This window comes from Equus asinus, chromosome 10 (assembly GCF_041296235.1).
Source record: "Equus asinus isolate D_3611 breed Donkey chromosome 10, EquAss-T2T_v2, whole genome shotgun sequence".
In the NCBI taxonomy this organism is placed as follows: domain Eukaryota; kingdom Metazoa; phylum Chordata; class Mammalia; order Perissodactyla; family Equidae; genus Equus; species Equus asinus.
Window position 1 is genome coordinate 31,789,401 of NC_091799.1, and position 268,684 is coordinate 32,058,084.

General features: G+C 42.9%; 5 protein-coding genes and 1 pseudogene across 18 annotated transcripts; 3 read left to right on the forward strand and 3 right to left on the reverse strand.

The window, feature by feature from the left end:
• Positions 1-3,142: 3,142 nt before the first annotated feature.
• Positions 3,143-5,034, reverse strand: LOC106842739 (THO complex subunit 5 pseudogene; annotated as a pseudogene).
• Positions 5,035-7,376: 2,342 nt separating this feature from the next.
• LOC106842742 (major allergen Equ c 1-like) lies at positions 7,377-11,828 on the forward strand. 2 transcript variants are annotated; one of them, XM_014859443.3, is made up of 7 exons: positions 7,377-7,541; positions 8,170-8,306; positions 9,051-9,124; positions 9,801-9,911; positions 10,270-10,371; positions 10,546-10,591; positions 11,549-11,828. In XM_014859443.3, the coding sequence occupies exons 1-6, from the start codon at positions 7,446-7,448 to the stop codon at positions 10,581-10,583; spliced, it is 558 nt and encodes a 185-aa protein (XP_014714929.1). In that variant the 5' UTR covers positions 7,377-7,445; the 3' UTR covers positions 10,584-10,591; positions 11,549-11,828. The 2 variants fall into 2 exon arrangements, with proteins under 2 accessions (XP_014714929.1, XP_044634967.1); XM_044779032.2 differs by lacking the exon at positions 9,801-9,911.
• Positions 11,829-31,726: 19,898 nt separating this feature from the next.
• Positions 31,727-80,628, reverse strand: LOC106842746 (adapter SH3BGRL-like). Of its 7 annotated transcripts, XM_044779037.2 has the most exons (5): positions 77,718-77,856; positions 75,880-76,101; positions 73,718-73,839; positions 49,165-49,445; positions 34,187-34,598 (listed from the first exon to the last, which is right to left on the reverse strand). In XM_044779037.2, exons 4-5 carry the CDS (start codon positions 49,255-49,257, stop codon positions 34,200-34,202), a joined length of 492 nt encoding a protein of 163 aa, XP_044634972.1. In that variant the 5' UTR covers positions 49,258-49,445; positions 73,718-73,839; positions 75,880-76,101; positions 77,718-77,856; the 3' UTR covers positions 34,187-34,199. The 7 variants fall into 7 exon arrangements, 4 of the variants coding, with proteins under 4 accessions (XP_044634972.1, XP_044634971.1, XP_070375069.1 ...); XM_044779036.2 differs by lacking the exons at positions 75,880-76,101; positions 77,718-77,856 and adding an exon at positions 80,145-80,628; XM_070518968.1 differs by lacking the exon at positions 75,880-76,101 and having other exon boundaries at positions 77,718-77,853.
• Positions 76,162-106,162, forward strand: SLC46A2 (solute carrier family 46 member 2). 3 transcript variants are annotated; one of them, XM_070518966.1, is made up of 4 exons: positions 76,162-78,963; positions 80,637-80,720; positions 81,137-81,293; positions 97,712-106,162. In XM_070518966.1, the coding sequence occupies exons 1-4, from the start codon at positions 77,835-77,837 to the stop codon at positions 97,719-97,721; spliced, it is 1,380 nt and encodes a 459-aa protein (XP_070375067.1). In that variant the 5' UTR covers positions 76,162-77,834; the 3' UTR covers positions 97,722-106,162. The 3 variants fall into 3 exon arrangements, with proteins under 3 accessions (XP_070375067.1, XP_070375068.1, XP_014714930.1); XM_014859444.3 differs by lacking the exon at positions 97,712-106,162 and adding an exon at positions 86,756-87,627 and having other exon boundaries at positions 76,163-78,963; XM_070518967.1 differs by lacking the exons at positions 80,637-80,720; positions 97,712-106,162 and adding an exon at positions 86,756-87,627.
• Positions 90,811-205,377, reverse strand: SNX30 (sorting nexin family member 30). 4 transcript variants are annotated; one of them, XM_070518964.1, is made up of 10 exons: positions 204,906-205,374; positions 158,427-158,618; positions 148,958-149,068; positions 138,496-138,654; positions 134,966-135,161; positions 133,298-133,497; positions 118,701-118,781; positions 118,307-118,393; positions 107,533-107,685; positions 90,811-96,940 (listed from the first exon to the last, which is right to left on the reverse strand). In XM_070518964.1, exons 1-10 carry the CDS (start codon positions 205,059-205,061, stop codon positions 96,881-96,883), a joined length of 1,395 nt encoding a protein of 464 aa, XP_070375065.1. In that variant the 5' UTR covers positions 205,062-205,374; the 3' UTR covers positions 90,811-96,880. The 4 variants fall into 4 exon arrangements, with proteins under 4 accessions (XP_070375065.1, XP_014714932.1, XP_044634970.2 ...); XM_014859446.3 differs by lacking the exon at positions 118,701-118,781 and having other exon boundaries at positions 204,906-205,371; XM_044779035.2 differs by lacking the exons at positions 90,811-96,940; positions 107,533-107,685; positions 118,307-118,393; positions 118,701-118,781 and adding an exon at positions 121,782-131,312 and having other exon boundaries at positions 204,906-205,377.
• A 24,911-nt stretch (positions 205,378-230,288) lies between these two features.
• On the forward strand, positions 230,289-254,410 carry INIP (INTS3 and NABP interacting protein). 2 transcript variants are annotated; one of them, XM_070518972.1, is made up of 6 exons: positions 230,294-230,447; positions 231,534-231,616; positions 246,684-246,755; positions 248,036-248,138; positions 250,680-250,770; positions 251,913-254,410. In XM_070518972.1, exons 4-6 carry the CDS (start codon positions 248,101-248,103, stop codon positions 252,006-252,008), a joined length of 225 nt encoding a protein of 74 aa, XP_070375073.1. In that variant the 5' UTR covers positions 230,294-230,447; positions 231,534-231,616; positions 246,684-246,755; positions 248,036-248,100; the 3' UTR covers positions 252,009-254,410. The 2 variants fall into 2 exon arrangements, with proteins under 2 accessions (XP_014714933.1, XP_070375073.1); XM_014859447.3 differs by lacking the exon at positions 246,684-246,755 and having other exon boundaries at positions 230,289-230,447.
• Positions 254,411-268,684: the final 14,274 nt, after the last annotated feature.

Consider the following 268,684-nt stretch of genomic DNA (forward strand, 5'->3'; position numbering starts at 1 on the left):
CCCCATGTGGGAAGAGAACTCTGGACCTCTGTTGATGAGGCCACCTGTTTCCGGATATTAGGACGGTGTGTCAGACACAGAGATTTATTGCTGAGATTCTGCCTTCAGGAAAGGACTCATGCCCAGCTGTGAGGAGTGTGGTTAGCTGGCAGCCTCCACTGTTAGCTCATTCACATTTGCCTCAAATGACGAGTTGAGGTACAGGTCTTCTTGGGGTGGCCACAGGCAATGACTGAGCAAGACTGTGGCACAAATGCCTATCCATTTCTGTCTAACACGGGGCTCCTCTAACACGCTCCAGAGCTCCCCGCTGGGCTGAGGGAGACTTTGTCAGATCTATGTCATGGTCTGGTGACTCCCCTTCCCTAATCCTGCTTCCTGCCTTTTTCCTTTCTCAAGTGCTACTCCTCAATAAACCCTTTTCCCTCCTAAATCTGTCTCGGTATCTGCTTTCCAGAGCACCCAGAGACACAGATAGGATGTTCTTAGCTCCAAGCAACCTTTCATTGGTCAAGGGACTTTAGAACTGGATTTGAGCCAGTACCAGCACTATACATGGTCATCCTGGATGCTGGGGACCAAGGTGTCCTTCCACTCTGGCACATGAACCAAACAAGCTTGCATTTCTTGCTCTTCTTCTTGGCACTGACTATGCCTTGATATTCTGTAACACGGTTTGAATGTTCCCACTGGCTTTCTCAATGAGTGACTTTTCCAATTAATCAAGTGTGACTGAAGACAAGATCACAAAGTCCATTTCTAGTCAGCTAGTTAGTTTCAATCAAGTTGCCTGGTTATAAATGGACTGTTATCTGGTCATATATGAACTCCATCAGCCCCTTCCCCATACACCGTCATGACTTAGGCCTGGCCTTTCTCAACTACCTGGCAGACTGTCACCCTTCTCTTGGGTCACTTATAAAATAAAATGCCGTGTATTTGGTGTCGGGTGAGGAAGTCTTAATGCGGTTGTTGACCAGGTTCTTTACTTGAAGTCATGAAGGGTAGGGAATAGTTATGCTTTTGGGTATCGAAGCATCTCCTCCTTGCTTATTAAAAGAGCAATACTCCCCAGGTCATCCATCCATCCACTCGGCCATCAAATATTTGTTGACCAAGAGAGAGTTGTTACTTGCCACTCACTTGATCAGATTCTTGCAGCTACACCCATAGGGCCACATTTTGGAGAAATCTACATGCAGCTTCCTCAGTACCAACTATAAGCTAGACAACTCTGAGGGTGTAAAGTGTTACTTGTTCCTGTTCCATCTGTCCTTCATGTCAGAAACATCAAGCCTCGACCTGTATAGTGCAGTCGATAAGAGTAAGGGCTCTGGGAGCAGACAGTCTTGGGTTTAAATATGGGTTCTCCCACTTACTGGCTGTGTGATCTTGGTTAGTTTACTTAACTGCTCTGAGTCTTAGTTCATACCTGTGTAAAACGGGATAATGGATTAAATGAAATAATATCTGTAAAGCACTTTAATACCCACTGGGTTCTGACTCTATTTCTGAGATCAAAATATTATTTTTATCTATCTGTCCCCTGGACTGATGACATTTGTACTGTTGCAAAATATATCTCCATTATAACTATTTGCCTTGGTAAGTGGATTCTCACACAATCAGTTGCTTGAACAAACATGACTTTCAACAAGACCTTCTTCCTTTGATTGCCAGATTGTTTCTAAGTTTGTTGAAGCCTTAAGGGCCTTATATGTAAAAGTAGCTGATGCAACTTGACTGTGTTATAACAGTTTGGATTCAGGTGTCAATGCCACGTTTGAAATGTGGGAAGATGATTGTATATTAGCTCTCTGTTCTAGAAAGATTGGTAGATATTTGGGGCCTGGGGGGCTCAGCCCTGGAAGGACTACCTACTCTTAACAAGAATCAGGACGATACTCAGTTGGTTCCACAAAAGAGACGGTCTGCAGGCTGGCTCTTCAGAGCAGCACCAGAGGACTGGGTGTGAACTCAGTCCAAACACAACTGTCATTCTGACAGACTGGCTCATCAGAAGTGCTGTTTGTCCCCTTACAGAAAGGAGGAAGTCCGTTCTCTTGGGGCCCATAGGCTGGCAGAACAACCCAACTCTCACCCTTCCTCCACAAAACCTTTACTTCCCAGAAGACCCTCTCTTTCCCTCTCCACTGGACCGGAGACTATTACAGCTTGTGTTCTGTAGGGAAAGCTCTGCTCGTCTGGAGGGAAAAAATTCTGGCTTCGCACCTGGAATTGGGTGGTCAGTCTATAATTGAATCAAATCACGTTTTATTTTTTCTCCTTTTATTCCTGTTCCTCATTATTGCTGGCTTCTCTGTTTTCCTATATAATTTTTTTTTTTTTACTTTCTACCTTATAATTAGATTGTTTTCAAATCATCCTCGCACTGGCCAGGAGTTTCTTGAGGACACAGCCCCTATCCTTCATATTTCTTTAGCCCTCAAAGTGCCTGGTACAGGCCTAGTGTAGAGTAGGCATTTAATAATGGTAGCTGAATTTGGTTGAATCATTATTTTTCAAAACTCCTTCAGTGGGATCATCGCATAAAGCAACGTACTACCCCACAGACAAAATTACTCTACAGTCAAATGCTGTACCTTGCATCTCTTGCATTACACAATAGACATTTTCCCCATCGATGGGTGGCCAAGTTGACTTTCGTACACTGAATCCTTATTTCACGTACTTACACCATCATCTGGGAGAAGCTAAGATCAGTGCTTACTTTTTATTTTAATTTATTTTTGAGTCATCTTTCCCCATCTCTACCTCCTCCCATCCCCCCCAATGTAAAAGTGGATAATTCATTCACCCGTGATACTTATGGATCATCCACAAGTTGTGGGAGTGTTTTCAGATCAGCAATCCACAGCTCCTGCCACAAATATTTAAATGCAGTACAAGAGCATTGTTTAAGGGAATCCTATGGTAAAACCAAGCACCATTCCTGATTGATTTAACGTTCATTCAGCTTTTATTTTTCTATTTTTATTTTTTTCTTGGTCAGGTGGCATTTTAATAGGCTTGAAATAAAACACCTGTCTTTCGAGAGTATCAAGAGCCATATGTGGGCCATCGCAGAAAGCAGAGGCACAGCACTTGGGGCCTTGGGGGAAGCAACAGGCTGAGCAGGAGGTCAGCGATGGCTGAAGAATCCTTGAGGATGGTTATATTTAAACGGCTTCATCCTCCTGGGACCCCTGAAAAGCCAGAGACACATCTTCTCCTGGGGAAATTCCTTGGGCCCCTCAACACTATTGTCATGGTTCTCCGTCTCCAAGTAGATGTCCAGCAGCATGCATTGGTGCTGCAGCTGATTGGTCAAGAACTGTTGGCTGGGCCGGGGGCCACACAGCTTCTTGTAGTACATGGTGACCTCACTCTCCATGGCCCGAATATTGTCATCCTTGCTGTTGGTTTCCTCCCCTTTCCAGCTGAGACAGATCTGGATAATGGGTGGGATGGAGGAGTAGCCAGGATTCAGCACCACAGTAGGCTGGAGTTGGCTGTGCCTCTTTCCACAAGAGCCATGTAGCAGAGATTGGTGTCTCCAGCCAGTCCCACCTCCACAATGTCTTTCATGAAATGCACCTCCATGTAATCTTGATGGGTAATCATCACCCACTTCACCAGGTGAGAGACAATCTTTGCAGGGAAAAGGGATTGGCAATCACTGGTAACTGGGACAATGCCATGTTCCAAGGATGCAAATTGTTTGTGGAGGCTCAGGAGAGACTGCACCCTGGTCTTCAGCAGCTTCATGGTGGTCTCCAAGTGGCTGGCGCTCAGCGAGTGGTCAGCAGTCACTGTGTGCAGGAGCCATTCTTTTGGGAAGTGGAGGCCACCGAGCTTCTGTACCCACAAATAGACGAGACCTAGGTTAAGTACATAGTCTCTCAAAGTCAGGATGCCAACTTTGCCAAACTGATACTGATTGGCTGGATTCCGAGTTTTCTTTCCATGATCCCCAGGACACAAACAGCTCAGGACTGAGTCAGGAGACAGCAAGTCACCTGCACTGATGGGGGTGATCAGATCCGTGGCGGTAGTCACTTTAGCTTTGACCGTCATGATGTTGAGGTTCATGAGGTAGTAGAAAGTCAGGTGAAGCACATTGTCATCTTGGGAGACCTCAGGAGGCTTAAAAAGAGCCTTGGCTTCATCCACACTGCCTTCAATCACCATGGACAATGTCTTATCACAGTCCTACCCACATGCAGTGGCCTGGACAAGGAGGACGTAGAGGGGAGGCGGCAGGTGTCTGGCTGTCTCATATTGCTTGTGAACCTGGTCGAAAGGCATGAACAGGTACCCTTGCACTGGGAGGGAAGCCTGCATGAGGCGAGGCTGGAGGCTGCTCCAGTACTCCTCCTTCACCTCGCTCTCCTTGAAGATCTTCTCCTTGTTGGCCAAGCACTCTCGGCACATCTCCGCTAGGCTTTTTCACTGCTCCAGGCCCCAGTCCAGGCGTGCGAGGGTTTGCTGGTGAGGGTCTTCCATGGTGACTTCAGCCTTGCTGATATCTGGAGGAGCCTCCTTATAAAACTTCTCTAAATCAACCAGATCAATTTCTTCATGCTTTGACTTAAACTCCAGACACTTGACGATCTCTTCTGCAGGTGCATCGCCTCATACAACAGGTTCTGGAGCTGCAGGTGATAGGCATCTACTTTCTGCTTGGCCTCGTGGGTTTGATCTCTCCCTTTCTTCAACCTGTTGTGGGCTAATCTGTGAAGCCTCTTCAGGCTCATGAAATGCGCACAGCCCTGGATCCTCCGATCTTCTATCTCAACTGCCACATGCTTGCCTCCCCGGCTCTTCAGGTCCTGAATCTTAGCCATGAGCTTCTGCAGCTCCCGGCAGGTGTACTTGTACAGCTCATAGTCTCTGCCAGGGTCCCACAGGCCCACCTCAGCCTCCTCACTGTAGTATTTACCTTCCTGCTCAGTCAGAATGATTGCGCTTCCCTTCAGCTGGGGCTCCGTCACTTCGGATCACTTTGGGCTTCCGTTTGTTGCTTGATTCTGATGATGTGGTTGTTAGATGAGGTCAGGAGGAAACAGCAGAGACGTCAGGGGTTGTTGTGGACAGTAACACAGGAGGCACTCCACTGGGGAAGGTGATAGAGATGATCTGGCCTTAGGTGGCACGTGGGTGATCTTAATGTTGAACACCGCATGGGGCCCAGGACCTCTCAGCTTTTATTTTTGCCTGGGTTTTCTTTCATCAAGTCCCTCGATGGACTGCATCACATCTCTTGGGTATTTCTGCAGCCTTGACCTTACTGTTTCAGTGTTTACAGGCTGTCCTGGCTATGTTCATGCTGACCACCAAAACTGTGGTAGATTTGAAATGGAAGTGAATAATCAGAGTGGGGAATGGTCAGCTCAGATCTTAGTAGATAAGATCATCCTCAACATTGGTTTCTGATCATAGACTTCAGTTCCATGCTCTCTTTCTACTCCTGTGACCCAATAAATATGTATTAGTAGGTCACTACCCAAAAGTAATATTTCTGTTTACAACAGGATTTTCTATAAGGTTCCTGCTAATAGCAAGAATCCCTAGTGCTTTTAAGAGAGTGTTTAGTGCACGATCATTCCAAACATGACCCTGTGTATCAGGTGCTATAGTAGGTACAGGGGTGAACAAGAAAGACATCTCCACCAGAAGCAGAGAGTTACGATATGGTGCTACGATCTAAGAGTGCAGAGTTAGCCGTGGTGGTAGGATGGCTAGAGATGGTGTGTGCAGCAGTGGTGGCTGACTCTCTCCTCAGCATCATAGCCCAGGGAGAGCAGGGTTCATTTTGAAAACCCGGTTGCTCATAGGCTGCCATCTATTCTCGGAAAGAATCAAATGGAGTGAATAAAGTGTGCAGCCTTTGCCACCATTTATCAAGCTCAGTTCCTCCATCTCAGGGGCAGGAAAACCTACAGCCAGCCCATGATGGCTAAAGTTATATAGGCCTCAAGATACAAATGACTAGATACCGGTTGAATAGGAACCAGGAATGAGCGCCCAGGGGCTGGGATGACTTTTTAGAGCAGGTCACAGATAGAATGCCACAGCTCCTATGGTCACTGTCTTGTGCACAGCTCCTCCCCTGACACTAGCTACCTTCTGTTGTAGGGGGTGCAGGAGTGGGCCAGTAGCACAAGGCAGAAATAAGCCATGGCTTTTAACAAGTCCCAGCTGGGAGCATAGGAGCCTAACTTATAGGATTCCTCTCACCCGGAATCCTCTTCCCACACACTCTCCATATCTCCATACCCTCCTGAACTTTCGAGACCTTCCACAACTCCCACCTTCTCCAGTAACAATTCTCTGATCCCACCAGCCCAGTGTGTGCCAGACACCATGCTGAGGGTTCTACGCACATCATCCCATTGAATCCCTACAGCAATCTATAGGCGGATCTTCCCCCATTAAGAGGAAGTGAAGACTCAGAGAGGCTAAATCGGTCCTCGTGGCTTCAAAATGGCCGAGATAGGAATGAAGCCCAGGTCTACATGACTCCAAGGCCTGTGTTCTTAAGCACTTTCGACATGACGCCACCTCCCTAGCATCACCCCCTTTCTGACCTACAGTGGTCTGGTCTTGGTCCCACTCAGTTGGGTTATTTCATATGCTTGTAGAATTAAGTTTTTATTGAGGATATGAAGCATTTCTCCACCTTCACTGAAAGTTGCTTGAAGGAAGGGATGACATCTTGTATTTACCCATTTCTCTAATGGGGCCTATGGTATAGTGAGGTACACATAGTGATTGAACAGTTGTTCATTCATTGTGGGGAAAGGAAAGGCTGCACGGGTTGAGTTCAGAGGATACAGAAAAAGAGTTAAAATGTACTGAATATCAGACACCATACTTTAAAGACATTATTTTATTCAACGCTATTTTAATCAACTCTGTTTTAACACTTTGTGATATCTACCAAAGATATTATCTTTGGTAGAGACAGTTTCTTCGTTTCTGAGGCTAGTAAAAGTGGAGTAACTCACCTAATTCTGTACATGATGTGAGCGGTGGAACACAGATTCCCCACACATTCCATTTCCTGGTTATACTCCATTCTTGCTACACATTATTGGCTTTCTGGTTGCAAGCCAGATCCACAGTTAAGTCTGCTTTCAAAAGGCAGCCCTTTACAGAATCCACCATTTTACTTGAGTATGTGTTGTGAGAAATTGAAAGTCACTAAGTAGATCTAAAAGATATGGGACTGCCAAGTTTCAAAAGGGCAGGAACAATCCTTGGCCTCACACCGGGGAATGATGGACCACTTCATGGAGTGGGAGGAGGAAAGATGGTGCCCCGGGGACAAATATCTGGACCCAGAATGGATATAAAGAGAGAGGAGCTGGGGAGTGGAGCCACCATCAGGGAAAGACTCACTGCCGGTGACTATAGAGGAGTCAGTGCTGTCCCCGGCCAGGATGAAGCTGCTGTTGCTGTGTCTGGGGCTGATTCTTGTCTGTGCCCAACAGGAAGAAAACAGTGATGTTCCGCTAAGAAACTTCGATATTTCAAAGGTAGAGTCGGTAGAGCAGAGTGACTTTTGACTGTGGGGGGCAGTCTGGAGGATTCTGAAGCAAGGTGGCCCTGCTGGAGGGCAGGAGTTGCTCGACATATTAGACAAAAGGAGTGGCTGCAGACCTTGAACTAAGAGAATTGTACCATGTTAAAGAATGACAATAGGGCCAGCCCCATGGATGAGTGGTTAAGTTGGCATGCTCTGCTTCAGTGGCCCAGGGTTTCACCAGTTCAGATCACAGGCACGGTCCTAGCACCGCTCATCAAGCCATGCTGAGGCAGCATCCCACGTAGCACAACCAGAAGGACCTACTGCTAGGATATAAAACTATATACTGGAGGCTTTGGGGAGAAGAAGAAGAAGGGGGGGAAAAAAGAAGAAGATTGGCAACACATATTAGGTCAGGTGCCAATCTTTAAAAAAAAAAAAAAGAATGACAACACTTCGGGACTTCCATTCTCACGGGAAAGAGCCCTAGATGTGGTGCTAATTGACCTGAGTTCTAATTCCAACTTCACATCAGCATTATGAGTCCTGGCCCACAGGACCGAGTTCAAGAAGACAAGTGTTCGTGTGGTATCCCCTCCCCTCTTTTCTTACCCAATCATTTCACCGATGTATTGCAGATTTCAGGAGAGTGGTATTCCATTTTCGTGGCCTCAGACATCAAGGAAAAGGTAGAAGAAGATGGTAGCATGAGGATTTTTGTGGAAAACATCCAGCCCTTGGACAACTCTTCTCTGTACTTTAAATTTCAAAGAAAGTAAGTATGGCCTTTTTTACTTGGGAGAGGAAAAATAGAAGCCTGCGTATGGTCTTGGACCTCTATACACACACACACACACACACACAAACACACACACACACACATGCATTCTGGGCCAATATCCCAAATCAGAGTCCCTCATCTGGCACTGATCTAGGGCTTGATGAACCTGGGGCTTTTCTAGATTCAGAGATAAGGATTGGTGACAAGAATAAACTTAAATGGCAGTAAAGGAGGTAAGGAGTAAAGAGGTATCAGAATCATCAACAGTGTGGCCCAATTGCATAGATTAAGAGCATAGCATGTGTGATCAACAGCCTATCTACCTCTTGAATCTCACTTACTAGTTGTGTGACCAAGAAAACTCATCTCTTTCCACCTCCAATTTTCCCTTGGATAAAAGAGGATGATAATGATTCTCTCTCATGGTTTTTTGTGAAGACCAAGTGAGGTAATGTTTATTTATCTGAGAGGCTGGCACATGGTGAGCACTCAGCCAGTTATCAAGACAAGTAGCTGTAATAACAGTAATGGTGGGAAGTAATGGTAGAGCAACAGGGGTAGGAGTAGTTGAGTCATTCTCAAAGTATCAAATAGAGTGAATGATGGAAATAAAAGCTCTTTGAAAACTGCACAAAAAAATGTTAAACAGTTAAGTGGAATAAGAAACTCAAGTTATGGGTAGAGTGTGAGGGACCCGCCACATCAATCTCCTGGGCATCAGCTCATTGTGTTTTACAGGGGAAATGAAGAGTGTAGTGGATTTTCTTTGGTTGCTGACAAAACAGAAGAGGATGCTATATATAGTGTTATCTGTAAGTATACAAAACATGTCTTCCTAAAGTCTACTTTCAACTGCAACTAAACTCTAATATCTTCAAGATCTTGCTCAATTACTAATCAATGCTTATTTAGGTAATGTAATGGAGGCCATCTAATAGCTAGTATTCTGAATTTGGGAGATCATTATGCATAAAAGCCAATGCCTGGCACATAATACCATCAGATAAAGAAGGCAATTGGTCATATGTACCTCCTGCAACAAAAGAGAATTGGCAAAAAAAACAAAAGTAAATTGGCAGGACAGCTTCTCCTTCCCCGCCCACTTTCTGATGACACCTGGTGGCCATTGCCACAGCACACTGCTCAGGATATTGCACTGGGTGTATCATGCCAGAGGGACTTAGAGAGAGGACAGAGACACACTGTTGACACAGATGGCCAAGAGAGCTAGCTGAGTCTCAGGGAACATGACAGAGGGTGAGTTACCACTGCAGCTGAAGTTTTCTACCATAGTAGTCTATCTTCCAGTATCCCTTAGAAGTTGCCTCTTGAAGCCCAGGGAGATGCAAATGGGAGGCATTAGCTATCACTGTCTATCTCTTCCAGGATATGCACTTGCATTTGGTTAGTGGGAGAGAATAAGTAAAGCATTTTATTGGCTTCCCATGGACCAAAGAAGTTCTGAGCTGTGTTCTGTTTCCTCCACAGATGATGGATACAATGTATTTCGCATAAATGAATTTGTCAATTCTAACTATATTATTATTCAGCTGGTGAATTTCAGCAAGAACAGACCATACCAAAAGTTGGACTTCTTTGGTAGAGTATTTTCATGCTGACACTCATCTTGGGGTGGGGAGAGAGGGGAAGGGAGGAAGCCTGGAGAGAAAGTGGTCCTCCCAATCTTATCCTGGGATGTCTCTCCTCCTCTGAAGACAGATGCTCACCTTTGGTAAGCCCTCAGGTTCAGTGATGGGAAGATGATGAAATCTCTCATCATGCCAGAAGGAGATTCTAAAGATGTCAAATTCAAGACAGGTTATATCCCATCCCCAAGACTCCGCCTAAGCACCCAATCAGTGCCATCCATCCTCCCATCCATCTGGAGCCCCATGCCCCTCATGAGCCTCAGTGACAAATATACAGGACACAGTAGTTACTGTCACTCTTCCTACAGCCCGAGAACCAGATGTGAGTCCAGAACTCAAGGAAGAATTTGTGAAAATTGCCCAAAGACAAGGAATTTTTGAGGAAAAGATATTTGACCTGACCCAAACTGGTAAGTTCAGCTATCTCTGGTTTTCTCTTCCTAAATTCCATTTTACTGAAAGGAGAAATTGAAGAGAAAGGGACCTTTAATCAGTCCCCTTTGTCCTAACCTTGAGAATCATTTGGTTTCTCTCTGGGAAATAAACTGCGGTTGGTTTGAATGCCCTCTGCTCTGCCTCTACAGATCGCTGTTTTCCGACCCGAGGGAGCGAAGTGGCCTAGGCCTCCAGGTTGGTGATCTCTGGTGGTGAGGGGGTGGCCAAGGGATCAGTGCCTTCCAAAAGTATTAGGGGGTTATATCTAAAGATTACAATAAAAATAATGTGGTAAGGCAGCTTGTGGAGAGAGCCTGGTTATTTGGAGTTGGAGGACCAGGGTTCAGGATCACTCCTACCATGAGCTTCTGAGCAAATGATCTAAGCAATTAAAAGGGAAACAATGATGTCTACTGACAGATTTCCTGTGTGGATAATAATGCTGGGGACAAGGGCTCAACGATTGACAATGTGCTAACAATCATTACGACAAAGTTTTAAATGGGAAAAGAGTAATAGGGTGTGAGTATGACACTCAAATACATTCTGTGTTTGTGGTCCGTCTTCCAAGCCCAGAAGGGCATCTCACCCTCCAATTTGTGGTAAACATGCCTTCCTTTGATCTCTGCACGGCCTTAACTTCTAATCTGAGAATAGAGCTGTCTCTCCTTCCAGTTGTCTTCTGATCTGGAAAATAGACTCTGAGTTTCCTCATCTGCTTCCTGCCTCAGATTTACTGTGGGGCTTCATTCAGGCAACATATGTGGAAGCCTTAGCCACTATAGCTTGCACAAAGTCAGCACTTAATCAAAGGTAGCTATGGCTTTGGACATTATTTTTCAATTTATCAAAAATTCTTCAAAACTTCTAATGCTAAAGATGACTGAAAAGAGCTTAGGATCCTTCATTACTTCCATTCTTTGTTTCATAGACTCAGTTGAGGAAAGGTTAAGATGGGATTAGCAATAGAAAAAGAAGTTACTTACTCAATGTCCTCCCTCCCACTATTCTGGCAAATAACATAGATTAGACTGCAAGTTGATATCTGTTTCTTCGCCATTTTTCTCTGTAATATAAAGTTTCTTTGCCTTCATTTCAATCCAAGACGTGCTTAATACATTTCTGTGTTTTCTTTCTCATCGGCTTATGTAGCTGAGTGAGAGTGAATACTTCCTCACCTGGGCTCCAGGATCTTCCCTCCGTGATCCCCATGACATCTTGTGACAAGTTCTGTCACCTGATTTCCATCACTATCGCACGTGAAGGCATTATCTCTGCATCTTCAGGATCTTCCCTAATTGTCTAGGAAGACTCCTCAACTCACCAAGAATCAAGGTTTTTCCCAAATTCCCCACTCTCTCTGCCATGCCCAGAACTCGACCATGCTGAGACCTTCCTCTACCTGATCAATAAATGATTAGCCTTGCAGTCATGTGACTTGTCTTTGTGTGTGTGAGAGATGTGGGGCCGACAGCAAGCGAATGAGGGGACTTCCTTGGCCCTGTACCCATAACCCTCCTCTAGCTTCTCAGAATCTTCCCTGAGTTTCAGGATTCTCCCTCCTCCACGGTAATTCTCTGTCCCTGTGAGGGCTGCTTGCCCTTTGATGTGCCTATTTCTTAGTGAGCTGCTGAGACAAACTATAAGACTTGTCCTATAATTTGCCCCATCCTACAATTCTCTTTTTCAATGAATTACTGAGAGACAGATGCCACTGAGGCTGATACCACCTGGACATGTTTCAGAGCATGCCTCCACATCCCAGCTTCTCTGTGTCATCCATCCTATGAGATGGCCCGTGTCCTTTCATACTCTTGGGAAACCTCCTTCAACCACTGCTGTTACCTACGGTGAACATATTCAGTGAGATTCCATGACATGTGAGCAATACCTATCCTCAGCAACCTGTACTTGGTACAGTCAGGAGGCATCAAGCAGGCTAAATGTTATTAACTTCTCCTTTGGACGGCTTGCAGTCTTTGGAGAAAGGAAAATTAAAGATCGTGCTCCACTTATCATCCTTTCCCAAGACTGTAAATGTTACACACGGGTGTTGGGGCAAAACAAGACATGGGCGGGGTGCAAAATAATGCAGAAAGAATGACTCAGTCATTATGGACATAAGGTTATGGAGAGAAGGCTTTCTAGGCATCTGATGCTCCCCATGTCTTACCCCACCTCCAGATTACAAGAATGTTAGGTTCAGGCTTATGGCTCCTGACTTAACCACTTGGTCTGGTTTGCTGAAATATGGCAAAAGGCTATGCAGAAAATCAATCAGTCATATTGGAATCTTTCATTTACAAATATTGGCATTTAAGGGTCAGAACAGCTGATACCCAGAAGGGCATGGCCTAGCATTTCCTTGATATAGTTGAGAACGTTAACTACAATAGCAAGCAATGCAATGAGGACCACATTGATGGAGAAAATGGCTGGGTAGTACCACAGGTCAGGAAACTGCAGCCCAGAGGGAGGCACAAAAAGACCCTCAGCTGATCCCAGGTCAAGATGGCAGCTTGAGCTCACATTGAATCCTACCCTCCAACTCCAGACGTTTTAAGCAAATGAGGCATGAAATGTTAAGAACACTCAACAGTAAGGAGTGAAAAGGTTTGTAGATCAAAGACAGAGTGGTTCTTTCCAGAAGAAAAGAAAGAAAGAAAACAGATGGGAATGATGTGGGTAAACACGCCAGAGCAGCACTGTCTTCTGGGTTCTGAGTACAGATCTGGGTCACACGTGCAGGGTTGGAGGCAAGCGTCACAACGGCCAGGTGGGGATGCAGCTGAAAATGCATACCTCTGAGAAGCAGGGGCTGAGTGAGAATGAACTTAAAGACAGCCTCTCTCCCCCACCTGGGGTCTCAGAAAGAAGCTGACTGCCTGTGGCCCACAAACAAGGTACCACCCCCGACTTGAGAAAGAAAAACAGCAGCCACTGCTATCCTGGAACTGGCCTGACTCTCATAGCTAGGCTTCCATGTTATCACAGGCTGGCCTGATGCTCACGGCTAGGCCACATTGTTTTGCTGGGTGGAAACAATCTCATAAAACATCAACATCACACAAAGTCACTCCAAGATCATTGTGCAATCTACAAACATGCCCCTCTCTCTGCTAGAATGAGTGACTGCTACTTCTTTACTGATTACAGCTTTATCCTCATGCTTATCTCCACTCCCTATAGACAAGATTTATTGGGATATCCAATCACAGACTGGCCCCTGCTTTCCAATAGCACCCAATCTAGAGCTTCCTTAGATCCTCCCCAAATCCTATAGTAGGTTCTTCCTAACACTCTCTCACTGAGATACCCATGGTTCCTAATGGTGAGCATTCTTCCTAGCTGTGATAATAACCCAGCTTATTCAACTACAGAGATGTCGCTGGTGGTCTTTGGTGAAAGAGTATTAACATTTTTAGGACTAGAACACAAGCCCACTCTGGGCATGTGCTGCCTGGAATTCTGGGAAGCACCAAACTAAACCACAAATGCAGGGCCTGGTTCAATGCTATGCATTCTGTAGCGGCTGGGACACAAGATGCCTCCAGGGATCTTGGTCTGAGCAACTGGAAAGATGGAATTGCCATTTACTCCAGTCAGCTGGAAGACCCAGCTTAGTGGGAAAAGACAAATATCTCAGTTCTGGACATTTCATTAGTTTATCTAGCTAGGCTGCTATAAAAAAAGAGACCCAACCATAATCCAGTATGGTTTAATGAAGACAGAATTAATTTTGCTCTCCTAGGAACAATCTGAAGTAAGTGTTCCAAGTTGGCTGGCAGCTCTGTCCCATGTAGTCATTCAGGAGCCCTGTTCTTTCTATCTTGTTCTCCACCAACCCTAGGACATTGTCCTCACCTGCGTGGTTAAAGCGGAGATGCAAGAAGTAAGGGAAAAGAGAATGTGATGGAGGAGTGGTCGTATGCCCACTGTCCTCTGTGGCCCCTGGCTCTGTGAGGTTCTTCCTTGTCACTTATCCCCCATGGCCACATCCATTTCCTGCTTGTGCAGGTTTGGAGAGACTATTTTGAGGATTAAAGAGTCACATGCTGTTGCTATAGGCCTGATCTAAATGTCTTTTGGCCATGCAAATTCCTCAAAAACTTGATAGGTTTTGGCTGTATTTGCCTCTTGACTTCTCCATGTGCAGATAACCAGATCCCAAAAATCTTATCTGGACATAGAGTTAAGCTTGGAAACTCTGGTGTTTTTCTAGATTGGGCTTTATGCCCTGCCCAGCCCATCTGCTTTTCTCAATTTGATGATGGCTACTTTGAAGCCATCTAAAACAATGGATCTGGGTGGGGTGAGCCCTTAATGCCTTCTTTGCCAGCAGGCTCACAACCTTTCATGACAGCAGCATTCTCTCCAAAGACCAGACTTCCACTTCACGGCTACTACTTACAACTGCTTCTCTTGGGGTAAAGAAGCAGTGACCCTTGCTCAACTTAGAGTGAGGCTTCAGGCAGAGGGGGCCTCCCTTTTCAAAGCTGTGCTACTTTCTCTCTCTGCTTGCAGCCTGGCTGGCTGTAGCCTTGGTTCCTCCCTCTTGCAAGTTTTGCTGAAAGCAGCAAGAAGTCCTGCACATGATACCAATATTCCAACACCTTGAATCTTTTCTATTTCTTCCCCTAGCTACAGCCTTTGTCAGCACATGGTCTGTTTTCCAAGGTACAGCAGGAACCATTTGACCAAATGTTTTCCCAACATGTAATGAGAGTTACCAGCTTTCCAGGCTGTGACAGCTGAATCCTTGATGCCCAACACCAGCCTTCCAGTAAACTGACCACATCTTTTAGGTTCTCTCAATTGCCTCAGCTAGCAAATCTTCACCATACCCCGTATACTTTGAACTGCCTTGGGTAATTAAAGTCATGATAAGGGCAGACATTGCAGTCATTATTGAAGATCCAGGTCAGTTAAAGGGCTTAAAACCTTTCGGGGAATCACTTCCTTCTCAGGTGCTGGGCTCCTGTAACAGGGCCATATGATCAACTCCCCAACTCTTTGGGACTTGGATCTGTATTTTCTCTTGTTCCTAGCTTATTGAGGCCCCTAACTTTGATAGCGTGACCCTCCCTAGAGGGAGAACAGGGCATTCTGATTTCTACAGAAAGGAATGCTTCAGTATCTTTGACCCTATTTCATAGGTCAAGAGCTCCAGAAACATTTTGGTGTCTCCTTTTCCTGATACTCCTTTTATGCCACACTTTTTTTTTTTTTTTTGGAAATGTTTCCCTCTTTGGCATTCAGCACCGAGAATGTGGCTCCAGTATCCAGCAAGAACTTTAACATGTTTTCCTCCTACTGCGGAGGTCACCCAGGACTCGTAGGGCCAACTGGGGAGCCCCACGGCCCTGTCACATCTCATCTTTAGTCAAGGGAAGGTGCCATGGCTTGGTCTGTTCAACCCCTTCCCTCTCTGGGTATGCTTGGGACAGTCCTGCCACTAATGCCCTTCCTGTCCCTCAGTGGGAGCTGGTGTCACTCACCCATGGCATCTTCTACTCTTCCTTGGGTTACCTTGAGCAGACTGGAGAGCCACATCTAACAGGGTGGCTTGCCTTTTCACCTTGTCTTCTTTTTCGTGATCATCAGGGATCATTGGGATTCCACCCATGGTCAATCCTTGGCATAGCCTGTTAACTAGGCCTGTGAATGACTGATCCTGGGTCGTATTCATTATCTGCTTGTTCTCTAGCTTTTAAGAGAACGTCTGACTTTTCCTTGGCCATAAGGAGTGTAGTTAGCAGGCTTTGAGTATCTGCTCAGGTTGGATTATGAGTGGCAGATTTGTGAATTCCTCTGCGTCAGCTCTCAATCCTTTAGTGTGTGCCTTCCAATTATACAAATCAGAGGTGGAAAAGGGGATGCACACATGAATAAGTTTCCCCTCACTGTCACGTACCTGTCTTAGGGGATATATCCCAGGTATGTAACTGGTTCCTAATCTAGTTGTACTATCTTCAAGAGGAGGGTGAAGGGTCTTTGGCTGTTGGAGCTTAGATTCCACCTTTAACTCTTCAGTAAGACATAGTGCCATGAAGTTCTGGATATAAGGGATTTCTTCCCATTTCTCAGTTCTTTTGCAAAATAGATCTAATCGTAGTATGGTATTAACATTTAGGGTCTCATTTTCTTGCCATTTTTCCCCATCCTCCAGTGAATATTATAGCCAGGCTGTGTTACATAAAAAGATCACCTGCTCTCGGGTCAATGGGGAATACCCAAAGGCCTTCCAATTCTGGAGGATGTAGCCCAACAGACTGTCCTCTGGGATGGAGCTTGCTCTCCCCATATTCTAGTATCTTCTTATCACCTGTTTTCAACCGCCCAGGAGCAACTTATAATGGTTAGTGGTGATGCAGATGCCACAAGGTTGTGCCCAGAGGAGGTTTAGCACCTTGATAGCCCAAAACTAGGCTCAGGCCAAGTTTCCTCAGGCCAAGTTTGGCTCTGGCCAAACTAAATCTTTAAATAGAAAATAACACTGATGGACCCTGACAGGGAGGGCCAGAAAAAAAAGAGACCTAGGAGTCCAGAAAAGCCAGACTGTAGAAAAACAAGATTGATGTCAAGCATCCTCAACAAAAACAAACAAACAAAAACAGACTCAACAAGTCCAGAGGGGGTTTAACCTCATCTAAGGAGACCCCGCCTCTGGTTATAAGCACAACACAAAGACAGATTCTGCTGCAAAGAGCACCACAGAATAATATTCCAAATGCAGGCTAGTGTGAATTAGGATTACTCAGTAGATCATATATGCCACACTTCCTTCCAAGAGTTAAAAATACACGTAAGGAAACTCTACTTGTATATGAGAAATACAGTTATGAAGCTCTATTCTTGGCATTCAGCTGGAGAGGAGAAATGGGTCCTGTATTAGTTTCCTGTTTCTGCTGTAACAAATCACCATAAATTTAGTGGCTAAATAGCACAAGTTTATAATATTATATAGTTTTGGAGGTGAAAAGTCTGACATGGGGCTCACTGGGCCAAAACCAAGAGAGCCCTGTGTCTGTCATTTTGTTCAGATCATCTTCTAAGTCCTTTCTTAGAATTTTAAAGTTTTCTCCTTGGTAATTTTCTTGTGTATTTCTTTCTTAGTTGTTGATTCCTATATACTTTCAGTTTTTTTGTGTTTTGTTTTTTTCAACCTTTAATTATCGCTATTACTTTTTACTGGTTCAGTCGTCCCTCGGTATCTATGGGGGATTGATTCCAGGACCCCCGACAGATACCAAAATCCACAGATGCTCAAGTCTCTTATATAACATGGCCTAGCACAATGAATACGCCAGCCCTCCATATCTGTGAATTTCACATCTGCAAATTCAAAGTAATTCCTCCACATCTGCAAAATTTTGATTTATGATTGGCTGAGTCCACTAATGCGAAACCTACAGATACAGCAGGTGGACTACATAAAGAAATGCTATTGATTTTTGTAAGTTGATCTATCTAGCAAGCTTGATGAAATTTTTTATTCACTGTAATAAAATTAGTTCTAATACTTCATGGATTCTGTTAGTTTTATAGGTATATGGTCATATTATCTGCAAGTAATGTCAATGTATCTCTTCTAATCCTTATACTTCTCTCTCTTTTTTCTTCTCTTCTTATAGCTTTAGCCAGAACCTCCAGGAATACTTTAAACATTGAAACTGTAGGGGAGGAAGAGATATGCTCTACCCTCTGGGTCCTTCTGGCTGGGCTATAAACTAAACTCACATGAGACAGAGTAACAGGAGAAAATCAAACAGAGCTTTATAACATGTATGCATGGGAGACACTGAAAAACTGAGAAACTCACCAAAATGGCTGAGGCCGTTCCCTTAAATACTATCTTCAGCTAAAGACAAAGGAGGGTGTTGGGGGTAGTGGTTTGGGGCTTCAAAGGGGAGGAAGGCAATTCACATGGAAATGGAAAAGCAAATGTTCGATAAACAGAACTTTGATAAGAGTGGGTTTAGCAAGGGTCCTCCCAGGCTACGGGTACCCAGAGTTATCTGTGGTGATGACTCAGGACAGGCCTTATCTTAAATTTCTTTTAGGCAGTTGGGGGAAGGTCAAAGTTTCTTTCAGAGTCTTTTGTTCTTAAAAATAATCAAGGCAAGGCAAAGAGACATATTTGGGGTGGCCAATTTTGATCCCCCACAAAACCATATTTTCTATACCAGGAGTGGGCAAACGATGGCCAACTATAGCTAAATCCAGCCCATGGCCTATTTTTGTACTGCCTATGAGACAAGAACATTTGCAATCGATGTGATATTAGGAACACTAATGTTCAACTCCAATTCAGCAAAATGTTATTCAAAAAAAGAATTCCATTCTTCTAATAAACCTGGATTTCCACAAAAAGAATCATACTCAATATTATATTTTGAATTTCACCAAAAAATACGGAAATGTGTCTTCCCTATTACTATATTAGTACCTACATAATATCTTCAATTTTGCCTCTTGGCCAAAGCCTAAAATATTTACTACCTGGCCATTTAGAGAAAAAGTTTGCTGACCCACTTTTCTACGCTATGGCCTTACCCCTGACTGCTATTTGCTATTGTTATTTGTGCTACATTTTCCTCCAAAGAAACAAGTTTGTCAAATTGAGCCCTTCAGAGTGCCTTCAATAAAATGGGCATTAAATTATATGATTGAGGGATTAAGGAGATATTCTAAGTTGTGCTGTTACTGCTCCCCTTTAAATATCAAGAAAAACTTAAACTCAAATGGAGGACATGCAGATAAATGTCAAACTTTTGGAGTAAATATCAAACCAGGACACCCTGAGGTTATTTGAGGTTTCAAGGACAACACCGAACATTCCAGATCTCTGTTCTTGGCTTAGAGGACTTTGTCACTTGATTCTCTTGACTTAAAACTGTCTGCTCTGGGAAGCAGGCTGGTCAAAATATGAGCTGTTGTTCTTAAAAACATTTCTTAAATATAGTATTCTTAAATAACATTTCAGAAACATTGTTCTATTGGTTTCAAAAAGTTGATGATGGATCTGTTTGGTTATTAGAATAATGGACAATTACTGGCTAACCACTTGGTAAAGAAAGAGAGAGAACTGGAGTGCCAGGTTGTTCAGGAGAGCCTGGCCCCCGAAATAGGACCAGGTCAGCAGCACTGACAGCCAGTGCCCAGCTGCCAGGATTATTCCTACAACCTAACACAACTACCTGCATCGTCCCCTGTTTCTGTTAAATCTGAATTAGTTATGCACACAATTTTCCTCAAACACCCCATGAGCAATCCCACCTCTGTACCCTTGTCCTTACTTCTCCCTTTGTCTGAAATACTTATCCCCGGTATCTTCATGGCCCACTTCCTCATGGCCTTCTGGCCCCTATGAGTCACTTCACACAGAGGACTCCTCCGAACCCCAAGTATAAAGTAGCGCTCTTTCTCCACCTTCCCTGACTGGCCCCCCCTATTTATTTGTTTATTGCCTGTCCCCACTCCCTCTAGAACGTAAGTGCAACAAAGTCATGGAGTTCCTCTTGTTCACTTCAGTATCCAACACCTGAAACACTGCCTAGCCTGACACACACACTCCATGCTCATTGCCTTAGGAAGTGGGCTTCCCTGACCTGCACAGGAAGAATGAGGAAACCCATTCTCTTCCTCCTTTGTCTTGTCCTAACATTTTCAGGAGGGTGTCTCAGCTCACACCAAAGAATGTGGAGCCCTTAGGATGTTGCCCATTGGTGGAAGTAGAGAGATGGGGGCTCTAAGGAGATTGCTTCCTAAAATCTCTTCATAAAACCCTGGGCTCTTCGAATGGAGGCCTAGTTGTCCCTCACACACACAAGAGCAGGCCTAGCAGTCAACCTTCAAGAGAAGAACAAGGGATCCATGACCCTTTCTTCCCACCTCCTACAACCCTGGCCAGAGTGCTACGCCAATGCTATTTTGTCAGTCACCTGGGGGTCATGAAAGAAGTTGAGATTCAAGAAGCTCCTGACATGACAGGCACAGACTTGACCAGAGGGAGGGAGATGGCTGTTTCTAAAACATGGCCCAGTCTTCTGAGTTGAGGCTGAGTGGGCTGAGAGCACCAGAGGTCTCTGTGTACACAGATAAAAATGGAAGACCAGATTTGCAGGGTTCAGAAGAAAATGAGGGACTGAGTGTGTGGGGAGCTCAGGAGACAGCCTTTAGCTGTGCTTCCTGTTTCCTGTTCCCTCAAATCAGTTTGACTGGTTTGAAGCACAGACTCTTGCAGTAGGTAAGTATATGTGTCTCCACTCAACAAAAATAAAGGGATTACTACCTGAGTGGTCATCTTGTATGATATGTATATTGCTATCCCTCTGCCCCAAACTGACAGCTTTGTCCATATCTCCACATTCCTTCAAGGCAGGAAAAGATATGTAGCAAGCTTCCCCAATTACCGAGCTGCTGCTCCCGATATTCCTTCACTGTCCTTTTCCATCTCAGATCTAAAGCAAAGAATATAATAAGAATCCATTGATATCATTGCCATCTGTAAAAGAGGGGTAAAAATAATAATAATACCTAAACAATAGATTGTCACAGAGATTAAATTAGGTACTACTGCAAAGCATTTAAAACAGTGCAAGACACACAGTAAGTACCATCTAAAGTATTTCCTGTCATTATTCTTTAATACATTTCTTGATTCAGTTTGCTCATAATTTAATTGTTTTTACATCCATCTCCAAAATTGAGATTCATCCATTGTATGATCCATTTTTTATTTTTATCGTATGCTTCTTATCATATTTGATTACAATATCATGCTAACTTCATAGAATATATAAGGGAGGTTTCCCCCTGAAAATCATTCAAATACCTTTGGGATGATCTATGCTTTAGAGATTATCATTTAAATTACAGACAATTTATCCCTAAAACCACTGGGCCATCATCATTGACAACAGGTTTCTTCAGTTTTCTATTTCTCTAGGGCTGTGATATTTGTGTTGTCATCAAAGATTTATCCATCTCCCAGGCACGTTGCAATTAGACGTGGCCCTGTGACTTGCTTTGCTCAGTGAAAAGAGAGCAGAAGTTCCACATGCCCTGGCCATCAGGATCTTTTAAAGCTCCCAGGGGACCCAAAAGTGTAGCCAAAACTGAAAAACACTTATGGAAGGATGGAATGAGTTGGTCATGCCACCCATCGCTAAACTAGACTCTCTAGTACTGGAGCCGCGGAGAGGCGGTGCCTGAAGCGGCCCCAAACGATGTTGTGCAGATGACGGGAGGCGGCCGGTGGGAGGTGAAATCGCAGATTGGCCCCTTCACATCCGTCCCGGTGCCCACAGGAGCCCCGGAGGACGGTTCAGATCCCCTCACAGGCGGCCTCGCGAACGCTCGTGGCTCAGGCTTGTCTCCCTGCGGTAAGTAGAGATGCACCCGGTGGGCGGGGACCTCGTGGTGTGCAGATGCGGGAGCCTGGCGCCGCGCTTTGAGGACGTCCGCGGGAAGCCTGGCGCCGCCTGCTGGCCGATCTCGCGCATCGCAGGGCGCTGGTCGGGAAGCCGGGTGTCCCGCCGCCTGGGCTGAGTCTGGCACAAAGAAGCCCCTTTGGGAGGCCTCTTCCAGAAGGCCTGGGGCTCTCGCTGGCTTCCTCGGATTCTCTGAGGGTCCGCGCGGAGCATGGAGGGGAAGGCAGCCCAAGGAGTCTGTGGGGAGAGGAAGAAGTATGAGGCTTCAGCCGCCTCGCTAGCGGGGAGACTGGTACACATGCTTTGTAGAACCTGGGCGTCGGGAGCCCCCAGACCTCTCTGGCCTCCCAGCACCCGCAGGAGTTTCTGAGCTTAGAAGTAGGGCCTGCAGGGGCCCTGTGTTGGCAGACCTTGCAGCCAGTGATTGATTTGTTGTTCTCTGCCGTCTGCAGTTTTGTTAGAGGGGAGCCTCAAGTGTGTTTGGGAACCAGGAGCCTTTGCCTGTCAGAGCCCGGAGCCCATCTAGCGATGTCCCGAAGCTGGACCTCAGAACCAGGGTCTTGTGGGGAAGCAGCATCTGGCTGGAAGTGAGTGGGTTGTTCTGGAGTCTTCACCTCACCCAGCCTTCAGGAACTAAGGGAGCACCTCCGTAATAGCCCGGGGCCTCCTCTCTGAAGCCTGTGAGTCAATGCAGTGGGGGGAAGTCATTAGTTCTGTCTTCCAAATAGAGGCATTTCCCACATCACATCAGAAATGAAAGTCATGGTCATGAAAACCAGAGGTTCTGTGTGAAAGTGCTAAGTGGAAAGTTATTTCCTATTTTTAATAATAGTTTTATTGAAGTATAATTGACAATCAACTGCTCATAATGAAAGCATAAAATTTGATAAGTGTTTACATGGATATACCCATGAGACCATCACCCAGTCAGGATAGTGAAGATGTCCATCATCTTCAAAAGTTCTCTTTGTCATCCCTCCCTCCCACAGTGCCACTCAAGCCCCAGGCGACCCCTGAGCCACTTTCTGTCTCTAGAGTCTGCATCTTTTAGAGATTTATATAAATGCAGTCATTAGTATGTATGCTTTTTTGTTGTTTTTCTGGCTATTTTCACTCATAATTATTTTGACATTCATTCATGTTGTTTATTAATAGTCTGTTCCTTTTTATTGCTAAATAGTGTTTTGTTGTGTGGATATATCACAAGTGTTTACCCATTCATCTGTTTGATGGACACTTGGGTTGTATCAACTTCTGGGCTATTTCAAAGAAGGTTACTGTGGACAAGCCTCTTTACGGCCATATGTTTACCTTTCTCTTGGGTTATACCTACGAGTGGAATGGCTGGGTCATGTGGTAGGTGTATGTTCAATTTAAGAAGCTGACAAGCTTCTCTAGAGTGGATGTACCATTTCACATTTCCATCAGCAGTGTGTGCAAGTTCCAGTTCCTCCATATCCTCACCTACACTTGGTAATTTAAGTGGGAAAAATTGTAATGTGTTACACAGAACCCAAAACTTCACAAGTTTCCTAAAATCCAAGTAAAACACATCAAGTGCCAATAGGAAAACAGTAAACCATAATGTGGGGATGTAAAAAGCTTAAAACATTGCTTCTTTATCAGCAAAAACTAACATGGTTGCTTTGTGATGCTTTTCTTAGGACATCAGAGATGCACACCACTTTTCATGATTCTAAAGGTCTTCCAATTGTATTTGGAATATAAGTCAAGCTTTCCCCACAGATTGTTAAAAATGTTGCCTTATATTTTTTTAATGTAAACAAGTTTTCCCCCAGACAATTGCAAAAAAAACCCATTATATTGAGAAAGATGAATATTCCATGAAGATTTGGGTATTAAGACTGGGGGACTGGCCCCGTTGCCTAGTGGTTAAGTCTGGCTCTGCTTCAGCAGCCTGGGTTCAGTTCCTGGGCACGGACTTACACCACTCAGTGGTGACCATGCTGTGGTAGTGACCCACATACAAAATAGAGGGAGACTGGCACAGATTTTAGCTCAGGGCAAATCTTCCTCAGCAAAAAAAAAACCCCAAAAAACAAAAAACCAGTGCCTAACATTCAATGGTATTACTACTTCTATTTTGTTCCCTCCAAAATATTCAAATTGACACTTGGTTAATTTCTTTTCGGTCTTGAAAATATAAAAGGCATTTAAAGCAAACAGATGCCCTCAGATTATTTATTTATTTTTTTAAAGACTGGCCCTGAACTAACATCTGTTGTCGTTCTTCCTCTTTTTTTTTCTTCTCCCCAAAGCACCCAGTACATATTTGTATATCTAGTTGCAGGTCCTTCTAGTTCTGCTCTGTGGGACGCCACTTCAGCATAAATTGATGAGCAGTGCTGGGTCTGCACGTTGTTTTATTCTTATTCCTTTTTTTGCCTACCAGATAGCCCGGTAATTTTTAAGAGCTATTTTCAACAATCCCACTAAAATTTCGTATCAAGTTTCATTTGGGGAGATTCTTTGCTTTGTTTACAGTTGGCTAAATGTAGACCAAATCTGATGACTGTATTTCCTGTTTAATCAGCCAGGGCTTATGTAAAATCCTTGTTTGTCCTGTTAATGCCCTAACAGTCTCAACCGTCCTTAAACACCTGTTTGTCTAAATATTGCCTCATCTGTCTGTTTCTCTCTTTAATCTCCTTGTCTTTCATTAAGTCACTCTAAGGACACAAAGTTGTGCTGCTTCTCTTTTTTAAGGTATGCTTTTTGGTGAAGAAGATTGGCCCTGAGCTAACATCTGTTGCCAATCTTCCTCTTTTTTTTTCCTTCTCCCCAAAGCCCCAGTATCTATTTGCATATCCTGGTTGCAGGTCATTCTAGTTCTCCTGTGTTGGACACCACCACAGCGTGGCTTGATGAGTGGTGTGTAGGTCCGGGCCCAGGATCCAATGGGCAAACCATGGGACACCGAAGCAGAGAGCGCAAACTCAACCACTATGCCCCCGGGAGGCCCAGCCGTTATGATTAGTTAAGCCGACAGGAGCTAAGACCAGATTCATCCAATTTGTACTCTAAGCAGAATTGGTCCTGCTGGTCAACTTACAACAATGACCTCAGCTATGCCCACCAGGCTTATAGCTGAACAAAGCTCATAAACCATCAGTGTCTACCTTAGAAGGCCAAATGCCTTTCTCCTTAAGTTTCCATAGCAACCCAAAGCATTAGTCCAGGTGGAACCACATGTATTAGTAATTGCACAGATTTCCTGGGCCCACAGGGATGAAGCCTAGGGTGATTCTCTCATCTGCAAACAACCCAGGCCAGAGAATTAAGGCTGACCTGTGCCTGCCAGGACTAAGGTGATATGTCCTTAAACACTTCCAGTTCTCTTATGACCACTTCTTAGGGTGTAAGCCATTGTGTTTTAGGAGAGAGGTAAGCCAAAGTGTAGCTTTCACATAAGCAGTGCATTCCCAAAGGAGGACACAGTGTCCCTGGAAAGTATCCAGCTTGAGGGGCCCCCTGAAGTGAGATATACGTTAGTCAGAAAGCACAAGTTTACAGTGGCCCCGACATGGCCTCCCAGCCAACTGGTAAGCCTTTGAGTTCCAAGTTCTGTCCATTTGGAGGGTCTGCCCGAGATCAATCTGTCCAGTTTGTCCCCAACACCAGCTAGGTCGCATTTTTCCACCTCATAGAATGGTCAGAGTTGGCAGGCTGAGGATGGCAGAGTTTGCAGTCAGTTTCTTGCAACTGTTTGGGAGAGACATACCCTGGGTTTTCCTTCTGTAACAAGGCTCCGGGGTGGTTCTGAAGGACAGAGGTCATTAATGCCTGCCCCTTCTGTCACACCTCCCAGGTGCTGCTGTGTTGCTCTTCCTTCACCTCCACAAAATCTCGTGTCCCATTCCAGAAGGTATGTCTTTACCTTCTATCTAATCATTCCTACTCATGCCCAGACCTTTTGTCCGGAAGAATCAGGTGAAAGAGACCAGGACATTTTTATAAACCTTAAGAATTAAGTTGGAATCCCCCAGGCCTCCCTTTCAGTGTCAGAGTAAGCTGGTCAGTAACTGGAAGCAGTATCAGTGGTGAGCCACCCTGACAGCCTCAGAGAGGGGCGAAGGGCTGGTAGAGTTGATCCGCTGGGCAGGGGAAGGGAAACTCCCCTCGTGATGTGGCCTCCCCCACCGTGTGACAAGCAGGTCAACGTTAGGCAGGAGTCATGTGTCCAGGATGCAACAGTTGCCTCTGCATCAATAACAGTTAGCTTTAATCAGCAGCTTGATTGTGGTCAGTCTTAGAGCCAGCCTTTGCTGCAGGCATCTAAGTGAATGACCCAGACAGTTCAATCAGCAAGCATGATTTGCTTCCACAGCTTGAGGGACATCTTTGATCTGGAGGTCTGTACTTTTCTAAGTAGAATAACAAACAGCTAGGCCATCGGCAACAGCCCAACAAGTCTGAGTTCTGCCCACTGAGTGGGGTGACCACATTCACTTCCAGTTCTGCAGGGTTGGCTCTGAGGCTGAACAGCTATGTCAGCCCAGTGGACACTGCCTGGTATCAACTTATACAAACCTTCATCACGCCAGGCCCAGGCAGGCTCAAAGGAGGGCACCATTGGGACAGTGGCTCTCCTCCTGTCAGAGGGGAGGAGATGTGAAGTTTCTGTAGAGGAATACGTGCTACTTTTCCCACGTAAAGCCAAGGTGCCACTGGGCTCAGGACAGCTGTGTTCTTGAATACATTATGTTCATTTCTAAGCAAGGCTTTTGTGGACTCTTTCTACCTTGCTAGGCTTTGGGTCCAGGTTGACCCACCCCAAAATGGGGATTTGAGGACTGAGAGTCACAAAGCCTTCATGGGTCAAGTATTCCATTTCAACAAGAACTCAGCAAGCTAAGAGCTGCCTTCCAAAGGCTACTTGGCAGCCATAACAGAGGGGCCACAAGTCCAAAACCCTGAGGGCACTTCCAGGTAGAATCTGTCTCCCTTTGCCAGAGGCTCCAATTGGCAAAAGTCATGCTTTTTCTGTCTCCAGTAACCAAGGGGTCTAAGATGTTGGGCTCCTCTTGGGGAGAGGGAGCTTGGGCAAAGACAGCGTTTGTTGTTTTTTCCTTGACTGCCAAAGAGATTGAGTGTCCTGAACCCACTGCAGACCTAAGAAAGTTTACTTGGCATCTGGCCCCCTGAATTTTCAGGTTTGTCAGGCACACCTGCTGGCAGAGATGTGCAACACTGTAGTCAGGGCCATGCAGACTGAGGCTTCTGACTTGCCAACCAACAAGATATCTATATGGTGAAAGCTTTGCTCATCAGAGGGTAGAGGCTCTCATGCTGAATCTCGACCCAACTACTGGTGGCAAAGGGCAGTAGAGTTTGTCCCACTATTTGTCATTTTTCTGTGTGCAGCTCTTCCCCAATCAGGCTAATCCCCTCTGGGATGGTGAAGCGGAAGCATACAACGATTTCTATATAGTCAGATGTAGATGCAACAAAGACAGTAGACTGAGACAGCCCAAAGGACCTATCCACAAGATCACGTTAGTTTCTCTCCCCGACTGTGACCTTAAACCCCATCCAGGCATCCATTCCTGTATCAGACCAAATAGGACAGTGACTTGAGTGCCTATATCTAACAGTCATCATCCTGTCCCTACCCAAGGTTCCCTAGCCTTTTCCTTAAAGTGGCTGGTGTGCAGGTAGAGGGGAAGGGAGGGATCAGGGTGTGAAGGGAGAAAGTGGTTTGGTGCTAGTGAGCAAGGACCCTTTACTTTGTTTCCAGCAGTTGCTCATGGCATCTCTCACTGGAAGTGTGCACAACCAACAAAAGCACAACTGGGCTGCATGTTTCAACTCTACCTCCCACCCTCAATCTCACTAACAGGCAGGATGGTGGGAGACTCTTCACCCGCCACCACTTGGACAACAGCACTTGCTTGAGATCCCAGGGTATTTGGTCCTCGTATCCCCAAACCTACTTGCAAACTAATATGTTCACCTACTACAGTTTTATGGATGCTGGGCGAGAAGACATGAGACCTCTGGGTCAGAGACAAGAGACTATTACTTACTACGTGGCAGGCAGCATGAGCCTCATGTTTGCATGGGTTTTCTTTGTCCCCCAAGTCCCATGGGAACAATGTGGAACAGGCTTAGGTAGATGCTACACACAGCATGGCTCTGCCATAGCTAAGGATCCCTGATCTCAGGAAACCACTCATTTAAGGGGGCTGCTAACAAAATATCCAGTTTCAGCCACATATCAAAATAATATTTCCTCAAGAGTATTCAGGGAGAAATCTGCTTAGTTTTCAGTGACTTAAAAATGAATTTAATTCTGGCAAGATGAGTAGTCCCTGCAATAAAGGTACCACTGTCTACCAGTTCCTACTGCTCTCGCCTCTCCCATCTCAGTGTATTCACAAACACCAACCCGCAGTCTGGTCTGGCTAAAATCCAGAAGCCTGCTTGCTCTCCGACAGCTTTTCCATGTGTTCCTGACAGGACTACCTTCTTGCGTAGAGAATTCCATTTATTCTTTGATCGCTTGGTCCTTTGACTTGCTCGATGCTGTGGGTAGAACCTGTGGAAGCAAGCCTACACAACAAGTAGAGATAATATTCCTTCCCCTTTCCTGGGAGATGTTCTCCTTCCCTGGCATCCAACAGGAAGAACCCAGGGACCTGCATTTTCCTGACATGAGTGTTCTTTTCCCATCCCTTCCACATGAAGATTTTAGTTGTCTTCAGGGTCTTAGTTCCTATAGGTGTTAATTTCCTCAAAATCCAGGTTTGAGGCCTTTGGGGTCTAGGGTCTGTCAGGAAAGTCTGCTGGTTTAGTGAGATAAGAAGTAAGGTGCCATGTGCCTGGTGTTTTGGCTGGCAGAATCGGATTGGGTAATATGAAGAAGAATCTCTTTGATGTTTTAATCAAAGTCTAGACTCAGGCCTATGTTTCACCCATTTTGCTTGAGAAGCTCTTAGAGGATTGAGGTGGTAGTAGGAAACAAGAGCTTGAAGCCCATTGGGAGAGTTAGGGAGAAAAATAGATTTTTATCATCAATATGAATTCCACAGTATAGTTTAAGGTCCAGGTGCAGTCATCACTCCAAGATGATTTTTCCAGAGCAGGAGATAAAACTTGTATGAGTTATTGAACGACTGACATTCAATTACATCCATGGAATAACAGACCCATTACAAAGTGTCTTCAAGTTTCCTACTCCAGACTCGAAGCTCTGTCTCTCAATACATGTAAAGCCTGCCACCAGAAGTGAAAACAGGGGAAACATTAGTGTACAGTCATACCTAATATTCTCACACTAACTTTTAAAAGTCTCTTTCATCCTAGTGTCTTAAAGATGCTGGCCATCCAGACTTCTTGATTCACCCCAACCATTTTCCTCTGGGTTTGGGGGCAAAGTTGGGTTCTGCCTAGTCAGCCTCCTGCTCCTCTGGAATCTTTTCAAACCTGATGGAATTGGAAGCCCCTGGAGTTGTTTACTAGCAATACCCCGGAGGCCAGCTTCATGTGTTTTACTTTATGCCCAAAGGCCCTACAAATGGGAGACGAGAGAGCCTTAGCACAGTGATTCTCAATTGTGGGTGATTTTTGCCCCTGAAGGGACACTTGGCAGTATCTGAAGACGTTTTCCGTTGTCTTCAGACCTTGTCTTCAGGGGAATGTTACTGACGTCTAGAGAGTAGAGGCCAAAGATGCTGCTAAACATCCTAAATGCATAGCCGGTCCCCCACAACAAAGAATTATCCAGCCCAATATGTTGGTAGTGCCAAGGAGAGAAATCCTGCAAGGGGTCAGTGTAACACTATCCTCAGATGAGCTTGGTGGGTTTTTATTTGTTTTAAGGCACTGCATTGCTGCCCAAACAGAAATCCTTCATTCAGATTCTCAGTGCAGTTACACTGAGTTAAAGTGTTATCACATGGTAAGTTTGAACAAAGGTATCCATTTTTCTGTAATGGAAGCTCAATTTCTGCCTCCTGCAGAAAGTAGTCTTTCTGATTCAAGATAGAGCTTGTCACTTCCAGTTTGAGACTATATCTCTTTGGGTAGTGCTCAGTGGTTTCAGGATTTCTCCCTTATTTTTAGTTTTTACTCCGAGGATAATTTAAATTCCTAAGAGTCTTCGGTATTGTTCTGACTTTGGGGAAGAGGCATCTGGTCCACTAACATCAATACTCCCTCCCACCAGCTTTCAGAGATGTTCAGCCCCTGCTAGTCTTTGCTCATCTGCACCCATCCCCGTTGCCTTCATTGCTGAAGCATCTTCAGCCCACATCTCCTCTCCCTCCACTACACAGGTCTCTAGTCAGCTTCTTTTCCTAACAGTGGGGCCATTTCAGGTATGCAGATTCTCTTTATGGGAGAGTTGCCATTCCAAAGCAACAAGGAAAATTCTCATGCCCTCCTACAACACTCTGGAGCCCTGAGACACTATGGGGGGCATGGGGAGGGGGCACTACGTCAGGCTTTCTCTTGGCCTTCGTGAGCCCTGTCACGGTTCCCACTCTGCTGCAGTTATCCTAGTGAATGAGTCTCTTTCCTAGCCTAGGATCATAAACAGAACTTACATACAAGTCACATTTGTTCTCCAGACCCCACGAAACTCACCTGGGGTTTCTATCATGACCATACTCCTCAGCAAGGGTGGGTAGCAGAAGGAAGTAGCTCAGGGCCACTCAGGAACACTCACCAACATATCATTCTCTTACAATTTTCTTCCGATTCTCAATCCTTCTCCAACTCGAGTCTTCCTTTTGTGGTCGGAAACATCTTTCTTCTACATCCTTTGTTATGGGTAAAGCAACACAGCCTAGACAAGGGCAGCTAAGAGTGCGCAGAATCCAAAACAAGTGGTCACGCTTTAGCCTCAGCTTATGACATCCATAGTCGGAAGCTCTGAGGGAAAAAGAAGCCTCTGGTGTGTTTTGTTGTGTTGTGATGTTAAGAAATAGACGAAAGAAGAGAACATAAATGGAGGGGAAAAAAACACCGTCATTGCTACAGCTAACTGACTATTGAGGGGGAAGCGAGCTGCTGCTGGGGTCCTGTTACTGACCTCCGGGAGCTATTGTGGATGAACACTGCCAGGACTTCATACCTTTCCAGGAAAAGCCAGGAACCTGGAGATATACGTGAAATGTCTTGATTTAAAGTAATGCCATGATTGTGTGGACCAAATAAGACTGGTTTGTAGGCCTGATCTGTCCTGTGTGCTGTAGGCTGGTGTCAACCTGCCCCTCAGTCGAGCACCGTGAGTGATCTAGCATGATGAGTCCATAGAGAGACAGAGAGCAGGGCCATTTTTCCAGACCCTAGGGCAGAGCTTAGCCATCTGAAGTCTCCCTCGCAGCCAGGAAGCCCACTGCCAGCAGCCTGAAGCCCATGCTCACTGTTCTTTGAGCTGCCAAGGCCAAGAGTTGTGACGTCCTGGTAGGGTAGGGCTCATGTGTTCAAATACTTTCCTCCTTTAATTAGCCCTCAGCAGGAGCCTAGTCCCAAGTTCAGGCTACAGGTGAGTCAAATGTGCCAGCTGTGTGGAAGGGGAAGGAGCAGCCCCTGATCTGGGGGCTTACAGGGCTGATGGGTTCAGGAGCCTTTTTAGGAGCCAGTCTATGAAGGAAGATGATTCTGCATCTCTCTGCAAGACACTGGTGCACCCAGGGTTAAATTCTAAGTACCTTGGGCTTGAAAAAAAATGTTTTTTCCTTTTTCTTGTCCCATTCATATGTTAAGCCTTTTGCTGCATATATGTGACTCCTTGGAAAATATATAGCATGTTTTGCATGAATTAAAAACTTTATATCAATGATGTCATACTGTACGTTTCCTTCTGCTTTTTCCCATTCAAATCCTAGATATAAGACTTGACTAAACAGAAATAGGTAAAATCATAATCATAATGGGATTTTATTTTATTGTGGTAAAATACACATAACATAAAATTTACCATCTTAACCATTTTTAAGTATACAGTTCAATGGGATTAAAAACATTCATAATGTTGTGCAACCATCACCACCATCCATCTCCAGAGCTCTTTTCATCTTATAACACTAAAACTCTACACCCATCATCATGGAATTTTTTAACCCAGAAAATTACAGATCAAATAAACAAAAAATAAGGATACAGGAAATTCAAATAATCATTATTAATAATCCAAATATTATATATATAGAGAAGGAAAGAGAGAAAGGACTGTGAAAAGAACATATATGCACAGGGCCAGCCCAGCGCAGTGGGTAAGTTCACACATTCCACTTCGGCAGCCCAGTTCGGATCCCGGGTGCAGACATGGCACTGCTTGTCAAGCCATGCTGTAGCAGGCGTCCCACATATAAAGCAGAGGAAGATGGGCACGGATGTTAGCTCAGGGCCAGTCTTCCTCAGCAAAAAAACAAGAGGAGGATTGGCAGCAGGTGTTAACTCAGGGCTGATCTTCCTCAAAAAAAAGAAAGGAACATATATTCACTATTTTGGGAGGACAGATAGCTGTGGCCGTGTTTTAGACCACAAGGAAATTATTCAGTAATTCCGTGGATATAGAGAGCATACAACTAAAAAGATTGCCTTAATCTTTTTAAAAATCTTTTTAACCTATAGGTGTTAAGTCACAGTGGTATTAAATGGGAAGCCTTGAGGAATTATAGCCTTGTTCATACCAGTACCTTGAGAATTAAGATTTAAGTGAGACTTCCTGGGGTTAAACATGCCCTCTGGAAGTCACACTTCAAGATAACCATCCCCATAAATAACAGGATTTGAGAGGAAGGTGTTGAAAGCCTGCCTATCCAAACGTCTGTGAGCTAGGACCAACTTAAAAATTCCTGTTCATCATGGGATGTACCCTTCCTGTTCATGAATGGGACTAATGGTTTAAAGGAATTCAGTCTATTCAGTTGAATTAATCAAGCATCAACCAAGGAACATACAAATGACTAAATAGAAAGGCCAGTGGAGAAAAAACAAAACAGAGAATCCAGGTATATAACCGAGTGCATATAGAAATTTCATGTAAAAGAAGGCAGCATATCCAGTCAGTGGGGAAAGGGTAGAATTTTTTTTTTACTGTTCCTAAAAAGTATTGAGTTTATTTTAAAGCATCACATCAAGTTTGAATCTCAGTAAACAAAGCCATGTCTTCATTATACGTTGACTTGGGCAAAGAGCACAGAATTGCATACAGCAAATGATATGATAAAGTAATATAAAGGGAAAGGAGTTTGCTTTTAGTAATAAAGTGGTGTGGAACTAAAGTACAATATGCACATCTTCTGGGTAAGTGATTTAAGCCATAATGTTTCTTGTCTTCTTAGAAGTTTTCAGAATTAAGATTTTAAAAATTGACCCCTCTATCTGATACTTGTGCCATTCACTGGAATAGAGGCATAGAAAAGATTCTCTCTGCTTAGATTAATGGATTCACGCAATATGTGCCTAAGCTGGAACAAAGAGATCAAACATCTGAGAGAGGGTGGCACTCATGATCACAGTTGTTTTATAAGGGGGAAATCGCGAAGATTTTTTCAACGAAGATCCAAGGAAAACAAGTCTTGGGCAATGAACGGTGACCTATTTTATAATAGTTAATAAAAAGTCTGAGCTCTTTGCAAAAGTATGCCATTTTAAACTTACTTGCCATCCTGTTTCCATAACATACATGTGCATATTTCACTGGGGCAAGCAACTTAGAAACATGGTTGCATCATAGCTGTGTAGTTAAGCAAGGGACTTATCAACTGAATGCATCTTTTTTGTGTGTGGGGGGGAAGTTATTTGTTCTGATTGCTGAAATATGCAATAAAAGGCTACATTTAGAAGCCTTGAAAACCTGTGGTTCAGTACATGGAAGTTTCAGCTACAAAAGAATGGGAATGTTATAATTGCCGTAGGAAATTATAATGTTGGACACATAAACATGACTTGGAACTACTTTTTGATCACAATAATGTCACATCAAAAAGGTGCGTATTTCACTAAAATTAATGAGGCAATTTGGGAACAAGAGACAGATTCTTTCTCTCTCTCTTTTTTGAACTCCTCAGTGTAGAGCTACAGATATACTTAGGCTGAAACAGTGACATAAAAAAGGGGAAACGTGTTTGCTTTTTAAAGTCATTGAAGTACATAAAATGCCTTGGCAGATAATACTGTTCTATGACGTCTACTGAAAATTTTATGTTCATCTCCCATTCTCCTCATCATAATGTTCACATTTTAATTACGTTTTCATTTTGATTGTTTGCATTCAAAAACAGCAACTAATCTATTATTTCAACCTTAAGCCTATTTCTTTTGAAGCCAAGATAATTTTGTTATTTTATAAAAGCAATGGAGATCCCTTTTTCAAGATGCTTAAGGCGGAATGGTTAAGCTTCATGCTGCTTTGTCTGAGCTTCTGTTTCCTTTGAACCAGGTGGGCCTGTCAAGCCTAAAAAGGAATACACTGCACTGTTTTCTCTGGCTTCAAAGAAGTCCTCATAGTCCCCACGGTACTGGGTTTCAGTGAAAACCTGAGGTGGCAGGGGGTACCCTGTGGCTGGTTGACTGTTTTCAGGTACATTTTCTCTCATCCACTTCCGATTTTCTTCATTGACTGCAATATCTTCTTCTTCAAATCCTATTTTGTTAGCTTCTAAGAAACCAAGCACATCTTGCTGTTTCTTCTTAATCGCCAGAGAGCCAGAGGAAGATGCAATATACACACAGGTCACCATCCTGGGAACAGCAACTGCAGTTGTTTGGGTCCTGAAAAAGCTGGAGAGCAGCTGCAGCCAAGGGTAGAATTTTAATAAGTGGTGTTGCCACAACTAATTAGACATATGGAAAAAGATAACATTAAGATAAACTTTGAATGGATCAGAGAGCTATATGAAGGGAAAAAATAAGAATTAGAAGAAAATCTGGATGAATTCCTTTACATTCTGGCAGTGAGGGAAACTTGCCTGATTATGATTCAAAATAGAGCAATAAAAGAAAATATTGATAAAATTCACTACACAAAAGCCAGGAAACTTTTTCATGGCAAAAAACACTATAAGAAAAATCAAGGGATAAGTGACAAACTGAGAAAAAAAATTAGTAATGTATCACAAAGTGTTAGTGTCAGTAATATTATAAAAAACTTTTAAGATTTGAAAAGAAAGTAATCAATGACATCAAAGGAAAAAATGGGGGGAAAATATGAACAGATCACAGAAGAATAAAGGTAAATGGCCCACTTGCAAATTAAAATTATACCGAGATAAAATTTCTTACCCATCATATTGGCAAAAATTCCATATCTAGCAACCTGCCCTGTTGGTGAGGCTGTATGGAAACAGACATTCTCAAGAGTTACTGGTGGTCTTCAGGGCCCTTCCTATAGCACCACCTGTTGCAAATATCAATAAACAAGAGGATATTCTTTTTCGTTAAAGTTGAAACACCTCATAAGGCTCTGGGAACTGGTAGAAAGGAGTTGAGAATTTTCTTTCCCCATTTTCTTTAAATCACTAGCAATGTCTATAAAGCCTTTTCGATTATTTTTCCTGAATTTTAATTTTCTAAAATTTTAATCACTTTTCTCTAACTAAAACCATTGCCTGATTTATGTTTTCCATTGTGACACACCTCATTCTTTTAAGAAAGTCACACACACTATCAGCTTTTATTTATAACAAAGGTTTGATGATCTTCGGAAAAAAAGGTTGCTGAGGAGCACCAAAAGGAAATGTGATTGCAATGGATGAAACATATAAACGTATGAAAACCCACAGTCTGGTGTCTAGCATAATGCTGTGCCTTCTGATTTCTACATGTTTGAGCCACTTAAAGATGAATTACAGAGCACTGCATCAAGATGACAAAGAGACCCCCAAATCCATTAAAGTAGGGGGGGCGTGCTTTAAAACTCTAAACAAGAATGTTTGTCAATGAGAATATTTTTCAAGCGACTCCACTTTATAATTGCGAGCAAAAAATATACTTGACAATGGCGACATCTGGCGGTCACCATCTTAACCAAATGACTAAATTAAGCATCACCAGTTGTGGAACAATCTGAGATTAGTGTCTCCTTGAGTGATTCAGTATGAAGTACCTTGCATCACCTATGAGGAATTCTTGCCAAAAATGTTTAACTTGAAGATAATCAAGGCTTTAGCCCTCATCTCTAGCCTACAGGAAATGCAAGAGATACAGGAACAGGTTAAATAGCACTATGAGGAAACAGACAAATCCAGAAAGTAGAACATTAAAAACGAAAACAAAAAAACTAGCCTATCTGTAGTTAACAAAACAAGAAATAAAAAATGTTGGAGGAGATGTGGAGGAAAAGGAACCCCCATACACTGCTGGTGGGAATGCAAACTGGTGCACCACTATGGGAAACACTATGGAGATTTCTCAGAAAATTAAAAATAGAAATATCATATGACCCAGCTATCCACTACTGGGTATTTATCCAAAGAACATGAAATCAACAATACAAAGAGACTTATGCACCCCTATGTTCATTGCAGCATTATTGACAATAGCCAAGACGTGGAAGGAACTCAAGTGCCCATCAATGGATGAATGGATAAAGAAGATGTGGTGTGTATATATACACACACACTCACACAATGGAATGCTACTTAACCATAAAAAAGACAAAATTGTGCCCTTTGTGAAAACATGGATAGATCTTGAGGGTATGATGCTAGGCAAAATAAGCCAGACAGATAAAGACAAACTGTGTGATTTCACTCATATGTGGAAGACAAACAAACACATAGATAAAGAGAACAGATTAGTGGTTACCAGAAGGGAAGGGGGTGAGGGGAGGGCAAAAGGGGTAAAGGGGCACATATGTATGGTGACCGATAAAAATTAGACTATTAGTGGTGAACATGATGCAATCTATGTAGAAACGGATATATAATAATGTACACCTGAAATTACACAATATTATAAATCAGTATGACCTCAACAAAATAATTTTTAAAAAGCTGGCCTATTCTCTTAAAAAGTCAATATCATGGGGGAAAAAATCGATGTAGGGAAAAAAAGTGGGAAGATTATTCCTAGGGTACGATTGATCACTGATCTGTTACTTGAAGTTTCTAACAAAAGTTCACTATGGCCAATAGGGTTGTATTTTTTGGTAGATGAGGTAAAAACTGCATGGTGCCCACATTTGACAAAATCCCAGAAAGTTACAAGACATTACCAATGAATTGTGAAGTAGAAAGAAACTTTTCTAAATTATCCATTAAAAAATTATTGTCATGGGGCCAGCCCAGTGACGTAGTAGGTAAGTTTGTGCACTCTGCTTAGGCAGCCTGGGGTTCACAGGTTCAGATTCCAGGCACAGAATCCTACATACCGCACATCAAGCCATGCTGTGGCAGCAGCATCTCACATATAAAGTAGAGGAGGATTGGCACAGATGTTAGCTCAGTGACAATCTTCCTTAAGCAAAAGGAAGAAGATTGGCAACAGATGATAGCTCAAGGCCAATCTTCCTCACACACACAAAAAAAATTATTGTCACATCAAAAGGTGATCAAAGAGTGTGCAACAGACCTGAAGGGGAAAAAAAGTATTACAGAGATGTGTCAGATAGTTAATTAAGAAAAGTATTTTATTTTTCTCAATTTTGTGATGTTTGAGGTGTATTTTAGCTTTGTGAAATTTGTTAATTTGTTGTGATTTATTTTCTCATTCTTGATAAGTACTCACTTCGGTGTCTACTTTTGTTTGGGTAATTTTGAATTTTGTTAAGAAGATCCCAAAAATTATACAGTCATGAGTTGCTTAGCAACACAGATACATTCTGAGAAATGTGTCATTAGTTGATTTCATCATTGTGCAAACATGGTAGCGTGTACTTACACAAACCTAGATAGTATAACCTACTATACGCTCAGGCTGTATGCCACTAATCTTATGGGGCCACTGTCTTACATGCTGCCTGTCATTGACCAAAACACCGTTATGTGGTGCATGATTGCTTAAGCTTCAAGCCCCTCAAAACTTTGATCTGAATGTGATGTTAGACAAGTTGCTTAGTTCTCTGAGCCAGAGTGAAGAGGGACTGTGAGGACGTGTCAGAAACAAACCGGAGAAGTGAATAGAAGCTACACCACAACAGTTCTTGATGCTAAGAGAGTGGGGGCTTCTCTCCTGCAGAAAATAGGGTGCCACAGAAGAGTTTTAGACGAAGGAGTAATATGATCAGAACTTCAGTGAGCACTGTAGAGAAGGGTCCAGAGTCAGGGAGACCTACGGCAATCTAATGCAAGAGCCTAGGTGAGAAAGGATGAGGATAGATTTTTCAACAGCTAAGGATCCAGCCATGTACTTACTCAAACTTCAGGAGAGACTGGCTGTGTGGGGGGAGCTTGAATGCTAACAAGCACATATTTACTACTTTAAGGACATATGCCCCCAAAATAAAGTGGATTCTTATGGTGATATTGAACCTCTTAATCTCAGGTTAGTGTGCCCGATGCACTGTAAGCCAAACACTGAGACATTGGTGTGTGGAGATGGAAAAAGGTTTGATTCGAAGTGACCAAGAAGGTAGGAGGACAGGTTCTCTCAAATCTGCCTTAACAGGAGAAGAAAGCAGGGAGTCTTTATAGAGCTAGGGGATATGGCAGGAGGAGTTTCAGAGAAACAAAGGGGAAGTCTGTGTTTCTTTCACTCACGAAAAGCCCCTAGGTAATCTGATCTCTGGGCCTCAAAGCAGCTGCAAGCTTGTTATCTGGTGATCCTTGATGGCATTCTCTTTCTTATATGAAACAAGCTCATAAATCCTTGTGACCCTTGAGTTACCCCTCAGGTTAAACAGGAAAACAGCAAATTAACAAAATTGACTTCTTTTCATAACAGTCAAAAGGTAATCTTATTGAATATTTACAGTGACCCTCAGGTACCTGGCTTCAGTGGGACATTGTCCAAGCTGAAAACAGACAAGGCTTGCGGGATGCTCCTGGCTGACCCGATCTAAGATCTCAAAAGCATGTGAGGGGCGGGGGTGGCTGCAGGCCAAGGAAGATAAGATCAAAACTTTATGCAAGAAGGAAGAGAGCTAAAAGTAAACCGCTCTCCTTCTTCTGTCTGTACAGAGAGTCCTCATCAATAGTGGATCATTTAATTAAACACAACTTTACATGCCAGGGCTTACTTTAAGTCACAGGCGTAGTCTTAATTATGAAATTAGAATGTTCACTACAATATGTTAATGGATACTTCAATGTTCATTGCAAAGATACATCTTCTCCCTTCTCCCTGAGCAAAGGTCACTGCAGGCAAACTGCAGGCTTCAGGGAACTATCTTTTTCTCTATTCCACATGGCTCCTCTCTCAGATTCCTAAGGGCTTCTGGCCCCTCTGAGATTGGAGTCCAAAGAGGGAGAACGAACAGGGAGGAGTGAAAAAGTTCACACTTGGCTAATACTGTCACAAGATGGCTTTGTGCTCTCTGGACTTGGCAGGTGTTTAAAGCTGACCCTTTCTCTTGTGGATTCTCCTGAGAGGTGCCTCTGACCACCACCGCCATGCTGTACACAGTACTCCTTTGACTGGCTTCTTCCTCTCTGTACTCTATACCCAGCATCTTCCTGTTGTGTGTCCTAGAATCTCCCCTGGCAGGCTGTACTCTTGGGCAGGATTCTTATTAATCCTGGCCAATATTTCTACACCATTTCTGAGAATTCCTGGGCTTTGCCCACCCCTTGGAGGGAATGCAGTTATTTTCCAAATGCAGGCTCAACTCTGTTCCATGGCCACTTTGGCTTTCTCAGCTACGAATCGGACACCAGTTCCCTGGGTCCCCAACAGCAGAGAACAGGTGTTCAGATCTATCCAATGGACCACATCCCTGAAGGAGGCTAAACTGGAATGATAGAGCACTACCACAGATAAAGAAGGCTGAAAGAACAGACCAGGTGGAACCACAAAGCCTAGAGTTTGGAACGAGCAGTCATTCCAAGCACAGGGTATGATTTCCAGCATTTGATCACTATGCAAAGGAGAGAGCTGAAGTATAAAACAAAGAATTCTCTCACTAGGAACTCAACAGCTCAGCTGTGGGAACCCCATCTGAAGGAAATGCTGCCAGGTGTTCTGTTCATCTGTAAGAAAGACATCTGTCCTCTACTCTTTTTTCCCAGGATTCTAAGAGAATACATGATCCTAATATGAGTAACATTTAGGGTATATTTGCAAGTATCCCTGGAAATGTCTAGGACCGTTTGGGGAACTGTTTCTAGGAAAATAATGTACTTCAGGCTAATAAGCCAGTAGGGGCTTGGAGCATGTAACTTTGGGGCATTATTCTAAATGTGATAGTGGACTCCAAGAGGGCACAAATTTTTATCTGTTTTGCTTACTGCTGAGAGCAGAGCCTAGAACATTTCCCTACAGCCTAGAACATTTCTGTGTAGTACAGAATTATCCTCTTTAAAGGGAAGTCTGGCATTTTCCCTCAGTTACTGGGAGGTGATCACTAGACTCAGAATATCCTATCTGATAAGAGCATCTTTGTGTACCTAGGAGCCTTGGGCCACACCAGATAGTCTAACAGTGTGATTTACGATGGAGGTTTTAAGCCAAGCAGTATCAGCTCAGCCTCCAGAGGGACTGGAGACTGTAGGTCAGCCACATAAGCTGTCAATCATGTCTGCATGATAGACCTCCAATAAAAACTCTGGATACCAAGGCTCAGGCGAGCTTCTCTGGTTGGCAATACTCCATGCATATTGTCACATATTTGTGCCAGGAGAGTAGCCTATTCATGACTCCACTGAGAGAGGACAACTGGAGGCTCTGTTCTTAGAACCTTCCTGGACTCTGTCCTAGGCATCTGTTCGCTTGGCTGATTTTAATCTGTACCTCTTTGCTATAATAAAGCATAACTGTGAGTATAACAGCTTACAGTGAATTCTGTGAATCCTCCAGTGAATTATCAAACATGAGGGTCATCTTGGGAAACCTCCCAAACTTGCCTTTGGTGTTAAAAGTGAGAGTGGTCTTGCAGACGGTCTCCCAAAAATTGCAAGTACTTTGCACAAGCAGATTTTCAATAAGTGTTTGTTGAATGAAGGAATTTGTATGTACCAACAAAGGACGCCACGCCACTTACCTAAGAGTAGTATTTTTGCAAATGTAGCATGATTAAGTTTTGTGTTCACATGATTTGCAAGACAAAATTAGACTTCATAATCCTGTGAGTTTTCTTCCCAACTATGCTTGGACTTTTCTGATCACATATTTCAGTTGCCACACTACTCTAAAAACCAAACATGAAGCAGATTTCTGCCTGAAGAGTGGGAATAACAGCAAAGTCAGTAAACTCTCTACAGGGCACAGGTAGGATTTGAGGCTAGCCTGGAATGAAGGTGGCATTGCCCATTGAAACTTCCTCCAGAGCTACTCCAGTGTGGACACGAAGAGGGCAGCTGGCCACAGGAGAGACGCGCCCTCCATCCATAGTTGGAAAAGCTTCACATAGTCAGGAATGACCACTCCAAAAAACCTCAGGGGCATAGCACAGTCTCTAAATTACTGCCATGGACAAAATGAGGTCTCCTCTCAGGATAAGACCATGTTATTTATGACCCCAGAGAGGATAAAGCCTGTAGATGTAACTTTGAGGGCTTCCTCCCCGCTCTTTCTCCTTTGGAGACACCAGGAAGGGTCTTCTCTGTCTCCGTTGGCACCTTTGCCGCAGGGACAGATACGTTCCCATTAACAGGTTACTTTCTGAAGACTTCACAGCTGCCTCACTTCACACAATGCTTTCAAGAGTGAAAGCTGTGAGGCAGTTGCCATAGAATGATTAGCAGAGAACAGAGTGTTATTATGATAAGGAGGCCCAGCAGCGCTTGAAAAGAACTTCATATTCATGATTCCTATCAGCTTCTTGATGGCCTGGCATCGGAGTTTTCTCCAAGGAGCCAATTCTGGTCTCAGAAATCACCAAAGAAATATTGGCTACATTATCCAGACCTGGGATCCCTGCCCTTTCTGCCTTTAGGAACCCAAGACAGCCATATGGTTTTGATCAGATATCCTCAAGTGATGCAAAATTTTGCTTTGAATACCCATAGTCTCTTTCCAAGAATTCCCACTTCAGTCTCAGAAATTTAAAGTCACTTCCATTTTCAAACTTCCCTGGTGGATCAATTCTGTGTTAGTGTAATCCAGATATTAGATGCTGCCCTTTAAGTTCTAGAGAACACTGGCTTGAACCTCCCTTCTACAGTCTATGGAAATCCAAAGCTTTTTCAACATTTCTACAAGTTCCCAGGGAGGTGTGTTCTCAAGTCCTCTTAGCTTCCAAGCTCCAGCCTCCTTGTGGGCTGCCTTTCTCTGTTCAGCTCCTTCCACAATTTTCACAGAAATCCTATTTACATAAACAACTTAGGTGTTTTATATTTTCTCAAAAATTTGGAGCAAGTTCAGTAATGGCAGCAACCTCACATTGAACTTGAGATATCTCCTTTCTTACAAATATCCTTTAACTACCAACTACTGGCTGATTCTCCCGCATAAAACACCTCCTCTAATCGTACCATCTCTCTCCATTCTTTCGTCTCTAACCTCCCCAAACAAATTCCACTCTTTATGGCAGCAGAGCGATTTAATTATTTTACTTTGTTGCTGTGATTCTTGCTCTTGAGTCCCATTCTTTATCAATCAGTTTATCAAGATATTTTCCTGAACAAAAGACACTACTCTGCCTGAAAAGAATCCTTGTGTAAACAATTAAAATGATTTTCTTCATTACGTAAAGAACTATTTTGGCACTATTGGGTTCCATCAACCAATGATCATCCTTGACAGACTACTGATTCATGGAGATGGACTCTGAAAGAGGGAATGCATGTAGAAAGTTTATCAAAGAGTGTTCTTGGAGGTAGCCCTGTAAGAAAATCAGGAAGGCAAGAATGGGCAGAGGGAGCGGGAAACCCACAATGGGATTGCAGTTAACACCTTAGTTCTGGAGTTGTCCAGCTCTGAACAAGTCTGGTATGGACCTCTGGAGTTGTCCCAAATTGAAGCAAAGCAAAGAGTCCTTTGTATCCTTTTAGTAGCCAGTTGTTAGCTAGGCGATGCTCCCTGCGAAGGGTGCAGAAACTTGAGCAAAGCAGTTCCTTGTTCCAAGTGCAATTACGAGTGAGGGATGCAGCTGTGGGCAGGTGGTGTCTGAAACCCCCAGCAGCTGGGGATTAGATGCATTGGCCTTAAAGAGGGAATCTGAGTGATCTGAGTGAATTCCACAATATCCATAGCAGCTCACCTCTTGTAACTCTCAGATCCATGGGAATGGCTTTCCATAATTCTGGTTGACCTGATTTGTTAGGAGACTTACAAGAGAAGGTTTAGTGGGTTAGACTACAGACCCCACTGCCACAGCTAAATTGAGGCCATAAGGATACTCATCATCATTCCCCCCTCCACCTCCCATTATGTATTTCCCTCACCATGCTGATGGTCTAAGTGGCTTACCTGGTGAAGTGACCCAGATCGTCATCCCTAAGGTGTCTGTGCCTAAATCTGCTATGTCTTTGTCAGGCTATGGCTACTGCACTTGTCCTTTACCGTTAAAACTGGGCGTGGGAATGCCAAGAGGCAATCCATGGATCTCTCGAGCACCACACTTATCCTTTGCTGCCCCATTGAGTAGTTGCAGCCCTGATTATCCCCTGCATTTCCTTTTTTGCCTGCTGTTCTCTTGGCACATGGGGTTGGAAGAGCCTGAGCCACAGCCATAGCTTTAAGTTCAGTGGGATTCTTACTGTGCCCGCTGATGGAAGTGGCCCCTTTTAGAGCTGCAGAGCTAAAGGTGCAGTATGGAAAACATAGATTCCCAAGAGGGTCACTGGGGGTGATGGTAAGTGGGGTCACTCCTACTTCCATCCTTTAGTTTCCAGATCCATGTTTTCTACCTTTTGGGGACAGAGAACAGCACCATGTAATGGTCATTGATTTAGGGTGTCCTGGATGATGGTAGCCCATCCTTATAGGGTGTTAACTCTAAACTGAGACCTTAGCTGGTCTTATAAAGACCATTCTACTGTTCTACCATGTAGGTGACTTCTAGGTGATGAAATATGTGATAGAACTAGAGGATTCCATGATCATGTGCCAACTACCATTTCTCTTTTGCTGTAAAGTGGAACCCTGAGCTTTGGTTCCTTGCTGATACCAAGCACTCTATAAGGTTTCAGATAGTGGTGTTGGCTGAGGCCCTGAATCAGGAAAGATAACCCATATAAAGAATATGTGTTGACCCTGGTCAAGACAATAGCTGCCCCTTCTAGTGTGCAAGGGATCCAATGTAGTCAGGTTGACACCAAGCGATTGGTTAGTTTCCTTAGGGGATGATGCTGTACTAGGGGCTCAGTGTTGGTCCCTGGTGCTAACAGGCTGGCATTTCACCAGAAGCAATAGCTAGATCAGCAGTTGAACTCATGCATAGCCTCCTTCCCACCGTGACTACCCTATTAAAGCACTCGTGCAAACATACAGGTAGCTAATGACAGAGGCTGAATGATGTCCCTTGACTGATTCACTTTGTCTACATTTGTTGTATAGTGCCTCTTCTATAATGAATTAGCTTCTAGTGGGATAATGTACGTGTGAAACAAAGATCTTCACACCTCCTGTAAGTCCACCTACATGCCTCTTCCCCAGACCTCCTTGTCCCTGACCTTCTAATCTGTCTCCTTCCAGGCCCCAAAACTGCCAGCCAGACCACTGGCTACTGCCTATGAATCCATCCATGTATCTTCATGCCTTGGGAAAGTCATATGACAAGGTATACTTCCCAGAAATTTTCCCGTTGAGAGGATTTCCCCACTACTATCTTTCAGTACCACATCTGAGTGTGTTCTGGTGCAGCAGAAGTTGACCCATTTGTAAACCAAGCTCAACTTCTTTTTCCCCCTATCAGCTGTCATAAGAGATCCCTCGTGCAGCTGGTGCTGAGGGAGACGTACATGATGACACAGGATCTGGGCCACCTGTTCATACACCTTAGCTGTGCCCTCTGGCCCTACTTGTGCCCTATCCCAGTGTACCACCTACATCTTAGGATGGGTTGCTGCTGGGCTCACTCGACCTTACAGTTTGGCTGTCTGAAAGAAAATGGTTCATGATGGACAGTTCTGGTTGTGTGGTGATCTGATATCCCTTGGTCAGATGCTCCATCTCGTCTAGACTGGACACCAGAAACTGCTTTCTGAATAGTGCATAGGTCTCTGCTGTAGATGGCATAACCTTTCTCCAGTTAGCACAATATCCACTACAGTTCTCCTTCATGGCACTTGGAACTCGGATAGGTAACAGAGGTGTAATTTTATTTCCCTCTCTGGCCTAGGTTACATTTTAAGCCCGGAGGTCAGAAATATTCTCCCCTTTTTTGTCATTGATAGCTATGAAAGATAATTGGTCATTGCATACCTTAATTCACAACCAACTTCATCACCACTCTTATTCCTTTCAAGCTTCCTCTCGCTAGTCTAAATAGCCAAATTTCTTTACCCTCTGGTTAGGAATTTTCACCAAAATGTCTCTGCCCCTGCTATAGGGGCAATTCTGTAAATTCAATTGGGAATTTGTAAATTCTGTAAATTCACATGGGAAAAAGTCTTCCAGGCACAATGGTATAGAGCTTTCTTAAACATTTTGTCCTATGGATCTTATATTAATTTTCCTCCTAGCTAGTAGGATTATTCTGTTTTTTATGCACTCTTTTTCTGAGCCATCACATTTATTCTCATGACTTCTGCTATCAGTATTCCAAGTCTTAAATCAATCACCCTCACCATCCTGGGATCTCAGAGTACAATGGTTATAATTCCTTTATTCATGACCAATCTTTTGTTTTCTATCACAGATCTGATAGGGTGAGTAGTATATTATTTAATTTTGCACACTTTTCATTATTCATGAGGCTGGACACTTGTTTCACACTCTTACCATGGAAATGATTTCTCCCTGTTTGAATTGCCTCTTCTTGTTGTGTGCCCGCTGTAGTGGATGCTGTGATACTCTCTCCAGCTCTCCCTTTCAGGACTGAGGCATTCATCCCCTCAGACACTGAGGGTTGATGGCTGATAGTTCTCAGCTGAGTCCCTCTCTGGGACCTGGTTTCGGCTGAAGGAGCTGCCTGACCCAAAGGCACACCCCCTTCTCCAGGGCAGCCTGAATCCGATGGCTGAGCAGCGTTGTAGGAAGGGAAGAATAAAGGCTTGGCCCCCTTGCCTCAAGGTGAAACATCCCAGCTCCCCATAAAATCAGTTGAGGCCTCTATTACAACTGCATCACGTTTCAACTCCGCCCTCTGACTGAACCCCCTTCCCTCACTCCCCCATGGGTGTGGATCCCCAAAGCACTCCACAATATACCTCCGGCGCATAAATCTCGGCCTCAGAGTCTGCTTCTTGGGGGACCCAATCTAGGCACTCATTTTTAAAAGCTCAGAATGTTTGTCTTATTCTTAACAATTAAAAATAAAGCTTAAAAAAAAACACACTGCATTAGCCCTAAATGTTACGTAGGTTAAATTTTTTTCTCGGTTCATTCTTATCTTTTCAGAACAAGTTAAGGAAAGCTATTTTGACACCTTAGGTGAGAAAGAAGAATAAAGAAGATACACCACTGCGAGGTAGGAAGGGGGTTAAGGAGTAGTAGCTCCTGTGTTCACATAGGGTGACTTAGGGGAAGAGATGAATAACCAGACTCACCCTCCCTAATCCTGGTCTTCTTCTCAGCTTTGCTCCTGAGCTGGAAGATTTATGTAAAAGACCTTAATAAACGTAGTCAGTTTTAACCAGATGATTTAAGACTGTTATACACTGGGTGAGTGGCTGTGGAGAAGGTGCTGATGGGAAAGCCCCACAATGCACTTGTAACAAACATTGTGCAAGATGTGAATGAAAAACTTGTACTCAGTTTACACTGCATGTCCTTTCTCGGAGCTTTAGATGTGTCTCATTCTGAGCAACTCCTATGGAGGGAGTGGTAAAAATGACCCCCCCCCCAAAAAAATGTGACTATGCAGATTTTAGTCTGTTGATATGCATCCTGAACCTTCTTTCAGTCTCAACTGCCTCTCAGTCCCCAACCTACAGGCCCTAGAGTCCTGTTCTTTAACCTGCAGGCCTCCTAAACTCCTGAGACCCACTTGTGCTCCCCTTCCAATCCCAGATTCAACATCTCTGTCACCACTACACACACACATGTGCATATACACACCTTCACTATTCTTTCCCTGGCCTCAACAGTGGCATTGTAGGTACCCTATCTTGCCAGCTGTCCCCTGTCTTAACAGAAATGACTGCTTCTCTCTTATCCTTTATAATGGGACTCTCCTCACTCTCCTTCCCCATCTTCTGAGCCAAGACTTCATGTCTGATATGGAAGAATTGTTGGCCCAAATTTGGGCCATTAGCAAACACCTGAACTGGAGGCTCCAATGTCTGATCTCTTCTCTCAACACACAGTGGGTGCTCCAGTGTCCCCGTCCTCACAGGTGGTAAGATGGTGAGAGATTGAGCCCTACCCTCCTATCTCTAAAGAAAAACTGAGGCCTTCACTAAGAAGCGCTGAGGTCCAAAGATACCAAAACAGAGTGGCATAAGCCTAGGGTTTTGGAAAAAGAGGGCTGTGAGCTAATAGGGGATTAGGAGAGAATTCCCACATTGAGGGAAGTGAGCCAGTAGACAGGAACTTCTCCCACATTAGGAGAGACTGAATGATTGTCCTCTGGACCCAAACCCTATAAAAACCTGGTCTTGCTGGCCTCCTACACGACAGAGGGACAAAGTCAAGAACCTCTGATTTCAGAAATCAATTAGAGCAGGTCTCATTTTCTTGGTGAAAAGTGATAAACCTGAGAAAACTTACCTCATATAATATTTTCCCAAAACATGTTCAGTGGAAAAGTATTTGTCTCTGATTTAAAAGCTCAAAATTGTCCAGAAAACAAAATGTTCTCCCCTAGGACACCTTCTTGCTACACAATATCTCATTTACATCCGGCCCATCTTGTCTTCTTCCCCGCAGCCTTCTTCAGTTCAAAGAGAGACCCACCCCTCCATCCCTTCCTCTTTACTGTAGGATCTTGATCCATTTCTTGTTTCCTCTCCATCCTAATTCTTCAACCAGTTCCTTTCTACTGGTTCTTTTCCTTTAGCCTAAACCCCTTTCTAATAACCACACCTGAAGGCCTGGGATGCTAAGCAGCACGATTCCACTAGGCACCATAAACATCATAGTCTATGTGAATGGTGCCCCCTGGAGTTGAGCAGTGCACATAATAAAATGAAAGACCAAAGATGAATGGGAAAAAGGAGCATTTCCTCTGCTCACTAAGTGGCACTCTGGCAGTTTTCAACTACACGATGTGCAAGTGGTTGAGAGGTTGGCCACAGCAATTCAGTGAGCTTGCTACCATTTTCTTAACCAAGTAAACCTTTATTACAAGGGTCCTGGGATTATAGACTCAGATTCTAAAAGAAGCTTTGAGTTTGTGTAACCTCAGCTTAAAACTTCTCCAGTGGAAGAAGTACAATTCCCACTTAAACAACTCAGTCAGCTCTTTAGTCATCTGTTCATGAATTCAATCAGGAAGCATTTATTGAGCACTTCCTATGTATCAGGCACTGTGCTCCATGCTGAGGATTCAGGTGAGGATAAAAAGAAAAGAACAAGATTCCTACACTCATGGACCTTTTTGGCATTAATCAAAAATTCATACAAATACCATTAAACTGTAACAGTGGAAAGAACTGCAAAGGAAAGGTACATGATGCCATGAGAACATCTAATAGACCAAGACAGGAAGTTCAAGGAAGGCTTCTTTGAGAACAGGATGGTTAACATCTGAAGGGAGAGTAGGCATTGATTAGAAAAAATGGAAGTGAAAGGTCAGGAGCAGAGATAAATGCATGTTCTAGGCCTGTGGGGAGCTTGAAGAAGTGAATGATGAAAACTAGAGTGACCAGAACACTGTGAGTAAGTGGGAGTGTCGAGTGAGATGGGGCTGGAGAGATAGGGAAGGCCAGAACTGGTAAGCCTTACAGGCCATAATACAGGTTTTGGTCTTTGTTCCAAGAATAACTGGAAGTCATTTAAGGGTTATAAGCAGGGAAAAGACTTGATCATATCTGTGTTTTAAAAGAATCACTTTGGCTGCAATGTGGCTAACATATTGGAGGGGCCTTAGAGACGTGGGAAACAAATTAGGAGATTATTGTAGTAGAGCAAGAGAGCGAAGCTGGTGGCTTGTACTGAGGTTGGTTTGGAAAGCTCTGACTATTAAAAGTTCCTTCCTTATAGCAAAGCAAAACTTACATCCAGTGGCCCCAGCTCTTTCTTCTGGGACCACGAAGAACAAGTCAACTCCACGTCAACATGGCAGTCCTTTAAGTAGATTAAGGAATGCATTCCACTGCCACTTCTTCACTCTACTTCATCTTGCCCTCGTTGCTTAGTCCTCTTTTCTTCCTGTTTAAAAAGTATAACTCTGGAGTTGGCCCCATGGTGTAGTGGTTGAGTTTGGCATGCTCCACTTCGAGGGCCCAAGTTCACAGGTTCGAATCCTGGGTGTGGACTGACACCACTTGTCAGCCATGCTGTGGCAGCAACCCACATAAAAAAAGAGGAAGATTGGCACAGATGTTAGCTCAGGGTGAATCTTCCTCAGCAAAAAAAAAGAAAGAAAGAAAAGAAAAAGCACGATTCTTTTAATAGGCCCTCGAATGGCCTGAATATTAATCCCCTTCTCCATCCTCACTGCCCCTCTCAGAAAAGCCTCAGTTGGCCAATAAAGACTAAATCTTTCAATGAGTCAGAGCTTCCAGAGACTAAGAGGAACACAAAAATAGGATTGAGATGTTAAGCCCTGATTACAGTATGAAAAGAAACAAGGAAGAGTTGACTCTACAACCTGACAACTAGAAGATTATTAATTAACCTCTGACTTCTCCATCAGGCTAATAATAATAGAAATCAACATGTATTGAGACTATTTTATTTTATTTTCTATTTTATTTTAAAGATTTTATTTTTCCTTTTCTCCCCAAAGCCCCCTAGTACATAGTTGTATATATATATTTTTTAGTTGTGGGTCCTTCTAGTTGTGGCATGTGGGACACTGCCTCAGCATGGCTTAATGAGCGGTGCCATGTCCGCACCCAGGATTCAAACTGGCTAAAACCTGGGCCGCTGAAGCAGAGCGCGTGAACTTAACTACCCAGCCACAGGGCTGGCCCTGAGACTATTTTAAACATATTGCACACATTAATTCATTTGGGCCTCACAGCAACCCTTGAGGTAGGTCCTAATATTATTCCCATTTTACAGATGAGAAAAATAAGGTCTGAGAGACTAAGCTCACACAGCCAGTAAGCATCAGAGCCAGGACTCAGGTGCAGTCTGATTTCAGGGCCTGTGCTCTTAGTCACTACGCTACACTGCCCTCAAGAGCAAGGAAAAAGTACATTCAAACTTCTAAGGGAAAAATAAACACAATGAAAAGGAACTAAAGCCCCAAATTAGAGAAGAAAAGAACTGGAGAATTTCTAACTACTTGATTTAATTTTCGTCTGAAGCCCAGATGAAAAATAGTTTAAGACGCTGAAAGAACAATCATCTATGAACCCAAAATAACAGTTGGCCGTCTTTAAGAACTATTGGAAGATGACCAGAGACACTCAACAGATTAAAAGGACAAATGTTCAAAACAGAAGAAGAGTCGATTTTAGGCAATTGGTGTTCTTCATATCTCTCTCCGTCTTACCTCACTTCTGTATTAGTATCTTTTATTGCTGATCAGGATGTACCAAACGGCTTTAGAAAAAGACTTTGAAATTCTGGCTCTTTTAACTAATCATCCATTCATTCACTCACAAATCTTTATTGAATACCTGCTACTTGCCACACAGACTGGTAGGTGCTGGAGAGTCAAAACAGACAGAGTTCCTACCCTCATGGAAGATCATTGCTGATATAATAAGCACATAAATGTAGGCATAATTATAAACTAAATCATGTGCTACGATTATTTAAGAAATTGCTTCCAGAGCAGTTTCTAACTGTTTAGTGAAAAGCAAGAATGTAAGTGATTGTTCTATTACCTATTTTTAACAAAATTTACACAATGGAAAAATATATTTCAAACCTTTTAGGGGCTGGCCCCCTGGCCGAGTGGTTAAGTCTGTGCACTCCGCTGCAGGCGGCCCAGTGTTTCATTGGTTTGAATCCTGGGCACGGACATGGCACTGCTCATCAAACCACACTGAGGCAGCGTCCCACATGCTACAACTAGAAGGACCCACAACGAAGAATATACAACTATGTACTGGGGGGCTTTGGGGAGAAAAAGGAAAAAATAAAATCTTTAAAAAAAAAAAAACCTTTTAATGACTTAAAAGTTTGATCATAGCCTTACGGTAAGAATAGGCCTAAAATTAGACAATAAAAAAAGATTGTAAAATTATATTACATAAATAACTGAAATACCATTAAAAATATTAATAAAAATGAAATTGAAGAATCTGTTTTAAGCCAATTTTTTAAAATTTATTGAGATATAATTCATATACCATAAAATTCATCCCTTTCAAGTGTACAGTTCAGTGGATGTTAGTATATTCACGAGGTTGCACAACTATCATCAGTGTCTAATTCCAGAACATTATCACCCCAAAAAGAAACCCCATACCCATTAGCTGTCACTCTCTGTATTTCCCCTCCCTGCCGTCCTTGACAACCATAAATCTGTTTTCTATCCCTATGGATCTGCCTAATCTGGACATTTCGTATAAATGCAATAATAGAATAGGGGGCCTTTTGTGTCTGACTTTTTTCACTTAGAGTGTTTTCAAGGTTCATCTATGTTGTAGCATATATCAGCACTTCATCTCTTTTAATGGTGGAAAAATATTTCATTGTACAGATATGCCACATTTTGTTTATCCATTCGTCAGTTGATGGACATTTGAGTTGTCTCCACTTTTTAACTATAATGAATAATGTTGCTATGAACATTCATGTTCAAGTTTTTTGTAGACGTATTTTTTCAATTTTGGGGGGTATATACCCAAGAGTAGATTTGCTGGATCATATGATAACTCTATGTTTAACCTTTTGGGGAGTGGTAGAATGTTTTCCAAAGTGGCCGCACCATTTTACAGTCTGCCAGCAGTGTACAGGGCAGCACTTGCTATTGTCCTTCTTTTGATTATAGCCATACGGGTGAGTATGAAGTGGTATCTCATTGCGGTTTTGATTTGCATTTCCCTGGTGGCTAATGATGTTGAGCATCCTTTCCTGTGCTTATTGGTCATTTGTATGTGTTGTGTGGAGAAATATCTGTTCATATCCTTTGCCCATTTTTTGTTGGTGGGATGCTGATTCTTTTTAATTTTGAGGTATTATCAGATGCAGTAAATAAAATCAAGGTTAAATATTTTACAGAATTTCTTTTAGGTAAGTTTTACATAAATCAATATGGTAATTATAACTTGTCAAATCATATAACATCTTTATTCAAATTATAGTCAAGTCTCATCTTATTAAATGCTTTCTTTTCTACTTCCATTAACAAAAAATAAAATTACGTGCTAGTTAGCAGACCAATCAGATTTTAGCAATATATTCTTTTCTGTTTCACTAAGTATATAGGAAAAGTTTGATCATGAACTCTGACGAAATTAATGTATCCATTTCTGATTTTTACATATATTCTTAACCGTCCTCAAAGCCCAACACCAGAATTTGATAGATGTAAACATATACATTTGCTGAAGGCATACTATATCATTTTTCTCATTTCATAAACTTATAATGGAAACAATATTTTGCTGCATAGTTATGAAAAAATTAACTATTTACATGTCATTTGACTTTATCACTTTAATAATCTACCTTGTAAGATGTGTTCTAAAATGCATTTCTCAATGGTTTTTGTTAATATTCCTCAAAGTATCAAAATCTATAAAATATACATTGATATATTAATTTGAATTGATAGAATGAAGTCAGACGTGCTATTGGTTTGATTTTACTGACTCAGTTGACAGTGAGGACTACCTTTGCTAATTATGTTAACATAGCCAATATTTCCTATAAATTGAATTCATTAATCTGCAACCTCAAGTTTTGACACCAGCCAAAGTTGACTGTAAGTGAAATCCTAACCCAAATTGTTGTACTTCTGTTGTTTGTTTACTTTTGTGAGGAAGATTGGCCCTGAGCTAACATCTGTTGCCAATCTTCCTCTTTTTGCTTGAGGAACACTGTCGCTGAGCTGACATCTGTGCCAGTCTTCCTCTATTTTTTGTATCTGAGACACCGCCACAGCATGTCATGATGAGTGTCTGCGCCCAAGATCCACACCTGAGAACCCCAGGCTGCCAAATTGGAGTGTGTGAACTTAACCACTACACCACCAGGCTGGCCCTGTTGGGATTTTTTTTTAATTGAGATCATAATAGTTTATAACATTGTGAAATTTCCGTTGTACATTATTATTTGTCAGTCACCAAATAAATGTGTCCCTTTATTTAACCCTTATGCCTGCCCCCCAATCCCTTTCCCCTCTGGTAACCACTAATCAGTTCTCTTAGTCTCTGTGTATATCTTCCACATACGAGTGAAATCATGCGGTATTTATCTTTCTCTGTCTGGCTTATTTTGGTTAATGTCATACCCTCAAAGTCCATCCATGTTGTTGCAAATGTCACAATTTTGTCTTTTTTATGGCTGCGTGGTATTCCATTGTATACATATACCACATCTTCTTTATCCATTCATCAGTCAATGAGCACTTGAGTTGCTCCTACTTCTTGGCTATTGTGAATAATGTTGCAATGAACATAAGGGTGCATAAGTCTCTTTGAATTGTTGGTTTCAAGTTCTTTGGATAAATACCCAGTAGTGGGATACCTGGATCATACAGTGTTTCTACTTTTAGTTTTTTGAGAAATCTCCATACTGTTTTCCATAGTGGCTGCACCAGTTTGCATTCCCACCAGCAGTCTATGAGGGTTCACTTTTCTCCACATCCTCTCCAATATTTGCTAATTTTTGTCTTGGTGATTATAGCCATTCTACAGGTATAAGGTGATATCTTAGTGTAGTTTTGGTTCACGTTTCCAAGATGATTAGCGACATTGAGCATCTTTTTGTGTGCCTATTGGTCATCTATATGTCTTCTTTGGAAAAGTATCTGTTCATATCCTCTGCCCATTTTTTGATCAGTTGTTTTGTTGTTGTTGTTGAGTTGTCTGAGTTCTTTAAGTATTTTGGAGATTGACCCCTTGTTGGATATATGATTTGCAAATATTTTCTCCCAGTTGTTGGGTTGTCTTTTCATTTTGTTCCTGATTTCCTTTGCCTTGCAGAAGCTAACTTTAGTCTGATGAAGTCCCACTTGTTTATTTTTCATTTCCCTGGCCCATGATGGTATTTGAAAAGATCCTTCGAAGACTGATGTCAAAGAGTGTACTGCCTATATTTTCTTCTAGGAGTTTTATGGTTTCACGTCTTACCCTCCAAGTCTTTGATCCATTTTGAGTTGATCTTTATATATGGCAAAAGATAGTGGTCTATCTTCATTCTTTTGCATGTGGCTGTCCAGTTTTCCCAACACCATTTGTCGAAGAGACTTTCCTTTCTCCATTGTATGTTCTTAGCCCTTCGTCGAAGATTAGCTGTCCATAGATGCATGGTTTTATTTCTTGGTTTTCAATTCTGTTCCATTGATCTGTGCACCTGTTTTTGTACCAGTACCATGCTGTTTTGATTACTGTAGCTTTGTAGACTATTTTGAAGGCCGGGATTGTGAAGCCTCCAGCTTTGTTCTTTTTTCTCAGGATTGCTTTAGCTATTTGCGGTCTTTTGTTGTCCCATATGATTTTTGGATTCTTTGTTCTGTTTCCATGGAGAATGTTATTGGGATTCTGATTAGGATTGCATTGAATATGTAGATTGCTTTAGGTAGTGTGGACATTTTAACTATGTTTATTCTTCCAATCCATATGCATGAAATATCTTTCCATTTCTTTATGTCATCATTGATTTCTTTCAATAATGTCCTATAGTTTTCATTGTATAGGTCTTTCACCTCCTTGGTTAAATTTATTCCTAGATATTTTATTTTTTTATTGCAATTGTAAATGGAATTGTAGTCTTGTGTTCTCTTTATGTTAGTTTGTTATTAGAGTATAGAAATGCAACTGAGTTTGTAAGTTGATTTTGTATCCTGCAACTTTGCTGTAGTTCTTGATTATTTCTAATAGTTTTCTGATGGATTCTTTATGGTTGTCTATGTATAAAATCCTGTCACCTGAAAACAGCGAGAGTTTCATGTCTTCTTTGCCTATTTGGACTTCTTTTATTTCTTTTTCTTGCCTAATTGCTCTTACCAAAACCTCCACTACTGTGTTGAATAAGAGTTGTGAGAATGGTCACCCTTGTCTTGTTTCTGTTCTCACAGGGATGGCTTTCAGTTTTTCCCTGTTGAGTATGATGTTGGCTGGGGGGTTCTCATATATGGCCTTTATTATGTTGAGGCACTTTCCTTCTATTTCCATCTTATTGAGAGTTTTTATCATAAATGGATGTTGGATCTTGTCAAATGCCTTCTCTGCATCTATTGAGGTGATCATTCTGTTGTTATTCCTCATTGTGTTAATGTGGTCTATCACATTGATTGATTTGCAGATGTTGAACCATCCCTGCATCCCTGGTGTAAATCCCACTTGATCATGGTGTATGATGCTTTTAACGTATTGCTGTATTTTGTTTGCCAATATTTTATCGAGGATTTTTGCATCTATGTTCATCAGCAATATTGGTCTGTAATTTTTCTTCTTTGTGTTGTCCCTCTCTGGCTTTGGGATCAGGGTGATGTTGGCCTCATGGAACCAGTTAGAAAGTGTTCCATCTTCCTCAATTTTTTGGAATAGTTTGAGAAGGATAGGTATTAAATCTTCTTTGAATGTTTGGTAGAATTCTCCAGAGAAGCCATCTGGTCCTGGACTTTTATTCTGGGGGAGGTTTTTGATGACTGTTTCAATCTCTTTACTTGTAATTGGTCTATTCAGATTCTCTATTTCTTCTTGATTCTGTTTGGGGAGGTTGTATGAGTCTAATTTATCCATTTCTTCTAGATTGTCCAATTTATTGGCATATAGTTTTTCACGGTATTCTCTTAGAATCCTTCATATTTCTGTGGTATCGTTGTAATTGCTCCTCTTTCATTTCTAATTTTATTTGTTTGAGTTTTCTCTCTTTTTTGTTAGTGAGTCTGGCTCAGGGTTTGTCAAATTTATCTTCCCAAAGAACCAGCTCTTTGTTTCATTGATCCTTTCTACTGTCTTTTTTGTTTCAATTTCATTTATTTCTGCTCTAATTTTTATTATTTCCCTCCTTCTGCTGACTTTGGGCTTTGTTTGTTCTTCTTTTTCTAATTCTGTTAGGTATAGTTTAAGATTGCTTATTTGAGATTTTTCTTGTTTGTTAAGGTGGGCCTGTATTGCTATGAATTTCCCTCTTAGGACCGCTTTTGCTGCATCCCATATGAGTTGGTATGGTATGTTTTCATTTTCATTTGTCTACAGATATTCTTTCATTTCTCCTTTAATTTCCTCAATGATCTATTGGTTGTTCAGTAGCACATTGTTTAGTCTCCATATATTTGTCACTTTCCCAGGTTTTTTTCTTGGAATTGATTTCTAGTTTCATAGCATTATGGTTGGAAGAAATGCTGGATATGATTTCAATCTTATTAAATTTATTGGGGCTTGCCTTGTTTCCAACCATGAGAATGTTCCATGTGCACTTGGGAAGAATATGTACTTTGCTGTTTTTGGCTGGAGTGTTCTATACTTATCTATTAAGTCCATCCAGTCTAGTTTTTTCATTTAATTCCACTATTTCCTTGTTGACTCTCTGCCTGAATGATCTATCCATTGATGTAAGTAGGGTGTTGAGGTCCCCTCCTATTATTGTGTTGTTGTTAATATCTCCCTTTAGGTTTGTTAATAGTTGCTTTATGTACTTTGGTGCTCCTGTCTTGGGTGCATAAGTATTTATAAGTGTTATGTCTTCTTGGTGGAGTGTCCCTTATATCATACACTACCCCACCTTGTCTCTCATTACCTGTTTTATCTTATAAGTATGGTAACACCTGCTTTCTTTTGTTTGCTATTATCTTGGAATATTGTCTTCCATCCCTTCACTCTGAGCCTGTGTTTGTCTTTGGAGCTGAGGTGTGTTTTCTGGAGGCAGCATATTGCTGGGTCTTGTTTTTTAATTCATCCCACCACTCTGTGTCTTTTGACTGGAGAATTCAATCCATTTACATTTAGAGGGATTATTGATACACGAGGGCTTGATGCTGCCATTTCATCACTAATTTTCTGGTTCTCCCATATTTCCTTTGTTTCTCATCTCATGTATTTCAGACTACCAGTTCAGTTAGATAGTTTTTTATGATGGTTTTCTTAGTTTTCTCTTTATTTATCATTTGTGTTTCTCTTCTGATTGTTCATTTAATGGTTACCATGAGGTTTGTATAGAAAGTCTCATAGATGAGATAGTCCATTTTCTGATAGCCTCTTATTTCCTTAGTCTAAGCCGATTCCATCCCTTTCCTCTTCCTCATCTAAGTTATTATTGTCTTCACTTATTCCATCTTGTGTTCTGAGTTTGTAGTTAAAATGATGAGATTTTATTTATTTTTGGTGTTTTCCTTCCCTTTATCTTTAGTGTTGTAATTAAGTGTTTGCTAACCTGTTCTGATAGAGAGCTGTAATTTTCTGATTGTGTCTACCTATTTACCTCCTTTATGAAGACTTTGTAATCCCTTTATTTTATTTTTTTTTTCCAGGTATAAGGGCCTTCTTGAGCATTTCTTGTGGGGAAGTCTTGTGGCCATGAACTCCCTTAGCTTTTGTTTATCTGGGAAAGTTTTTATTTTTCTATCATATCTGAAGGATATTTTCACTGGATAGAGTATTCTTGCCTGAAAGTTTTCGTCTTTCAGAATTTTGAATATATCATTTGAATCTCTCCTAGCCTGTAAGGTTTCTGATGAGAAATGTGCTAAAAGTCTGATAGGGGTTCCTTTGTAAGTTATTTTTTTCTGCCTTACTGCCTTTAACGTTTTTTCTTTGTCATTGACTTTTGTCAGCTTTACTACTATATGAATTGGAGAAGGTCTTTTTACATTGATATAGTTAGGAGATCTATTGACCTATTTCATTTATATTTCTAGCTCCTTTCCCAGGTTTTGGAAGTTCTCAGCTATTATTTCTTTGAACAAGCTTTCTACTCCTTTCTCCTTCTCTTCTCCATCTGGAATACCTATAATCATTATGTTGTATTTCCTAATTGAGTCGGATTTTTCTCAGAGAATTTCTTCATTTCTTTTTAATCCTAGCTCTCTCTCCTGCATCTGAAGCATCTCTATATTTCTGTCCTCCAGATTGCTAATTCCGTCTTCTGTAATATCAGCTCTGTTATTCAGGGAGTCCAGATTTTTCTGTATCTCATCCATTGTGTTTTTCATCTCCAACATTTCTGATTGATTCTTTATAGTTTCAGTCTCTTTTGTGAAGAATTCCCCCTGTTTATTAATTTTGTTCCTGATTTCATGGAACTGTCTATCTGCATTTTCTTGTAACTCATTGAGTTTTTTTATGGTAACTACTTTGAATTCTCTGTCATTTAGATTGCAAATTTCTGTGCCTTCCAGATTGATTTCTGGGTGCTTGTCATTTTCCTTGTGGCCTGGAGTACTAATATATTTCTTCATACTGTTTGATAGTGTGGATTTGTGCCTTCGCATAGTGATAGTATCTGGTTGCAGATTCCACCTGCTGCCACTAGGGAGGGTGGGCAAGAGCTGTGAATTCTGAGCCTGCCATGATCCTTGGTATCTATGGTTGTCCTTAGAATCTGTGCTGACAGGGCCCTTGTGCGATTTCCAGCTTGTTCGCTCACAGCTGCTGCTTTTCTAACCAACACAGGATCTCTGGCTGACTGGCTGAGTTGGAGCGCTGGGTGGGGGGAGGGACAATTTTCTTCATGTGTGCTATCCTGGGGGCATTCCCATTCTGCCCTCACTATCTACTCTCCTGGGGTTCTGGCTTGATGAAGACACTCCCACAATAGCTTAGCCACCTCTGTGTGGGGCTTTCCTGTGGGCTGTGAGGAAACTTGGAGAGAGAAGGCATTCCCACAGACAGCCACCTCTCCCTCCTCTCTTTTCAGAGCAAGTGGTCCTACTCCCTGGGCCACTGCCAGGGAGGGAGAGGAGCTCCCCTTACCTCCTTCCACTTCCTCCTGAGGGGTCCAGCACCTCCACTTCCAGACATATGGCTGTGTGGGCCTCTCAGATGTCTTTTGTGTTGTATGACTGTCCTCTGTTGGTTTATGAATGTCCTTTTTGTTGTATCTTAGGGGAGAGAGTCTAAGGGAAGTGCTCATTCCCCTACGACGCTGATGTCACCTATCTATTTCTGTTGTTTGATCAACCCAAATCCCCCCATGGCCACACTGGCTTTGTGTTTCCCTTCCAGCTGCTGACAGAGATCCACCCTTTGCCCATTTTTAAAATAAGTCATCTATCCTTTTATTATTGAGTTGTAGGGGTTTTTTATATCTTCTAGACACAAGTCCCTTATTAAACATATGATATGCAAATATTTTCTCTTATTCTGTTTGTTGTCTTTTCACTTCCTTGACAGTGTCCTTTGCAGCACAAAAGTTCCTAATTTGGACAAAGTCCAATTGGCCAATGAGTTTTGATCAGAATTGGGGAATATCACTTCCTGGGCCAAACATTTAATTGCCAGTATGAGAATCTCTAGAGCTCTCTTTAAATGGTAACCAGAAATATTTGAGTTGGTGGTGGTCCTGTCAGTTTCGGTCTCTGAATGATTCCACTGAGCAGAGCCCCTCTACCAATCCATGATAGAAATGTAGTCTGACAGAGAAATAAATCTTGGTCATTTTAAGCCACAGAGATTTAGGGATTATTTGTTACCACAGCATAACCAACCCTGTCGTGATCAGTACCTATGTATTTTGTAACTCCATTAGTTGTCAGAATATCATCAAATAAGAATTAAAACACTTTAAAAATAAATTAGTTTAAGTTAAATGAGTTTAAAATCTCTGCTCTATGAACTATTGAGCAGTTTATATTTCTTCCTATATTCAGTCAAGAATTTCAAATGTTCATTACATGATATGGGAAAATGCTCTTGACATATTAAGTGAGAAAAAAAGGTTTAAATTTAAAGACAAAATTCTAGAATGTTAACAGTGGTTGTTTCTCTTGTGGGATTGAATTTTTATTTTTTTCTTCAGAGTTTACCTGTATTTTTACATTTATTTTTACAATTTTATACTCAGAAAATAATATTGGTTTACTTAAATATATTTTCACCTTAGAAATAGTATTTATATATGTTTATTATCAGAAAAGAATCTAGCATGAAAGATGTCTGCCATTCTATATACTTTTATCTCACCATCTAACAATGTTTACAGAAAATCGTGATAAGAATTTTTGTCCCAGGGCTGGCCCAGTGGTACAGCAGTTAAGTTCACATGTTCTGCTTTGGCAGCCCAGGGTTCATGGTTCAGATCCAGGGTGTGGACCTATGCACTGCTTGTCAATCCATGCTGTGGCAGGCATCTCACATATAAAGTAGAGGAAGATGGACACAGATGTTAGCTCAGGGCCAATCTTCCTCAGGAAAACAAAGGGAAAAAAAGAATTTTTGTCTCATGATCAACAGAATATATTTTGGACCATATTTTTTTAAGTGATTATCCAAAAGGACACAATTTTACAAGCAGTAAGTATCATTGCAATAGACCACACCACTAATTTCATGTTTTTCATTTAATTTCTGGATTCTGGAGTTAGGTATTATGATCACAAATACAGGTTTATGTCAAATGAGCCACAAACTATCTTTATTATACATGAGCCTGGACACTTCGAGATATGATATGGCTTTTATCTCAAGATGTTGAGTGGATATATGCATTACTTCTCCTTCCTCTGGAATTATTATTGAATGCAGAGGGAACATAAATAAGTATAAATAAGAATAACTCCATTGAGTCAAAGGCAAACAGGATGAATGCCATCAAGGAACATCTGGAAAATGCTGAGCAGAGAGAATCATCTTGAGAGAAAAATCCATGGAACTTACAAGTCCCAAAATACAAGCCACTTAAGAGAGAAAATGGCACTTTTCTCTTCCCTCATCAAAGGGAAATGACATGGAATAAACTGTCACCTGATATATAATGACTCAACCTAAATCTTCAAAACATTAACTTGATTTTTTTTTTTTTGAGGAAGATTAGCCCTGAGCAAACTACGGCCAATCCCCCTCTTTTTGCTGAGGAAGACTGGCCCTGAGCTAACATCCATGCCCATCTTCCTCTATTTTATACGTGGGACACCTACCACAGCATGGCTTTTGCCAACTGGTGCCATGTCCCCACCCAGCATCTGAACCAGTGAACCCCAGGCCGCCGAAGCGGAACGTGCACACTTAACCGCTGTGCCACTGGCCAGCCCCTTAACTTGATTTTTGAAAGAGGAAGCAGATGTATTTTGTTTTCTCCTCTGCCCTTCTGTGATTCTACAAGTTGGGCAATATCCACATGTGGGAAACACCCTTGACTGTTTCTTTTCTTCCTCTGTACTAGTTTCAGCCTTTTCCACAGGGTTTGCATTTCCCTGACACTTTCACTCCCTAAAATCAGAAAGCGATTATGTGCCTAACTTGATTTAGCTCATTGCAGAGTTGTTTCCAGGCCTGTGCCAGCCACATCTCTCCAAGATCTACTTTTTCTGTTTCATAAAGCAAAATTTGATAAAATGATACTGCAGACCAGCAAATACTGAGTCAGGGCGACTCATATATCCATATATTTCAGTTTTAAAATAACAGAAATGCTGCCCCTTTTTTTCTGGTCTCCCATCCTCCCTGAATTACACAGCATGGTTTTTGAGACAAAGCTTCTTTAAATACTCAGGAAGAGAAACTTTATTTTCATTTCTTAATTTTTTTTAACATTGTGGAGATTTTCACTTTGAGGTAGCTGATCATGTGTTGGGTAAGAAGTGTAGCTCAGAGCCCCACTCCCTAGATTAGGAACTTCAAGTCTCCATCAGCTAACAAAAGTTGGGGATCTTCAGCTCTAACGAATTCAAAGAGTGACGTACCTGAGTGGAACAGATGGTGGAGTTAGCTTTTGACAGAGAGTGGGAAGCACAGATGCATGTATGTTAGGCGTTGCTATATCCTGACCAAGGAGAACTGACAAATAGAAATGGCAAGCAATATGATATATTGGAGTATATGAGGAAGCCATTTGGTGTAAAACTAATTCGGCCTGACTTTGTTTTTTCCAAAAAGGGCCTGACTGTAGCCATTGAGCACGCATTGCATATCTGCTTTAAACATTTACTATGGCAAGAACAAATGCCCTTAAGATAAAGGGGCAACTTCCCCCCACATGGAATTTCCTTAAGGATAAGCATCTTTCCTTAGGCTAGGAACTGATTGATGCACTCACCTTCGACCACCCAGCTCACCTGTGACCACCCAGCTTGAGACAAAGGACCTGCCATCCTGCTGTGTTCACCGAGACAGCAGACCTACCTGCTATTTCCATCAATCGCTGTGCCGACAGAGCAGTCTCGCAACTGTTGTAAAAGGGCCATTTCAATCCTATGTGAAACATCCTGTTTGGGGGTGTATAACCACTCTGCGCACCCCACTTCTTTGGTGCCCTTTCTTCCTTTGGGAAGAAAGGCCCCGGGCCATGGTCCTCAGATTTTAGCTCAGAATAAACTCTCCCAAATTTTCATTCATAGATTGGTTATGGATTATTTTCATCGACATTTCTTGGCATAGTCGCAGCAGGATTTCAGGGAAACCCACCGGAGACCACCTGGAATCTACACTGAACCAGCATTTGGTACCAATAGGGGCCCATTGAGCCCCCAGATCACTGCATTCTTCAGGTGACCTTGGTGAGTTCTCCTGAAACCCGGACCTCATTTTAAGTTGACGGTCCAAGAGTTTATAAGAGCTGGGTAAGGTCTTAAGACTAGCTGTCTTAAGGGGTACTGATACATACCCTAGGTAAGAGGAACCTAGGAGGAATTTGCTAGGCCAGGGAGCCTAGAGGGAAGTTCCTAGGCCAGAGGAGCCTAGAGGAACTTGGGAGTGAATGGGGAAGGCTGACATTTTTAATTTGGCTTTAAATTGGAAAGAATTGTGTTTATAAAGTCTGAACAAACTGCTTGATAGAGAAATGAGAGACTGAACATGTTCAGCTCCGAAGAAAAGGGACATTAGCTCCTCCTAGCTTTTACCAAAAGGCATCCTTAGGTGACTAAGGACCTCAGCGGGAGGGTCAGAGGATCAATCCTCGCAATGTGTAGCAGTCCCATAGGGAGCTCCACTTTCATTCACGATAATTAATTACAGGCTCGTCCGGGGATGCGCACATAAGGGCTGGTCACCCAGCACTCTGAGCCTGCACGGTGGTGGTAGACTGCCAGAGGGAAAAACCAAGGCACGTAAGAGAGTGTTTACGACCTTTCTATAGGGAGTAACACTCACAAGCAGCACACTTTCTGACCCATTACACTGTCCTTAGAAGTTGTTCGGACTTTATAACAAAACAAAATTAAAAGAGAAGCAGGAAATCGAGCTTCTAAAACAGTCCAATCACTTCCCGAATAAGCAGCCTCTCCTCCAGACTCCAGTTGGCTTCACGCTGTGACTGCAACTGCTTAACAAAGGGCAATCCCAAGCCAGATTGCTAAGGCCAAAAGAAAGAAAGAGAGAAAGAAAGAGGAAAAAAAACCTGGGAATACAAGTTTTTCCACCGCGGTCTGCTATGAGAACACCTAACTCAGAAATCTAAGGAAAATCTTTGTTTTATATGTCTGTCTGTTTGTGTGTGTCTATATATGTTACAAATATATGATATTTCACCTCCGGATGGTACAATTTCTAAAGAGCTCTATTCCATTGACTTAAAGTGCTTACAAAAAGTTTTAACCCAAATGTCTTTCAAGTGGTTAATGAAAGTTTAAGGTGTTGGTTTGATTGAAAAGGCATGTCCTTGTTGGTATTTGAATATGATGCAGGCATGCAGCCTGGGTTTACTAGTCAAATAAGCTCATGTTGTCTGTTAGAAATTCGTCAGCAAAATAATAGCTTTAAATGATAGCTGTTTGTCTAATGCCTCATGAAGTTTTTGTGGGTAATCTGAACATAATTGTTGGAAACAAATGATTTAAGTAGATAAAAGTGGGTAAAATAACTTTTATGGTCTGTATACTCGGGAAAAAACAGTTTCCAAATTCTTTTTGGTAACAATCTTGAGTTTTGCCAAGTTAAGTTAAGTGATAAAAATCTGAGTACCTGGGTCATTTTTGGATTGGATAGAACACTGAAACATTATTGCTAAGTGTATCTGAGTTATCTACTTTTGCCTTCTTATTGCAGAGATGCTAAAAGTGTTTGGGTGTTTTACTGTAAAGTGGCATGTCTCTAGAAATTATGACAAGTGTTTAGAATGCTGACATAAGAGACAATTCATAATTGCTTACCATTTTAGTGTTTACTATGGTCTGTTAAAGGTTAAAGAGTTCTAATATATGTGATTAAAGCTACTAGAAGTTAATAAGGAAAATGTATTTATATTCAAGGAAAGTAAGGTGTAAGTTTTCAGTAAAGAAGGTATAAAAAGAATGGAAAAAATTTGTTTGATTGGTTAAGAAAGAGAAATTTGTCCTAAAGTACTAGGTGGAAAAAAAATAAAAAGACGTGGGACAAATTCTGAATGTAAAAGAAAGTTATAGAAGGTTTGTGTAAGAGAAAAGAGTTTTGTACCTGGTCAAGTTGGCTAAGATTGAAATGAATCTAATTAAGTAAACGGGTTTTAATATGAAAAAGTAAACTGGTACAAAAATTAGAATTTGGCTTTCTCTCTTAAAAGGATAATTTTCTTAAACTCAGTCTGCTCTTGATAAAGAAATTATACAAGGTTTTTCCTTCTGAGTAAGTTTACAGAAGATCTATGTTTTGTTAAGATAATTTCCTAGGTGCAAAAAGACAGAGGTCTCTCTATTAAGGTTTTTTTGCTGTTGTCACTTTGGTTAAATGTTATGAAGCATTGTTTCATTGACCCTTGTTTTACAATGACAAGATCAGCAACCTCTTGATCTTGTTTAAGTAACTGTTTTTAAAAAATCTTGATATTTTTGACAAGCTTCTCCCTCAAACAAATAGTCAAGTCCTAAATAAAGATTTTCCTTTGACCTGGATAAAGGAAGAGAATTTCTCTGAGGATTTTCAGAGGGCCCCTGGGACGTCTCAAAGAAATTTGTTCTCTCTTTCTATAAATGAGGGATACTAATTAGGCTTGTTTGGAATGCTAAATTGCATGGGAAGCATTGTGAAGTAAATGATGGTAAACCTTAGGTTATGTGGTGTAGGTAAATATTATTCACTATTTTAACCCTGCTACCTTTCTTCCAACATCACAAGGGGAGAAGATCACGACTGCATTCTATTGTTTAATTTGGTTTACAAATGGTCTTACTTAAACACATTTAACAAGGATGTTATCAAGCTGGATATGCTGTCCAGCCTCAAGAATGCCTACTACTTTCTGTTAACTCTGCTAATCCAGTAAAAAGATTTCCTTCTACAGGCTTAAGAAATCGCCACAGAAGAAAATATATATATACATAAAGGTTGCAACAAAAGGGAAAAACAATACTTTTGGACACTTTTTCCCAGTGGCTCATATAGCCTCTACTTGTTGTGCTATATGCCCAAAGTATAATCCAGAGAAGCCACTTCATGAGTCACAAGGCCACTTTCCCTCCTAAGGGACCCTTTGAGGTATGACAATTGGACTTTGTCCAAAGGCCACCATCTCAAGGATAAATATACCTTGTAATGATCTGTATGTTCTCACATTGTTGTGAGGCTCTTCCTTGCAGAAGAGCAACGGCTTTAGGTAAATTATTATTGAAAAGGATAATTCCTGTTTGAGGAATTCCTCCCAAGTTACACAGTGACTGGGGAACTCAAATCTATTTGTAATATTTGGCAAATGTTGCAGCATTTCCACTGTGCTTCACCCTTGATCCTCAGGATTGGTAAAAAGAACTAACGGCACAACCAAAACTTAATTGGCAGGCTTTCAGAAGCATTTACTCTCTCACGGCCAAAAGCTCTTGTGCTAGTGCTCCTTAATCTTAGATCTATACTTTTTGTAAACATCGGCTGTCTCCTTTTGAAATAATGATAAAACAGCCTATGCAATTAGATGAAGAAATAGATGAACCAACTTTGCTTGAGGGAAATATTGAATTGTCACGGTTTTATTGAGGTGCTTAATACACAATGGAATACTACTCAGCCATAAAAAAGGACAAAATCGTCCCATTCACATCAACATGGATGGACCTTGAGGGTATTATGTTAAGTGAAATAAGCCAGACAGAGAAAGACGAACTCCATATGACTCCACTCATAGGTGGTAGTTAACATATAGACAAGGAGAACTGATCGGTGGTTACCAGGGAAGAGGTGGGGGGGGGAGGCACAAAGGCTGAAGTGGTGTACCCACAACATGACTAACAATAATGTACAACTGAAATCTCACAAGGTTGTAATCTATCGTAATCTTAATAAAAAAAAAAAAAGAAAAGAAAAGAAAGAAAGAAAGATTGGTAGCTGATTCTTTCACAGAGCTCCCAGAACTTAAGGATCATGGACTATAACCTGGAGAATTTACTTATTGAAAGAGACATCAAATAAGACTGTTTGCAGCCCTGTTGGAAAGGACGATACCAGGAGGAGAAGACGACGGCATCTGTTGCAGACAGCTGTCCCAAGACTCTGGACCAGGCCTGTATTCCCAACCTTCTAGCTCCTCATTTAAACATTTGTTATGCTTAAACTGTATACCTATTTTATAACTTGTTTGGGATACTATCATACTTAAAGAAAGTGATTAATTTGGAACAGACTGATCTTGAAGGCCAGGAATTTATCGAGTGACTCCTAATGGAACTCAGTGTTTATGTGGAACAAATCTCTGGCCTTGGCTACTGCCTGGATGGCTAAGACACTGCACCCTGAGTTTCTTTTAAAAGCAGGGAAGGAGTCAGGCTGACTTAAAAGCTGTTGCCAATCTCCCTCTCTTTAAGGCCAGATGGGCTCATTCAGTGTTCCACTGGTATGACCACCTAGCGGCTATATGTGCTCCTTCTTTGGGGCTAAAAGATGTCGTTCTTACATGTGGAAGCTCTGACTAAATTTACTCAAGCCCTTAATGATAGACAAGCAGGAATAACCTTATTTAAATATTGAAACGTCTTTTATGAGAAGGGCTGTCCTTCAAAACAGAATGGCTTTAGATATTCTTACTGCATCCCAAGGTGGTACATATACCGTCAGTCAGACTGAATGCTGTGCTTTTATACGTGATGAATCTTCCAATGTGTCATCTCTGCTAAAGAACATGAAGAAGCAGGTGGATGCCTTATGCGATCCTACACCCAGTTTGATTTGTTTGGTTGGCTCCTTTTTAGTATTGGTTCCCTTTTTCGATCTGGATTGCAATTCCTATTTCTACTACTTCTTGGAATCCTTGTACTAGTCGTAATATTCAAACTAATTGTTGTTTTCTTTAATCAGTGCTGTAAAAATAGCGTACAAACTAGAATAATGGTTGCTTGGCGGCTCCAGATGGTTGATCTGTCTTATAATCCTGGACAAATTTCCTTTTCTGATAAAGACTTTACCTAAGAACTCATTTTAACTAATGTTTGCAAATATGTTGAATTATTATTGTTATTGTACTTGTTCTATGCTCTTATGCAATGTAAACGTGAAGAGTCATAGAAAAGCACATATACAATGTTTGTGCAACAGTCTAAAATTAATTGAAAATTACATAACCTATGAGATGCTTCCTCTGTTAATATATATACCTCTATGCTTGTCCACTATTTCCCCCCAACGTGGACAACTGGGCAAATAAACGAGATAAAAGCCTAGCACTGAGGGACACGATGGACCCAGGGCAGGCAGCAACCACCCTGGCGCCGAGGGACAATATTTTGATCGTCAATGCTTTCTATCGAAAGATTAGAGATCAAAAGGGGGAAATGACAAATAGAAATGGCAAGCAATATGATATATTGGAGTATATGAGGAAGCCATTTGGTGTAAACCTAATTCGGCCTGACTTTCTTTCTTTCCAAAAACGGCCTGACTGTGGCCATTGAGCACGCATTGCATATCTGCTTTAAACATTTACTACGGCAAGAACAAATGCCCTTAAGATAAAGGGGCAACTTTCCCCCACATTGGCATTTCCTTAAGGATAAGCATCTTTCCTTAGGCTAGGAACTGATTGATGCACTCACCTTCGACCACCCAGCTCACCTGTGACCACCTGGGTGACCACCCAGCTCGAGACAACAGACCTGCCATCCTGCTGTGTTCACCGAGACAGCAGACCTACCTGCTATTTCCATCAATCGCTGTGCCGACAGAGCAGTCTCGCAACTGCTGTAAAAGGGCCATTTCAATCCTATGTGAAACATCCTGTTTGGGGGTATATAACCACTCTGCACCCCACTTCTTTGGTGCCCTTTCTTCCTTTGGGAAGAAAGGCCCCGGCCCTGGTCCTCAGATTTTAGCTCAGAATAAACTCTCCCAAATTTTCATTTATAGATTGGTTATGGATTATTTTCATCGACAGAACCAATGAGTTAGCTGAGATTAATGTAATCCCAAAGGCTCCTCTGCTAAAAATGTTTCTTGGTATATTATATTAAGAGCTGACAGAAGGTAACAAGACAGGAAATATGGAAGCATGGACTGGAGCTTCTCGCTCCACATCCAGCCCCACTGGCTGCAAAGATTTCAATAATAAATCAGGGTTTGGAGGAATAGCAGGATTCTGAGTTCACCTTTGTAGATTTTATTCAGTGGTGACGATTTGTCCAAAGTGTAGTGCTGCTGAAGCTAAGAGTCTCATCCCAAAGGTACCAGTGAGTTAAACCTAGACCCATGGTCACTTGCTCCTCCCCTGAAGTACATGCTAAGATGTCACAGGGTTAGGTGAGTGCACTCATCGCCACTGCTGAGTGGGAGGGAGAGTGGTGCAATGGAAGGTCTGAGTCACAGAATTTGAAGACTAGTCCTTACTAACTGCAGGCTTTTGGCCTCAGGTTCTTCAGGAAGCTGGTCTAAATAATGACTGGCATTTAACTTTTCTATCTCTGAAGGTCTGAACCCATGTTTTCACCAGACAATGGGAATGTAATACCATCTTTATTCACTTATTTAACAAATATTGATTACATGCCATCTAGATGCCAGACAATGTGTTAAGCTCTGGGGCTTTGATGGCAACCACAATATGGCCCCAGCCCTTGTTGATTTTACAGTCCAATGGCGCCAAAAGCCATGAATCAAATTTATCACCAAAGCAAATGTATATTTGCAACTGTGACAAGAATAAGAGTTACAAGGTGCTAACGGACCCTATATTGGGGGTGGAGTGTAATGACTTAGCCAGAAAAGTCAGAGATTGCTTTCCTGAGGAAGTGGCACTTGAGCTGAGAACCAAAGGACAAGTAGATGTTAACTAGGCAAAAACAGGACTTTATCAGGTTTTAGATAGAAGGAATAACATGTGCAAAGGCCTGTGGTATGAGGAGCAATATTTCAGAAATAAAAAGCCAGAATGCCTAGAGTAGAGACAATAGGAAGGAGCATGGTACAAGATGACGGTGGAAAGGTAGGTAATGAGCAGGCCACGCAGGGCTGACAGACCATGATAAGAGGATTTGCCTTTATAATAGGATGTGTAGTTTTAAGAAATAAAATCTGGTTTCAGTACTGAAGAGGAATGAAAATGGACAGATAAACTAATTAGTACTTTATTCTGTGGACCAAGCAAGAGATAATGATACTTTGAACTAGGGTGCTGCTATGAAAACGGAAAGAAGTGGATGGATTCCAGAGATATTTAAGAGATTAAATAAAAATGTTTTGGTAAGGAATTGTGTAAAGAAGGCAAGAGAGAGAAAAATATCAAGGATACCTTTCTAGCTTACACATCTGGATGGATGGTAGTGCTATTCACCATGAGAGAGAACACTGTAATGTGGGTGAGAAAGGGAGACCATGACTTTGGTCTTGTGCATGTTGAAAAGATATCAAGTAGGTAGTTGATATACGGGTCTGGACCTCAGAGAAGGGTCTGGATTGGAGGTACACCTTAATGAGACATCTATATATAAGTAGTAGTTGAAGTTATATGTGTAGATAAGATTGTCTAGCAAAGAGACTGAGAAGAAAGCCTATGACGGAGCCATAAGGAGCCCTAACTTTAAAGGCTGGTTAGAGTTTGATAAACCTCCAAAGGTGACAGAGAGGAGCCGTAGGAGTAAAAGGAGATAAGCCAGGAGGGTGTGGTGTTACCAAAGCAAGAGAATAAATTCTCAAAGGTTTAGGAAAGAGATAAACTCCCAAAGGTTGCTCAGAGTCAAGTAGGATGAGGACTGAAAATGTCCATCAGATTTAATGAGATGGAATCACTGATCCATCTCATTAATCACAAATCCATTTTAGTGACATGTTAGAGCTGGAAATAAAATAGGAAATAGTAAATGAGTTTGAGATTAGAAGAGAATGGCAAAGTTCTGAACTTGTCATTTTGGAAAATGAAAGAGTAAGAGTTGGCTGAAGAAACATCATAGGACTTCTGGGTAGTTTTGAGAGCTCATTTGAGATTGGAGTTTGTGAATTTATAGCTAAAATCTGCCCTGGTGCGAGACTTTCTTCAACCATTCTTAGCTACTAGAATGCTAGCAAATGATTGGGTTTATCCAAGGTTGACGTACATTGAAAAGACAGAAGAACCAGAGAGTCTGATCTATTGAAAAAAGTGCTGTTGAAATGTTGTACCATGAAATCGAAATTAGATAGTAGAGGAATAGAAGAAAGGGGAAAGCTACCAGTTTGGAAAATCATACATCACTGTAGGGGTACAAGAGTCCTGAGAAGATCCAAGAAGCATTGAAGCGGAAGTAGTCCAACAAGAAACAGAGGAGAGGAGGCTGCAGTCAGAGAATGAGATATTTGAATTAATGACTTTGGAGGCGGCACAGCTCCAGCATCAGATGATCAGACCCAGGATCCAAGGGAGTTTGTGGCTCAAGAAGGGTGACAGTCACTAAAGATGAGAGGCCTTGGGTTAGACGCCACCAAATCTCTTTCATTAGTGATTGATAGAAAACTCAAATCAAACTGGCATTTAAAAAGAGGAATGCAGAAGCTTTTGTTACTAAAAAATTGAGGGGTAGTTTAGCTTCAGGCACAGCTTACATGATGTCATCAGGATCTGACTCTTTTCATCTTTCAGCTCTGTTGTCCTCTGTATGGGCTCCAATCTCAGACAAGCTCTTCTCTAGTGGTAGCGAAGCAGCTGCCAGCAACTCCAGGCTTTCATCCTCATCAGTCCAAACCAGCGGAAAAGAATAAATGTCTCTTCCCTAACTGTTTAAGTCAAAGTCCTGGGCCTCATTCTTATTAGTCCAAATTTGGGTCACATTTCCATCTCTGAATCAACTGCTGTGATCACAGGCAATCCATGCTGTGATTGGCCAGTTCTGAGTCTGACATCTACTTGGAGGATGGTTCATCGAGGAAAAATGGGGTGTTGTTACAAGAAGAAGAGTCAACGTATGCGGCCAGCAAAAAACAACAGATGTCCTTCTTCTACAGTATTGAGCAGGTTGTTCACGAGGTCATTCACATTGGTAGCAGAGTTTGAAGTGGAGAGGAATCCCATAAAGCCAGAGTCTTTGATGATAGAGGAGGCAGGGCCTGGTGTCAGTGACTTCATGTATAAAACAGAACTTGGAGTGTCAGTACGAGTGCCTTTCGATAACTCTTCAGACTGAAAGATCCTTGGGGGCAAAGGATTTTGCATCCCTGGTACCTACTACTGGGCTTGATATTCAAAAGATGCTTGTAAATAAATGAATAGATGGATGGATGGATGGATGGTAGATGGATGGATGATGAATGAATGAACAAGTGAACCACTGAGTTTGAAAATTTCTTACAGTATTTGATGGAAAGTGTTCAACAAAAATAATGTATCTCTTCTATCTAATTACATCAGAAATGGGGCATTGTGCAAAATGGCATAGACTCTGAAGTCACACAAACCCAGATTTGAATCCTGCCTCTGTGTTACCCTGTGCAAATCATTTGACTACCCTAAGTCTCAGTTTCCCCATCTATAAAATTGGGCAATGTTAGGGTGCCACCTCTAGGAAGACGGGCCAATGAAACAATTTCCCAAGAGGATCCATGGGTGGCATTCATTATTTTGATGAATTTATTATGGACGGGGCCTAGCTCTCAGCCTGACAAAAAAAAAAAAACCCATTTCATCAGCACATGGGGAGGGAAGCCATTTCTCAGATAGAGACCCACCTTAACCAAACTAGAAAGGTAGGTAGATAAGCAAGAATGCCAACTTATTAACTTACCATGAGAAATTATTTGGAATCTTCAAGTAACTAGCACATTTTCTCCCTTTGCGCAGCTATATTTGGGAAGTAAAACCATAACTAGAAGATTGCTTGTGATCAGGTAGGGGGACTTGGGCTGTAGTGATGGACCAGCCATTGGGAAACCTTCAAAAGAAAATGCTTGGATGGTCACTGACAAGGTTTGTCTCTGTCTCCTACAATGAGTTCGTACATCTTTGCTTTGTTCCATTATATATTTATGTTTTGGGGGGCATCTTATTTTCCTCACTTGAAGTGTCTCGCAGAAAGGCTTACTTCAACCCCTAAAATATTAACAATTAAAAGAATAACACCTTCCTCATCAGTGCAGCCTGCACGTCAGCAGCCAGGGTCTCTCTGGCCCTCAAGCTCTGGATGTGATGGCTTAACTCCCCACATCTGCATCCTGTGAAAGTCCAAAGCCCATCCCAGATTTCAGCAAATCCTTGGGAGATTTGTTTTCTTGTGGTCTCCCCTTCCTATTTCCTCATGATCTCTGCTCAGCATTATATCAATCCAGACATGAATCACAGCTTCTTCACCAACTTCCACCGTAATAAAACCCAGAAAATCCCACTCACACAAAATCTTCATGAGTAAATTTTTCTAAAGAACTGAGGAGACAGGAGAGCTTTCACGAAGGATTCGTATACACACAGGATACAGCAAGCTGTTTAAAATCCATACTAGACATTCTCATTTTTCTAAAGTCCCTCTGACCACCTGACCCCCAGAGGTTCCTATCCTGACCCTTCCAACCAGCAACCCAGTCTCACTTCCTCCCCACATCTCTTTTCCCCTCCCCCTCCCTTCCCTCTCCTCTTCTCTTTCTCAGGCTCCTCCTTCTCCAGAGCATCAGACAAGTTCCTCTCTGACTCACACGCAGAGGTTCAACCTCCTTTCTGGAGCCATCTCCACAGCTGAAACCCAAGCCTGAGGATGTCACCTTCTAACTGATCAAAGTTACTTTGCAAACAAAGACTGTTCCTTTCTAAAATGAATTTGGGGGCCATCTCTTAAGCAAATAAAAGTATTTCCTACTCGATTGTGAAGTGACTGGGATATGCCTTCAATAAATAAACTTCCATCCACCCCTCTCATTCCTCTCCCTTTATGCAATACTTAGTTGATCAACAATAATTTCATCATGACTAAGGTGTTTCTGCTCCTCTCCACATTCCTATGTTGGTTGAGAGGACACCCTCAAATAAAGTTCCCTCTTACCTGTATTTTCTCCACAGTTATTGGCTTTCAAAGACAGTCTGGTACCAAATGCTGGCTCCCCAACTTACTAGCTGTGTGATCTTCTGCAGGTTACTTAACCTTTCTGGCCTGAGTTTCTCCACCTGTAAAATGAGGTGATAGACTAGCTCATAGGTTTCTTGGGAAAATTAAATTAATTTATTCATGTAAAGTGCTTACTATATAGTAAGGGCTTGGTAAGTGTTAGCTGCTACATTTTTTTTTAAGTCCCTTTCTCCTCATATAGTGTCACTTTTTCACACTATTTGACAAGACAAGAGAGTTTAACTTTTGCATTTTAATAATCCAGCCTTGAACTAGAGACTAAAGTGGCAGGGTCAGGGCTCGACTTGGCTCAGGGGCTATACCCTGCCGATAGCCTGGGCCACAGAGGATGGCCAGGCATTAAGTCAGTTGGGGCCTGCATTCAGAGACAGAGGGGAGAGTGGGGACGTGATGAAACCATAATCCAACCCAGAGTAGACTAAGCTGGAGGAGACTTGGACTGCCCTGGGTCTTGCTCATTTCCGGGCCAGAGGATTCTGGTCCCAAGCCTGGGGGGTCCCAGGGCTGACCAGCATCAGGATGACCCAGCTTCCACCAGATCTGTCCTAGATCTGGTGTGAATCTCTCAAACCCCTCAAATGTCCTTAGTTTCACAAGAGGATGGGAAGAACTGAGACACCATGGATTCTCCCATGGGGCATAAAGGCTGCTTTCTCATGTCTGCAGCCCCAAGAATAGACAGACCCCTTGATGAAATGGCCACAGTGGTCTGTCTGGTTCAAGCTGTTGTTCTTATCGCCGTATCTGATTGCTGAATACCATCTTCCCCCATAACCTACCCAGCCCTTGGAGCCTCTGCCCCTCACAGGAGTAGGCTGGTTGGACTGCTCTGTGGCAGCCTCTGGAAAAACAGTGTTAGGAATGGAGTGGGAGAGGCAAGTATGGGTTGAGTGAAACCAGTACCTCCCAAGCTGGGCCTAGATGAGAGAGAGGAAGAGGGAAGTGAGAAAGCTTTGAGGGCGCTGCCAGGCCAGCTCCACAGGGCATGTCTTGAACGGGGAGACTAGGTGGGTCTTTCTCTTTCCAGAAGGCAGACTTGTCTGGGCCTAGACAAAGGGGGCTGGGCACGGAGATGTAGAGAAGGAGATGATAGCTCACCTAAAAACTACCTAAAGGGTACATAGCTACACAAGATCACTTAGAGTCTAGTCCCTACTCCCATGAGTACTTTCTCCATTTGGCCTTTTAAACTCTCCCTGTGGACTTGAGTCCCCGCTGCGTGTCTTCGGGTTCCTGCTCATTCATGCTGCCGCAGCCATGTCAGAATGGAGCAGACAGGAAGAGAGGTTGCGTGTTTTGACTCTCCTCCCTGGGGGTGGACCTGAAGAAGGGGCTCTCTCCTTGGTGCACTTTGCCACTGCGCACTGCAGGGGGAAGACCCTGGTCCTCTTTGCAGAAGTGTGTTCTTAAAGGAGGAAGCAGGCAGCCTGAGAACAGAGGCCTCAGCCCAGCCCAGGGTCGTGAGCCCATGAGATGGAAGATGAGCCACAACTAAGTAGAAGGGGTTCTGGAGACTTTATTCAGGAGAAGATAACTCTGGTGACTCGCTTCTTTCTGGGGCCAGAGAGAGTACAGTTTTATCATCTGGAGGGACATAGAGGGCAGGCAGGTCCTCCCCCTCTCTCCCTTGGCCCTGGGGTCTGAGACCGGAGCCCTGCATGGGGTCTGAGACCGGAGCCCTGCAGGCTGGGGCCCGTGTTGGCTCCAGGCCCATCAACGCAGGTGCACAAAGCAGAATTCTTCTCCAAGAGGCCTTTGTTTTGGAGGAAGGGCTGAGCCTCGATGCTCCTTAGGTTTTGTTTGTTTGGGTATTTTTATTTGTTTGTTTGCTTTTTTTTAAATTGCGGTAAGAACACTTGACAGCTACCCTCTTAACAAAGTTTGAAGTGTACAATACGTTATTGTTGACTATAGGAGCAATGTTGAACGGCAAATCTCTGGAGCTTCTTCATTGATGTTAACTGAAGCTTTATGCCAGCTGATTAGTAATTCCTCATTCATCCACCCCTACCCCCAGCCCCAGCCCTGGCAACTACCATTCCACTCACTGATTCTATAAATTTGACTGTTCTAGATACCTCATATAAGTGAAATCATGCAGCATTTGTCTTTCTACAACTGGTTCATTTCACTCAGCATAATGTTCTCAAGGTTCATCCATGTTGTTACAAATTTCAGGATCTCCTTCTTTTTTAAGGCCGGATAGTATTCGATTGTATGTATATACCACGTTTTCTTTATCCATTTGTCTGTCGATGGACATTGACGTTGTTCCCACATCTTGGCTATTGTGAATAGTGCTGTAATGAACACAGAAGTACTAACATTGTTACCGAACCTGAAATGAGTTCACTCACCCGTTGCGCAGCAAGCCAATCTCTGACACCGGGGGTGGTGGAAGAAAGTAGGAATTTTATTTTTGCACAGCACTGAGCAAGGAGAGAGGGCAGCTAACGCTGAAATCCCAAACTCCCCGAAAAGCTAAAAGGAAGGGTTTTTATTTGGGGTTTTAGGTAGGGGAGGGGGAGCATATGGCCTTGCTGGTCGGAGCTTCCCCCCAGCCTGTCTTTGGCCTTGAGACACTTGCAGAGAGAAGGAAGCCTGTGACCTTGCTGGTCAGCAGCTTTCCCACCAGCCCAGATCTCTTTGCGGGAGGAGAAAGTCCAGGTGCTTGTCCTTGACGGTGTCTGTCTCCATGGAGGATAGTGGATTCTGGAGCCAGGAAGCCAGAGAGTAAGCAGGGAATGAGTGTTTTGGTTTTAACCCCATATATGCTGGGTTTAATGTGGGGAAACTGATATCAGGGTCGATATCAATATCTCTTCATGATCCTGAAAATAAACAAGTGAGACTACCTCAAACCAAAAAGCTCCTGCACAGCAAACAGTCAACAGAGTAAAAAGGCAACCTACTGAATGGGAGAAAATACTGCCCACCATGTATCTGATAAGGGGTAAATCTCCAAAACATATAAGGAACTCCTACAGTTCAAAAAAAATTTGTTGTAAAAACAAAAAGAAAACAAATAGCCCAATTGAAAAATGGGGTAAGGACTTGAATAGACATTTTTCCAAAGAAGAATACAAATGGCCAACAAGCACATGAAAAATTGTTCAGCATTACTAATCACCAGGGAAATGCAAATCCAAACCACAATAAGATATCGCCTCACTCCTGTCGGGGTGGCTATGATCAAAAAAAGATAAGTGTTGGTGAGGATGTGAGAAACTGGAACCCTTGTGCACTGTTGGTGGGAATGCAAAATGGTGCAGCTGCTATGGAAAACAGTACAGAGAGGTCTCCAAAAGAGCTAAAAGCAGAACTACCATATGATCCAGTAATCCCACTGCCGGGTATTTATCCAAAAGGATGGAAGTCAGAATCTCAAAGAGATGTTAGTACTCCCGACTTTTTACTTCTCTAAGCCTATACTACCCAGCTCCCTAGAGCACATGGGTCCCTGTTGCTTTTAAACGCCGCAAATAAAACCTCACATCCCAGCGTTAGCGCCAGGCAGAATCCTAAGCACCCCACCCCTCGCCCAAACCTGCCTTCCAGGGACAGGGGAATTTTGCTCCCTGCCTGAGGAGATCTCAGCCCCTGTCGTGACAAACCCTAGGGGAATGTGCCCAGCGACCCGCGGGAGGTCCAGACACGCCCGGCTGTGGGGAAATCAGGCCCGGGTCAGCTGCCGCGCTCGCAGGGGAAGCGTGACGCGGCAGCCAGAGGGTGGGGGCCGCGGCCGACACTCGCTGGGCGCTCCCCCGCGCCTGGATTCCCTGGACGGCCGCCAGCCCCGCTCAGCCTGCGGGGGCGGAGCGCTGCCTTTTCTGTCCCAGGTAGGAGTGGCCGCGGCCAGGGAGGATACTCGGCCGCTTTGCTGGCCGCTGTCACACGCGCCCCGCGCCCCGCTCACCTCTCTCCTGTGCTCACCCGAGCACACGGTTCACGCTAGCGCTCTCGGACTGAGCCCGGGTCCTCCGGAACAGCTGCCAGCGAGCAAGCCCCTCCATCCTCCCATCAGAGAGACCACATGGGCCCCGAGGCCACCTGCCCGTGGAGATGCCCCCTGCCTCGCCTCCAGGTGTGGACCTGGATCGAGCCCGTGGTGGCCTCCACCCAGGTGGCCACGTCCCTCTACGACGCGGGGCTGCTCCTGGTGGTGAAGGCATCGTTCGGAGCGGAGACCTCCTCCAACCACAGCGCCAGCCCGTCGCCCCGGGGGGCTCTAGAGGACCAACAGCAGAGGGCCATCTCCAATTTCTACATCAACTACAACCTTGTGATGGGCCTGACGCCCCTGCTGTCCGCCTACGGGCTGGGCTGGCTCAGCGACCGCTACCACCGCAAGATCGCCATCTGCGTGTCCCTGCTGGGCTTCCTGCTCTCCCGCCTCGGGCTGCTGCTCAAGGTGCTGCTGGACTGGCCCGTGGAGGTGCTGTACGGGGCAGCGGCGCTGACCGGGCTGTGCGGCGGCTTCTCGGCGTTCTGGTCGGGAGTCATGTCCCTGGGATCCCTCGGCTCCTCCGAGGGCCACCGCTCCGTGCGCCTTATCCTTATTGACTTGATCCTGGGCTTGGCGGGATTCTGCGGGAGCATGGCGTCTGGACATCTCTTCAAGCAGATGGTTGGGGGATCCAGGCAAGGTCTGGCGCTGGCAGCCTGCAGCGTGAGCTGTGCCGCTTGTGCGCTTCTGTACAGCCTCTTGGTCCTGAGGGTCCCCGAGTCGATGTCCAAGCCCAGCAAGGCACTCCCTGCTGTGGATACCGTGTCTGGCACGGTTGGCACATATCGCACCCTAGATCCTGATGAGCCAGACAAGCAGAGTGTGGTGGAGCACCCTCCGTCTCCTGGGACAGCAAAGCCCCCAAAAACCATCATCGCCCTGCTCTTTGTGGGTGCCATCTTATATGACCTGGCAGTGATCGGCACAGTGGACGTGATTCCCCTTTTTGTGCTGAGGGAGCCTCTCAGTTGGAACCAAGTGCAGGTGGGCTATGGGATGGCTGCAGGGTACACCATCTTCATCACCAGCTTCCTGGGCGTCCTGGTCTTCTCCCGCTGCTTCCGGGACACAACCATGATCATGATTGGGATGGTTTCCTTTGGGTCAGGAGCCCTCCTCTTGGCTTTTGTGAAAGAGACATACATGTTCTATATTGGTGAGTCTGGCATGCTTGGGGAGGCAGGACAAGGACGTTGCTGCCCCTTGCATCATGGGGCTGACACCGGGGATGCTGTGTCTAGGTGTCCCAGTTTAGCACCACAGATTATACCTGCTACCTAGGAGGTACAAGGGAGACGGAATTATGTGCACTTGAGTTTATCTGTATTCTATTGTATATGGTGTTATCTGTATTGCCCATTGAAATGTCACCAGAGTGGTGTCTATGGCTCTAGGAGTTCAAGGGAGGGGAGGTCAGTGGTGCCTTGAGTTAGTAGGGGAGGCTACAGGATGGCCTTGGATGGGGGAGATGGGATTGGCTTTCTTCTTTTATTTGTTTTTTCCAAGGAAGATTAGCCCTGAGCTAACATCTGCCAGTCCTCCTCTTTTTGCTGAGGAAGACTGGCCCTGAGCTAAGATCCAGGCCCATCTTCCTCCACTTTATATGTGGGACGCCTACCACAGCATGGCTTGCCATGCTGTGCCATGTCCACACCCGGGATCCGAACCAGCAAACCCCAGGCCGCCAAAGCAGAACGTGTGCACTTAACCACTGCCCCACCGGGCCGGCCCCTCTTCTCCCCAGTTTTAAAGGGCTAAAACATTAAGAAATCTAGCTGAAAAGGTCCCTTAATTCAAACCATTTTGGGCCAAGCACAGGCTTTTTAAAAATGAATAAAAATTCTCCATAAATCCCTTCCACAACCAATGTCATAAATTCCTTGAAGGAGGTAGAATGAAGTTTCCATCTGAGGACACAGGTCAGAAAATGCAAGCAGAGAGTTCTAGACCAATGCTCCAATAGAACTTTGTACAGTGATAGAAATGTTCTATATCTGTTCTGTCCAATATAGTAGCCACTAGCCATGTGTGACTACTGAGCACTTAAAATGTGGCTAGTACAACTAAACAGAATTTAAAATTTTATTTCCTTTTAATTTAAATACTTTAAATTTAATTAATTTAAAGTCATACATGGCTAGTGGCTAACATATTAGAAAGAGCAACTCTAGATGGTTACCAGAGGCTGTCCCTTGGCTGAGGTCACACATCTTAGAAAAACACCCAACAAAATGGCAAGATCACCTTTGGCCAGCTCCCCGTTAAACAGGCTGTGTGCCTCCCTTCCCATCACCTCTCCCTCTCCCTCTCTGTCTACACACACACTCACATACATACCGCATCTGGATAATGAATAGGGCTTGAGGAAAGAGGGGTGTGTGGCAGCCGTGTTAGTGGATTTCTGGACGCAGTTTGCCGGAGCTCCTGGACCTAGAGGTGTTCGTGAACGGCAAGGGCAGGCACCTCTCTCCCCAGGGACAAGGAAAGAAACTTTGAGTCACTTCAGTGACATCAACTCCACTTCCCTAGAAACCACTTAACTCTGCCCGTAAACACTCCCTTCACCCTTCCCCATCCATCACCATGTCAACCATGCCTTGCCACCTTGCAGATGGGTCTGCAGCATCTACGGCTCCATCAGAGCTCAGGGAGTCAGCCTGCTCCCAGAAAAGTGCTAGTCTGCCAGCAGAGTAACCCCTTATTCCAGGCCAAGCCACGGAGGGGTTGTGGGGAGAGGGGATTCTAAGTGAGGCTTTTGCTTTGTTCTAATTTACTCTTTGGCCAAGGCTGGGCTAGAGCGAGGAGTGTTCTTGTGTGATTTCTTTCCAGCTCGCGCTATCATGCTGTTTGCTCTCATTCCCATTACAACCATCCGATCAGCAATGTCTAAACTCATAAAGGGCTCCTCTTATGGTGAGTACAAGGAATCTCTCTGAGGTTCTCTGCCCGGACTGTTTCAGAGCTGCTTAGCTTGAGGCACAGGGTTCAGACTTGGTGAAGGCACATGACAGAATTGCAGAAGCAGCCTCTAACACACTAGGAAAACACTGGTGTCCATCCAGGGCAGAGGAAGTGAAAACAGGAGGGTGGGAAAGACTCAGAGAGTCAATCACTGAAAAGCTACAGTCAAAGGAAGACGCTGCTATCCATAGGCTGCAGGAAAATCCAGCTGGGTGGAGGCAGGAGTCCTGGTGGAAAGAGCTAGGAAGAATGAGAGGGAGTCCCAGGAAGGGCAAGGGGTCCCTGAGAGCTCCCCAGAGACTCAGCTAGCAGGGAACTTGGGAAGGCACAGCAACACATCTTCTTGGTAACCTCTGTCCCTTCCACAGGAAAGGTGTTCGTCATCCTGCAGCTGTCCCTGACTCTGACCGGAGTGGTGACATCCACGGTGTACAACAACATCTATCAGCTCACCATGGAGAAGTTCGTTGGTACCTGCTTTGCTCTCTCCTCCTTTTTCTCCTTCCTGGCCATCATCCCAATTGGGTAAGATGGGAGCAGTGTCTGCTTTCGGGCTGGGGCCCTGGGGCAGAGGTCAAAGACTGTTGGACTATCTCCAGCCTATTATCATAAAGTGTTATTTGTTTTCAGCATTTATGTAGTGGGTTCTGAGTAGGCTCTCTCACAAAGAAAAAGTCCTGTTCCCCCAAACTAATAATCTGGCAATTCCCCAAAGTCCTAAGAAACGAACCAGCTGGCATGCTTCCGGCGGTTTTGTAATACAGTTTATTTATAGGAGCCTCATGTACTTCCTTCTAATCAGAGACTGAGATTAGAAACTCTCTTGAACCACTCAGACCACTTTTGTTTAGCTCCCTTTAGCTCAGTCATCCCGTCTCACTTCTGAGTAATCTTTCATCTGTGTCCCTCTACGGGCTTGGCCCCTGGCGGCGTCTGTGTTCAGTGCCCCTGAAATCTCATGGCCGCTGGACTGTGTGAGCTCCCCGTACGACTAAGGCAATTCGCTTGACCTCTCTGGGGGAATTATTTCGTTTGTAAAACAAGAGCACTCAAGTGTGGGAAATAACAGGCAGGAGGAAGGCTGGAGGAGCAAAGGAGAGGAACTCCGGTCCCACGGCAAGAGCACTAGCCTAGGTCATCACCAAAATGGACCACATGGAATAGTCTGGTCTTCGGCCAGCCCTGTCCAAGGAAAATATAGTGTGAGCCACAAGTGCAAGCTACATATGTGATTTTAAATTTTCTAGAGGCCACATTTAAAAACAATAACAGTAACAGGTGAAATTAATTTTAAGACTATATTTGATTTGACCTGGTATAGCCAAAATATGATTTTAACGTAATCAATTTACAAAATTAATCAATGAGATTTTTTTTAACTTAGTCTTTGAAATCTGGTATGTATTTTATGTGGACAGCATGACTCAATTTGGACTCAATTTGAACACACTTCAAGTGTTCAGTAGCCAATGGAACCGGTGGCTACCATATGAGACAGCACAGCTTTGGACGGTTTAGGCCCTTTGACCCCTCCCCCTTAAGTGAGAGTCTCCATGCTTTTATCAATCCCACCAGAGGAGAAAGGAATACAATACATATATCCACAGTAAGGTGCAAGGGATTTGATGTACATGTGCATTTTAAAGGGACCTGCCTGGTAGCACATGAGAGCCCTACCTATCAGTGATAGTGGTATTGTAGGCAGCAGAGCAGAAAATAATTGAAGGCGGGTTGGAAGAAGTGGGGAGTGGATGGTGGTAAGGCCCTTTTCTGAATTCTCACATCACATCATAATATAGGTCCCTGACAACATAGAAGCTTGAGCCTCCTGAGATAGGATCCATCCATCATGAAGGCTCTTTGCTTTATTTCATAGTTGAGAAAAATAAGATCAAATAGCTGAGAGAATTTGTGCAAGCAGTGGGCATGATTACTAGTGCTCTCTTGGCTCAGTTCTCATTGTCTCCAGGTGTGGGACTGAGCCAACCCTGTCCTCCAACTTCCCAGCTCTTAGCCCTTTTCATGTGCCCTGTCTTCATGTGAGTCTTGGCTGAATGAGTTGGGCTTAGCTAGACCTAGCACGCAATGCAGACGTCTCAGGAGTCCCAGCTCTTTGTCCAAGTGAGTAATGGATTAGCAGCTGTGCCCCTTGGAAGTGCTCCAGTCCTATTTGATTGGCAGTTGGTTGAAATATTCTCTTTAACCTAAACAAATAAACAAAAACCAAAAAACAACAAAAGAAAACATGTCTGACTAGTTAATGTGTGTCACAGCTAGAGATACAAACAGACAAATGAAAGCAATGAGAAAATACAGTAATTGGTTCCTTTCTAAAGTTTCAAGGCATCATGTGTACTAAGTAGGATGCTTTGCCTTCGTTAAGAGACTTTAGGGCACATGAAGCAGGTGTGCTGCCCTTGACATCTCACCCCAGTGCATTGTTTAACATGCACTTAGCCCCAGTCATACATTCCGTGCACAAATCTTAATTAAGCTGTGCAGGGTATCCATGATCTTACATCAGAGAAGAAGAGACAGAATCTTGAGCCAACAAATAAGTAATTGAGTGCTTATTGGAAGGAGGCACATAAGTAATTGCTAATTGTTTCCCCCTGTTGCAGACATTTAGCAGTAAAGAGACACATGTGCAAATAAAGCCTTGTCCGCTTACATTGGAATCACCTGGAGAGGTTTAAAAATTACTGATGTCTGAATCCCACCCTCAGAGATTCTGACTCAATTGATCCTGGGTGCAGCCTGGGCACAGGAATTTTAAAAGCTCTCCAGGTTATTCAAAAATACAACCAAGATTGAGCTCTGGTATAAAGAGAGAGTTTCTATTACCTTTCCCTTCCAGAAGTAAATGAGATTCTGAAATATTCTTAGAGTTAGAAGAGGCCAAGGCTGGACCATCAATCATTAAGTGAGAGCAACAGGAAAGACCAGTAGAGCTTTCTATCCACACAAAGGAAAGCTACATTCCAGCAACATAAAAACCCAGGAAGGTGCGTCAGAGCAGGGCAGCAGGGGAGGCCATGGAGGGTAGAAGGCTGAGTGGAGAGGTCCTTGGACCAGAGCTGCCAACAGCCTGTTTGCAAGAAGGGACTGTGACCCCACCCCTTCCTGATACCAAAGTGAGCCAAGTACACATTACTGTGAGAATCTGGCGTCTCCTGCTTGATCTTCTTTACCTGCAGTGGGGAGATGCTGAGAAAATAACTGTCTGGCTCTGCCCATCCACAACCAACTCACCACCCAATAGCTCTCAGCAGCTGCCTCATGCTTCTTAGAGAAAATAGAAGCCATCAGAGAATGTCCTCATCTTCTCCAGAGTAAATCTACAAACCTCCGTTCATTTGTGCCCATCCTATTCTCCTCCCCTCCACCCTCTTTTAAATGATAATAACCAACACTTAGCCCTTATTATGTGCCAGGCACTACTTAAAATATTTTATATATTTTAACTAATTTAATCTTCCCAAACAATCCTCTGAGGTACTTACTATCATTATCCCCATTTTGCAGATGAGGACACGGAGACTCTGAAGTATTCTGTAACTTGCCAAAGTTTACACAGCTGTTAAGTGACAGAGACAGGATTTCAACCCAGGCAATCTCTCTTGTCCACTACATGACATTGCTTCTTAGAAAAGTCGCCGGGTATCTGCGTGCCGCCTCTCCCATGTCCTTAGACTAGAGCGCACTGCACTAGTTAGCTGCTGTCTCTCCTGAATTCTACCAGAACCGACACGTGATCTACCACCCTCTCTCTCCTCAACCTCCTCTTTATAACCAACTTCTCCAAAGGCTGGGCTGCACGCGCTGTCTCACGTCCTCACTTCCCATTGACTCTTCAACTCACCAGTCTGATGTGCTCCCTCAACTCCACCAGAGCTGCCCTCACTGAGGCCACTAACGACTTCTTCAAAGCAGAATCCAGTGGACTCACCGCAATCCTCAGCCCACATGACTTCTCAGTGGCCACCAACACCGTGGGTCACTCTTTCCTCGGGAGGCACTTGTCACTGTCACCTGGCTTTATTAACATCTCACTCTCCCGGTTTTTCTCCTACCTCTCTGATCACTTCTTCTCTACAAACCTCCAAATGGAAGAATACTTTGGGGCTCTGCTCTGGGTCATCTTCTCATTTCATATTTTCTCTCTAAGCAATCTGAAGCACTTTCAAAACTTCTAAATACCCTTTAAATTTCCAAAGTTGGGCTTTCGATGTCCTAAGCCTGCTCCCCCTCCAGTCTTTCCCATCTCATTAAGTGACACCGCCTCTCACCCAGGATAGAAATCTCTCCGTCTTCTTCATCTCCCCACACCTCCAATCCATCAGGCTTTGTTGATTCCACCTCCAAAGTATGCCTCAAATTCATCCTTTTCTTTTTATTATTACAGCTACCACCCCTAGTCCAAAGCACTTGGATGACCGAATTAGCCTATGTACCATTCTCCCCTCCTCCACTCTTGTTCCCCTCCTGTCCTTTCTCCACCAGGTAGCCAGAGCAATTTCCTTAAAGTGTAAATCAGATCATGTCATCTCCCGCTCAAAGCTCTGCACTTGGCTTTCACTGCCTTTAGAATAGAACCCAAATGTCTTACCATGGACCACAAGGTCCTACATGATCTGGCCTTGCCAACCTCTCTTGCTCCTATTCCTGCCACTAACCTCTCTTCCCAACTCTGCTTCAGCCCTAGTAGCCTCCTTTTATGCTCTTTCCCATTCTCACCCATACCTCTTTCTTAACCCAACTAGTCGTGGTCTTAACTTAAACACCATTTTCTCAAAAAGGATTTGAGAAAATCCCCTTCTCAATCTAAATTAAATCCTATCATATCCTCCGAAAGATTCCTATACTTTTCCTTCAGAGCATGACAGTTGATAATTACTTAGTGATTATGTGTTTCATATGCTTGCCCACTAGCCTGTAGGCTCCCTGAGGGCAGGAACCATGACTGTTTGGCTCACCACATATCTTCTGTCCAGCAGAGAGCCCAGCATGTAAGAAGTACTCAAAAAGCATTTGTTTAAGGAATGAATGATCTGCCAGATCTGACACCTACTAGCCAGCACCGCTGACCATCCACATTCCAGAGCTGCCTGTTGGCGGACCATGAAGTCAGGGGCTGGCCATCACCACGTGGCTGTGCTGTGGTGGTCCACAGTAGGGGTCAGCTGTGGAGTCAGGGTTGCATCCTGGAGTTCACTGGGTCCTGGGCTGGCTGCCTCCAAGTCTTGACTCTCCTCTTGCCAATTTTGTAATACAATGAGTTTTAAGCACAGTAAGTGCTGCTCCCTGTAGAGCTCATGGAAGGTGGGAGATGCATGTTTGGAAGTTTCCACAAAGCTTTCCCTTAGAGGGTTTGGATTTAAGCTCGTACCCCATCCAGCAGCTCCAGGCGCTATGCATCAGTCAGGAGGAGCTATACTCTAGCTTACAACCTGGGCTCAAAGAGCTCAAACATGAGAAAACTGAAGGCCCAAGAGGTTGAAGGACATGCCAATTGTCACACAGATCCAAGACTTCAACTCAGAGCTCCTCATTCCTAAGCATCCAGTCACCTACAAATATTTTAAAACAATGTAATGATGATTTATGGAAGAGATAAAGGGGTTATGGGAAGACAGAAGATGAGGCAGCTAATTCTGCTTGGGATTAGCGAATCTGGGTCTTGAGATACATGTGGCAGTTCATCATCAAGCAGAAATGAAATGGAAAGAGATTTCCGGGAAAGGAAAATGTAGATGCGAAGGGCTGGAGATGTTATGGACTGGAAGGAGCCTGAGTGACAGAAGTTTCCTTGGGCCATCTCGCTCCACTCAGTACAGCATTCTGACGACGGAATGGATAAAGGCTCTCAGTCTACTAGTGATAAAGAGGTGGCTAGAGACCTCCCTGCCATCAGTGGAGAGGAAAAGGCACCCCCTCTGCCCCGTTCCAGCTGTTCTCTTGTAATTCTCTATTGTAAATTCTTACAGCATTGTGGCCTATAAACAAGCCTCATGGTTGCAATATGGAGACATGACAGAGAAATGAAGGTGCTGACCTGCGGGAGCTGAAAACCCCAGCAATGGCCGGAACCAGGAACTGGTGACCAGAGCAGCCCACTACCCAAGAAACCCAAGTTCCAGCCACAGTCGGCCTCAGAATGACCTGCTCTGGCTCAGGGGTTCCTGGAGGGTGGGGAAAAGCACTTCCCTGGTGATGGAAGAACTTGCTGAGCTTTCAGACATTCCTGTTAGGCAGAAGTTAGGTTCTGCGGGCAGTAGAGTATGAACTTTCAGGGGTTATGCATAGCCATACCAGACGCTATAAAGGGCTTCAGACAGTAGCCCTCTCCTGCCAGGCACTGCCTCCGGGCTCCAAGGTCTGGCTAACTAGTCGCCTGGGTGCTGTGCTAAGGGTCCCCTGTGAGAACTCAAACCCAGGCACGCGTTTTCCACAGCCTGAGGGCAATGTGGAAGGCATATTTTGCAAGAAGTGCCAACAGTGAACATCGGTCAAGATTTTTAAATTAAAATAAAACCTTGAAAAAAAGTTATTTTTCTTCCCTGAGGCCTTGTGAGCTGTGAACACTGAGGAGGGATATGAAGCTCAGGTTCTTGGCATCAGGGTAGTTTTGTGGTCATTGTTACTGTTGGTTTTTTTTTTAAAAAAAGCAAATATCAAAACTCTTTCTCCAATGGAATATTAAATTGAATACTTTCAGTCAACAATACTTCCCAAAGTGAATGGTGTGAAGGAAGAGAGAAGAGGAGATATATTTAGACCCATTTTATTTTGAGGTGGCCTGTTTCACTTACGTATATAAAAGCAGACGCATCTCCTAAATAAATCAACATTCACAGTATGTGTGTGAATCCTTCTCTCCCAGGTCAGCTTCCTTCCATAACTACAGACATGGCATTCTTCTACTGGGGTAAAACGTGAAGCTAGAGAAGGCATTTAAACCCCAGAGCATTTGGGCTCAGAGAGTTGCTCTCTCTGATCCCTTGGAGGGAATGAATAAAACTTTATGGCCCCGGCACCATGCTAGGTGCTGCGATAGAGCGAGAGCATGACTGGTCCTGCCCTAAGAGAGTGTATTGTCTAGCGGGTGGAGCAGACAGAACAGCAGACAATGATATAGCCTATAATACTAACACAAGGGAGCATATCATCCAGATTTAGGAGAGCAGGGAGGGCTTCTCAGAAGAAGTGGCATAGGATAAGACTGGAAGGATAAGGAGTTACCAAGGCTGGAAGTTGAGGGACATTCCAGGCAGAAAGACCAACATGCTGGAAGGCCTGAAGGTGAAAATATCCCAAGATATAGGAATTCAATGTGACGGGAGCTAAGAGGGAGGAAGGGAGAGGTATAATGGAGGAGAGAATCAAAAGAGGAGACCAGAGTCATAAGGAGGAACAACATAAAATAGAGCCTTTAAAAAAAAGCTTTCTTTAGAGTAATGGGGATAGGGGCCGGCCCCCTGGCCACGTGGTTAAGTTCGCGCACTCCTCTGCAGCAGCCCAGTGTTTCATCAGTTTGAATCCTGGGCATGGACATGGCACCGCTCATCAAGCCATGCTGAGGTGGCATCCCACATGCCACAACTAGAAGGACCCACAACTAAGAATATACAACTGATGTACCGGGGGGCTTTGGGGAGAAAAAGGAAAAAAATAAAATAAAATCTTTAGAGTAATGGGGATAGCTGCTGAAAAGTTTTAAGCAGGAACACGGAATGCTTCCATTTGTATCTTAGAAAGAGCACTCTGGCAGCACTGAGAACGAATTGGTGGAGGACAGAGTGAGCAAGACTTGCAGAAAGGAGACAAGCTGGAAGATCCTTGCAGTAATCCAGGTAAAGGACAACGGTGGACTGACATTGAGTAAGAAGCTATGAGGATGGAGAAAAGTAGATGGACTTGGAGAAATATTTGGAAGCTAGGGGTCAACAGGAGTTGATGATGGATGGACTGTGGAGGGTGAGGTAGATGGAGGCAAGAATGACTCATATTTGGGGTTCAGGCAACCAGGAAGAAGGCAGAGCCCCTCACTGAGACAAGCAACATGAGCAGAGAAGGTAGGATGAGGAAGACGAGTTCAAGGCCTTGCTCCACATCACTAAACTCTCACCAGTATGCTCTTTCCTCTTGACTCCTTGCCTTTCACCTCAGCCCCTGACCAGTTTCCCAACCTAAATGAATCTAATCGTTGGCTTCTCCACTCCTGCTCCTGAAAAGCTTGCTCTCAACATCTAGAAAAATTCCCTTACTTGTTCACATGGACCCTGCCATTGACCTTGTGGATTTTACCCCGAGTTGGGCTCTCAAAGCTCTAGTATTAGCTCCTTTTCCACCCCACCTGTCACCAGGTAGCAGTTTCGAATCTTCTCTACTCTCCCCAGGTCACTGCTTCTTCTAACAACTGTTCTAACCCAGTGGTTCTCAAAGTGTGGTTCCTGGACCACTGGCATCAGCAACCCCTGGGAACCTGTTAGAAAATGCAAATTTTGGGGCCCCACTCAAATCAAACTCTAGGGATGGGGCCCAACATTTGGGGTTTTCACAAGCCTTCAAGCTTAAGAACTACTGTTCTAATTTATGGGTCAGACTTTTTCTCCTGAAGAACTTGGCCTGAGTCCCCCCCTCCTCCTGTCCCTGCATCCTTAATTCTTGAGGCCCTGCAAGCCCTGTCCTTGGTTCTCTTCCCAAGTAATCTAGTTTTCTCCCAAGGACTCCAGAACTCTCTTTCCAACAATCTACTCAACATCTTCACCTGGATCTCCTCAAACATAAATCCAAACCAAATTCTTCTTCTCCAACCCACTATCTAAGCCTACTCCATCTTTCATATTTTTCTCCTGATTGATTTCACTTTTTAGTTAATGGCATCACCTCCCAGCTCCCAGGCTGGAAATCTCCAAATCTTCTCTCACCCCTTCCCCTCACCTCAGAGATCCCTTCAATCCACCAGCCTTTATATTACATCTTGCCACATCTTTTGCTATCTGCTCCCATCTATTCCATAGGCCTTCAGTCTGACCACAGTCCTCTAGCATACCATCTCCATCATCTTCTTAAAAAGAAAACAGTTAAACAAGGTATATCCCGCTTTTTAATTTTCAATGGCCAAGTATTCAGGAAGAATTATTATGGGAATATCTTTAATATGTAAGTTGGCCATATCTAAACAAGTAATAGGAAAGGTCTTCCCAGAAGGGCAATCACATAATGAGTGCCCAGCAGACACTTAGGTCTTTGCATACATTATTGCTAGTCCTATGGGCAGCCCTTCACGGAAGGCATGTCTTCATTTCAAAGATACTGAAGTTCAGAGAGATGTGGCTTGCCCAAAGCCACATAGCTAGTGAGCGGAAAAGCTAAAATTTCATCCCAGACCTTCTTCTCTTATCCCACCCTGCTGCCTCATTCTGTATGACTCCAGTCTTATATTCATGATGTCTACTATCAGCAAGCCAAGTTCAGTACTTGGTTTAACTTCATTTCCAGTCCAATGCCAACATTAAGTAAGCTTAACCAAGCATTCTGGTCTCTTAATTTGCAACACTAACACTCTAATGAACCACAGACATTTCTTCTTTCCTTACAGATTTTTTTTAAACATCATAGCAGTCAAAAAAAAAAAAAATCAGGAAATGTCTGACCCTGACTCACAGGATAATGTTGTGCTTTGCTCTGGGATGGAGCAGGAAGAAATCCTTCATGTAATTACCTGGGCTGGCTCCCAGCTGGCCCACGACTCACAGTGGTGTATTATGCTTACGTATAAACACTAGGTAGTTTCTTCATCACCCCAGATTGGTGCCAACTTATAAAAGGTAGAAGAAGGTAAATTGAGGATGAGTCTATAAAGAAGTGAAGAAGAATAAAGATAGTTCAATTACATTTTTTTCCTGTTGCTCTGTATTACCCTGATTCTTGCAGGCAAACCATTACCTCTTTAGAGAAAATAGGAAAAGAGAATAAGAGGCACGTATGTTTTCCCGTCCTATAAATCGGTACAAATGAGAACGACTCAAGATAAAGAAAGCATCTTTTATAGGTTTATTGGTCCATTACTTTAAGTTAATTGAGGTAAAGAAACCTTTTTAAATTCACAAGCTAATAGTTTATCAAGCAATACAAATTCTTTTGTTTACCTCAAAATGTAATACTAATCCCATAGTAAACAACAGACAATTTTTATACACAGATATATGAAAAAAAGTGGACAAAAACCTCGTGCCAGCATCAAAAATGCAACAAAACTTTTTTTTTCTTTTTACAATCTCTGGGTTCCATAACAAGGAAAACATAGATGACATTCTTTTTAAAGTTTGGTGGCTTGATGAAACAAAGACTCGAATCTGTCAATAAATCCCTTTCTCCTCGACACCCATTCTCCAGAGCATTTGTTTTTCACAGCTTTTGATTCGGCATAATGGCAGCATGGCGAGAAGAGAACACATCTACACGGAGAACTTCATCGATACCCCAGAAGGTTTTTAAAAAATTTCAAATGTAAAGGATGATTTCTAAAAATAAGAAATACAGTCCATCATTTGGACAGGACCTAAGCAAGTTTTTCTCTCTCTTTCAAGAGTTAAAATACAAGTTAGAAAGTTTGCTGGCAGTTTAGTTCATGGGAATCTACCAGATGTGCGTCATCTCTCAAGGCATTCCCAACTCAGACACCAAGGGAACAGGCACACAGAAGTACAAGGGACAGGGTGTCTACTGGACTGGACCAAAACCACAGGGGTGTCCAGGTGAATGGTGTTGACTGTTAAGAGCTGCTGGTCTGTTATTTGGTGAAGGCCCAGCTGACACAGGCATCGTTCTGTCATACTGATTCACATTTTTGTTTGCAATCTACTTTCCTCTCCCCATTTCCAGAGTGAGGAAAAAGCAATCTCTGTTTCTTCCTCCCAGTATCATTTGTGAATGGAGGGTTGGTCTTGACTGTGAACCAGTCCGTCATACAGGGGTGTTGACAGGGGCGCCCTGCTCTGACCCAGACTACAGGGAGCCCAGAGTCACCTGGGGAGGGCGGCGCTGCTGGGCGAGGTGCATGTGCCACACCCAATCACTGTTTTTAATAGTACAAGCTCTGTTAAAATAGACTAAATTATGTGAGTCAACACAACATGCTTTATGTTTTTGGCATTTCAACCTGTGGAGCATTTCTATCCAACATATGCTGCTCTGAAGCCCCCACAGTATGCTTTCAAAAGCTGTTCTGCAGAATCGGAGTAAACCTTTAATATTGTCATAATCTATAGAGTTCCTTATAGCTATGTGATTTGTCAATGCTGATACCATACATCCTCTACAATCAAAAGCGTGCCAAAAGGCACTAAAACACTTTAAAACAAAAAAAGGTTTTGTGGTCCCTGTGTTTCCTTACATTATCAAAAATATCATTTGGCAATAGCAATACTTAGCTTTCTCCTCCCAAAAGGCAGCCCTTATTATGAACCTCACTTTGTTTGTTTCTTTGAGAGGACTGAGGACCGGCTATGTTAGACCTCTGGTACTGAAGCTGAACAACTGGCTACATTTCTAAAAACTTCCTATCCAGAACCTAAAAGACACTAGCTGAAGAATAAGGCATATTAATAGGTGTTGACAGATTCTCAAAAAGTTGAGTTAGGCTTTTAACAGTCTGTGGCATTTTTGAAAAGTCTGGATTTGTTGATTTTCAAGTGCTAAATACACAGAATGTTTACATTTGAGACAAATATCTTATTGGTTTGTTAAAGTTATTTTTTCAAAGCACTTATTTATAGCCTATCTGTAGTAGTAAAAACTATCAGGATTACATATTTTTCTGCCACACAGAAGGGGTTAGACAGCCATACCCAGAAAGCATTTCAAACACATATGATTAAGAACAGCCAAACCCCCTGCAACAAAGTGCCCCCCGCAACCTTTCTAATGCACACAGCCCTGTGCATGCTCTGATCTGTGCAACTACGGGGAGACCAGGCATCCTTCAAACAAAAAGCTACCCGTCTATCAGGTGGGTTGATGAAAAAGCGGGTTTCTGGTTTATTCACTGATATAAACCACAAGGAAGAGGAGAACAACTCCAACACACCCAGCTCAATCTGTAAGTCTGGCCCAAGGGATGACATTTTCCTCGAATTTACTGGTAAATGCCACCTGCCATCTGAAAGGAAAAAACATAAGAAGTGAGAGGGGATGCCCAACCTGTTGCCATCTTGAGGACTGTTCAAAGTGAGAAGGCAACTCAAATTCCCAACATAATGTCATAAATAGGTCAAAGCAGCATTACCCCAGCCTTATAATTAGATTACCCAGTTTCCACAGGCCTTGAAAGTACGCATCTGGGAAGGTGGGGTCCAGGATTGGCGCACCCTTCCATGACCACAGGCAGCCCATCTTCTGAGCAGACACAGCCTTTACGGCAGCCAGAGGAGAGCCCAGTGCTAACCCAACCAAAGACCCAACCAGATGAGGCTAACACAGACCTACAAGGTCGCTCTACACCTTACTCTCTCCACTCTCTCAGGAGAGTGCAGAGAATGACTATTCTGCAACCCAATGAATGGCATCAAAACAGAGCCAGGTGCCCGTTGATTTCAATGTTATCAACGGCAGGACCAAGTCACACAAACTCTGGGTGTTTCTTGGGCTGACACCATCCCAAGAGAGAAACCCCACTTGCAGACTGCCACACGGCCATCACGCCCTCTTCTAAGGCAGAACTTCTGTCATCCCATCACTAAAGGCAGGCTCACAAGAATGTGCAGCAAGTGTGCACTTAATTTCCTCATGTGGATGGCAGCTGCAAAAGCACATTCAATTCAACATGTAGAACACACTCCGAGTGTGGCTTAAATTTGGCATAAAGATCAACTTCTGTTACATTCACCACAGTCCCCAGAGTCATGCTGATTTGTTCAATGAGCAGCACAGTGAAATACGAGCCAATCACCTCCATAATCGCACTTAGCAGAGTTCACCAGGAATCACTATGAAGTCTTATTAAAGGATAAAACCCAACCCCAAACCTGGCTATGTAAGATGTCCCCTCCTCGATTAGGAGCAGTGGTTCCTTGCTTGGAGCAGGGTAGCCTAGAATTTTCCTATAGATCCAGCACATGACAAGGAAGAACAGTGTCTGTACCTGCCACAAATCACAACTGTTCTCTTCAACATCATGTGCATCTCTGAAATCTGCTCAGTTTCTAGAATTCTCTCTTCTGCCTTAGCCTGGATTTTTAACCTGGGTGAATGGAACCTTCTACTTTCCAGGCTCAGAGGCAGGCAACAGGGATGACTTTCCATCACTGCCCTGTGCTCAATCCTCAAAACCTGTCCATGTCTGTCCGCCTGAGGTAGGGCACATCCTCAAGCAAAAATCTCCTGGAAAATAAATACAAGAGAGGGGTCAGCGGTCTCAGCACCAGGACTTTGTGGGGCCAAGAAGGATAGGATGACGAAGCCTCTATGAGGCAGGCTTTGGCACAGAAGTCTCCGGGTTACACTTCTCATGGGAAATCACCTCTGTGCTGATGGAGGTGAAGAGGTGAATGCTTGGGGCTGCTGACCCTCAGGGGCCCGAGGGAGCCATCGGGATAGGAAGGACTGGAGAACCTCCTTCACTGCCTTCTGTCACCTCATCACATGCCAGCCTGAAGTAAGGGACAAGGGTCCCTTCTCTGGAAAGACCATTACTCCAAGGAAATCTAACATACACCGCTTTTCCCAGCTCTGCTATCAATGGCACGCTGGAGGGCAGTTGGCCTTGTTCCAGCTCTCTCTGCTGTTTTAAAGCACTTGCGGACCAAACAAACAGAGAAAGACAAAATCCTAAGGTGTCTGAATCCCTTCAAAACCAGTCTTCTGCCTCCAACACTGTAAGGGAATAACTGTGTACCTGCTCCCTTCCCCATATGTCCCAGGATGGAACCTGATGACTTTTTTGAAGGGCTGCCTTCTTTCCCAACTAAGCCTTAAACAGGAATGTCCCTGGGCTTTGGCAATTAGCAGCTGACTAGATTCTAGTCTTCCTGTAACTCTTCCCACAGTTCTTTCCAAGTATATGTTACACTGGACAACATTTTTAAAGCACATATTCCACAAGGCAAGGCTTCACACATTCCCAAAGATGAGCATTCGCTGCTGGGTCAGTCTAGTGTCTTCTGCCAAATATCCATAGAAGGCCACCAACCCACGACTAGATACCCACCGCAACTCTATCAGCAGGCTGTCAGGCTGGATCTGGACATCCGGACTCACAGCAACATGATGGTTTAGAGGTAGAATGAAACACTGAGTCACCACTCGGCGTAGATGGACTGTTTTTACCTTCTGCTTCAATGAATGTTTCTAACTGTACCAAACTGAAAATTCACAACAAAGGACTTTAAATGGCACGAGAGGGTCTAACAGTGCAGGCAAGTACCAACTGATATAAAATTATAATTTAAACTGTGACTTTTTCAAACATGATGAAACAGAACCAAACTGTTCTGTGCCATCCGATTGCTGCCCCCACAGCATCAGAGCTGCGGCTGAGACAAGGTCGACCCTGCAGTGTGGAGGGGAATGAAGTGACTTCAACAGGCTGCACGTTGACCGGTATTTGCAAATTAACTTGCGTATGCAGCAGCATCTCAGCACAGCTGTTTCGTTAAAAAAAAAAAATACTACCGTTTATTTGAGGCTCAGACTGATAATTTTATAGGGATGAGCCACAATGAAAGAACACAAATATGACCTATGCAGCTTCATTTCAGGAGGGAAAAAAAATGAGTTGGAAGATTGGAAGACAGATCCTCTTTGTCTGTTAGTTTTGTGTTGATTTGAAAAGAAAACCTGGTAATAGTTTGAAATGAAGACTTTAGAAGCAGCCAGCAGTCCCCAGGGATTGGGCTGCAAATGGAGGAGATCTTAGCTTACTTCTAGAAGCAAAGAGTTTGCTGGTGCACTTGTCATCTCTGAGGCCCATCCAGATACTGACTTTTCTTCCTGACCAGGAAATATCGAAGGTTAAAGCACTTCATGTAGAACATTCACATTGAGTTTACAAAATCTCGACTGTGTCATAACAACATACCAGCCTCTCACCAAAAGGTTGCCCAAACATTCAGTGGACATAGTAGGAAACGTGAAACTAGGACTTTTTGGTGAGGTAAAGGCAAATTGCACAAAGCAGACGTGGCAGGTGGGCTTGGTATATACCCACTGATCTCAACAACTGGGGAGCTACTCTGACTTCAAGACGATAGATATTTCCAAACAGGCCTAATCTCTACTCTAATGATATTTAACAAGGGAAAGAAAAACATTGAAGAACTTCACAGAGAAAAATGCACCTTTTTTCATTTTACACAAAAACAGGTTCAAATCTACTGCATTCTAGTGTCAGAAACAAGTTTGGGGAGCACTGCCCCCCGCCCCCAGCTTCCCGAGGCATCGCCTAAGGACAAGGGCGCTGGCTTGCCTGCTCTAGCATGGATACATATAGACACTGATTTAAATGGTCCTGTACGAACTGGAAACCATAAAACACGTGTCGCTCATCACAAGCAGGCGGCAGGTTACACTCACAGCTGCAGGCCACAGTACATTAAGGACTTCCCACGGAGGTGCCAACACCTCCTTCTAGGCTGAGACCAGGCAATGCCCATGGATCCACAGCCGCCATGTATCCACAGAAAGCAGGACTGCCTTCCATTCAGGCCTTCCTCACGGCCTTGAAAAGCAGGACCCGGGTTCTCGCCCACAACAGCTAACTCTGCTGTCCCAAAACAGGAAACTGTAATGAGATGTCAGAATGTCAGCTGAGGGTTGTCTTGTCCCTCGGGTTCAAACCTTCGTAGTGTTCCGTTTAATAGGTTCCTTCACAACACAGAGGTATGCTGCTTCTGTGGGAGATGATCATAGCCTTACAGACTCCACCAAGGAATAAATACTAATTGAAAACAACTGTTGGACACAGGAAGGGGTGTAAAGGAAAGTAATACACAAAGGAGAGATGTTTCTGTGGTTGTTTTCCCAGTGCCACCTCTCTGGCACAGCAGGGACATTCCGGTGTGCGTGCCATGCCCTGCGTAGGCAGAAAAGTCTCTGTCCCACGAAGGAGCTTACTTGGCCTCTTGCTTCTCCTGCAGTAGTGGAATGATCGACTCCCACGCCATGAGGCACTGAAAAGATAACACATGCACACAGGATGAGCGTCAAGTTTCAGATTCCGGGGTCAGCTTCTTAATTCTGCTCTGATCCACCCTTTCATTGTCAATCCTGCTGGTCACCTTTGTCTGATGACGCCTACCTGTATTATCCATAACTGTCAGAAACAAGGGAGCTAACAGGTGTTTGTTTTGAATACGTCACCTCGACCTCTACAAAAGATAAAAGCATCTCTATAAGGCCTAAATGCATTGCCCAGTGAGCGGAACGGTAGTCACTGAAAGAAATTCTTTTCCTTCAAAAAGCAGAAAAAGACCAGGCTGCAAACCTTTGATGAGGCCCTGGGTTCCCAGCCAGGATGGAGACGCTGCTCCAGGTGTGGGTGGTGCTTGCATAAGCACGTAAATCACATTGAAATGGGCCAGCCACCTGACTCAGAGGGGGCGGAAAACTCACTCTTCTTTACCAACCTCAGATTGGCTTGTATGGGTCAGACCTGGATTTCCCAACAGGGAAAAGAGGGGGTGGGAACTCCATATTTATTGAGATTTATTATGTCTAAACACTGCTATGTATTTTACAGCCACTATCGCTCATCCTCACAACAATTCTATGGAGTAGAATTATTATTATTTATTACACACACGCACACATATTTCATAGATGGGGAAAATGAGACCCAGAGAGGTTAAATAACTTGCCCAAGATACACAGCTAGTAAGCGGCAGAGCTTATGATTCCAAAACGGATATTCTTTCCACTACATCAGTCCCCTTTCATTCCAGATCCTTGTGAAGAACCAAGAACCTGGAAGACTCTGGCACTCTCCTCTGAGAGCACCCTGCTTAGCAGAAAGGATCCTCCCTTTGAGCAACCTTGTGCATAAAGGGAAGGACAGAAGAACCACACAAGCCTTTCTTTGAAACAGCCACGGAGCAGAACTTTGCACTGGGTCATTTGGGGAAGAGTTCTCAAGAGGTGGAGGAGAGAGGCATCCTTAGGTCAAGCCGGGGAGGGGAGTGGTGAAATCGCTCCCTGCTTCTTTCCCTGGTGACTCTGAAGTTGGAGAAGAAGCCAGACTCAGACCCTGCCCTACATAAGGAAGCCTGGGGAGCCTCAAGGAGCTGGCTTTCAGAGAGAGACCCAGTGCAGGAGTCGGTGGCATTCTGGGTCCTGCTGTCTCCCTAGGCCAGCATCTCAAATCTAGAAGGGTCCTTCAATGTTGGCCATGGGGAACCAAGGCCATATCAGCTTTCCTCTCAGTCCTCAAATGCTCAAGCTTTTTCCTACCTCAGGGCCCTTGCATATGTTGCTCCCTTTGCCTGGTGTACTTGTTCCTTAAGTCCTTGTCTCTGAGACTCAGATGAAATTTTACTTCCTCAGATTGGCCTTTCCTGCCCACTCCACTGGCCCTCTCCCATCTCTAGTCTAAATTATGCCCCCAGTATTTCCTCCCTGAGTTTCCTATTCTTTTCCTGTAGAGCACATACCTCACTGTGAAGTGCCGGGATTCTTGGATTAACATGTATCCTCCACTAGACTGAGGGCTCCTTACGGCAGGAGTCCTGCTGTTTTGTTTACCAATGTATACCCAGTCCTTCGCATACAGCAAGTGCATAAAAAGCATTTTTTTAATATATGTAGGAGCCAAGATGAGGCCCCAAGACAGTGACCCTGTTTGTGGTATAGAGGGGAGACTACTAAATATGGATAAATGACCTGGGTTTCAGTGCTGGGACCAGGGCCTTGGGAAGGCTGGCATTAATCACCAAGGAATGATGGACACATCCGATTGAGTTGGCGTTGGTGTAGTGGGAAGGCTGTTGAACAGTGGAGGGAAGGTGAAGGCATCAGGGAAGGAAGTACCATTTACTGAGTACCTACCACGTGCCAGGCATGTTCTAAGCACTCAGGTACGCCTTATTTCATTGTGGCTTCACAACCATTCAGTGGAGAAGAATCACTCCCATTATACAGATGAAGAAATAGACGCTGCCTATGGGTGCAGTCACTAGAGGAATGAGGCCTTGACCTCACATGGAGTGATCTTCTCATCTTTGGGCAGTCAGGACTGTTCTCGAGGACACATGGCCCCTGTCCCCACCACTTTCAGTATGCGAGAGTGGGAATTTTCAGATTTGTGAACCTGGTAGAGCTGAATCTGATCCTTGTACAGTCACTCAAAGCTGTATAACCTTGGGCAGAGTTTTAAAACCTTGCTGAGTCTCCAGTTCTTCAGCTTTGAGAATTATAAAACCCAAGCGACAGCCTTACAGTGAGGGATAAATGAGATGACATGCGTATCCAGCCCAGGCACACAGCAGGGGCTGCATAAAAACAGTGTGGAGAAAAGGAGTCTGCCACCTTTCTCTTTCCCCTCTAAAAGAGTCCTTCCTACGACCTGACAAGTAAGAGCTATTCCATGACTGTCTTCCTTAACCCTCCTCCAAGTAAAGATGCAGACATACTGCCTCTGAACAGCAGCCAGAGCCATCAAAGCCTTTGAAAAAGATGGATTCCTCTAGCTTGGGAGGGGGACATGTTTCTAGAATTGTGGTGGGAGTAGCCAAGTGAGTGTTTGTTCAGCCTGATTTCAAGTCTACAGGTTACCTGTTGAATTGTGAGCAGGCCATTGTTCACCTATAACTAAGCTTTTAAGGAATATTAGGATTCCTTAACAGAAATGATTTAAGTTGGATAGGCTAGGAGCAAACTTTGACTGAGGAGACTGGGCTGTAGTTTGATGGGAGCCGTGTGTTTTTGTGTGGGGTGTGTGTTGGGGGTGCTTAACCTGAATCCAGAGATCAAGGGGATTCATGAAAAAACCGCTTTTAACAGTTTTCCTTTATAATCCTACATACCTTTATTTTATGTATTTAAAAACAGTCTTTTTAAAAAAACAAACAGTATTTTGATAAGGGGTCTAGAGGCTTCAGCAGACAACCAAAGGGTCCATGGCACAATGAAAGTGAAGAACCCCTACACGCAGAACCACAGACAGCTTAAAGCAACCCCCAAGCCTCCATTACTGGGGGCATCCCTGTGCTAAGGGCCTGACTGACTGGTGGAAGCAGGCAGCTGGCAGGACCAGAGGGCATGACAGATAAAACTGCTGCTTCCATCAGCAGCGTGTGCAAGTGAAACCTCTGTGGGCACCCAGGGGGCCTCTGCTTCCAAACTCAGCACAGCAGGGAAGGACATGCAGGGATTGCTAAGACTAAACACATAAAATTAGGGAAGGAGATGGGACTGGCAGGATTGTCTCTGGGTCTGGATTTCCGGCAGGTCCTTGTGAAAGGCTGTGGCTATTAGAAATGCTTCCTTAACGGGAGGTCTGTGGGGGACTGTGTCAGGATGGCAGCGTAGGCAGACTCTGAACTCACCTCTTCCCAGGGACACAACAAATTTACAACTACTCCTGGAACAATTACCCCTGAGAGAGAATTGAAAATTTGATAAAAAGAACCCCTACAACTAGGGACAGTGCTGACTGAGGTGGAAGGGGCAGAAATTCCTTTCTGGAGAGAAAAAAACGCCACCTTTGCGAGCTGCGGTGCCTCACAGCCGGCTGGGAGCAATCCTAAGGCATGAAGCCTTCCCTGGAGGAGCAGGGGATCTGAGTGGGGGAGTGTTACTGCTATAAGCAGCTTTTGGACTCAGCACAACCGAGACGACTGTCACAATATCTGGCTTTGCTGTCTACTAACAACAACGAGGAATACCCCCAGAAAAGCTATGGGACACAAGGGGGGGGAAAAGCCTGCTGTTAAAGGGCCCACATACAAATTCACCTGTTTTAGAAAGCTACCTGAAATCACCAGAATGAAAGGTGCACAGTCCTTTGGTGAAAAGAGACTCACCTAATAGGCTCTGGATACATCTCAGTGAGAGGTAAGACCCCTCCAGGGACTGAGACGTTGGCAGCAGCCATTGTTGTGACTAGCACAGGTGTGCTGACACAGATGCTGGCAGACACCGTTGGTATTCTTCCCCTGGCCTGATAGGCCAAGGTCTGCCCCATGCACTAGAGTACCAATTTAATCCAGCTCAGCCAGAGCAGGCAGCCCACCCTAGGGACTGGCTCCACCCAACAGCAAGCTCTCAGGCAACTTATGGGCCCACATAGGTGGGGTGCCAGGAACCTCAGCAGCCAGGTGAGTGGTTCTGCCTCTGTGGGGTAGGGCATGTGTGAGGGGTGGGCCTGCACTGGTGGAGCGTGGGGCCTCTGCAGTGGGGCAACTGGGTCTGCCTCAGTGGATTGGGGAGCACACTTGAGGCAGGACTTTGTTGAAGGGATGTGTGGCCCTGTGGGGAGTGGGGCTTGTCAGCTGCAGCAGACTTGTGATTCCCAAACAGCCACATACGGGATCGGGCCCACCTTCCAAAGCCTGAAACAACAGGGTACTCCCATGCCTGGGGCTGGCCCCCACACAGCAGGAATCCTGAGAGAGCTGACAACAGCCTTGCAGGCTGGAGGCCTACAGAAATTGTAAGCCCCTGAGCCTAGCAACCAGCCAGGCTAGGAACCTACTCACTTAACAGAAAAATTGCAACAGGAATGGGCTATTAGACCTTGCAGCCAACTGTGCTGGGGCTCCCCAGGCCCGATTAAGTGACTGCAGGATCCATAGCAGCCACACACAGCTGAGCATTGCAACTAGCTGCCTAGGGGGACAGCCTAGCCTCCCTGGGCACCTGCAGCAAGAGCAACCCTGCCACAAAAGGAGGACATATGTAGCCCACACAGGGGTCACTCCTGGAACATCTGGCACTGGTGATGAGAGGGAAGCACACTGCTGGGCCTCATAAAGCATCTCTTACATAAGGCCACCTCTCCAAGATCAGGAGACATAGCTGACCCACATAATACACAGATATAAGCACAGAGAAAGAAGCAAAATGAGGAGACAAAGGAATAGGTTCCAAGTCAGGAAACAGGACAAAACTCCAGAAAAAGAACTAAACAAAAAAGAAATAAACAATCTACCTGACAAAGAGGTCAAACAAAAAGCCATAAAGATGCTCACTGATCTTGGGAGAAGAATGGATGCACTCAGTGATAACTTCAACAATGAAGTGGAAAGTACAAAAAAGAATCAATCTGAAATGAAGAATACAATACTAGAAACAAAAAATTCACTAGAAGCATTCAATAGCAGAGTAGATGATACAGAAGAATGTATCAGCAAGGTGGACGAAACACTAGAGGAAATCACCCAAGCTGAACAGATAAAAGAAAAAATAATTTAAAAGAATGAGGATGGTCTAAGGGACCTCTGGGACAGCATCAAGCACACTAACATCCATGTTATAGGTGTCCCAGAAGGAGAAGCGAGACACAAAGGGGCAGAGAATCCATTTGAAGAAATAATAGCCGAAAACTTTCCTAACCTAAGGAAGGAAACAGACATCCAGGTACAGGAATCACAGAGAGCACCAAATAAGATAAACCCAAAGAGGCCCACAACAAGATACATTATAATTAAAATGTCAAGAATTAAAGATAGAGAATCCTAAAAGCTGCAAGAGAAAGGCAACAAGTGACAAACAAAGGAAACTTCATAAGGCTATCAGCTGACTCCTCAGCAGAAACCTTACAGGCTAGAAGGGAGTGGCACAACATATTTAAAGTGCTGAGAGGAAAAAGCCTACAGCTAAGAATACTCTCTCTGGCAAAGTTATCAGTCAGAATGGAAGGAGAGATAAAGAGTTTCTCAGACAAGCAAAAACTAAAGGAATTTATCACCAAGAAACCAGCCTTATAAGAAATGCTAAAGGGGCTTAATTAAGTGGGAAAGAGAAGACCACAAATAGGAATAAGAAAATTGTTTTTTTAAAGGCAATAAAATCACTGGTAAAAGCAAATATACAGTAAAGGTAGCAGATCAACCACCTATGAAGACAATATGAAGATGAAAAGACAATTTCCATGATAAGGGGGTAACGGATACACATGCACAAAAACGGAGGTTAGATATGATATCAAAAACATAAAATGTGGGAGGAGGAGAATAAAAGAGTAGAGTTTTTTTAGCAAGAGGCCAAACTAAAGAGACCATCAGCTTAATATAGATTGCTATATACATAGGTTATAATATATGAACCTCACAGTAACCACAAACCAGAAACCTATAATAAATACACAAATAATTAAGAGAAGGGAACCCAAACATAACACTAAAGAGAGCCATCAAAGCACAAGGGAAGAGAGCAAGAGAAGAAGAAAGGAATAGAGAAGAACTACTAAAATACAGAAAAAATATCAATATATACTTTAAATTTCAATGGACTAAATACTCCAATCAAAAGGCATAGGGTGGCTGATTGGATAAACAAACAAGACCCATATATATGCTGCATACAAGAGACACCCTTCAGACCTAAAGACACTCACAAATTGAAAGTGAAGGGATGGAAAAAGACATTTCATGCAAATGGCAAAGAAAAGAAAGCTGGGGTAGCAATATTTATATCAGACAAAATAGACTTTAAAACAAAAACTATAACAAGAAGGGCACCTCCTAATGATAAAGGGAACAATCCAACAAGAAGATATAACACTTGTAAATATCTATCCACCCAACATAGGAGCACCTAAACATATAAAGCAATTATTAACAGACATAAAAGAAGAAATAGACAGTAACACAATAATAGTAGGGGACTTTAACACTCCACTTGCACCAATGGATAGATCATCCAAACAGAAGATCAATAAGGAAACACTGGCCTTAAATGACACATTAGACCAGATGGACTTAGTAGATATATACAGAACATTCCATCCAAAAACTGCAGAATACACATTCTTTTCAAATGCACATGGAACATTCTCCAGGACAGATCACATATTAAGCCACAAAACAAGTCTAAATAAATTTAAGAAGACTGAAATAATACCAACCATGTTTTCTTACCACAACAGTAGGAAACTAGAAGTCAACTACAGGAAGAAAATCAGAAAAGCCACAAATATGTGGAGATTAAACAAAATGCTACTGAACCACAATTGGGTCAATGAAGAAATCAAAGGAGAAATCAAAAAATACCTGGAGACAAATGAAAATGAAAATACAACATGCCAAAATTTATGGGATAGAGCAAAAGAGGTTCTAAGAGGGAAGTTTATAGCAATATAGGTCTACCTCAACAAACAAGAAAAATCTCAAATGATCTAACAGTGCCCCCAAGAGAACTTGAAAAAGAACAACAAAGAAAGCCCTAAATCAGTAGAAGGAGGGAAATAATAAAAATCAGAGCAGAAATACATGAAACAGAAGCTAAAAAAGAAAATAGGAAAAAAATCGATGAAATTAAGAGCTGGTTTTTTGAAAAGATAAATAAAATTGACAAACCTTTAGCGAGCTTCACCATGAAAAAAAGAGAGAAGGCTCAAATGAATAATATCAGAAATGAAAGAGAAGAAATTACAACCAAAGCCACAGAAATACAAAAGATTATAAGAGAATACTATGAAAAGCTATACACCAACAAATTGGATAATCTAGAAGAAATGGATAAATTCTTAGAATCATACAACCTTCCAAAACAGAATCAAGAAAAAATAGAGAATTTGAATATACCAATCACCAGTAAGGAGATAGAAACAGTAATCAAAAACCTCCCCCGAAAAAAACAGTCCACGACCAGAAGGCTTCCATGGTGAATTCTACCAAACATTCAAAGAAGACTTAATACCTATCCATCTCAAATTCCTCCAAAAAATTGAAGGTGAGGGTAAGTTTCCTAACTCATTCTATGAAGCCAACACTACCCTGATACCAAAACCAGACAAGGACAACACAAAGAAAGAAAATTACAAGCCAATATCACTGATGAACATGATGCAAAAGTCCTCAACAAAATACTAGCAACTTGAATACATTAAAAAGATCATACACCATGATAAGGGGGATTTACTCCAAGGACGCAGGGATGGTTCAACATCTGCAAATCAATCAACATGATACACCACATTAACAAAATGGAGAATAAAAATCATATGATCATCTCAATAGATGCAGAGAAAGCATTTAACAAGATACAGCATCCAATTATGATAAAAACTCTGAATAAAATGGGTATAGAAGGAAAGTACCTCAACATAATAAAGGCCATATATGACAAATCCACAGCTAATATCATTCTCAATGGAGAAAAACTGAAAGCTATCCCCGTAAGAACAGGAACCAAACAAGGATACCCACTTTCACCACTCTTATTTAACATAGTATTGGAAGTCCTAGCCAGAGCAATCAGGCAAGAAAAAGAAATAAAAGGAATCCAAATTGGAAAGGAAGAAGTGAAATTGTCACTATCTGCAGATGACATGATTTTATATATAGAAAACCCTAAAGAATCCACCAAAAAACTTCTAGAAATAATAAGTGAATATAGTAAAGTTGCAGAATACAAAATCAACATACAAAAATCAGTTGCATTTCTATACACTAACAACAAAACAGCAGAAAGAGAAATTAAGAATACAATCCCAGTTACAATTGCAACAAAAAGAATAAAATACCTAGGAATAAATTTAACCAAAGAGGTGAAAGATCTGTACACTGAAAATTATAAAACATTGTTGAAAGAAAGTGAAGATGACACAAAGAAATGGAAAGATATTCCATGCTCTTGGATTGGAAGAATTAACATAGTTAAAATGTCCATACTTTCTAAAGCAAGCTGCAGATTCAATGCAATCCCTATCAAAGTTCCAATGACATTTTTCACAGAAATAGAACAAAGAACCCTAAAATTTATATGGAACAACAAAAGACCCCAAATAGCTAAAGGAATTCTCAGAAAAAAACACCAATCTGGAGGTATCACACTCCCTGATTCCAAAATATACTACAAACCTACAGTAATCAAAACAGCATGGTACTGGGGCCCGCCCAGTGGTGCAGCAGTTAAGTTCACATGCTCCACTTCAGCGACCCAGGATTCACTGGTTTGGATCCTGGGTATGGACCTACGCATCATTTGTCAAGCTATGCTGTGGCAGGCGCCCCACATATAAAGTAGAGGAAGATGGGCATGGATGTTAGCTCAGGGCTAGTCTTCCTCATCAAAAAGAGGAGGATTGGCAGCAGATGTTAGCTCAGGGCTAATCTTCCTAAAACAAAAAACAAAAATGACAGCATGGTACTGGCACAAAAAACCGACACACAGATCAATGGTACAGAATTGAGAGCCCAGAAATAAACCCACACATCTATGGACAGCTAATTTTCAACAATAGAGCCAAGAACATACAATGGAGAAAGGAAAGTCTCTTTAATAAATGGTATTGGGAAAACTGGACAGCCACATGTAAAAGAATGAAAGTAGACCATTATCTTACACCATACACAAAAATTAACTCAAAATAGATTAGAGACTTGAATATAAGACCTGAAACCATGAAACTTCTAGAAGAAAACATAGGCAGTACACTGTTCAACATCGGTCTTAGCAGCATATTTTCAAGTACCATCTGACTGGGCAAGGGAAACAATAGAAAAAAATAAACAAATGGGACTACATCAAACTAAAAAGCTTCTGCACAACAAAGGAAACCATCAACAAAATGAAAAGACAACCTAACAACTGGGAAAAGATATTTATCTGATATTTGATAAGGGGTTAATATCCAAAATATATAAAGAACTCATACGTCTCAACAACAAAAAAACTAACCACCCAATTAAAAGATGGGCAAAAGATCTGAACAGACATTTCTCCAAAGAAGATATGCAGATGGCCAGCAGGCACATGAAAAGATGTTCAACATCACTAATTATCAGGGAAATGTAAATCAAAACTACAATGAGATATCACCTCACTCCCATCAGAATGGCTATAATTAACAAGACAGGAAACAACAAGTGTTGGAGAGGATGTGGAGAGAAGGGAACCCTCCTACACTGCTGGTGGGAGTGCCAACTGGTGTAGCCACTGTGGAAAACAGTATGGAGATTTCTCAAAAAATTAAGAATAGAACTACCATAGGATCCAGCTAGTCCACCACTGGGTATTTATCCAAAGAAAATGAAAACACAAATGTGTAAAGATACGTGCACCTCTATGTTCACTGCAGCATTATTCACAATAGCCAAGACCCGGAAGCAATCTAGGACCCCCATCAAGGGACAAATGGATAAAGAAGATGTGGTATATATACACAATGGAATACTACTCAGCCATAAAAAAAATGATGAAATCTGGCCATTTGTGACAACCTGGAGGGAGCTTGAGGATATTATGCTAAGCAAAATAAGTCAGAGGGATAAAGTCAAATACCATATGATCTCACTCTTAAATAGAAGATTAAAACAACAACAAACAAACACATAGAGACAGAGATTGGAGTGGTGGTTACCAGAGGGGAAGGGGGGAGAGAGGAGGGGAAAGGAGTGACTAGGCACATGGGTGTGGTGATGGGCTGTAACTAGTCTTTGGGTGATGAACATGATGCAATCTATGCACAAATCGAAATATAATGATGTACACCTAAAATTTATATAATGTTATAAACAGTGTTACTGCAATTAAAAAGATAAAAATAAATTTAAACATTTTTTTTAAAAAAAGAGGGCTGTGGTCTTGTCGACACACTCATTACCTTCTCATAATACTGGATGTTCTTGTCAGCCATTCCCATGAGCAGCTGCCGGAAGTCCTGCCTCTTGTTGTTCTGCCACCTCTCCATGTCAGCTTTCAGATCAGCATTGAAACATTCCATCCGATCCTGACATTTCTCAACGTCTGCTGGCACCTGGAAGGCAGACACATAAACGGTATCTCACGCCTCGATCTTCTCTGTTGACACGTTTGTGCAAGAACAAATTATACATTAAAATGCCATAAACACACTCCCTCGTCTGGAAGCATTTGTTTGAAGGTAGCGGCTTGGGTTTTCAGGTCTAAGAAGGAATTCTGAACAAGGCTAAGCTGCCCCAAATCTTCAAATTCATCCAAGCACAACAGGGAATCATGGGGTAAACAGCCCCTTGTTGATAAACAGGAAGAAGAAACGTTGCAATTCAGAGTCATCTGTCTTTAGTTCCTTTCTTTTACCCATCCATACATAAAAATGTATGCAGATGGGAACGTACAGCATTATTTGGTATTGCCCTGCCCTGTCTCTTGTGTCTCATAATGAAACTAGAAAAGACGGTTTTCCCAAATCATGTGAACTATTTCATTACTTGTGATGTTTGATAATGCCTACCCTCATTAGTGAGAGAATTAATTGCAACAATAAGACTATTGACCAGCTTCCTCCTCTAAACCCCACGACACCAATAAACTGGAGACCTGTCCACGTACCCCCAGATAGCAGATAATCAAAAATGAAAGGTTAAAGTTAGGTAATTCTGGGCAAATGGGAGGAAAATTATTTATGCGTGTCAAAAGAATCTGAAATACAAAGAAGAAAAATATAGCAGGCTATTTCAAGTTTTTCTTGAAGAAGTTTAGAAGACTTTCTCAAAATGGAACTATGTCACCTGAATTTCACAACTTTCACTTTGCTTTGGTGAGTTTCACCCACCCTATACAGCTAGAGAGAGAACGTCCAATAATATGAGAAGGTAATGGGACATGATTACCCTGGTTCCCAAAGAACAAAGCTAGCTTCTCTCCTAACTTAAGAGCTCCAGTGGGCCCTAATGGTGGCCAGGGCATCAACATGCCCAAAGCCGGGTCATTCACCTGCCAAATGCTTCGCAACGATGAATGAAGCCTTGTAATTTTGTGTGATCCCAAATGTTTCCAAGCTGTGGGTCACCATCAAGGTCAATCTCTACCAACCAAGGAAGTTTAAACCAAGGTCTTGTGGGCAAGGAGTCAACCCAGAAACACCAATAATGGTGAGGCCAAGCCTGAGGGAGCTGGACGCCTTCAGGGCTTCCAAAAGTGCCAAGAACACTTGGCCATCTGTCACCCAGACCATTTGGAGATGGCTGCAGTACACAGGAGCAAGGAAAGGGAAGCAGCCTAGGTGAGGGGATTCAAATGTGCCTGGCACAGGAACCAAGCTTGGGTGAGAAAAGGATGAATTGGAGAGAAAAATATAGCGAGGCATGCTGGGCAACTTAAAGTAAAGCAACTTTTCTTTTAAGAGGGGAAAAGAAGGCTTCTTCAAAGCACTTAAGCTTCTGGAAGGAAAAAAAAAAGACTTGACTCTTTCTTTGGGTGCCATGACTGAGGTCACTCTTGTCTTTCCCTGCTGGTTCACCCATTATTGTTGGCCACCCTGGGGGGAAGTGAAATAAAACAAGAATGCCCTGACTCAGCTTCCCCTGAGCCATTTACCCCCACAAACACCCAATGAACCAGCCTTAACAGGCACCCAGCAAGCCAGTGTCTCCAGGCCAGCCTCATCTGAAGGCATAGTCCAGTTCCCTTATGCCTCTCCCAGACACTGCTCATTTTAGTATCTGGGTGAAAGTGCCTAGGAGCAACTTCCTGTTTGCTTAACCTAACTACTGCCACAAGGAGGACACAGAAAGCTCTCAGAAAAGACTCCCATCAGGGTACCGTGAGAAGAGGGAGGCTGGGCTCTCTGACTCAAAGGAAAGATTCTTGGGTCTGTTCAGGCGACGGGAACTCTGGCTGAATCACAGATATTAAGTCAAAACTATATCTCTAGATTTCATGATTGCCTGACCCTCACTTTGGGAATATTTTTAGCTTACCATTTTCACAACACATTCCATGCTGGACACTGAAGAATACGAAGGTGCTTAGGTCTCAGTAGGCAAAACTTATCACAAGTCACCTACAGTCTCGTTGGGAAGAAAACGAACATGTCTGGATAGTAAGGTGAGATGTTGTGAGTGCTTTCACTTCACTCTGAGCCCTGAGATAAGCACACTAGGAAGAGGAGCTGGAGAGCGAGACCAACTTGGATGAGGGGTCAGGCGTAACTGAGGCTTAACTTAACCACTGAGGCAATTCTTCAAAGATGATAGAAGTGGGACACATGATGATGGGGCTGGAGGGCACTCTAGAGTGACAGTACATGCAAGTGACAGAGATGAGACAACTTCTAGACCCACCCAGGAAGAGCTCACAGGCCATGGTGCCCACGAAGGCATAGAGAGAGAACTCAATCACCAGCTGGCAAGATGGCGGGTTGGGGGGTGTAGAGGGGGAGGCTAGAAGATGAGAAGCCTGGGACTCTTCCTGAAGGCCAGGTTTTCTGAGGTCCATTTAACTCATGCCCCATTTTCGAAAACAGAAAAGCTTCATGCTTCCTCTAACTATACAGACAGTTCTAGAGCCAGACTTCCAGAGTTTGAATATTTCATCTACCACTTACTATTTGGGTGACTTTGGGCCTCTCTATGCCTCAGCTTCTTTTTCTGGATATGGTTGTTTTGATACTAAATGAGATAATATGCAGAAAACACTTGTACCTGGCATATATTAAGCACTCAACAAATATTTGTTAGTTCTGATCAGTATCAACATTGTAAATCACTGTTCACAAAAGATATCATTTGCATAGTGCGTCAAGTTAAGAATATTTTAGCGAGCTTTATTCTATGTCTTAAAAATGCCTTGTTTTCCAAATATAAAATATGTTCTTTCAAACGTCATTCTTTTTCTGGATAATGGGTTCTTCCTACCCTTCACCCATGCTACCCCACCCTGAGATTTCACCAGAGACCAGACATGAGTCAACACCAAATTGCCCTTGAGATCACAAGACAACCCTTGGCTCCCTGGAACCAAAGCAGTGGCTGTAACACCAGAAGAGAGTAGACAGATTACACCAACCTGGTGGAAATGGAACTGACAGATTTGGCAACCAACTGCACGTGAGAAAAAAGATAAAGAAAGTCAGAGACGAGCCTGAAGTTTCCAGTCTGGGTGACCAGAGTGGCAATAGTCCACTGCAGGGTTCCACAGACCAGATAAAGCAGGTAGCTGCTGCCATGGGAAAGGTAAGACCTCCCCTCCACAAAAGGGGGCTAAACACTTTAGCAACAAGAAAACAACCCTATCTTTAAATGAGCAGAGGACTTGAATAGACATTTCTCCAAAGAAGATATACAAATGGCTAACGAGTGCATGAAAAGACGCTCGACATCACTAATCATTAGGGAAATGCAAATCCAAACCAAAATGAGATACCGCTTCACACCCATTAGGATGACTATTATCAAAAAACCCAGAAAATAACAAGTGTTGGTGAGGATGTGGAAAAACTGGAACCTTTGTACACTGTTGATGGGTATGTAAACTGGTACAGTCACTGTGGAAAACAGTATGACATACAAACTGATATATTTGTACAGCCATGTTCATAACAGCATTATTCACGATAGCCAAAAGGTGGAAACAACTCGTGTCTGTTCACAGATGAATGGACAAACAAAATATAATATACACATACAGTGGAATATCAGTCAGCCTTAGAAAGGAAGGCAATTCTGACACATGCTACAACGTGGATGAATCTCGAGGATATTACACTAAGTGAAATAAGTCAGTCACAAAAAGACAAATCCTGTATCAGTCTACTTATATAAGGTATCTAGGTAATCAAAATCATAGGGACAGAAAGTAGAATGGAGGTTGCCAGGGGCCAGAGGGAGGGGAGAACGTGGAGTTGCTTAATAGGTACAGAGTTTCAGTTCTGCAAGATGAAAAGACTGCTAAAGATTAGTTGCACGACAATGTGAATTTACCTAACACTACTGAACTGTACGCTTAAAAATGGTCAAGATGGGGGGCCAGCCCGGTGCGCAGTGGTTAAGTTTGCATGGACCACTTTGGCGGCCCAGGGTTCGCTGGTTCGGATCCCAGGTGTGGATCTACGCACAGCTTGTCAAGCCATGCTGTAGCAGGCATTCTACATATAAAGTAGAGGAAGATGGGCACAGATGTTAGCTCAGGGCCAGTCTTCCTCAGCAAAGAGAGGAAGATTGGCAGATGTTAGCTCAAGACTAATATTCCTCAAAAAAAAAAAAAAAACTTGAAAAAAATGGTTAAGATGGTAAATTTTATGTTATGTGTATTTTGCCACGATTAAAATTTTTTTTAATAGACGGAGTAATAAAAGAGGGGGCTGAGAAGGGGAGGGTCAAAGAGTAGAACTCATGGAGAAGCCTACATTTATAGAGTTAATAAAGGAATCGGCAAAGGTGGGCACGGAAGCAGGAAGTGAGTCAGAAAAGTCATAGAAGCCCAGGGATGGAGAGGGGAGGCGGTTAGAAAGGGGTGAGGGTGGAGGGGCTCAAAAAGAAGAGGAATTGAGGTGAGCTGTCTCAAGGGTCGGGCTCCTGAATTTGCCCAACTTTATGAAGAGGAAGGATGTTGGCAGCAGACGCTCAGGCTCACCTTCTTCTCGCTTTTCTTTCTCTTTGGATGGTGTCTTTGTGACAATCAACTCACTGACCAGTAACATCCAGCATTCCTATTTATCTCAGTGTTTTAATTTTTTGACTGAGGTTTTATTAGAGGTACGCTATCTTGTGTCTGAAGAATGTTGAGATGGCGATATCCAAAGCTAACAACGGTTGGGGGTTGCTTATCACAAGACACCATTAAGAAAAAAATCACCAGATAAGACCTCAAAAAAACAAACACTCCTAAATAGAACACAAGACTGCATTTTTCCCATCGGTTCCCCTATCTCTCACGAGAATTTCCATTATACAATATGGGTTGTTGGAGCGACGAGAGAAGGATAAAGTGAGATGAGATTAGGCTTTTTTTGTGTGTTGGGGAGCAGGGTAGTAATATAAATTCATTCAACATTCATTTAAAAATGTGTTATTGAGTTCTTTCCAGGGACCAAGCATTTCTAGGCCCTATAATATAAACCTCTACTTAAGTTTGCTTCTTGGAGCTAGGCTGGAGATGTCACATTATCTGCTCTCATGATGACAGTAGGGTAATAAAGTCCCCAAAGATGATATAAAGCAGCCATGATCCCAAGACTTGGGGGAGAGGGGATTCATCGCTGCCATGAGATAGGTGCCAGGACCCATGACAGAACCAATTCAAGATGGTAGTCTTCTCGTCCATGTGCTGCTGAGTGAAAAGGTGGGGCAGGGCTTCCTAACTGGTGCTGTGGGAATGACAGCAATATTGATCCCCAGCCCTCTGGGAACCCAGAGTTCCAGGCTGGCCACCTCCAGCTTCAAGCAACCTGATCTGTTTATCCCACTGTGCCAGACAAATATTTCCATTTTCTATGTGAGCTGTGAGATGAAAAAAAGTCGAGAAAACGCTGAGACGGGTCAAGGTTAAAAAGAGGCTACTGAATTTGGTAAATAGGAAGTCACTAGTGCCCTGAAAGAAATTTTTTTTAAGAGATAAAAAGAAACAAACTTCAGAGAATGGCAGGTGAAAAGGTGTGTGATGGAGGGAGGGAGAAGCAAGGGCATAAGAAGAGTCTAGAGCAGGTACCTTGAGAACAGAGGAGCCAAGAGCTTACCTGCATGATGGCTGAAAGGAGCTAGTGGACACAAAGACTGAAGACCTAAGAGGAGACCCATATTGTCTCCCCTAGCCCCTCTACCATTCATCCGTAAACGCTTACAAAAGCCAGAACCCACACTCAATGAAGCAAAGATCAACGGGAGCCCATGTAGTGGGGATAAAGGGCTACAACTTTGGAGCCAGACACATCTGGGGGCCAATCCCAGCTCCACCATTGGTTAACTCAGGCACGTAAATTATATAAATCCCTGAGCCCTGGTTCTACATCTGTAAGATGGGAACAACCACACTGATAGAGGCTTTTGTAGGAATTAAACAGATAAAGGACGTGACAGAGTTCTGGCCTTCTCTGCCTGATGTGACCTCTGCCTCATTGGTCTGGTTTTCTAACCCAGGTTGAGATCACAGCTGCTGTGGAGAGAACTGGGAAATATCAGGCGTGTCTCTCCTCACTTGTCAAAAGTGTCTGGAAACAACACGTAGCCTTGCTTAACTCGCAGGTCTGTAGAAGCTCCGTATTAAGAAGTCTCCCTGCTCCCATCTGTCACTTTGGAATAGAGTTCCTGCTGTCTGCCACGCCTTCCCAATTCCAGAGTGTTAACCATTCTGGTGGTTCTAAGAACTTTTAAAGATCCAAAGCCTTCAAGAGGTTTGTCCAGGTGATCCCACGTTCTACTTCCCCTCCCTACTTGGGCTTCACCTGAGAAGTGACTGCTCAGTACGTCTTGTTTTCTGCTCCCCCACCTCCACATCACACACCTTCTCACCTCCACAATAACACTACCCATTTCCAACAGCCTCTTCACCTGGCACTGTACCCACTACTAGCCCAGCTGTGGGTCAGGGCCTAAGATAGCACTCTCCCCCTCCTTTTTTTTTTTTTTTTTTTTTTACCTTTTGCATTCTCTCTTGGCCTCCCTTCTTTGTTCTTTTTTGAACTAGCGGCTCATGAATATATTAGCATTGAAAAGAGTCAAACACAGAATAGTGTAAAACATGCACATCCCCCCGCCCCCAGTTTACCCTCACGTGCACATTAGGGTATGTATGCTTCCCGTCCAGTTTATGTGCAATTCCTCGGCGCCTCTTTGCTTCTAGTATTAGCTCTGAAGGCCTCCCTAGCTTCTAAGGAGGGTCAGATTCTCAGATTTCTACAAGTCTGTGGTCCTGACAGATGCAGGAGGGAGCCAGCCCCCTACCAAGTGCCTGTAATTTCTCTAACTTCAAAATTAAAATGAGGAAGGCCAAGTCGACACAACAAAGCTCCATCTCCCTGAGAATGAACCACCTCAGGGTCTGCTGAGTTTCCTCAACCTAAAAACAAAGCAAAACTTCAAATTCTATGAGACTAACACTTTCCCTCAGCTCTGGAGGCCTCATCCCCGTGTGCCCTCCATACACACGGAGGAGCCACAGCCAAAGGGCTCCCAGTTCAGCAGCTGGAGCCACAGGACTCACTCCTTCAGCCTGAGACGTCCACTCCAGTGTGAAACTTGCAGTGAGAGTCACAGAGACCCACGGGGCTACTTTCTTCTTCTGGGCTACAGAGAAGCGATCAGATTTTGATACCCTCCATGGCTTCACAAAAATCAACTTTCCCTCACTCTTCAGAGCAACTTTTCAAGATTTCACCTCAAAACAAGGTAAGCCCTTGGATCTTCTGTTAACATGCCCAGACCTGGGGCCCTCCTCTGTGAAAACTGCCCATCTTTTGGCAGGAATCTCCCCTTCCCTCGCATGGACCTGTGAACAGCTTGCTCCCACGGCAGTTACTAACAGTGCAACTCTTTGAGTCCTTGGGTGGAATGAGCCCTGCCCGACTTCCTGATACCCTGACTTTTATCTCACCGACAGGAGCTCTGGAAAGTAGGCTCAAAACCACATGAAACAAAGTACAGCTAAACCTTAAGCTACTCATTTCCTAGATGTCTCTCTACCTGCTGTTGGGTGGTCAGGGAGGATAGGCATTCGGAAGGAGTGGGCAGGCAGGGGAAGCTTTAGGATACAAGAAGCAATTCCCAAAACAGTGCGGTCAGAAAAAAATTTTAATTAGAAAAGAAAAAACATAAGTGGCAATAAACCCAGAAAATAAGTTCTCATTCAGCATTCCTACTCTAGACAATTCGAGCCGGTATGGGAAACAGGGGGTCCACCAGCAGAGCATCTGTTACCACCTTTACATCTTCACAAGTCACATGTATGAAGCCCACAAAGGCTAATGAGCAAATCGGTCCAAGCTGGGGGCAGAGCTGGGATTTGAACCCAGGGCCATTTGATTCTGAATCCTGCACTCTTTCTACCAAACCATGGTCGACTTGGACAGGCCACCAACAGAGACATCCTCTGCGCATCCAAGTAGCTGCTGCCCCAGATCCCAAACTGGCGGCACAATTTTTGCTGCCCCCACTGTTAGATCACACTCACTGGTACAGCACCATCATGACGCCCCGTTTTGTTGTTAAATATCACAATTGCTAAATAAGCAATAAAATGAACTTTGGCATGGCTCAGCATCCCACCAGAAAGAGAGAAGACGAAGACTACCTACTCGTGGTGTGCTAAGAGAATGCAGGTGTGTTTGGAACCTACGAGTTAGTCTCACTGGCTGGAAAGAAACCCGTCCCCCTCTTGTAAGAACTCCTGTGGCCTAGAGAATGAGTCGTATGGCTCAGTGATGCTCCAGGGAGGTGAGAGCAGCAAGAGCAGGAAGAACACCCACTGGGAGAAAAGAAGTCACCCAGGCCGGGAAAAAGGGCAGAGCATGAGGCGGGAGCCCCCACAGCCAGCCAGTAGAATGTGGGAGCCAGAAACAGCTGTCCTGTCTGCTCCATCTGCTCTAAGGCAGGTGTGACCTTCAGGCAGCCAGCAAACCAGAGGACAGCCAGCTTTTCTTCAGTCTATTATTCATAACCTCCAGTTCCTGTCTTTGGAAAGGAACTACCCCATATAGAGCTGAACGTATATTAAATGACAAAACCAGCCTCTGAAAAAGCTTGTATTCAGTGCTGAGCAGGTATAAATGCTGACAGAACTATTTAGGTGACATCGTTTAAATACAGGATCCTCAGCTTCCCAACTAGGCCAGTGGCAGAACTTGCCCTCGCCTCCCCTCTCTAGCCGGGAAAAGTGACTTCTCTATTTATATCGGGGAGCTAAATGGTAAGAATGAAATTTTTAAATATCTAAACACAGTATTCCATGTCATTGCTTTGATGAGGCTGAGACATGGGCACAGAAGATGGCACGATGTTCCAGAATATCACAGGGACAGCTAAGAACTAGACAACAGGACAGGCAGCTGGAAGATAGAGGGCAGCTGTGCACACAGCTGCATTTCCACCATGATCTCCCTTGTGACATGGGATAGAAGGCCAACAGCCTGTGGCAAGAGGAACAAAAGGGAGGGTGCCTGGCTCTCGGGCCAAGTCCCAGCTGCATACACTGGGCCAATGACAACAGTCCCAATCCTTATCATCTGATTTTCCATAAGATGTATGCAGCCTTCCCTCGCTGGTGTAGATCACTATGAATGACACACGGAGCAATGCAACAAGCACGCGCTGTCTGCCCGCTGTGGCCAGCATGTGGGAGAAAGACCTTTGGCTTCGACAAAGCTGGCCAATTTACTGAGCTGCTCTGTGCCCCTCGTTTTTCCTCACCCATGAACTGGGAAAGAACAATGCCTTCCCTCTGGGCCTCAGATGATTGCTGTGGCGATCATGTGAAGCAATTAATATAAAAAAATACTATATGGGGTCAAGGTGTGTCATTTCCAAGATTCAAGTTTCAAATTCCCAAAGCTGGCTCCTTTCCAGGTGTATCTTGGCCCAGCAGCACCACTGAGAACCAAGACAGAGGAAGACAAAGAAACAGACAGTTCTGATGTCAAACTATTTCTCTGAAATGTGGGCCCCTGCTATTTATCTTTTTAATATCATTCCTTACCCTACCCCTGCTTTCAGAAAAAAATACACTTTCCAATTACAAACCAAAAGGAGCAGAGTAACATAATGGTAACTGGTAAGGTTCTCAGGTCAACCTGTAGGATGTGATCCTGGCTGTACCACTTGCTAGCTGAGTGATCTTGGGCCTCGGTTTGCTCATCTCTCAAATGGCAATAATAATGGTACCTAAACCACATGATTGTTGTATGGAATAAATGAGATAATATAAATTGCTTAGCACATTGTAAGCATTTGCCTGTTGGCTATCATTACTCTTGTTTTTAATCCTGGCTGCAACAAATGCAAAGAAGAGAAAGGCAACAAATGGGAGTGACCATTACAACGGTGCGTTTTTACAACTGTGGTCCTCCATCGAGACCCAGAGCACCGGAGCTAGAAGGAGTCAGAAACAAGCTAGATCAGGGCTTCTCAAACTTTGTGGTAAAGGACTACTTTTTGTTGGCTTTTCCCCCAATAGAACCACACTGTAGTCCTACTATGCATAACTAGTATGCAGCTCACTCCACACGCAACTCTCCACGCTAGTTTGATAACACTCACCTTGGGTGTTTGACAAATGTCAACTTGCTATAAAAGTGCTTACTCTCAGCTTCTGTACTTTTTTCATCATGGATCAGTTACCAGTCTGTAAACCACAAACGGCAAACTACACCTTTGAGAACACTGATCTAGATTGTTCTTCCCCTTTCACATTTTATGGAGAGAGGAACTGCCCATGAATGGCAGAGCTGGGAGTCTTTAAAAAAAAATCTCAGGAAACAGCAGAAAACTCAACCCCAAGTGCACATTAGGAAGTCCCAGAAATAAGACATAAAAGGGAGCAAAAAGAAGAAAAGAACAGCATCAACATAGCCCGGCTGGCACTGACCAGTTTAGTCGGGTGTATCTGGGGACAAGAATTCACTTAGCACCAGCAGGGCCATTACAGCTTGCAGCCCAGAGCAGCCCACCCCTCCCCGTGGCCTCCCTGACCTTGGGCCGGTCTTCCTTCCTCAGAGCCACGGCTTCCAGTTTGGCTTCATACTCTGCTTGCACTTGGTCCCTCTTCTTCAATACGCTCTGTGGAGGCAGAAGGCGAAGCATGTAACACAGAGTTCACACAGGGGCTTCCAAGCCCCAGGCAGTTGCTTCTTTACCCATTTCCTCCCCGCATCATGGCAGGCCCATGCCTGCCGGGCCCAGCCACATGCTCCTAGGACAGTCTGGCTGTGGTGTGACACGTGACATGGACTCCGGAGGAAGCAGGGGTGGCGGACAGAGAGAAGGAGAACCATCCTCAGAGACTGAGCTTTCTAGTGCAGGAGCTCAGCCTGACGCTGAAAGTGACAGAATTCCAGAGAAGGGCAAGTGGGGGAACAGTGCCCACCCCACAGCCACAGTGATGAGAGGACTCAGCTATGCCGAAATGTGGAGCTTGGCAAGGGGACAACACAGCACATTTTCTGACCTGTTAATGGAAAAGTTTAAGTCAGGAGAGTTCTTGACTTTAATTTATCGAGTTGATCCCTGGCGGACCAATTTGCTCATTGATCTATTAGCCACTTATTTGTCCTCCACTCTGGGCCAGGTATACAAAGAGAAAGATACAGCTCCTACCTGAGGGGTTCTGGCTAGGGGAGAGGTGCAGATACAGCACGAGGCTGCCTGTGATAAAAGAGCTACGTACAAGTCCACAATCCCTAGAGCCATGCAGCGAGGCTGCCAGAGTGAGCAGCAAATGGGCTCAAAGACAGCCAGCCTGCACAGGACTAGGTGAGGCAAGCCAGGCGCCCAGGACATGAAATTTAAGGAGACACTTACCCTTGGGCCTGTGTAAGCACAAGGTCAGCACCTGAGTGTGAGCGTCTCCCTAAATCCGTGCCCTGGGTACCTCCCTTGCCTCACCTAGTCCTCGCTCTGCCGCTAAGACCCCACCAGGTAGAACAGAAAAGGTTGCAGTCAACATTCTAGAAAAGCATCTGTTTCATCCAAGGGTTTCTTTTTTCTTCTTTTAGTAGAATCACAAACGGCAAACGAAGCGTGATAAGAATTTTCTTTCCCACTAACTCAGCAGTCACAAATTGCTAGGAAGGTTTCTAATCTCACACTTTTCCAATAGGGACCTTCCAGCAGAGATGGAGTCAGAGCAGGAGGGAGCCATTCCTTGGCTAAGCAGTGGGCACCTTGTATCCCTGACAATGTGCTAAAAGGTGATGAACAACTGGATTGAGAGCACTCTGGGGACAACCTTCTAACGGAACGCATCAACACAGGGAACCTCGAGTCTTCCCCGGAAGTAAGTATTTACGTTGAGAAGTGTTTACCATGAGAAGAACATGAGGTAAAACTTGCAATAGCTCACTTTTCATTGTTTGCCACTCATCTTTCTCCCGTGAGCTCTGACGCTCCCTCCCCACACTCATCGACCTTTGAGTAGGAATGTGTACAGTGCTGTTCAATAGAACTTTCTGCTGTGACGGAGACATTCCATGCTTTGCACTGTGCATTATGTTCCATAATACCATGGCCACTAGCCCCACGTGCTGATTGAGCTCCTAAAACCTGGCTAGTGTGACTGAGAAGCTGGATTTCAATTTTTAATTTTAATTTAAACTTAAATAGCCCCCTATGGCTCATGGCTACCTTATTGGACAGCACAGATCTATAAAGTAAAAATAAATAATGAAAAATCAGGGGTCCTTTCTGGATTTCATAGAGCCCAGAAAATATTCTAAATCTACTGGTGTGGTCTCAGCAGTAGTAAGAATCATAATCTCCACCAAAGAGAAATAAACACAAGAAGCTATCCATGGAGACGCGAATGTGGTTCTCGGAGGGACAATGGGACAGCAGGAAGTGGGTTGACTGGAATCCTTATCACTGCCGTGTTCTCCCTTCATAGCACGCCTTACTTAACAAGCCTGTTCTTACTGGGACAAGCACACATCTAGACTAGGAATGGGGTTGTAGGAACGAGGGTGAGCTGTTGCATGACACGCTGTCAGTGTGGCAAGAACTTCATAACCAAGGCTAGAAATGCTTTTACAACAATGCCTTGGAATACAGTCAGCGTGGTGTGGGGCTGCCTGCCCCTCTTCTGCTCCAAGTCCCTCTGCTAAGCTTGCCAAGGCCCGGAGGCAGGGAGGCATGGTCAGAGGAGACGTGTCAGTTCCACACAGTTAAAACAGCCAAAATGTATCTCCCCTCCCTACCCCCAAAGCAGGTGTGGGGGCCCCAAGATTCAGCCATACTCCCTCCCTAGTTACCTGGGGCCTTGCATGGCCCAGAGGAGAGGTAGGCCTGTTTCCTCAGGAACTGCTAACTTCTAACCTCACCTGGAGTGGCCAGAACGCTGCTTTCTCATGCAGGCTGACTGGAGGATCTGTGCTAACATCCCCGCATCACCAGGCAGCAGAAAAACCTTGCAACGACAATAAAAGCTCGCAACAACCCTGCAGAGTTGAGAGGGTACTACCCCCATTTTATAGTCAAAAACACTAAGGTATAGAGGAGGGACCTGGTTGAGGCCATATCGCTGGCTAATAGCACAGTGGTGACTCAGGCTTTCCTTGCTGCATTCCAGGACAGTCGGTGGTTTCCCAGTCTGCCTGCCACCCAACCACACTAAGGGTTGGGAAACATGTTTTGAATTAAGATAAACTGTTTAAGACTACTGTCCTTGTTGAGAGGACTTTTGCACCCCATTGGTGATGGTCCCAAAGAACTGGCCCCCCATCCACAAACAACCCAGGCTCGATAAAACTGGTCAAACCAGCCTGTGGTCGATGGGGCCTGAGCCTGTATGGGGTGAAAGGACCAACAGACAGAGTCAGCATCGACAGAGTGGTCCCTCCCTCACTGAGTGACAAGCAAAAGATATTCATCATTTGAGCTTCTCACAGAACTTTATAGGGATTTCTGATTCCAGTAGATACCAGAAATCAAAAAGGCACAGTGCACGGAGTAATTTTCTCGTTACACTGTGTGTCCCAGTGCCCCTCCTCCACAGAACCATCCGCCCTGTTTCCTCCCTGTTTCCTCCACATTTCTTCATTCATCTACCTAAGCGCTGGGGAGACAGAGAACAAAACACACAAACCCTTGCCTTCATGGAGCTTGCATTCTAGAGGGGAGGCAGACAATACGCAAATAAGATATATTAATACAGAGCATGTAAGGTAGTGTTAGGGGTTGAGGAGAAAAAGAAAACGAGAGAGGAAGATGTAAGGTGCCAAGGGTTTGGGGGATGGTGGAATTGTACACAGGGTGGCCAGGGAGGGCCTTGATGAGAAGGTGATTTTTAACTAGAGACATGGAATAAATTTCTCTTAAATGCTGTATTCTTTTTTTTTTTTTTAAGATTGGCACCTGAGCTAACAATTGTTGCCAATCTTCTTTTTTCCTTTTTTGTCTGCTTTTTCTCCCCAAGCCCCGCCCCCCGCCCCCCCCCCCCCCCAGTACACAGCTGTATATTTTTAGTTGTGGGTCCTTCTAGTTGTGGCATGCGGGATGCCGCCTCAGTATGGCCTGCTGAGTGGCACCATGTCCGCGGCCAGGATCCGAAGCAGCAAAACCCTGGGCCACCGAAGCAGAGCACACGAACTTAACTGCTCGGCCACGGGGCTGGCCCCTGTATTCTTTTAATATAGAGCATTTCATCACAATTTTGAAATGGTCCTAGTAATCTGGAACTTCACTACCCTTCTTTTCAAACATAGAGAGGAAAAATGACTCAGTTTCTTATAACAAATAAATTCCAAGGAAAAATAAATAGATGTGAGGCATTTAAAAGATATTTAAGAAACATATTAACCAATGTATGGATTTTATTTGGATCCTGATTAAGAAAATAAAGACTATAAAAATAGTGTCTGAGACAACTGAGGAGACTGAACACTAACTGGATATTTGAGGATAATAAGAAAAAAATGTCTTTAGGTATGATGATAATGTGGTACTTTTTTAAAAGAATTGCTTGTATTTTAGAGATAGGTACTAGACATTATTGTATGAAATGATATGATGCCCAAGATTAATTTTAAAATAATCCAGAGGGTGGGGGTTGGGAGCAGGTGGGAGCAGGGCTACAACAAGATGGACCGTGCACCAGCAAACTGTGGGAGCTGGCTGATGGGTGGGGGGGATTGCTATCCTTTTACTCTACTTTTAGATATGTTTGAATTTTTCCATTAAAAAAAAAAGTTAAACAGTCGAAACATAGTACCCGTCATCTAAAATGTTTCTAACAAACTAATAATAGCCATTAAACTACAATGACAAAAGTGTCTGGAAGTTAGGCCACAGATGCATTCTGTGGTTTGGCTCTCAACATCCACACTGGATTTTTTCCAAGAAAGTGCCACGATGGTCAGTATCAACAGGAAAGCTCAACAGCCCCTTCTCTGCCCCCAGAGCTCATGCTCTTGTCTTTCCCTGGTAAGGCTGTGGGTTCACAAACTTGTAGGAGGTAAGGGCAGCCCCAAAACAGCCCCCATCTCAAAAGGTCAGCAGCTACCAAGAAACCTCCTCAAGTCCGGAAGGTTTTTAAGCTTCAAATCTCTTTGTAAGAGGGACATTAGGATGCAGGGTTGAGAAAGTATAGGAACAGCTCAGCCACACGTAGAGAATTACAGAACAGAATGGTTTGCATCCTGGTACACCAGGGGCTGACAGTCCAAAAACCCAAGAGGAATTCGTGTAGAATAATGAGTGTTCAATAAAGAAAGAAAGAAGCTCAAATGAGACTAAAACTCAAACACTCAGCATAGCCCTGTGGCCTGTTTTTGGGTGGCCCTCTGGGAGAGCATTTTCCTACAGGCAGGAAAATGAGTCTGACTTAGTCTTGGTGACATAACTTCTGATTAAATGATTGAACTTAGGCTGCCTTTTCAACATGCTCCTTTTTTACACATTCATTCAATTAAAAATGGGACAACCTGTGAGTTAATGTTCCAGGGCCCTGCAGGTGATACTGAAATCACAGATTTCCCCCTAATTTTAAAAGGTATTTGTTATAAAATATTTGGAAAATAAAGAAAAATTTAGAAGAGGGGAAAAAAGGCATCCATAATCTCATCTTTCAGGCGCAATCAGTAATACCTCATGTCTCCACTTCTAGCATTTTCTCTTGAATGACCTCTTTGATGCTTCCATTTCTCTGCTTCTCTTGCTGGTACTCCTGTTATTCAGATGTTGGATATTATGGTCTGGTCCTCTCATTTTCATATTTTTTCTCTCCAGTCCTCCATCTGTCTTTTTGTCTCACTTTATATGTGATTTCCTTAACTTTTTCTTCTAACTCTTCTATTTTTTATTTGTTTTCATTTCTATCATGGTTTTAATTTCTAAGAGCTCTTCAGCCTCTGGATTTTCAAAAATTCTTGTGTTATGGCTGTGACATCTTCTCCTCTCTTTTTGATGACATTAATCATTTCTTTCCTGGAAATTTTTTCTCCCTTAGTGATGTTTCACTCAATAAACTTTTTCTTTGTTTTTACTTGATATTTATATTAGAATCTTCCCTTAAATATTTGGTGACCTTTGTCTGACCCCTCACCCAAGAGGGAAACACTAAAAAACTGACTGCAAGCTTTCTGCACACTGACAGCTTGTGGACAATCTTCTGTGGAGACCCTGCTGGGTCATTTCATTGATGATCCTCACCCAGTATCAGTATCGTCAAGTCTTTTCTCTTGGCCTCTTCAGATTTTCTAGAAAAGGCTCTTATAATCCTTGCAGGGAAGACATAAGGCTAAGAGCCAAGCAGGTGAAAATGACTAAGAGTCTCAATATTCAGTAAACTTGTGCTTAACTCCCTGACTTTAGGATTTTAGCCCCCAGCTTCAACTGTGCCTGGTGTCTCTTGGCCCAGAGACCCTCTATTCACCCCTCCAGAGAACATGCCCCCAGTTCTGCCAGAGTGGAGAAGGGACGGTGGCCCCTGTGTGAGGGCGGAGGACGGGCTTCACTGAATCAGAAGCTCTAACTGCTTCTTAACAGATTCCTGCCTGATTTTCCCTTCAGCTCCATCTCTCTCTCTCAGTCCCAGAGGTACTTGGTGCTGCCAATTCTTCACCTTTTTGAAGGATCCCACAGTGTAAATGAGGTGGCTTCTCAGTTTTTCCCAGAGTCAGCTTCAAAGGCAGCTTTTTTGAGTCACCAAAGTCCCTCATTACCTGTCAATTTGCTTCCTAGTCCCCAATTGTCTGCTAACGATTCCCTTCCTGTTGCTTACGCCTTTAAAAAAAATCATTCCCGTGTCATTTTGGTGTGGTTTCATGAAGAAGAGGAAGTTCAAATATGTATTCAGTCTGTCATCACTGGGAACCTCAGAGTTTTAAATTTTATATTTTTCTAATTTTTTTAAAACATTTGAGATCATGTACATTTCCATATTCTGCTCCTTTATATTTTCAAGAAATTAGATCCTCAATCTACAATCACTTTTGTTTAGGAAGAAGGACTTTTTCCCCCCAAATCAAGCTTCCAGAAAGTCTCCTTTTGATGAAAGGCACCAGAAGTGGCCAAGAAAGCATAAACTAGCTGACTCATTAGTTCCACCTTGTGGTCCTTGAGGGGAGAAGGTGGGCAGGCTGAAGAAACCATCTGACAGTTGAAAAATCAGCAGATGAAAAGAGCCATCTGGAAATGTTCAAAGTGTCTCCAACTCAAAGACAAACTCTATCTTTTAACCCAAATTTCTGCATCTACATGTCACACCTCTAATCACAATCACCAATGACTTCCATATTATTAAATCCAATGGTCACTGTCTACCATGCTCCTTCTGAAAATATTTCTCTTGACTTCACTAGGGCAATCCTCTACTTTTTTTCTCCTACCACACTGACCATTCCTTCTCAGGCTGCTTTTTTACTTGTTCCTCCTCCTAATTAGGTGCTAGACCACTAAACATTGTCATGCCTCAGGGCTGCAGGCCTAGACTATTTTTCTTGGTCTCCTGTCAAGAGATGATCTCCTCCAGTCTCATAGATTTAAATCTTATCTACATATAAATGACTCCCAAATTTCTCTTCCCACTCTGAACTGAAGCTCATAATCAACTGCCCTGACACGTCTACTTTAATGACTAACAGGTATTTTTTAACTCAACATGGCTAAAACAACTTGATTCCCAACTGCCCAATCTATTCCTCCCAGACTTCCCCATCTCAATAAAGAGTACCACCATCCGCCTAGTTGCTGAAGCCAAAACCCCAGGACTCATCCTCAATTCCTCCCTTTCTTACTTCGCTTTAATACAGCAGCAAGTCCAGTTGGCCCTTCACCCAAAATATACCCCAAATATACCCACTTCTCCACCACTGTAATCCAAGCTCCCCTTCCTTAGTTATCTGCTGCTTAGCTCCTTGAGACAGTGTCCTAAATGGTCTGTCTCCACTCTCACTCTCTACAATCCATTTTCCATACTGAAGCACTAGCTGTCTTCTTAAAGTAAAGCTTGTATCCTGTCATTCCCCTGTATCAAACCAAATGGATTCCCTCGTATTCCTAAGAATAAAATCCAGACTCTTACTAGCCACGGCCTTTAAAATGCTACTATACGTCTTGGCCCCTACACCGTATCTTCGACCTCACCTCCTCCCACTTGCTCCTTTGCTCATTGGGCTCCCCTCCCACTCATATTCCTGCTCTGCAAACACACCAAAGCTCATTTCGGCCTTAGAACCATTGCACTGGCTGTCCCTACTGCCTAAAATGCTTGATCCTCCAATCCTTGCACAGCTAACTCCTTATGGCATTCAAGTCTCCAACCAAAGCCACTTCCTCTGTATGGCTTTTCCTTACCACCCACTCTTCCTTTTGACTTTTATCTACCCTAGTCATTCACCAAGACCTCGGAGATAAGCATGCTCTTTGACTTGTAGATAAACTCCTCCCTTAAAAATAACAAGATACAAGACATGCAATAGTTATACATCTGTAAATGTTCCAAATTCACCACATTGTCAAATTCAATTAAGCATTCGCTGATTTCAATGAATAAGGCAGTGTAGGAAATAGGATGGGCCTGCTCTAACCTTCTTAAATAAAGCTTCTCCAAGTCTTGGCTTGGTCATAATGATGCCAGTACTCAAAAGGCACTGCCAGGGGCTGGCCCGGTGGCCAAGTGGTTAAGTTTGTGCGCTCCGCCTCTGTGGCCCAGGGTTTCACCAGTTCAGAGCCTGGGCAGGGACCTAGCACTGCTCATCAAGCCATGCTGAGGTGGCATCCCACATAGCGGAACTAGAAGGACCTACAACTAGAATATACAACTATGTACTGGGGGGCTTTGGGGAGAAGAAGAAAAAGAAAAAGATTGGCAACAGATGTTAGCTCAGGGGCAATCTTAAATAAATAAATAAATTTTTCAAAGGCACTGCCAGAAATTTGGTAAAGACTCTCAGATGTTCTCTCTCAGCCCATCTCTAGCCTAATTACATTTGACACACACATCATCTATAGGATGTGAAATCCCATAAAAGGGCTCACCTTCAGATGTCTACAGGGTGTTTAACTTGAGTCTGGGCCTAAGGGTAGCTTTGGTACCCCTCCCTCTCAGGCACTGTTCACTCTCACTCCACAGCATCCTTGGAATACACGTCTTCAACCATCTTTCTAGTACAAGCTGCCCTCATTGTTCACTGTACATTGTCCATCTATTCCACATGGCCTGGTAACGACCCTACTTTTTCTATGCCTTCTCTCTACCTCCAAAGAGAACAGAATGTACCTAGCCACAATTGCACTTGAGAGACAATTTCAGATTCAGCCTTGAAAAGCAGGAACTGATCTGGTTTCCTTCTTGGAAGGAATAGTGAAAACACATTAGAACTGGGGCCATGGAACAGAGAAAAGGTTTACCTGTGGGGCTGTTTCTTCACCTATAAAATGAGCAAGTTAGACAAGATGATCCCAAAGGCTTCTTCCAACTCAGAGAGGAACCCCGACCTCAGCCCCATTAGGAGAGGGTGTCAACGATCTCCAGCACTTTCTCCATGCAGGGCTAGACCAACCCTCAACGACTTCAAATTCCTAAGGCACCACCCCTGACTCCAAATGATGAGGGCAAATACTCACTTTGGCTCACTCAAGGTCATCATAAAAGGAGTAGACTGACAAAATGTCACACCAATACCTTCCCACCAAAACAAAACCAGAATGGCTTTCTCAGTTCTGAAGACCATTCAGTAGTTGAGAAAGAACACATCACAACCAGGCCTTCAGCAAGCCCTCTACTCTGTGTTTACTTCTCACACTGAATAGCAAAGTCTGTCCCACTTATATCTCAAAAATCAGAAAGTTATTTTGGAAGTAGAATTATATGACTCTCTCAGAGGAATAAAATGTAGTTAAGAATTGGCCGAGTGGTTAAGTTCGTGCACTCCGCTTCGGCGGCCCAGGATTTCACTGGTTCGGATCCCAGGCGTGGACATGGCACTGCTCATCAGGCCATGCTGAGGTGGCATCCCACATGCCACAACTAGAAGGACCCACAACTATAATATACAACTATGTACTGGGGGGGATTTGGGGAGCAAAAGCAGAAAAAAAAAGAAGATTGGCAACAGTTGTTAGCTCAGGTGCCAATCTTTAAAAAAATATATATATATAGTTAAGAATTCTTAAAGAGCTGCAATGTTAAAAGGCAGGAGAGCCACTTAAGACAGATATCATTCTCCTGATGTCTTCAGTCCTGACCACATGGACCATGACAATCCGACACGCAGTCTTGGCTTTACCATCAAGTCACTCCGGTCTTGCCCAGACCGCTCTGCAGAGATATTTTGCTGTTAGAACAGGGGGGAGCACATGGCCTCGTTTCTTTCTAACTGGGCTTAGCTCAGCTCTCCACGGGGCAGGGCTAGGGTTTCAGAGACCGTCATCAACAATTTCTCTTTACCATGCTCTTCCCCACACGACACTGTATATGATCCGGTTCTCCCAGCTTCATTAACCCAATTAGTATCTTTTCAGGCTCAGTGATAAAGAAACTCAATACCTGTTCCTCATACATAGGGTAAAGAAAGAGAGCAAACAAGTGACTCCTTGATGCGTAACTTGAATTACTCACACAAGCTTATGTCCCGTTGTGTAATATTTTAATAAAAATGCCCAATAAATCCTTGCTAAAGGACAATTTAAAATTCTGCTTCAAGTACACATATATATTAAGTACTAACATACTTGCCACATGCAAGTACAGAATAATTTGTACTCTAACATCCCGGGACCATGTATGCCTCAGATTTCCAGTCTGGTAAGGTTGAGGGCGCATTTGACGAAAGGTGTGTCTATAGAAGAGACAAAGTCAAGGACACCCTAGGAATTGTAAAAAATTTATTTTTGTTCCAAAAACAGATACTATTAACTTTATAAGTAAATATAAGCAAATACAAACAAAATATTCTGGTTCATTTTAAGGCAAGTCAAGAAGCCTTTTTTTAAATTGAGATATAACTGACATACAACTTTTTATTAGTTTCAGGTGTACAACACAATGATTTGATATTTGTATACACTGTGAAATGATCACCACAATAAGACTAGTTAACATCCATCACCACATATAGTTACAATTTTTTTTTCTGTGATGAGAACTTTTAAATCCACTCTCTTAGCAACTTTCAAATATACAATATAGTATTATTAATTATGGATTTTGTAACTGGAAGTTTGTCCTTTTTGACTCCCTCACCCATTTCGCCCACGCCTCACCTCAAGATGCTTTTTTATACTTGTTCCAGCCATAGGGTTAAATGTACAATGTATAGATTTCAATTTTTTTAATTAAATTAGTAGCTTTATAAAACACTGTAGATGTCATAATTTTTTTTTTTTCGAGGAAGATTAGCCCTGAGCTAACTACTGCCAGTCCTCCTCTTTTTGCTGAGGAAGCCTGGCCCTGAGCTAACATCCGTGCCCATCTTCCTCTCCTTTATATGTGGGACGCCTACCACAGCATGGCATGCCAAGCGGTGCCATGTCCGCACCCGGGATCCGAACCGGCAAACCCCGGGCCAGCAAGAAGCGGAACATGCGCACTTAACCGCTGCGCCACTGGGCCGGCCCCAGATGTCATAATTGTTAACACAACAACTTACCAAACTGTAGTTAACTGGTGCAGTTGGCTGAGCAGGGTTTACAAAGGAAAGGGATGCCAAACCCATTAACGTTGTTCCATTGCAGCCCAGGAGAACAAATGAGATCTGTTTCTCAGACACTTAAATCAGGCAAACAAAACAGGTAACCATTCTCCCGTCCCCATCTGAAGCACTCCATCAGGAGAACAGTTGGATAAATATAAACTACACAGTCTAGGCATTCAAGGGGTTCCACAGCTTGTAAGGCAATCATGGAAAAGTTTATCTTCTTCAGCTTCAAAGTTGGAGGGTTTGGGTCATTTAATTTTTTTTAAGTGTCAAACTAAGGCTTTTCAGTCACCATATCTTCACTCTGAGATAAGCCGTCTTCTTCACAATGTATTTGCAATATCCTCATACTCAATTTTTAAAAAAAGCAATTTTAGTACTCGGTGCATACCGCATGCCCTTGCTATAAAGAGCTTTTCTTGACAAGTTATGAAGTCGTTCAAGGAGGTATCGTTCAGGCTGTATTAATGAAGGGTACTGGTAAACACGACACAATTCCTTGTCATGTTGCAAGTTCCGTTTCCAATTTAGTGACTACCACTATGAATCAGATGGCAACAATGACAGCATTTTAAGGCTTGTGTTTTTAAACTATGATATAGCAGCAACTGAGGATCCCAATTAACTCCTTGGCAGCAAGAGCCTAGTTCCTTCATCTGCATATTAGCACTGAAGTGTCAAGGGGTTAAACAGTCAGCAGAAAAGATAACTGCACTTCTGATTGTAGCATTTGGCAGAATTGAAAGGAAAGAAGTTATGCTACATGTTGAAGGGATTGTGGTCAACAGAAAGAAGACACCAGGAGAAGATAAAATGACACATGAAGTTTTCCTAGTCTTGTATGTAGCCTCCGCCATGACCACCATAATCTGCCAGATCGTCTTTCAAGGTGGCTTCTAATGCCCCTCCAGGAATCACATCTATCTTCTCTCTGGCTTTGCTTTGTTTCCGTTTTTCACTGCGAACCACAGTCAATGAATTGGTCATCTTTTTCAAGTCATCAATCACCAATGAAATACACACATCTCGAATTAAGGCTTCCAAAAAACTGGCACAAGGGCCAGCCCAGTGGCACAGCAGTTAAGTTCACACATTCTGTTTCAGCAGCCTGGGGTTCGCCAGTTCAGATTCCGGTTGCAGACCTATGCACAGTTTGTCAAGCCACACTGTGGCAGGCATCCCACATAAAGAGTAGAGGAAGATGGGCACAGATGTTAGCTCAGGGCCAGTCTTCCTCCGCAAAAAAGAGGAGAATTGGCAGCAGATGTTAGCTCAGGGCTCATCTTCCTCAAAAAAAAAAAAAAAAACCTGGCACAATATAGTGACTTTTCATATTGCGTAATTTTATCTTTAAGTAACTTTCGAAACTCTGTGAAGCCATCTCTTGAAGATGGGTTCATAGCATCTATTCCATAAGCTGTATTATTAACATCAAAGTTTCTTTTGCTAATTCGAGGTTTGACTCTTTCTGTAATATCTTTAACCACAGTTTATTTGCTAATTGCTCTTCTGGTGTTAGCACTTTAGGTTCTTCAAGTTCTTCTAACCTCGTTTTTAAATTTCTTCCTGCCTTTTCTTCTGTTGTATCTTCTCTATTTTTTTCTTTTTTGAAATTTTTACTTCTGGTTTTACTTCTGCTTCCTCTTTTTTTTCCGTCGTCGTCATCATCATCCCAGTTATCCTTGACATCCTTGTCCTCCTCGTCCTCGCGTTCCCAGTGGTCCCCACCCACCGCCTTCCACAATGGGTCTTCCACGGAAAACATGTCTGCTCCCAGGACACGCAGCCCCCACGGCTGCCGCTGCTGCTGCCATCTCAAGCTGGGTGTGAGCATCGTGAGAGGAGAGCTCAATTAAAAATAAAAGACAATGTAATAGAGGAAGTGAGTTGCAAATTTGGAGTCAGAAGGCTTGCTTTTCAGCCGCAGTTCCAATAATTACCAGCAAAGCTGCCTCGGGCTAACGGTCTCATGTGTGAATTTTATGCCTATCATCACCACCACTACCATCATTTCCACCCTACAGACGAGGAAATTCATACCATTTTCCCTAGTCACTGCAAGATCCAGACCCGACCCTGTCTTTGAAAGTGTTTTATTAGCAGCTTTATAGAGTATACATGAGACAGTGACTCATTCTACCAGGAACAAGCTCCATTTTCCATTGTCCACACTTTAATATGCATCAAGAGCCTTAAAACTTCACACCTGATGAAACAAGATGGCATAATAATGATGGGCATATATGGGAGTTCATCATACTATTCTCTCTGCTTTTGTATATGCTTGAAATTATCCATAATAAAGTTTTTTTTAAGTTTTTATAACCAGTTGATTCATTACTTTTTTTACTCCCCTTCTCAAGGTGTAGAATGTTTTCATGGCACCATGATTTTTCTTGTTTTCCATTTTGACAACCCAAGGTTGATGGACAGGTTTCTCTCCAGACATTCATGTCAGTCCCTATCCAGGTCCTTCCTAAAGGGATGCCCTAGATCTGCCCCAAAGACAAATCAACAATTCAGAGGTCTCCTTTGGGAAGTAGGAAATTGGCTACCTGCAGACAGGGACATTCACCCTTGAGCCACATATCTTTTTCTGTTCGCCAGGAAGACTGACCCTTTTCTCCAACTGGTGCCACCATCAGAGTCCCCTGCAGCTATGCTCTCCGGTCAGTCTCAGTGTGGGCTGGGGCAGTGTCTAGTGTGGGCATTAAAGCATCTGATCCCATTCCCCATCCTTATTCTGCATATAGAATTTGAGGTTGGAAATCATTTGTCCTTACAGTTCCTGTCTTTTCTCATCCATTGGTGGCGAGACCAAAGTCATTCTGATTCCTATTCCTCTAGTACATTACCTCCCTCTCCCTCTTTCTTTAAAAGCTTTTAAAATCTTATCACTTTTATTTTAAAATTTTACAGTGATATGCTTTGAGTTGACCCTCTCTTCATTCCTTTTGCTGGGCAATTAGCATATTCCCTTGGGGCCGGCCTGGTGGTACAGTGGTTAAGTTCACACATTCTGCTTTAGCAGCCCGGGTATCACCGGTTCAGATCCCAGGTGCAGACAGGCACAGCGTGGCAAGCCATGCCGTGGTAGGAATCCCACGTATAAAGTAGAGGAAGATGGGCACGGATGCTAGCTCAGGGCCAGTCTTCCTTAGCAAAAAGACGAGGATTGGCGGCAGATGTTAGCTCAGGGCTATTCTTCCTCAAAAAAAAAAAAAGAAGCATATCCTTTAAATTTGAAGACTCGTCCTTCAGCTTTGGGGGATTTTCTTGTATTATTTCTTTCATAATTTCCTTCCCTCTGTTTCCTCTGTTCTCTCAGTCAGGAACTCTTATCAGTCAGATGCCCAACCTTTGAGATTAATCCTCAATGTCTCTTGTCATTCTTTGACATGTTCAGTATTTTTGCATTTTTGTACTTTCCAACTTCTTTTTTCGTTTGTTTTACTTTCCAAGATTTCCTCAATCTCATCTTCTAACCTTACTCTTTGATTTTATTTCAGCAATTGTACTTTAACTTCCAAGAGCTCTACTTATCCAATTGTTCTTTCTCCACAGGATCCTGTGCCTGTTTAGTAGATGTTATATCTCTTTGAACTCCCAGAAAACACTAATGAGAATTTCTTCGAAACTTTTTTTTTAATTCACACACTTGGTTCACTATGTGTTCTACTTATGTGTCCATGATGTCAGTCCACCTATCTGATCCTGCCCACCCAGGAAGAAGGACACGTGGACCACATGCAAATAGGCAATAATCAATTACTTTTTGATAATGACTACAACAAGGAAAGTACCTGAGTGCACAAGAAGTGGGCCAGCTTACCTTCATGGAGTCAGAGTATAAAATATATTCCCTGAGCACAGGTAGAAAGTCTTCTGTCATATCATCCGTCAGCTCTTCCAAGGCTGTAGAGCAGTTCCCGATGCAAGCAGATACACCTTCCAGGGGTTCAGCCAGCTCCCCCTCTAATGCGCTCCACGTAGAGTACACGGGCCCATATTCTCTCAGTTCCACAAGGTACTCTAAAGGTGGAAGAGAAACCAGTTAAGATCTGCTCAGTAGCCATCACTGGTATTACTGACTCAGTAACCACAGCAGCCAAGAGCTCTCTACCTTAAGATGTGTTTCCTTGGCCATTCACTCACCTGAGCATGCCCTCCTTTAAGGAGAACATTGTTTATAACATAATTTTTTTAAATCTCTAAAAGCTGATGTTAGAGCTAACATCGTAACATCAATCAACTCCATCCCATAATGGGAACACCATGCCTCTGGATAACGGGGGACCACAATGCCTTTTGGGAGAACATGGTAGGAGCTACATCCACCAAGTATCTTAAAAATAACCACTTACCCACCCATACAGTGAAGCAGGATTTTAATAGGCAATGGCAGCACAGTTTCATATAGGTTTAGAGGGATGTTTTTAAAGGGAAAAAAAACATCTACCACGATGCAAAACTAATGGGATTTTAGGAAACATTTTCATACAGATGTGGTCTTACATAGGCAGACTCACTCTCTCACTCAGGGGTCACCCCAACCCTTTGATCCCATCAGAATTTACCCCACACCATCCTTAGGTTTGGACAGTACCTAAAGCTATCTCCAACACCTACAGGCCCCACAAGATACCATCAGTGGGTAAAGGAGAATGAAAGCACGAGGAACAAGGAAAAATATTGATTTATTGCCCCCTACAAAGAAAATCTGGCCCATCAGTCATTACAGGGATTCCTGCCTTTACAATAAAATGTTGCCATTTTTTAGTAACCCATGAATGGTAACTACTGGAGAATCCTTTTGAAGGTGTTTCACGTGCCGCCATGATCATTAACACTGTTCAGGTCTGTCTGGCCTACATACGTGTAAGAACACAAAGGCCTCAACACTTCAGGACACAGAAAAGCAAGTAGCCACTAGAGGGGTGGGGAGGAAGTGGTGGCAACAACCGGGAAGGATAAAGAAAGGCTTTGGTAACTCCCCAGGTCAGGAAGAGTGGGTTTGAAACGAAGCTGGGGTGGGGCAGATGAGTCATGTTCAAGTCTGAAGGCTCATTAGGATCATAACTCTTGCAAACATAAGGCATGCTGTCCTTTTGAACCACCCTTCTGCCAGAAAAGAAAACCTAAGGTTGTTTTTCAAATTCTCATTCCCATCAATAAAAGGAAGTGGAGTCAATGTCTCTACTTTTAGAGCTAAAGTTGAGAGAGAGAAAAGTGGAAAAGCCTAGAAGCTCAGAAGTGGTTCTTTCCCATGGGGAAAGGAAACACAAGGCTGAGATGCAGGACAAAGGATGGAGCACAAAATTATACTCTGGTCACAACCACCTCCTCCCCTCCTTATGTTTATTTATTAGCCTTATAAGTAAAATATGGCCTAGTTCTGTCACTCCAGCACTTTTGCAGTATGATTCTACTTAGCACACATGAATGTCATTTCTGCAAATGCAGTCCTTGGGCATGATCAAGGTCCCGACACAGAGCTCACCTATTTCTTCTTTGATGATGCGCTGGGCTATTCGATCAATGGTTCCCAGTTTGAGCGCAAACATATCCAAGTATTCACCTATGGCTGCAAACTCCAGAGGCCGACTCCTCAGCTTGTAGCCCCCAGTGACATGCTTGACCGACTCGCCCACTCTAGTCAGCAGCGCCATCCCTTGCTTCTTGTAGGCATTCAGGTCCTAGGATGACACAGGAACACACAAACTCAAAGGACTCTATCACTCACATGGCCAGGATGCAGTAAACCGATGCCCTTAGGCAGTTTCTTTGGGGAAATGGAAGGCTCAGAAAACAGGAGCTGAGTTAGAGGACCTAACCACGTACACAACGGTATCCCCTCCTTGACATCCCAACCGCCAAGCTCCCACCAGGCATGCTCTCCTTTAAAGACAACACTGTTTCTAACATTATTTTTTAAACCGTTGACCAAAAAAAAGTGTCCCTTTCTCCCAGAGAAAATATCCTAAGCTGTCTTTAGGAGCTAAATTCAAGAGCTGAAATTCATTCCATTCATTTATTTATATCCCAACCAAAGCCATATATGGAAAACAGAGAGTAAAGGGTGGGAAGCAGGAAACAGTGACAAAGCAGCAGCGCTAGAAAACCCAGTCGAGGAGAGATGTAGTAAACCACAAAGCATTTTACCCCCAATTTCTTGGTCACAGCATAAATGGGAAACACATTGAGCAACATAATCCATCATATCTCAATTTAATAAGCATATTAGTCAGCTGGGCAAAACAAGTTTCTTCCTATCATTAAACTCTATGAGAAATCTACAGTATCTTCAGGTTGTTCTATGTCACTTTAATGGTACCTTCAAAAATGGTTTTACAGAAGATGCAGGTGTCTGTTCCTTATATCTACCCTCAATACAAACAATGTTAATTCCCAGACCTGGAAGGGCATGTCTACAGGGAGGTAAGGGAACACGACACAAACCATTGCTTTCTGGTGACCTAGCCAGATATAGGGACAGAGCAGAGAACAGGGAATCATGGTTAACACAGCTGACCGACAGCCCCTCCCCATTTGAGACACAATCACAGGCTCAGGTCTCCATAAGTGCCTAAGTGTAGACTCCTCCTGATTTTACTTCCTCTTTCTTCTTCATATATCCAAGGCCTTCGCTTTTGCTCTTTCCTATCTACACGACCCCCTCAACCAAGACCCTTGTTCTATCAACTATCTCCTTTCCTGTCTGTATCTTCAATTTCTAATCCTTCAGTATGTAAAATATACGCAAGGCTCATCCATCTTAAAAACAGCAGCAGTCCTCTCCAGTCCCCCTCCTCCATTGCTCTCCCTCCTGTCAATGTCAGGCTGCCTGAGAGAATGTCCTCCAGATTGCATCTCCTCTATAGCCTCATACACTCTAGACAAAAAACAACGCTATAGGCACCAGGCTTTCACGAGACCATAACTGAAGCTTGGAGGTCTAGGAATTGCTTCCCTAGACTATTTTGGGGAGCAGGACTAGATCCAAATGGGCTCCTTGGACCGCACAAGCTCTACTTGAGGTAAAAGAGAAGCCCCAGTTAACCTAGTTAATTCATATGCTGAATAAAGTTATTTAGGAGTGCCTATCTGATTGCTGCATCCATTTGGCCAAAGGTAAAAATATTGATTTGAACACAGTTGATCCCGAGCATCCGCCACCTTTCCCAGTATTATTGGCTTCTTCTTAAAGACGCTTCCACTTTGTGATAAGACCGCGTTATCACAAGGAGAAGGAATGCTTCGGCATTCGCCGGGGCAGAACATGGAAGTGGCTCATCTAAGAGCAAAACCAAGTTATTCAGGGTGTGTTAAAAGAAAAGATGGGGGACTACTCACTCACATGAAGCTGGATTCTGATTAAGACACTAAAGGACTTTTTTTTAATCATTTCATATTGCTTGGCCCATAGATAAATATCACACACACACAAAATTCTTTCCTACTTATTCTTCACATAGATTCCTAATGACTAGGTGCATGCTTTTTCCCTCTTTGTCTCTCTGTTCAATAAAAATGGCTAGGCTTGAGGGCCTGCCTCGACAACAGACCTATAATTTGGGTGACACAGTGAGTTGCACTGTTGGAGACCAGGTTGAATTTTACTTTGCATATAAGCTGAAAGAACTATATCTGAGGATCAGTTCACCAGGAAATACACATTTTAAAAAAGAACACAGGTTTGACCCACAGGGGGAAAGGCTTCTGGGGAAAAGAGAAGATTAATGGGAATGTCATCAATTAGGCTAAATGTCAACTGAGATTTAAAAAAAGAAACCCCAAATACTAAAGGGTTTTGCCATGTGGTTTCCATGGTCTGGAGAATGGCATCCTCTTTAAAGTCTCCGACATCAAGTGATGTTATCTGTAAATATTTCTCAATTTTGCCATTTTGAAAAAGAAAACTAAAAGGCACCTGGGCCTCAATACCTTGCCAACATGAAACAAATTACCTGCGGCCTGAATGTGGGAATGTGATACATGAAACTAAACAGATGGGGCTGAAAGGAAGTTGGCATGGGAGTCTGAACGTGAGATCCTGTTTCTTCAGACAATTAGAGTGGAGCATCTCAGGTTTTCTGGCCAGTTCTGCCAACAGGAAGTACAGAGAGAAGTCAGGGAATGACCAACTTGAGTTTGAATGCACAGAATCTGGCAACTGTGTAGGACCCAAATATTTCTCTGGCAAATGCTCGGAAAATACCCACCCAATAGGAACTTGTCTGCGGGAAGTAATGCTGAACTACTCTTGCTCAGATAGTCTGATACAGAGGGAAAGCGTGGCCTCAGGAGTCACAAAGACCTAATTTCAAATCTTAGGGATGCCACCTGAACAAGTACAAACTCTCTGAACCTCAGTTTCCTCGTCCGTAAAATGAAGCTATGAGTAACCACTCACAGGGTTCTTGAAAAGAACATCCTTACCAAGCACTCAATAAATGTTCTTTCCCTTCCATGCCCTTGTTGGTCAGAATGGCTTCACCCAGTAAGACGCCAAGAAGTGTTTAAGGAAACACTTATCCCTGTTTTCGGCAAGTGAAATATTCTAATCTCCTCTGCTGCTGTGAGGAGGGTGCCCCTGAATTCTAACCTGGAAACCGTGCTAACGCTGATGGACGCCAAAAAAACAGAGCAAGTCTATGCTGTCCACTACAGTGGGCCAGTCATGAAGGTGGCCTGCGAGAGATCAAAGCAGCTTTTAAGAAAGAGCACAAAGAGGGGCTGGCCCCGTGGCCAAAAGGTTAAGTTCACGCGCTCCGCTGCAGGCGGCCCAGTGTTTCGTTGGTTCAAATCCTGGGCGCGGACATGACACTGCTCATCAAACCACGCTGAGGCAGCGTCCCACATGCCACAACTAGAAGGACCCACAACGAAGAATATACAACCTTGTACCGGGGGGCTTTGGGGAGAGAAAGGAAAAAATAAAATAAAATAAAATAAAATCTTTAAAAAAAAAAAGAAAGAGCACAAACAATGCTAATGTTGGGGAGGAAAATGAAAATATTCTGTCTTTACCTTCGCGGTAAGGAAAACATTAAAGTGTTCATTGAAAGAGAGCACAGGATGATCTGTGATTCTTTTTAGGAATTTATCCAAAGCTTTTCTTCTGGTCTCCACAAACTCTTCTGAAAAACGATCCACGACCCCTTTCACCACAAACTTCTCCGGAAGTGGCTGTGAAGACAGGAAGAAAGACATTTAGAGCAATTGATAAGAGGGTAGGAAGAAAAAACACAGGCTCGCAAATAATTCTTATGACCCATCGGTCAAGAACAGTCTTTCTGAATCAGTGGGATTCTTATGTAGTCATCAAAATAAACATCTCTGAAAAATATAGATGGAGTAAATCACAACCAGCCCCATCAATTTTACAACACAAGAAATAAAACATTAGAACATAGTCCCTGGAAAACAGGAAACAGTCAACTTCTATCTAGTAAACCCAACAGCATCGTTATCTTTACATTGCTTGATGCACAGATGATGTAACGGGAAAGTTAGGCAAGATAAGAAAATTAGTCTAAGGAAAGAAGGCAGACAAGATCAACCACACAAAAATTATCTAAATAGCTTAAGATTCTACTCCCACTTAAGAACTTGGTAAATGATTTGGAGAAATAAGTACATTAGGCAAACCCATATATCCAAAAAATATCTTTTCTGAGCCAACTTTTTTGTTTAGGTTTATGTTCAAAAGTTCTTTAAAATGTAACTTCCTTTACTCAAGCAAATTTCTCTATCATATTTTCTTTGAGCCAATATTGCGGGCAATTTAAAACTACCTGGCTACCAAGGGATCTTTGAGCTTTAACCCATTTCTGTAGTATCTTCATTCAATGCTTGATTAAAAGGTCTTCCTCATCACTACCACCACAGGGACACAGAGCATCTGCTAGTGCACAATTTGAAAACGTTTTCGTTATGAAATATTAAAAGAACATTTATGGGGCCTGCCCCATGGCCGAGAGGTTAAGTTCGCACTCCACTTTGGCAGCCCAGGGTTTCGCCGGTTCGGATCCTGGATGCGGACACGGTACTGCTCATCAAGCCACGCTGAGGCAGCATCCCACATGCCACAACTGGAAGAACCCACAACTAAAAATATGCAACTATGCACCAGCAGGCTTTGGGGAGAAAAAGGAAAAAGTAAAAATTTTAAAAATTTAAAAATTAAAAATAAAAAAAAGAACATTTACATTAAAAAATGAGCAAATGGGGGCTGGCCTCATCGTGCAGTGGTTGGGTTCGCACGCTCCACTTCAGAGGCCCGGGCTTCAGAGGTTCGGATCCTGGGTGTAGACCTACACACAGCTCATCAAGTCATGTTGTGGTGGCATCCCACATACAAAATGGAGGAAGACTGGCATGGGACAATCTTCTTCAAGCAAAAAGAGAAAGATTGGCAAAAGATGTTGGCTCAGAGTCAATATTCCTCACCCCCCCAAAAAAAGAGCAAATTATCTGGCAGTTGTTTTTCTTTTTTTCTTTTTTGAGGAAGATCAGCCCTGAGCTAACATCTGCTGCCAATCCTCCTCTTTTTTTTTGTCGAGGAAGACTGCCCTGAGCTAACATCTGTGCCCATCTTCCTCCACTTTATATGTGGGACGCCTACCACAGCATGGCTTGACAAGCAGTATATAGGTCCGCAACCAGGATCTGAACCAGCAAACCTGGGGCTGCCAAAGCAGAACAGGCAAACTTAACCACCGCACCACTGGGCCAGCCCCCTGGTAGTTATTTTTCCAAAGAACATATACAAATGGCCAACAAGCACACGAAAAGATGCTCAACATCATCAGTCATTAGGGAAGTACAAATCAAAGCCACAGTGAGATATCACTTCGTGGCCATTAGGATGGTCATAATAAGGAAGAAAAGAAAGCAAAGCCAAAAAAGAACAAATGTTGGTAAGAATGTGGAAAAACTGGAACAAGTATTTAAGCCCGCATCCTCCTTAAGCCTCATATTACGGCAACAAGGAGATTTTTTTCAAGTTATAAATCCTCAAGCACACAAACACAAAAATAGAAATAAAGACTTAGCCAATCCAAAAAAGTGGGATCCTAAGACACTTCCAATGGGAAAGCCAAGAAGCAATCCAGATTCATAACATAAAACCTTTCAAAGATTTAGGAATTGACAACACCAGCACCTCTGGAAATGAAGGACTTGTGGTGTGAGGGAATTCAACAGCCTCAACTTGAAAAAGCTTTGGAAAATCAGTATGTCTTAGTTCTCAAGAGTAAAGACTCTGGTCTCATGCTTCCTGGGTTCATCTGTTTGACTTTGATCAAGTTCTAGAATCTCTTGGTACCTCAGTTTCTTCATCTGTAAAAAGTAGACAATAGTAGCAACCTCATAAGGTTGTTATTAGGATTAAAATGACAATTAGGTTGGATATGCTTCAAACAATTCCTGCCACAGACTAAACACTCAATAGAAGTTTGGGTATTTTTTCAAGTTGGAGTGGCAGCAGCTTCAGGGGATGACTAACCTTCAGGGACAGCCAGTTTTCAGTTAAATCTTGAGATGGTGGGAGTGTTCAGAGAAGAGCCTAAGCACTGGGGGATTTCTTTTCACCAGATCAGGAGATCTAGGGGGCAGAGTGGAAAAGTTTGGGAATGAAGGAAGAGAGTGGAATAGAGTCAGGAATAAAATTACGGAGCCACAAGGGGATAACATGTCCAAGTTAGATGCCCAGTGGAGCTGACACTTGGGTAGAATAGTAGAAATGCATGACTGAGTCAGACACAAGGGCCACCCAGCCCAGTGTTCCGGCCCAGTCAAAAGCACTAGAGAAGCTGTCTTAAAAGGGTATGTCTGTTCTGTAGGAGAACTCCTTCATTCTCATCAGTTCTTCTCCCATTCCCTTAGACGGCCATTCTCCTTAAACCCTACACCCAACCCCCAACCTTTCATGCTAAAAAAATTACCATCTTTCTGAAATAGGAACCAGGTGTAGGACATCACATGGAAATTCCCTAACCATTTGCTTCCTCCAAAACCCATCTACTGGGCGCCACCTTCACCTCCATTCCTCAGGACCCTGTGACAACATATCCCTCCCCAAAGCTAACTATTCCATCTATGTCCTTGACTCAGTCATTCATTAGTTCACTATCATGCACCTGTTGTCATCAATTAATTATACCTTCTCTTCCCTGTATCTTCAACATCTCCTTAGTCAATTCTGTTCCATGTCTACAAAAATATGGTTAGTTCTCTTTCTACCTGAAAAAAATAAATCCAGCTATCCCTTAACCTTACATCTTCTTCACTCTCCTTCCTGCCTCAGTCAACCTTTTTGAAAAGAATCATTTATCTTTCCACTCTTTCCATTCATTTCCCAACCCCCAACCTTCCTCCATTCCAAAACAAAGCTGTCTTTGGTACTACCTTCAATGCTGCATTTCTCTGCCCTATCTCTACCCAATGCAGAAACTGCTCTTTTAAAGATGTTCAATGACTTTCTAATTACCACATCCAGTGGATATTTTCCTGTTCTAATCTCATGAGTCCTGTTGGGCATACACTCATTTGCCTAGGCTGAATAGGACTTGGGAGAAAGGCCTAATGAGCAAATAAGTGGTTAGGTGTGCCTCATTGAACATAACAGATAATCTCCTGAAATAGTTATCCATTCTGCAGATTTAGTACATTGAACTTTATGTTCAATGAATCAGAGAAGCTTGCTATTTAAAGGAACCCTGGGGTGAATCCGTCTGCAAACAGAATTTCCTTCTATAATAAGCATTATTATCCCCAAATGTACATGCATTTAGAAATTTGTTTCTTTCTATTTCAAACTTCCTTAAAGGGACACACCTACTCTCAGCGCTGCCTTTATAATTACTTTCCGGGTTGTTTATGCCTAGGAATCTGGGTTGCTGATGAAATCAAGTATAAATGAGGTAACACAAGTAAAGAGCTCAACATAGCTCCAAGCACGTGGTAGATGTTGAATGAATGCCAGCTATTTTTATTTATTTGTAAACACTGAGAACAGAAAGCAAAAAGGAGCGTGGACTAAAAGGTGGAACTTCCAAATATCTTTTCAGCCAAATGGTTTGGATTTTTTTTTTCACTGAGGGAAATTTGCCAAGCTAACATCTATTGCCAATCATCCTCTTCTTTTTACTTGAGGAAAACTTGCCCTAGCTAACATCTGTGCCAGTCTTCCTCTATTTTATATGTGGGTCACCGCCACAGTATGGCCACCAATGAGTGCTGTAGGTCCACACCTGGGAACCAAACCCAGGCCACCAAAGCAGAGCACGCCAGACTTAACCACTGGGCCACAGGGCCAGCACCCAAAATGTTCTTTAAAATCATCTGGGATACCATTTCCCATTCACTAGGATGTATACAAAACTTAAAAAAAAAAAAGGAAAATAACAAGTGTTGGCACATATGTGGAGAAAGAGGAATCCTCAAACATTGCTGGTGGGAATGCAAAATGGTGACCCACTGTGGAAAACAGTTTGGCAGTTCCTAAAAAGAATTAAACATAGAATTACCATAGGCTCCAGCAATTCCATTCTTTGGTACATAGCCAAGATAACTGAGAGCAAGTGTTCAAAATAAAATTTGTATGACAAATGTTCAAGTGACATTATTCATAATAGTTGGGCTAAGGAAAAGAGGGAATGGGGAGTGATTGCTTAATGGGTATGGGATTTATTTTTAAAAGGGAGATGAAAATATTCTGGAATTAAACAGTGCTGGTGATGGCAAAATATTGTGAACATACTAAAAGCCACTGAATTGTACACTTTAAAATGGTGAATTTTATGTGATTTTTACCTCACTTTCATAAAAAGGATGCAATGATGGAAGCAGATATCAGAGAATAGAGAAGATACTATGCTGCTGGCTTTGAAGCTGGAGGAAGGGGCCACGAGACAAGGAATGTAGAGCAGCCTCTGGGAGCTGCAAAAAGCAAGAAACAAGCTCGCCCCAAGTGCCTTCAGAGGAATACAGCCCTGTCTACACCTTGATATTAATCCACTGGGGCTGATTTTGGACTTTTGACCTCCAGAATTACAAAATAATAAATTTCTGTTGTTTAAGTCACTTTTTAGAGAAATCACCTGGTATGGGGGTGAGGGAGTGGGTAGGGATAGAGATGAAACAAGACTGGCCATAAGTTGATAAACGTTGAACCTGGGTGATGAAGACATTCGGGTTCACTGAACTGAAGCTCTCTACTTTAGTATATTTGACATTCCTCATAATGAAAAAGTATTTTAAAAACTACATATGCATATATATGTTGGAACCTACAAAGAATTCTATTTGCACGCCTTACAAGAACCTGTTACATATTTCAAGGTTCAATCTTAAAGCATTTACATTTTTATAGCACTTGATTCTTTGGTAAAGCACTTTCACATACATTATATTTCATACTAGTTCACAAGAAAGTATTTCATAATCTGTGAAACAAAAGCAAATTTCCTGTAGATGTCACTGAAAAGCTACTATTTCTGAGCAGGAAATCTGGACAAAGAGTTCAATTGCTCAGTCTTGAAATGTCCAACTTCCTCTTGTCAGCATTTAAATTGCTTCTTCTGTGCAATTCAACAAATGTTTAGTGCATACTCACTACATGACAGAAAACTATTTTTCCTATCCTTGCCAAACTAACAGAAAATATTGCTCCTAAGCAAAAATAAGTAACAAGTAAAAGAGCATTAAGATTAAAAACCTTGTCCCTACAAAGAACAATCACCAAGCTTGGTTTAAGTCATAATGCTTGAAAATTCAACCAATGTTCAACCACTTCTCAACTTAGCTACTGGGTAAGGTAAAAGCATCTATATGCTTTTTTAACAGTACAAAATAAGGAAGGACTGACTAGAAAATGAAGTCAGAGTTTTTACTGATTATTTCATATTAAGAAAAACAGTTGTTGCATTACACATTTCTTATTAATTCTTAGGAGTTTACCAGTATCCAAAACAAAACTAGGTGCATGATAAATACTAATGCATCCTTCCTGCAAAACTTCCTTGATAAAAATGGAAGCAAAAAGGGGCCACCCATGGCCGAGTGGTTAAGTTCCTGTGCTCCGCTTCAGCGGCCCGGGGTTTCACCGGTTCAGATCCTAGGTGCAGACATGGCACTGCTCATCAAGCCACGCTGAGGCGGCGTCCCACATGCCATAACTAGAAGGACTTACAACTAAAATATACAACTATGTACTGGGGGAGGCTTTGGGGAGAAGAAGAAGAAGAAGAAAAAAAGATTGGCAACAGATGTTAGCTCAGATGCCAATCTTTAAAAAAAATAAATAAATGGAAGCAAACATTAAATTTCCAAGTGAAATTAAACACTAACTGTATTTGCTCCATCTCTAAAATCTATCTGTGGCCATCGAAGCATTAAATCTGTCTGCTGTGTAACTAGTTGTGTCCCAGCAAATGAAGTAGTGCTAAAACCAACTTCTGAGCCAAAAAGTACACTAAAAAACAAAAATCATGTCACAATGAAGACTTTCTGGTGGCTCCAACTATCAGATAATAAAGAAAAGTGAATTGTCATCATACGATACCGAGTACACACATCCAGTACACTTCTGGTTTTAAGGTAGCATTTTAAGAGCATAAGATTATTTCTTTCTGCTTTTAAAACTGCACAGGAACAAAGTAATATAAAAAGAAAAAAATCTGTTGCAGCACCAGAAAATAAAAAGGTACCATTAACAGGCCAGAATTTGTTACAGACACAAGGCAGAAAAGACTGCATTCAGAGAAAAGTCAACCAATATCAACCATCTTGTGATTCTACTCAGGCAAAGGAAAGGTTGGCCTAGGAGGGAAGGGGTTGGGTTTCTCCAGCAGAGCCCCAGAAACTGCCGAGTTCAGAGCTACAGGGGCTGGAAATAAGGGCAGGCCGAAGGACAGCCAATGGGAAAAGGGAAGTGAAAGAATTTGGGTTCCACCACAGAACCCCAGTCTGGCTGGCTGCTCACCCACAGCTTCACAGGGCTCCAATGAAGCCCAGGTAAAGGAGGAACTTTATCTCCATGCTCCTAATATAAGCAGCAGAATCTGAAAGTTCAGGGATTCTCACACACTTTTAACCAGAGCTGACTTAAGTTGTCCAAAAAAACCCTGAAAACATGATGCTAAGTGAAAAAATCCAGTCACAAAAGACTAACTAGTAATATGATCCTACTTTTATGAAACGTCCAGAACAGGGAAATCTGTAGAGACAAGAAGTAGATTAGTGGTTGCCAGGTCCTGGAGAGGAGAGAGGGTTTGGAAGTGACAGGCAAGGAGGGGAAGGTTTCCTTTTGGGCGGATGAAAAGGTTCCAATGTTGATTTGCTGATGGCTGCACAACTTATGACTATACTAAAAGCCCTTGACTTGTACATTTTAAATGGGTGAATTGCATGACATATGAATTATATCTCAATAAAGCTGTTTTTTAAAAAAAAAGAGAAATAAAAATTTAAAAATAATATATATTACACAGTTTACGGGGTCTCCATCTAATAAACTCCCCAGGGCAGGGGTCCCTGTCTGTCTTATAACCTCTCCCCAGGGGTACTCACCAAGCCTAGTAAAAAGACTAACACCAAGTCGATACTTAATAACAGATAGGCAGCTCCTAGAAAAGTTGCTATAAAATGAATTTCTGCAGGGAGAAAAAAAGAGTTTGTTTCCAGTTTGACTTTCATGTTTAAATCAGAGACACTCTCCAATACTAAATCTCTCTCCACTCCAGAGATGCACCAAGAATTTATGAAGAAATTTAAGTCTCTACTTGCTTCTAAAGTACCTTCCTATTCCCTGCTTCTACCCAGACTATAGCAAACCATACTTAAAGATACTCTGGATCCACCTTGAGCATTCTGGAGTTTTGGCTTCAATGTCAATGCATGAGTGCTACTATATTTCACCAGCAGGTGGCGCTGTCTAACCTTTGATCTTTAAGTACCAAACTTCAAACACTACACTAGCTGCCAGGAGGTGGAGCATAATTCTCCTGATGCAGAGTGGGCTATGCATAAAGAGCTACTTGCTTCCAAAGAGAACGGTATAGAAAGGGAGAGAAAAAATAGTACCTGTACAGTGGATTTGAAACCTGACAAGCACTACCTAAAGTCAGGTGATCAAGGTTACCATCAACAGTGATAAATACTGTTGACAGTAGGTACCCTTGATATGATACGATGCAAATGGCACTTTACCTCTGTGCTTTTCCTCCCCAAAACACATCACCCCAGCCAATCATGAGAAAAACATCAGAAAATCTCAACTGAGGGACAGTCTACAAAATGCCTGACCAGTAATCCTCAAAACTGTTAAGCTCGTCAAAAACTAGGAAAGCCTAGGGGCCAGCACTGTGGTGTAGTGGTTAAGTTCATGCGCTCTGCTTTGGCAGCCCAGGGTTCATGGGTTCGAATCCCAGGCACAGACTTACACACTGCTCATCATGCCATGCTGTGGTGGCATCCCACATACAAAAAATAGAGGAAGGCTGGCACAGATGTTAGCTCAGGGCCAATCTTCCTCACCAAAAAAAAGAAACAAACAATAAGGAAAGCCTAGAGACAGCCTTGATGGCCTACTCAGCACTCTCACCGCTTCGTTTGATGGCCAAGATTCATTTCCTGGTCATGGAACCACACCACCCACCTGTCAGTAGCCATGCTGTGGTGGCAGCTCACACAGAAGAACTAGGACTTACAGCTAGGATATACAGCCATGCACTGGGGCTTTGGGGAGAAAAAAGAGGAAGATGGGCAACAGATGTTAGCTCAGGGCCAATCTTTCCATGCCAAAAAAAACAAAAAAACAAAAAAAGGAAAGCCTCAGAAACTGTCACAACCAAGAAGAAGCTAAGACATGATAACTAAATGTAATATGGTTTCTTGGATGAGATCCAGGAACAGAAAAATGCCACAAGGCCAAAACTGACGAAATCTGAATAAAGGACTTTTGGTCAATAATAAAGTATCATCACTGGTTCATTAATTGTGACAAACATGCCATACTAATGTAAAACGCTAATGACAAGCAAAACTGGGTGTGGGTATGTGAGCACTCAATGTACTATCTTCATAATAATTCTGTAAATCTAATACTGTTCTACAATAAAAAGTCTATTTAAAAAAATTCGCTAGCTGCCAATTTTGCCAAATTAAGGTTTTATTTTAAGAAACAGTTCCAACTGGTTAAAAATTGAAGTTTCTTCTTCAGGCAAGTTTGAAGTGATTAGAAGACAGAAAAGCAAAACTCAGGCTTGGAGAGCAGAGGAGATACATGGGAGGGAGGGAGATTCCCCAGTAACAAACGGAGCCCCAGCAAGACCCATCATTTCCAACGCAGCACTAGCATCACGGCCACTTTTGCCTTGAAGACCAAAGAAATTGCCAGAGTGTTCACAGCATATTCAGCCTCTACCAAACAGGGGGGAAAAGCAGCACTAGAAGATGCAGTGTTAACAGGAAAATTGGTGGTGCTAAGAAGTTATTCAACCAAAGTTTTCACCGAAAGATAAAATCCCGCTGAAAAGTTTTATGGCCCAAATTGCCCTAAAGCACCTAAAGCCCAAAGAAACATGTGGGGTCTAAATAATAGTTATTACTGCTACTAAAAAAAAAAAAAGTAGGGTGCTGGCCCCATGGCCGAGTGGTTAAGTTCGCGCGCTCCGCTGCAGGCGGCCCAGTGTTTCGTTGGTTTGAATCCTTGGCGCAGACATGGCACTGCTCATCAAACCAAGCTGAGGCAGCGTCCCACATGCCACAACTAGAAGGACCCACAACGAAGAATATACAACTATGTACCGGGGGGCTTTGGGGAGAAAAAGGAAAAAATTAAATCTTAAAAAAAAAAAAGTAGTCAGAAAAGTATTCGATATGCATGTTGATTTAAGTAGTCTTTTAAATCTTATTTGCTCCAGTTCCGTTAAAAAAAATGTGCAGATATAAGCAGTAGATAAATGTTATGCTGCTTCAATCAACAGAGGTAGGACGCTTTTGGATTCGTTTTTTAAATGAAAAACTATGGTTGAATGGACCGTGTGCTGGATTCCTGCTCCCTGTATTACCCTCGTCTAAAGAAAGCCCAGCCAGCTGTAATCTGAGGCATCATCCCTCACCTGGCGGCTATCCAAACCTCAAGAATAGCGTCTAGGAAGGGTGGAACAGACAGGCTTTACAGAGGCAGCAACTGAGAATTAGGACTTTCCATACCTCAAAGAGGTAATTGTCATAATGAAAGTGAAAATCTACCCCACGCCACTCAAGATAACTGGCATACTGCACAGCAAACTAGAAACGAAAACCCAAAAGGGGAAATAATATACCGCATCCACGAGCATGCTTTACGAACATTAGATGGGTGAACCTGGTATAAAATGTAAGGCAGTTTGCCCACAGTTTAAGGGGTGAGAGCCGAGTGAACATCCTCAGAAAAGATACTGCAGGAAGAATGAGTAGCAAGCTGTAATGACTTAGTACCTACGGGAATGAGATGAGTGGGTTGCGATTCTTCTAGTTTGTTCCTCAACCAGTCAAAATCCTGGTATCTTCGACGAACAGAATATTCCGGCAGGTCAAACTCCACCCGAGTGCTCTGCAAATAAGAAGAGGGGAACAAAACAAGCATAAGGGAATAGTGGCATATCTTGGCAGAAGAGAAGGAAAAAGCTCTCTCTGAATAAGCAAGCTGGGCAAGGACACACTTTCCTTCCACCAAACACATCAGCCAAACAACAAGGCTTACCAACACAGCATGATGAGTCTGGGCCACCGGGTCCAGTGAGACACAAGGATCTCGAATGAAAATGTCAAGGGTTTTTTTTTTCTACCCACAGGAAATGGAACTCAACTATCCCTCACAATTGTGCTTAGAAACATCTGATTCATTTCCTCCAAGCTTAACTTTAACAATTTCTTTTAGCAGAATAGCTCCAATGAGGATATTGCTACCAAACCTGAATTACTAAGTCTCCACCTTCTGCTAAACATGCTTATGAGTTTTGACAAAGGCAGAGGGGAAATAAACAAACAAAAAGTAAAGATAAGAGATCACCTGCTTACTTAGGAACCAGATTAAACGAAAATAGAAAACGTTCTGCTGAATCTGCCATATTCTGCCAGACCATAACCTTGAAACTATATTGTATTTTAGATTCACAAGAAAAAAATCTAGAAGGGAACAATAACAAAATATCATTGTATTGCAGAAGAATATTAATCTCATCCCCTTTTCCTAAATTTTAACAGTTTTCTGAAATGTGATTGTGGCACTTAAATAATGAAAACCAATGTTAAATAAAATTAATTTATATCAAAACAAGATTTACACATTAATTCGCCCCAACTAAAATTGTGTCTCAGATAAACCATTTTTCCCTATTAGGGTTAATGACTAGTCATAGTTCTCAAAAATTAAAGTACAAGATAAAAATTGCCCAAGCGCCATTTATAAATTTACTCCCTCAAGCCAAAAGTCTGTTTTAAACTCCAACACCAAGAAAATCCTAAAAACACACAAATAAATGTCATCCATCAAAGAGAAAGCTGTGGACAGCACTGGCACTCAAAATTATGATTTCATCCTCTCCAAAAGCCATGCTTACAGTCTGAGCCAAATTGTGACGTTAAAGGACTCCGTCTTGGACTAACCCCCAACCAACTCATCCTGCATCTTTTCCCCTTTTCAAAGTCCCACGAACCAGCACGTGCCCGTGAAACACAACCCTCCCCTGTGATGGGCAGTAGGGGTGGGAAGATGCGGGGACATTCATTCAACTTAGATATTGGTGATTTATTGGAAGACTCCCCAAAGGAATTAGCACGGTAGAACTGGAGGGGAAAGAAAAGAATACTTAAATCGAGAGAAGAAATCACTATTAAACATAAGGTGTACTCAGGCATAAGGGTGATGAAAATACCGGGGGCAGATAGCCCAACACTCCTTCTGAGGCAGGGCAGGCAGAACTCTGCACCTGAGCCATCCTACTACCCCTGCCAGACCCCTGAGACACTACCACGCCTCCGGGAGCCTTGGTTTCCTCAACAATAAAAAGAGAGTTGGAAGGGACGTTCTTCAAGACCCCACAGAGGCCCCAAAAGGCTCCATCTTAGGACTTGCCGATGATTATGGGCCCATGAAAGGTAGACATGGACAGGTGGCAATCGAATACATTGTACATTGTTTCACTGTAAACAGAACTGATGGAGGCTCTACTTTCTGTCTTCCTAAATGTTACATGATATTAACTGATCACTTCTCTTTATCATTTGCAAATCCACTTCATAAATTATAGCTTATGTGACATTTGGGCTCTAACTTTGAAATCAGTATTTGCTAACTACAAAAAGGAACATGATAAAACACAAGTTTTGTTTCTGCTGTAATCAGTTTTACTTTCGGGGTACTGACTTTTTTCTTCCCCCTTCTATTTATTCAGGTTAGATATATTTACTTTAAAACTTAAGGAAAAATAAAGAAATAAAAAATAAAAGATCAGCCATGATCCCCCTAAACAGAGAAAAATGCAATTAATATTATGGTTTTTATCTTTCTTTATTTTTTCTATGCATATTCACTCGCTCACTCATATTTTCTATATCTCTTTAACACATATATGTTTCTATGTCAGTAAGTTCAGATCTAAACAATCATTTTTAACATACATATAGTATTTCACTGAATGGATACACCACGATTAAACCAAAATCCCATTTAAGTTAATTCCAATTTTCCAATCAATAAACAATGCTACAGTAAACATCATTGGACACCTGTTTGATAATTCTCTTAAAATAAATGCCTAAAGATAGAATTGCTGGATTAAAAAGTACATCTACTTTTGGGGCTGGCCCCGTGGCCGAGTGGTTAAGTTCGCGCGCTCCGCTGCAAGCGGCCCAGTGTTTCGTTGGTTCGAATCCTGGGCGTGGACACGGCACTGCTCGTCAGACCACGCTGAGGCAGCGTCCCACATGCCACAACTAGAAGGACCCACAACAAAGAATATACAACTATGTACTGGGGGGCTTTGGGGAGAAAAAGGAAAAAATAAAATCTTTAAAAAAAAAAAAAGTACATGTACTTTTAATTGAAAAACTGCCTCCAGAAATATACCAACTTATATTCTTATCACATATTCTCATCAACACTGGTTATCTTTGATGGGCTTCTAACTGAAAAATAATATATCATCTTTGTTTTCCTTTGTTTCTTTAATGACTTAGTATTGAGCAGTCTTTCAAATATTTGTTGGCTGCAGATTTTTCTTCTTTTGTGAGGGCTTTTTTTAAATTATAAGTCAAGTCTTTTTCATTTGTGTCAGCTCTTTACAGCCATTGGCCTATCATAATTTCCAAATGGTTTTTCTGATACAGGATTTTTTTTTTTTAAGATTTCATTTTTCCTTTTTCTCCCCAAAGCTCCCCGGTACATAGTTGTATATTTTTAGTTGTGGGTCCTTCTAGTTGTGGCACGTGGGACGCCGCTTCAGCATGGCTTGATGAGCGACGCCATGTCTGCGCCCAGGATTCGAACCAGTGAAACCCTGGGCTGCCAAAGTGGTGTGCATGAACTTAACCACTTGGCCACGGGGCCAGCCCCCTGATACAGAATTTTTAAATTCATCCATTTTTTCCCTTTATGGTTGCTTCTTTTGGTGTTATCAATAAGAAGGCTGTCCCCATTGCATGCTTTTAAAAATAGTCACCTGTCGGTTCTCCTTTATTTACGGCATTTATGTTTATGTCTTTAATTACTGCTATTCTACTTCTAGGAATCTACCATTAGAAAATAATTTTTAAACTATGGCAAAGACATCTGTATAATGATATTCACTGCAATATTATTTAAAATAACAAAAGAAAGAAACTAAATGTCTAACAATAAAAAACAATTAAGGAAATTATGGTATATTTATTCTACAGTTATCAGTAATCATGTTTGTAAGACATTTTTAGTGACAAAAATGCTTTAAAGGACTTTTAAGAGAAAACGGCAGACTACAGAATTAACTGTGCATACATTATTATTTCATTGGTGTTAAAAATTTGGATATAAAAGGTTAGAAGAAAAATCTAGAACTGATAATGGCAACTGCCCTCTATGTACTCATCCTTATTTCCAAATTTTCTACCATTCTCCTATAATACTTTTATAGTCACACACAAAAAGAATGTTCATTTTTTAAAAGCTTTAAGGGCCTAAGGGATTCAGCAAAACAGTAAAAATTCGATTCTTTGGAAAGCAATAACGTAAAAAATCATCACGAAACACAAGGATGCTCACATTCTCTGACCCAATATTTATTTTACTTATTTTTAGCACAATGTGTTATAGAAAAGATACAGTGATAGATGAAATACGATCAAGTGACATAAATTAGGGGGCTGGCCCAGTGGCATAGTGGTTAAGTTCATGCACTCTGCTTTGGCAGCCCAGGGTTCAGATTATGGGCACAGACCTACACACGGCTCAACAAGCCATGCTGTGGCAGCATCCCACATGCAAAACAGAAGAAGACTGGCACAGATGTCAGCTCAGGGACAACCTTCCTCTAGCCAAAAAAAAAAAAGAATTTCTGTTGAAAATACAAAGGAAAAAGCATAATGTCACAGTAAAACAACAACAATACTTATAATGTCAATAAGTAATAATCACCCAAGAATAAGGCATCGTAAACCATCATGGCTGAATCAAATCCAGAGAATTTGGAGATGTTCAAATTATTCAACACATAAAATCAATAAGTAAGTTTAACGTTTCTAGGAATAAATTTTTTTTTAATGATGTAAATTAGAAGTAGGTAAGAAAGATAACGGAAAAACAAGGACAGAGAGAAAAAGTAGAGCCAGGAGCGAGGCTAGCAAAACACACCCACCACAGAATTCTGCATACTTGCTAAAACTGGGCCACAGACATTACTGTGAATTTCTGGAGAGACATCCAGTCAGTTATAAGACTCAAAGTACTCATAAAAGATGCAAGCCAATAAAACTCCAACTATGAGTTTGTAGTAAATTTTTCCTCTGTGAAATTCAGGGTCCAACTTAGGAAGGAAAATAAAGTAAGAAGTGTTTATCTCTATTTCGTAATATCTGTGGTAAACAAAACAATAAAAAAGAAAGAAAAGTGCACACCAACAATTCCATAATCAGAGACAAGCACTCCAGCATTTTGTCCTGTGTCCTTGCGTACCGCGTTCCGGTTCCACGATCTAGAATGCTCCACAAAGATCACCAGGTCATGGGGACACACCTAAAGTCAGATCTACAAATAGGTAACCGAGCACAAGAGTTGTAATGAAGAACATCCATTTTCATCATTGCTCCATATGAATAATATTTCCTTGGTCATCTGCAGGCATCTCCGCTAATTTTTTTAAGTTCAACACTTTGGAAGACCTAGCACAGAGCCACAGGGTAATCAATCACCCAGCACAGCACCCTGTGCATTGGGCCTCACCCTCCCACAAAAGAACTCCTCTTCTCCCCCAGGAGCTGATGCGCCCAACAACTATGGCCTGGAGCCATTCCAAAGAATTTCCATTCAATCCAGAATTTATGACCAATTCACTCTAGAGAGATTTGGTTTTCATCACAAATGCCATCTGTCCAGGCCACAGCTGGACCTAAGAGGTCTGAGTGACCCCCTTCCCCACAAAGGGGCTTCTTTCCTTATCACACAGTAGTCAGCTAATCTTCTTCTGCTTCAGAGGCCCCCTACCCTAAGAGAACACCTGAGAATGATGACTAGAGAGACTTTTGGCCTTTCCTCACGCTCCTCTGGGCTTCCTTTCTTGGGACATGAGCAGCCAGTTATCTCCTTCTCAGAGCTTTCCACCAAGCCCTCTGGAACACTCACTCCAAAATTAATAAATTCCTATAGTTCTTCAACCTATCCAAATTCTGAAAGCTGGCTCTCCCCTGAGAATACAGCCTCTCTGCTGTCCCATAAGTGGAAAGCTGCTCATTTTCTCACATTTCACAAACCTCGCCCCACCCTCCAAGACAGTTCCTGCTGACATCCTCTTCATTCCACACTGCCCCTTACCACCACTCCTCCATGGCCCTGTGAAAACTCTTCTGAGGCTCATGCCATCAACATATATATGCCTCTATCCCTCCTCATACCTGTCCTCTACTGACACCCCTGACATTTCTCCTGATTCCCTGAAGATTCCAGCAGCTGGCTCTCAGGCTTCCTTTCCAAAGCTCTTTTGTAATCCGGGTGCCCTTGAGATCCAAGTGGTTTGCACATAAAACACCTACGTCTAAGCCAACAATGTCTCCTTCCCCTCCCATGACCTCTCCACAGGCTTGGTCATCAGGCAGAAATTCAGACGTCGCCCTCTCTAACCAGCACCTCCTGTATTTCAGACTCTTCCTTTCCCACATCCCTGGTTTTTCAGCCTCTTGGGACCTATGGTTTCTTGACATTCACTCCATTTCTATCTTTACTTCCTGCCTTATTCAGCATCAATTCCAGGACGCTTGCTTGCCAATATCCTAAAGACCCCTTCTCCACTGTCCGTTCACACAACTGGTAAAAATGCAACCATCCATTTCTTGCTTTACTAGCCCCGTGCGTGTGAGTACAGTCCTGGAGGAAAAACAAAATCAGGCAAACACCGATTGACACAATAAATTCTACAACTGGACCCTCGACACTGCCAAGCAATCTTCTCATACCTCCTTAGTCAACTCTCTCCCTCATTTCTACATCAGTTAATGCAAGACCTGAAAAAGTTTTGAAGACTTCTAACCCCCACTTCGAAACCTCCCCTTTGTTCTTAGAAGACCTCATCATCTATTCACAGAGAAAACTGCAACTATAAGCAAAGCCTCCCTCAACTTCCTGCCACAGAAAAAAACCCTTCCCTTCTTCCTCAAGAAACAGTGGAAAAAGTACAACTTTCCCATCGGAGGCCACTCCCTCCCTCCACTTCTCACGATACTCTCCTTCCACCTTCTCAGTGGCTTCCATCCTACGCTCCAATCTTCAACCTAATGTCTCCTTCTCTATCAACACTGGCTTCTTGGCACATAAACCAGTCTCTTCCATCCTTGAAAAAACAAACAAACAGCCCCTCCCCCTCAAATCCACATCCTCCTCCCACTACTGTTCTTTATACTGACTTTTCATTGCCAAACCAACACTCGTGGTGCTTTTTTTTTCTTATTTCTCACTCATCCTAACCCGCTGCAAACTGGGTTCTGCCCCACCACATCAATGAAACTGCTCTCACCAGTCATCAATATCCTTCTTGTCATTAAATCTAACATTCACTTTGTGATCGTTATATATAACTTGACCTCTGAGCAGCATTTAGCCTCTGTTGACCAATGAGGCATTTGAAAAGAGGAACCAGTTGGGCCAAAGACTTGGTGATGACTAACTGGTGATAGAGTAAAAGACAAGAGGGGGAGGGCCTCTAAAGGGAGCTGAAGGCTCCTCTCTATTTCCGCAACCTCTAGTCTATTTCCACATCATCAGCAGTCTCGATAGTCAGGCCATGGTATAGACCACAGTGCTGGGGAGATGGAGAAGCAGTGGGGGAGCGAGGAGGCAACCCTCTCTTGAAAATCACGTCTTTTGGAAGTGTAGCACAAGACAGACCTGGATTCAAATTCTAGTTCTACCGCATATTGGCTGCATGTCTTTGAGCAATTTTGTTAATAGCTCAGTGTCTCAGTTTCCTCATCTGCAAAAATAAGAATACTACCAGTACCCACTTAACTGATGATATATTTAAAGCACTTAGCACAAAATAAATGACAGCTCATCTATATAGTGGAACAGTATCACAGTCTCAGAAATGATAGCATAAAAAGTGTTCTTACTGGCATTTACTAGCATAGAAAGATGTTTGCAATGTATTAGTGAATTGGTACCATGGAAAATACTCATTTTTGTAAATGTATATAGAGACAAATAGTTCAGAAAGTTATAAATGATTATTTCTGGCTGGTGAACCTATAGGTTTTCTTTTACTGTTTTAGCTTATTTGAGTTTTCTAATTTCCCTACAATGAGCACTTATATGAAATACAAATTAAAGAGTTTCTATCACAAAAAAAGTACAGTATATAGTAAGTGCTCAATAATTAGCTACTACAGTCATGCACTGCATAATGACATTTTGGTCAACGACATACTGCATATATGACAGTGGTCTCATAAGATTAGTACAATATAGCCTAGGTGTGTAGAAGGTTGTAACATCCAAGTGGTACATTCTATGATGTTCACACAATGACGAAATCGCCTAACAATGCATTTCTTAGAATGTATCCCCGTCATTGAGTGACACATGACTGTATTACGATGTTACTTTCTAGGATCCTGCAGAGAAAAGAACCAGGATCTGCCTGCCCTGAGAAGGCTTAGGCTGGCTCTCCACCACTGGAGAGAGAAGATACCCACAACTTAGATCTCGGTGGAGAATGCTTTGCCTACGTTGGCTCTCAGCCCTAAGCTCACTTGAGCTCAGGCAAAAAAGCTCTGTACTCTGTCCAGCGTTGGTCACTGGGAATCTGAATTAGGACTGGGGAGTTGAAGCTCAAATTAATAAAGTAAGTATTTGTATGACCTTGGCCTCTGACCATTAACTTTGCTAGAGAACCACAGCAGAAGTAGGGTCCAGAGATAAGACGAGGTGTTAGGAACTTGTGTTCCTGTTTGTCTTCTCTCTGATTCCCACACATCCCTACATACCCTTTAACACAACATTCAGAAAGAAGGCTCCAAATGCATCACCAAGATATCAAACCTGGTGTCACTATTTGAAACAGGAAAAGAAAATAACTCTGGTTTGAGATCAGAAGTGGAATTGACAGTAAAAAGTACAACTTAATTCTGCCACAAGTTCACCTGGAGATGTCAGCATCACAGCCAAGTGACAACGTGGGACAGAATATGGAAAGGGTTATCCCAAGTCATTATCTGACTTACAGGAAATCAAATAACCCCAGGAAAAAGGACAGAAATAAGAACACAAAGGAGAAAAGGGAGGAAGGAAGGAAAAAGAAGAGGCACAGGAAGGATCGGTGAGCTGTAGCGTGTGCCTGAGCCTGTGAATCAGTTAATAGGCCCTGCAGTATAAGCATTTGCGGGGGTAAACTGCAGGGCAGAGGAATCAAGGAGGGCTGGGAAAACCTCAAGGTAGGCAAGTATTGCTGCGCCAGCGAGGCAGTCACCTTGTCATTCAGCTGTTTAGAGCACAAATTAAAGCAAAACAAGTTTTGCATTTCACTGTCTATAGGGTAAAAAATAAATTGACCCTAAGGGGAAAAAAATAAGTAACTAGAAATAATTCACAGGAATATATGCAGTGACCTAGGACCTCTGAGGATATAATATACTCGTAAGCACCAAGCTCAACGCCTGGGAAATAGTAGGCACCCAGTGGCAATGGTGATGGGGGTGACTGCTAGTGCATATGCGTGAGCACGCACACACAGACAAATTTTCAACTGTGAACCAGGCGTGGAAAGGACAAGGCAGTAATAGCGGCACATGGCAGAAAGTCAATAAATATTAGTTCCCATCCCTCCTTCTCTTACTCCTTTCTCCCCTTATCATCAAGTCTAATTTCACCAAATTATGATCAGGATCTCATCAGAGAATTAGGCTGATACGATGATTCATAAATTTCAAGAGCAATGTGATATTAACATGTTAAATAGTATCATGATAGAAAATAAGTGAAAGTACAGGGATTAAATGTTTTATGTGAAAGACTGTAGTCACAATTTCTCCTTCATTTTAAGATAAAAACTTGCATATAATCCTTTTAATCTGAATATATCCACTCGCTCACAAAAGCCATACCCACAATTGTAATAAAGGTGAACAAAGTTGTACAAAGGGAGGGAGAAAGCAAAGGCAGAAAGCACGGTGGCAGGACTCCAATTCTCCAAGACCATTCAACACGGGCAGAAGACAATGAAGGGACCTACTTTGGTGGTGATCCTATACGTGATGTAGGTCTCCATTGTACAGACATGCTTCTTGGGATCATCAACAGTGACAAAGAGATCTCTGGTCTCACCATCAAGGTCATCATCAAGTTGAAGTCTGTTGAGAAGGGAAGATGAAGAAGCTGGACTTGAAGTGCCCACTGGAGTACCACCGTTTGGCAAAATGAGATCCTGAAAGAAAAGAAACACCTTATAAATTAAATGAAAACACACACCTGGAGAATATCAGCAAAAGTAGCTGGTTTAGCCAAATCAAGAGACATTTCTAAATGCAAAAGTAACTTTCAAAGTATCTGAGCCTCTCCTCACTTCATGTTTCTGAAGTGAACAGGTCTTTTACGACCAAGAGAAACAAACTATGGCAGTGCCCTACAGCAAAGCCGTGCCAGTTAATCCTCCAGCAAGTGCTGGAGGAACCAACAGAAGCAAACACTTCAGGGACAGAGAACGTAATAGCCCACCACTGTCAGACTTCCACACAGAAAGAACTCTCTGGGCACACCACATATTCTCTTTTATGAGTATCTACTTTTTGAGAAAGTATATACTTTCTCACAACCACCACCTGAGCCTGGGTAAACATTAACGGGCCTGACAGAAATAGACACACAGATCAATGGAACAGAATCGAGAGCCCAGAAATAAACCCACACATATATAGACAGCTAATTTTTGACAAGGGAGCCAAGAGCATACAACGGAGAAAGGAGAGTCTCTTCAATAAATGGTGTTGGAAAAACTGGACAGCCACATGCAAAAGAATGAAAGTAGACCATTCCCTTACACCATGCACAAACATCAACTCAAAATGGATTAAAGACTTGGATGTAAGACCTGAAACCATGAAACTTCAAGAAAACATAGGCAGTATCCTCTTTGACATCAGTCTTAGCAGCATATTTTCAAGTACCATGTCTGACTGGGCAAGAGAAACAAAAGAAAAAATAAACAAATGGGACTACATCAAACTAAAAAGCTTCTGCACAGCAAAGGAAACTATCAACAAAACAAAAAGACAACCTAACAACTGGGTGAAGATATTTGCAAACCACATATCAGATAAGGGGTTAATATCCAAAATATACAAAGAACTCATACGTCTCAACAACAAAAACAGCAACAACCCACTTAAAAAATGGGCAAAAGATCTGAACAGAGATTTCTCCAAAGAAGATATATAGATGGCCAACAGGTACGTGAAAACATGCTCAACATCATTAGTTTTCAGGGAAATGCAAATCAAAACTACAATGAGATATCACCTCACTCCGGTCAGAATGGCTATAATTAACAAGACAGGAAACAACAAGTGTTGGAGAGGATGTGGAGAGAAGGGAACCCTCCTACACTGCTGGTGGAAGTGCAAACTGGTGCAGCCACTATGGAAAACAGTATGGAGTTTCCTCAGAAAATTAAGAATACATCTACCATATGATCCAGGTATCCCACTGCTGGGTATTTATCCAAAGAACTTGAAAATACAAATGCATAAAGATACATGCTCCCCTATGTTCACTGCAGCATTATTCACAATAGCCAAGACTTGGAAGCAACCTAGGTGCCCATCAAGGGACAAATGGATAAAGAAGATGTGGTATATATACACACGGAATACTACTCAGCCATAAGAAATGATGAAATCCAGCCACTTGTGACAACATGGACAGACCTTAAGGGTATTATGCTAAGTGAAATAAGTCAGAGGGAGAAAGTCAAATACCATATGATCTCACTCATCAGTAGAAGATAAAAACGACAAACAAACACATAGCAACAGAGATTGGATTGATGGTTACCAGAGGGGAAGGGGGAAGGGGGGAGAGAGGAGTGCGAAAGGGGTAATTAGGCGCGTGTGTGGTGATGGATAACAATTAGTTTTTGGGTGGTGAACATGATGCAACCTACACAGAACTTGAAATATATTATGATGTACATCTGAAAGGTATATAATGTTATAATCCAAGGTTACTGCTATAAAAACAAAAATTAAAAAATAAATAAATAAATAAACCATTAAGGGACCTGAACCCCCTTAAATACTTAACCCATTTAAAAACTCAATCAACCATCACAAAGAGACAACTAAACAGTATGTGCCTCCTGAAAGAAGTTCTCATCACCACCTAAGAAGTATGCTTGCCAAAAAATGGAACCTGAATCCTGAACAAATCTCTAGACACATCAATTTATAGGAAGTATAGAGGAGCGAGGAATATGCTCAGCAATATTATGAGGATGCAGTCAGCAAAATCCACACTATGTGTAACTAAAGAGAACCAAAGACCCAGTTTCTTCAATAAATAAAGTGCAAGGAAAAGGGCGAGACAGAGAAGGAGCATCTACAGATGTAAAGAAACAAGAAATCCATCGACAATCGCAAGGGATCTTGATTAAAACAAATGTTAAAAGATTTTTGAGATATTCATGGAAATTTGAATATTGATCAATTATTTGATGATATTAAGGAATTAGTAGGTGTGATAATGGAAATATGATTTTACAAAATCTTCATCTTTTAGAAGTATATACTAAAATATTCACAGATGAAATCAGAGGATGTCTGGTATTTGCTTCAAAATAATTAAGAACGCGTAGATGGGATAGACAATACAAGATGCCCCAAAGCTGATAATTGTTGAAGTTGGTACTTATAAGTTCATTATACAAGTCTCTCCTCTTTTGTATACACTTAAAATTTTCCAGAATAAAATAAAATTTAAAAAGTGTGGGGGGGGGAGCAAATGTCAGAAAAGAAAGGGAAGGAAAGATAAAATTATGGACTTCTTTCTCTTTAGGCCTTAGCAGGAAGCCACATCCCTACAATTTCAAAAAAGGCACAGTCTTACAGTTATCTTTTTTGGTTTTAAGGTTTGATGACAGAACAGAGCCCTGTCTAGCAGCAGATGCGAATGCCGCTGCATGTCACCTTGGAGTCATTAGGAGGCAAAGACTAAGGAATAGGGCAAAAAAGTAACGACGCCATGGAAAGGGCCTTGGTCAGGAATACAGAAAACATTCCTGACCTGTGGGTCATCAGATCACAGGGTGAGGGTGAGAATTCCCCCGAATTCTCTTTTCTCCTGAGCAGTCTGGATATGACTTAGCCCCAAGATAAGAGAGAACACAGAGGAATGAGAGGTCAACCTAGCAGTCACATCCCTGAGCTGCTGCTGATCATGGGACATCTGGGAAGAGGGCTGGGACAAGGCAGAAGGAAGGAAGCATGGCCTGGGGTCAAGGGCAACATCACCCAACTCTACGGATGATGGAAAGTAAACAGAAAAGGCACCTTCCTTTGTCTCCTGTCTCCACTGACCACAGACAATTCAGTCACATAATTACCTAGGCAATGTTAAAAAAATTTTTTGTCATTACTGAAAGGGTACCATTTTCACAGAAGGTACTCACGGGAATGGACCCCACCCTCCACTTTTCCTCAACTATGCTTCCGACTAGAGGGCAGATCCAGGAGCTCGTCAGCTGGAAAGTCAAACCCCTCAGCAGCTGCTATGCGTGTGGACAGAACTGCAGAACCTAGCCACAGCAGCATCCAGCAGATCTGTCTGCTTTCTCAGCATACTGACACCACAGGGCATGCAGTGTCCATACCCCACTGTCTAGGGATCTGAGTGGGGACATCTTCTCTGAAACACTGAGACAACCATCATGTCTTCATCATTTCAGTAAATATTTAAACACTGACTTCAGGCAAGGCACCATGGCATTGCAGAGCCCCCCCTTACATTTTATCAACACTAGCACACTGGGCCTTAGAAGGGCTCAACCGATGGCTAAACACCGCACAAAAGAAGGAAAGAATTCAAAATCTTTAGTCAGATAAGCCAACGTCAGCTCAGAGAGCAGTTCTCCACAATCTGGCCTGGACCAATCTTAGCAGCCTCGTTTCTCACCAGGCCATCAATTTCCCGAACCAGCCATGCTGTTTCATACCCCTCACCTTTGCTTGCAAAGCGTCCCTCCTCTTTTTTATGTAGAGGTCTCCACGTATGTCACAGGCATCTGCTCAAATGCCCCCTCCTCTTGGAACCCTTCTTTGACCCATTGCCTGGCAGAATTTGTCACTCCCTTCTCAGAACTTTGAAGATACTTCCACTGAAGCAATTTTCACAGTTTTCATCACTTATTTACATACATAACATCCACAAACACTGGGAGTCCCCAACAACTGTAACTGTGCCTTATTCACCTCTGTGTGTGTGTTGTGTGTAATTATCTGTCCATCTGCTTGCAGGTCTCCCAGTGACTCTGAGCCAACTCCCCTAACCTTTGCTCTGGGGACCTCAGCCAAAAACCTTCCAGAAACAGCCCACACAAAGGTCTGAAACGTCTTGGCCAGAGAGTGGGAAGTTAACTAGTTCTCAAATCAGTTGGTGGAGGTGGGGGAGGGGAGACTCAGTCAACCAGATCTCGTCACACACTGCAGACTCTTTCCTCTTAGGACAATACGACCAGGAAAAGGCTGGAACTCTCATTACGGGGCATTTCACGGAATATTATTTGAGCCTGTACAAATAGTTAACAATGCCTGTAATTCCTAAAAAGGGATGTTACCACCTCACATTTCCATGGCACATCTGTACACAGTGCTTCCACATTCTTATTTCATTGTACCCCCCAGCAGCCTCATGAGGTTAGCAGGACAGACACTGCCTCTACGTCCCAAGAAGCAGACTTGAAAAGGTTATGTAATGGGTCCAAATATATGGGAGCTAGTCACTGCTATGCTAAGAGTTGAACCCGGTTTCTGGTTCCTAGTTCGAGGTCCTTATCAAGCTGAATCCCTTTTGCATGGCTTTTTCCAACCCAATACTGTCTCTCATCTCCATTCTCTGACCATAAATCCTTTCGGGTAAACAAGGAGCTTCTGTTTTCAAAGCCAGTCAAGGAAAGCTAATGTTTCCCCTTAGGGTCTTAATACAAGTTATTCCCCAAATGACTCCCCTCAACATATGGTCTCCATGAGAAATAAAGGTGGAGGGAAAATAGGAAAATCTCAGGAGGAAAGTGCAGGGGGTTAGGAGAATGGAACGACCCAGGTCCTCCGTCCCGAGAGTCTGCCTCCCTGACTCACTGGGAGACCTGAGCTCCAGAGAGGGTGCTGTGGGATAGCAGCACCTTTACAACCAACATCAATTACAGGAGTGAGAGCATCCCTCGCCTCAACGCGAAAGCCTCCAGTTCTATTTTCGCCACCCTATAATCAGTCCTCTATGCTGCAGCCAGGCTGTTCTTTTAAAAATGGGAATCAAAACATGTCACTCTCCTGCTCAAAACTCTCAAAGACATCATCCAATCACATTCAAAATAAAATCCAGGCTTCCTCCCATAACTCGCCAAGGGCCAGCAGGACCTTGTCATTCCCAATGACCTAATCACGGACATGCTCCCCGCAGCTCATCCTGCTCCAGATGCTCTGATCTTGGCTCATTTTGTCTTTAGGGCCTTTGTACTTGCTGCTCACTCTACCTGGAACACTGGGATTGCCCTGTGGCTGGCTCCTCTCTTCAAAAAGGTTTCTGCTCAAACGACACCTACTCAGACAGGCCTTCTCAGCCCACAAAAGTCCAAAACCACTCCTGCACCCCTCCATCATGTTCCAGCCCCTGCCCTGGCATCATTTTAGTCACAGGACTTATCATTATCTGATCATTTACTGCATATTGATTGACTGTCTGACTCCACACTAGTCTGTAAATTCCAGAAGAACAGAGACTTTGTCTTGTTCACCCCTCTGTCCTCAGGCACAGAGTAGGTTCTCAGTAAGTATCTCATGAACGAATGAGTCTTCGAAACGACCCAATTCAATCCCTTGCCAACTCAATAAACGTCTGTTGAATGACAACAAAACTGAAGCTAACCTGAGCCAGACTGCCCAGTTTTGAATCCCATTTCCACTATTCTCTAGCAGTGTGACTTAAGCCAGTTTCTTAATCTCTCTACTCCCCAGCTTCCTCATTTGTAAAATGGGTACAATGGGATTGAGTTAGTATATGGAAGCAAGTGGAATCGTGGCCTGGAACGTGGTAGGTGCTACGTCACTATTAACATACTCACACACACAAAAATGAAGTCAACTTGTCTGCGAGTATTCTTGCATTCCCGTTTAGACTATTGGGCTGGCTTCACAGTAGACAATAAATACTGCTGAAAATACAAATTGCATACAGAGTCACAGTTGGTGCCTCAAATACACTTTCCTTAATGATTTCACTGTAGCAACAGATATCGACAGTAGCCCTTGAGAGTGTTACAACTATATAGTTGATAAACAAATGAAAACTCTTCATTGCTCCAAAATATCAATTCTCACCATGTAGGTTTCAGTTATAAGAGAATTCCTTCTCCCCTTCTATCCCTTTTTATCTAGGTAGAGAAATACATTGCTAGGCTGCTTCAGAAACTCTCTGGTCCAAAGAATGTCACTTATAAGATCCACCATTTAGTCAGCCAGCCACAAGACAGATTATTAAATTAACATAAATCACAGGCAAAGTCCTATATTACATTAAACATATGGTTTATGAAAAGAAAGTGGCATACATTAGGACCCAACATGGGTTTAATAAAAACAAGTCACACTAAGATACTCTAATTTCTCTTTTTGATACTATTAGAGGAATATGGGCAACATGATGATCTAGTTTCAGAAGAGCCAGACAAAGCCTCTCGAGGCATCCTTACCGTTAAGGGGAGAAGGAGGGCCCTCTGAATGCACAGACTGCAACTGGTTTGTCTTCATTTACCTCCCTCCTGCCAGGCACACAGGAGATGCTTGAAGAATGAACGTGTCCTCCACAAACTGAACAGAACACTCTTGATTGTTGACTTTGTTATAAAGTTAAATTTAAGCCCACTTTGGAGAATAAAGCCAAATGGAAAATCTCAAAAATGTTCTGTTCAAAGATGTTCATAATGGAGCAAAGTATACAGAGTGAACTCTGGAAAAATCCCAAAGGCTCAATAACCAGGAAATGATTGTGTCCACATTAATAAGAATGTTACACACTACGTAAAAATTATAAATCTGGATTTCTAGATAAACTCAGTGAATTGAGCACAAGCCTTTGCTTTCTCCCTCTTTCTAGTCTCCAGAAACTAACTTAGCAACCTAGAGAGTGGGAGAGAAAGAGCAGTGAGGAAAAAAAGAAAAACAGTGACTGGAATCGTACCAGATTGGAAACTAGGAAAGGCTGCCACCCAAATGCCAAAACTTTCAAAGATTTTCTACCAGATATAACTGGGACACAACTGAGAAAAGAACTAAAAGGTATCTTTAACCCATGTCACTGAGGTTTACTTACGGTTGTCAAGGTTACCTAAGAAGTAGGAAATAACATGAACCCCTCACATACACCCTAATTTGAAAGTGCAATTGGTTGGGGAGGATGTGGGAGCGGAAGGGCCCACAGTGGGGGAAGACCACCAGAATGGCTGTGTGAGCAAGGGGACGCCAAGCACAGGCCGATATACCACGTAAGGACCACCAGCAGAGGGCACCCTGCCCACACGGCTTCATCTCACCATGAGATGTAGAGATGCAAGAGAAAAGTGCTAAGAATATGAAGGCACCTGGATCGGCTGCCCTGGGTGGGTCCAACAAGCACAAAGCAGGCAAGACTACAAATTCAGAAGGGTATGGGCTCTACTGAGATGGGGCGAACATCTAAAACAAGAAGGAAACTAGGCTACACTGCATCCAGACACGGAGAGGCACGAAGCTAAGGTCCCCCAACTGGCCGCCGAGGACCCTGGCTTTCTTCCTCCTGACTCCTTTCCCCGCTGACAGCGCACTCAACTGATCTGTCAATCAATTACTCAACTCAACTCAACCTGAGATCCAGGAAGACAATTCTAACATTAAGTAGAAACAGAGGGGATCCAATAATTCACCTGTTCTGATGAGAGGCAAATAGCGGGCCTGTATTACCTCATCAGACACAGGTAAACCAAAATATATACCAAGCCTGCGTTATCTCATCCTTCAGACACAAGGAAACCAAAACATGAAGAAAGGAGCATAGTTTTCAAGAGCAGATAAAAATACACATTTGAAAAAGATTTACCCCATGAAACAGAACACTTTGGGCCACATCTACTTTGTGTTCCCATTAAGAAAAGAAAGTGGAAAAGGGAATTAAAAAAATCAAAGCATAAACTGAAAATAGAAAAGAGTAAGTTATAAACAAAACCAAAATTTCATTCTTCTAAAAGATGAATTAGATAAACTAAAACTTAGGAAGCCTGACCAATATAAAAAGAGGGGGGGGAGAAAGAGCTGGGAATAAGTACTAAAATTTTAACTCTATGTATGATTTTAAATTATAAGGATGTGCCAAGAATAACTATGCCAATAAACATGGAAGTCTATATGAGCTAAATGGCTTTGCAGGAAAATATATGGCCAAAGAGAAATTAAGTTGAGGTAGAAAACCTAAACAAATCACTACAGAATTGTTGTCAGAGAACTTTTACTGAAAGGTAAGCTAAACCCCAATGGTTTTGGGCTGGCCCGGTGGCGCAGCGGCTAAGTTCGCACGTTCTGCTTCTCAGTGGCCCAAGGTTCGCCAGTTCGGATCCCGGGTGCGGACGTGGCACTGCTTGATAAGCCATGCTGTGGCAGGCGTCCCACATAGAAAATAGAGGAAGATAGGCATGGATGTTAGCTTCCTCAGCAAAAAGAGGACAGGCAGTAGTTAGCTCAGGGCTAATCTTTCCAAAAAAAACCCCACTGGTTTTACAGCTGAGTTCTGATGAACCTCAAGGAGCCACTCCTGTTTTATTCGAACACTGTAAGACATTTTTTTTAATGGAAAAATCTTCCAAATAATTTTATGAGAGTTGCCTATATCTGATATCAAAATATTAGGACCAAAAAAGAAATCGGATATGAGTGTAAACATCTACAATAAAGTAATAGCAAATGTAATATTAAAAGAATTTTTTTAAAAAGAATATACCAGGATCAAGTCAAACGTATTCCAGAAAATCAAGAATGATTTAACAGTGTCGGCCCTGTGGCCGAGTGGTTAAGTTTGCACGCTCAGCTTCGGCGGCCCAGGGTTTCACTGGTTTGGATCCTGGGTGCAGACATGGCACTACTCATCAGGCCATGCTGTGGCGGTGTCCCACATAGCAGAGCCACAACCTACAACTAGAATATACAATAATGTACTGGGGGGCTTTGGGGAGAAGAAAAAAGAAAAAAAAAAAAAGATTGGCAACAGATGTTAGCTCAGATGCCAAAAAAAAAAAAAAAAGAATGATTTAGCATTAGGAAATTTATTACATTAACTGATCATATAATCATTGTTGAATATAACGATGGCCACAACTACCAAATGCTTATTGGTATCATTCACTGGTAAATATCAGCCATTCCACTAAATCTCTAAGTAAAATCAAGGAATAAGAGGAAAGTTCCTAAATATCAGAAAATATCAGCAATGAACCTTAAAAACACTACTCTAACTGAAAGAAGCCAGACACAAAAAGCCACATGTATGATTCCATGTATATGAAATGTCCAGAACAGGCAAATCCATAGAGAGAGAAAGCAGATTTTTGGTTGCCATGGGCTGGAAGGAAGGAGGCATGGGAATGAATGCTTAATGAGTACAAGGTTTCTTTTTGGGGTGACAAAAATATTCTGGAATTAGATAGTAAAGAAGGTTGCACAATGCTGTGAATATGTATGCTGTAAAAAAATATATGCTGTAAAAATCACCCAATTATATACTTTAAAATGGTGAATTTTAGGGTATGTGAATTAAACCTAAATAATAATTTATTTAAAGGCAGCAAACAACATGAAACACTGAAGGCACGTCTACTACATTCAGAAATAAGACTCTGATACCTAAGATCACCCCATTATTCAAATCGTTCTGGAGACTGGCAAATGCAACAACATACAACAGAGCTCCGTGCATTGCATTACTCCCTGGGAAAAGAACAGTTTCCCCCAAAATTAATCTAAAATTTTAATACATACGATAGAAAGAAAATGTATTTAAAACATTTAAAATGATAAGTCTGAACAGATGCAAAGTATTTACTAAATAATATTCAATGACAAAATGAGAGGACACAAACTATATGCTAGATTGTACTATCATTCGTAATTATTAACTCCCTTCCTGTAAGAGGATTACACACTCTCACTATTGCCAAGTGACTGCCCACAGGAGGACACATCCCCACCGCACTGACTTTTGGCTTGGCCATGTGACTTGCTGTGGCCAACGGCACATGGGTGAATGTGACATACACCAGACGGGAGCAGACGCATTAGGAGCCATTTTGCATGTTTCCACCAGCTCTCTTCTCCTCTCTCCTCTGCCTTGAAACCAGCATGTCCCAAACAAGGGCTACTGCTTCAGAATGGGAAGACTGTGGAAGAGAGCCATGGCAAGTGACCCACAGACACCGACGTGTAACATGACCTAGTAATTAATATTTGCTGCTAACCTTTGAAGTATTGGAGTTATTAACAAAGCAAGGCTGACTAATACAAATAATAATTAAAATGTGTATATATAATTTTTCAATCTAGATAGAAAATAGTGACATAAACAGTACTAAATTTTAAAATATAGAAATTTATCTTTGTTTTTTCCTATAGAGTTATTCAAAGGCATCTTAACTATATGTCCTAAGTTCTGGGACCCTACTTGCTTATTAGTAGGAAGCTCAGTCCTCCTTCCTGCCACCCCTGGCCCCAGAATACCTATCTCACATATTCTCCAAAACCTCCAAGGTCACTTGCACAAGGATCTCCAAGTTCCCAAGGCCCACCAGCCTGTGGTTTCTGGATTAGCATCTTCCCTGAACAGGCTGACATTTTCCTACTTTGGATTCTGGGCCATTTCTTATGAGGCAAAGACTCTCCTTCTTTAGACAGGGATTAAGAGACCACTTGTTTCAAAGCTTTATTTGCAGATTAATAAAGTGATTTAGAAACTGAAAATGTTTCCTTAGCGTTTTTATTAGAAAACCTGCCCTCCGAGTAAAACCCATCCATTGGCCTGATGCAAAAGACCTCCAACAAGACCCCAAATGAAGTCAAAATCAAAGTGCTCAAGTCCACATTCCTTGGTGAAGTTTCCAATGTCTCTTACTAGCTTTTTCTAAGAATCTCCAGACTAGTAATCACTTTTCCAGACATTCTTGTGATTCCTGGGAGCAAAGGTTTTCCTCCACTCTCAGCTGAATTTAAACATGATCCCTCTTCATTCCTTCTAAGGAGGATGCGGTATTTCAAGCATATAGTGAACACCTAATACACTTCAGCCAGAAGGCTGATGCAGGGCTACCAAACAAAATAGGATGTGACACTTGTGTTTCAATAACTCAGTCTAGCTGTGCATATGGACACAAAAACCTCTAACTATGATGCAATGCAATATGGGTTATAAGAGAGCTCCATGCAAAATGAAGGAGGCAAACAATGGATGCTGAGAGAACTTGAGAAAAATGAGTAAATTTGCCAACTGGAAAAGCGAGGCTGGGGCAGAGTTTAGCGTAGCTATTCCAAGCTGAGAAATCACCGCCACTAAATGGGGAGAGATTCCAAAAGCTTGTCCCTAACTGAATAATAACTAAGACCCACAACATGAAGGTTTTGCCTTCCCTTGCTGGTCAAGTATGTGCATGCCATCTGGAAGACTCAAAAGCCCCAGCAGACAGGTTTCTAAAAAGACAGATCAAACTTCCCCAAAAGGCACGTATCCAAAGAGAATGTGGCTCCCTCTAAAAGCTTGCTCTCTTTTCTGCCCACCTCGACACATTCTCAGGATCGTGCCAACTGAAAACCCATAAAGCTAAGTAAGGCGTTACTCCTCCGACATTTCTGCATCAAATTCACACAAGGGTTTGGGGTACAGAATCCCTCAGAGATCATCCAAGGTGTTTGTATTACACATAAGAAAAGTTTTAGAAGTAGTAGCATGAGGTCACTCATGGTGCGTGTGGGGTGCGGGTGGGGGGGCGCTGGCCCCCAGCGTAGTGGTTAAGTCCCATGAGCTCCACTTCGGCGGCCCAGGGTTTGTGAGTTTGGGTCCTGGGTGTGGACCTACATCACTCATTAGCCACACTGAGGCACCGACCCACATACAAAATAGAGCGAGACTGGCACAGATGTTAGCTCAGAGACAATCTTCCTCAAGCAAAAAAAGAGGAAGATTGGCAACAGAATCTTCCTCACAAAAAACACACACAAATGATGTGTGAGGAACCCAGGTCTTTGGTCTGTCATCTAACACAGTGCTACACCATAACCCAGGTGCTGCTCCTCGTATCTTCCACAGGAAGAAGGTAAGTGACACAGACGAGCCAATAAAGAGCTCTAAAAGACCAACTGAGAAAAATTACATTGTGAGTGGTAATCAACAGGGGAAAAATGAAGTTTCACAAAGACCATGAAGTTAACCTATCACAGACGCTCAGTCTAAGGTTCTCATTTCTACGCTCTTCCTACCCTAAGCCACTGCATCCACTCTAATCTTTAACAGAAGAGGCAAGGAAGGAAGATCTGGGCTTAGAGTCCAATGGCTGGTCTAGCATTCTGGCTTTGCTCCTCGGCAGGCCTGGGGTAAGGTAACTCGATTTCTCTGAGCCCTCATGTCTCCATCTATGATATGGAGGGTGTGAAAATTAAAGAAAACATATAAAGTGCCTAGTATAATCCCTTAATAAATGTTAGCTCTTTCCCTTCCTTCACCTAATACCGCTTAACCAAACCATTTGTTCATCTTGCAAAACCTGGTCCTACTTTCCATGGGGTTTTTGTGCTACCATCTGACACAGTATTACATACACGGAATGCACTTGGTGTTTGATGAAACAAGTCAGATGCCTACGGAAAGTTAAATGATAGGGCATTTATGGTTTTCAGAACAAAGACCTAGACAAAACAATATACCATACAGAGTTGAATAAATACTCGGTGATCAACCAGGTGTTGACTAACCATCACCCTAGACCAAACCTTTTCAAGGGAAAAAACCACTCGAGTGAGGAACAGAACAGGGCAGGACTCCACTACCAACAGCAAGAGCCAAGTGGCTACTGTTAAGTCCACGCTTACAGCCCACACCACTCAGCTGTGCTTTTAAAAAAGCCTTGCACATTCAGCAAGACTAAAAGTGTCCTTGCCTCAAAAATTACCTAAGGCTCACCATTTCTCTACAACAAGGACTCTCTCCCTGGAATCCACAGGCACCTCACATCAAAAATTATGTGCAAAATTCTGCACGTGCAGATGTGAATTCGAATCTTCTTTTGGAGAGAATCTGTCATTTTTAGAGTCCTAAAAATACTCATGGGAAAAAAAAGTTAGGCAATGCAGATTCTAAACTCTCTAAACTAACAAGAGGAAACAGAAGTACATTTCAACTTCCATGAGCTCCCCAAATTCAAACTGCCCTCTAGTAGAACATTCTCACATTCGATGATTTGTGACGCATATACTCACCTCTTTGGTGTAGAAGATATCCTTAAAACCTCGACCCAAACCTAAAATTAACCCAAAATGAGAATTTGTTAAATTAGAAGGAACGTAATTATATTCAAATAGGTCACATTTGCTTGAAAGAAGTGTTCATTTTTTTCTCCTCACACAGGATGCATAGGATTCCCTCATTAGTAGTTTTGTGGCATTAAACACTATTGTGTTGATTCAGGAATCTGCATCTTACCACAAAGGAGCTAAAAGAGATGTTTTTCTGAGGAACTTTTCAAAACCTGAGACACAGTCTCCCCCCCAGCATCCGTTTGAGAAACCTGAAGCGTGCCCGCCTCCTACCCAGAAGCACGGATGGATTTCCAGGCTCGGGATGCACCTGGCTACCTGGTGGCTCCAGGTCTAACTCCCACATCCCCACTGACACGACTCACGCTGAACACGGGGGATTCCTTTCTATTTCCATGGGTAATTGATTTCACTGGAAAAGAAAAAGTCACCCAACAACCAAGAGTCTGATCACGGTCAAAAAGAGTAAAAGAAAAAGCAGAATAGGCCATTCCAAAGCAAAACAGCTCAAAAGAGTTTCGAAACTAAGTACCCAGACAAAGAAAGTAGGTAAAAGACAGGAAGGGAGGACATCAAAGAAAAGGGCCTTAAACTTAATCCTTGTCAGTCTTGCCTCACACACAGGCATTCTGGGCTCAGAGGCAGAAACGGGCTCTGTAACTAAGGGCAAGTAGAAGGATTTCAGACCAGGTACAGATGGCAGAGGGACAGAAACAGATGAAGGAAGAAAGGCAACAAAAGAATGAGGAAGAACATCGTACAACCGTATTTGCCTATAAACTATGAGGATAACACAAAGCTGGAAAGGAGGCAGCTCCCACACGTCGGTGCAGCAGTGGCCATGGGGTATGGATCTACACGGGGAGGTGCGGAGGCTTGTCTTGAGGCCAATATACAAGAGATCAGCAAGAGGCAAGGATTTCTCAAGATGCTTTTATTTGCACTTTACATATGATAGAAAAAAATGTCAACTGTCCAAAGTGAAGAATATTATTACTTTTTAGTTAAGGTTGGCGGGGAGTGGGTGTGCTGACAGATTAAGGAGAGTTAACATTCCTCAAAGCCGCTCCTAGGTATAGCTGTTGTTGGACAAAATTCGGCTAAAGGGTTACATTTATATAAGATATATAATTAAATATGTTTTAAGCATCTTTGTTCAAGAAATGAAAAACCTGATTACGTCTCTATGAGACGGCAGAGAGAATGGGACAAAATAATTATCGCTTTCTATTTATTCTGTAGACCGAAAGAGAGATGTTTTCCAACACATAGGAGATTTAAGTACCTAACTACCAGGGAGCTATTCTCCCCCAAACCACAAATTAGAGGACACGGACAGAAAAATCTATTCATTCACTTATTCATCCAAACACACACTTACTGGGTTCCCACTGAGTACCAGGTCCTATTCTGGGTGCGGGGGAAGGCAAGCCAAAAAGGAATGTACCTGAGGAATCAAGGATTAGGGTGGAGTATGGGGGTGGCATAGACCCAGGATGAACAGTGACGTGATATAACGCGATAAATACATGAATAAGGAGAAATCTGCTGTACTAGAGGTTAGAGAAAGCAAGAGTAACTGCCCTCTGGGGAAGGCGTCAGAGAGGGCAGTTTGACTGGGTGTCGTGGAATGATGGCAGAATGCCTGCATTTAAATTCCAGCTCTCCTACTACTTATGCAACTGAAAGAAAACCACTTAAACTTACCAATGTTCGCTGGAAAACAGCAAGACTACCCCGTCCAGGTGCCTATGCTCTCTGGAGATCATCGAGAATGTCTCTGAAAGCCCACCATAGAGTGAAGAGCCACTCCAAGGAAGCGGAAGGCGTGCCTGGCATGGAACCCTGCGTCGGCAAAAGCGCCACGGGGTGAAGTGCAGAAGGCACAACTGGGGAACCTCATGGACAGAATGGGAGCCCCCGGGGGAAGTGGCAGGAAATGAGGCCTGGAAGGCTGATTAGCTCCAGACTGAGGGATCTTAAATAACATGCTTAAGAATTTTGGGGTGCCCCCCACAGGCAACAGCTAAGCGTTCAAGCAGGAGAGTGACAAAAATTTGTAAGTTTCACAAAAAGACTTCAGGCAAAGCAGAACAAATAAAAAAGGGAAGAAACAGGAGACAAGAGATGGATCAGTTAGGGAGCTACTGTAATTGTCCAGGCACTCCCTCCCCCCGAGATAGCACGTGAACTAGGTGGTACATGCCACAGAGAGGAAAGGACACATGAGAAGTGTCACCAACACTAAGGTCGGATGGCCTAGGAAACGCTCATGAAAGTTTCCTGGGCAGAAAAAAAGAGTCTGGCCACACCAAAGGGATGTTTCAAACACAGGTAAATTACAGAGGATTAGAAATTGCTTCAGTTCTAGCAAAACTGAGTAAACCCAAGTTCAACAGCGCTGTCTGCCATCCTTAAATCGACGGAGCCCATTCTTAAGACAAGAGGGCAACTCCTGTTAAAAGGACTGTTCAGCAAAGGCTTAAACTAAGGTCCCCAGGTATTTGACATCCCTACCCAAGCGGGAGTTGCTTCCCAGAGTGGAGCCCTCCCACTCACCTTCAGTCATCTGCCTCAGTGATACCTGACTCAAGTCATTTTCTACTGTCACAAGCCAGCACCCCTCACTGCAGGCACTCACATGGGGAATCTTGCACCGCCATCCATTTAAGGAGGCCACATGAAAAAACAGCCCTCAGGCTGTCATCACGGCCTGGCTCCGACACCTGGCCAGAGCGTTCTCCTCGACACCTGGCCAGAGCGTTCTCCTCAGGCCATCTGAACTCACCCTTGGCAGAGAGCAAAATGCGGCCAGCTGAGCATCCTGGGAGTCTGGGCCATGAGCTGACTCAAAAACACAACAAAACCCCAAAATAGAAAGCAAACTCTTGGGGCTAAGAAAGACTACAGGACTTGGAAACAAAACCCATACTTTTCACAGAGATCTTACCCATACATCTCTAAGTCAAAGGAAGGGAAGATAAGGAAATTAAGTGTTTTAAGCTTATACAGGCACTGTGCAAGCTTTACACGTTATGTCTCATTTAACCCTTAAAATAACAGGGGGCAAGGGGATAAGGGGATAAGCTTTATGATCCCCATTTTTCTACTAAAAGAACTGACCCTGGGAGGTTAGAGGATGGGCCTAAGGTCACTCAGCCAGTAACAAGGAGAGCTTTAACTGGAGCCCAGCCCCGAGGGTCCAGAGCAGAGGCCAGTAGCCTCTACCACCTGCTCCCTTGTCACACATTTCATTAAGCAGGCACAAACTCGACAACGGACGCCCACTACCACCACATTCACCCTTGCATCTGCGGTAGGGACTGGTCATGAGCAATCCTTCACACGTATTTCTTAAAACAATTAAATACCCGATTCACCAGTGTCAGGGAAATAAATCATCACTTCTCTCAAAGGAGTTTTTTTTTGTTTCTTTTAAAGATTGGCATCTGTTGCCAATCTTTTTCTCCGTCTTCTCCCCAAAGACCCGCAGTACATAGTTGTATATTCTAGTTGTGGGTCCTTCTAGTTGCGCTATGTGGGACACCACCTCAGCATGGCTTGATGAGTGGTGCTAGGTCTGCGCCCAGGATCCGAACCAGCGAAACCTTGGGCCGCCGAAGTGGAGCGCATGAACTTAACCACTCGGCCAAGGGCCAGCCCACTGAAAGCAGTTTTAAGAACCAGCCAGCTCCAGAGAAGATCCAATATAAAGGACCAGAAACCATTAACAAACAGCTCCACGTGGCCATCAGCAGTCCCCCGTGGACTCTGGAAAAATAAAACAAGGACCTCACCATAGCATCTGCACGTAGAAATAAGCCTGAGTGGTCAGATACCACTGCACACAGGCACATCTGGCTTGAACATTCAGTGTTAATGCAGGAGGTAAGGGCTTCTCATGCCCAGAGAACTCCTGGGTAATACACATCCAGCCCAAATAGCATGATTCACCCTATCTTTCCCTAAATTGATGGAACAGATCTGAGTTTTTAATATACCATAACTATGAAACTTCAAATTGTGAGGAGAGAATAGATTGTTCAATTAATGCTGATGGAGAATCTGGTTAATTATTTAGAAAACAATTAAGATATATCCTTCTCTAATGCCAAATGCAAAAATAAATATCAGGTCATGTAAAGAATTAAACACAAGACAAAAAAAAAAAGTAGGGGGGCAGCCCCATGGCTGAATGGTTAAGTTCGGAAGCTCCGCTTACACGGGCCAGAGCTTCGCCGGTTTGGATCCTGGGCGCGGACATGCTGAGGCGGTGTCCCACATAGCACAACCAGAAGCACTCACAGCTAGGATATACAACTATGTACTGGGGCACTCTGGGGAGAAGAAGAAGGAAAAAAAAAAAAAAACAGAATACTAGATAATGATTCCTATCAGGGGGCTGGCAAATTCTTGTAAAGGACCAGAGGGTAAATATTTTCAGCATTGTTTGCCATTTAGTTTCTGTTGCAACAACTCAAGTCTGCTGTTGTAGTGCAAAAGCAGCCACAGACAGCAGGTAAAACAACTTACTTATGGACACTGAAATGTGAATTTCACTAATTTTCACAGGTCACAAAATAGAAATCTTTTTGTTTTTTCCAGCCATTAAAAAATGTAAAAACTAGTCTCAGGATTGAAGGTGTCAGGGGTTAGGGATGGGGCATGGGGTGAGTGTGGCTATAAAAGGGTAGCAGGAGAGAGCCTTGTAGTGATGGAAGAGTCTGTATCTTGATCGTGGTGGCGATGACTACAGAAATCTACACATGTGATAGACTGCACAGAACTAAATACACACATGCACACACACACACACACACAAACGAGTAAAACTCGTGAGATTTGAATGAGTTCTGTGAGCTGCACCAATGTCAGTTTCCTGGCATTGCCATGCAAGAGGTTACCATTGGAGGAAACCGGGTAAAGGGCATCTGGGACCTCCTTAGACACACTTTTGGTAACTTCTTCTGAATCTATAATTATTTTAAAAGAAAAAGAAAAAAAAATCTTAACTCATGGGCTGTACAAAACCAGGTGGCTGGCCAGATTTGGCCTTGTGGCCTTATCTTCCTGATTCCAAATTTAGACAAACTGTATAAAATCCTGTGGTTGGGGAAAGCTTTCTAAAGCCAAAACCAAAGGCAGAACCCATAAAGGAAAAGTAACAGATTTAACGACTTTTTTCTCCAAGTCAAGAAAACAATTAATAAAATGAAAAGATAAACAACAAAGTGAGAAAAGGATCTGAACATATACGGCCATAGATTTTTCACTTTAACATATTAAGAGTTTTGAAAGCCAATAACAAAAAAAGACAGAGCCTGATACAAAAATGGACAAATGAGATAAATACGGCCAATAAACAATAATTGTTCAACATCCAGAGTAAACAACAAGATGAAAATGAAAACAAGATATCCTTTCTCCCACCAAATTGGCAAAGATGGAAAAAAAAAAATTGCCTCTGGTTCTAAAGCCATGCTGTTTCTACTATACTACACTAAAAAATATTTAGGACAACAAAATAAAACGGATTTTTCAAAGCTCTGTTCAGAGCCAAAAGAGGAAGGAAGGACTTCATAAACAAGAAGAGAACATGGGCTGGATGACAAAACTTGGTTAGGAGATTCTGTGACTGGTTGAACTACCTTAGCTAAAGAGAAAGTGTTGGTAATAGAACTGGTGTCCCCTTCTTCAATCTTCAGCCATGCCTAAGTGTCATCAATGCCTGTGCCAAGGACAAAAATGCAGGAGACATTACCCACATGCATTTGTCTTCAATGCCCCAGGTGCTTTTCCTCTGACAGCTGTGACTAACAGCAGATGGTAATGTTTATACCCAGTGAATTTCATCTCACTGTGAAATTCAAGCCCCAGCAAAGCAGACAGTCCTCAAAATCACCCAAGGAAGCACAGAACACAAACAGCAGTCAGCTAAAGGCTGTACTGAAACTCGCTGTAAGCAGTATTTTTAATTCTATGCACAATGCTATTACTACACCAAGGGAGGAGCTCACACAGAGAAGGCAGGAAACCCATTCTTCTTGTGTTTTGGTGCAAAGATAACAGCTTCCAAAAGAGCAAGTAAAAGGCTTAAAGATCTCCTTCCAGCTGCCGTCAGCAAACCCACACGTTAAGTTCTTTCAGGACTCTGGAATGATTCCTTTGGCTGTGCCAAGCAGGGTTTACAACTTCCTCTTTTTTTTTAAATTGTGGTAAAATACACAGAACACTAAATTTACCATCTTCACCATTTTTAAGTGCACCGTTCAATAGTGTTAAATACATTCATTCACGTTGTTATGCAAACAATCTCCAGAACTCTTTTCACCACCTCCTATTTTTAACCAAAGAAGTTTGGGGCTATGATTGGGCTTGCCCCCTCACCCCAACTCTGCCTGCTTGGTCACACACATGTACACACGTTCACACACACAAACATGCCCCCCAGTGGTGGCACAAGAACAAGTCTCATTGCTTGGGGGGCAACAGCATTATGCCTCCCCAGGAAGGCAGAAGCAGCAGAACCTCACATACGCAGACTAGAAACTCAGTGCACTCTAGTCAAACGGTGGTCAACTCCTGCCCTAAGCCAAGATCATCATCTTGGACACATATCCTGGAGAGAAGCACATGGCTGAAGGCATTATGGGGGAACACTGGCAAATAACCCTGTGCTGTGTCTGCTCCTCACTAGCCGAGAGAGTCCATCTGTAACACAGGCACAATATTTTATTATCTACCTGCCTTGGAGAGTAACAAATGAGGGAAAATCTGTGGGATGCTCAGCCAAGCACCTCGCAGTGGGTAGGTTCTCCAACTCTAGCTCCCATCCCTCTCTTCCCTTGTCCACCTTTATCCTTCCACACTGAACACAGTCCCTTTCTACATGCTCACTTGAGCTACAGATGGAAAAGGAAAGAATAAATAACAGAAGGGGAAATGAATGATGGAGAACAGAGGGGATCTGGGAAAGGATCCCCAAAGTGGAGTTGATGAGGCTTGCTCTTCCATCATCCCCTCAAGCAGCCCATCCATCACCCCTAAGGAGACACTTAAGTTTCCAACTAATACACTTTGGATATAGAACCAACTGAGGGCCCTCACAGGCCAGGCCAAGGATTCACAAAATCTGAAGGTGGAACACACCTTTGCTATGGTTTCACCTCCCATCACATGTACCAGCAGCACCCCATTACTGTCAATCCTCAGTCTACCAGCAATTGCCCCAAAGTGCCATGAGCTCTCACCCGCCCCCACAATGTCCCAGAGAGGGATGTTCCCTCTTCCTGGGATGCCTTCTTCCTCTTTGTTCACCCATCCAATGTCCACTTGTGCTTCAAGACTCAGCTCCAAAGATATCCCCAACTATCTTTCTCAACCCACCTCCCCATCCACGCCCAGCACTTGCCCGGTCAGGGTGAGATATCCCCCACAATGCTCTCATCATGTCCCTTTCATAATGCTTATCATTTGCACTGTTATTGCCTGTTTATCTTCCTGCCTCTGCCACTGAACTATAAGGCGTGAGGAGCTATAAAGCGTGAGGTATCAATTATCTTTGTATCTCCAGCATAGTGTCTGTGGCAGTTTTTATTTTTTAAAGGATAGTCCTAACAATATCTCCATCCCACATGTTTATCTGCAATGTGACCTGGCCACTTCCCCATCAAGAGTTGGAGTCTATCAATCCACCCTGTTGAATATGGGCTGGCCCCATGAATGCTTTGACCAAAAGAATATGGCAGAACGGACGCTGTGCCACTTCTGGGCACAGGCCTCATACAGCCCAGCAGCTTCCATTTCCCATCTCTTGGAATGCTCATCCTTGGGACACATTCTGCAGGAACCCATCTACCATGCTCTGAGCAGCCCAAGCCACATGGAGATGTCACTTGAGTCAACTCTCAGCCAGAAGTCATCTTGGGCATCCAGCCCCGTCGAGCCTTCAGAAGACCACGAGAGACTCCAAGCAAGAACCACATAGCTGAGGCCAGGCAACTCATAAAACCATGAGAGCTAAGAATAAATCTGTGTTTTAACCCACTTCATTTGCGGGGAGGGGGTTGTTAAGCAGCAGCACATAATCAGAACAATGTCTGCCTGGTACACAGGGGGTAAAAAATGAAAGAACAATTAAATCAGCTCTGAGATGATAGATGGCAGACAGCAAACACTCCATTTAATTGCTGCTGCTATTACGAAAAATATGTGGAGAGGAACAAACAAGGAGAGAAACCGGTTAAAGAGGACTTTACAAGCCTGCCAGTGAAAAATAATGAGGTACACTAAGTCTACAATGGTGACGGGCTGAGCCCCAGGTTTGACTCTCATGACACTCCAAATTCCAAGGAAATGACAAAAGAAATACAAAAAGAAGAATAAACCCATTAAAAAGCCAGAAAAACAGGAATGAATGCTTCAGTCAAAAAAAAAAAGTTTTGAGGAATTTCTGGAAGAGATGGAGCAGACAGGACCAAATTTACAAAAAAAAAAAATCAAATTTAGCCAAAGTTGAGAAACGAAACCTAAGTGGACCACAGTGGGAGATGCTGGGCACGGGAAGAGTCTGGGAAAACCCCAAATTCAGAAGTGATAGTGACTGAGAGCAGAAGTAGGCACTGAGAGGGCAGGTGGGGATGATGAAAGGACTGTGGAGTGCTGAGTTTCAAGTGCAAGTGGAAGAAAGAAAAGAGGAAGGGTATTTTTGAATCAGCTGTGAAATTCTCCATCTGCAGGGCAACTCTTTTCCCGCTTCTTCAATTAAAAAGCGTCCATTCGGCCTGATGTCTGTTAGCCCTACACCATGGCAGGAAGCCCACTGAAGAGCAACTGCAAGGATTCATTCTTTCCTGACCACCTCTCATCGCTACCCTAAACACGGCAGTCAGGGCAAAATCCAACTACAGAGTCTGTCCACTGCTTATGGACACCTATGTACATTTATATATGCAAACATAGACACGCACGCATGGCCACACAAACATGCCCCCCAGTGGTGGCACAAGAACAAGTCTCATTGCTTGGGGGGGCAACAGCATTATGCCTCCCCAGGAAGGCAGAAGCAGCAGAGCCCCACAGGTGCAGACTGGAAACTCAGTGCACTCTAGTCTAAAGGCGGTCAGCTCCTGGCCTAAGCCAAGATCACCATCCTGGACACCAGCTTCCGAGAACAGGTCCAAAAACACGATTGCAAAAAAGAAACGTAAGGGAGATTAAATTTAAATAGAAAAGTAGAAGTGCCAAAATGGAATGAAATAAAAAATAAATTCATCATTCAGAAGATCAAATCAAGGAATTCTCCCAACATGCATTGTGAAAATAGAAGGTGATAAAATGAGCAAGAAAAAGTGAAGCCCCAAAAGGACAGACTAAAATCCAAATATTCGTAAGTCGTTTCTCCTAAAAGAGAGAAGGAAGGATGAAAGGGATGGAGACAAAGCAGTAAAACTGGAAGAGTTTCAAGTGGAAATAGCTAAGAAAAATAGACATCTAAATTCCAGCAGGTGAAATTTATAAATGTAAGAAGGAAAACCTGGGGGTATGTGGAAGACTATGTACAGGAGAAAATGACTCACTGGCACCGAGTTCTCGTCTGGGACTGTACATTCTATACTAACGGAAACAACGGAGCACTATCCAATCATTAAAAGGGAAGGGAGGGAGGGAGGGGAGGAAGATCTTTCTGTACCAATACGGAACAACCTCAAGGTCTATGGCAAGTGTAAAGCAAGGTATAAAACACTGTGTAAGGTATGCTACCATTTGAGTCTTAAGAAGGATTCCATGTATGCATTTTCGTATTTATGCAGAACATATATCTGTAAAAAGTTTCTCCAGAAACTGGGAACATTGGTTGCCTCTGGGGAGGGAAACTTGCTGCCAGAGGAAGGGGATGATGGACCTGGGACAAAAGGAAGACTTTTCACCAGATAAATTTTTGTAATTTCTGAATTTTGTGCCATGTGAATGCACTGCCTACAACAACAACAACAACAACAAAAATCTCATCTCTGTCTCACATCCACAGACATACAAATTTAAAGCAAAAAAGACAAGCCACAGAATGGGAGAAAATACAATACATATATCTGACAAGAACTTGTATCCAGAAAACATCAAGAGCTCCTAATACGAATATGTATGTGGTATACACATACAATGGAATTTTATTGAGCCTTAAAAAAGGAAATCCTGCCATTTGTGACAACATGAATGAGCCTAGAAGACATTATGCTAAGTGAAATAAGCCAGACACAGAAGGACAAATACTACATGATACCACTTACATAAGGAATCTAAAATAGCCCACCTCATAGAAGCAAAGAGTGGAATGGTGATTGCCAGGGGCTGGGGGAGGGGAAAATGATGGGGTATTAGTTGTACTGTACAAAGTTTCAACTATGCAAGATAAATAAGTCCTAGACATTTAATTACAGTATAGTGCCTACAGTTAACAATACTGTATTACATACTTAAAAATTTGCTAAGAGGGCAGATCTTATGTTAAGTGTTCTTATCACAAATAATAATAATAATAATAATATAAAGAGGGTGGGAGGAAACTTTTGGAGGTGGTAGATCTGTTTATGGCATAGATTGTGGTGATAGTTTCACAGGTGTATATTTATCTCCAAACTCATGAAGTTGTATATATTAAATATGTGCAGCTTTTTGTATGTCAATCATACCTCAATAAAGTGATTTTCTAAAGCATATGTAAATAATTGTGCATATGTGTGTATACATATATGAATAATAAGAAAAACCCAATAAAAATAGGCAGAAGATTTGAAGACACTTCACAAAAGATATACAAATGGTTAATTAGCATGTGAAAAGAGGCTCAACATCATTAGTAATCAGGCAAAAGCAAATTAAAACCACAATGAGATACCACTATATACCCACTAGCATTGCTCAAACTCAAAGGGCTGATGACGCCAAGTCTCAGCAAAGATGTGAAGGTACTGGAACTCACGTACACTGCAACTCCACAATCAGGTATTCACCCGAGAGAAACGAAAATATGCCAACCAAAGACTTGTGCATGAATGTTTATGGAAGCTTTATTTGTATCTAAGAACTCAGCCATTCCATCTAAGTTATATAATTTATTAGCATAGAATTGTTGACGGTATTCCTTCATAATCCTTTTTTATTTCTGTAAGGTCAGTAGTCATGTCTACTCTTTGACTTCCAATTTTAGTAATTTGAATCCTCTCTTTTTCGTGGTCAATCCAGCCAATGGTCTGTCAATTTTGTTGATTTTTTTCAAAGAAGCAAATTTTGGTTTCATTAATTTCTTCTATTGTTTTTCTATCCTCAAATCCATTCATTTCCACTCTAATCTTTATTTTCCTACTTCTGCTTGCTTTAAGTTTAGTTTGCTCTGCTTTTTCCAGTGTAGCAGCTTATTTTGTTAAAGCGCAAAACTGGAAACAATCTACATGTCCATTCATGAGTGAATGGACAAACAAATGGTGGTATATTCATTCAATGGAACACTATTCACTAGTAAAAAAGAACTACAGATACAGCAAAAATATGGATAAAGTTTATGTTGAGTGAAAGAAACCAGACACAAAAGATATACGTTTTGATTCCAACTATATAAAATTCTAGAAAATACAAACTAATACAGTGATAGAAGGCAGATCAGTGGTTGCCTAGGACCAAGGGAGAAAGAGATGGACTACAAAGGGGCATGAGAAAACTCTTGAAGGTGATGTGTATCTTGATTGTGATAGTGGTTGCACAGGTGTATACAACTGCCAAAAGTCACTGAATTACACACTTGAATAACAGTTATTTTATTTAAATGACAGCCTAAGAAGTTAATTTTCAAAAACGCTTTAACCTTCTTAAATGTTTTTAAAGTAAAAAAGAAGGCAATGAATGGAGCAATCTCTATATATGTCTTAAGGGGGGAAACTCAGACAAATTACCACTCAGACAAGAAAAGAATAATGTACACCACTCGGTTATTGTTATATAATGTTTAATCCAAGGTTTCCTTTTTTTTCTTCAGATACAAACATAACGCAGCACACTGGAAAATAAATCAGAACAAAGCTTTGTTCAAGAAAGAAGACATCAGTTTAATGGAGAGCAGACATTACTATGAAGTTTGATGCAACTGTTAAGAAAAAAATTCATAAAATACAAGTGGCATTAATTTAAAAAAAAAGATTGATCACAATTAGGAACTCAAATTCAGGATGATTTCAATAAAGCCTTGAAGGGGAAATAAAAGCATGCCCAAGGTCTCTCCTTGTTCTGGAGAAAGTCAGAGATACTAATTAAATCTTGCCTATGGTAGAAAAATATAATTAGAAACATTAGTCATATAGAAACAGGAAACAGAACTTGTAGGAAAATAAAATTGAACAAAGCACACTTGATCAATCCAACCAAAGTCAGGAAATGGAGAAAAGCGAGGAAAAAAAGATGGCATAAAACAACAAATAAAGAACAAATCTAAAGTTCCATATAAAACACTAGCAAACTGAACCCAAGACGGAGTAGAATTTATCCTAAGTATAAAAGTAAGCACAGTTCAGTATTAATAAATCAATTATATTAAAAGATTAATGCAGAAAATCAAATGATCATTTCCATACATTCTAAGAAGGCATTTTATTAAATCCAAATTTCATTCCTGATATTTTTAAAAAATTAGTAAGCTATGGATAGAAAAAGAAATTTTTCTTAACTTGGTAAGAAACCAACAGCAAACATTATATCTAATGAGAAAATACTCAATAAATTCCCTTAAACAAGGAACAAGATAAGAATGCCCTCACTATTTTATTTCAGAATTTCCATAGCTCCTGGCCAATGCAATAAAGGGGAAAAAACTTAGTTTTGAAAGGAAGCAATGTGTTGCAAAATATATAATTATTTTGGATTTTCTAATTAGATAATAAATTGAAAAATGATTCTAAATTCCTAAATGATTAGGAATTCAGTAAGGTGGCTAGATGCAAGATAAAATTACAAAAATCAATAGCTTTCCTACATTCTGGCAATGAGCAGTAAGAAACTGCAGAGAGCAATAATTCTGATTTTTGACCTTTATCTTTTAATCTTGGGGTAGAAGAAGAGAAACAGGAATGTGGAAAGCCCTGAAATGCAATGGACTGTCCAAAGGGGATTTGGCTAGAAGCACCTAGCATAGTGCTGGGCACTTGATAAATATTTAATATATAAATGAATGGAATATGAACTTCCTGATTAAGTCTGGTTCCTTTCATCTATTTCCTTTGGGAGAGAAATCTGTTTTCTTGTCAGTTGAAATAAACCTTTCTCTTCAAGGTATATAGCTCACATATCAGAAAGATTCCTCTTTTGCTTTTCAGCATCATGTTGAAAGAGCCAAGAGTAGGGACCAGCCTGGTGGCGCAATGGTTAAGTTCACATGTTCCGCTTCAGCAGCCTGGGGTTCGCCAGTTCGGATCCCAGGTGCGGACCTACACACTGCTTGTCAAGCCACACTGTGGCAGGCATCCCACATATAAAATAGAGGAAGATAGGCATGGATGCTAGCTCAGGGCTAATCTTCCTCAGCAAAAAGAGGAGGATTGGTGGCAGATGTTAGCTCAGGGCTAATCTTCCTCAAAAAAAAAAAAAAAGAGCCAAGAGTAATTCACTATTACTCAAACAAAATGAAAATCAAATAAAGGAGAGGAAATCAAAATGTTTACCATAATCAGATCATGGTAATAATCAGATCAACGGTAATGTAAACATAACATAATTGTGAATAATTATTGCAGGCCGTTTGTTAAAGCTATCTACAATTTGGCCTGAAAGTCATACTGTATAGAAAATAATCTTAGAGCTGGCTCAAGATTTTCTTTTCCACAATGTATGTACTCTTTTTGCAGAACTGGGTCTGCATTTTTCCTTGTTTTCATCTTCTCCTTTCTGAATGTTAACATCATAAGATGCATCTATCCTTACCATCCGGACCTATCACAAACAGGCAGAGAATCTTCTTTGTAGTCATCTAAAATATATTGTTCATATCAGTCAAGAGAACAGTTTCTGGGGCCTTCTCTCATTAAGTTATCAGAACAACCATATGAGGTAGGGACTATTGTTATGCGCCCATTTTACTGATGGGGTAACAGAGGATCAGGACAGGTAAGCGACTTGCCAGCCAGTAAATGACTGTATTAGGACTCCCTTGGCTGACACTAAAGGCGCCATTCTTTCTACTCAGCTGCACCTTGTTCAAATCTACACCATTACTCTAACTAACCTCTTTAATATAACAGTTCTAAATTTCTTTACATAGTACACTTCCTTGCTTTGGAACTAGAGATAGCAAATAAATTTTATTCATTCAGCTGCTGGCAACATTGTTTCTCATGGTTAACAGATCCTTTTTACCCATTTACTATAACATCATAAACCTACAGATAGATGAAGTTTCCTCGATTCATGAATAAATCAACAGCAAGAATTTTCTGTCAGTCTCATCATAAGTTAACCACAAAGAAAGTTTACAATGGACAGTGTTGTGTTTTTGTTTGTTTTAAATTAAGTAGCAAATGCACCACTTGTGAACATAGTCATCTATGTGATACCAAAGCAGGTCTAGGTAAAATGCAAACATTGCTTCTACAACCTATAATCTTGGAACACCGCAATGTGTCTTTAATACATGTTACCCTTTCCACTCACACTCAGCACTGGACACAGCAAAGAGAATAAGAATGATTGAGAAAAACCAAAAATAAAACAGTGGCTACCTTGTTCTTCAGAGTCAGGTTGAAAGTGGAGACGTGACCATTTTGCTCAAACGAAGGCACCTGAGACATACTCAGAAATCCGTAGACGAACATGTTAGCCCCAAATTTGGATCTCATTCAATCTAAAAGTCTAAACAGTCTACTCTATCAAACTATACAAAATACTTTCTAGGTTACTCAAAAAGCTTTATGGATACCTAAAATAAAGTGCCAAGCCTCCCAGTATACCTGGGGAGGAGAATTTGGTTACACCAAAAAGATAAGTCGAGTCAATTGCACCCTCTTACAAAGAGACGTCAGTCAAATCACTAACGTAACCACCTCCCAGCACCACATCTTCCATTTCCACTTGGAAAGTTGGCCACCCCTCTCTCTACGAAGCTGTAATGAAGCCCAGGTAACCCCTCACCAGGATAAGGATTGCTACGAGGGAGACTAGAAGGAAAAGAACTAATATCATCGGGCTGAAAACACCTCCTCCTCTTTCACAGAGAAAGGCAATGTCCACGGCAGCCCTTCTGCCAGGAAGGACGGAAGCAAGAACATGGAGGGAGGGTCCGACAATGTCGAGACAACCTGTGAAACAACGGAAGGTCTTGCCCCTCCTCTGTAACTTGAGCTAGGAAAGAAAGGAAGTTCTTAATGGGAAGAAAGTTTAAAAAATTGACTGGCCATCAGGAAAAAGCAGTAAAGCTCATTCTGAGCCAATATTCACCCATACTTGATCAGAACTGATTCAAAACTACCAGAAGAGCATTGTCTCTTTTATCTCCTCAGTTAACAGCTTAGCCCTATCCCTTTTAGGGTTTGAGCAGTTATGACTCAGTTTTCAGGCAGGGCCGACATACAGATCTACCTAACAGGACTATGAGCACCCCATTTTGTTTGTTTGCTTGTTTGAAATATGATCAGGGTCAGTCAAGAGTTGGTTGGTCAAGTTTTTCCCTTTTAATCAATATCAACTATTATTAACCCAATTAGGAAGAAAAAAGGAGGGTTCTTTCTCTCTAATTTGGTCAAGTAGCTCCAGGGGAGGAAGACTACACTCTTAAAGGGTCAGAAAATGACCCTTCTGGGAGGAATGTTGCATCCTTCCAAGGCTAGTGTACACATTCACACCCATACTCATACACACACCAATGACAGGAGACTACACACGGTTTGTACTTTTTCTTCTTTTACTTAATATAGCTTGCCATTGCTGCATATCAGCATATATAGGGCTACCTTATTCTTTTTAATACTGCATTTAAAAAATTACTATAGTTTACAATATTAGCTCCTTATTGATGGATATTTAGGCTGCTTATCTTTTGCTATTAAAAAAAAATATTGCAACCAATACCTTTGTACACACATCATTTAGCACATCCATTTAGTGAGTCAACGAATACTTCGGTACTCACCCCATCCTAGGCTTTGTTCGTGCACTGAAATTACAGCAATAAGTAAATCAGACAGAGCCCCTGCGCTCAAGGAGCTTACAGCACAGCGGAGGAGATGTGCATGTCTGATGGTGAATTCCCTCTGGGTCGACCAGAGAATTCTTCTAAGGCCACTGATCTCAACCTTGGCTGCACATTAGAATTTCCTGAAAAGAACTTTTAAAGAAATACTGGTCCCTGGGCCATCCTAGATTCATTATATCCAAACTTATGAAGGTGGGGCCCAGGTATCATAAGAGGTCCTCATATGATGTGAATGCTTAGCTAAGCTTGATAAGCTTGTTCTAAAACATTGCTGCTCAATTTTTATTGTGTATACAAATGACTGAGGGATCATGTCAAAATGCAGACTCTGATTCAGTAGGTTTGGAATTAGGCCTGAGATTCTGCATTTCCTGCATTTCCAACAAGCTCCCAGGTGATGCCAGTGCCACTGGTCTATGGAGTGGCAAGGTTCTACAACAATAGTAGGAGGCAGCTGGACACACACACAGGAAACCAGTAGACAGTTAGCCATTAATGATTAGGTAGCTAGTAACTCAAGTTTTTTTTGGCAGCTATTAACTGTAGCTTTTAGTTGTTCACCCACCCATTGTTAGCTGTGCTTTTTTTTTTTTTCCTTTTTCTCCCCAAAGCCCCCCGGTACATAGTTGTATATTCTTCGTTGTGGGTCCTTCTAGTTGTGGCATGGGGGACGCCACCTCAGCGTGGTTCGATGAGCGGTGCCATGTCAACACCCAGGATTCAAACCAACGAAACACTGGGCCGCCTGCAGTGGAGCGCACGAATTTAACCACTCAGCCATGGGGCCAGCCCCTGTGCTGCTTATTTTAAAAAGTCATGTAGACCAGCAAGACTTGGACAACATATTGCCATCTACATGACTTTTAAAAATAAGTCATCTCCCTAATGCTTGGGTCACCATGGTAACAGATGCCTGAGTGTTTTTCAGGAACTAAGAGTCAACCCCTGTCTGGTTCAGGCTGGACGAGATCACCAACCCACCAACTGGGCCTGTGCAGGTGTTTGACAGGTGAACGCCTGATGCCAGGGAGGCCCTCAGATCATGTTAACGCTACCATTTTGGGAACATGCACCCTATGAAGAGCCATGAAGCTTGACTATGCTCGCACAGATCATCAATTACCTCACTTCTCCTTACCTCCAATCACCTATCCCTACACTTCAAATCACCCTGCCCTTTTATCCCATAAATATCCCTAGTCCCCATTTTTCAGGGAAGTGGACTTGAGATTTGTTCTCCTGTCTCCCCACTTGGCTGCCTTGTGAATAAACCCTTTCTCTGCTGCAAACCTGTCATCCTGGTGGTTGGCTTTTCATGATTGGGTGATTGGGGTGGGCAAAACAAACCTGGTTTGGTAACACAGAGAGAAGACAACCTTAGCAAAGGTGGGCAAGCAAGAATTCACGTGACACGCCAGGCAGCTCATGAGTAAAATCATTTGGCAGAGATATAACTTCCTAGGAGAGGATCAGAGAGGTAAATAGGCCCTTGATCACAGAAGGCCAAGCTAAGGACTCAGACCATCACTGTGTAAGCATTGGAAAGTCACTGCAGGTCTCCAAAGATGGGAATGACACATAGGAAGGTAGTATTTTAGGAAGGTGAACTCCAGCTACATTGTTCAGAATAGATTAGATTAAGGAGCAGGGACCTGACTGAACGAAAGAAGAAAACCAGTTAGACAATCATACATCTCAAACAGGATATTAACAATGACAATGGCAATGAAGAGAGACATTAAAGAACAGTGATGTTATATGCAGGAAGGGGATACTGGAGAGGAGAGGAGAAGAGAGAAGGTTTTAAACACTCTCACCACAGAGTGATTATAAGGTGCTAAAAACAAGAATCAAAGAAACACTTGGAAGGATGAGTTTGAAGCTAGAAGTCAAGATTGGGGAATCCTAAGTCCTGATGTAATAGTAAAGACCATCCAGAGATGGTATATAAGGAGCTAGAAAAGGGCAGGAACCATGACTGGGTGGACCCACAGTTATAGCTGAGAAGGATTTTTTTGAGGAGAGTCCTGAGAAACAGGGGCAGCCCAGGGGAAGACCAAGAGGGGAGAGGATCAATTCATTCAGTGAATATTTATTAAGCATCTGCTATGTGCCAGGCACTGGGCTGGGAATACAGTAATGAACAGAATAAGACCTTGAGAAAAAAGACAGATAGTGAAAAAATAGGTTGAGGCGAGGCTGGTTAATGGTGTTAGTCAAGGAAAACGGACACTGAACCAGGTCTGGAAACCTGGGTGCTACCCTCAGCTCTGCCATGAACTAGGTGGGTGACCCCAGTCTGACAAATCACTTCTCTCTGGGCCATAGTTTCCTCAAGTGAAAAAAGAGGGTATTGGAGTAGATGACCTTTGAGGCCTCTGCAGCTCTAAAGGGCTGGGATTCCACAGCAGAAAAACAGCCCCTGTGATCTCTGTGAGCAGTGAGTGGCAGGGAGAGAACCTGGACCAGGGGGCTTGATGCTGAGGTAAGAGGAGGCAGATGGCGAGGCAGATGGAAGCAGTGCACAAAGACTGCTCATCTGAAGAGCCCAGCACTGATGGAGACAGGGAGAGTGAGCAGGCAGAAGGTAGACAGACTTAGGAAACTTTTCTAACAAAGGAGACTGGTACGATGAGGAAGAAGAGGCTGAAAAACCTAGAGACTGAGAGGAAGCAGGAGACGCAGGCTAAGATACAGTAGAGGTTGGTTTCATTCCCTCTCGGCCTGAAGACTGTACTTTGTATAAGAAATGCAATGTGGGGCCGGCCCAGTGACATAGTGGTTAAGTTTCCACGCTCTACTTCCATGGCCCAGGGTTCGCAGGTTTGGATCCTGGAGGCAGACCTACACACACTGTGGTGGTGTCCCACGTACAAAATACAGGAAGACTGGCACAGATGTTAGCTCAGGGCCAATCTTCCTCACCAAAAAAAAATTAACTGGAAAAAAAAAAAGGCCTGGCCCTATGACCAAGGGGTTAAAGTTCTGCATGCTCCACTTCGGCAACCCAGGTTCGCAGGTTCAAATCCTGGGCACAGATGTACTCCACTCACCAGGCATGCTGTGGTGGTGTCCCATATACAAAAAAATAGAGGAGGATTGGAACAGATGTTAGCTCAGGACTAATCTTCCTCAAGCGAAAAAAAGAGAAGGATTGGCAATAGATATTAGCTCAGGGTGAAAGTTCCTCAGCAAAAAAAAACAAAAAAAGAAATGCAATGTACAGTGCCTAACGCATGTACCTGCTCAAAAAAGGGGACAGGAGGTTTGGAAAAGGATGCCAATTCTCTCACAGTGGTGGTGGTGAAGAGATAGGGCTCTGAAGTCAAATCCTCGCCCCACTTGCTTCTAACTTTTTGACCCTGAGCAAGTAACTTTACCTCGCAAAGCCTGTATTTCCCCAGCTGTCACAGGGGAATGAGACAGTAACTACATCACGGCAGAAGGCACTGAGATGATGCAGTAAAACTCCCAACCAATGTAAGCACTCCACAAATGTCTGCAACGATCACCAACACATGCTGCTCTTCTCTCTGGGTGAAGGTGAGGATAACTGAGGGAGTGCATGCTCCACTTGGGCGGCCCAGGGTTTTGCACGTTCAGATCCTGGGTGCGGACATTACACCGCTCATCAGGCCATGCTGAGGTGGCGTCCCACATAGCACAACCAGAAGTACTCACAACCAGAACATACAACTGTGTACTGGGGGGCTTTGGGAAGAAGAATAAAAAAAAAGAAAAAGAAGATTAGCAACCTTCTTTTAGATGTTAGCGCAGGCGCCAATCTTTAAAAAAAAAAAAGACAAAATGTAGCTGTTACCTGTAATAGGTAACCCAAGGCCTCCTTCATTTTTTTTTTTCCTTCTTCTCCCCAAAGCCCCCCAGTACATAGTTGTATATTCTAGTTGCGGGTGCTTCTAGTTGTGGCATGTGGGACGCCGCCTCAGCATGGCCTGAAGAGCGGTGCCATGTGCGCGCCCAGGATCCAAACCAGCAAAACCCTGGGCCGTGGAAGCAGAGTGTGCGAACTTAACCACTTGGTCATGGGGCCTGCCCCCCAAGGCCTCCTTCAAACATGCTTTGCTCTAGAATTTCTTTTACTCAAAGAAATCACTCTGATTACTCTCATTGCATTCCGTACACAGTAGTCCCCCCTTATCTGCAGGGATACATTCCAAGACCCCCAGTACACGCCTGGAACCATGGATTGGACCGAACCTATATATATACACCATGTTTTTTCCTATACATACATACCTGTGTAAGGTTTAATTTATAAATTAGGCACATTAAGAGATTAACAATAACTAATAAAATACAATTATAACAATAAACTGTAGCAAAAGTTACTGTAGATCTTAGCAAACTCAGCACAGATTTTTATCTTTCCTTATTAAGTTGAGAACTTTTACCTTTTCACTTAAAGGAAGCACTTTACGGCTTCTCTTTGGCACATCCGAATTGCCAACATCATTACTCTACGGTTTGGGGCCATTATTAAGCAAAATAAGGGTTACTTGAACACAAGCACTGCAATACTAATAGTTGATCTGATAATCAAGATGCCTACTAAGTGACTAACAGGGAGAAGGGTGGCATATAGAGCATGGATAAGCTAGACAAAGGAATGACTCACATCCCTAGCAGGATGAAGAGGAAAAAGGCAAGATTTCGTCATGCTACTCAGAATGGTGTGCAATTTAAACTTATGAATTGTTTACTTCTGGAATATTCCATTAATATTTTCGGACCATGGTTGACCATGGGTAACTGAAACCAGGTAAAGCGAAACTGCAGATAAGGGGGGACTACTGTATAGCCCTATCATCACCTTAAATTGCAATTCTTCACTGGTACCTCCTCTGTCTCCTTTCCTGGACCTTGAGTGCCTAGAAGGAGGGTAATCTTGTTCATCTATGTAACCCCCAGGGCTAGCACGAGATAGGCCCATAGAAATCTTTGAGGAATGAACAAAAAGTCCAAGTGCCCTTCACAACTGCTGATGCAAGTCATGAAATAAACAAGATTTGCTTGACCACACAGTGCAGAGAAATGCTGTTATATTGCATTTTTGCAGTATAGACGATGAGGCCAGCAGGATGACAAGCCCAGTTCCTTAGAGCACAAGTCTGCCTTAATTAAATAGCCCTAAAGAAGGTCTAGGCTTTCATTTTTACAGTAAAAACAGCTATTCCACAACCATTTTTATTCTAATTACAGTAAGACATCATTCACCTGGAATGTCTGAGACCTGACCTGTCCCAGGCTAACGTCATTTCCAGAATGGAGATATCAACTCCCAAGGAACACAATGCCTTACACAGCACATAAGACAGAGAAGTCACTCAAACTCTTGCAGAATAAATTCATCCTAGCATTTCAAGTATCAGTATAGTTTATTGATGTTAGTAAGAAATTAGCTTTATAAGTATATTCACCCTCCATGGGGAAAGGACAGTCTTTTCAGCAAGTAGTACTGGGAAAACTGGATATCCACATGCAAGAGAACTTCTTACACCACATACAAAAGTTAACTTAAAATGTATTAAAGACCTAAAGCTAAGACCCAAAACTGTAAAACTCCTAGAAGACAACATAGGGAAAAAGCTTCATGACATTGGACTTGGCAGTGATTTCTTAGATATGACACCAAAAACACAGGCAACAAAAGCAAAGTAGACAAAGGGACTACACTGAACTTAAAAACTTTTATGCAAAGGACACAATCAACAGAGTTAAAAGGCAACCTATGGAATGGAAGAAAATATTTGCAAATCATGTATCTGATAAAGGGTTAATACTCAGAATATAAAAAGAACTACACGTCAGCAACAAAAAATCAAATGATTTTACAATGAGCAAAGGACTTGAACAGACATTTCTCCAATGATGATATACAAATGGCCAACAAGTATATGAAAAGATGCTCGACATCACTAATCATCAGAGAAATGCAAATCAAAACCACAATGAGGTATAATCTCACATCCACTAGGATGGCCACTATCAAAAGGAGAGAAAATAACAAGTGTTGGTGAGGATGTAGAGAAACTGGAATCCTTGCGCAGTGTTGACGGGATTGTAAAATAATGCAGCAGATATGGAAAAGACTATGGAAGTTCCCCAAAAGATTAAAAACAGAATTACCACATGATCCAGCAATCCCAATTCTGGGTTTATATATCAAAAAAAAATTGAAAACAGGATCTCAAAGAGATATTTGCACACCCATGTCTATTGCAGCATTATTCATAATAGCCAAGAGGTAAAAGGAAACTAAATGTCCATCAATGGATGAATGGATAAAGAAAATGTGATATATGCATACAATGAAATATTACTCAGCCTTTAAAAGGAAGAATGTCCTGTCACATCTACAACATGGATGAACCATGAGGACATTATTCTAAGTGAAATAAGCCAATCACAAAGAGACAAATATTGTATGATTCTAGTTCTATGAGGTATCTAAAGTAGAGGTATCAAATTCATAAAGACAGAAAGTAGAATGGCGGTTACCAGGGTCTGGGGAGACGGAGAAAGGGAGAGTTGTTGTTTACTGGATATAGAGTCTGTTTTGCAAGATGAAAAAGATCTGAAGATCTGTTTCACAACAATGTGAATGTACTTAACTCTACTGAACCGTATACCTAAAAATGGCTGAGATGGTGTAAAAAAAAATCAGGGTATCTACAACCATCTCATCGTACATTTATATCTAAAACTACCATTAACCTCGAATGTCAAAATTATTGTAGGAAATTAAATAAATTGTATTCAATGTCTTTTAAAAAAAAAAGTATATACGCCTAAGAAACAACTCAAATGGCCATCAACTGATGAATGGATAAACAAAATGTCGTCCATCCATACAACAGAATATCATCCACCCATAAAAAGGAATGAAGCATAGGGGCTGGCCCCGTGGCCGAGGGGTTAAGTTCGCGCACTCTGCTGTAGGCGGCCCAGTGTTTCGTTGGTTCGAATCCTGGGCGCGGACATGGCACTGCTCATCAAACCACGCTGAGGCAGCGTCCCACATGCCACAACTAGAAGGACCCACAACGAAGAATATACAACTATGTACCGGGGGGCTTTGGGGAGAAAAAGGAAAAAAATAAAATCTTTAGAAAAAAATTTTAAAAAAAAAGGAATGAAGCATTGATACATACATATGACATAGATAAACTTTGAAAACATTAGGTTCACCTTCTTGCTTAAGTTAGTGGGAGCTGGATTTCTATCATTTGCAAACAAAACTCCTGACCAGCACATTCTTGAATCCAATGAGTCAAAGACCTACTGAAACTGCTCCCCCATCCTTCCATTGCAACAGCCTTCTCCCTGGACTCCCTGCCTCTTGGCTCCACCCACCCTAGCCCCACTAGGGGCTCTACAGTCACAGTGACCTCTCTAACACAAATATGGCCCTGCGCCTGCCCTGTCTGAAATACAATCAGCCTCCCAATCACTTGGGATAAAGCCTTACTATTTGCCATCATAGACCACAATCTGCCCACTACCTACCTCTCCAGCTGTACTGCCCACCAACACCCTCACACACCGCTCAGCAAACTGACACTGCTAAGCTTGTCAAAAACACGCTGGTTTTTCTGCTCCAGTTACTCTTCCTCCCTGTGTCCATCTGTAAAACATCCACTTCTCCTTCATTTTCCAGCTCAAACATCATCTCCTTTGGAAAAGCCACCACTCTCCTAAGCACAGTCACTCCCTACTTCATTCCCTATATGTCATTTTCATAATAACTGTAGTAGATGCTGTCAGTGCCCCATCCACAGCCCCTCGCCCTGATCAGTTCAGTGCCCACTGGCCTGACTTCCAACTGCCAGCACCTGCTCTTCTTGGCCTGAGTGCTTCCCCTGGCTGCTGAATCTGCTTTGCCCAGCCATGGGGCAGGCTGGAAAGCACCTGGGGATTAATGCCCAAACACCCTACTCACGCAGAGCTCAACCAATGAGTGACGAGCATTGCTGTTTAAAGACCCCAGCTCCCTCACCCAGGGTGGGGATAACCAGATGCGTGTTCTATACAGGCTCCCAGGGTTCCCCAGGAGAGGAAAGCTCCAGCCATGCCCAGTGGAACTGGCTTGGTGACGTACCTTTTACTGGTTGCCTCCCCTTCCCTGCCACACTTTCTTTCACCTCTCAGATAAACTACTGGCAGTTAAATCTTCTCTCAGGGTCTACTTCTAAGGCAATAAGAACACCTGGCATTTTCATAGTATTTACTGTGTGCCAGACACAATTCTAAATATTCATTTATTCTTCAGAACACCCCTGTATAATAACGCAGAATTTAGACAGGTGGACACTGGGGCATTACAAGTTTAAGAAACTAAACCAAGGCCGCAGAGCTAGTAAATACATTTAGCATTTTTCACATTCTATTGCAACCACCTGTATATGTGTCTCTTTTTGCACTGGGCCATGAACCTCTCAAGGGAGAGACCTTTTTTTCATCTTTCTCAGCATCCCCAGCATCTAGCACAGAGCTACACACACAGCAGATGCTCAAGAGAGATGGGTTTTGAAAAGCATCCGCACTCGGCTACCCAAATATGCTGTGTGCTTTTCCTGCCTCTGTGCCTTTTCTCAAACAGGAGCCCTGAAACACTTTTTCTGCATATCCCTCTTGCCCTTGTCCATTCCCCCCTTCCCAAACACACACATGACAATAATTTCTGATCCTTGCTCTGTGGCAGCCAAAATGAGGAACTCTGGGCGGCAAGGCAGACATGAGCCAGCATGTGACCCCTCTAATACCTAGTGAACAAACGCAATTGCTCACACATGAATTACTGCACCTTGGCCAAGCTGTTCTTTATGTACTTCTTTTGAGAGGCTCTCATTTATCACGGAACATCTGTCTTCTCCGTAAATTTTCCCCCATCCTAAAGGGCTTTCCTCAACCCTGTTTTTCCCCCAAGCTACCACCCTTCCTACTACCAAACTGCTATAACTGCCTGCCTGATTGTCAAAACCCACTTTGTCTAAGTTCTGACTTCAACCTCTGCATCTTCCACTCCCATCTCTGTTGGATCAACAGGAGTTACACATCTTTATAGTACAGAAGAGCTTCCCAGAAGCAGCTTTTGTGCTAATCCTTGAATTCTGACTGGGCTTTCAACAGCAGTGTTCTGTCCTAAACTCCTGACTTCAAACTGCATCCCAGCCATCTCACACCCCCTCTCACACTTGCTTCCCAATCTGTGTTCCCCCTCTCAATGAGGGGACCGGTCAGCATCTGTCCCCCACACTAGAAAACCAGTCATCCCCACTATACCAAAACTAGTCATCTTTACATTTTCTAATCTTTCTTCTTCCAGGCAACCATTCCAACCTAAATCAGGATAACATCTTCCTAACCTACCTCTTTCACAGCCAGTCTCGCCCCAACCCAAGCAGTGATCACACATTCCCCTGCTGAAAAACCCCCTAGGCTGGCTATTGCCTAAAGAATAAAAGCCAACCTCCACTGCACAGCATTCAAAGCAGTCTCCCACTTCCTCTCTCACTAATCCCCACGTCTAACTCTCAAAGCCCGCTCTCGACATGACCCAGCTCAATCAACCTAACAGGCACGGGTCTTTTTCCAGCTCAGGAGCTTTGCTCCAGCTCCTCTGTCGGCCCCTGATGCTTCCTCCATCACGCCCCTGGAAGCCTCCTCAGACTCAAGGACCTGGGGAAAACACAGCTCTGCCACCTCTGTGGATTTGCAGACACACACCCCGAGAGAGTGGGGCTGACAAGAGGAATTAAGCAGCCCCTTCTCAATGCTCCCAAAGTAGAACTCAATTTCCACTTCACATTTGAAGATAATGTATTGATTTTTTTTTTTTTTTAAGTTTCAAGTGACAAAGCACAATGAAAAGAGTGTGAACTAAAGGGAATTCATGACCTTCTGTAGCCAAGAAGCACAGGGAGCAGTGCCGGCTTCAGGCATAGCTGGCACAGGTGGATCCAGGATTCAAGTGATCTTCCGGGCTAGTCCCCTCTTCCTTCCCAGCTCTGCTTTCCTCTCTGGTTTCAGTCTGAAGCAGGCACTCTCCACATCACAGGAAACAAAGGTTCACGATCTAACAGAAAGACAGACTTTTTCCCCCAGCATCCTTCTGAGCAAATCTCAGGAAAGACTGTTTGGCTCTGCCAGGGTCACGTGTCCACCAAGGAGGATATTTTGGCCAACAGAAGATACTGATGAAAGACCAGAAGACAGGATGAGGAGAGAAGCCAGGTGTTTGTCCCCCAGTTCTAGGCCCTTCTCTCTAGTTCAGATAGCGTCCCTGGCAGCAGCTGCTTCCTCTCCAGGGCTCCCTTCCTCTGTGGTCCCCACTCTTGTTGAACAGCCCTGCCATGGTTCTAGTTCCCACAGAAGCTCCTGGATTGTGCTAACATCACTTCCTCCCATTGACTCTCCAGCCATGAGGCTAACTGCAGCTTCCTGCTATTGCTACTTTCTGGGTTACTCACCATCCCCTGCTGGACTTCTCATGTTTCCATCCATGTAACTAATTCCCTGTATTATTGTCTCTCAGTCTGAAAAACCTGCAGTGGTTTTTACTTCCTGACCAGAAAACAACTGATACAGAAATTGACAAAGAATAGGCAAAAAGGGACAACGGAAATGGGGAGAGTAGAATCTCAAGGAATAACAACCACCACCACCCCCGTCACATTTATTAAAGGCTCACTATGTATCAGCCACCGCTCTAAGTATGAACTCACCAGATCTTCATATTAACCCTGTGAAGTAGAGACTTCTCTTATCCCCTTTTTACAGATGAGGAAACTGAGGCTCAGAGAGGTTAAATAATTTGCTGTTACAAAGACTGTAAGTAGTGGGGCTGGGATTCAGATCCAGACAACCTGGTTCCAGAGGGCATACTCTAAGACACAAGGCCAGGAGAAGAGTGTTTCCAACAGCGGGGCACTCAACAGGATCAAGCGCTGCCCACCAGAAGGTCAGGTAAGATAAGGACTAGGCAGCATCTACTGGATTTAGCAATAAGGAAGTCACGAGGGACCTTGAATAGTAAAGTCAGAAACCAGACAGCAGTAGGCTAACAGTAAGCCAACAGTTAGGAAGTAGAGACAAGAGGAGCAAATCTTTTAAAAGTTTGGCTGTGAAGAGGAGTCAAAAGATAGGGCATGAGATGGAGGAGAAGGGAGCATCACAGCAAAGTTTTCTTTACTCTTCCTTTGTTTTAGAAACAAGAGCAACCTGAGCATGTTTAAATATTGATGGGAATGAGCCGGTTGAGAGGGAGTCTGAAGACATAGGAGTGAGGCGGGCTGACAAACAGCGCGGGGTCTCCGAGAGGCCAGAGCAGGCGGGCCGTACAGTCCAGGATCAGCCTTAAAAATCTCTTCTACTGCAGCAGGGGGCAAGAAAGAAAGGACAGGTACAGGGTCAGTTCATTTTGTAGTTTAGTGAAAGGAAGTTCTTTCACGGTGGCTTCTAAGGGAGGCCATCAGCAGAATGGGAGGGTGGAGTAGAGGGGTGGAAGGGGTGAGGAGCAGAGAAAAGCTTCAGGTGAGCCAGACAGCAGAATGGGAGCCTCTGTAGAAAGGAAGGGTGACCAGCACCACTGAGGTCCCAACGGTGGTCAGAACCTGAGATTTTGCACTGGCATCAATTCTCAAGGTACCCCCGCACCCTAGGTGTAGGCAAAAGACATGAAGAAATGGAATGACCCAGGTTGAGTGTAAAAGCGGAAGAGCAAGGGAACTGAGTAAAGGACAGGGGCAGGAGCGAAGGACCAGATGAGCCACAGAATCTGAGCAGGTACGTGAGCACAAGAGGTCAGAGAACACATGTCGTCAGTTACTGCTGCCTGAGAGAAGGGTAAGGCAGGAGAAGATGGTATCTGAGGGCATTATTTCAGAGCTGGAACAGTTCCAGGCATTATAACACAAGGGTGTGGCCATGGGAGAGGGCAGCTGAACTGAAAAGAGGGGAAGGTGACTGGGAATAGGGTCAATAAACTGACAGTTTTGGAAATTTGGACAGGGTCCCCCAGATGAGGGCACGATGTGAGAAGACTAGTTGGAGTCTAAAGATTTTAATGAATAAGAGTGAGAAGTAGGGAAGTTAGAAAATGACAGGGAAGAAAAAACGAGTGGAACGTCTGTAATAGACGTGTTGTTTCTGCTTGTCCAACAGTCATGCGTTCCTCCTTCTAGTAACAGCATCCTGATTTTGCTTTGGAAACCATCTCCTTCCTCCCCAGGCACAGAAGGGGCTTCCAAAATACTAGTAATATTCTATGTCTTAATCTGGGGGGTAGGAACATGAGTGTTCATTTTATTATTCTTTTAACCGAATAAATACATTTTATTCTTTAAATTATACAGATACATTTTATATACTTTGTATATACATTTCAGAGTTAAACATACAGAAACTTCCCTTCGCCAGGCTCCAAAGATAAGGACACGTCCAGGTCTGGGCAATCAGTTACAAAGATTAGTTTCAGCGCCTGACCCAATTTAGGCCCATGAGACACCAGCCCAGAGCTTTTGCTGGAACAATCGGGAAAGAGGTGCTCTCTTTCTGCTGGAGTTGTGAAGCTTTTTTGTAGAATATATGCCTTCACCAGTCTGAGAATTAAGCTAACACAGAAGAAAGCAGAGCCAAGAGATGGAAAGCGACAGATTCCTGAGATCATTTGAATACCTAGTTCCAGCCATTCCCGAAGCCAAAATACCTGGGGCTTTTCAACCACATGAGCCGGCAGGGTCTTTCTTTTCTTCAGCCAGTTTGTGTTTGGTTTATGTCCTTTTAACTACAGTCATGCATCGCTTAATGACGGGGATACGTTCTGACAAATGCATCGTTAGGCGATTTCGTCACTGTGCAAACATCATAGCATGTACTTACACAAACTTAGATGGTATGGTCTACTACACACCTAGGCTATATAGTAATAATCTTATGGGGCCGTCGTATATGTGGCCCTTTGGAAATGTCATTATGCAGCGCATGACTGTAAAAAGAAACCTAATTCAGTGGAATAGTCAAATAAAGGATTCTTAATTCAAGAGACGGTGCGGTCCTTTTTAAGACTTAACTCAAACCATGCCCTCCTTTTGCTCAAGACCCTGCAATGGCACTCAAAGGAAAGGTCAAAGGGTTCAGGGTAGCCTAGCAGGCCCTATACAACCTGGCTCCCTGTTCTCTCTGCGCCAGCCACACTGGCCTCTGGGGTATTCCCTGACACACAGGCAGGTGCCTTCAGGCCTCTGCTTCGGCTGTTCCTTCCACTTGGATCCTCCTCCGGACGTCCACCTGCTAACTCCCTCACCTCCTTCAAGTCTTGGCTCATATCTCAAGTTCTCAAGAAGGTTTACCTGAATCCCTCTTCCCACAGCCCCTTCTCCCCCTCCTGCCCTAGTTTTTCTTCCTTCCACAGCAGTTACTATACAGCATAGTATGTACTCACTAAAATGTACCCAGTGAGGGCAGGGGTCTTCAACCCTTGATTCATCTCAAGTTCCTAGACCAGTGCCTAGCTTACAGCAGGCCCTCAAATATTTGCTGAATGAACAAGTAAAACGACATGAGCCTCGAAGGAGCAGAGCTTGGTTTGTAAAAGGCAGTGGAAGGAGAGGACGCTGACCCCCATCTCCTGATCCTGATATAAGCGGAGTATAGGAGGAAAAGACACCTGCATTTTGAAGACTTCAGAGGAAGCAGGGACCTAAGGGGGCAGGAAATAGGTAGAAGAGTTCAATGAAGAGGTTTCGGGTGTGGGAAGGGCTGTTAACCACAGCTGGGGCTTGAGAGGGTTTGGTGTTAAGTTTCGGGAGGCACACAGGAGCTGGAGCCGGAGTCAGGGGTGAAACTGCTCAGAGCAGTTTGCAGATGAAAGTAAAAAAGAGAGATGGGCCAAGTGGTTTATTTACATTTTAGGTGGAGATGAAAGAGGTAGTGATAGAAGCTTGATGAGTTTAGCTGACATCAAAATAATCAGCCCTAGCAACTCCCAGTAGATAGAAAGGATTCCTCCCATCGCACCATGGTTTGAATGATTCTAGAAGGTGGTGGAGGGACAGGCCATCACATTTGGTCTTTCACCCCTACCCAGCATCCCAGAGGCCATTCAGGAGTGTCTGCTGGACCGAGACACAAGGCTTTCCTGTTCGTGGCACCATCCTGGACCCACAGAAAGCAATTCCCCTCCACATAATACAGCAACCCTGCACTATGAGCAGCCTATCATTCTCCAAGCTCAGAACTGACTCTGAACCAGGCCCTCAGGATCACAACCCCAATGTCCAAAAAGGCAAGAAAACAGACTTCTTTTCAAAGACAGACCATAGCACGTCCACTTTCCCACCTGCTCTTCCATGACCCCCACGCTGCCGGGCAAGAGAAAGCAGGGCAAAGGAGAGGCTTCCTTCCACGGGTCCTGACTCACCTCTGTTGCTTGCTAGCTTCCCTCTGCAGAAATTCTCCTGAGTTATAAGCATATGCGTATGCCCAGATTCAAGGAAAATATTACTCCCACTCAGAGAAATTGCTAAGCCTCTAAGGAAGAGTGGCTTACTATAAATCAGGCCCTTGGGAGTGATGTCATTTTGATGCTCCTCATAGCTGTAAGGAGACTTATTAAATAATAATTAATAATAATGCCTTCAAGACTGTCTCTCTCACAGAACTGTCCCTGTAAAGGATGCCAGAAGTACTTAGACTTAGGCCCAACTTCTGGCCTGCCAGCTAGATCTTGGCGGTACAGGGCATTTGTTCTCCCAGTACACACCAGTAAACTGCCCATATGTACTTCTGAATCAGGTATCCTCCAAGAGTGGATCATTAAGCAAATATTTAAAATAGCCACCTGTGGTAGCCAGCCTCCAAGATGGCCCCAATGATCCCCACCTCCTGGTATTCAGACCCTATTCCCACACTGTACCAGCATTGGTCTGTGTAACCAAGAGAATATGGCAGAAGCACGTCACTTCTGTGATTAGATTACACAAGACGGTGGCTTGAGTCTTGGGATCGCTCACTCCCTTGGATCTGGCAGAAACCAGTTGCCATGTGAAGCAGCCTATGGAGAGGAACTAAGACCTGCCAAGAGCCACGTGAGCGAGCTCAGAAGCTGATCCTCCCCCAATCCAGCCTCCAGACAGCCGCAGCCTGGAAGACAGACCGGAATCAGAACCACCCAGCTAAGCTGCTCCCAGATGTTTGACCCCCAGATACTTTTTTCAGGTGCTAAATGTTGGAGTAATTTGTTACACAGCAACAGATAATTAATTCACTATCCTACACAGACCTAAGAAGGAAATCAGAAGGTTTAACCTGAGTTCCTCTCCTGCATGCAGTTAGGTCTAAGTTCTCTGTCCACAAGAAAGCAACAAATTATCCAGTCATTCGATAACTATTTCTTGAATTCTAAATATGAGCAAGGTAATTCCAAGCAACATTAAGCTTTCCTGTAGTTTATAATCGCCTGGAAAATAAAGAGAAATAATCTCAAAGACACACACACAACACACACACACCCTCAAGCTGCTCAATGCATTGGTTTCATTAGCTTTTTAATTCTTCATCCTCCCCACTCACTACTTTCACAAACTGTCTCAGGAAGATAGCTAGTTCCTCCTCCCTGGTTATTCTGAGTGCTTAGTGCATTCATACTCATTTTTACCGTACCACACCCTCTCCCATCTAAGAAGGAAAGAAAGTTAGGTCCCCTAATTCCTTTTAGTACTGGGACAAGGAGGAATTCATTTCCTATTTTACTGAGAGGAGGAAACCCTGATCACGAGGAGAAAAATTCTAATTTCTGCAATTAGTGACTAAGTGGCAACAGCAGCGCTGATACAATGAAGGCTCGAGTCCCGGTCACAGCTGAAATGGAGATGGGGAGGGGGATGCCAGCCCTTACCCCTCGCTGGACTCGGCTGTCTCTCAAAGCAGCAGGAGGCTGACGCTGCTCTAAGAAAATCAGCCTCCCTCTGCACAAAGAAGGTGAAAGGGCGAGCTTTCTTTTCATCCACCACAAAACCAGCCTCTGGCAAACCTAAACAGCGTGGGAGGCCGGCAGAGGTGACTGGGGCCCGACAGAAAACCACAGCGAGACTTCCGTCCCGCCGCGGCTGGGGTCTGAGTCAGGTGACTCCTCAGGGCGCACATCAAACCTAAACAAAGATCACTCTCCACATGACAGACAGGGGAAGACAACGACTCTGGCGGTAAGACCAAGGCTGCCCAGTCCTACCACGAAAACCATTAACTCTCGCTCCTTTCAGTCCCAGGAAACTGGAGGAGCTACAACTTATTAGGCAGCTCAGCCTTCAGGGATGCACCTGGAGGAACATGGGACCCCATCCCAGGATACAGCGCCGAGCCCTGCACACACGCCTCAGTCTCCAACACGCAGGCGGGACCCCTCCCCACCAGCTGTCACCGGCGCACACGACCAGTCACAGCAGAGCATGCCTGTCCCCCATGACCGTTCCCCCTGCAGCTGCGACCCCGCGGGGGCGGCAGAGAGGAGACGCTCCTTCCGAAGGCTCTGGGGGCGAGCGCACGCCCACCCCCGGGACAGGGCACCAGGGTGGGCGCGGCCCGGTGCCGAGGGGGGCTCCGGATCCACCATCCCCCTCTGGAGCCAAATGAGCCTCCCGGTCCCCAGTCCCGCGCGCCCCACCTTGTCGCCGAAGCTGCGGGCCATCAGCAGGTCCGGGCTGGGCGTGCTGTCGCCGCCCACGGCCTCCTCGCTGCTGGAGCCGGCCAGCGGGTGCGGCATGTCACGCAGGGAGTGGGGCCCCGTGGACGGCAGGGCCTTGGGGGGCCCGCCCGACATGGCGCACACCGCTCGGGACGCGCCGCCGCCGCTTCCTCCTGTCGCCCGCCGCGGCGGGTGCCCCAGCGCCCCGGGCCAGGCCCCGATCGGCCGCCGCTCGCTCCCAGGCCCTGCACCGGCCGGGCTGGAAGCCTCCGCCGCCGCCACCCGCCGGCTCCTCGCTGCCCGCGCCCGGCTGGGCTGGGCTGCCCGGCGCCGCGCGCCCCAGCTCCACGCCCGAGCCCGCCGGGGGCCGCCCGCACCTTGGCCCGGGCGCCCAGCCCGCACCGCCACGCCGCCCTGCCAGCTCGCGGCCCCGCCCCCGCCGCGCCTCGGCGGGCTGGGAGGGGGCGACGGGCGGGAGGAGGGGGAGAGGGGAGGAGCGAGGGAGGAGGGAGGGGGAGGGGGGAGAGGGGGGAGGCGGGCAGCCCCGCCCCCGCCGCCGCCGCCGCCCCGCAGGAAGTGCGCCCTTAACCCTCGGCCGCTGTCCTCCCGAGGTCCAGCCTCGCCTCCGAGAGGCTGGCCGTGTGGAGGCTGCGCGCTGTCCCCAGAGCAAATATTTAACGGAAACCAGGGGTGGAAAAAGACGTTGGAGGAGCCTGTTCCATTCCACCCGCGGTTACCAATGCGCCCACGGGCGGCCACGCCTGAGGCTGGGGGCTTTGGGGCACGCACGTGAGTCGGGACCTTCTGGCCTCTAAAATAACCCAAAATGGCGGGAATTAGGACGCCTATTATAAGAAGGCTATAAAAGGCCATGAGTCTCAAAGGAGATAGAGAACATCGGGTGAGGAACCTAGAAGAGAATTCAAGGAAGCGCAGCGGGGTTTCTTCAAATGCACGCCGAGGTCCCCAGGCCATCTTGCTTCTGCAGTTAAGCCGGGTTTATGGGCGGTTAAACCTCAGAGGAGTGAGCAGCAGTAAATAAAGACAGGGAGTGCTACGAATGATAGATGACTCTTAAACTCACACCTTGACCGAACTGCCTTTGGAAAGAACCGTATTTTTCATGCTTGTATGCTTCCTTCTCAGGCCTTTGGCTGAGCTGGATTCTCGGCTCTGTTTGCTAGCGGAGTGGAGACAGGCAAGGCATTAGTGGGCTCGTTGGGGTGTAAGTTCGCCTTACCTGTCTCTGCAGCTTGTGTTCTTAGGGCCAAGTCAGTAGAGGTCAGTCATCACCCCACCAAGGACAGATAGATAGGGGCAAGGAAATGGGTAGGGTGGCTCATGGTGAGGGAGCACGTTTCCCCCATCTGTTCCCAAACTCCTTCAGTGTGTCCAGTTCCACCTGACGAACCTTGAAGTTGGAATTCACTGTGGTCTCTAGAAACAAGTGATACTTCAGCAAGAGCAGAATGCAGAGAATTGAAGCTGATCCAAAATGTCACTCGGAGACTCACTGACCTTCAACGACCTTCCCTTATTTCTGCTGTAATTCGTTGGGCTTAGTCCTCAAGTTACCATCCTTTCTCTCCACGCCCCCCCACCGCGCCATGGGTCTGCCTTGGTTGGGGAGAATGCGATTCAGAGGGTAGCGGGAACAATTCTAAATGCTGCATCTACCTCACAGGAATGCCGATGTCTGGTCCTCTTGGAGTTGGGTAAAATGAATACTTTTATATTCAAGGGCTGTTTACAACCACTACAGACCCTATTATCTGTTCTTCTGATTAGCATTAAAATAAATAGCATGAATATAACTAGAAATTAGTGTTCCATAGATGTATAACATGGATATTTTTATTGAATGGTGTTATTTATTTTAACAGCCAGGCTGCTGTAACATAATGGAGATCTTATTTTATTAAGACCCTGCTCAGTTTTCTCCTCGGGACACCAGGGAAGAGTGAAAAGAGAGCCACATGTGAATTCCTGCCTAGTCACTATGAGTGGATGACCATGAGTGACTTATCTAACCTTAATAAACCTTTTTCCTCACCTAAAAGGAGGACAGGGAGCAGGTAATACTTACCTTCCGTGGTGGTTGTGAGAATAAAATAGCATTCTCTATGTAACAGTCCCAGCAAAATGTTGGCATGGAATAGATCCTCCCTAAATGTTAATTCCCTTCCTTCCCCTCTTTGATGGATTTTCTCTACTATTCTTATGAAACGGTAATGGTAGAAATTTCATAATTAAACATACTGCACTCCAAACTCCTCTGTTTGCTCAGTTTGGGTCAGAATACCATTTTTCTATGCTCTCACCAAAAAAAAACAAAAACCAAAAAAACCCCAAGCCAAACAGAGTTCCTAAAAGGCCTTATGAAACAGTTTATTTATTTTCCAATTTCCTGGTTGGTCAATGGCACCTGGCCACAACGATCCAGTGGGTAGTCATCAAAACTAAAGAAAGTGGACTTCTATGGAAAACATTTTGGTATAAAGTTTCCCACATTCAAATTTAGCCGAGGACTGCCTATTCATATTCACCATTTCCTGTTGTATTTCAGTGTTCCTTGTGTGGGAAACTGTCACTGAAATAACGTTAAGTATCCCGGAGTCTATGACTATGCTTCTACGAAAAGTTTTCAAAGCAACACGGTGGTGAGGAGGAAAATGAAGTTTTTATATCAGAAGGTTGTGGTGTTTGCTGGAATTTGTGGAGAAAGCTTGGATTTCTAGGGCTGAGTTCTGAGGAAGAATTCACTGGATGTATGTGCGTGGGGACATGGGGGAGATGCCGCCAGAACCCAAGAACACAGCAGGTGGCCTTCCCCCATCCATAGGGAATTGTAGGCTATCCACTTAGGCTGGCATCTTTCAGGAGACAGGGCTTTGGGCCCCAGAATTCTGTAAGCTGGAATCCTGTAAATCTCACTAGCAAGTCTATCAGCGCTTTACAGGAGCACCCAGACCTCAGAAACAAAGCAGAGTCACAACCAAGCACTCTTTCTCTCCTCTGGTACAGCATGTGCTTAGGCCTTATTCATGTTTGTGTCAGCTGCTTATCCTCTTCTGGTTTTTAATACAATCGTAGCTTTATTCTATATGGCATCCCAAACCCTGCATCAAAATAACATCACCACTTCTGAAGTGGATGGCTGATGAGGACAAAGGAGGTTTTCAAAGGGCATTCAGAGTGACATGTAGAAAGCCACAGAGGGTTGTCTCAAACAAGGGGGACCACTGAGAAGGCTCTATTGCCAACAGAGGCAAAATTGTGTGGACAATTTAATTCAGCCAATGATGTCCCAGGGAAAAGCAAAAGCCAGCAGGTCCACTTGAGGCCAGGACCTGAAAAGTTTTGCAAACAAGAAATTGGACCTTGGGGGCCGGCCGCATGGCTGAGTGGTTACGTTCATGCACTCTGCTCCGGCAGCCCAAGGTTTCGCTGGTTCAGATCCTGGGCGTGGACATGGCACCGCTGGTTAGCCCACGCTGAGGCGGCGTCCTACATGCCACAACTAGAAGGACTTACAACTAAAAATGTACAACTATGTACTGGGGGGATTTGGGGAGAAAAAGCAGAAAAGAAAAAAAAAGAAGATTGGCAACAGTTGTTAGCTCAGGTGCCAATCGTTAAAAAAAAAAAAAGAAAAGAAATTGGGCCTTGCCCCAGAACCGGCAGAGGAGAGGCTTGTGGGTAAAATGATAGGATCATTTTATCTTTCCATATTAAAGCTCCTGGCCCCAAAAGCTTGGAGACCCTCTGCAGTAGGTAATGCATGGAGTCGGTGCCTAAGAAACACCTGTGTTTGTTAAATGCAAATTTCTAGGTCCCGCCCAAGAGATTCTGATTCTGAGGTGGGGCCTGAAATCTGCATTTTTTAAACACCCTCCTAGGTGATCTCGTGCTGATGCTGGTCTGTATACTTTGAGAAACACCATTCTCAGAGCTCCACCCATTTCTCTAAACCATAAATTGACATTCCAAAACTCCTTTTGTAAATAGCATTTTTGAAGTGCTTACTGTGGAGAAATTTCCTGTTTGCTGAAAAGGTGCTTAAAAGACAAATTTCTCTTACAAAATTCTGTTACAGGATCCTTTTGCCCAAAACTTTTATGGTTATTTTTATTCAGCATCCACCAGGTGCTTAAAATTTGGGAGAAGAGCTCAGATGAACTAATCTATCTGTTGACAGATTCATTTCAGAGCTCTGGCTGTGAAGTGTCTCACAATAGAATGGATATTTTCCAGAGCCCCAAAAACTTCTTTGGCTGGCCCTGCGGTCTCCTAGTAACTGAGCCTCATCCGCCCATAGAAATGTAATTCACTGCCGTTACAAGCGATGCCTACTACCTGGCTTTCTTCACAAGGAGGCTCTGGAGTGTGTGGGGTGTGGGTGTATATGCATTTTTTTGTGGTGGCTACCCACTTAGAGAGGTTGGGCAGGAGAAAATATTGAACTGACAAGTACTGGAAGCTGTGGCATTGAGTCTTGTTAGCAGTGAATCTTTGGCTGAGATGGAAAACCTATCTATTAGCTGTGTGCTCCACAATAGTGTTTGGTTCCATCACTAGGAATGATCCTTAAAAGGATCTAGAAGATGATCATTCAGACATCATAGGACCTGGCAGTTCCACTCCCAGAACACAACAGAAATGCATGTGGATATTCATCAAAAGACGGATTCAAGGGGCTGGCCCGGTGGCGCAGCGGTTAAGTTCACACGTTCCTCTTCGGTGGCCCAGGGTTCACCGGTTCGGATCCCAGGTGAGGACGTGGCACCGCTTGGCAAGCCATGCTGTGGTTGGTGTTCCACATATAAAGTAGAGGAAGATGGGCACGGATGTTAGCTCAGGGCCAGTCTTCCTCAGCAAAAAGAGGAGGATTGGTGGCAGATGTTAGCTCAGGGCTAATCTTCCTCAAAAAAAAAAAAGATAGATTCAAGAATCTCCTCAGCAGCACTATTTGTAATAAGCAAAACTAGAGGTAGCTCACATGACTCTCAACAGCAGCGTAATCACACAGTGGAATGATATACAACGATGAGAACGAAGGAGCAACGCGGAGAATGAATCTCACAAACATGGTGTTAAATGAAAGAAGCCAGACACAAAAGAATAGCTACTGTGTGATTCCATTTGTATAAAGTTCGAAAATGGGCAAAACTAACGTGTAGTGCTAGAAGTCAGAGTAGCGTTACCTTTGTGGGTGTTTCTGGGGTACTGATAATATTCTGTTTCTGGATCTGGGGACTGGTCCTTTGTAACAAGCCATCAAGCAGTGCAATTATGATCTGTGAGCCTTTATATTACACTTCAATAAAAAGTTTACATTAAGAAGGCATCTTTGGGGCCGGCCCCGTTGCACAGTGGTTAAGTGCGCACGTTCCGCTTCGGTGGCCCAGGGTTCACCGGTTCAGATCCTGGGCGCAGACATGGCACCGCTCGTCAGGCCACACTGAGGTGGCGTCCCACATGTCACAACTAGAAGGACTCACAACTAAAAATACACAACTATGTACTGGGAGGCTTTGGGGAGAAAAAGGGAAAGAAAAAAAATATTGGCAACAGTTGTTAGCTCAGGTGCCAATCTTAAAAAAAACACCTTAAAATTAAAAAGTTTAAAAAAAAAAAAAGAAGGCATCTAGGGGCTGGCCCCATGGCCAAGTAGTTAAGTTCGTGCAATCAGCTTCGGTCACCCAGGGTTTGCCAGTTCAGATGCTGGGAGTGGACCTATGCACCACTCATCAGGCCATGCTGTGACGGCGTCCCACATAGAAGAACTAGAATGACCTACAACTAGGATATACAGCTATGTACTGGGGTTTTGGGGAGAAAAAAAAAAGAGGAAGGTTAGCAGCAGATGTTAGCTCGGGCCAATCTTCCAAAAAAAAAAAAAAAGGCATCTAGTCTGTGACCCTAACATCATAAGTGAGGAAGCTGAGGCCCAGAGATGTTAAGTAACTTGCTTGAGGCAACCAACTAGTGTTACTGCTAGTGCTCCCTTCTACTTGGACGCACACTGATGCACAGGTGGGTTGGGGAATGCTGGTTTAGATAAAGCCAAAAAGTAAAGCAGTGAGGAAATAAAAAAGAGAAAGGGAGAAAAAAAGAGAGAGAGAAAGGTGTCAGCAACTATTAGTTGCCTACCAGTCATTTGTCCCTTTCCACAAGGCTAGTTCCCGGTCTCTGTCTTCCTCCCTCCTTTCAAATGCTGTCTTGTGAGGACCTGCCTGGAGCCACGACTGCCATCTTGTGGCCATGAGCGGAGACATCCCCAATACCCTGAGGCTAGCTGAGGAGATAAATGGAAAGAGCCTGTGTCTTTGTTCGCATCACTGAGCCCCTGCATCTAAGTCTAGACTTCTTAAGTAAAAAATAAACATCCCTATGGTCTCAGGCAGTTTAATTGGGCCCCTGTAATGTGAAGCTGAACTCATCCTTAGGGACTCAGAAGACCAAGAATACCAGCAGGCAGGAGAAACTCTAAGAGGAGGGGCTTGCCCCAGGGCAGAGTGATTAAGTTCACTTTGCTCTGGTTTCGTGGCCCAGGGTTTCGCAGGTTCGAATCCTGAGCGCTGACGTGGCACCACTCATCAGGTCATGTTGAGGCGGCGTCCCACATAGCAAAACCAGAGGCACTCACAACTAGAATATACAAATATGTACCCGGGGGCTTTGGGGAGAAGAAGAAGAAAAAAAAAGATTGGCAACATGTTTGCCCAGGTGCCAATCTTAAAAAAAAAAAAAAAATCCAAGAGGAGAGTTCCCTTTTGTGGGAAGCAATGTTCACAGGAGCAGTACTACCCTTCTATGACATGCACTCTCAAAACGAGCAATATCACTGCCCAAGGGGGTGAAAATTTGTTCTGGGGGGTGCTAGGCAAAAAAATCTTAGTTATTACAATGGCTGTGGCCCTCCAAGGCTCAGCCCCATCCAACAAAATCTTATTCCTTACTATTTAATTTTCTAGTTAGGGAAAATTTAAACCTAATTAACTTTTTCCCCTTAGGGGCAGTGATAATGGAAAAAAAGGTTGCGAAACCCTGCTTTGTACCAATGCAGGAAAGCTCTAAAACAGAAGAGGAATAGAGTTCCTGGCTTAAGTCAGAGCTCCTGAGCCTCCCCAGAGCCTCTGAATGCCACCAGCTCCTCCCAGATCCTTACTCCTGTGGCAGCTCCAGCAGGCCTGCTCCGCCCAGCCCCTCCTGAGCTTTGTACCGGGTGATAAACGACCGTGCAGGTCCACAGACTCGGCCTCATTATACAGAGGCAGTGAGGCTGTGCGGGTACGAGGCCTTGTCTTTCTGTAGAACCGGTGGGCAGTGTAGCAAGATGGTGCTAGGGGCACAGCAAGAAAATTATACCCAGCATCCAGATCATGGATCCAGGGAGGCGGCTTGCTAAAGGCAGGACTTCCCCCAAACCCCCAGCCATAGAAAGTAACTAATTGTGCTGGAGATTCAGGATTCTCTGATTGGCAGAGCAGGAGGCTTCGTTATCCCTTAGCCCTCAGGCGGGGCTTCCTGTGATGTGGAGGCAGCACGCCCTCGCCTCCACTCATGAAGAAATGGGAGATTCGGGAAGCTGCACTCACCTCATGCCCATTAATCTGATTCTCTCAGCTTGCTGTAATAATAGCCTTTGAGCTTGCGCCAATAAATATACACTTCTGGAAGTTTTCTTTGTTGGAATGCTCATTTTCTCCAAAATCAAACCCAGTCCTCTGGGAGACCTTTTTTTTTTTTTTTTAAAGATTGGCCCCTGATCTAACAACTGTTGCCAATCTTCTTTTTTTTCCTGCTTTTCTCCCCCAATCTCCCCAGTACAGAGTTGCATATTTTAGTTGTGGGTCCTTCTAGCTGTGGCATGTGGGACGCTGCCTCAATGTGGCCTGACGAGCAGTGCCATGTCTGCGCCCAGGATCTGAACCAGCGAAACTGTGGGCCACTGCAGTGGAGCGCTTGAATTTAACCACTCGGCCACGGGCTGGCCCCATGGGAGACTTTTTAAACCACCCTGTGCTACGCTAGAATGGGGTTTGCTCAGTTCCCAGTTTCTAGTGCATATCGTGTATCTTGGCTCCTTTAGGTTGGCAACCTTGTGAGGTTGCCAATCTTCCAAATTTACTCATCCAACTGCTTCTTGTCATCAAGTCAAGGCAGACCTAAGTTCTTTCTAAGAAAAGCCACACACCCAGTCCCTCAGGGTGGGATCTTAGGAGCTTATTGATGATACAAGCAATTTAAAACCACAATGAGACCAGAGTACTAGCCCTACCTCAACCACTGAAAATTAAGGTCTGCTCTGCTGACTTTGGTCCATCCATCAGCACCACTGCTACCCAGAACCTCCTAGAGGTTGATCCGTGGGTACGTGGCCAGTACCATCTGGGGATCAGGAAACTTAAGGGGACACCAGAAACTTAAATCATGTCAGTACTCCCTTAAAAAAAAAATGGAACATATGCTATAAAATAATAACTTGATTTATCAGTGTAATTAGTGTAAAAGAAGAGAGGAGTATTTTTTTTTTAAGCCACTCTTATCTGGACAGCTCCTGTATCTTTCCTAGAGTAGAGAGGATGCTCTTTATGTTTGATGATACTGCTGCTGATGGTATCCCATCACATGGACCAGAGAAGCTACAGTGTCCACTCCTTCCAGCTGAGACCCAGGGCGCCCTTGGGCTGGTTGGGCCCTGAAAGACGGCAGAAGGAATATCTCTCATTTGCAGCTTCAAGTGGCACAGAAATCAAGAGATTCTGCAGAACTGAGTAAAGTGAGGAGCCAAGATCAGAAAACCAGGATAAGTGTCTGAATTGTTCACTAAAGCAAGAGGGGAGGGGTGATAAAAGCAAGTGTCAAAGGTCAAGAAAGAGCCAAGGGTCAAGAACCAGGAGCAAGAGGTCCAGAAAATAAGCCTTCTGGTGATCCTGAGCAGCGTCTTGGGGGTCGGGGGGGTTGTCACTGTGAACCATTGTGCTTGCTGGGGTGGGATGCATGGAGTGGCCAGGACATCCAGAACTGATCGTTCCGGAAGGCTTCTCTGAGCTAGCTGGTCAAATTTGGACAGGGGAAATGACTTCTCAAAATTCCTTTCTGACCCACCACATAATTTGTTCCAATTAAGCACTAAGCTGTAGAAGTCTTTGTTTCCGAAGTCAGGATGCTTTCTTGGCCTAGATATACTCCCTCAGGAAGGATGTGGCTAGCAAAAATATTTCTCCCTCCCTTTTATTTTAAACTTTTTATTTTAGAATCATTAAGGTACATTTGTCACAACTAAGGAGCCAACATTGATACATTACTATTCATTGTATACTTTATTGGATTTCACCAGTTTTTCCCTAATGTTCTGTCCTAGATTTTATTTTATTTTATTTTGTGGGGTTTTTTTTTTTGAGGAAGATTAGCCCTGAGCTAACTACTGTCAATCCTCCTCTTTTTGCTGAGGAAGACTGGCCCTGAGCTAACATCCGTGCTCATTTTCCTCTACTTTATCTGTGAGATGCCTGCCACATCATGGCTTGCCAAGCAGTGCCATGTCCGCACCCGGGATCTGAACTGGCAAACCCTGGGCCACCAAAGCGGAACACACGCGCACTTTGCTGCACCACCAGGCCAGCCCCTTGGCTGCTTTTTTTTTTTTTTTTTTGAGGAAGATTAGCCCTGAGCTAACTGCTACCAATCCTCCTCTTTTTGCTGAGGAAGGCTGGCCCTGAGCTAACATCCATGCCCATCTTCTTCTACTTCATATGTGGGATGCCTACCACAGCATGGCTTGTCAAGCGGTGCCACGTCTGTACCCCGGATCCAAACCGGCGAACCCCAGGCCCCTGAAGCAGAATGTACGAACTTAACCACTGCGCCACCGGGCTGGCCCCACTTGGCTCCTTTTTGACCATTGCTGTTAGGTTCCCATATTCAGCTCTTTATTTCAAAGAGAAAGTCATGTGGTCAAAGCAGGCCTCAAAGCGTCATGTGCGTATGCACGATGTGCCCTGCAGCAACCACACCACACACACACACCACACACACACACACACACACACACACACCTATAGGGACCTTGCCTTTTGAGGATGCTCCTCCTCCTTGCTCCCGCCCTTAGGGCCTGGCCCTCAAGGGTTTATCTCCCCCCAAGTCTGTTGAAAGAGAAACTTCTCTTTCATCAGGTACAGTAATTTCTTCCCAAAATCTACTCAAAAAAAAAAAAAAAACCAGGGGGGCTGAGTGGTTAAGTTCGTGCGCTCTGCTGCAGGCGGCCCAGTGTTTCGTTGGTTCGAATCCTGGGCGCGGACATGGCACTGCTCATCAAACCACGCTGAGGCAGCGTCCCACATGCCACAACTAGAAGGACCCACAACAAAGAATATACAACTATGTACCGGGGGGCTTTGGGGAGAAAAAGGAAAAAAATAAAATCTTAAAAAAAAAAAAAAACCAGGAAGATTGGCAACAGATGTTAGCTCAGGGCCAATCTTCCTCACCAAAAATAGAAAAAAAAAGAAGTGCAGGTCTACTTGACTAGAGGCTAGGAAAAGATTAAGAATTAACACATTCCAGATGAATTAAAAATGCGTATGTAAAAATAAAATATTAGCAGAATATTTAAATAATCTTGTGGAAAATGGAAACCTTAAGCCAGGAACTAGAAATGTAGAAGCTGTAAAAGAAAAGAGAGATATTTCACTATAGAAAAATCAAGGAAATTTGATATTAAAAATACCATATAGAGTATCAAAGGACAAATTGTGAAGGGGAATTGGTAGTGATAGCTAAAGGGTAAAGGACTTTTGGTGGAGGGTTATAAGGTGCTTTAAAATTGATTGTGAAGATGGTGTGGCCAGCCCGTGGCTGAGTGGTTGGGTTCGTGTGCTCTGCTCTGGTGGCCCAGGGTTTCGTCGGTTCGGATCCTGGGCACGGACATGGCACTGCTCATTGGGCCATGCTGAGGCGGTGTCCCACATAGCACAACCAGAAGGACCTACAACTAAAATATACAACTATATACTGGGGGGCTTCAGGGAGAAGAAGAAGAAGGAAAAAAAGAAGATTGGCAACAGATGTTAGCTCAGGTACCAATCTTTAAAAAAAAAAGCATATAAAATTGATTGTGAAGATGGTTGCACAACTCTGTGAATACAGTAAAAACCATTGAATTGTACACTTTGAGTGAATGGATGGATATGTTAAATTAGTTGATTGTGATAATCATTTCACAATGTATACAGATATCAAAACAGCATGTTGTACGCCTTAAATATATACAATTTTTATTTGTCAATTATACCTCAGTAAAGCTGGAAATATATATTTTAAAAGCAAACAAATAAACAGGTGAACTGTATGGTGAATTAGATCTCAACAAAGCTGTTACCAAAAAAAAGATAAATGATAATCTAGAGAAAACTGTTTGGAACACAAATGACCCACTAGGTATTAATATTCTTAATACACAGAGCCACTACAAATTAATAAGAAACAATCAACCAAAAATTGGACAAAAGGATATAGTCAATTCGAAAAAGAGAAAATACAAATGGCTAATATATGCATGAAAAAAATGTTGCATCTCACAAGAGATCTATGAACTGTCAACGAAGCAAACAGATATAAATTTTGCTTATCCTATTGGCAAACGTTCCAAGACCAATAAATTGTAATCAGGTAGGATTCACACTTTAAGAGATCTGAAATTGAAAGAATATAGGGGGCCCTTTTCAAGAAAAAGAATTTAAAATTTCAAATATAAAACTTGGCACAAAGGTAAATATTTATTTAGAATGAGAAAATAAGTCACCACAATTACAAGTTTTATAAAACTGATAAACAGCACAAAAAATTAAAAAATTATTTATTAACTGCCTGACACACCTCTACAGTACTATTTTCTATAGTCTTGGGATGCATATTCCTTAAGACCTTCTACTATAATATTTTATATAATATTATTTAATATTATTTTCCTTTTTCTTTTTTTTTTTTTTGGCTGAGGAAGATTCGTCCTGAGCTAACATCCACTGCCAATCTTCCTCTTTTTGCATGTGGGTTGCCACCACAGCACGGCCACTGACAGACGAGTGGTGTAGGTCCACACCTGGGAACTGTATTTGGGCCACCAAAGCAGAGCACGCCAAACTTAACCACTAGGCCACTGGGGCTGGCCCAATAATATTATTTTCTATTGAGAGAAGAGAAAGATACTGAAGAGTTTCTTCTAGCATGGCTGATTGAAATGTGCTTTTTTTATTATTGATTAGAAAAGTTTCTTTCAGCTTCACACACAGTGTTGGTAATGTGCTAAGATCCAATCTGATACATTGGCAGGCATAAAATACATGGCTTACCACCAGACATACTTGCTATTTGTAGTACTGTTATGATATTTGGCCTAATAACATGGGAATTCTTTTTTTTTTCACTTTTTATTAAGATTATGATAGTTTACAACCTTGCAAAATTTCAGTTGTACATTATTGTCAGTCATGTTGTAGGTGCACCACTTCACCCTCTGTCCCCACCCCCACAACCCCCCTTTCCCCTGGTAACCACCAATCAGTTCTCTTTGTCTATATGTTTAAGTTCCACCTATGAGTGGAGTCATACAGAGTTTGTCTTTCTCTATCTGGCTTATTTCACTTAACATAATGCCCTCAAGGTCCATCCATGTTGTTGCAAATGGGACAATTTTATCCTTTTTTATGGCTGAGTAGTATTCCATTGTACACCATTTCCTCTTTATCCAATCGTCAGTTGATGGGCACTTAGGTTGCTTCCATGTCTTGGCTATTGTAAATAATGCTGCAATGAACATAGGGGTGCATGGAACTTTTGGAATTGCTGATTTCGAGTTCTTTGGATAGATACCGAGTAGTGGGATGGCTGGGTCATATGGTATTTCTATTTTTAATTTTTTGAGAAATCTCCATACTGTTTTCCATGGTGGCTGCATCAGTTTGTATTCCCACCAGCAGTGTATGAGGGTTCCCTTTTCTCCACAGCCTCTCCAACATTTGTCACTTTTTGTTTTGGTTGTTTTTGCCATTCTAACGGGTGTAAGGTGATATCTTAGTGTGGTTTTGATTTGCATTTCCCTGATGATTAGTGATGATGAGCATCTTTTCATGTGTCTATTGGCCATCCGTATATCTTCTTTGGAGAAATGTTCATGTCCCCTGCCCATTTTTTGATCGGGTTGTTTGATTTTTTTGTTGTTGAGCTGTGTGAGTTCTTTATATATTATGGAGATTAACCCTTTGTTGGATATATAACTTGTAAATACTTTTTCAACATGGGAATTCTTATTCTGTTTTAGGTAAGTTCCACCAAAAAGAAAAAACAATATAGTGAGTTCATAGTTGTAGGTACTACATTATCAAGGATATGCCTGATAGGAGAGAACTTTTGGTTTTGGCTAACCATCAATGAGAACAGAATCGCTCGCTTATGGTTGTATAATTTTTGATGATGGGAAGAATTTTCTACAGACCAGCTTCTGGCTCCATACATTTCAAACTTTGTTTCTCCTCCAGTCCCTTCATACATCTGGTGCCAGATGCCATGATACAAGTTCATTTCACGATGTGACCTCTGACCCTGCATTGTCACAGGAGTATACCCAGAATCTATTGCTACACCAGGGTGTCTAGCAATAACCCCACTATGCACAGCAGTGACAGTGAGCCCCATAAATACACCCTGCTAAACTCAAATAAATGCATCCCAATTCAACTTTCAAAAATGCCTGCAGCCACTCCAAGGCCATCCAGCCCAAGGGGCAGTGTGAACGGAGGAGGATCAGAGTGGGAAGGCACAGTTGTCTTAACTAGTCGATAAAATTACTTACTTTTTTCAAATATTACAAAAATACATGACCCTGTAAGCACATTGCTAAGACTTCTCCCAGGGCCTTGGGAGGTGGGGGAGGGTGGAGAGAGACACATGTTCGAGCAAAGGGCCCTGGAACTGCAACTTCATCAGCTTCACAGGAAATCTGCCTCCGAATCCCCCTGCTGGTGAGGATACAGGGAAATGCGTTCTCTCAAACAGGGTGGGCAGAAACCTGTAGTGCTATCAAAATAACAGCACGGGTACCTAAGGATATATGTGCAAAGATGTTTGCTGCAACATTGGTTATAGAAGAAAGAAAATGGAAACAACCGACATATACATCACTAAGGAAAAGGTTGAACAAATTATAGTTTATCCACACTATGTTGTGCAGCAATAAAACACGACTTAGAGCTTTATGTATTGGAAGATCTCTGATAAATTAAAAAGGCAAGTGGTGAATATGTATAGTGGGATCACTGTATTTCAGTGTATATGCACGTATATGAATGTATATGTGTGTATGTCATATGGGAATAGGACAACTCACGGCAGGATATGCACCAGACTGTTAACAAGTTTTTAACTTGGGGTAGGGGACAGCAGGGCAGGGGCAGACAAGATTAACATTTTCTTTCTACAACTTCATATTGTTTATTTTCACACACTACAATGAGCATTTATTTCTTTTGCAATTTAAAAATTTCAATAAGGAAAAATTTAAAAATCAAAACATATGAAACCTCCGAGTTAACCATATTTACAATGCCTCCTACTTCTTTTCCAAGGCTAAGCAACATTCTTTGTATAAGCCAACCTTTTGCTTATCTTTCTCTACTCCTAAGGTGATATAATTATAAAAAGAACTTTAAGAAATCTCCATTATACCCCAGTTAACAGTTCATAGCACTTTTTTTTTTTTTTTTTTTTTTGGTGAGGAAGATTGGCCCTGAGCTATCATCTGTGACAGTCTTCCTCTATTTTGTATGTGGGATGCTGCCACAGCATGGCTTGATGAGCGGTGTGTAGGTCTGCATCTGGGATCCAAACCCATGAACCCTGGGCCACCAGAGCAGAGTGCGTGAACTTAACCACTACACCACCAGGCCAGGCCCCATAGAACTTTTTGAAAAACCTCTTATGACATGTATCACTTTCTACTTCAAATTATATTTATACACTACGCAATAGCAACAAAGACAATTTTCAGGCCCAATCCTAGGCCACCTTACAGCTATGTCCCACCTCTCTCCTCCACTTTACAACTCCTTTTTGTCCTACTTCATTTTTATCAGATGTGTATTGACATGGGCTAACAAGCAAAGTTGAATTCACGTCATATAATTTGAGATGCATTACAGAAGCATTTCCAATTTTAGAAAAAATTTCAATTTTACTTATTAGAATTGTTTTTTACACTTCAAACTTATGTCTCTTTGCTATTAACTGTACCATATTTTTTTTTAAGAATTTTGTGTGTGTGTGCTTTTTCTCCTGGAATCCCCCCAGTACATAGTTGTATATTTTAGTTGTGGGTCCTTCTAGTTGTGGCGTGTGGGACACCACTTCAAGATGGCCTGACGAGCAGTGCCATGTCCACACCCAGGATCTGAACCAGCAAAACCCCAGGCCGCTGAAGCGGAGCGCGTGAACTTAACCACTCAGCCACAGGGCCAGCCCCTTACTGTACAGTATTTTCAACTGGAGCTGGTATGTTCTCAGTGTTTTCATTTTCATGATGGTCATAAAAATTTTTAAACATTCTGAATTTAAAATATAACATACCGTAATCTGAGTCATCCAGATGACCACTATTTAATCCACTAAGGAAAAAGATGCTAGTTCTCACATTTACATTAAAGATCAAAAAACTACCAAACATGTGAACTTTACTTTTCTTATGCTAATGATGAAAGAACACATGTAAACTTGTGCCCAGTCAGGCCCATCTGAGCATCTGTGGGGCCTGGGGCAAGAGTGCAGATGAGGCTCACATTCCATATGTGTAAATATTTAAAAGTTATAAATCAAGCCAGCAAATATGTGTAAAGCTATGGTTTTGAAATGACTGAAAGTTGGCTAAATATCAAAGACAACCAACTTTATTATTTTTCATGTCTGAAGTTTATTATTTTTCACGTCTGGGGATAGTCTGTTATATTTGATATGAGTAATAAAATAAATATATAAACAGTTAATACAATTTATTTTTCTTGCCTTTATAGCAGCAAAATATTTTTGTATTATAAGATTATAAAATTTTTAACATAAATTGTGCTCCACTGACGGTGTTAAAAGACAAACTGAGGCATCCTAAACATTTTAAGAGTTTATTTGAGCACAAATCAATTGGAATCAGGCAGCGCCAAACCGGAAGTGGTTAGGAGTGCTCTGCCAACAGGAGTTGGGGAGAGACTTTTATAGAGAAAAGGTGGAAGCAAAATAAGGAAATGATTGATGGGCTATAGCTTGGAGCTTAGCTGGCTGTTTGCGATTGGTCACCCTTAGGTTCCATTTTCTAACCATGAGGCATTTACAGGCTTAGATTCTGGTTTGCTTATGTAGGCCGCCAGGGCATTAGAGCCACGCCAGTCTAATGGCGTCCTTATTTAATTAATCTAACAACGGTAATGTCAAATTGGGCAAACTTACCTGAGTGATTGTAGTTCTTAATTTTTCATGAATTTCAGTTTAGAGAAAATGTGTTCTCTGGTACGTGAACGACAACTGAAAATGCCAATTAAATTCTTAAAGTAATATTTAGATTCAGAAATCAATCATGAATTTTACATATCATATTAAAACGTTGAAATGGGGATGCATATGATAAATCACCGCAGAATATAAGAATATATTTTAATTTGACCATAAATTATCACTGACATTGCAATTTTTACTATCTCTTAAAGCAATACCTAGAGTCATACAGTAAAGAACTTGTATCATGCTTCATTCATGGTACATATAAACCAACGTCTATGCAAATATAAGAGGAATATCTATTGTTTAATATTGCAGAAACGTTCCTCAGGCAGCAGTACAATTGTTGTGAATACTGTACTAATTCATGAGCAATCCAGAATCAATGAGAATAAGGAGAAAAGCAAGAAAATGGACATTCAGCACCACAGAGAAATAACTGTTGGTTATGCAAGAATTTATTGAATTCACCTGATCTGAGTGGAAGTATTTGGAAGTTAATAATTTACTTTTTCTCTTACCCAAGGACTTCTGCTGCTCAACTATTCCCCGCACTAAAAAGCAGAGTCCATTTCTGACCTTGTGAGATAATAGAAAATATATTATTGGTCATCTCTGCCTCCCACCCCCCCACCTCATTCCTGGCACAGAGCTCCTGAAACTCTTGTAAATTCCTAATTGATAAGAACACTAGGAACATCTTTTGTTCTAATACTTGGACTTTGACCCTGGTTTCTCCCACAGAGTTCCTAAATCCATTGGAATTTCCTAGGTGATGGGAGTGTCTTTTGTTCTAATGAGGTGAGTCTGCTTGGATTCCTGGATGGCCCCTGGATGGGGGCTGATGACCAGAAAGACCAAGTCATGCTTAAAAGCTTGTGATTCTTAGCCTTATTCCCCAGTCTCCAGAGAGGAAAGAGGGACTGGAAATGGAGTTAATGACTGATCATGCCTATGTGATGAAGCCTCCATAAAAATCCCAAAAGTACAGGGTTTGGAGAGGGTCCCTGTTGCTGAACACATTCACACCAGGAGGGTGACACACCCCAACTCCACCGTGACATAAGCTCCTGCACTCGGCATCCTCCCAGACGTTGCCCTGTGGAGCTCTTCATCTGGCCGTTCATCTCTATCTTTCTTCGTATCCGTTGAGAAAGTGGTAAACATAAGTGTTTCCTGAGTTCTGTGAGCTGTTAGAGCAAATAATCGAATCAAAGCGGGGAGGAGGTCATGGGAACCTCTGATTTGTAGCCAGGTCAAACAGAAGTTGTGCGTAGCCTGGGGAGCTACTACTCGCAATTGGCGTCTGGAGGGGAAGGCAGTCTTGAGGGACTGAGCCCTTAACCTGCAGCATCTGATGCTACCTCCAGATAGACAGTGTCAGAATTGAATTAAATTGTAGGACAGTCAGCTGGTGTCACAGAATTGCTTGTTGTGGGAACCTCCCCCAACACACACACATCTGGTGTCAGAAGCCTTGTTTAAGTCTGGTAGCAGTGTGAGAGTACAGGAGAAACACAGGAGGAAGACTGGGTTTTTTCCTTGACTCGGACCTCAATGGGGCATAACCGATAAAGCTTCATAGCATTCCAACCCAGCTCCCTTTTGCTTTAGGAACATAGGGCAAGAGATGAGTTTTCATGGGGCCTGAATGGTGGTAGGAGCGGATGTTCAGGATTCTAGGTTGTGCTAGGCCAGTGCCAAGAGCCAGATCCCAAGTGTCAGAGGTTCTCATCTGTTATTTAACAAAAATGTATGTGTATACACGTGTGTGTTATGCAGGACCCTCTAAAAGGTGGGGACAGGAGCCCCTCTAGTTTGGGCCTATTCGTAGTAGGGGGCCTAATGAAATCCGAATGACTTCACACCGTGCTCTGTAGATATAGGTGGTATGTTCCCGGGTGTCTCTTGTATTATTAGCTATATATTCTTAGAAGTCTGAAATATTTTGTTAAAATGCAACCCAAACAAAAAAAAAACCTTTCCAGCATTTGTTTCTCAAGTATTCTCACATGTGATCTGAGTGGGCTGTGAAAAGTACCATATTTGTTTCCTGTGGCAGCTGTAACAAATGACCACAAACTTGGTTCCTTAAAAGAACAGAAACTCATCCTCTCACAGTTTTGGAGGCCAGAAGTCTGAAATCAGTTTGTGCTGAAATCAAGAGGTCAGCAGGGCCACCTCCCCCCACCGCCACCGGACGGGAGAATGTTCCTTGGGTCTTCCAGCTCCTGGTAGCTGCCAGCCTTCCTTTGTTTATGGCTGCATCACTCTAGTCTCTGCCTCTTTGATCACACTGCCTTCTCTTCTGCCAATGTCAAATCTCTCTCTGCCTCTCTCTTATAAGGACATTTGTGATTGCATTTAGGGCCCACTTGGATAGTCCTGAATACTCTCCCCATCTCAAGATCATTAACCCAATCACCTCTGCAAAGACCCTTTTCCCATATGAGTTAACATTTACTGGTTCCCAGGATCCGGTCCTGACCCCAAATACCTCTGCGTTTAGTCACAATAGGAATGCAGTCCTTTCCTAAGGTTGAGGTTGAATAAGATTCGCTCAAGAGCAGTAAATAAAAGGTACTAATTAATTAAAAAGGAGCTTTAAGAATGCTAGGGGATTTGGGGCATGCAGCATGGGGTGGTATTTTATCATTAATGATCTCAAATAAGAGCCCTTCAGCAAAATCATTAAATTTATAAATGGCACCAAGGCTGGTGGAGTTGTTAATAGTGCTAACAGTGATGCAGTGAGCATCCTGGCTGCACACAGTGAGAGCCCACAAAGCATCACCTGACAAAGGGATTAGATTACCTTTTAAAGCAGTGAAGAAGCAAAAGTGGGATTCTGGCCTGCACACTCAAAAGCCTCTGACAGACAAGGGCAAATTATTCAGTTTGTATTTTCATTAAATATTTATTGAATAAATGAATAAAAGGGCAAGTTTCAGCTTTAATTGGGTTTAAATTAAACATCAGTTGGCAGGTGCACCTGTCGCACTCTTCTGGGCACTGTGAGGATACTAAAATGTACTGGGAACCTGGCCCCTTAGAGGTGACCAAATTAGAAGCGGATGACGGGAAGCATTGCATTGCACGCACGCTGCCACACTCCGGGAGGAGCTGAATGCAGCTCGTGAGTCCTCTTCATCGCCCACTGAACACGTCAGGGTTCAATCTAAGTAAAGGGACAAACCAGCGGCAAAATAAAATTCTTACTTTTTGAAGTCAGTCAATCTGTTAAATAAAACATTTCCAGTCTAAGCTTCATCCACTCTTGTGGACCTCCTCGCCTTGCCCCACCTGAGGGGGGCGCCCTTTACCTCCCTCCGTGGGGAAAGAGGCAGCGACCCACCGCCTTGGTGTCTGTGCCACACAGACTTGGCCTGCAAACTGTGGACTAGACCTGACTCCACACGGGACTCAGTCCTCACCAGCTGGCCGCACGTGACCACGCTTCCCATTCGTACCTTTGGCCGCGGTTGTAAACACAAGCGGCAGCTCCACCTAGCGGTTTAGTTCATTATTGTAAACAAAACATGGTGGCATCTCAGACAAGTTACTTCATTTTTCAAAGTTTCAATGTCTCCACATCTTTAAAATAGGTAGATGATAATTGTATCCTTCTTAAAGGTTGGTCTTAAGATAATGCACGTGGAGTCCTAGCATATAGTAAAGATTCAATAGAAGATACCAATTTCCCCCAAAGATTCTAGAGGTTTCATTCCACAGTAAACACAGTCTCCTTAACCAAATCAGGTAACCATCTGTTGACCTTCTGATTTAACTGAAATTAACCTCTCCTTCAACGGTAGCTTCCCTTGTATTCCTGTAAGGTGGAAAATGCTCGTGTCCAACCATACATATCATGGTAAGGGGTGCCTTGATTATCCCTTTCCACCGATGAGGAAATTGAGGAATAGAGAAGTTAAGTAACTTGTCTAAGTGTTCACCCAGTAAGGGGCAGAGCCAGAATCTGAACCCAGAGAGTCTGGTTCTAGAGGCTGCTCTCTTAACCAGTAGGCAATTCTGCCCCTTTTTATGGCTAAAAGTCTCCTAGACTGAGTTCAGCTCGTTTCCTGTTAAAGGATCTGAAATAGGAATACATTTCGTTTGAGTAATGTAGTTGTAGTTGTGGTAGCCAGCTTCTAAGATGGTCTCTTCAGGGCCCGCCCGGTGGTGCAGCAAAGTTCCCACGTTCCACTTGGCGGCCTGGGGTTCGTCGGTTCGGATCCCAGGTGCGGATATGGCACCGCTTGGCAAGCCATGCTGTGGTAGGCGTCCCACATATAAAGTGGAGGAGGATGGGCATGGATGTTAGCTCAGGGCCAGTCTTCCTCAGCAAAAAGAGGAGGATTGGCAGCAGTTAGCTCAGGGCTAATCTCCCCCCCCCCAAAAAAAAAAAAGATGGTCTCTGCTTTGGACTGAATATTTGTGTCCGTGCCCCGCACCACATCCTAATCCCCAACGTGATGGTATTCAGAGGTAGGACCCTTGGGAGGTGATTAGGTCATGAGGGCAGAACCTTCATAAATGGGATTAGTGCCCTTATAAAAGAAACTCCAGAGAGATCTCTCACCTCTACTACCATGTGACGTTGTTGCAAAAAGACAGCCATCTATAAATGAGGAAGCAGGCCTTCACCAGAGACCAACCATGCTGGCACGTTGATCTTGGACCTCCCACCCTCCAGAACTGTGAGAAATAAATTTCTGTTGTTTATAAGCCATCCAGTCTATGGTATTCTGTTACAGTATCCTGAACAGACTAAGACAGTCCCCAGTGATCCCAACTCGCAATATTCACAGTCTTGTAGTCACCCCTCCACACTGTACCAAGGTTGGTCTGTGTGACCAACAGTACACGGCAGAACTGATCACTTTCAAGATCAGGTTATAAAAGACACTGTGGCTTCTCTCTTGGTCACTCTCTCTCACTCCTGTATCACTTGTTCTGGCTGTGAGTTGCCATGTCATGAGCAACTCCATGGAAAGGCCTGTGTGGTGAGGAATTAATGCTCCTGCTATTAGCCACAAGACTGAGCTTGCAAGCAGATCTTTCCATCCCGTGGGGCTTTCAAACAACTCTAGTCCCAGCTAGCGTCATGACCGCAATCTTACAAAAGATCCTACACCAGAACTACCCATCCATGCTGCCTCAATTGCAGCCCCTCAGAAACCATAAGAGAATAAATATTTGTGGTTTTAAGCTGCCAAGTTTTGGGGTAATTTGTTACAAGTAATAGATAATTAATATAGTAATTGTCTCAAACTTCTACAAACTTGATTTTAAAGGCTGTCTAGCTCAATGCACTTCCCATAAATATTTGATCACAAAACAGCACAAGAGGGTTAGGGTGGCTCCAATTAGAAACTGGGAACTATTCTCAACTGTCCACTTTGATATTGAAGGGGTGTAATAATCACAATGGCTTCAAGACAAAGCAATTCACAGACTGCTACCTGGCATTTCCTTATCAGTTAACAGAGCCACAGGACTATAACATGCGTTCCTTATGTCTTGGACTTTCCCCTAGTAGATATGTAGGATCTATGTATTTATCAGCTGACCTATTGACGTACCAAGATATCCAGTAAAACACAGATCTTTCATAGTTGCCACCATCACCAACTTCCATCTCCAGAACTCTTTTCATCTTGTAAAACTGAAACTGTATATCCATTAAACAACTCTCCATTGTTCCCTTCTCCCCAGCCCCTAGCAACCACTATTCCGTTTTCTGTCTCTATGATTTTGATTACTCTAAGTACCTCATATAAGTGGAATCACACAGTATTTGTCTTTTTGTGACTGGCTTATTTCACTTAGCATAATGTCCTCAAGGTTCATGTATGCTGTAGCATACGTCAGAATTTCCTTCTTTTTTAAGGCTGACTAATATTCCATTGTATGTATATACCACATTTTGCTTATCCATTCATCCATCGATGGACACTTGGGTTGTTGCCACCTCTTGGCTGTTGTGAATAGTGCTGCTATGAACATAAGTGTAAAAATATCTCTTTGAGGCCCTGCTTTCAATTCTTTTGTGTATATACCCAGAAATAGAATTGATAGATTATATGGTAATTCTATTTTTAATTTTTGAGTCACCCTCCATACTGTTTTCCACAGCAGCTGCACCAATTTACATTCCCACCAACTGTGCACAGGGGTTCCATTTTCTCTGCCAACACTTGCGAAACTGGTAAACAGTTGGCCATTGATGATTAGGTAGCTAGTAACTAAAGTTTTTTTTCTTTTTTGCAATTACTGATTATAGCCTTTAGTTGTTCACCCACCCATTGTTAACTATGCTGTTTAGGCAACATGCTATCGACTCCCACTGGGCTCTTATAGATAACATCTCCCTGGCGCCTGGGTCACCATGGTAATGGGTGTTTGAGCTGCTTTTCAGGAATTAGGACCCCTTTGTACAGTTCAGGCCGATTGAGACCACCAACCCATCAACTGGGCCTGCGTGGATGCCTGAGAAGTGAGTGACCTTTTGACGTGAAGAGGCTAAAAACTCCACCCTCAGATCACGCTGACGTCACTATTTTGTGAGCACGCGTCCTATGTAGAGGCATGGAGTCTGACGACGCTTGCGCATATCATCAATTACCTTACCTCTCCTCACCTCCAATCACCTATCTCCACATTTCAGACCACTTTGCCCCTTACCCCATAAATATCCCTGAGTCCCCATTTTCAAGGAGGCGGATCTGAGACTCGTTCTTCCGCTTCCTCGCTTGGCTGCCTTGTGATTGAAACCCTCTCTCTGCTGCAATCTCGTCATCTCGGTGTGTGGTTTTCTGGGCAACAGGCAAAAACGAACCTGGTTCGGTAACACTTGTTATTTTATTTATTTTTTTTTAAGATTTTTTTTTCCCTTTTTCTCCCCAAAGCCCCCCCGGTACATAGTTGTATATTTTTAGTTGTGGGTCCTTCTAGTTGTGGCATGTGGGACGCTGCCTCAGCGTGGTTTGATGAGTGGTGCCATGTCCGCGCCCAGGATTTGAACCAACGAAACACTGGGCCGCCTGCAGCGGAGCGTGCGAACTTAACCACTTCGCCACGGAGCCAGCCCCTACACTTGTTATTTTATTTTCTGGTTTTTTGATAGTAGCCATCTAATGGGTGTGAAGTGGTCACTCACTTATTTTTATTTCCCTTTTATAGATGACAGAACAGAAGCACTGTCAGGTTAAACAAAGGCTCACAATCATTAAGTGTCAGAGCTGGGATCTGAACTCAGGTAAGCTGACCCACTGTTCACCAATATGTTAAAATTCTTGTGAGGCAGAAGTTCCAAAATCTCTCAAGGAGAAGGTAGAGGGGTTCAAGGGCTAACACCCACCGAATAAAGGGCAAAAGAATCAAGAGCAAGTCAAATTTATTTTTCTCCTGATGATGTTCTCCCAACCCTGGGAAGCTAAACTTGCCAGGAAATTACAAAATGTTGTTCTGAGGGTAGAACTCTCTCTCTCTTTTTTTTTTCTCCTTAAATAAGCTTTGTTCAGAGTGTCCATTTGGGACTTGGACTGGAGCCTTCTTATGCCTTAGTTTTTGTGTCATCTAGTTAGGCCACCTAAAACCAGAAAGTTCTCCTTAGGTTGTGTCACCATGTACACGTCCATCATCTTTTTAGTCAGGCCAGGACTCAAAAAGTCTTCCCTGAAAAGGAGTCCTGGCCGACTACCAAAATGCTCATGTGTTATTCTTTACAACTAGATTAAAGAAGTCAGCAAGAGCAGGTCTCAGAGGAATTCCTTCCTCCAGGGCAGAGACAATGTGTGAGATTTAAGAACCTGGGCCTTAGCATCTGGCAGACCTTCAGTCCTTCGAAACTCAGCCTGCCATTTCACATAAAGTAGCTCAACATTCCTCAGTTTCATATATAAATCATAAATAAATATAAATATAGAAATGATATATAAATCAAGGAATGACAGGACCGGGGCTAATGCGCAAGAAGCACCTAGCACGCAAAGGGCACTCAATAAATGCTTGGTGATGTTATCATTTCAGTCACAGATCCATGCACAACAAAATTGTGCATCACAAACATTTACCATTGAGCAAACATCGATTATTAAGAACATATGTTCAAATCCTGGAAAAGATGCCTAACAGGAGTTAAGGAGCACCGAACAGGTGACACACATCAATATACGGTCACCTTTCAACGTAAATATGTAGATCTATTGTGCGGTAATCAGGCATCAGGTGATCCCACCAGGAGCGTCTTAACCGTTCCGAGATGTGGCACAGCCATTTCTTACATGGGGATTATTACACAGTAGTAAAAACTTCTACATGTTTAGTGCTTTTCTTATCTATAAATACGTAAATTATAAAAGAAAAATATTCCTGGGATTTGTATGTGTGTGTGGACATACAACCCGAGATGGTTGGTGAATCCTGAAAGCAAGCCCAACCTATGAAAGTCTCGCTCTCCAAGACCCGACGGTGGCCGCGCCTCAGTCCCAGACGAAGTGGATTCACACCATCGTAGGACCGGCGAGCTGATGGCTTTTATCCGACCAGCGGCCTTGACGAAACAGCCATCCGCGGAGCTGGGGATGCCGCTAGTCTCCGGCCCCGCCCCTGCCCAGCTGAGCCTGCGGGATAGGTCACCGCGCCCGCCCCACCAGGGCCCCGCCCCGCTCGGGCCCCGCCTACAACATTGCGGCCTGCATTTCCCGTGAGCCTCGTCGGCTGCCGCTCTTCGGAAAGGAAGTTGCGTCTGCACCGAGGCGGCCGATAAGATACGAATCGCCGTGGGCAGTGGCTGTTGGGTCTGGTGGAGGCGGGACTTCCGTTCCGTCGGGGGTACGTCATCAGGACGCGGAAGCGCAGCGGGGGCGGGAAGGTTGTAGAGCGGCACGTTGGGCTCGGTTTGCAGGTCTTTAAGTGGTCGCACCCTTTTCGAGAGCGCGATCCGACGGCGAGGCGGTCGCAGGTGCTCTAGCTTTCCCGGTAAGTAGGGCCGCCTGGCGGCGCCCAGGGATAAAGGTGTGTGGTCCTGGCGCTGACCTGCTGCCGCGGTCCCTGTTGCCACAGGGCAGTGGCCTCCCTGCCTTTCTTGCCTCCCGTCGTTTCTCACTCCCTCTCCTTCGTCTCGGCCGCAGCCCCCGCCCAGCCTGCCCTCCACGTCTGCCTCCGGGAACCCTTTTGAGATGCAGGTTCAGCCCTGTCACGTCTCAGCTTGACGTTCCCCTTCACAGGATGGCCCTCTTGCCCCCCTCACCTCCCCCGGCCCTAACCCGCCTTTGCTCGCTCTGTGCCTCGGCTGCAGGAGACACCTAAAGATATTTTGGCATCCCTCATCACTCCAATAGAATCACTTTGCTTCCAGAACACTGTTGACGCCTTTTGAAGAGCGCATTGTTAAACATTTTTAGTACGATTGATTGAACGAGACTATATTTTCCCACCGGATTATATGATCCTTGAGGGCAGGAGTAGGGTCTTGCTTATTTGGAATCTCCGCAAGGCCTGGTACAAAAGCACGAAATTTGGAAACTAACAGGCCAAAGTATTCGTACTATTTTTGTGATCTTGGGCACGATTTCCTCATCTATAAAATGGTGATAAGTAAAATAACGAATTTCAAGGATCTTACTAGTGTGTGGTGCAGAGTATGTACTCGGTAAATGTTAGCCTCGTTTTCCTTTTCAGCTTTCATTGTACACAGTAGTTGCTGGGTCTAAGTGAACCGAGAGGCACCATAGATAAGTGATTTTTCTTTCTAGCACTGTGATCGTAGTGATACTATCAATTGGCTGATAACACAGCTTAATGATGTATATTAAAGACAGTAATGCTAAGTGTTGGTATCAACATGTACAGGAAAAAATACTTAACCTTCTCCCTGTGATTCACTTGAGGAGCTTGCAGAGTTTATATTTGTGATTTAAGTCTGTGTGCTTTTCAGATGTGTGTTTCTGAAGAGATGATGAAATTGCAAACGTTTCATTGTAGGGAGCCTAGCTGTTCTGACAACTTTTAATTTGTTATTAAAGTATGGTGCATTTTATATGTGTGTACGCATATTTTTTACAGGTGAGTGTAAAGTGCCGACCACTTGCCACTGAACATAGTTGAAACAGAAAATAGGAAGATGGCAGCAAACTCTTCTGGACAAGGTAATGCAGGCTGGAATTTCTTTATTACTAGGAACTTTTTCCCCATATAGTAAGTGTATTTTGATAGAAAATTTAGCATAAGGCAGTTACTGTAGCCAGAATAAAAAATGCATAGCAAAAATAGCAAAGTAAAACTCCATATTTGAAGCAAGTCCAACATTGTATCAGATATATAACATCTTTAATAGCTATTAATCCTATATTTTAATCTGAGTTAAATTTTTCACATTGTAAACCTTAGGTCCTCCTCTGACGTCTGTGTTTTCTTGCTCTTTTACTTGAAATCAGAACCGCTTTTAAAGAAGTTGTACTGCCACCAGGCAATATCCATGCCTTTATCTTCATTTGATCTAAAAACTTCCATACACATTTCACCTGTGTTAAGAGCTCCCTAAAGCAAATCAAGCCTGACACTTCCTAAAGAAGGAATTTTTATTTAAAAATAAGTTTTAAAAAGTAAAATTTAATCTCTAGAAAGCATTAAATCCCACTTTGTAAGTAGTTTCCTGCTTAAAAACTTGAAGCAAACCTCTTTCCTTTCCATATCAAGTCTCAACTCCTATTTGACCCATCATATTTTTTTTATTACTCGTCTCTGTTCTGACATTTTTTTTTTCCGAGGAAGATTAGCCATGAGCTAACTGCTGCCAATCCTCCTCTTTATCCTGAGGAAGACTGGCCCTGAGCTAACATCCATGCCCATCTTCCTCTGCTTTATATGTGGGATGCCTACCACAGCATGGTGTGCCAAGCGGTGCCATGTCCACACCCGGGATCCAAACTGGCAAACCCCCGGGCTGCCGAAGCGGAACATGCAAACTTGACCGCTGCGCCACCGGGCCAGCCCTGTTCTTATTTTTTTCATCTTAGTTTTGTCTTATCTTAGACTTCATATTAAATGGAATCATAAAGTGTATACTCATTTGTGGCCAACTTCTTTCACTCAAGATACCGTTTGTGAGATTCCTCTATGTTGTGCCTTGTATCACTAGTTAATTCCTTTTTGTTGCGGAGTGATATTCCATTTAATGAATTTACCACAATTTGTTTATTCATTCTCCTGTTTGGGGTGCTCTGGGGTTGTCTCAGTTTTGGCCATCGTGAATAAAGCTGCTTTGACTGTTTGTAAGTCTTTTTGTAGATATTTGGATAAACATCTAGGAATGGAGCAGCTGAGTGTATAGTTAACCTTATGAAAAACTTGCCCAACCTTTTCCCGAAGTGGTTGTACCCTTCTTACATTTCCTCTAGCAATGTGTGAAAATTCTGGTTGCTCCACATATAGCGTTGTTGGTCTTTTTACTTTTAGCCATTTTAGAGGGTGTGAAGTGACATCTCATTGTGGTATTAACTGGTATTTCCCTGATGACAACTGTTGAGCACTTTTTTATGTACTTATTGACCATTATAAATCTTCCTTTGTGGAGTGTTCAAGTCTTTTGCTCATTTTTTTTTTTTTAAGATTTTATTTTTTCCTTTTTCTCCCCAAAGCCCCCCAGTACACAGTTGTATATTCTTTGTTATGGGTCCTTCTAGTTGTGGCATGTGGGACGGCATGTGGGACGCTGCCTCAGCGTGGTTTAATGAGCAGTGCCATGTCCGCGCCCAGGATTTGAACCAACGAAACACTGGGCCGCCTGCAGCGGAGCGCGCGAACTCAACCACTCGGCCACGGGGCCAGCCCCTTTTGCTCATTTTTTAAAAACTGGGTTATTTCTTTTGATTATCAAGTCGTTTCTTTTTTTAGAATCTCGGTAAAGGTTCTTTATCACTGCTAATTGCATCATTTGCATCATCTTGAAGTTGGTTTCTGTTGACTGCATTTTTTTGGAGTATGGGTCACATTTTCCTTTTTGTTACTCTACTTAGTGATTTGTTTGTTATTGGATACTGCATATTATGACTAATACTTGTAGAGATTGTGGATTCTGTTGTATTTCTCTGAAATGTGGTATTTGTTTTAGCAGATGGCTTGGCTCGACTCATAGTCTAAACTCTTGTCTCCCTTGTCTTGGGCAGCATCTGAAATCTCTGTTCATTCTTTTCAGCTTCCAGTTGCTCCTTTATTGCTGGCTGCCTCGGGTCTCCCCCATATATGTGTAGTTTAACTGGAAGCAAAAACTTTGGGTGGATTTTATAGGCTTGTTTTGGGCTTTACTCCTTCTGCTTTCCCCTTTTTCCCCTAATTTTCTGGCTACTCTGTCAGCACTGAACTCTGTCCTCTGATACCTCAAGCCAGTAAGGTGATGCTATCCAGGCTGTTTGTGGATTAAGGAGGGCTTCAGGGGTAAGGCCACAAATTCCCAAATCTCACTAGCTGCAGTTTCTGCCTGGTTTTGGTCACTCTCTAGTGCCTTCAAATAATGAATGTTTGATATTTCGTCCAGAATTTATAATTATATTTGCGGCAGGGTTAGTCTAACCAAACTATGCCAGTACTGGAAATTGGAAGCCCACTGAATCTGTTTTAGTATAGTAGTTGCATTTAGGACAAACTAAAGGTTGGCTGAGTTTTATAAAAGTGTATTATTGTAAAAAGCTAGCTGTGGTGACAGCTGTACCAGCTGGAAGCAGCTGATCCTGTTCTCTTCTCCGCTCACCTGACCGTGTGTGATTTGTATGCTCTGTGGACCAATCACAGGTCAACATTCCCCTTTTTGGTCTTTGACTTCTTTTCACCAAGCTATAAAGGACTCAGATTAAAAATCATTTAATTTGAACCAAAATGAAAACTAAAAGAAGTCTATTTGGGAAAGAAAATATGCTGCTAAAAATCACACAATGCAGTCCCAATGAAAATAAATTTTAAATTATCCCTCTGTTCTAATAGCACAAATAATTGAGATTTACAATTTGCTTGTTACTCTTTTTTAGCAGTTGCGATAAAACATGGTCATTTTTAGTGTTGCCTTTGATTGATCCATAGTCAAATTCACTATGAAACATCCTGTAATCTAAATAGAAGTGAATTTAGATTGGTCCTTGGCTTTTGTTGCCCTTTTGTCGTTATTTTGTTGGCGTCACGGAGCTGCTGCAATTAGGCACCAGCAGAGGGAGTCCTTATCATGTTCTATAGATTCCCAGACGCTCAGTGAAATTTTCAAATTCTTATTTATTTGGATCTATTACATTTTACCCTCTATATTAAATTATTTCTGTACTGTTTACGTGATACGAACTACTTCTTAAGGAGACTGCAGGCCAAGTGCCGTAGTTATCTTACAATGATAAATGAAAGAACAATCACTTAAAAAAATGTTGATGTGTGCATTGTAATTTATTAATACCCCTGGTGTAGGGGACGGAATCCATTGTGTTCGCTAAGCCCTCTTTCAAGACTAGCAGTCTGTCATACTACAGTAGTAATCAGGACTGCTAAATTTTGTAAGCTCTTGGCAGACAGTTAACTGAAGTTTCATATTCTTCTTAGCATCCATCGTAGTGTGAAACATTTGGTAGGTTCTTAATAATTATTTGATTTATAAGAAGTCACATTTTGGGGCTGGCCCCATGGCTGAGTGGTTAAGTTCACGTGCTCTGCTTCGGCGGCCCAGACCTTCGCTGGTTTGGATCCTCGGCGCAGACCTAGCACCGTTCATCAAGCCATGTTGAGGCGGTGTCCCACAGAGCAGAACTAGAGGGACCTACAACTAGAATATACAACTATGTACTTGGGGGCTTTGGGGAGAAGAAGAAGAAAAAAAAGTCACATTTTGAGAATTTTAATATGTAGCGGCAGATTGTCAAACGAATTTGGCTAAGGTACCATTCCTATGTAAAGAGTCTTTCATTATTGGTAAATGTCAAATATCCTATGATCATGTGGGGACAGTTGAATTGGTCCAACCTGATTTCAGATTCACAGAGAAATCTGGTGAAATACTGTGTAAGGAACATGAATTCTTTCTTTTATTTTATAGTTATCTCAAAATGCTGCTTGTACGAACTATAAGTCCTGCAGATCAAGTGGTGAGAACTGTGATTTGGGGCCACTCTGGATGCTCTTAGCTGGATTTCAGGGTGCTGAGTAGGAGTGAGATGGCATGGCTCCTGGGAGGTGTGTTCCTTGACCTCAGACCCAAGCACAAGTCTTATCTAAACCATCTGTGATCTAGAAGGAAAGCAGATTTACGCTTCAGGCTTGTACTAAAGTGTGCTACCTCTCAATTAAGAGTTTGTCTTGGGGCTGGCCCCGTGGCTGAGTGGTTGGGTTCGTGCGCTCCGCTGCAGGCGGCCCAGTGTGTCGTTGGTTCCAATCCTGGGCGCGAATATGGCACTGCTCATCAAACCACGCTGAGGCGGCGTCCCACATGCCACAACTGGAAGGACCCACAACAAAGAATGTACAACTATGTACTGGGGGGCTTTGGGGAGAAAAAGGAAAAAAATAAAAAATCTTAAAAAAAATGTGTTAAAGACTATCCTGAATTTTCGAGAGAGAAGTGGAATTTAAAAAAAAAAGGAGTTTTTCTCAGTGATGCATAAAAATCACCTTAAAATTCTAGTACTTGTACCTTTTTAAAGATGAGAATGTGGATGCAAAGACACAATTTGGAGTAAGTTTTTTGTTTGTTTTTAATTTGTATTTCCTTTTTTTTCATTGAGTTAATGATAGGTTACAATCTTGTGAAATTTCAGTTGTACATTATTGTTTGTCAGTCGTGTTGTAGGTGCACCCCTTTACTCTTTGTGCCCACCCCTGCAACCCCCCTTTCCCCTGGTAGCCGCTAATCTGTTCTCTTTGTCCATATATTTAAATTCCTCATATGGGTGGAGTCATACAGCGATTGTCCTTCTCTGTCTGGCTTATTTCACTTAACATAATTCCCTCAAGGTCCATCCATGTTGTTGCAAATGGGACGATTTTGTTCTGTTTTACGTCTGAGTAGTATTCCATTGTATATATATATATATATATATACACCACATCTTCTTTATCCATTCGTCTGTTGATGGGCACTTAGGTTGCTTCCACATCTTGGCTATTGTAAATAATGCTGCAGTAAACATTGGGGTGCATCGGACTTTTGGAATTGCTGACTTCAAGCTCTTTGGATAGATACCCAATAGTGGGATAGCTGGATCGTATGGTAGTTCTATTTTTAATTTTTTGAGGAATCTCCATACTGTTTTCCATAGTGACTGCACCAGATTGCATTCCCACCAGCAGCGTATGAGGGTTCCTTTTTCTCCACAACCTCTCCAACATTTGTTAGTATTAGTTTTAGATATTTTTGTCATTCTAACGGGTGTAAGGTGATATCTTAGTGTGGTTTTGATTTGCATTTCCCTGATGATCAGTGATGATGAACATCTTTTCATGTGCCTATTGGCCATCCGTATATCTTCTTTGGAGAAATGTCTGTTCATGTCTTCAGCCCCTTTTTTGATTGGGTTGTTTGATTTTTTGTTGTTCAGTTGTTTGAGTTCTTTATATATTATGGATATTAAGCCTTTGTCAGATATATGACTTGCAAATATTTTTTCCCAGTTAGTGGGTTGTTTTTTTGTTTCAATCCTGTTTTCATTTGCCTTGAAGAAGCTCTTTAGTCTGATTAAGTCCCATTTGTTTATTCTTTCTATTGTTTCCCTTCTCTGAGAAGGCATGGTGTCCGAAAAGATCCTTTTAATACTGATGTCAAAGAGTGTACTGCCTACGTTTTCTTCCAGAAGCCTTATGGTTTCAGGTCTCACCTTTAGGTCTTTGATCCATTTTGAGTTTATTTTGGTGAATGGTGAGAAAGAATGGTCAATTGTCATTCTTTTACATATGGCTTTCCAGTTTTCCCAGCGCCATTTGTTGAAAAGACTTTCTTTTCTCCATTGTAGGCCCTCAGCTCCTTTGTTGAAGATAAGCTGTCCATAGATGTGTGGTTCTATTTCTGGGCTTTCAATTCTGTTCCATTGATCTGTGCACCTGTTTTTGTACCAGTACCATGCTGTTTTGATTACTGTCGCTTTGTAGTATGTTTTGAAGTCAGGGATTGTGATACCTCCCGTTTTGTTCTTTTTTTCTCAGGATTGGTTTAGCAATTCGAGGTCTTTTGTTGCCTGGAGTAAGTTTTTTAAAGCTAGATTTCTTTTTATCTCACTTTTAATTGCCAAGGCAAAGAGAGTGCAGTATTTTTCTGATGCTAGGATTTTGTTTTGTTTTGTTTTTGTTTTTGAGGAAGATTAGCCCTGAGCTAACATCCACGCCCATCTTCCTCTACTTTATATGTTGGACTCCTACCACAGCATGGCTTGCCAAGCAGTGCCATGTCCGCACCTGGGATCCGAACCAGCGAACCCCCAGCCGCTGAAGTGGAAGGTGTGAACTTAACTGCTGTGCCACCGGGCTGGCCACCTGATGCTAGGATTGATTGCTAGGCCCCAGGTTCAAATAGGAACGAAAGTGAGTCGAGGCAGAATATGATGTAAAGTAGCTTCAGATCGTTTGTATAGTTGGGAGAGAGCTTGGGATTCCCCAGGTCCATTCAGACTGGCCTGGGAGGCCTGTCCTGTGAGTGTAGCCCAGAAAGCTGCATGCTAATCGGTTGTCCCCTTTGTAATGAAAAACTGTTCACTGAAAGAGAATTGTCAGAATGGGCCTGACAAGATTCTAGTGTTGTTAACCAACTAATAGGGAGAGAGAGAATGGTAGATAATAACAGTAATAGCTATTATTTATTAAGCAACTACCACGTGGCAGGGTGCTAGGTATTTTACTTGTATTTTCTATATGTCATATAACCACCCTTCGAAGTTGTTACTGTTACTCTACTGGTCATAGTGAGGTAATTTTTATTACTCATAGTGAGGTAATTTTCCTACTGTTAAATAGGTAGTACTGAGATGAGAACCCAGATTGATTCTGTGTGCAAGTCCCCCACTGCACTTTAGCTGGGAGATTAGAACATTCTAGTGATAGCTTCTAAGAAAAAATGGGAGCTCTAGACTAGGGGCAAAAGACCTCTTCTTCAACTTTATATCCCTTCTGTATCTTTATTAAGCAGAAAATCTTTACAGTGAAATGGGCCTGTGAGTTTATCTTTAAGAGGAAGAGAGAAATGAGTGAGGAGGAAAGATTGATTCAGGCAGAAGATATTTCACCATCTCATTTAGCCAGTCCTGAAGACCAGAAGCCTCAATGGATAGAAAAAGTGGCAGTTGCTTAAAAGGAGTAAGTCCTTGGGGTCCGAGTGAGAGAGAACTTGAATACAGAGAGATCACCTGAGCAGACATTAGGGTTTATTCCTTTCCTTTGAGATGTATTTTTAGTAATTCCAAAAGGCGGCTAAGGGTTGAATAGTTTTTTAGTCTCCAAAGTTAAAGGAAGTGTTTGCCATTAACCAGATGCCTAGAAGACTAATTACCGGTACCAATCAATTCATGTTGCATTTTTTATCCTGCTAAGCCTTAGACATCAAGCAGTCTCCCCTGGATAAGGTGTGAGCTTTCACCGCTGAATGCATTTCACATATTTGTGGGCAAAATACCACCACCACCACCCCCTCCTCTCCAGAACTGCCCACGTCATAATCCCCAGACTGTGACTGTGTTACGTTACATAGCAAGAGGAACTTTGCACATGTAATTAAGGTTAAGGGCTTAGAGATGGGAAGATTATCCTGGATTATCCAAGTGGGCCCATTTTAATCACATGAGCCCTTAAAAGCACAGAACTTTTTCCTGGCTGTGGTCAGAGAGAGGAATGACCACAGAAGAAGGGTCAGAGAAATGCAGTGTTGCTGGCTTTGAAGGTGGAGAAAGGGGACCGCGAGCCAAGGACCTCCAGCAGCTTCTAGAAGCTGAAAAAGGCAAGGGAACAGATTCTCTCCTAGAGCCTCCAGAAGGGAACCCTTGATTTTAGCCCAGTGAGACCACTCACCTATAGAACTGTAGGATAATAGATTTGTGTTGTTTGAAGCTGGTAAGTTGGTGGTAATTTGTTACAGCAGCAATAGAAAAATAGCAATAACACACCATTTAACTATATGAGCCCAAAATCTAGGAGCCATTCGTGAGACCTTCTCTATCACTGTCCTGTTGATTTAACTTCCTAAATAGCTCTGTTCCTTTCTCTCCATTTCCCTGGCCACTCGCAACTCTCATGTCTAGCTTGTTCTACTGTGATAGTCTCCTGTTTTCTCTTGTCTAGTCTGTTCTCAGCGTTGCAGCTACAGTGATCTTTTTAAAGGCAGAAGAGTTATTTTATCCCTCACCCCTAATTAACCTAATTAACTTACTCATCCTTTAGATTTCAGCTCAGGCATTACTTCCTCTGGAAGACTTCTCTGACACTGCTCCCCACGCTCCTAGTCTAGGTCAGGTTTATTCAACCTCCATTCCTACAATAATGATTGTTAGAAATGCTTATAGAATTTTATTGCTCATCTCAGATTCTTTTATTATTATTATTATTCTTTTCTTTTTTATTTTTTTTAAAGATTTTATTTTCCTTTTTCTCCCCAAAGCCCCCCGGTACATAGTTGTGTATTTTTAGTTGTGGGTCCTTTCTAGTTGTGGCATGTGGAACGCCGCCTCAGCGTGGCCTGATGAGCAGTGCCATGTCCATGCCCAGGATTCGAACCGGCGAAACCCTGGGCCGCCGAAGCGGAGCATGCAAACTTAACCACTCAGCCACGGGCCGACCCCTCAGATTCTAATTATACATTCATTTGTGTAATTATTTGGTAATCTCTGTCTTCAGTGGACTGTTTGAGAACCTTGAGAGCCAGAATCATGTCACGCTTTGGCTCATCATTGTATCCTTAGAACCTACCTTAGTGCCTGTATGTGACAGATACACAAGAAATGTATGTTGAATCAAGAAATAACTTAAAACATGTTAAACCAGTAGTGCCACAGTGACTTTCCTCCAGTACCAAACAAATGTCTTAAGGATGGTACTGTGCTTTACTCTATAGCGAAGAGTATATAGTTTGTAGGATAACCACGTGAAAGGATTTGAAGAATACTTTAAAATATCTTTTTAAAAATCATTGTCATGAAAGCAATACAACTGTAATTCGAAAGTAGATTATCCATAACCTCACTAATCAAACAAAATACTTTTCATTCTTTAGTTTTGGATTTTTTTCACTAAAAAGAATTCCAGTTAGTCCTTGTTTAAGTGTGATAGAGCTCTTCGCCTAAAGTGAATATCAGCTGTTAGGTTTTAAATACAATTAGATGTAATGTTAGTTACCTGAGAATATTTTTAGTGACAAAGAAATGTGTGGGAGTTAAGTGTTTCTATGAATGAATGTGGAAATGAGAATCTATATGATTGTAAATAGAGATAGGGTTATAGTTCTAAAAGTGGAAATATTGTTAGAGTATGCTGCTTTATTCTAAGAAAATTGTATTAGGAAAAAGGTTAGTTATAAAGGAATATTAAGTAATTCCTACTGTATACAAAATAATATATTTTATTAATAATATATATTATATATTATATAATATAGTATATTTTATATATATGATATAATAGTATATGTTATATAACATATATATAATATATTAAAAGTATATTATAATGTATTTTAACACCCTGCTTCTAAGAATGTAAAAAGTTATGGGGCCAGCCCCATGGCTGAGTGGGTAAGTTCATGCACTCTGCTTTGGTGACCCAGGGTTTCGCTGGTTCAGATGCTGGATCCAGACCAAGCACTCCTCATCAGCTCATGCTGAGGCAGTGTCCCACATGCCACAACTAGAAGGATCCACAGCTAAAGTATAGAGCCATGTACTGGGGGGCTTTGGGGAGAAGAAGGAAATATTAAAAATTTTTTGAAAAAGAACGTAAAAGTTACATGTAACTGTAAGATACATGAAAAAGTAAAATGTGAAATTATGGCAAAAGACAGTGTGTGTTAAAAAAAAACAAAAACCCTTATGTAGTGAGTATAATAGATGTTAGTTAAATGTTATGTATTGATGTCCTAGTTAGAGTAAGTTTGTCTAAACCTTGAAGGTGGGAGAATCTTACTATAGAAAATTATACTGAACTACTTCACATAACCAGATAGACTACCTAGTTTGTGCCTTAAATTTCAAGTTTGAAATAAGCTGTTATTATTACCTAAGTGCTATCTATTGACTTTTATATACTTTCATAATATAAACTGACATGTAAATTAATACTAGAGTATTTTTTAAAGCTCAAGAAGGAAGCATAGGATTCAGGGGCATTAGACAAGATCAGAAAATAAGGCCTGATAGATCTGACCATCCCTTCCCTGGGAAGTAACTTTTGTGGCTCTGGACTGCCTATATGTAGACATTAATCTCTAGACTGTTAGGCAAGGGATAACCGTGCCTGGTTAGACTGTGTCGTAGGAGTTGGGAGGGGAGGTTAGAGACACTCAGGAGATAAAATTGGTGGGTCTAGGTCATTGGTTGGATGTGGGTAGGAAGAGGGACATGTTATAAGGATAAAAATTGGGCTTCTGGGTGAAAACATGGGGCATGAAGTGAAATACAGAGATAAGCATTATCTCATCTTTACCAGGGAAGGAGGGCCAGGAGCTACCGCATCTGATGACGTCTTGGTTAACTGTTTTCACAAGTTCTTTAAAGTCCGAGGGGATTTTGTGTGTGGAGAAAAATACTCATCACTGCTCATAATTTAATTAATACTCAGTTTATTAAACCTGCTTATCTAATAAACTAAGTTCAAAAATAAAAATTTGTAACCATTTAGAATTGATTACAAGCTTATTTAGTTTAAATTCTCTTTAATAACAGTTTAAATTACAATTACAATTAATATGACTTCTGTAATACTTTATATAGTAATTGCAAAACTTACTACCCTTACAATTAAATCTATTTTAAAATATTAACCCGTTAATATTTCATCAGTTCATTTACTCTCTCTGTACTTGTTTTTTTAATATCTTCCCAGGGTTATAATAATCTTCCCAGACTCTTAGTTCTATACTTTCCCAGGATTATGATAATTTTCTCTACCTTCCTAGGGTTATGGTAATCTTACCACTACCAAAACAAAACAGCATTTCAGCTTAGTTAGAGTTTAGGGTTGCTGATGGATTTGATTCTTAGCTAAAACATAAGATTTGGTTATGCCTTTAAAGATGATTAAAAGCTGTATTGGTGTGTCTTGGGTCTCTTCTACAATTAAACTTTATCTGCTAAGTTAAGGGGATTTTTTTTTAAGCTCCTGCCTTTCTCATCGATTTTTAGTTTCTTGCAACCTGGAGTTATTGCCTGAATGAAATACTTTCTTTTTTTGTATGTGATTAGTGTTTCATAACCCACTGTTCTGTTGTCATTATGAATTGCCCTTTTCTGGTAGCATTACTGCCAGGAATTATAGATGTTTCGTCTCCCAAGAGATCAGGGATCAGGTCTGTACGGTTAGCTCTCTTTAGGGTATTTCATTAATTCATCCAGTTAGAACTCATAGTTTCTACATGGTCATTGCGTGTGACCATGGGTGCCCATCAACCACTGGATCTCCTTTTAAATGGTACGTATGTATGAGGACCTGCACTGATCTGACTCTCCTGTTGGTACATAACTTGCTTTTTCTGGAGCTATCTGGCTTAGCTACAGTTCTCTGTATCTGCCCCTTCCTCCTGCACCTTAACAAAAAAGTACACAGCTATACTTTATAAACAGACATATGCTTAATATCAGGAAAAAAACACCTAAATGTTAACACTAACCTAATTATTAACATAATAACTATTATTTTCACCCTTCTTTACAGCTGTCTTTTTATGTACTTTAACTTTCCTTTTTGTATCTTATTATGAATTCATAGCTTATCATGATTCCATTTCTTCCATTTAGCTATAATTATTTTTTTTTAATGTTCCGATCATGACAGCCTGGCTAACCTCAAAGTGGCTTCTCCCTTTTTAAAAAAATCTTCTTGCTTTCTGACAACAAGATTTTCCAGGCACATCTTGATTTTTTTTCCCTGCCCTAAGACATGAAACTAGTACTTTCATTAGAATTCTGGTTCCTTTTAATGGAGGATGGTATTTGAGACCAAAATTAGTTCCCCATGGAGTTGATGATAAGGGGGAAGGCGTTGTGGCTTGCCATTGTAGTGACAAACAGGGAAACATGTTTCTTTTAAGGCATATGTTGTCAATGGTGGCCCTGTTTAACATTACTACATCTTTTTATATCTTACCATTTTTCTTCATTATAAGGTGTCGTTGACCACTAACACTATTCCATTGACATATATCTTCCTATATGAACCTCCCTCCACCAGGAATGCCTGCCACCCACCCCTTTTGACTATTTGGCAAACTTAGTAAAATGAAGGGGGACAGAATAACTTTTTTTTTTTTTTTTTTGAGGAAGATTAGCCCTGAGCTAACATCTGCTGCCAATCCTCCTCTTTTTGCTGAGGAACACTAGCCCTGAGCTAACATCCGTGCCCATCTTCCTCCACTTTGTATGTGGGATGCCTCCCACAGCATGGCTTGCCAAACAGTGCCACGTCCACAGCCAGGATCCGAACTGGTGAACCCCAGGCCGCCGAAGCCAAACGTGCCCACTTAACCACTGTTCCACCGGGCCGGCCCCCCAATTTTTTGTATTGCTTTTATTTGTACAGTACCTAATTTTCAAACCCTTTTGGCAGCTTGCTTTGATAGAAGGAAAGAAAAATTACTCATCAGTTGTTTTGGTGGTAGTTGGGGTAAAGGTCTAAAGCTGTGGTTTGCAAACTATGTACCCTGGCACCCTAGGCTACACCACAGAGAAATTCCTGGGGCCTCAGGGAAAATTAAGTTTTCAAAGGAAACACAACTTGACATTTGTTGGACATCCTGTGAATTAGCTTGAGACAGTGTACAGCTTCACCAGTGCACTACATTCCTTCAGATGATGTCATATTTTTGTAAAATGGGTTTCTGGAAATTGCTTTGATTAAAAAACAAGTACTGTGTGAAAATCAGTGTGGAACAGGACGAGGATGGTAGTGTCTGAACTGATTCCAAGGTTTGAAAAGTTATACAACCAGGCACACACATCCATCCCATAAGTGATTATTTAAAGATGAAATCAAGTACTTTTCTTTCAATTTATGTGTTATTTTTTAATACAACTATAAGATGTTAAGACATCATGCTTATTAGGTTGTTTGGATCTCACTACTTACTAAACAGAATTGTTTGGTATTTCTTTTGGCCTGGGAGTGTCGTACAAAAATTCCTGAGATACTAAGGGCACTGTGAACTGAGAAAGTTTGGGAATCGCTGGTTTGAAGTAATCAGACTGCCCAATAAGAATTCACATGGTCAACCAAATCTCTGATACCAAGTGGAAAGGTACATTCAACTTAAATTTCTAATGAGCCAGCCCCGATGGCCTAGCAGTTAAAGTTCAGCACGCTCCGCTTCAGCAGTCTGCGTTTGGTTCCCAGGCACAGAACCACACCACTCGTCTGTCAGTAGCCATGCTGTGGTGGCTGCTCACATAGAAGCAGCAGAAGAACTTACAACTATACACAACGATGTACTGGAGCTTTGTGGGGGAAAGAGGAGGGGAAGAAAAGGAGGAAGACTGGCAACAGATGTTAGCTTAGGGCAAATCTTCCCCTGCCAAAAAAAAAAAAATTCTAACAGATGAGCTTTTTCAAACCTCCTTTTTGAAACTTCATGCATCCCATTCTGCGTGTTTGGTTTTTTATGACAAATATCTTTACATTTTAAATTTAATAGATTACTACTAAAGAGAAAGAATCAGAATTTTAAATAAAAATAATGCAAATACAAAATTCCTAAAAAATGTCTCAGGTATTAAGACACCTAGAAATTCAGAAAATCAGTGAAAAGAATACTGTAGCTTGGAATTCAAACATTGAAGTCTTCAGAACTCAATGATCTTTTCTATGGCTGTTTCTGGGAGACACATGGCCTTTAAATGAGTCACTGTGGGATTCCAAAATATCAGACAGACCACATTTCTTCTCCTCACGATAGTTCTCTGACCAGCCTTGTCTTTAAAATTGGGAATCTGAGGATCTCTTAACTCCATCTTGATTTTAAGAAAGATATTAATATTGAAATATACAGTTGCATGTCACACATTGCGGGGGCGGTCGGGGTGGGGTACACTTTATCTCTCCCATTTCTCTACCCCTGCCAGGTAGTTGTTATTTCTGATTCTCTAAATCACTGGACTTGAAATCATATATTACTTTGGTAATGGCGTTCCTTTAATAATATTTTGACAAAGTTTCAATTATTATTACATACGCATCCTTTACCATAATATTAGCATCCACAGGCATAAATATCACATACTCTTGGGAGTTTGGCTGTACTTAAATCTTTCCTTAAATAGAAGACTTCTCCTGAGACACTCCTCTCTGTAAGGGTGGGTGGAGTAGGTAATGACGTGTGCTGTGTAAAGGCCCTCCAGAGCTTCTTCCCTGGAAGATTTAACTAAGACATCAGGTAGGAAGGAGGATTAGAGTTAGGATTAGAATAGATGAAGAATCACCTAGAAGATCTGCAAAATACTCTCAGAGGTACCAGAATGTATCAGCCTGAGTTATCTGATCCAAAAAGAGGGAGTTGGCTGTTACTAGAATTTGATGACAAGTTGATGGCATAAGCATGAGTGAGCAGAGAACAAAAATGGGAGATGATGAATTCCTAAAATGGGCGTGACAGAGAGACATTTTGCTCGGAGTCCTGGCCACAGTCAGTATGCTGATGCTGGGTTTAAGAGCAGGTTAGTTGAAAATGCTGCAGGCCTCAGCTGCTCCTAGTTCAGCCCAATCTCAGAGTGAACGCTCCTTTTCCCTTGTCCGTCTTGCCCTGTCCCCAACCAATCTCTGCCCTCTCCCCAGGAGAGGAGGGAGAGATGCACCCTACTGCCCAGTTCTCCTTTATAATCAACATAAAATTCTTAGAATCCGTCATGTGAGCGTCCTTAGTGCTTAGGTCTGCTCTGCTTAAAAAAATGCTCCCTCCTTCCCGCCATCTTCTTTCTTTCTTCTAACCCAGTGATTCTAGTCCCCCAGGCCTTTTCCCCCCCCATATTTCTTTTCCAGTCCTTTAACTTTTCCATTCGTTTTCTTTTAAATTAGGGATCAGAAACTTAAATGCCTACAGATATAAACAAGTCTGATAAAGACTGTAACAAGCTGGAGAGTGTCCAGGTAAACGGAACAACTATTTCTTAGTTCTAGTTAATTGTTATCATGGGGGCATCCAGACCCTGTTGCCAGATGTTTCTGGTTTTTGGGTTTTTTTTTCGAGGAAGACTGGCCCTGAGCTAACCTCCGTGTCCATCTTTCTCTACTTTATATGTGGCACACCTGCCACAGCATGGCTTGACAAGCGATGTGTATGTCTGCACCCTGGATGCGAACTGGCGAACCACAGGCCACCAAAGCGGAATGTGCAAACTTAACCACTGCGCCACTGGGCTGGCCCGTGTTGCCAGATCTTGAGCTGTTTCAAGAGAAGCAAGAAACCTGAGAATTTTGTAGACTCTCTCTCAGTGTTTACATGTTGGCATTTAATTCAGATTTTTAAAGCGTAGTTGGATGCTGCTCCTGGGCCAGGACTTTGCAACCTTTGCTCTAGATCTTATCTAAGTTTGGAGCTCAAAATCAAGCCCAGGATTAAATATTTGATAAAGGACGTATCTTTGTACCCTGTCTGTTCTGCTCCGTTTCTTTCTCAGAATTGCTTTCTATCAGATGCAATTCTTTGACTTGTTCCTTGAAAGGTTGTGTGTCATTTCTGAATGAAAGCAGTTGAGAAAAAGAAGTATTGTTTTGATCTGAGTATGTCTAATGCTTTTTCCCCCATGAAAGAGGAATTCACAAAGAGGCCTAAAACAGAACTAAGAAACTCTCCACTCCCAGAGATTGTGCAGGAAAAGGATTGGTCCCTGTAGCATTTGGGGGCTCAGAGATTTTGTTAAAAAAAGCAAATGCTGCTACCCATACCTTAGTGATTAAAATTGTTTAGAACTAAGTCTTAAAAGTCTTCCATTGCATATATTGTGTCTATCTGTGTATTGTGCTGTTAAAGTTGTTGAGAAATAGGCAGAAGGGAAGCATAACCATCTAGGGAAACTACAGGCATGGCTCATTTAGTGACAGGGACACTCCCTGAGAAACGCATCCTTAGGTGATTTCATCGTTGTGTGAACATCGTAGCGTGTAATTACACAAACCTAGATGGCATAGCCTACTAGAGACCTAGGCTATATGGTACTAATCTTATGGGACCACCATCGTATATGTGGTCCATTGTTGACTGAAATGCTGTTATGTGGCACATGACTATACTTATTAGTAAGTTCATTATCATGTTAGAGGAAAGAATTTTGCTTTCCGGGTTTCTAGATGGCCTAGGTTTATAAAATGCCTCTAAAATGTTTTTTTCTCTCTCTCCCTTTTCTTCCCTTACCCGCTCTCTTTTTTAGGTTTTCAAAACAAAAATAGAGTTGCAATCTTGGCAGAACTGGACAAAGAGAAAAGAAAATTACTAATGCAGAACCAATCTTCAACAAATCATCCTGGAGCGAGGTATTGAAGAATAATGTGGTTTTTATATTCAGTGATAAAAAAAAACTTGGACAAAATAATTCAAATTGGTTAGCAGTGGTTTGTTTCTTTAACATTGGAATTTACATTATGTTTCTTAGATTTGAAAAAGTTAGACTGATTAGATTTTAAATATTTTAATTCTAATTAGAATATTTCATTTTCCCTACAGACTACTCTTTAAAAAAGAGGAGTTTTGTATGTTTTTTTTGTTACTGAAATTATTGCTAGTGTCCCACTTTTAAACAGTCTGCAAAGTAGGTAAAATTTAGGTAGCTTAATGATCTTTATCATATTCAGTTTCTGCCATCTTAAGTCTCTCCCCTGAGATCCATTATCCCCTTCAACCACCACCCTAACTTTGTCCTCTCTTTTTTCAGCCAGACCTCTTAAAGGAGTTATCTATGCTCAGTTCTACTTTCTGACTGACTCCTCAACCCACTACAGTCTGACTTCCTGGCCCCTCGTCCCCGTACCAAAGAACAGGTTCTACTTTCTGACTGACTCCTCAACCCACTACAGTCTGACTTCCTGGCCCCTCATCCCCGTACCAAAGAATAGGTTCTACTTTCTGACTGACTCCTCAACCCACTACAGTCTGACTTCCTGGCCCCTCGTCCCCGCACCAAAGAACAGGTTCGAGCCCACGTCACTTGCAACCTCCTTGTGGCTAAATGTTGTGGGCCAAAGTCCTTTTCCTGTTAGACATCTTCTGGTTAGACATCTTAGCATTATTTGACACCACTGATCCTTTGCTCTTTAAAATTCTCTTTCTTCTTGTTATACTATCTTGATTTTTTTTTGCAGACATTTCTCCACTGCCTCTCTCTTGAATATTGATGTTCCTCAGAGTTCTGAGAACTCAGTTTCCAAGTTACTTCTTTTCACTGGACAGTAGCATCCACTTTCACAACCTGTTAGTTATGTGGCAGTAACTTTCAAACATTTGCATCTCTAGCCTAGTCCTCTCCCCCAAGCACCATACTGCCTCCTCCACTTCAGTGTCCAACAGGCATTCCCAGACTAAACTCATCTTCCTTTCCCTCTAACTACTTAATCTTCTTGGGTTTCTTGTCCCAGTGAGCGGTGCTGATCTACTAGTTACCAGAGTCAGAAATGTGAACTTTAATTGTTTGTTGTTCTCTTTCACTTCCATCTCCAAGCATTTATTATTCTCATGAGAGATAAAACATGAGATACAAACGTAAGTTTATACTTTGAAATGTGTCTTGAATCTGTCCATTTTTCTTCATTGCTGCTGGTGCTGCCCTCGTCCTAGCCACTCTTCATTTCTTGCCTCAATTACCATAACTGCTTCCTCATTGAATTTCCTCTAATCTTAAGTCCTCTTGAATACGTTTATCAGTTGTGTAAGTTAGGGTGTTTTAATCTGGAAGTAACAGAAAACCAACAAAGTTGGCATAAACATTAGGATGTATGTTAACCAGGAGCATGAAGGTAAGGTGGTTCCAGAGTAGCCTAATGCAGTGGCACAGCAGTGTCAGCAGTGGCCCAGCTTCCTTTCGTCTTTCCTTTCTGCCTTTCTCCATGGGTCAGCAGCTCCCTAATGGTCAAAGTATGACTGCAGTAGCCTAGGTGTCACCTCTCCACTGAGCCACCTGTAGAGGCAACAGCCAGGAAGGTTCCTCTCCTATGTCCCTTTCGTAAGAGTGAGGATAATGTTCTCCGAAGCCTTCCACTGGACTGCCCATCAAGTCTAGTTGCCCAGAATTGTGTACCTTTCTTTTGCTTAAACCAGGAACCAGCAAGGGGAATGGCATTGTGTTAGACCAGTCGAAGTTCACCCCTTGAGGGATGAGCCTGGCCTGCCCTTAAAGCATGGGACCACCAATAATTGAACTAAGTTTGGGTTCCATTAGCAAGGAGGAAGGGAGATAAACAGATGTTGAGGAGGTGACCACACTATCTGCCATAGCATTGGTCTGTCTGAACCGTCCTGAGGTGCTTCTGATCGTGTCACTCCTCCTCTCATAACACTCTTTGTAAGTCTCCCTTTACTGTTAGGATAAGGTCTACATTTCTCAGTTCATTTCACAAGGCTATTCGTATCCTGACACCTGCCTTCCTCCCCAGCCTCATTTTTTGCCAACCCACTTCACCGCTCCCCAGCCCTGCCCTATAGTCCTACTGAACTCTGATTTCTTCAAACATGTCAAGCTCTCTTGCCCCAGGTCTTTTCTTTTTGCACAGTATACACCTTCTGCTTGAAACATTCAATTCTTCATTTTTCACCATAAATGGAACTTTATGATGGACTGGAGTACCTCACATCTGTTTGAAAGTAGGACACCATAAATCATCAATAAAAAGGAGATAATTTGAAGCCCGAGTAAATAACATAGGCTTTCTTCATATAAATTAACGTAGACAGTGGGAGAAAGAAAAAAGACTTATTCTGGAAGGTCTTTTTTATCCCTATAAAGAGCATATAATGATAAATATGATTGAGAAGTAAGGAAGTCCCTACCTTAAACAGCCGAGTAACTAAGATTCCCATTTTAGCATTGCGCTTTCGAGACCCTCTCTTAATAAGGACTTCCGGGATCATGCTGAGCAGCAGCATATTGCAGCCCAACAGAAGGCAGCTTTGCAGGTGAGCAAAGTGTAACTGACATTCTCGTCTCTGGAGACTTCCTGCGTCTTGGAAGCCAGCGCAATTCCTAATTTGTATTTCAGTGGAGCAATATCAATAAAAATGTTCCACACATAATTGCAGTGGTTTGCTGACGTTCAGTCACACCCAAAGGATTTGAAGGACCAATATAGCAGTAATGAAAGTATCTTTTATGGTGCTGATGCGATCATGATTGATTCTGTGCTGTACCTGGCGAGGGACTGTTTGTGCACAAAAGTCGAGGATATTTGGATAGACAGAATGATCTTAAAAGCTGAGATGGCTAGTTTAATAGTACATATATAGTTTTTCAAATTTGTCATGCCATTATATCCTTTGATAGTCTTACGGGTTTATTAGTGTTGTTTGGATTCTTTTTTTAAGGGTCGGCATGACTGTTGTGCATGATGAAGGCTAACTCTTACCGTAGGAATGTGATAATCCATCAGTTTAAAAAATAATGTTCTTCATAGTAATATATAGTTTAAGTATTATACTGATCTTGGATAATTTAATTAAGATTCCCAGAGACCTTGGTCAAGACATCGTTATGCTTTTAAACCTTAGAATCTCAGAATTGGAAGGGATATTAATGATCATCTCACTTTAGATAACTTAAAAACGGTCCTCCTTTCTGTAGTGGCAGGAGGACGTCACTGGTGGTTTTCTGTTCTTTACGTTCCAACGTTCTCTACAAATCACCAGTAATCAGCCGCCTTTTCCCCGCTCTCCTTCCAACTACTGCCCTTCCTCAGCTCCTGCTTTGTCGATCAAGAGCAGAGGACTCTGCAACCTTTGTTGCTAGTCCCCCCCTATCCCGCAAGGAACAAAGTAGTTCAGGCCTTTGACTGAAGACATGAGTTCATTTATGACTCGAGAATCACACGGGAGAGCGGGCATGATAAATGGGTACTGGTGCAACTGGTTAATGTGAATTCTTTATTGGTGTCCATCTCCTGTGTATTTAAACAAAATTAGCAGCATAAGAACTGATTTTTAAAATAAATTTGGTGTCAAGCACTCAGAAAGGATAAGTAATTTTAGCGCCTCGGTTGAAGAATCGTGACTCTTACTAGCTTAATTGCCCTTTTTTCCTTTTTTTTTTTTTAACTCTTTCCCAGCACGCACACGCACATTCATCCGGATACTTCATAACTCAAGACTCTGCATTTGGGAATCTTATTCTTCCTGTTTTACCTCGCCTTGACCCAGAATGAAGAAAATATTTGTACTGAAAGTGACTTTAATATCAAATGCCAAAGCTACTATCATTCAGTGCTGCGTGAACTGTGACTTGCAGAATTTTGGTGAACTTTTCTATTTTTTGCTTCTTTAAAAGAAAGGTATGTGTAAGTGAAAGAAAAAAAGGAGGGTAACCCGGATGATGAGAGCTTTGGAAATTGTTTTATCTGAGAAACCGATTATGCTGCCAGGACTGTAACTGCCTGTCACGCAGTTTGATTTTTCACCCTGAATCAGACTCTGCATCAGACGGCACGCCACTCACCCCCAGCCCCCAACTAGTTGGACTGAGTATATCATGTTCATAGTGGACTTTCAAGGGCCATTTGTGGTACTTTAGAGAAACAAGGGTGCTTTTTAAAAACATGAACTAATAGGCTTAAGTAAGTTGCATTTGTGTTCGCTGTTTATGGAACTGATGTCAGTGCACCTTTTCAGTTTATGGGCAATGTGTCATCCTGAAATATCCTTTAACTCATAGCTGGTTCCCCTATTCTCAATTTTAAAAGAAAAGATAAGACTAAGTTACCAACCAGTCTTAAACATTTTTTATAAACCTATGCCACTATAAATTATGTGACTAAATGCTGTTAAAAACAATGATAAGAAATGTAATGGTTTTAAAATTTGTACATGCTCTTATTTAGTGTTACTGCATAAATGGTGTGCCTGCATGGTCGCATTGTCTGTTTTTGTTCTAATTAGAAATGTATGCAAGTTGAGCCCCTTTTTAATTATTTCAAGGAAGAAGGAGTTAGATTAAGCCAATTTCTCAACATGCCACATCTTTAACAGAATTTGGGCTTCTAACTTAAATATGCAGTTCTCACTACCTTAGCCTAATCCAACAGAGTTAGAATCTCTAATTCAAAATAAAGTCTGAAAACCATGGGTTAGAGAATTCAGTTTTCATGATAGGTATTTATAAACTCATAGATTAGTAGGTCTCTGAAACTTAGAGGTCGTTTAGCTAAAATCCTACATTTTTTAAATTTTTCACTAGGACTGAAATTATATTTTACACTATATCACAGATATAGTATTTTATATAACTACTTATAACTGACCTCATCTTGGCCTTGAGTCCCACCCAGTCCTCTCTGCTGGTAGGATGAAACTTAAACTTAAAATTCCAGTTTGGGTCAATATTTAGTCCAAATTCACCTCCCTTTTCAGAGTGTCCTCTCCCTCCTTCCCTACATATTGGCACCAGCCACGCAGCCTCATCTTACCCAAACTCTGTGAAGCAGGAGGAGTCACAATCCTCATCTATGCACTCACAAAAGCACTCACAATCCTCTAATCTATGAACAATCTAGACTTGACTGTGCCATTTGGATTCTCTCTTGAGAATCTGAACTGATTTTCTTCAGTTGGGTGAGTTGGCAGCTGTCCCTGTTGTAATGGTCACCATTACAGTAAAGGTGCCCCTACTCCTGCTGCTGAGGAGCTCCCCAGGGGCCCCTGGGTCCCGGCCTGCCTCAGCTCCATCCAGCTATTCCCTGGGCCTCCTAATAAGTGGCCCTCATTTTCCTGAATTAATTTGACTAAGTTTCTATTCTGTGTGATCCTTGACCCACTGGCATGCTTCTAAATCTATCTACTGATGCTAGGGAGATAAAAAAATTTGGATTGTATAATTTTTATACTATTGAACCCTCTACCTGATTTATGACTTTTATAACCTAGGTAAAGAGATCTTTTTTCCCAGTGGTATTTTTGCTAGTCTCTTAGCCTGATAAATAGATGTGGCCTAAATCCTGCAGTCCTGGCTAGTGAGCACTTCCTCCCACTCCTCTCCTTTGAGTCACTTATAAATTCAGTTCAATTCCATGTATATGGATTAATATCTACTCTGTAAAGTGCGTTAGGGGCAAAGATGAGGGACACCTGCTCTTCAGACAGTCACAGTGCGGAGCAGCCTCCTCTGGTAGTGACAGAGGACGCCAGGCTGCAGGGAGTGGGAGGGGACAGGCATCCTGGAGCGTGGAGCAGTCTAGATGGGCCTAGAAGTATCGGTATGATGTTACCTGGCAAGAGGGAAGAGCCGCTCCAGGCAAAGGTCAGGATTTCATAATCAAAGAGAAGCAGGAACCAAGACAATTGTGAGGCCTGCAGGGAATAACGGCAAGGGCAGCAGTGGACTCAGAAGCCCCAGGTGAAGTTCCAGCACGCTTCCCTTGGGTTGCAGGTGAATTTGGCGCGCTCCCTCAGCCTTTCTGTACATGTCGTCCCATCTCGTCTGTAAAATAGGAACACTCTGCCTATTTCATAAATTGTCTAGACCAGGATTTTTCAAAGTGCAGATCTCAACCCATTACTGAATAGAGAAGCCAACTGAATGGCTTAATGGTGTGTGACTAGCTTTTTTTTTTTTTTAAATAAAATAGAAAACAGCGTGCGTGGCATGTAGTAACAGGAGGTTTTGTTTCATCAATCTTCTGTTTGTGTGTTTTACCTATTGTGTTCATTGTGTGCTCCACCATTGTGTAAGGTCCTTGAAGACAGGGATTTTGGTTTCCCTTCTCCCCTCCCTGCCTTCCTCTTTGTTCACTACTGTATTCTGCTTAGAATAGTATTTGGCGTATAGTAGGGGTCAGTACCTACTTACTGAAGGAACGACTGAATGAATAAATATGACCCGGATCATGATGTAAAGGGTTTTTTTTTTTTACTGTGAGTCATGGCAAAAAAGTTTTGAAAGCCACTGGTAAATGATACAGATGATAGTGCTTTGTATGATTCTGGAATAAAAACTGAAATGACTCAATCATTGCAAAGGCAGATTTTTTTTCTGAACAATCTAGACGCTGTCTCAGGTTGTCTCAGCTCTTTGCTTCACTTTGGCAATAAAAACTCAGCCTTTAAATGAGTTTAATGAGGCAAGGGTTTTGGCAAATATGGTTACACTAAGAATATAAGACCAGCTGAGAGAATGTCCATTCATCAGTGCAGTTCCACTACCGGGATCCCATCAGTCAGCACAAGTCCCACTTCAACAGCGTTAAGCTCAACCAATATTTACTGAGTGCTTTTCTTGTTCATCTCTGTGTGCACAGTGACTAGTGCACAGTAGACACCCACAGCTTTTTTTAACGAGCAAAGAATGAACATGGATGGAGGAAGAGAACTTGACCGTCCTCAAGAATCTGACAGTCTAGAGTGGGCGAGACAAGCACACTCACAGCTAGGGTGCAACCTAGTGAGGAGAGAATGAGTCCATGAGCCTGGAAGGACCAGCAGAGGCAACATCAGAGAACAAGCGTTTGAACTCGGCTTTCAAGATGAGAGGATTTCAGCCCGGATGGATGGAGCAACCTTCAAAGCAAAGGAAAAGCCCGCACAAATACAGGGAGGAGAGGGCTGTAGGGGCAGTTGGGAAGCGACCCAAAAAAAAAGCGACTTGTATAGATAGATTTGGATAAATTTGTACTCGGCAGTAATCAGAAAGTAGGTCAAAAGTAGGCTGAATTCGTATTCTAGAGTCTTGAATTCTAGAGTGAGGTAAATATCTTTAGCTGGTGTATGCTTGGGAGCTACTGAACATTGCTGCGTGTAGGCAGGTACAGAGATGAACCACCTGGGCCCTCATCGGCTCTCGGGAGAGGGAGCTTGCCAGAAGAATACTACTCAGTTTCTATTGAGATTTCAGACACGTGTGTGCTGTTCACATCTACATTTCAACTCCAGCCCCATCTGCCTCTGCTGTCTCTTCCATTTAGTTCTGGGACCCTCCCCCAAGCTTCTCGTTCCTCCCCCCCCACCCTTATCTGCCTGTCTTCTCGTCCCCAGCTTTACTCTGTATCTCTACCTCCAAGAACCTTTTAGGAAAGAAAAGGCAAGACATCCTCACACAGTATGCATTTAATCGTCACGTCAGCTCAGTGTGGTAGCAGATGTTCTCCATAATCTACTCAGCATTAATTCTTCCTTTCCCCTTCCTAACAATACCAGATTTCTATTGGGCATGCCCTTTCGCCAGTACAGCCAGTGTGCTTCAGGGGAAGCTGACTGTCCCAGCAACAGGAGTGGGCCTTCATGCTCCAAATCCATCAGGGCAAATCGCTTTTACCACAGCCAGTCAGCACGTGGTATTTTACAGACCACAGGAATTGGTTCAAGATTGCATATGTTACCCAAATTCAACCCAAATGAGACCAGGAGAGGTATGCTGGGCTTATGGAAAAGATGTGTTCTCACCTTTCTGGGAATGCTACCAAAAGAGAATCTTTCTAGATGTGTAAAAGGAAATATATATATATTTACCTGAGTGTGGGTGGGCAGCCATTATGTGACCATGAGGTGGGACCAGTCTTAGGATGAAGCCACCACCATAAAAGGTGCAGCAGAGAAATAGAAAGAAACTGGGTCCCTGATGACGTCTTTGCACCGCTGAGTGAACCAATCCCTAAATTCCTTCCTCTATTATAGGAAGTAATAAATCCTCATTATTGTTTAAGCCAGATTACAGTAGGCTTTCTGTCACTGGCCACCTAAATGCCCTAAGACAAGATGTACTAACTTGCTCACTAATCTCTTAGCCACACAGCTAAGGGAAAGCAGAACTCTAAAACTCCGATTTCTCCTCAGGACCGCACAGTGGTGCCTCCGCCTTAGGCCATTCTTCATCTCATCAAATTAGCTGCCTGTGCATTCTCTCCCTTGCAGTCCAGTCTCCTGCCTTGCCCCTGCCAACCTTAACCCTTCCATGCCACGACCTTTCCTGATGAGTGCACTACTGCGATCTCTGGAATTCCCTTGGTTCAATCACCAAAATATATCTATGCGTCCCGACTGTTTCTCAGCACCCAGCTTTCTCTTGAGGTCTGCGGTCTCGCGCCTGTACAGGCACAGGATCAGGAGGCAGCAGATCACGGGTTCAAATCCCAGCTGTGGGTTCAGCTAGTTTCCGGCTCGCTCACCACTGCAGCTCCAGAATATTGTTGTAACTGCATTTCAGAATTCACTTCTTAAAAATGCACGCCCCCTCCTCACTTAAAAACTCCAGCGCCATCATTGCCAAGCACTATGTTTGAGCACTCCCTCACATTCCTTAGCACCTTGATCCTTGAGTCAAGAAGGACCTGGACTCCGACTTCAGTCTTTATCTACATTACCCCTGCTGTTACCCTGAGAACACCGGCAGCCATCTTACTTTGAACTAATACCCTTGTCTCCCAGGCCCTCAGGTCCTCTGCTCCAAAGACTGCCTTCTCCATTCTCTAGTCACCACACACTGGCCATTCCCTGAATCTGGAATCGGATATCCCTACCTTCTTCATCCCTAGGTTCTGAATGCTGTTCTGTAGCCACATACTCGGAGATTTCACACTGTCAGTTACCTCTTTTCATTCCTCTCTCTCTCCACAGAATCATGCTTTTCCCCTATAAATGGGAATTTACTTAAAGACCTTCCAATGATCTTATGTCTTGTTCAAGCCTGACCTGACTGTCCCTTCACCAACAGACTGTATTTGTTTCCACAGCGCCTCCCAGTACCACATGTAGTCACCCTACCTGCATTTGTGACCATATACTCTGCCTTTCTTGCTGTAGTGAATGAATGGTTCACCTTCCTTTTGAAGGCTGATTTCTACATTTTTCTTCCCTTGATCTATATTCTGTTCCATTACTGCCCCATTTCTCTGCTTCCCTGTATAACAAAGAGTTGTCTATGCTAGCTGCATTTAATTTTTCTTCTCCCATTGTCTCTGGAACTCACCCTAATCAAGCTTATATCTCCACAAATTCACTGAAATTATTCTCATAAAAGCACCAGTCATCTCCACTTGGCCAAATCCAATTGTTGATCTTCATCCCTTGTCCTACTTGAATTCTCAGCATTTTCCGCAACGGATCACTTCTTCCTCCTTGAAACGCTATCTGCCCTTGTCTTCAGCAACACCGTACTTTTCTGGTTTTCCTCTTACTTTATTGGTTGTTTCTTCTCTGTTTCATTTGTTGGCTTCTCCTCCTTCCAAATGCAAAATGTTGGACTACCCTAAAGACCAGCCTTTCCATCTTTTTTCTTTCTACAGTCATTCCCTGGGTAATCCTATCTAGTATCATGGCTTTAAAAGTACTGACTATCTTCTGATTACTTTCAAACTTTATCACCAGCCCTGATCTGCCCCTTTGTGGTGGTTAGTCTCCAAAGATGGCTACCATCAATTCCTCTTGTCCCCGTAGGCATACACCACTGTTCTCATGAAAAGGGGGAGTCTGTTTCCCCTCCCCGTGCATACATGCTGGCCTTGTGATGTGTTTTGACAAATAGGATGTGGCAGAAGAGACGTGATGTCAATTCAGACCTATCCTTTAAGAGGCCTGAAGAGCTTCTTGCTCTTGTCCTTTCTGGAGAAGCCAGCCACTATGTGAGAAGTCTGAATCCCTGTGACCACCATGCTGTGAGGAAGCCTGAGCTAGCCACATAGAGAGGCCATATGGTGGGGCACTCAGGTGCCAGAAATGTGAGTGAATCCACCGTGGGCCTTCCTGCTCAGCCCAGCTACAAGCTGAACGCAGCCAAGTGAGTGACCCCAACTGATGCCACATAGAGCGGAGCTGCCAAGCTGGGCCCAGTCAACCCACAAAATTGTAAGAAATAATAAATTGTTGCTGTTTTAAACCTCTAAGTTTGGGGGTAGTTTATTATGCAGCAAAAGATAACCTAAATACTCTTGATCTCCAAACTCCCATCTCCACTGTCAACATGGCATCTCCATTTGGAAGTCTAACAGGCATCCAAACTTAACATGTCCAAAATCAGTCTTCATCTGCATCTTTTTTTCCCCCTTCCCAAAGCCCCAGTCCATAGTTGTATATTCTAGTTGTAAGTCCTTCTAGTTCTTCTGTGTGAGCTGCCACCACAGCATGGCTACTGACAGATGGGTGGTGTGGTTCCGTGCCCAAGAACTGAACCTGGGCCGCCGAAGTGGAGGGCACCAAACTTTAACCCCTAGGCCATCAGGGCTGACTCCAAAGTCAGACTCTTCATCGCTCACCTTCCCAGCATGCTCTTCCCTCCATCTCAGTAAATGGCTATTTGCACTGCCCTTAACATGAGAGTCATTCTAGGCTACTTCCTCACATTCCTCTTTTAATCTTGGCAGCTCTAGCCTCAGAATATATCCAGAACCCCATAAATTCTTACTACTTCCACTGTTCTCATCTTGTCCCACGCCACCAGTCATCACTTACTGAGACTACTGCAGTAGCCTTCGACCTGGGCTTCCTCCTTCCATGTTTGCCCCCTGCCCTCCATCTCACCCCACAGTTGAGAATATTCAACACAGTGGCCAGAGTGATACTTTAAACATGCAAGTGAGGCACCCAAAAACGATGCTCGGCATCACTAATCATGAGGGAAATGCAAATCAAAAACTACAATGAGACCACTAGGACCATTCATTAGGACGGCTATTACCCAAAAAACAGACAACAGGTGTTGGTGAGGATGTGGAGGAATTGGAACCCTCATGTACTGTTGGTGGGAATGTAAAATGTCACAGCTGCTGTGGAAAACAGTATAGCAGTTCCTCAAAAAAATTAAACATAGAATTATCATTTGATCCAGTAATCCTACTTCTGGGCATATACCCAAAAGAATTGAACGCGGGGGCTCAAACAGATATTTGTGCACCCATGTTCACAGCAGCAGTATTCACAATAGCCAAAAGGTGGAAACAACCCAAATGTCCATCAACAGATGAATGGGTTAAAAAGTGGTATATACATACAATGGGGTGTTACTCAGCCTTAAAAAGGAAGGAAATTCTGAGACGTGCTACAATATAGATGAACCTTGAAGCCATTATGCTATGTGAAATAAGCCAGACACAAAAGGACAAATACTGCATGATTCCACTTATATGTGGTACCTAGAGTAGTCAGATTCATAGAGACAGAAAAGAGAATGGTGGTTCCTGGGGCTGGGGGCAAGGGGAAATGAGGAGTCACTGTTCAATGGGTACAGAGTTACATTATGAGATGATGAAAAAGTTCTGGAAATGGATAGTCGTACAACAATGTGAATGTACTTAATGCCACTGAACCATAACATTTAAAAATGCTTAAAATGGTAAAATTTTATGTATATTTTACCATAATAAGTTTTTTTTAAAGATTGTATTTTTCCTTTTTCTCCCAAAGCCCCCCAGTACAGTTATGTATTTTTAGTTGTGGGTCCTTCTAGTTGTGGCATGTGGGACACCACCTCAGCATGGCCTGATGAGCGGTGCCATGTCCACACCTAGGATCCGAACTGGTGTAACTCTAGGTCACCAAAGCAGAGTGTGCAAACTTAACCACTTGGCCACAGGGCCGGCCCTCATAATGAATTTTTTAATATAAATATGATCATGTCATTTTTCTTCTCTAGTGAGTTTCCATCTCACTAAGAGTAAAAGCCAGAGTCTTTACAATGGATGACAATATACAAAATATTGTCAAATGAGTCTATTTGTTGGACAAAAAAACTTAGCTGAAAACAGGCAGAGTGAAGTTTTGTCCCCCTTGAATCTTAACGTAGTCTTTCTCTTTCCCCCTTAGAGTTACTAAGCTCTTCTATTGAGAGGTGGTTGATCTATTGAAAACTGCCAGTGACCAAAATGACAATTGAAATTTGAGCCAAAAGTATATGTGCTTCCATCCCGTTGGAACTCACAGGTCTGAATGATGACGAATGTCAGTCCCTGGTCCACAGCAATATCCTTATTCTTTATAGCTTTGGTCAGGCAAACCAGCCTCGTCCATCAAACAGAAAGTGCTTTGACCCAAGATGCTCAGCCCATCCACTCTGCAGGAAGGGGATGATGTTTTCTTAGCCCCTGCTGTCTGCCTTAATGTCAGGCAAAAGCAACTTTGAAGAGACAGTCCTCCAGATACTTCTGGGACCTCAGGGCCTTTGCACCTGCTGTTCCCCCTGCCTGGCATGCTCTTCTTCCTTATACCCATGCAGCTTGCTCCTTCAACAGTCTCAAGTCTTTACCTAGAAGTCATCTCCTGGGGGCCAGCCCTGTGGCGGAGTGGTTAAGTTCACGCGCTCTGCTTCGGTGGCCCAGGGTTACACCAGTTCGGATCCTGGGTGTGGACATGGCACCACTCATCAGGCCATGCTGAGGTGGTGTCCCACATGCCACAACTAGAAGGACCCACAACTAAAAATACACAACTATGTACCAGAGGGCTTTGGGGAGAAAAAGGAAAAGTAAAAAAAATCTTAAAAAAAAAAAGTCATCTTTGACCACTCTATTTAAAATTTCATCTCCCTCCCCAAGTACAACCTTCCTTAATCTTTCCCTGTGGCACTTAGCACCTTCTAACATAGAATGTAACTTACTTTCTTATTTTGTTTATTGTCTGCCTTCTCCTACTGGAATATAAATGCTGTAAGTGCAGATACTTTTATGTTTTTTTTTCACTGATAAATATCTCCAGTGTTTAGCAAAGTGCCTGTTGCATCATAGCAAGTGTTCCAACATTTTAATGAATAAATGAAACAAGTCTGACCATCCCAAGGGAAATCTGGCATCTCAGTCCTCAGCAGTGCACCGTCTCCCCAAGGGAAATGTACACATACATATACACAAAAAACTATGCCTATGATTCTAGGGGATTCCTAGACTCCCTGCAGCCCGGCCATGGGTGCCAGGTTCAAATCTTTTGATCAAAAGGAATTTAGCTGCTGCCTCTTTAGCTGCTTCTCCAATGTAGTCTTCTGGGAATCTTCTCAAGTCCACAGGTGTTAGTACCATTGGGAGTCCCCCAGGAGATTCTGAGCTTTACGATATTGCAGCAAATACCGTGAAGCTGGCAGCCATATTACTGTTAAGAAAACAGGAGTGTGTGCCAGCCTCTCATTCTTCTTTACGGAGCTACTCAAGTTTCTTAGGAAGACATCCAACGGTGAAAATACAGGCTCTGAGCAGCCACGAGCTGAAGCACAGGCCTCCATCCCACAAGGTGCAAACCTACATCAGACAACTGAGTTCTTCTCCCAGTTTAGCCACTGCATGAGTCAAATGCTCACACATGCAAAGCTGCTCCCTTTGAATACACTTGGCTCCTTGGGAACAGGAGACAACCTGCAGGATGGCAGTGATCGGCTTGTAGATTCTTTTCAACGTTGCTAATTTCTGAGGCTGCAGAATCCAAGAGGACTGGCTGCTCCTTAGAGGAGCTCACATGTACAGCATGCTAGATGAGAACTGAAGGCTAAGACTGTTACAAAAGAAAGGGGCGATGGCAGAGGAGCGAGTGGAAGGGAGAGGGCATCCCAGGCAGAGGGTGAGAGGAGGAGCAGCCACAATGGCAGAGAGGGAGGGAATGGTGTAACAGCAGGAGCCAGCAATCCATGTGGAGGGTTTGAAGCTTTATCAGAAAGGCTTTGGAGAGCCACTGAAGGGGAAATGATAGAATAAGATTTAGTGAGATTTTCCCAGGAAGCAGTGGAGACCAGTAAAGGCACGGAGACCAGTCAGGTTGCAATTAAGCAATCATGGGGCAAAATGGTATGAGCCGGCCAAACTGGTGGCAGTGAGGAGAATGGAAAGGGAAGGGGTTCAAAGGTTATTAAGATAGGCAGAGTTATCCAATAATGGAAACTGGTGATGGAGGATGAGAGAGGAACAGGGAAGAGGAGTCCTAGAACGACTGTCAGGGTTCTGGTTGGGCAACATGGTGGATGCAGGTAGCACTTCCTTAGGAAGAAATAGGGGGTGGGGACATGGGGCTGAGGAGCCTTTCGCAACTCAAGTTCCACTAGAGAAGTAAGCCCTAATGCCCCAAGGCCTCTCCTGTCTGGAGTGAGTGAACGTCTCTCCCCTGCACCTAGCATGGTACTGGTCGTGCACCTCAGTTCTCCCTGAGAGAACTGAGAAAATAGGCACTCGAGTCATTTTCTGCATTCTGTGGTTCAGATGAAGAACCCCTGGGAGAAAGTTTTAGATAATGTGGGTCTTCTTATCTAAGGCCATGGGAACGGATGAAATTGCCCCGAGAAAGTGTATAAAACTGAATCAGTATAAATGAGAGTCAAGGATGAAGAGCCTAAGAAAGAGAATCTAGAGACACAGTGGAAAAACCAGGAGACAGTGACACCTTACGTTATCATGGAAGCCAAGGCGAAGATGATTTCAGAAAGGGGGGGGGCATCAAGCTGTTTCCCAAAGTGTGGTTACTGTGCCACTGCGATGATGCTAGAGGTGATTCTTGGGTATATATGGGCAAACCTTTCTAATTTTAATATTTATGAATTTATATTTATTGCGTTAATACAGCATTTATGTAGTAATATAAACAACCATAGCTAACAGTTATTATTTCTTGACAGTTATTATGTACCAGGCATCATTCTAAGAGCTTTATATGTATGAATATTATTAGTGAATCCTTACCACAACTCCACAAGATAGATAATATTGTTACCCGCCCTTTAAAGACGAAGAAATTTAGGCACAGAGAGGTCAAATAACTTGCCCAATGTCAAACTAGTAAGAAGCAGAGCTGGAATTTGAACCCAAGTGATTTCACTCCAGGAACCCCGCTTAAAAAAAAAGTACTTATTTCTTGCTTTAAAATAAATTCAAGTAAAAAAATGAATTAGGGGCTGGTTCCATGGCCGAGTGGTTAAGTTCGTGCACTCTGCTGCAGCAGCCCAGGGTTCGGATCCTGGGCGCGGACATGGCACTGCTCATCAGGCCACATTGAGGCGGCATCCCACATCCCACAACTAGAAGGAGCTGCAACTAAGATATACAACTGTGTACGGGGGGGTTTGGGGAGATAAAGCAGAAAAAAAAAAAAAAGATTGGCAACAGTTGTTAGCCCAGGTGCCAATCCTTAAAAAAAAAAAAAAATTAATTTAAAGAAAATAGCAAATAAATAATAGGACAAATGGACTCAGCTATCACAAAAATTGTGAAGGAGGCACATGAATGAATGGCTCTTGGCAAAGTGCCCTGGCTGGATGGTTACACTGAGAAAAAATGAGAGAGCAAGAGAAATACATGACAGGGCACTATACATAGGCTACACATCTGGATCATACTGTTCCCTGCCTGGGGAAGGTCAAATTGCATCCTTTCAATTCTGGGCCATTATCCTAGGGACAGACATAACAAAAGCCACAAACACATAGAGTATTAACTATTCATTGTCAAAAATGTATTTGTTATTGGTGGTGGTTAGGTTCTTTAAGAATGTCCTAAAAGATCCACTGGGTTCTTTAAATTTGGCCAAACTCTTAGACATTATTGCCGTAGTTAAGTGTATTAGAAATGTGCTAAATTACTTCCTTGATTGCATTTCAACATTTCAACAGCTGAGTACATTGTAAATACTCCAGCAGGAATTTTTATTTCTCATCCTTATTTCTTTGGGATCCCAGGAGAAATACAAGAATCTTGTTTATTGCTGAAATATATCTTGTTTAATGTCTTTCATGTCTGTCCCTGGTGTCTTACCAGCAAAAACGGTAGTGAAAATGCTCCAAAGCAGAGGAAGAAACAAAACAGGAAAACTGAAAGGACGACAAGGAAAAGAAATGCACCGGGGGAGGAAAACACACACAGCTTCTGGGGCTCCAGGCCGTAATCTAGGCGAGGGCAAGAAAGAGCAGGATGGAACACAGTGAAATAAGCCAGAAGGCATCGGTCATGAGACTCCCTCAGGGACTGGGAAATAACGTCTTGACACCTCAGCGAGAGTGGGCACGCACCAGGCCACTGATGCATCTACGCTCTGCATCGCATCCTTTGCTAGTCCTCGCATGGAGGTTCTCTCTTTCTTTCAAAGTTTCAGTAGCATATAGTTTCCATAGCAACTCCAACAGGCGTGTTTATCCTCAAGGCCATGAGCTACCCCAGGCCCTTGGACCTCCTGGCTCAGTGTACCAGTCTCCATAGTACTTTCAGCATGACTGGATCGCATCTCAATCTGTATGTCATAACTACAGCTCTCTTAAGGCTGCCGGAATCAGCCCCCAAGATTTCCACAGATCTACTTTCTGCATTAAAGGGAAAGAACAAAATATGTTCCCATCTGGTAGGTACAAACAAATTCATGTTAATAATCCAAATTTCACTGGTTCTTGCCATGACTGCTCCAACCCAGCTCCCACACCTAAAAATCTATCTCGGGTATTAGCTGGAGGGTCTCATCTGTGTTTGTCAGCATCATTATCCCGTCTCTCCTCAGGACCTTCCTTTCAGCTTGAAGATTCTCTGATTCTATGAGACTGGTAAGGAGGGTTGTGGAATCTCTAGTACAGGAGATTTGTGTGTGTGTGTGCTTATTTTAAACTCTGCCTTATAGAAAATTTCAAACATATACAAAAAACAGGGAAGAGTATAATGAACTCTCATGTACCCATCAATTTGCTTTAACAATGATCTCCTCAAGGCCAATTTGTATATCACCTCCACCTCCACTGTCTCTACCCCTCTGGATTATTTTGAAGCAAAGCCTTAAATATTTTAGAATATATCTCAAAAAGACAACTCTTTTTAGGGGCTGGCTTCGTGGCGTAGTGGTTAAGTTTGAACACTCCACTTTGGCGGCCAGGGGTCTGCAGGTTCGGATCCTGGGCACGGACCTAGCACTGCTTGTCAAGCCATGCTGTGGTGGCATCCCACATGAAATAGAGGAAGATTGGCACAGATGTTAGCTCAGCAAAAGTCTTCCTCAAGCAAAAAGAGGAGGATTAGCAACAAATGTTAGCTCAGGGCCAATCTTCCTCACACATACACAAAAGAACTCTTTTTAAAAAATCTGGTGCAGGAGTCTTTAAACCTGGGTTTATGTATGTAAAATGTTGCATGCACATATGCATCTTCCTAAGAAAATGGTCTGTAGCTTTCATTGACTTTCTTTTTTTTTTGAGGATGATTAGCCCTGAGCTAACTACTGCCAATCCTCTTTTTGCTGAGGAAGACTGGCCCCGAGCTAACATCCACGCCCATCTTCCTCTACTTTATATGTGGGACGCCTACCACAGCATGGCTTTTTGCCAAGTGGTGCCATGTCCACACCCAGGATCTGAACCGGCGAACCCTGGGCCGCCAAGAAGCAGAATGTGCACACTTAACCACTGTGCCATCGGGCTGGCCCCTTATTGACTTTTTAAACTGGTTTAGGAGTCTAAAATTTTAAAATTATTGCTCTAAGTAGAGCAATGAGAAGAGAGTCAATTTGCCTGAGGGTCAATTATTGTCAATGAAACACTTCATCTTTTCACCATTACCACCATTATACTCATTCGGATGTATTTTTCAGAAACTTGTCTCTCAGGAATGATTTTAGCTGTTGTATATACAGAGCAGTAAATTTCTACTTTAAAAGTTTTTAGGATTAAATGTACTCACCCAAAACCATAAATAATCATTTAAAGAGCAGAAAAATACCAATGAGAGGCATGTATACAATGGTCAATACCTAATCAGCATAAGAGCTTTCCAATGGACTCAACCCAGTGGAGAAATCCGTCAAAGAACCAGAGGGAGAGTCAGTCAGAGCAACTATTTCTTCGGAGCATTAGCTTGGAAGCATAGAATATGCATACAGAACTGTTCAAAATGTCTAACGTTGCAAAATACAGAGGAAAACATTACTTCCAGGAATGTGATACTAAAATAAAAAACATTCAGAAACCATACATACTGCTGATTAAGTTAAAATAACTAAGTTATTTTAATAAAACAGACATAAAATATACATTAACATTTTTTTATTTTCAAAAATCGGGGTTAAACAGTCAAGCTGCATATACATAAACCAAACCAAACACCAAGTTTAAAAAAAAAACCCGGAATCTTGCAAATTGTTAACAGACTCTACTAGACTTTCAACTAGAGGGCTGGGCTAGACACTCTGTGACAGAAAATAGATGCTACACGTGCTGCCCCACTCGTGCTCCCACATGCTCTTACACGTGTGCACATGGGCAGCATCGGTGAGGAAGAAAGAAGAAGTTGAAAACGGCCCAATAAAATCATTCAAGTTACCGACCATTTCCTCTGTCATTCAGAATGATGTTTCCAGTGTTAAGGAATGATGAATATCCTCCTCTACATTAAAAAAAAAAAAAAATCCAGAACAGTGAAAACATTACGACACAGTTTTGTTGCTATCATTTGGAACATTCGGTCACATAGAAAATATTAAAATTTTAAATAAAAGCATTGTATTTCTTATCTAAGTAGTTAAAGTGAACAGACTTTTGTCAGTCGCAGCCAAGCAAGAGGAGACCCCGGGAGAGGTGGTACTTGGAAGCTGTCCCGGAGAGACCCCTCCATCTGGAAGAGGTTCGCTGTGCTTCTGAATGAAAAACTAAGCAACCACAAAGCGACCCACCAACCATTCTAGCGCTAAATTTAAAGCAGCCATGCTGGGGGTGTTGAAAATTTGGACTTTAAATTGGCAAGACAACTTAGGGCACAGATAAAACCTTTACACTGCCGGGAAGGAACTGAGCATTAAGGCCGATGCTACTCTGCATTCCTGGGTGTTTTCAAGTCCTTCCAGCGCAAGCAAATGAGAAGCAAAACCACCCAGCTTTAGTCCTAACACAGACATGGTGGACTCTGGAAGCAATTGTTTTTTTGTTTCCTTAACTGCTTTACTCACTTACTATCTGAATTTAAACACAGTTGCATAAAACTTCAAGTGCAGCTAAGAAAGCACCTCACTGCCCCAGACCAGCTTCCCGCTGTTGAAACCCAACTTTTCTTGCATTTGTATTCTAAAGTAAAGTTCCTTTTTCCTGATCTCTTTTTTAAAACGCATATATATATCCTGCAATTTCCTAATCTTGCAGCTGAGCTGAGAAGCACAAGAGATGGCCTCAGCAAGTTCTAGTCCAGGAGGTCAGACCCCAAAGCAAAGGTGGGGACGCCTGGCCTTCTCTCACTTGGAAGCAAGGAACTCTCCTAGGCTAGTGTTTTAAATGGTAGTGGGGAAAACCGAGAGCAATTTAAATTTAATTTATAAAAGACGTATCTGAATCTTCTATCTATACTATAATGATCAGGCATTACTTCAGTAATAAAAATGAAGAAACACAATGCTGCGATATGGCAGTTATTTTCAGAGACATTTTCTTGTATTAGTTTTGCTCCTTCCTGTAAGGACCTTGGGCACTTTCAGATTTGTGGCTTCTAGCTATATTATCTATTAAAAAGGATACATTTCCTCCTCGTGGGTAATGATCTGATGTTTAATACCCCAGAGTCCCTTGAAATTATGATATGGAGGAAAAACTGCTTTGGTTTTTTTTTTTTAAAGATTGGCACCTGAGCTAACAGCTGTTGCCAGTCTGCTTCATTTTTTTCCCTCCTTCTCCCCAAAGCCCCCCACTAGTACACAGTTGAATACTCTAGGTGTAGGTCCTTTTACCTGTGCTTCATTTATTTTTTTCCTTAAAATTGCAGGGTTTTTTAACCGAGCTTTGTAGGTTGCAGTACAGTTTCCCTTTAAAGGAATAACACATAGATGGTTTATTTCCTGAATGCATGTCATAACTAAAAATATTTTCTGTATCTTAACATATAAACTATGTATCAAATTCCAAAATCACAACTTCCCCCCCCCCCAAATTCTCTATTGTTTCCTGGCATATGGTGCTATAGAGTAGAAGTCTGAAGCCAGAATGCTC

Bases quoted from the DNA above. Each gene is read 5' to 3' on its own strand.
- LOC106842742 (XM_014859443.3), top strand. From the start codon at position 7,446: ATGAAGCTGCTGTTGCTGTGTCTGGGGCTGATTCTTGTCTGTGCCCAA. The intron at 7,542-8,169 runs GTAGAGTCGGTA...GATGTATTGCAG, and splicing joins GAAACTTCGATATTTCAAAG to ATTTCAGGAGAGTGGTATTC. The intron at 9,912-10,269 runs GTAGAGTATTTT...CTCTTCCTACAG, and splicing joins CCAAAAGTTGGACTTCTTTG to CCCGAGAACCAGATGTGAGT.
- LOC106842746 (XM_044779036.2), bottom strand. From the start codon at position 49,257: ATGCATTCCTTAATCTACTTAAAGGACTGCCATGTTGACGTGGAGTTG. The intron at 34,599-49,164 runs GTAAGTTTTGCT...CCTTGGCTGCAG, and splicing joins AAGAGCTGGGGCCACTGGAT to CTGCTCTCCAGCTTTTTCAG.
- SLC46A2 (XM_014859444.3), top strand. From the start codon at position 77,835: ATGGGCCCCGAGGCCACCTGCCCGTGGAGATGCCCCCTGCCTCGCCTC. The intron at 78,964-80,636 runs GTGAGTCTGGCA...ATTTCTTTCCAG, and splicing joins GACATACATGTTCTATATTG to CTCGCGCTATCATGCTGTTT. The intron at 80,721-81,136 runs GTGAGTACAAGG...TCCCTTCCACAG, and splicing joins CATAAAGGGCTCCTCTTATG to GAAAGGTGTTCGTCATCCTG.
- SNX30 (XM_070518964.1), bottom strand. From the start codon at position 205,061: ATGTCGGGCGGGCCCCCCAAGGCCCTGCCGTCCACGGGGCCCCACTCC. The intron at 158,619-204,905 runs GTGGGGCGCGCG...CTTTTCTTTCAG, and splicing joins CCCGCAGCTTCGGCGACAAG to GATCTCATTTTGCCAAACGG. The intron at 107,686-118,306 runs GTCAGGGAGGCC...TCTGCCTTCCAG, and splicing joins GGAAGGAAGACCGGCCCAAG to GTGCCAGCAGACGTTGAGAA.
- INIP (XM_014859447.3), top strand. From the start codon at position 231,592: ATGGCAGCAAACTCTTCTGGACAAG. The intron at 248,139-250,679 runs GTATTGAAGAAT...TTCCCATTTTAG, and splicing joins ACAAATCATCCTGGAGCGAG to CATTGCGCTTTCGAGACCCT. The intron at 250,771-251,912 runs GTGAGCAAAGTG...ACTCTTTCCCAG, and splicing joins AACAGAAGGCAGCTTTGCAG to CACGCACACGCACATTCATC.